This window comes from Struthio camelus, chromosome 1 (genome assembly GCF_040807025.1).
Source record: "Struthio camelus isolate bStrCam1 chromosome 1, bStrCam1.hap1, whole genome shotgun sequence".
In the NCBI taxonomy this organism is placed as follows: Eukaryota; Metazoa; Chordata; class Aves; order Struthioniformes; family Struthionidae; genus Struthio; species Struthio camelus.
In genome coordinates this window covers 1,552,180-1,837,339 of record NC_090942.1, presented here as the reverse complement: position 1 = coordinate 1,837,339, position 285,160 = coordinate 1,552,180, and the positions used below count along the sequence as shown (strand labels likewise).

General features: G+C 49.5%; 5 protein-coding genes and 2 long non-coding RNA genes across 19 annotated transcripts; 2 read left to right on the top strand and 5 right to left on the bottom strand.

The window, feature by feature from the left end:
- Positions 1–9,268: 9,268 nt before the first annotated feature.
- On the bottom strand, positions 9,269–80,358 carry NRF1 (nuclear respiratory factor 1). Of its 4 annotated transcripts, none has more exons than XM_068945118.1 (12): positions 80,123–80,280; positions 59,627–60,019; positions 59,269–59,500; positions 56,473–56,587; positions 54,077–54,203; positions 53,045–53,185; positions 45,257–45,415; positions 44,030–44,227; positions 42,259–42,360; positions 39,026–39,183; positions 34,640–34,764; positions 9,269–9,988 (listed from the first exon to the last, which is right to left on the bottom strand). In XM_068945118.1, exons 3-12 carry the CDS (start codon positions 59,489–59,491, stop codon positions 9,825–9,827), a joined length of 1,512 nt encoding a protein of 503 aa, XP_068801219.1. In that variant the 5' UTR covers positions 59,492–59,500; positions 59,627–60,019; positions 80,123–80,280; the 3' UTR covers positions 9,269–9,824. The 4 variants fall into 4 exon arrangements, with proteins under 4 accessions (XP_068801219.1, XP_068801143.1, XP_068801382.1 ...); XM_068945042.1 differs by having other exon boundaries at positions 59,269–59,497; XM_068945281.1 differs by lacking the exon at positions 59,627–60,019 and having other exon boundaries at positions 80,123–80,358.
- On the top strand, positions 60,028–79,766 carry LOC138067461 (uncharacterized). Its single transcript, XR_011141445.1, has 2 exons — positions 60,028–72,187; positions 73,375–79,766. It is a non-coding gene; the product is annotated as an uncharacterized lncRNA (long non-coding RNA).
- A 10,355-nt stretch (positions 80,359–90,713) lies between the features above and the next one.
- Positions 90,714–111,650, top strand: LOC138067457 (uncharacterized). Of its 2 annotated transcripts, XR_011141437.1 has the most exons (3): positions 90,714–92,392; positions 103,424–103,577; positions 104,607–111,650. It is a non-coding gene; the product is annotated as an uncharacterized lncRNA (long non-coding RNA). The 2 variants fall into 2 exon arrangements; XR_011141429.1 differs by lacking the exon at positions 90,714–92,392 and having other exon boundaries at positions 103,324–103,577.
- STRIP2 (striatin interacting protein 2) lies at positions 110,869–137,552 on the bottom strand. Of its 3 annotated transcripts, none has more exons than XM_068944786.1 (21): positions 137,430–137,552; positions 135,731–135,800; positions 134,325–134,486; positions 134,108–134,242; positions 133,711–133,831; positions 133,334–133,402; positions 132,880–132,986; positions 132,635–132,762; positions 132,088–132,273; positions 131,243–131,466; positions 129,849–129,914; positions 128,869–128,932; positions 126,117–126,188; positions 125,386–125,460; positions 124,390–124,487; positions 123,238–123,364; positions 121,361–121,461; positions 119,622–119,688; positions 115,946–116,050; positions 115,532–115,736; positions 110,869–113,027 (listed from the first exon to the last, which is right to left on the bottom strand). In XM_068944786.1, exons 1-21 carry the CDS (start codon positions 137,532–137,534, stop codon positions 112,777–112,779), a joined length of 2,538 nt encoding a protein of 845 aa, XP_068800887.1. In that variant the 5' UTR covers positions 137,535–137,552; the 3' UTR covers positions 110,869–112,776. The 3 variants fall into 3 exon arrangements, with proteins under 3 accessions (XP_068800887.1, XP_068800963.1, XP_068801029.1); XM_068944862.1 differs by having other exon boundaries at positions 134,325–134,399; XM_068944928.1 differs by lacking the exon at positions 137,430–137,552 and having other exon boundaries at positions 134,108–134,237; positions 134,325–134,399; positions 135,731–135,785.
- A 1,658-nt stretch (positions 137,553–139,210) lies between these two features.
- On the bottom strand, positions 139,211–258,040 carry AHCYL2 (adenosylhomocysteinase like 2). Of its 4 annotated transcripts, XM_068944521.1 has the most exons (18): positions 257,892–258,040; positions 257,630–257,802; positions 182,006–182,114; positions 168,853–168,996; positions 168,143–168,243; positions 166,033–166,135; positions 164,676–164,770; positions 158,257–158,363; positions 156,239–156,355; positions 151,834–151,897; positions 150,399–150,487; positions 148,783–148,853; positions 148,181–148,275; positions 147,220–147,318; positions 146,348–146,416; positions 146,187–146,265; positions 144,484–144,604; positions 139,211–142,863 (listed from the first exon to the last, which is right to left on the bottom strand). In XM_068944521.1, exons 2-18 carry the CDS (start codon positions 257,759–257,761, stop codon positions 142,857–142,859), a joined length of 1,602 nt encoding a protein of 533 aa, XP_068800622.1. In that variant the 5' UTR covers positions 257,762–257,802; positions 257,892–258,040; the 3' UTR covers positions 139,211–142,856. The 4 variants fall into 4 exon arrangements, with proteins under 4 accessions (XP_068800622.1, XP_068800537.1, XP_009677585.1 ...); XM_068944436.1 differs by having other exon boundaries at positions 257,630–258,016; XM_009679290.2 differs by lacking the exons at positions 257,630–257,802; positions 257,892–258,040 and adding an exon at positions 193,718–194,335.
- Positions 258,041–259,363: 1,323 nt separating this feature from the next.
- SMO (smoothened, frizzled class receptor) lies at positions 259,364–266,072 on the bottom strand. The gene is made up of 12 exons (XM_068944326.1): positions 265,829–266,072; positions 263,802–264,007; positions 263,287–263,496; positions 262,829–263,001; positions 262,394–262,613; positions 262,123–262,246; positions 261,886–261,978; positions 261,552–261,660; positions 261,207–261,392; positions 260,825–260,973; positions 260,604–260,738; positions 259,364–260,517 (listed from the first exon to the last, which is right to left on the bottom strand). The coding sequence occupies exons 1-12, from the start codon at positions 266,070–266,072 to the stop codon at positions 260,099–260,101; spliced, it is 2,268 nt and encodes a 755-aa protein (XP_068800427.1). The 3' UTR covers positions 259,364–260,098.
- A 2,356-nt stretch (positions 266,073–268,428) lies between these two features.
- On the bottom strand, positions 268,429–280,424 carry TSPAN33 (tetraspanin 33). 4 transcript variants are annotated; one of them, XM_068944125.1, is made up of 8 exons: positions 280,082–280,424; positions 272,934–272,991; positions 272,506–272,633; positions 271,718–271,792; positions 271,347–271,442; positions 270,633–270,761; positions 270,107–270,268; positions 268,429–269,595 (listed from the first exon to the last, which is right to left on the bottom strand). In XM_068944125.1, the coding sequence occupies exons 1-8, from the start codon at positions 280,184–280,186 to the stop codon at positions 269,494–269,496; spliced, it is 855 nt and encodes a 284-aa protein (XP_068800226.1). In that variant the 5' UTR covers positions 280,187–280,424; the 3' UTR covers positions 268,429–269,493. The 4 variants fall into 4 exon arrangements, with proteins under 4 accessions (XP_068800226.1, XP_068800303.1, XP_068800143.1 ...); XM_068944202.1 differs by having other exon boundaries at positions 280,116–280,424; XM_068944042.1 differs by having other exon boundaries at positions 270,633–270,756; positions 280,082–280,413.
- Between the last annotated feature and the right edge of the window lie 4,736 nt (positions 280,425–285,160).

Below are 285,160 nucleotides of genomic sequence, written 5' to 3'. Positions count from 1 at the left end.
GATGGGTGCTCCCGTAGGTGGGTGCTCCCGTGGATGGGTGCTCCCGTGGATGGGTGCTCCCACGGGTGGATGCTCCCATGGTTGGGTGCTCCTGTAGGTGGGTGCTCCCATGGTTGGGTGCTCCCGTAGGTGGGTGCTCCCACGGGTGAGCGTTCCCGCGGGCGGCGCCGAGGCAGCGCCGATGGCGATGGGTGCGCGGGCGCCCACGTGGCGCTGTGTTTGGGTGTGCGCACACGCGTGGGGGGTGTGTGCGTGGGTGGGGGTGCGTGTGCACACTACCGGGGTGCCGGCGGCTGGGCAGGGGCCGCCCCTCCAGCACCCCGCGGCTCAGCCCCCTTCCCCGCCGCACGGACCCGCTGCCCTGGGCACCGCACAGAGCCCGGCGCCCCCCCCCCGGGGCCGGTAAGGGGGCTGCGAGCTGCTCCCGGGGCCGTGCGCCCCCCCGGGGGCCGGTAACGGGGCCGTGCCCCCCCCCGGGGGCCGGTAAGGGGGCTGCGAGCTGCTCCCGGGGCCGTGCGCCCCCCCGGGGGCCGGTAACGGGGCTGCGAGCTGCTCCCGGGGCCGTGCGCCCCCCCGGGGGCCGCTCACCGGTCCCGCCTGAGCCGCCCCCCAGCCGGTGCCGACAAAGGAGCCCCCCCCCCCGACAGCCCCCCCCCCCCCGGTGCCCCGCCGGCGGCAGCTGCGGCCGCGCTCGGGTTGCGCCCCGACGGGGCGGGCCGGGAAGAGGGAGAAGGTGGTGGGGGGGGGGGTGTCGGAGAAGGGGGGGGTGTAGAGGGGGCGCCGATCGCTTTCACCCCCCCCGTCGGGCTCGGAAACCGGATCGGCGGCGCGGGGCCGGCTCGGGTGCGCCCGCCGCCCTCCCTTTACCTGCGGCGGTGTCCGGTTGCCGACAGCAGGTGAGCGGCCCCGACGGCAGCCGGGGGGGGCGGGCTGGCCCCGCCGCCCGCGCCCGCCCCTATAAAATGCCCCCGGCAGCCACCCGCCGGCACCGCAGCCTTCCTCCTCCTCCTCTTCCTCGGGCCCTTCCCTGGCGCCCCGGGGCGGCCCCGGCCGAGCAGCGCCGTCGGCGACAGGCAGCGGCCACCCCGCCGCCCACCTCGGGGCTGCAGCGCCGCCGCCCGGCCCGAGGCCACGGTGAGGGGCCGCTCCCGCTCTCCGCGCATCCATCCCTCCCCCCCCCCCCCCCCCACCGGCCATCTGCCGCGGGGACGGGTGCCCCCCCCCCCGGCCTCCCACCCGCTCCCGCCGGGGCTGGGGGTGTCCGTCGAGCAGGAGGAGGGTGTTTTGTTTTGTTTTTTGGGGGGGGGGGGGAAGAAGGTCTTCTTCTCCCCATCCCACCGCCGGCGGCGGGGGAAGCTGTCGCGCCTATCGCGACAGGCGGCCCTAGGGCGGCGAGGCCAAGGTGAGCCCGGCCTCTCCCCCCCCCCCTCCCAACTTCTTCCCCCCCCCCCCGGGCCCGGCTCCACCTTCCGGGGCACCTGGGCCAATTGCGAGCCGCAGGGGGGGCCCCCCCGGCCCCCCGGGCTAAGGCCGCCGCCGCCGCCGCCGCTCCTCGCCAGTTGGCGAGCGCCGAGGCCGGGGCCGGGACGGCGGCGGGGAGCCCCCCCCCTCCCAAAACGGGGTGTCCCCCCCCCCCCCGACGGCGCCCCGCTTTGGCCGCCCGGAGCCCCGAGGCACCGCGCCCGGAGCAGAGGTAAGTGCGGCCGCCTCGTCCTGGGTGCCGGACCCCCCCCCCGACCCTCCTCGGTGGTTTAGGGACACCCCCCCCCTCGGTGTTTCTAGGGACCCCCCCCACCCCCCCATGCCCCGGCCGGTCAGCGGGAGGGGGGCCCGGTCCCCGCGGAGCCCCCCGACGGCGCCGCTGCCGCTCTCGGCCCGGCCGGGGCTGCAGGGCGGCTCCTTCCCCCCCCCCCCAACAAGGTTTATCCCACCCCCCCCCTAAATTTTGTCCCCCCACAGTTGCCGCCATTCCCCCCGACGGCGCCGGACGGGGAGGGGGGGGGGCAGCAGAGCGGTGGTCGCCGCGCTGCGCCCCGGCCAGCTGTCAATCAACCTCGCTCAGCTGTCAATCACCACCGAGGCTTTTCCTCGACGTGGGGGGGGGTGCCCACCCCCCCCAACCGGCCTGAGCCCCCCCCCCCCCATAGCGGCAGCCCACCGGGCCCGGCCAAGCGCCGGTGCTGCCGTCGGGGCTGCGGCCGTGGGGGGGGGGGGGGCAGCGGCCCCGTCGCCCCCCTGAAATCCCCGCGGTCGCTGGGGTTTTCGCACCGCACCGACCCCCGACATGTCGCCGGCCTCGAAATTGGCCCCCCCCCGGCTCGCCTGCCCCCGGGGTAAATACCCGTGTGTGTGTGCCCCCCTCAAAACCCCAGGGGTAAATACCCGCGTGGCCCCGCGCGGCGGCAGCACCCGACAGCAGCGAGACCCCCCTCCCGGCCCGACGCACCGGTGATGGGCACCCGTAGGGGCGACAGCTCCGGCGCGGAGGTCTGGGGGCTTTGGGGTGGGGTGGGCAATTAGAGGAGGGGGGGGCAGGATGCTGCTGGCACCAGGCCGGGCTTCGAGCCGGTTGGGGGGGGGGGGCCGGGCGGGCGGAGGGGAGAGGCGGCGGGTTGGGGGGGGGGGGACACGCGCACACGCCGCAGCCGCAATGCGGCATCGCCCCACGTCACCGGCCCAGGGTGCGGCCGGCGCTGCAGAGGGGCAGGTCTAGGGCGGCCGTGTCCCCCCCCATCCCGTCCATCCGTCCATCCATCCCCCCCCCCCAACCCAAGCCGCCCCGGCCGCCTCCCCGCGCCCGCAGCCGCCTCGACGCCCCGGGCGGACCAGGCGGGAACGGGCGACGCCGGCCCTCGGAGGCCTCCGGAAAAAAACCACCCGCTCTGCGGCCCCTCGAAGGCCGGCTCAGGTGAGCCTCTCGTTAGGCGCCGATTACCTCCGGGGGGGCTGCTCCGGGCCGCCCCCCGGCGCCGGGTCCCACGCCCCCCCGGCCTGGCCGCCGCCGGGCTCTCGCGCCGAGCGGAAACCGCCTGGGGTCGGGGTTTTTTTTTTGTTTTTTTTTCCCCCACCGCCGCAGTTTTGGGATGGTTTTTGGCAGGCTCCCCCCGTTTCCCACGCTCCCCCCCCCCCAAAAAAAAATCCCAGCGTGGGACCGAAGCTCCCGCCGGGGGCGTCGCGGCCCCTTTTCCCGGTGCCCCCGGCGGCCCGTCCCGCTCGGAGGCGACACAAAGGACACTCTGTGCCTTCCTCCTCCTCCTCCTCGCGGCGACGGCGGCGTGCCGGGGGCGGTTTGCAGCCGGCCGGGGGGGGGGTTTCCCCGTCTCCTCCCCCCCCCCCCCCCCGTTCCTGCGGGAACGAGGCGCCCGGCTGCTCCGGCGCCCTTGGGATCGGGCCCCTCCGGCTTGTTTTTCGGCCCCTTCGCCGCTCGCCCCCCCCCCGGGCGAGATTAAGGTCACGGCCGTCCGCCGCGCTGGGCCGGGGTTTGGCGGCGGCGGCTTCGGGGGGCGAACGCCGGGCTGGACGGGGCTTGACGCCGGCCGGGTCCGGCCCTCGGCGGCGCCGCTTTTCCCGGCGTTTCGGAGCGACGTCTCCCCGCGGGAGGCCCTCGACGGGCGCCGGCTTCGCTTCGAGGCCTTTGCGGGTCCCTAATTATTATTATTATTATTAATTATTTTTCCCGGGCCCGGCCGGCGCGTTTCGGCGGCGGGGGCGAGCGCTACTCCTGTTCTGTGTATGGCACTGGTAGAATTCACTGTGAGACCCGGCCATCAGTGAATTACCATAGGGCCATAAACAGAGCAGAGAACGACCCGCGAGCCCCGCGCCGGCGCGCGGCCACCGGGCGAGGGGCACCGGCGCGCCGCTTGGCCCGCTTTGGCACTAGCACATTTTTGCTTTTGTCTCTCTGCGTTGAGCAATTATGTGTAGTGCCAATATGGGAGAAGGCGGAGAGAGCAGCGGCGGGGAAGGGGCACCAGGACCGGCAGGGATGCTCCGCAGCCGGCGGGGCTGCTCCGGGGCCGCCAGCGCCGGCAGCGATGCTCTGGGGGCCCCGGGGCCGGCAGGGATGCTCCAGAGCTGGCAGGGATGCTTTGGGGGGCACCAGGGTTGGCAGGGATGCTCTGGGGCTGGCAGGCATGCTCTGGGGGGCACCAGAGCTGGCTGGGATGCTCTGGGGCTGGCAGAGATGCTTTGGGGGGCACCATGGCTGGCTGGGATGCTCCAAGGTACCAGGGGTGGCAGGGATACTCTGGGGCTGGCAGGGATGCTCTGGGGCTGGCAGGGATGCTTTGGGGGGCACCAGAGCTGGCAGGGATGCTCCAGGGTCCCAGGGGCGGCAGGGATGCTCTGGGGGGGCACCAGGGATGCTCCAGGGTCCCAGGGGCGGCAGGGATGCTCTGGGGGGGCACCAGGGATGCTCCAGGGTCCCAGGGGCGGCAGGGATGCTCTGGGGGGGCACCAGGGATGCTCCAGGGTCCCAGGGGTGGCCGGGATGCTCTGGGGGGGCACCAGGGATGCTCCAGGGTACCAGGAGCGGCAGGGCTACTCTGGGGGGGCACCAGGGATGCTCCAGGGTCCCAGGGGCGGCAGGGATGCTCTGGGGGGACACCAGGGATGCTCCAGGGTACCAGGAGCGGCAGGGATGCTCTGGGGGGGCACCAGGGATGCTCCAGGGTACCAGGAGCGGCAGGGCTACTCTGGGGGGGCACCAGGGATGCTCCAGGGTCCCAGGGGCGGCAGGGATGCTCTGGGGGGGCACCAGGGATGCTCCAGGGTCCCAGGGGCGGCAGGGATGCTCTGGGGGGGCACCAGGGATGCTCCAGGGTCCCAGGGGCGGCAGGGATGCTCTGGGGGGGCACCAGGGATGCTCCAGGGTCCCAGGGGCGGCAGGGATGCTCTGGGGGGGCACCAGGGATGCTCCAGGGTCCCAGGGGTGGCCGGGATGCTCTGGGGGGGCACCAGGGATGCTCCAGGGTACCAGGAGCGGCAGGGCTACTCTGGGGGGGCACCAGGGATGCTCCAGGGTCCCAGGGGCGGCAGGGATGCTCTGGGGGGACACCAGGGATGCTCCAGGGTACCAGGAGCGGCAGGGATGCTCTGGGGGGGCACCAGGGATGCTCCAGGGTACCAGGAGCGGCAGGGCTACTCTGGGGGGGCACCAGGGATGCTCCAGGGTCCCAGGGGCGGCAGGGATGCTCTGGGGGGGCACCAGGGATGCTCCAGGGTACCAGGGGCGGCAGGGATGCTCTGGGGGGGCACCAGGGATGCTCCAGGGTACCAGGGGCGACAGGGATGCTCTGGGGGGGGCACCAGGGATGCTCTGGGGGGCACCGGGCTGCTCGGGGACCAGCAGGGATGCTCCGGGGTGCTGGGATGCTCCGGATACACCAGGGAGGAAGAGGGAGCTGGCGCGCGATCCCTGCCCGAGGCAGCCCCGTTTCGTTAAGCAGATTAATCCCCGGCTCTGCTCCCCCCGGTGCGTGTGTCTGCCGCTGGGTGCCGGAGCAGCGGGAGCCCCCGAGCGCAGCGCCGCGGCTCGGCGAGACCCCCCCCCCCCCCCGGCTGCCCCGGCACGTCCCCACCGGGCTGGACCAAGCCTGGCCGCTTCGCCGGGCCTGGAAATGGGGTTTTTTTGTGGCCAGGCTCAGATTTTTTTTTTTTTTTTTTTGCCTTTTCTGCAGCGTTTCGGGCGGGAGGAAGCGGCCAAGCGCCGAGGGCTGCCCGTCCCTGCGGTTCCCCCCCCCCCCCAAAAAACCCCCCTGCAGCCAACCCCGTCGCCGGGGCTGCAGAGGCCGCGGCCGCTCGTGACGGCGCCCAGCCCCGCGGCTGCTTTTGGCAATGGTAGAACTCACACTGGTGCGGTAGCAGGATCCGGTGGTTCTAGACTTGCCAACTACAGCCGCAGGGAACAGCCGCGGCCGCCCCCCCCCCCTTCCCCGGGGGACAAGGCACCGGGGCGGGCAGCAGGCCGAGCCGCGGCGGCGGCGGGGGGGAGGTCGGGGCCCGCCGGAAAGCGGTCATTGGAGCGGCCCGGCCGCGTGGCCGCGGCTGACTCCGGGCATTAAGCGCTGATCCTGCTGCGCGCCGCGGGGCCGGCGGATTCGGCCTCGCCAGCTGCCCCTCGCCCCGGCCCCGGTCCTTGCCCGGTTTACGTGCCCTCCCCCCCCCCCAGCGGCCGGTCACCTTCGGGGCCGTGCCGGGGCGAGCGTCGCGCTGCGGAGGGCAGCGTGGGGCCACTGGCCTAAGTCCGGGCAGATTGGATCAGCCTGGATGAGGCCGCAGGCGCACGTCATCTGCCGTGCGGCGGCGGGAGGTCGGGCAGGGCTGGGGGGGTCCCCGTCGCCCACCCCGGCAGGCGGAGGGGGCCACAAGGGTGCTCTCGGTCTGGCTGTCCAGCTGTCTGGTCATCTCAGCCTGTCCATCCAGTTATCCATCCATCCAAGTACACGTCCATCCATCCGTCTGTCAACCCGGCCAGCCATCCACCTCTCCGTCCAGCCAATGATCCAGCCATGTACCTGTCTGCTCATCCACCCATCCAGTCATCGGCCCCTATCTATCAACCCGTCTGCTGTCCGTCCGTCCATCCATCTGTCTGTCCATCCAAGGAATGATCCTGCCTGTCCACCCACCCATCCAGTCATCTGGCCATCCAGCCACTGATCTGGCCATCCATCAACACATCCATTCATCCATCTGCTGTCCATCCATCAGTCTGTCCATCCAGTCAATGATCCAGCTACCTGTCCGCTCATCCACCCATCTGTCCATTCATCTGCCCCAATCTATCATCCCATCCACCCATCCATCCATCTGCTGTCCATCTGTCCGTCCATCCATCCATCTGTCCAGGGAATGATCCATCCATCTTCCCATCCATCCACCCATCCATTCATCTAGCTGGCCATCAACACAGCCACCCATCCATCTGCCATCTATATCAGTCCTTCCGTCTGTCTGTCCATCCAGCCATACATCTACCTGTCTGTCCATCCACACATCCATTCATCCATCCCGTGTCTATCCAGCCATTTATCCACCCGTTCACCCATTCATTCATCAGTCCATGTGTCCAGCCAGCCATTTAGCCGTCCATCCAGCCAGCCATCCGTCTGTCCATCCATGTGTCCATCCATCCTTCCCCCCCCCCCCAAGGCTGGGCTGAACACCCTCTCCCTTGGCTTTGCCCCAAAGGTTGAGCAATGGGGCTATGCGATGGGCTGCCCTTTCCTAGCCCCACCCCCTCTGAGGAAGCCCCACCCCTCTGAAGAAGCCCCACCCCCTCTGAAGAAGAAGCCCCAGCCAATAAGCCCCACCTCTCCCAAGAGACTCCACCCCCCAGGAGTTACCCAAAGGGGCACAGGGTGCCCGATACCAGCCTGCCCCCTCCCCCCGAATCCTGCCGGATTCCCCACTGGGGACCCCCTCCAGCCCCTGGCAGAGCTTTTGGGGCCAAATCCTGCAGTTTGGGGGTGGAGGCAGCAAACCCGGCCAGACCCGCTGCTGCCGTTTATGGGTGCCCTGCGCGGCCCCGGGCGAGGGCGAAGGCACCGGGGAGCTGGGGGGGGGGGGGGTGTCTGGCTGGCCAGCAGCCCCCCCCCAAAGCAACAATAAAAATAAATTAAACATAAATATATGTTTTTATATCTATAATATATGTATACAGCTTATTGTGCCGGGGCGAGTGCGAGCGGCCCCAGCGGGAGCCCCCCCCCCCCCCGACCTGCTTATTAAAACATGATTAGCAAAGATTAAAGCCTCTCAGCAGTGTCTGCCGGCAGCTTGGGGTGGGGGGGGGGCAGCGCTACCCCCCCCCGGACCCAGCTGGGGGGCATTGGCGGGGGGGGGGGTCTCCCGCGGCCCTGCCCCGGGGCGCTAGCGGGAGCTGAGGCCGCGCAGCTCGTTGCACGGGGGAGGCCGGCGGGGCCCTTCCCCAGCCCACGGTTTGGGGGGGGGGGAGCGGGGCGAGGGAGCGCCCACCAGCCCCTGCCTCCTCCTGCGTCCCGCCGGCCTCGTCCTCTCTGCCGGAAAGCAAAACCCGTCAAAACGCCCCCAAAGCAGGAGACACGTTTGTAACAATTTATTGAATGAGGCAATAATAGACACTGGGAAAACAAGGGGGGGGGGGTCCATGCGCTGCTACTCGGCTGGTTTTTGTCTTTTTTTGGGGGGGGGGTTGGAGGGGGGAGGGAAGGGGAGGGGGGGGGGATCTCTCCGACTAAAAGAACGTCATTTCATCGCCAAAGAAACACTGACTTTAAAGCCACCGACATCTTCACAACGACAATAAAAAAATAATAATTAAGAAAAAAAAAGAAACAAAACCCCAAAAAAACAAAACCGGAGAAGCAGGACGGTTTCTACGGCCGCATCCCCCTCCCCGCGTGAAAGTACAGAAGAAACGGCTACAAAGACCAGTTGCTATTCCCCCCCCCCCATATAAAAACAAGTAAATACAAGAATCGGACCAACGTCCTCGGAGGCGGAGCGGGACCTGGAGCACTTCGTTAATGGCCGCTTTGAAAAATAATAATAATAATAATAACAACAATAAAAAAAAAAACCCCAAATTAAATACCATGCAGAACTGCACGCGCCGCGGGGGGAAGGAGGGCGGCAGCGCGGCCGGGCCGCGGGGAGGGAGCCGGGGCGCTTTCGGGATAGGGAGAGGGGGGAAAAAAGAAAAAGAAAAGAAAAGGTTTGGCCCATCGGAAAGTCAAGTAAAATCGGTGCCGGGGGCCTTTCCCTCCTCGCGAGGGTTTGGGGCGATGGGGGGAAGGTGAGGAGGGGCGGCAGGGCGCAGGTGGGGGCGGCGGAGGGGGTCCCCCCCCTTGCCGGGGACGGTTCCCGCGCTGGCCGAGCTTTGCTCCGCGGCGGCCCGGGACGCGCCGGGGACGGAGACGGCGGCGGCGGGGGCCACCGGTCCCGGCGCGGCTCTCGGCCGAGGGATGTGGGGCGACGGCGGGAGCGCGGGAAGGCCGCGGCGCTGCCCCCCGCGCGGCCCCCCCGCTCCAGCCTCTCCCCCTCTGGCCTAAAGCCCCGAAGAGCCGGGCTGGGGCGGGGGGGGGGGGGGGAAATAACGCTACGACGACCTAACCCGGCAGGGACGTGGCCGCAGCGGAGAAAGAAGCAGCGGGCTGGAGCGCGCGGCGAGGGGGGCGCGCGGAGCGGCGCCGGGGGCTCCCCGCGGCGCTGCCCGAGCTCCTCCGAGGCCCCGCGCCGGGCGGCCCAAGCCCCAGGCAGGAGCCTTTTCCCGACTCTCGTCCTCTTATTTTTTTGTTTTTTCCTTTTATTATTATTATTTCATATAAAAGTCCACGTTAAAACCTTCGGAGGCGAATTGGCGAAGGGCGGCCGGCGCCGGTCCCCGCGTCGCCCGGCGGCCGCGCGATGATGGGTGCTGGGGCCGGGGCAAAGGGAGCCGGGCGGCCGGGGAGGGGGGGCGGTGCGGGGTTTTTTTGGGTGGTCGTTTGGTGGGTTGGGTTGCGTTTTTTAAATCTCCTCAGAACGAAAGTCCCGTCGCAATTCGGCTTCTCGCTCCGACGAGGTCAGAGTGGCGCTATAAAAATGCACTTAACACACATCCGCTGCTATTTTGTTTTTTTTCTCCTTTTTAAAAAAAAAAAAAAAGAAATATGAAGGTTAACAAAACCTCTTGCTTCCAAAGCTGGGAGACTCAATGCCACCTGATTGCATCTCTGGAGAGGCGTAAAAAAATTATTCGCTTAAGAGACGAGGAAAAAACGAAAAATAAACAAAAAAACAAACAAACAAAAAAAAACAAAAAAAAACCCCAAATCACCCCGATGGCGCCCTGGGCACGGTCACTGTTCCAAGGTCACCACCTCCACCGCCTGCCCGTCCATGGTGACGGCACTGTCTGCTATCCTCGTGGTGACGGGCGCCATCGCCACCTGCACCGGGCCGTTCCCCTGCGCCAGGCTGGTCACCACCGTCTGGTACATGCTGACGGGGATCTGGACGAGGCCTGCGGAGACACAAAAGGGGAGCGGGGTCGGGAGGGAGCCGGCCGACGGGGATGAGCGGGCTCCGAGCTCGGCCGTCCCCGGAAACGGAGTAACACGAAGGAAGAACCATCGCGGAGTTGGGGGGGAACCCAAAAACGAGGCCGGGCCGGGGCTGCGGCCGAAGCAAACGCCGGGCGGGCTGGCGTCGCCCGAGGCGCCGCGCCGGTCGCCCAGACACGGCCAACGCACGCTTTTGTAACCTTCCTTCCCTGGCAGCGGCTCGATGGGCCCCGACGTGGGAGCTCTGCGGCCGAGGAAGGGATAAATTGGGCTCCCGTTCCCGGGCGGCTCTCTCCCGCCGCCTGTCACCCAACACCTCAACTCATCTTCTTGCAACAGCCGAGCTGAGGACGCTATCGGCAGCCTCGGCTGCGGAGGCGCCAGCCCCACGGCGCTGCCCCTCTTCTCCAAAGCCCGCTGGGTTTGGGGCCGGCCTAGACTTAGGGTGAAGTTTAGGCAGACTCGGGTCGTGAACGTGACGTGCCGCTTGCTGAAATTTGGTAGCGGAAAACCCAGGCGGGTGACAGACATAAGAAAGCAAACTGACTTTCCCAGCCCTCCCCCTTCTACGAGTTGGGTCCAGCAAAGCCCGAAACGTCGCCATTTTCCTAAGGGTGGCTCAGCTAGGAAGAGAGATCAGGAACGCCCGAGTTAGGAGGTCACCACGCGCTTGCAAAGCTTGGGGCGCGTTCCTGGTGGCAGCGGCGCGAAGGAAAGCACTGCTGCCACAAACACCACGAGCCCGGCTTAGCCAGGTAACCACCACCAGGGTAACGACCGGACAGGATGAGGCCCCCGAGGACCTTGCGATGTGAATCGTTAAGAGAGGTAGAAAGATTGCCAGAAGGAGCGCTAGGACTGCTGGAGACGTCTGCAGGCCAGGCAGGGCAAGAGGGGTCTTGCAGCACTTTGGAAGGGGACCTTCTGCGCCTCTGCTGGAAAACACCTTTCGGGGTCCACAAATGCAGCCACTGAAATCACACCTCGCCTAGCGCTCCTGCCAGCAGAGCATGGTGGTCCCCTTCTAGCTCAAACAGTTCAGGACAGCAGGTTCCCGATTCCGGCGTTCCCGAAAGAGGAGTGCAGTCTCGTTCGATTCAGGTTTCGGTGGCAGAGACCAGACCTCCGTCCCACCAAGGGCATCGTTTAATAATGAGGCAGCAGAGCGTGGCTCAGTGTCCTCAGATAACTTACTGTACAGACAGGAAAGCTTACGACTTAGTCGTGCTGACCAGGTGGGTGGCCGCAGCAGAGAGGTCAGTGTGCTTTGCAGCTCTTTGACATCTCTCAAGATCTCCAAGCACGCTGCAGCTAAAGAAAGTTTTGCAATCCCGCAGCCAAAGGTCTGCCCCACTTCGGCAGGGTTAGGTACATGTGCACGGGCACGCCGCAGCACAGCCGAGGAACCCCTGTCCTGCTGTAACGCTTCATCCCCTGCAGCCATGAATGACGTGGAGTCAGAAGGCACAAAGCTCCCCAGGTGCTTTCTAGCAGAGAGGAGTTTCAGGCTACACAGCACTGAAACGAGAGCTCATGTTTTGCCCTCCCAAAGAAAACCTCCAGTCAGACTCTCCAACAAAACTTAGCACTTCCCAGCTTAAGTAGGTTCTAGCACAGACCTGGAGATCTGGTCTAGGGTCCACTCAAGCCCCCACTCCAGGCCAACAACGCAACTAGCCCTAGGAGTTATTTGGGTCGCTCACCTGGCTAAATGGAGGTGGCTGGAGTTCTCTGAAATGACAGTTTACTCCCTGGGCCAACCCAAAGACCAGAGTCACCAAAAGCGACTGACCCGTCCTCGTGGACCATGGAGCATGCCAAGGTAAAAGCCAGATCCCTCTGGGCTGGTCAAAGGTAAGCATTAGGTAGGACGGAGCTACTGCCTGCCAAAGGAAGGCGTTCCCAAAAGATGGTGAGATGGAAAGCGTTTCTTGGGAAAGGGCAAGTTCATAGCGCCCGAGGTTTGGCCAAGGCTGACCACATCTCGGCCACAGCACACCTAAGAGCAGGGATCTCTCCATGAGAGACAGCGACACGCAGATCCCTTTCTGCATGGGATTAAGCTAAATCGCCTCAACGTCTGACGTAGCAGCCTTCCTGGCAGGAGCGGTAACGAACCAAAGGAGGAGAGGGGTGAGGGCTGGAAAGTCTGCTATGCATTAAAGCAGAGATGATCGCCCTTGGGAGAGATACGATTAAACTACTGAGATACTGTAATCAGGTCTAGGATTGGCCCTGCACTGCATCTGCTCAGACCTGCACCCTGATTAGCCCTAATCTAGCTGGCATATGTTAATCTAAAGCATGGATTTCAGACCCTTTCAATTGTATTAAAAACAGGAAATCCATTAGACAAAAAAACTTTTCACGTCTCCGCAAAAAAAATACCTATCTGCAAATCAAGTAGAGTGCTGCTAGGGTGCTCCACGAGCAACAGGGCACGCACAGGCAGGAAAACCCTGCCGAAGGGGGGAAGCGGGACCGCGCCGGGCCCCGTGGCACAGCGCTGCGTCGGCCGCACGCGGCTCAGACCTGCTCCTACCTGGCGAGCGATGACAACAGCCGTGATTAATAATGCACCGAGCGGCGCACACAATGGGAGCCGGCTCGGTGGCCGGCAGCGGGAAGATGCAGCTGGGATGTGTGTTTGCTTCCTCTTTGTGAAGGGATTTCCTGCCTACGGCGCTCCGAAAACACACCCAGCCACCAAAAACCTGTCTAGAGGGAGAGGTGTGCGGGGCACAGAGCCCCGACAGCAGGGCCTGGAGTTGCCTCCCTCCCTCCTGGCTGTCACCACCACCTCCTCTCCCGGCCAGTGCCTCCCTGCTTCGGTTGGGACACGAGAGCCAGCTCCAGCGAGCCGGTGACAAGGAGGACATCTCCACGGTGAGCTAGGCTGGAGCCAGGTATCAAGGCCTGTCCGCCAGCCAAGCCTTTCACTTACCTGCAGCATGCCAGGAAAAGATTTTGTGAAGGATCAGCAGGCTTTGCGACCGCTAGGAAGAAGGCTATTGCGTGGCTAAAAGATGGCCAGCACGGTCTGCCAGCCACCAAGGGGAAAGGGTGACAGGACACAAGAGCAGCCAGGGAGGAGGAGAGCTGTGGCAGGTTGAAATGGGGACCACGAATCAAAGGCTGCGAAGGATTAGAGCTGGCAGGCTCCGAGAAGGCTAGCTGCACTCCAGTGCCAGGTCAGATGATCTTAGCAGCTGCATTTCAGCTGGGAGACTCCAGCGGTCAACAGGAGATAATGCAGCTCCTGCAGGTTCAGCAGAGAAGAGGTTACAGCTTTCAGAAGAAAAAGGGTAAGGGTTAGGCTAAGCCTACAACTGTGGGGAACCACAGGCTTCAGAGAGGCCAAAAATCACGTAATGGCTGACGCAGACATCTTACCCCCAACACGGAGGGTAGATCAGCAGCAGCATCAGAATTTTGACTCTAACCTGAAGGTGATGGCATAATTAAACCATTATAAAGGACTTTGTAGGGAGAAGGCCACGAGGTGGGGCACAGAGAGGCTGAGATGCTTCAGCGCTCTGCAAATCGGTGTCCAAGTTCAGCAGCACCCTGGACATCCAGGACAATCAACACTCAAGGGACTAGGATCATTAGTGCCACTTTCTGCCTTACTTTTATATCTCTTCTCCTCCTTTGAGATCAAAACAACTGCAGCAGGAGAAGGAAATGTACCTCGTGTCCAGATGTTGGACACTCCCAGTTCTGCCAAATCTGGAAAACCATCCTTTTGAGAGACACCAGGTCTGTCTTTTTTCATGGTACCTAAGACTGAGTCTATTCCCAAAAGCACGTCCTTACCTCCTATTCAGTTTCTAGCAGCAGTAAGCAGCTCAGGCTACCTGATAAGTTGCTCAAAGTACACAGATAATCAACTAGCCAAGAAAATCTGATCTTTGATGCCTCGATTCAATGAATCGCCATTTCCCGACCATAGAGGAGGTGAGCCTGCCTGTTGATAATGTCCATCGCAGTGTTGTTTGTCAGCTGGAGACAGGGATTCAGGGCACATTCATCAGTATCCCACGTGGCCCCAAATCCAAATGCCGAGAGACAGAAGTTGTCACTCTAGGACCAGCTAACCCAGGCCATCAAGCTTATTTAGTGGATACGTCATCCCAGGGATGAAGCAATCGTGATGGATTTGAATGGAGATTGGGTGGGTATGGCAATACAGATCCTAGCACCACAAAGGTCCCATCACCAAGGGAACTTTACAGCCTGAGGCAGCCTCAGACAAAGCGCTCTGTCTGAAGCCAGACTGTAAGGACCAAAGTTGTGATGGGACACGTCTGAAGGCACTCGCTGCCGCTTGTGATGGGAACGTTAGGCACACGCTCATTACAGCAGCGGTGAGTTTTCAGCTGGACAGTCGGGTTCTGCAAGCCTTGAAACGCACCCTTGAGCAGAAAAAATCCTCTCTTGATACCAAGGCAGGAGTTGCTTCAACAACCCATATGGATCATACAGACGCTGAAAGTGACAATTTTGAAAGCTTAGTCCTCAAGTTCAATACCGAAAGACACGCAGAATGGCTGGAAGAAGAACACATAATCCCAAGGGACCTTTCAATTGCCAGTCACTCAGGGAAAGAGATATCCTCTCTCATCTGAGGTGGATTCCTCCTGAGAACGTCCTGGTATGGCCCTCTATGCCACAGAAAGCCCAAAGAAGCAGGATCCCACTCTGCAACGTTTTCTGCCTGGTGCTCAAACAGGAAGACGAGAGCAAAAAGTCCTTGAGAGACAAGAGACATGAACCGGTCTCATTCGGGACCAGAGCAGGTAACAGCAGTCTGTCAGCATGCTGAACCCGGACTCAAGAAAGGGAACAGTTCTTTTCTTTCAAAAAGCGCAAAATCCTCATCTTTGGTAGCATCAGCTTCAACCGAGGGTTGACCTTGTGCCAAAGCAAACTCTAGCGGGAGCAGTCTCTGGCAATGGAGGACTGTGAGGAAGCATACGGCAAACTGAAAAACACAATTCGCCTCCTGCATTAGGGACTCAAGAGTCTGAAGCAATGTTTAGCCGTGCTCTGCGGTACTGAGCCAGTCTAACCCTAGCAAGAGGGGGAAGGGGAGACGGTGTGAGCTTTCTCAACATACCCTCAGGGATGCTGGTTAGGGAAGAGTTTAAGAGGGGTGCTGTTCACAGAAGTAAGTTTATGATTTTGAAGGTTGTGAAGCTGCAAGAAACGCTGCTGTGAAGCTGAGCGCAGAGTGGTGAGGAGCTACAGCTAAGGCCTGCACTCACCAGGTAGCACAGAAGCATTGCTTTTTCAATTTCCTTTGTAGGGCAAAATAGAAAACGCACAATGACTTCAGCCATCACCCTGGAGCACAGGACATCATCTGTTTTTTAGCTAGGCAAGGTAATCCTATCAACAGCCAAGACCCCGAGAGCTACACTTCCTCTTCTGAAATGGAGTCCCTGGGCCCACTTTGGATCAGCAGAAGCCATAAGCCAGGCCAGCTGCATCCAGTGCTGCTCTCAGGGCTCCACTGGCACCACAAGCACACTCAGCACCACCAAGAGAGCAGGATGGCTCTCGTGGATGCCAAAGTCAATTAGCCTTTCTCGGCTCTCTTGGACACCAACAGGGACAACTGCTGAAAACTGTCCAGTTCATCATTTCCTTTGAACATCTGCAAGTGCTGCAGAGTCAGGAGACCACTGTGAGCGGCCTCTCGAGTCTCCTTGCCTGCCATGGATGGAGCGTCACCCAATTTCAACTGTGGAATTCAAGCATTTAGGCATCCTCCAAGATCACAGGAAGCAGCAGACATCCCTTAACAAAGGCACCTCCCTCAGGATAAGATGAACCATCTCCTGAAAGTAACTCTCTCTTTCCACTAACTATTGCTAGAGCATCAATGACTAACTCAAATCAGACATCTTTTAAGATAAGATGATGATTGGAAGGTTTCTCACCATCTGAAATGGCTTGCTGACAGATCACAAAAACCCCATGCCGTTATTTCAGCTCCAACAGCTTTCTAGGCGCACAATGGTCCCAGCCTCCTCTCCTCCCTCTCCATTCTCTGTGCCATCCTTTTCAGCATACAAAAATTGTTCCACCAAATGATAATTTGAAAAAAGCTGGAGTCCTTACTCTGCCTGGTGACCTCAAACACACCTCAAAGATCATCATCATCTGTCTTTTCAAGAGCTGCTCTGGTCAAAATCACAACAAAGAGACATATAACATAAAGTACCTAAATTTTTGGTAGCAAAGCTGAGTCAGGGCAGCTCACAGACGGAGCACTAAACTGAGCGTTGCAATTTAGCAGGCTCCAACATAGCCTTGACTTTTCCTTGAAATGGAAGATAAGCACAAGAGAAAACGAGATGCAGCATTTCCATCAAGCACTGCACGGGATGTAGGAAGGACACAGCAGCCCAGAAGCCACTGTCTTCTTCCCTGCACCACCTCCATCTTCAAGATCACACCTCAGTCTCTCAAACTGTCCCTGTGTGTCACCTACCTGCTTAACATCATCAGTGATTCAGTTTTTCCTTAGCCTTAGCTCCTCTTGTTCTACTTCAACAAGCTTTCCTCCTCTGTTCATTCAGAGGAGCAGAAGCTGTGACACAGTGGCCCATAAAGCCTGGCTGATCTGGCACCTCCAGCCCAATGCCATCAGAACTGCATGGGCCAGGTTTGCAAAACCACGCTTAAACAGCTCTTCCCCCCGCCCCCCATTTAGATTCAGCAAAGGCCACTCAAGGCTTGGCATTTTCAGAGTACTTATTTGGAAGCCAAGATGTTGACTTCAAACCTAACTTCAGGCACTTGTATTCCGTTTAATCTTAAGTCTGGGTCAGAGACTGACCTTCCAACTCTATCTGCAAGGGGACAGCTCACTGCACTGACATCTTATTATACATTTCTGTTTTCCTCTTCTCTACAAGCAGGGAGGAGTCACAGCTCAGCCAAGATCTGGAGGGCCTTTGGCTTCATCTCCCTTATTTCTTGGCCTTTCACCTTTGTGTCTGTGGGAGAGGAAGGTGATCCATCCTCACAAAGGGTCCACACAGTTGCTTGCGGCTCCTTTCAGCAGACCACGGCAGGACAGGCATGCTTCTGCCTCCCACTTTGTTCAATATACAATCCAAGAGAATATACAGACCCAGCTTTCATCCTAGAGAGAGAGCCTAAAGTACACCACACTCCTTTGTCAAGTGACTAGCAAGATCCCTGGAGATAATTTATTTTTATTTTTATTGCTGTTCTTTTGGGATGTTTGGAGGGCTGGTTTGTTTGTTTGTTTTTTAAGTTGCAATGCTGTGATACAAAACACTGGGGATGGGAGGCTGCTGATTTACAAGAATCTCTGTCCCTGGAGGGGACAACCCAACCTATTAAGTGACATACAGAAAAGGACTGAGCAGTGCTCACAGAACTATCTCCTTTGGAGCTTCAGCACTTTCATGGAAAGAGAAGGAAACCCTAGTGAGCCAACCCAATGCTCAAACTCTTCCCTGGCACACCAAAGACCCATAGTCTTCAAGAAGTGGTGACAAACAGCTCCTTCACGGATGACACTTCACGGCTGCCATGCAGCTCTCTCTTTCCAGCCCCTTCCTGACAGACTAGAAGTCTTCCATTTGCAATCACCTACAGTGAGGACAGTAACATAAGGACAAATTTACAGTTATTTTTCATGTTGGAAATGATTACTTTAATCTGAAATCCTGGGTCTGTCATTCTGTTCTTGTTTTCACGGGGTTGAAAACTGTTTTCTTCTTTGAAGAAAAAAAGAAAGAGAAGAGGGTGCTTGGGAAAGAAGGCAAAGCAGTTCATGGTGGATTAGCCTCATGCCTTCAGCCCTTAAGCCTTACATAAGGTTACCTGTCTCTCCCTTTCCTCTCCGTAGGCAGCTGAGAGTGAATTTAAAACTTGATAACAACGGGCCCGGGACGCTGGCTCAGCCAGAATCAAGTCGTGTCTGTACTACGTATTGCGTATGAAGCTCAGTTCTTACATGGCCTAACACGCAAGCTCCGGGTTCCCCGTGCAAGTCACTCTAAAACCAAGCCAATTTTATGTGTAGAAGACGAGGTGAGGAACACGCAAGTAGGAGACTGAACGGGCACGTGTCTACCTGTGAGCTGAAAGCTTTTTCACCCGGACTCCGCAGGCGAAAGCTTAGCGAATAACCCTTCTAAGCTTCCTTGATCAGCTGGCTTTGCTGCAGAGTGAAGGGCACACCTGATAAGATTAGCAGTCTATCATGGTCAATCATGTATATAGGAAACACAGTTAAAAATAGAGGAGGTACACAATGCCTAATGTCTGCTCAACTTGGAATTCTCTTTTTCTACAATCTGTTTTCTGTTAAGAAGAAGGAAGCTATTTCAGACAGAGCAGACAGGTGTAAGTAGTGCAGCGCTTCTCAGAAACTACAGATAGGAAACACCTACAAAATCAGAGTCTGCTCCTCTTCTGATACATCAGATATTAAACTGATGACTGGACAGAAGGCCAATATAGCACCTTAAAGCTTCTGGACAATCACCTAACAGGGATCCCTATTATATTTTGCCATAAGGACTTTGCTAACTTCCCTGCTGCTTTTTAAGAAGTCCGATAATTACAGTACAAAAGTTCTATCTTCTCTTCCATTGCAGAAGTTTTCAGATTAATTACTACAGAATCCTATCATAATTCCTATAGAAAAGTGTACTCATTACCTATTAAAATCTACAAGTCTCTTCCGGAGGAAGAATTGTGTATCTTGACTGATTCTATCCTACCTTTGAAACAGCCTTTAGGAGTCTACCTTTCCTACAGAGTTTATTAAAGGCATCTGCAAGAATTAAGGCAGTTCCATCTAAAAGCGATAAAATCTTTCATTACTTGAGCTTGATAAAGCCTATTTTATAAAACATAAAGTCACTTGAATTTAAAATAGTTCTTTTTTTTTTTTTAAAGCACTGAAATAATATATATTGTAACGAAGCAGATAATTATTTGCCAGAGTTTCTACAGGAATGATGCTCCGGGCACCCTTGCAAATCGCAAAACGGTGTGCCAGGGGAGTATACGTCATACTCCAGCTGCATGCCAAAAGAAAGGTGTCTCCACAGTCTGAAAGGCTGGAGAGCTTCAGCCTGGAAGTGTACGTGGACACACACACACACACACACAAGTTTCTCTATCTACCTTCCTGTTTTTCTGTCTTCCTACAGGGGACAGCCTGCCTCGTATATTTTTTCACAACGTTCAGCCAGTAGCTTCTCAAAACTGAGGGGGGCTGAGAGTTTCTTTGAGAGGCTTCTTCCTTTGCATTGCTGCTTTAACTCTGTGCTATGCCTGTGACCTTTAAAAAGCTGAATTTTACAAATCCAAAGATCGCAACACTCCCGCAAGCCCGTCCATTACCACCGTGCTGCTGCCCGAGTGTCATTAAAACACATGTTCTGAGCCCAGCTCTGCCCTCCTCCTCGATTCTTTACTGAGGTAACAACTACAGGAGAGCTCAGCTTGCATAAGGCTACAGGATTGGGCTGTAACACAGTCACACTCCCTGCAGGCATGCGTTATCTCCACCCCACGGCCAGAACAGCGCTCAAGGGCAGAGCAGTGGATGAGACAGCCATTACAAGACGCCCTGATGCCAATGTACACCCAGCTTCTGATGTCTTCCCCTAAAGCGTGTGAAAGGAGGGGAAAAAAGACAGACAAACCTATCCCTTTCAGCCCCAAGAAGTACCACGCACAGTCGCACAGTCAGGAACCCAAAGGACCAAGTGGAAGCACCAACAGCAGCTGAACCCCCCTACTGGAGACTACCACCACAAAAAGGAGCTCACCTGGCGAACTCTCTGCTAGGCTCCACTTGCAACCTGAGCAGTCTGCTGCTAGGAAGCCTGACAATGAAATGCAAGTGTGAAAGGCTAAGCAAAAGCCAAATGCTACAGCTGCGGAGGGCAATAAGTAGAGTAATTCATGCATTCATGGGAAATAACACTCTTTTGCTTACCGGTCTTCATACGTGAACTAAAATACAAAACACTTACGGCCTTTATGTAATTCAGTGTCCACATACAAAGTAACATCGTAATATTAGGCACAGTAACTTAAACGTTTCTACCTCCCCATAGAGCATTATGTGCATAAATAATCGGGAGAGTAAGTGATAGGTGAGTATCGGCTACCTGTAGATATCTTGCAAATATTTAGACGAGTGGCTTAATCGGATCAGAACAAGAAAGGGCTGCGCGGAAGTGAGAGCCGTACACCCGTCTCCCAGAGGCTCAGGCCACCTCCGGTCTCGCTCTCCACTATTCCCTGAGTAACGAGGGATGAGAAATGAATGAGAGGCAGAAACGCCTGCCAAAGTGGCATTTCTGTTCATCCCAGGAGCACTAGGCTAGAAAGATCACGAAATCCAGGCGCTCAGCCTCGCTGGCCTCTGAAAAGAGCCCAACGTATTTTTAAGGCTACAACAGACATGGATCTAAATGAGCTTCACAAGTTAGTAGACTGCACGATAGATCACATGTGAACATGAACATTAGCATATACTACAGAGCATTTAACACATGGAGATATAAAGCGGCTATTGTTCTGGCAGTAAGGTAATACGTAACCAGATAGTCTCTGGCTTCATCTAAAAAACATTTTCCCAGCATTTCCCTGACTCGTTCGGCAGGAACTTCTCTTTGCTACAACAGAGCGCAGCATTCATGACCAACAAACAGGCCCAAGATTACGGCTTTTCTCCTTCAGCGCCGTGCTCCCGACTCGAGGCCCCTGCTTCACCCTTGGCAATGCCAGAACTTGCCCCGTCCCTCCCGTCTCAGCCCCGTGGCCCCTTTGCGGGGAGAAACCACTGCGCTCTCGACCCGAGAGAGCTGACGTGAAGTTGCAGAAAGTGAAGGGTGCAGGTTTTGGAGGACCAAGAACTCTGGAGGACCTCCTCCACCGTGGGAAGGAGCTCAAAGCTTGGCCTTGCAAATGCGGAGAGCTGCAACTCTCGTGCCTCGGGTCTCTGCTGGGTCCTTACCGTACGCTAGTGACCACACTGGCTGCAATGAGGTAAGCGCACATCTTTTTCCTCGGGAAAAGAGGGCTAGACGCACATCTTTAGGGTCCTTCTTTCTCCATTCCCAAGCACACCCCTTAAATCTAGCAACGCAAGCGCCCTTGCTGCAAAGCAGCACATGCCCTCGAAGCGACGGTGTTAGGCGTCACCGTGGTGCCTGCAGCCTGTCTCCTTTAGGGGCCCAGGGACCCGTTTGGCACAGATTTGCCCCTTCCCCCGTGCAGCACCTGGCCCACCTTCAGCAAGGTGAGCCATAAATCACGGCGAACACACGATTCGGACACGGCGCGTGTCATGGAAGGAGCAAGTTTTTACAGTCCACATTCCTCCTTTTTTCACCTCTCACCGTCTCCCGCCGCCCGGGCTGCGCAGCAGGTGGGAGAGCTTCCTACCTCTCGCTCCTGAGAGCACCTATTCTTGGTATGCTACTGCCTCTGGCAGATTCCTTGCTTTTAAACTCTGCACATCTGTTGATTAAAAAAAAAAAAAAAGAAAGAAAAGAAAAGAGCCAGTGTCTGGCCTGGTGCCGAGACACAGAACGCGTGCATCGGGGCAAACCCCGAGCCGCGCTGGCCGGGCGTGAGCGAACCCAAGTAGCCTGGTAGCGCCCAGAGAGAAGACAATGATGTGTGCAGAGAGAGGGATGACTGTCCACGTTGCGATAACCAGGAGCCTCGCGGGCGCTTCCTCCTGGTGGGTCTCACCTTGGGTGCGAAGGGACCCACGAAGGGGAGACTAGGGGCACACAGACAGGAGGACCCTCGCGGACAAACGCCATAAGAAGAAACAAGTAGGCACTTGCCTAACCGCCTGTCCTGTCGTTTCCCGCTCGCAGCGGCACGACCAAACAGGTTGCAAACTTGATCCATGAGCAGGGTGAAAGGAGCTGCAGCGGCTGCCGAATCTTTCCTGCTTTGCATCTGCTTTGGACGACTCAGGCCAGCGGCCCGCTTCCAGACCGCACGAACAGCTCTCCTGGCTCAGACCACACGGCCATCCAGCCCAGAAGCAAGAAAGCAAATCTCTGACAGTGGCAAACAAGCAGAAAACCTAAAACCCGGCAAAGTCCAAGTCTTTTTAATTTGCAGTGGGACTTCAAACCTCTTAACACTTAACTCCTATTTGGAAGCGCGACTTGGATGCTTTCTGAAAAAGATGTGGCTGAGAACCTCTGAGTAGCTTTGGCTGAGGACATCGTAACGCAGTCGTGGGTTAGAGCAATGGGAAACAACCGGTGGGCCAGATTCACTGATGGTGCCTAATTGAACACAAACACCACTGCCTGCTGATCCCGGTGACTTCAAAGGAGCTGAACATACTATATTTATGCCGGCAATAAAATTCAGCTTCCATTAGCTATACGTTCACCTTTTAAATGCAGCGGCCCTATCGTGCGTGCACCAATTAGAGTCCCCTAATGCTTGGAAGTACAAAGCTTTTGCGAAGGGAAGGGCTGGAAGGGAAGAGATCAGCCGGCTCAGGGGAATAGGCGAGAGAGCCTTTCACTGCGAGGGCTCTTGTTCAAATCTGTCATAGGCCAGCGGTAACAGATGGCCATTTCTGAAGGCTGCTCAGTAGCTTACATGAAATGAGGGATTGTCTCAGGCCACGTCCTGGTGGACAACTTATTGATACCACAAACACACTGTTAGTGGTTTCTGGCAGACCCAGCAGAGAAACCAAGGGATTACACGGGTTCAAAGCAACTGCTCCCTACCTGATCAAAGGCACCTCTTCCTGGGGGGAATCGAGGCACGCGTGCCGGCAGCCTAGGGCTGCAGCTGCCCGTGCTACGGGCAACCTGCGGCAGCGTGGCCGCGGGTCTCAGGCTGAGAGCGCCTGCTTCAGTCGTCGTCGTCTCCAACTCGTAAGCCCCGTCACTGTTTGCCGAACTTCTCTTTGGACGCGCTTGGGGTTTCGAAGATTAAAATCATGGGCAGGGAAGTAGAGACGAGCACGTTCAGGGAGCTGGGACACTAAGGAGGCACGGTCCTAGGGAGCGAAAGCCGACGGCAGTCTGTAAGCTGGCGATGGCAAGAGCAAATAACGCCACGATTAACTTTAAACCAATTCCAAGTTAACGTCCTCCTCGGGCTCTCCCTTCTCAGAGCCCGTGCCATCTCTAGGGTCTGCTTCAGGCGAGGAAGTCTTCTGAGGGTACCTGGGCTACAGGCAGAATGAAAACAGTCGAGCAGTGCCCGAGCGGGCCGTGTGCCCTGCTGTCAGCCTGCAGCGCAGGCGCCGGGGCCGAGCGCGGCCCCCGTGAGTCGTCAGAAGGAGTTACGCCGAGAGGGAGGTGTACGCATTAAAGAATAAATTAAGCCAAAGGACACCAGGGGCGGGGTAGGAGGAAAGAGCCACGTTCAGACCTAGCAACACCGTCTCTGTTTTTGGAAAAGATTCAGAGGCAACCGCTTCAGGAGCGACTGCTTTTTTCACCTTGGAACTGGTTTCGCAGCTTCGCGTCAGCGCGCGGAAGCCCGGGCGCGCTCCCGACCTGCCGAGCGCGCTCTGCAGCGGTGTCTGCTGCGGCTGCGGACACCCCAACCTGCCCGCGCGCTCGTGCCGCCAAGTAAACGGGAACCTCCTAGAGGAACGGGCAAGCGGCCGGCACCGTCCTGGTGCGTGTGCTAGCCTGCAGTGCGGGAAAATAGGGCGATTCCCCTGCAATCTTCCTGCACAGCTGTTTACTAGCTGCGGATTACTGCTGTCACATGAGCTGCTTTACAGCAAAGCCAAGCTGTCTTCATGAGCTGAGAAGGTCACTGGGAGACAGGGGCCTCCAGGGACAAACACACTGCCCTCTACCGTGGCTGTGATTTACTTCCCAGAGGGACGCCAGGCAGCAGGAAAAGCATTCCCTTCTGGTCAGAGGGCAAAGAAAAATGGGTTTTACCTTCAAGCCTTCTGCCCAGCTACTATTACGACTCATCCAGTGAAAGGCGAGAGCAGGGATGTCCCAGTGGGTTAGGCTCGCGCTGTCTGTTTGCCAGGCTGTAATCGAGGTGCTGGTGAGCACAGGGGAGGGCTGGAATGGTCCTTACGGTGACAAACGCCCTCCCGCTCCCTTGTGCGCCCATAGGCAAGGGCAACCTACCAACGCTTCAGACAAGGCCACCCAAGAACGTCACCAGCCAAGGAACGCCACGCCGGAGTCCCATCGCCCCAGGCTCACCCACAACCTGCTGACACTGCAGAACCTAAATGAACGAACCCTTCCTCAAAGGAGCATCTAGAAACGTTGTCCTTTTCTAACCCAAAACCTAACCTCGCAACACGAGGGCCAATGGAGAGAGAAGACCTTCACCTGGAAAAACAGAAGTCTGAAGGTCCAGTGCAGCCACAGAGGAAAATGACTTAAAACCTGCCATCTTCATCATTCTGCCGTAGGCAGGTTTGGTGGACGAGGAGAACATTTCTGCAAGCAAGACAGCTCAGACGCTCACATGCGGTTGCAGGATGGGGCTCTTTACTATGCCCCAGAGGCACAAGACAGATGGGGTTGTGCTTTTAGGCCTTAAAATCAGTCCCTGCTACAGAGATCCAATGAAGAGGATAAATACAGCCACAGAATGAATCTCTAGGCACTCTAAGAAGAAAGAAATACAGGAACTTAAGAGGTCAAACTCTGCTCCGAAAGCAGCTGAGGCTGTTGCGAAGGAGGGGCAGAGCCATTTTTAAAGGCAAAGAAAAGCCTGAAAACAAACAGCGCTTGGCACTGATGCGCCCCGCAGTTAGGAGAGGTCTAGCCCGCACCGCGAGCCCTCGAAGCGGTGAACGTACAGTCTGAAGAGCAGGGAGTGAAGGAGGCTGCGCTGGGAACAGACAGCGCAAGTAGCTCCGCGGGGAAGACACGTCAGTCTAATATACAAGACTACTGGCTTCTTGAACGGCCAGACGTACAAAACATGCCTGGACGCACCGTGAAGAGGAACGTCCTTGGGAAAGCCCCAGCTTGTAGCTTAGCTTACAAGGTATTTCTCCTTCTAGTGGGGGGCCTGGCGGGGGAAAGAGTTTACAAAAACCATCTCATTTCATAAGATGCCTTACACAGTTACAACAGCTTGCTGGGATTTCAGCCAGCTTCCCATTTGGATCAGATTGCACCCTACGCCCACTGACAGCCATTAAGAGCCTGGAGCTCACAGCCGCCCTCAGGTCAGACAAGCCTCCGTGCCTTCAAAACGCAGGCTCGTTTTCCAAAGGCTCTCCCCGGATAACGGGAGAGGGTGCCCCGATCCGGCCCACTTCGTAGCTACAAGGGTACCTGCAAGGAAGGCAAAACCTGTGCCCTGCTGTCACGGAGCGGCAGATTGCAGCCCAGTTCTGCTGTAACGCCGGGGTGCAGGGGGATTAGAAAGCCCCTCTCCATCTGCCCTGATTCAGAGCTGCTCTTTCAATTCTCCGAGCCCTTGAATGGTGCCAGAGGTAGAAGCGGCGTAGCACAGGTAGAAAACCAGCAATGCAACCACAGACAAGCCAGGGACATCCGCGCTCACCCATCGCCCCATGGCTGGGGGCGAGGAAACACCACTTCCCCAAGCAGGAGGCCACCTACTTGCAAGCTGAAAGTTGTGCGGAGCTGCCTTTGCACACCCTACGCCTGGGCACCAAGGGGCCAGGTGGGATCCGGCCGCAGAAGAAACGAAGCCCTACACAACTCGAGCAGCACGTGTTGCCTTTGCGGGCTGGTGCCCCCATGGACACGCCAGCAGCCGCCTGCTCCAGAAGCCGCTCGGCTACGGCCGCACGCAAGGAGGGCATGCTGGGATCTCTCCTGTGGGATTGCCTGGAGGAGCAGGAGGAGCGGCTGGAGATCGACAGAGATCCAGATCCCGAGATTGTGCCGGCTGGGCCAAGTGCGGCAGCTCTCAGGTGTCTCCTCTCTGATGTTAACAGGGAAGCTCTTCCATAGAGGGGCTATGATGCCCCATATCTGAAAGGGCCCAAAACATTGAGGGAGAGGTTTGAATCAATTGTCGTTTTAGGCAGAGTCCCTCATACGTACGCTTCGTCCTGGGAGCACTGAACAACTTTTGATGAGGAGCAGCAAGTGCAGGCTGGTTTCGATCCCAGCCTGACCCACCATCTACCTGATTCAACTCTTTGGGGTTTGAATGCTTAAGGCCAGACCCATGCAAGCAAGTTTTGTCAGCACAGCTGTGTCCGGCAGAAATGGCAGAAAGCTGCCTTCCCCAGCCTGACTTTGCTTGGTGGGAGAAGCCACCTGTGACAGTCCTTTCACCAGCGCACAGTTTGCGAAGGTGGTGGGAGCAGCTGTCCCACGGAGGAGCTTTGCTGGTACAGCTCCACCAGTGAAGCCTCCAACTCCATCTGTGCCCTCTCCTTTACGCCAAGAGCTACAAATAAAACGGCGTGGCACTGAAGATGTGCAGTTTGGCAGGAGGGTACCTTCCCACCCCAGCCCGGGGCCAAAGCACAGATCCCCTGGTGGCAGCAGCAGGGAGAACTTGCCAACAGGCCTCACACAAATACCTCCATCCCTTTCACATCTCGATCCCTGGGCTGGAAACAGTGGCAAGCAAGGAGTATTCGTCTATCCAGTTCTGTGCCCCTAGATGCAATTTTTAGGGAAACATCCTAACTCTATTGTTTGCCATTTCTGCATCTGCACTAGGGAAAAAAACCCTCTCGAGCCAAATCCTACAAACTTAGTCACACATCAGTTAAAACGAGTCCTTTACTCCATAAAGATGACAGCGTCCCTTCCTTCTCCTGCCCAGCATTTATCCTGGCCGAAGAAGCGTGCGGCTGCGCACAGCTGCCGCCTCCATCACGTTACGCAGCCGGCAGCCAGAACGCGCCTTTCCCACCAGCAAAGGTGAAACCAAACTCCAGCGAGCTGAGCGCCGAACGCCCCGTCGCTCCCCAGATATCCGGGTGCAGGGGATGTCAGCAAGAGGAGACCGGCAGAGCTCAAGACTTCAGCACCGTGGCTCTCCAGCAAGGCCAATTTGTGGGGGGCTTTGTCACCATAAAGTGAGACAACCATCTGGAAATGAACTGTAACATCGGCAATGGTAAAGCCAAGTGAAGAGTCTTGCTAAGAGAAGGAGAAAAAGCATCATCCAGTGAATACCAATACACACCGCACACATCGCTTGACCTGCCAAAATACTTGGCCTCTTTGCAGTAGGCGTCCTGCACTGAGCAACTGTTTCTGAAGCCACGTGGATTATTGAGGGACCGCGAGATGAAGATGCAGAGGCCTGGATAAATATTTCACAGAGAAACACGCCAAATAAATAGGCTTCATATTCAATCTAGCAACACAATGAATTTCTGGTAAAGCAGCTCATTCATTCAGGGTGCGCCCAGCCAGATTTCCTTATTACTTTCTTGCATGCAGGGTCACCATGTAAAGAAAACTAAGACGATCCTGGAGAACCTGGGAACGCAACAACTTGGAAAACCAAGGCCACTGCTGCTGAAGACGAGCAGAAAAGCCATGCTGCAAAGATCCTTACTAAGACAAATCTCTGTAAGGAAAGACACCGGTCCTGCCCATTTCCTTAAATCCATGTTCTTCCCCAGCTCAAACCTTGTCTGCAACCAGGCCAGGCGCAGGAGGAACAACACCTCCAGCATGCAACCTGCCTCCCTCCAGGCATGAAATAGCCATGGCCCTTTGCTTCCTCAGCCCTGAAGACCTCAGACCAAGAACGCCTTAAAATCCAGCTACCTCAGTGAAGCTGAGCCTTTATGGAAAAAACAAACAAACAAACAACAACAAACAGTTTTTCTTTCAAATTTATAGATAAATAAAGAAGAAATCCTGATCAGCCTGGAGTAGATACCAGCCCTGCGCCCTCCTCCAGACCAGAACAAAAGGGAACATATTGCAACTACGCTGAAAGAGGAGGGCTGCTGTCTATTTCTTTAAATGTAATGTTAATGCCTTGTAATCAGCTTTAATTTTTAAACAGACCCAGCCCTCCTGTCCATTTCCCCTAATTCAGGACACGTGGAAGGTAAATGGCCTATGCTTAAACCGGGACAGCATCAGCTGCGACAGCTGGAGGGCCTGTAAGTCTCCACTGCCTGATAACAGGAATGGATGTCAAAACTCACCAGGGGAGGGGAGACGGGGAGGGCAAGGGAGGTCCTGGAGATGCTCTAAGGTCATCTAGAAGCCAGGAGATGAGGTCAGACAGGGCATGGCTCAATTGCTGACGGAAACTCGCTGAAACCACCAGGACTTAAGGAAGCGCTATAAATGCTCAACCAGAAAAGGACTTGGCAGCGACTCCCTACCTCTGGTGAGGTTGGCTTCCGTTTCTGGATGTTGTTAAAATCATCACAAATACGCAAAGGGGCAAAGGCAGCTGTCTTTTGGAGGAGAGCAACAAATAAAGCCAGGGACTGAGCAACTCCTGGGGTCTCCCCAGGATGGTGCCTTCTGTCTTTGCGAGCTCAAAGGCCTGCTTCAGAGCTAAGAAAGCTGCCTGCAGGCTTCACGTGAGACTCAGACACAGAACAGGAGCACAAACTACCCAGCAGGCTCTCCTCACTCTCCTTGACACAGCTGATCTTTGCAAAAAGGAGAGGAGACCTGCAACACATCACTAGCACTCATCATGTAAAAAAAACCAAACCAAAACAAAAAAACCTTTTCCTCCCAAGGATCTCATGTGACAGACTCAGAGTGTCTCACTGTCCCAAAAGAGAAGTACCGTACCCCAAAAAAATCATGTCGTGCCTCAGTCAAGGTACTCACCAAGGTTAAGCAATAAGCCAAGAACCAGAACTGAACAAGCTAAAACCAGAACATCAGATACCTCGCCTTCCACCATCAGCCTCCTGCTCTGGCCACGAGACAAACCCCCTCCGTGCCCGTGCCCGGAGTGGTCCTGGCGCTACGCAAAGCTCGAATTTGTGCTGGAGGGTAACACAACTGCATGACGCTGTAGCTAGTGCCTGGTTAGCTGGACTGAAGGAAAAATCTGGCATTCAGCACAGTACAAGATGGAGATGTCTGAGCCACTATTTTTAGCCCCGGTTGGTGGGCAGACAAATCCTAATCGTCAGCAGCAGTCGCCTCGTCATCGGTCCCAGCATGTCAAAGCGAAGCAGCACAGCGCCCGCGACAGCCCGGCGTCAGCAGGACAGCCTGAGCCGACTGAACCGCCAGTGCGGGCAAAGAGGAGCGCCCGAGAGTAACGCAGGACGCCGGCACAAAGCGCGAGGTCCATCGTGATGGGTTTGATGTCGCCGGGCAAGGCAAGCCATGCTGATCTTACCAAGGCTGGTAGGATTCATCCGGGACTAGGAATGCTGGAAGACGTGGTGCCAATGGAGCAGCGATCCCAGTCGCTCCTGCCCAGCGTGCCCGGCGGCTGCGGGCCCTCGCGCTGGGGTGACACCTCGCAGCACCGTGCAGACTGCTGGCACCAAGCACGCGGTCGGCATCCTACGATCCCAGCGTTGCAAATCGTACTTCGTCCACAGCACAGCTCTCCCGACAGCCGGACATCGACAAAGAAAGGGTGCAAACGCGGAGATGGCTGCAGTCAAGGACCCTCCTCTCTAAGGGGCGCGTGCAGAGAACTGCATGCACTCGACACAGAATGTGCTCACTGCAACCAAGGTTCACGCCAAGATATTTTGCTCAGAGCGCATCAGGGCCCTGCTGCTGACAGTAATTCATTCTCACGCAGTAACTCGGCCCTGAGGACTCGCTTCTCCCTGCTCCTGGAGCGACCTGCTCGGAGCTCCTGCTAAGCACACGCGCCCAGGAGCCCATGCTCGTCCACTTCAGCTCTCCTCGCTGGCGGGCACCACCCTCTCTTCTCCCCTGCCAACTGAAACGCACCTGCAAAAACTCATCTTTCTCATTTCTGCTTCGGATTAGGATTCTATCCTGCCTGTTCCAGGGCAACACTTTGTAAAAAACAAAACAAAACAACTCCTGTTCCCACCAGGAAGACTCTGCAAGAACTCTACCCTTTCCTTCCTGTCTGCTTTGCTGCAAGCAAGTTCATCTGCGCTTTGCCAAGTTGCTATCGTCTCATTTGGACCCTTCTTCCCTAAAAAAGAAAAAAACAAACAAACAACCCCCCGCCCCCAAATAGATTTAGCAGAAAAAAAACTTTAAAAGACTCACATTTGCAGCAGATCAGCCTACATGTCCCCCCTGCTTTATTTTTTTTAACCTGCAGAAAGCCACCGGTTACCAGAGGCTCAGCGTGCGGCACCTCCCTGTCCCGAGGCATCCAAAAGCAGGAACAGGCAGTTCTCTCTTTGCTGGGTTCGCCCTACGCACCCCTGTCTGCTTTCACGCTCTTCAGGAGAGGCACACGGCTCGGAGAGCAGGATCGAGGCTCCTGCCTTCCCCTCCTGGATGTGCTTTCGACTGTGAACACCTCACGCAGAGCCTGAGACACCTGGCAACCTCGTTGCAGGCCTGCAGGTCTCTCCGCTGCGCAGAGGAGGGTTTCCTCTCTCCCATATGTACAGCTGAGGGTGGAAACAGGTTTCACCTGACACCTTCTTGACTTCGTGCAGGAGGCTCGGCAGCCTCACCCCGAGCTGAAGCCTTTCCTGCACGTGAGCAGTTTCTGCTATAGAAATCACCAACCGGAACAGCTCTCACGTGCAACAAGTCCCCGTTACCCTAAACGCCAGCTACATGCACGTCCATCCTATGCTAACTTGCAAGAAATGCTTCTATATCGATGCCTTATTCCTCTGACTGCGAAAGCACCGAGCTTGCTAATCCCCCTGTGCTCACGTCAGAGTCCTAATGCTCTCCCCACGCTTTCGTCACAACTTGATAATCCTGGCTCACCGTAAGCCTGTCTCCCTTTGGCCTTACTGAAATTGCTAGTGATTTTTTTTGGATGAGCGGGGAGATGGAGATGGACGAGTCCCACCGCGGGTTCCTCTTAGCACCCAGCTGTGCCAGGGTCAGGGCAGCGTCGGGGGCCCGAGCGCTGCCGGCAGCCTGCCTGGCCGGGCAGAGCTGAGCCTCGTCTGCAAAACGTGCTCTGGGGCCGGGAAAAAGAGCAGCAGCTGGTGCGCGGGAGGACCGAGGTGTGCGAGCAAGGCTTCTTTCGGGTGCTGGCTCTGCCCAGCGCAGGTCAGTTAAGCCTCCGCTTCTCTTACCACCGCCAGCTCTTTCCACTGCGCCTCCCTTCACGCCTTTTGTGCAGCTCCGAGCACGCCGCCCCTCTCGTCTTCCAACCTGCTCTTCAAAAAGCCGCACGTTACGCAAAACTGCAATAACCCCAGGCCACTCTGCGCTTGTCGTGACACTGCGGCTACTAAGCCGACCTCCCTTGCGGCAGGGAGTCTGCTCGTCCTTCACCTCTTACACTTAGGGGTTAGCGCTGCTCACTGCTACGGCCCGGTGCTGGTACTACTCAGGCACTAACTTCATCAATATTTAAACACAGAGTCAGAAAACCTGTAGCCAGAGCAGCTTTCAAGCCCCTGATCAGATCAATGTCAAACAAAAGGCTGCAGTATGAAGATGCTCAAGCCGGTGAGGCCCAGGCTGCAAGCTGGCACCGCCACCTCTCCTTCCCGACGCGGCTCGAGTTTCCCTCTGCCGAGGCCGGCGGTTGGGGCGGTCTCCAGCGCCAGCCCTGGCACGCTGACCCGCCGCGCCGAGCTGCCTTCGCGCACACCAAGAGGCGCCCCCGAGGGCAGAGCGCACAGTTTCCTCTTACTGGAGCGTTTTCAAATTCCAGCCAGCTTCACAAATAGATGTTGCTAACGACTCCATTCACTTGCTTCGAATATTACTTTGCTTTAATTCCAGTCATTTAAACATATAACATCTGAGGCTCAAACTGTTGGGTCATCAGTCCCAGCATCCCGACTCAGACCAGCTGCGCCAGAGCAGCAAGAAAACCATAATGCACTTAGCTAGTTTGACACTGCATTGAAGCAGGAGATCTTATTTCCCTTAGCTATAAACGTAAGCGATCACAAGATTATCCACAGCCCTTTCCCAGTTCAGCCGCACTGCTCGGCTCCCCACTCATTGCAACGCTGAATTTAGTCCCAGCTTCTGAGACATCTAGGAACACGCAGAAGTTGCCTCTTTTTAGCCATCCTGTTTCTCTTGTATCACTTAATTGTCATTCAGATGCCAGAGAGCGGATGGGAAAAATAACACATTAGGAAAGAGTAAAACAAAACAAAAAAAAGAAAATAATTTTGTCTGTTGGCTAAAGGCAGGAACTGGAACACCTTACCCGACCTTAAGCAAATTTGTTAAACTACTGTCTCAGTTTCCCTATCAATACGTTGGGGAAAAATGTACCCCCTCAGGGGAAAGTAGCACGGATAAGGGATTAAAATCTCTGCAAAAAGAAACTACGGATGTGTAAAAGCATTCCTAAAGAAAAGCATTTATTGGAAATATTGGCAAATTAAGACTTTGTAAGCAACAGCGAGCAGGGGGAATTTGTCGGTTAATTCCATTACAGCTCTAGAAGTCATTTCCCCTGTCTCCTTCCTGCAACCAATCACACCGAATCGCTCCCCGTTTAATCTCCTGACAGAACCGCGCTCGGAGCAGCTCGTCCTCACTGCATCAAATAACCGAGCGCTGGTGTCCAGGATGATCCTCACGCTCGGACCCCGGGCTTCCGGGTACGGAAGGGCAGACAAATCCCGAGCGACAGTGCCAAAGCTGAAAATCCATCTGCCCTCCATCCCCAGATAGAGAGACAGCAGGAATGGATACCCACATCTCCTCCATCCCTAAGGGAGATATATTAGCTGGTTACGTAATAAAACTAACAGCATGGCGCTTCCAAGGACTACTGCGCAGACAAAGCCCTTCCCTTTAATACCACCGGAGATTAGAGCAAATCGAAGAGGAGTGGAAACAAGGAGAGGGGCTGCGGGTGAGGTTTTGCACAGAGGAAAATGCTGCAGTCTCTCCCCTTAATGCACTCTAAATCCCATCTGATTTCCAACTCTGCTGTTAAAAAAAAAAAAAAAAAAACAGCCTGCATTAAAATGATATTAATGCTAGATGAATGAGGTAGAGTGACTCAGGGCCTAGAAGGGTGTGGAGGAGGAGAGTTGTTTAGGGGAAGCATCCAGAGGAATCCAGACCTTGAAAGCACTTTGGAAATGGACCAAAGCGGGCAGAGGCGCAGATTCGCTAACCCACTTTTTCTTCTTCAAAAGATGCTAACGTGCTTGTACAAATCTGATTAGTTGCTGCTCTTGAGCATCCAGGGTCAGATCCTTCCTTGGACAAACGCGCGTTCCTTATCCCCCTTATGCCCTGCCACCGGCAAAGCGTAATACAACACAACTCTACCAGTTGCGTTCCTAGCTCTGCGGATAGGGTTTTCACTTCGTTTCTGCTCCCTCTTCAGGCTGGCTGACTCCACAGCAAAAGACATCAAGTCGAACGTGCTGGGTAGAAGTTACTCTTCCCTTCACTTGCCCTTCTTCACTGCTAACTAAATGGTGGTGTTTTAAAAGGAGCGCATTCCCTACAAAGACGAGGATTTCCCTGGAAGTCAAACTCCAGGTCTGATCTGCAAAGAATTCTGCTTCGCGCGCAGAGTGACAAGGCAACAAGTCACGGCTCTGCCACCTGCCTGCACATGCTTCTCCCCCTTTGACAGTTCAAATATCCCCATCCTCAAGGCAATGTTTCTTTACAGCTGCACAGTTTGCATCCTTTTAGGATTCATGCTGACCTCTCTGCTTCCATTTCATCCAAATAACCAGCGAGTCTCATCTCTGAACTTGGAAACTACGTACGGTAAAAGCGTCAGATAGATAAGCACAGCGCAACTGGAGGCAGTGGGTAAGCACGGAGACGCGTTAGCATGATCTGGTATAGTCTCTGACCCAGTTTTCACGAATGTATAGATTTGTTCACTACTAGGTTCGTTTAAATAACTACAAAGGTCACCAGACTTGGCAGAAGAGACGTTCAGATGCAGCCTAGAAATATCACAGAAGATCCCTAGAACATGATTGACCGTATATGGTGGCAAGATGAAAAAGTACGACGAAAACCACCTGAGGTTGCGCTGCTGATGGATAACTGAATGGTATGGTCCAAGCAGAGAAGCAACAGTTTTTTCAAGAGCAGTTAACAAACTACAAAAAAATTTAGAGAACGAAAGGAAACGAGTGGGTAATAATGCTTTGGCCAGGCTCCCTGCCCCTCCACAGTGAAGCGTTTTGGACACAAGTTTACGATGATAACAATTATGTTAGTCAACCAAGTTTGGATCCTCCCAGCGCTAGGCACTGTACAAATACAGGGTGGAGAGCAATCTTCCTCCTTAAAACTGCGGTGTAACAGGCAAGCTGGCAGAAGGGGTAGAACAGCACAGCCCCCAACACTGCGGAAGCAAGTAACGGGGTAGTGCTCCCATTTTGTTCTGGGCTTTTCAGTCACAACCTAGTTAATGACGACTTGCAGTGGGGCAGAACTACTTTACCAGCAATATCCTGACATCTCAAATCAAAGAGTGGAAAAAAACCTAGCTAAGAGCAAGAAAAAACAGATTATTCAGCAAAAAAATTCCCACAGCCTTACCATTGGCATCTTGGACTCCAGTAAGCGCTCCCACTGCTGCTGCGGTTTCACCAGATAGGACAATTTGCCCTCCACCTTGAAGGGTGGCTTCAGCAAGCGTGGCTACTGCATGGGCGGCTGCTTCGCTGCGGACACAGGGGAGGAGGAAGAAGAATTAGGAAGAAGAATGAACAGACAAATAAGCGAACAGCTCAGCTCCAGCAGGATCCGCTTTAACTAGGCATCGTATGGCAAGAGAGCACAAATGCAAAGAGGAGGGATTCTTACCGTGCCCGGCTGAAGTTATCCAGAGGGAAATTCTACAGTGGAGGAGGGACAAAATGAAACAAGCTGATTGCACTGGCCTTTTTTAGCTTGACTCTCTCTTATGCAGAATATCCTTGCCCTCTTACCTTGGCATCCTTTTGCCTGGGACTTTACCACAAGCTTTTGGACAATCCAGGTCAGTCATACCAAGTCATACCAAGCGATCTCATGCCTCTAGTTTCTGGTACACAACTCATTCTTTTGTCATTGCCACATTCGAGGTGTCTGCAGATTTTAGAGCTCCACCTTTCAGCACTGATTCAGCCAGTTTACCGCACGTTGAAATAGGGCCAGAGGTTTACCATTACCAGAATCACATCAGCAGCTCTGTATTTAGCTAAGATGGAACGCTTCTCCCCAGGCCTGTGGTTTAATAAATCTTTCTAGTGAACGATTAGTACCTTAGCACTGTATTCTTAAAGTTCTTCATACGAATGAGGTCAGACCAAAGGTCCCTCTCATGCAGCAACCCAGCTGCGAGAGCAGCCAGTATCAGATATTTAGGAAGGACCGTGTGTGATCCTTCCCCTCCTACACCCTCTCAGCTTCCGGCAGTCAGCCGCGTATTGATTTCCTGCATCACAGACTGCATCTGGACCATCAAGTTTGATTTGTCTAATCCCCTTGGAAACCCATTTATACTTTTTGCTTCCACAACATCCTGTGGCAATGAGTTCCACATTTAATTAGGTGCCGTGTGAATAAAAATGTTGCATTCTGGTAGTCTGAAAAGTACCGCCTTCGTTTTGCTGGGCAGTCCTTAGCTCTGATACTGCAAGAAATAGCAAAACTGTTCCGTTTTCGTTTTCCCGTCATTTTATCCCAGTGATCTCTTTTCCAAGGTGAAGAGCCATAGTCCACTTACTGTACAAGGACTCTTCCTGGCTTCTGATCGCTCTTGGCCTTTTCCAGATCTTTTCTAGTGTAAGACATGTGAGGGGGGTGACCGTTTCTCACGCTATTCAAGATGCGCACACTCCATGAGTTAGTACAGCGGCCTAATTCTGCTTTGTCCTCTGTGCCTTTCCCTACAATTTCTAATATTCAGCTTACTCTTTTGACAATATCAGCTGAGCAGTGATCAGAGACTCCTGCAGGATAGTTTCCTGAATGCTTTGCTGAATGGTAAATGGTAACATATAGTCCCTCTCTGGGTGTATATACAGGAGATATTTCTTCATGTATGTATTGCTTGGCATTTATTGACATCAGATTTTATTTGCCATTTTGCTGCACAGTCAAGAGAGCTGCGAGCATCCTTCAGCAGCAATTCGGATTTCTCTAGACCTCTCGGATGACTATTAGCTACTTCTGGTGACCTACTACTATTCACAAAACTACTTCAGAAGTACCTTCTTTGTACAGCTGAATCTCCTACCATTCCTTACCTTAATGAACTAAAAAAGTAGGCAATTTTTTTAGCCTTTCCTATGCAAGAGAGAGACCAGAGAAGTCAACTAGCTTCCCCTAGAACGCTTTTCCGTAACTGCCCCTCTTGTTCTCTAGTAGATCAGTTGATTCAAGCATTTTCTACGGACATCCTACTTGTTGCTTCTCTTTCCTGATTTCCTGCTTAAACGTTGCCCACTTTCCAACAGAATTCATGCAGGGTGTATTTTCATTTTTAAACAGCAGCTCCGTCACTCACAGTAGCTCTTAAACATCGCTACTGAACCAGAATATTTTGCCATTCTGTCTTCCTACTTCCTTTAGCTAATCTCTCCTGCAAATCTGCTGCTCTGTGATGGCACTTACAGCGCAGGAAGGCCAGCTACAGCACAGCAAACTTGGGGGTAGACATGGATTTACTGGCGTAACTCTGTTTCCCAGACGTTGCACAATATTTATTTGAATCCACTTTCCAGGGCAACTTAGTATTCCAATCATCTGTTAAGGCTGCATCCCTGAAAATAATAATGATCTGCTGCATAAAAGCTTCTTCCAGTTACAGTGTGCTCCACAAACATTAATTGGTTCAAATCAATGAATCAGTTCCCTCCCCACCTTGTCCTCTTTTACTAGAAGGCCTAATATTTCCCATCCTCAAACACCTGATAGAGGTTGCTACATCTGTCGCAACATGCTGTTTGCAGAGATACTGCTCTACATGGGACTACGAGAAACTCCTCTGCTCTCTGTCAGCAGGCATCGAAGCACGAATGAGAGATGGCAGCTTTGAGCTAAATTAGGCATAGAGTTTCCAGAGCTGGTAAGAGCCATCAGCTCTCAAGGGCTGGCGTCTTGCTGAGATCTTCTTACAGGTAGGGGAAAGACTGCAGTCCGACTCCCGCAACAGCTGAAGTCGCAAAGAGCGTTTCGCGGTGAAGGAAAAAACACACCTCCTCCTGCATGGAGGCGTTCTGGAGGGCAGCCGCCTGGAAAGATGGGCCTCTCTTCCCAGCCCTATCACAGTCAGCAGAAAAAGAGAACCAGAGGAGGACAACAAGCCGGGAAATAAATCAGCTCCTGTCACAGCTGGCTTCCCAGCGTTTTCATGAGTGGCTGTTTCCCACCCAAGGATCAGCCCATGCTGCCACTGTTGAGAAGCGACCGACGCTGCTGCAGCACAAGGACCAGCCAGCGCCCCACAGGGAAAACGCGAGGCCCGTCATTCCCACTGCAATGCTGCTAACGACTTCGTGTTGCTCCGGAACTATGAAGCTCCTTGGCCAAACTTATCATAGGGCTCTCCTGGGTTTAAACACAGCTGATCTTGTCTTGTGGCATGATTTATTGAGGGCTCTTCCATTCGTATTTTCTAGGAGACTCTCTTTAGCTTTAACAACACTTCTTTTTATTCAGGAAATGGAATTTCCTAAGTTAATGCAGGGAAAAGAACTGCTCACTGTGACCTTAAGGGCTAAAACTAGCGTGATGGCATGAAATAAAATCAAAGGCACCCTAACGTTCTTTGCTGCAGCTCCACACCTAGTTATTTCAGCTGCACTTCTTACAGTCTCTTAAAAAGATTAATTTTTACTTTTACAGTAGAACTATTAGTAAAAAAGCCTACTTAATCAGCCATAGCTGAAAGGCAGGTAGCAGAAAAGAACATATCTGATGGACTCGATTGCCAACAGAAGAAGTAGTTCTAGATTTGTTTTTGATTCAGTTGCAAAAGCAATTTGGAAGCAAGCTGTTGAATGTCCCCAGGGTCAAGGTGGCCGTTTTAGTAATTTGCAGTCGGTCTATAACGAGGTCTTGGAGCTTCATTCTAACCACCACTGTGGACTTGGCTCTTGTCCTTTGCCATGGCTGCTCAGCCAACAGCCGTTAGTCCAGAATCCTGATTTGGATGAAGCAAATATTTTGCTGACTCCCCGCCAGCGTGAAACCTTTTACGCTGCTGGCACTGATCACACATTTCTTACTATTCTCCTAGTCTACCAGGATGCAGCTGCAGCGTGTCACAACCATTTCCAGCTTTAAGAACAGCAGGTAGAGCTTAAGCAGCTCAGTAGAGCTGAGCAGACACTGCTTCCAGCTGCACAGACCAGTAGAGAATTATGTCGCAGACCTCGGTAAATACTGAGTACCACCAAGAATCCAACAGAGCTTGTTCCAAGATGAAGAGGAAGCATTGCCATTGCAGCTCATTCAACATCTACTCCAGAAACACATTTGGGAGAAGCACCAGCCTTTAGGAGAGATTCTGATTCCTGAAGAGAAACTATACTGCCACACAAGTGGGAAATTCAGCCTTAGCTTTTTAATAAGGGACCATTAACAATACTGAGGGAGAAACAGGCCTGCATACTTAAAAAGTGCTATTAGCACATCGTGACTCTTGCTTGTTTGGCATGCTTACTTCTGTAAGTGGACACTTGCTGTACAAACAAGATCGCTAGCGGGTACAGTTACTACCTATCTTTTTCAACATATTTCCATTTCAGTGTGCTTCTATGGTTACAGAGGAACTCAAGAACGGTCCTGCAGACTCCTGAACACAGGGGGAACAAGCAATTTGCTAATGGAAAAACCTCTACTGGCACTGTGGACAATGGTTTTGTACCACTAGAGTATGAAGCTGGAAGGAAGTGCACGCCCACGTGCTTCACATCATCTCCTCTCAGCCCATACCTGTTGAGTGCCATGGTAACAGTTGCTCCTTGCTGCATCTCCTGAGATGCTGCCACTGCTGCTTCTGCCAACGATGCCACCGCCTGCGTGGCCTCCGATGCCTGCGTCGTCTGGATAGTCATCTCGCCCCCCTGTAGCGTTGCCCAGTTCTGCTCCACCTATTGGGGGAAAACAACGAAAAAAGGCTCTGGGATAGGAAGCCATCCTGTGAACGGATGGCTGCTTCCTAAAATGTCTTTGCAGAATCCTGCACGTGCTCTGACTCTCCTCTGAGAGGCTCCAATCAGGAAAAAAGGGCACCAGGGGAAGAAGCTGGAGATCCACCTGAGAACATCTTTGGACCCTACAGTCCTCTCTCAGCCGTGAATTTCTATTCAGCCCACGATTCTAGCTGCTGTTCTCCGTATGTTCCATCTTCAAACAAGAACCTGTGTTTTCTTACATATGTGGAAGGCATTCCCCATAAATGTCTGAGGCACCTCATCCTCCCTCAAACCCCTCTTTTTTAGCCATGTCCACCACAAGCCTGGGCAGTGGTTAGATCGTGGCTGTAGTCACATCACAGTCTGTCATTCTGGGCAGTTTATTAAGCAGCTATATTTCTGCGGAGCCTGGAGTCCTCGCACGGATCACTGTCCCACAGGGGAAAGTGCTGCATCTTGCCTCACTATATCTACTTGTCTGCATCCATCTGCTGTCATTTTGGGGAACAGACCATAGTCTCATTTAGGGTTTATTTGTATAGCACTTGGCATAAAGCCATTTGAGTTCATGACTGGAATTTTTTTGTGCTGCGCTAATCCAACTAATACAAGAAAACGGCAGAAAAAAAGCCCTCTGTTCATATATTTTAGGTACTCTTAATTGCTTTACTTCAGACCTTTACATGGCTAGGAGTCACAGCACTTAAAGATCACCCAGCCTCGGTTTCTCATTTTCCACCCAGCCCTTGCTTGTGTGTTTGGGACTTCACAACTCATGAGACATTGAGTGTATGGTCAAAAATCCACCAGGATGCAAACTAGGAATAAGCATTGGATCAAAAGACTAAAGAACCAGAGGATGAAGGCCCATCAACAACAAATCCTACTGGTTGCTTTGCAAGACGAAGATCTTTCCTCCCCTGTCTCTCTTCCCATCCCCATAAATGTTACAGGCCACTGATCATCTTGCTAAGACTCTGGCCCATCCTAATAGGAAGATCCCAGAAGGTGATGAAAAGAAACCCTTCAATTTGTTAAGATGGAGAAAGCTAAAAGCGTCCATAGAAGCAGAGCTGGCTTAAGGCTCTTCACATAAGCAAAAGTTTAGCCATTCTCAGCAGTCTGAGGTCCAAAGCAACTGCTTTGTTTGCCTGGGCAGGAAGATCCAAAGCAAGTAGGAAGTAGTGAGATAGTGCATTGAGAAAGGGAAAAAGGAAGCTGATTTTAGAGACGACAACATCTTTCAGAAACGATGCAGCGAAGTTTGAGCGCCCACAGAAGAAGAAATTGCAGATGGTAGAGGTCTCGTCTCGAGAGACAGACATCAGGTTTATGGCACTCATTAGCCATGCCAAAACAGAACCGAAGCAAGCCTGAGCAGGAAAAGTATTTCTCACCCGCAGGCAGAGGGGGAACAGACATATATTTTTTCAAATATACGCTAATACGCGTTTGAGTGATAAAGCAGGTCTCCGCTGTGATGGACAATGCCCTGCAATTCAGCTGAGTTGTTTCAGAAAAGGGGAGGAGTAGGGCCCGGAAAAGAGGGAATTATCCAGACCTTTCTCCCTACTAATGTGAAGGCTGTGCTGGCGAGATCTTAGCTAGCATCCCTGCTCCGTGCTGCTCTCTGTCAGCATCATTTGCTCAGAGCTAACTCAGATCTATGCACGGCACCACACCGCAGGACAAAAAAACATTCGGAGAGACTGCCAGCAGGCTGTGGGTCCGACGGTACGGGGATGTTGTACCCATTCACCGATGTATGTTTACTTTCATATCTTTATTTTGTCCAAGATATCACTGAGGCACTTCATTCACATAAGAAAATCAGGGGAACGCAGGCATCCAAATCCTATCTGTGCCTTTGAAAATTTTCTTTTGGGTCTCAGGAGACACAGCTGGTTCGGCAAACCCTCAAAGCAGCTGTGAAGTACTCCAAGGCCGCAGCCCCGAACACCAGGCTATGTCCCTTTGGTTCTCGGACAGAGATACGGTCCTGCGTTGAACAAGGCTGTTCTGCACTGCCACCTGTCGCCGCAAAAGCCCCATCCGCACAGAGCCGAGCAGCCAGAGCTCGCCGCTCCCGCACGCAGAGGCACCTCGGCCAGGAGTTCAGCGGTAGCAAAGTGGCAGAAAACTACCTGCGGTCTCGGCGATTTAAAACTGAGCTTGGTGATGGGAAATAAAGTAGGAAAATCCCTTTAGCCATTTGTCTTTAAAAAAAAACCATCACTGTATTTTGTTACTTAATTACAAAAGCAAAACAAAACAAACGTGAAAAAATGTATGAAAGCTTGAATATTTAGATTTAAGAGTCTGAAGTGGCATGATCGAGTCCTCAACGGAAACAACTCTGCCAAGTTTTAAAGTCCTGGAAGAATAAAAGCAACAGTATGATGCTCTACAGTATCTCTTATTATCTCTGTACTAATGCGCATTTATACAGGTCTCTCCAGGATTCACTTGCAAACCTCTCTAAAAGCTGCAGCAGAGAACCAGCCCCATTTTGTCCAGAGATCAGAGGCCAAGGAGTCACACAATCTGCCCAGAGCTATGCAATATCTTTTGCTAACCACTGGCTCAAAATAACCCCGACATCACTCCCAGCACTGAATGAAAACCCAGCGCTCAGGATCTAAACCACACATGAAATCCACATACCCAATATGAATACACCAATGTGCATTCGTGCAGTTCATTTAAGAATCTTTATCTGCTATAGCAGATCTCACAGAACAGATAATCTATAGCAGATATCATAAAACTTATGAAGTTCAGCACGGGAGGCTTTCATCATAATTTCATCCATATACTCCTGAGTCAAAATGACTATAGCTCAGCACTTTTTACTCCACATACAAAATTTCATACAAAGTTGTGTTCCCATTGATTGTGACTATCACTGCAGGGCAGAGTAGCAAGGTTAGGCGCTTTCTGCGACCACTTAAGTGTAGAAAATTTAACTTTACCAAAGTTCAGACAGGACAATTCTGCTCTGTACGCAACGAACGTGACCCAGACCCTTACCTCTCCATCAGTCACTGCAGAATAATTGACTTGTGCAACGGTAACTGTGGTAGGCAACTCTGAGGCATCAGCCAGCGTGGCAACTGTAGCACCAGTGCCAACCTACAAAAGTCAACAAAATGCAGCTGAACACATTTGTTACTGCAGGAAAACGTCCATACAATTCAAGCAAAGGGACACTCAGATGCTTTCAGATTAAAAGGCACTGCATCTACAGAGAATAATAGTAAAGGGCAGAGCTCACAGAAAATACTGGGCTGCGACAAGAGCCAGGGGAGGAAATCACAAAGTCACACACTAGAGCAACGTTAGTTTGTGGCAGCTTCCAGAGCAGACAGGGCCCAGGAGTTAAGTTTTGCACAGCCCTCACACATGCCGTCTCCTACGTTCCCAATAGGAGATTTGTTAGATTCTCCTCGATTCTCCCAGTGTCTCAAACGGTAGCTGCAGGACACCGCTGCCGTTCCCAGGTGAGAGCGTGGTGCTCAGGTGGAGCCAACACACTTCTCCCACTGGGTAGATGCAGTCCTGGATCAGTACACCCTGCATATCAATCCTCATTTATAATGCCCACTGCCTACCACTCACAGGGTCTCTCCTCTCCAGGCACTTGACAAACATTAGTTCATCCTCAACAGCCCACTGGCCTTGGAAATTCTCTTTTCCTCTTTAATAGCTGGGAAAAAGCAAAGGCGGAGTTGTGCAGCCTAAGGAGAATTTGTTTCTAAGGAGAATTAAACTACAGAAGCTAGAAAGTCAATGGGATCTCAGGTGCCCAGCACCTAAGAGAACACTAGTCAAAGGGAAAATGTACATCAGCAGGTGAGCAAACAACCAGCTTGGCAAGTCTGCCTGGCCTGGGGAGGGGCAGGGGGGAAGCACTGAAAAGCTTTCATTTGAAAAAACAGCCCATGGTTTTATCTTCACGGCTGTGAGAACAGCCGACAGAAAACGTTGTTTCAGACCACGAAAATGTTGATGCTCACACAGGTATACAGCTGGGCCGGTTAGGTACAAGGCAGCGGTGGTGGTTTAGAGACGCAGGGGAAACTGAGGTTCAAATCTCATCCCCGCTAGGAGCTCCTGGGAAGTTTCAAGAGAGCAATTCAACAGTCCAAAACCTGGGCTGCCAGAACCTGCCTCCCCATAGAGGGAAGGGAGAGAAAATAGCGGCGCCATTCAGCCACCGCTTGAACGCAGACCTTTCTGCCTGGGTCCCCTACTGTAAAATGGAGTAAGAGACATACTTATCTCATGCAGCATCATGAGGATACATACATATTTGTTGTGCAGTACCTCATGTATAAGAGTAGGATCAGGGGACACAGAAGTACCTAATGTCATAGATTAACATACGTTTCAGGCCATCAGCACCATTAAAGAAAGAGTCCCACCACCTCCCCTCTCATCACTCTGTCCCATTGCCACCACAGGCCTCGTGCGGTCACGTGAAGAACTGTTTTTGCTCGTTAATTTGGTTAGTTACATCCAGGTCAGATCCCTGAACTGCTTAACCAAGCAGCTGCAGAAACGCTTGCACTGTCCTAAGGGAGGAAGCAACAGGAGAACGGGTGGAAGTGGGGAAGAGAGATGATGAGACTGCTTCTTTGAGTGCGGTTACTGGCTTGAAAAGGCCACAGGTTAAGATAGCAAGACAAAGACAAAATTTTTGAAGCACAAGTTAAGCTACCAAAAGGAGTTTGCTCTAAACCACCTCCCAGACGCTGGCAACTCGCTCCCAGAAGTGTGAATCGTGCAGGGTTTCGCTCACCTGGATGAGGGACACGGTGCCATCAGGGTTACTGAAGGTTTGTACCACTGTCTGTGACGGCACCAGGTGCGCTATACTATGTGTGGCGGTTGTCTGCTGTTGTGTCTGCTGATCCTCAAACGCATAGAGCAGGTCCTCACGCCCATGCTGCTTGTAGCAGTTCTTCACAATAGTCCGCAATGCTTGAGTCCATGACACCTACCAGTAGATTTTGATGAGAAGAGTCAGTTAAAGAAAGAGTTTTCTGAACCACGTCAGTGGTGCTGTGATTTGCATGCTTATCTTTCATAGGTTTTGAGTCCTTCTCAATAAAGTCTTAACCAAAAAAATCCACCCCCCAACCTAATAATCCCTCTCTCCTCATCTCCCTCATTCCTCAAGACTCAGAAACCACCCCAGAAAGCTACTGCATTTCTGCCTACTGTTACCAGAACAAGCACATCTGGCCAAGGGGAAGGGCAAGTTTCTCAATGAAATCTGTTTCTCAGGCTTCCAAGGAATTCTAATCAAGGGATTTGGGCTGACAACCAGAAAACCACCCCCACCTAGGAAAAGGCCAACCGCCACAGCATCGTTTCCAGCCTTCTTAAGCATCCCTCACCACCCAGGCAGAGAACATCAGCCTGCACAAGCGTTGCCCTTCTGCACGTGCAGGTAGCTTTTTTTGATGATCTCCTTGTGACAGGTTGGTAGAAACATCACCTGCATACAGGATCCCTTGCTGTCACTCATACCCAAGACCTTTTCATCCAATTCTCTCACTCCTTTTTTTTCCTGGCTCCATTGCACATTATTGACTGCTTCCCTTTAAATGGAAAGGTACCTGCTGCTCAGGATAGGATAGTATCCTTCAAGAGCTTCATGAAGTCATCATGCAGGCTCTACAGTAAATGAACTGCATACTTGGAAATTACGCTGGCCTTAAGCTAGATCAGCTGCTTTATAAGGTCACAGAGATGAGCAGCTCCTGCAACTAGTGAAAAGGACACCACTGCAGAAAGAGATGTTGTTCAAATACATGCTCGCCACATGACACAGGCAGGGACACAGCGGACTGAAAGTTATGCCTCTCATCTCATTCCTCTCCCATGCTGAATCTCTGAGATGAAGTAAAGGAAGGGCCAACGCAGTAGGTTCCTCTCTCACTCAAGGGGAAAGCTATTTGCACAAAAACTGCTCCCAAGCCCCTGCGCGCAATTTGAAGGTAGTTAGACATACAAAACGCACCCGCTGCTTCTGTTCCTCCGTGCGGACATCACTGCGAACGTTGGCCCATGGAATATCCTCGGGCCACCAGATGGGCTTGCAGCTCTCCTTGCCCCAGCCTGGTTTCCCGCGACCCGTGGAGTACTTCAGCATCTCCGGGATGAACGCTCGCAGCTGTGCCTGGAACAAACAGCATTAGACGGTTGAGGGATTTAGGAACCCACATCTCTGGTGCTTTTGAGATCCATATTACACAGTTATTACATTTCGTTTCCATCCTGTTGGAACCATCAACTGGAAAAGGCCTGAGCATCTGAGAAAAACAAACAAATACTTTACCTTCACCTCCCAACACTCAGCTGAGAAAAGCTTAGGAGCATGTGGAAGAGCAGAAACAAAATTAAGTCAAGAACTTACAACAATAAGGCACGAACACACACTATATTAATATACTTTATGGTTCAAACACTACCATGAAGAGAGCTAACCAACCTGAAGGGGAAAAAAAATTCATAAAAGGGGAGACAAAAAAAAAAAATCAGAAAAACATCAGAAAAAATTCACTCGCAAAGTCTGCACAGTCACAGGAACTCAGACATGAACTAATGGACATTTTACAGAGATGTTGCAAAGAGGACAGTGAGCCACTCTAACTCAAAAACATATACACCCCTACACCTTCCCATCCTTGCACTACAAAAAGTAACGCACACTGGACTAATTTTCTGAAACTTTGTTTTCTTTTGCCAGAGTGGGAACAGCTTTCAACCTGATTATGCTGCTGCTTAGCACCCTCAGAAACGGGCCAACGAGTGACTGTTTTTACCATCCGGAGACAATGCCTTAAAAGCAGAGACTGGCCACGCAAACGAAGCAGCCACGTCACCAAGGGCAAGCAATACCCTGAGCATTAACGCAGGGAATACAAAACTCACACAAGGTTTTACAATGCTCTTGTTATTTGTACTGAGCACTGCTTGGAGGCTCAAGAAAGGGCTGCCTGAGCTTAAGCAGGCTCTGCAGGAACAGAGAAGCAGCGCTCGTGGCCGGGTATGTCAAAGAGCGGTACGTCCTAGCTTTGATGGCGAGTTATTCCAGATCTGCTCTCCCAGCGTGTCAGTGCCACGAGGAGCTCTTGGGCCACCGACAGCCTGGTGCCGCCTGCTTGTCCAGTGCTGGAGAGCAGATCCGTGGACTAGCACGGATGAGGCCACCGCCACAACGGCAGTCCCAGCTAGCGGAGACCCTGGCAGCTCAGGGGGGACTTCTCGTACCTTCCTGATCCTCTGCCATAACTGGGCATTTGAAGGCGTTTTAATACAGAAAACAGCTTTCTTTGAACACATGATTTACTTCACTGCATAGGTTGCAGCAGTAGCTAGGGCCTTTGAAGGCAACCGAAATCTAATGTACTTGTGGGTCCATACACAGTGTGTCTGCTGTACGTCCTGGAAGAAACACCCCTGCTTCAGCTGAATTTCAGTTTCTCCAGCGTCGCTGAACTACAGCAAGGCCAGGAAGAGGCCAAAGTCGACTGGAGAAGGAGCAGCCCCTCCAGTGTGATCCCCACTTCTCTATGTGTATACTGAGCCATCTCAGAGAAGGCACACCAATGTCCCAAATTATAATTCAGGGCAATAAGCAATCTCACCTGCACTTCTACTGCGCCTTTCATCAGAGGACTAGAAGGGGAAAGTTCCCGACCAGAAACCAAGGCACAGAAAATCCACCGGCTTGCCCATGCTCACACACAGGCAACAGCAACCACGTCGGTGTCTTTTTTTTTTTTCCAGCCCAGGCCGAGCCTGTCTATGATACGGCTTCTGTATCCATACCGGAGGGCCAGCAGTCACTCTGATGTGCCCTGGGATCCCAGGTCAGGGGCCCATTTAACCAGTCAAATAAACCTGCTAACGGTATTGAGTTGCCCGGTGCAAAAACAGTTAAAAGCACCTTCCCAGAATTGCTACCTGCAAGCCATGCTCCTTGCTACCAGATGGATTAATTACTGGTCCAGGGGAGTTCAGCAGCTCAAGCTACTCAAGACACTTGTTAAGGACGGTTTGCCTTTAATCCGCCAGGGAGACAATCAACAGCAGCATTACAACCTGCTCCAGCGCGAGGACTTCTCTAATTAGTGTCATAACGAGACCGCAGCTGGGCAGCTCACACGAGTCTCACGCAGGCTACGCATGGAGACAACGACCCCATATCTCCCAAAGGAGCGCGGCTGGGAAGGAACCAGTGCCACCACTTCATCTCTGGTAGTCACACAGTCTACTCACTCCGTCCAAGAAGCACCCCAAAAAATCAAATCGCTGCTAAAAAAGACAACAGCTCACTCCAGTTTCCACTGTGGTCAGCTCCGGAAAGAGCTTATGAGAGCTCCAGCATGGCGGGTATGAGAGAAGCTGTAAGAAATGTTTCTTTGAAACCTTTGGTTTCAAGTCCAAGTGCCTTCTAAAGATTAGCATTAAACTAGAGCCTTAGAGGTAATTAAGTAATCCTCATTCTACCATCTGCAGTGGCCCAGGGCACAGACAACGGCACTCAAGTGCTGGGGACAAGAAGTCCTGTCTGAGGAGCACTCAGCAATGGTCAGGCCTTAACATTTATGCCCTACTTAGGAAAAGGATTTCGACAGCAGCGCACAGCTGGTAACTGGGAACCCTCTCCCCGTCCCACAGCTCGGCGCCGGGGATCTCCCAAAGGCGGCACCAGGGAAGAGCACGTCGAGACCACGCAGGGCCTCGGCTGCACACGAAAGCGGAAGCAGAACCGCAATTGCAGGAAAGCGCTCAGGGATTTTGTTCACTGGCCCTTCTTTTCACAACAGCCAATTTTGGACTGAATGCTCAAACTAAAAAACAAAAAAGAAATCCCTTCCAACTAATGCTGAAATATTCAGATTAAAAAGCGAGGCATCTGTCAAGTTAGCAGCAAAGTTATCATCCCGAATTTCCTGTTATGAAAGCTCGTACGGCCCTGACTGAACCCTGCCAGGTCTTGCTGCTGGCGGGGTGGGATGAGAGAGGGTTTGCCAGTGTAATAAATTCACCAAAGCAAAAAGGAGACCGAGGGTCAGCCTGACTGCCCTCAGCAGGACAGCCCTCTGCACCCAGCAAATGCAGCAGCTTAGGCCTCCTTGCCCCAGGAACCCAATCCAAAATTAACGACCTGGCCAGAGCGCAGCGAGCAGGAGGTGCCGCGGGGCGCTCGCTGCCCCAAGCAAGGATCGCTCGGACTGTCGAGCACCCCAGCTGCGGAGCAAAGGCCGGGTTACAGCACAGAAATCACCCGCTAGGCCAGCCCCATCAGACACCCTGCTTACGTCTGCTGCTCTTCCCGCACAGAAGCGTCTGATGACGGTCCTACACTTCATGCAAACCTTTCTTCTCTTCTACCCCGAAACTGCGGTGAAGTCATAAATAAGAATTACTGACTCGTTCTGTTTCAGAGGGGCACGTTTGGGGACTAGGCTGCATCTCCCAGGATCACCGGCTCCTGCTAGAAGTTTGGAAATCCGAGTGCTGGACGCAACTGCTCGTTCCATGGTGGCGCTGGAAATCGGGCACAAGGCAAGCTCTGAAATCACAGGCTGCGAAAGCAGCAGCTCCTGCAAGACACGGTTAGAAGTACGCGCTCCTCTTGCTCCCCGTGCCCAGCACCTGCGGGACTAGCTGCCCTTTCCCCTCCGCTAAAAAACAACCGCCCAGCGCCGGAGCGCAGCTGCGCTGGGGACCAGATTCCTCCCTCGTCCCGGGGTGGCCGCGCTGCAGGATGCTCCCTCGGCTGCGTGCCGGGGCGGCAGCAACGCACGCCGTCCCCGCATCGCTCGCGGGCCGGGCGGGAGCACCGGCCAGCCTTGCGCCCGGGCAACTGCCGGGCGGCGTTGCCCGTCTGCAAAGACAGTTTGAGAGTATCGCACCGAATTTAGTTATCATTTTTCCACGCTTGGCTTCTACGTACAGGCCCACAGCTCCATAAAGCTATCTGCTCTATACGCTAAAACTTTTTGCGCAGCTGCATGCAGAGGTCAAGCGGGATTTTCGAGAAGGCAAGATAAAAGTTTTGTGAGCTTGTATAAGCAGCCTACAAGTCATAGGAGGATAATTAAAAATAAAAAAAAAGTCAGATTAAAGGGCAAATGACCTGTTCAGGAAAGCATAAACAACTCCTAGCGACCTCAGCGAGAGCTGAGCGAAGTACTGGCCTCAGCATTCGCCAGCCTTACTCCTTAGTGACACCAGCGAGCAACTGAGAACAAGTTCACGGACAAAAACAGCTCTGACATGTAGTGTCAAACCAGCCAGAGTCTACAAAGCAAAGCGATTTCTCTGTATAACGGCTTCAGGGTCCCAGCCGCACTGCAATACATTTTTCCTACGCATCTGAGGTGGGTGGTGATACTCTCCATTCACAAGTTCATAGAAACATCTTTGCACAGGTCAGTAAAGGTTTTATTTCCCTCAAGACCACCAAGGAAGCGGAGCAATTAAAAGGAGAGATATTTTCCTCTGCTCTTTGAGGAGCTAACGCCTCTGCCACCTGCCTGCTGGCACCCGCGGAGGCCTCGGTTTTCCGCTCCTCTTAATTGCGCTGCCCAATTTATATTTATAAATATTTCCGTTTTCCACAGGGCTTTGTACAACTTAGTTGAAAAGGCTCCTTTCTTGTTAGCAAATGCAAAGAATTGCGTCTGCAGTTCTGGGAATCGAGACTGCTGCAGCACACGGTGGCAACTCTAGCTGTGCAGCAGGTTGCAGCGATTTTGGAGTCAGCCTTGTCGGCCGCTCTTTCAAACTTGCGCATTTCAAATTGCCGCTGTGGCAGAGAAACGACTGCATCGTGGCTTCATCTTATTCAGCGCATCTGTGTATTGTTTCTAATTTTAAAGTTTGTCCTCGAGTCTAGCAAAGACTATACAGCCACAGGAGCTGGATTCTTTCTGTAACAAAATTATCACCTAAGTATCATCTTTACTCCTTGAAAATTTTTCAAGGGTTGTGGGTTGTGAAAATCTACCCAAGAAGTCGCAGTCCTGCCAATTAGATGCAATGCTTTATCCTCAGAACGGCCTGCAGCCATCCAAGGATCTCAAAGCATTTTAACAACATTTACAAAAAGCCATCTCTATAACCCACGCAGGGAAACGGAGGGCTAAATGTTGGTCACGGCCCACAGCACGTACACCCCACAGCGGCTCTGCTAACCGGGGAAAGGGACTAACGGTTAGTTCAACTGCGCACAAAAGCGTGGAGTCTGTCCACAGCTTCCAAGAAACCGTGGACTGTTTTCAGCTACCACATTGCCCCGCACGGACGAATGTCGCTCCTAATAAGATGCTTGCTTTCCCACAGTGCACCATGGACGGAGAGGCTCGGAGCTGCTGTGCTGTTGCCTCAGCAGTTTGCACACTTGCTCACGGAAGTTCAGAGCCGAACGCGGAGGAAAAATCACTCCTTGTTTAACAGAGCCGCAAGAAGTCTGGGAAGGCAGGAGGGCTGTGCGTGGGACCGGCTAGCAAAGCCCCGGTACTGCAGGTCAACAGTCCTCCTTCACTTAGCCGTGACCGCCTCCAGATCCCAGCTGGCAATTGCGTCCTCACTATTCTGGGCGCCATACAAAGACGATCAATTCTTTGGGGTAAGGGCGCTATTTGACTTGTGTCATGCATATTCTCCATCCTACGGCAGTCTTTCTTGGACTGAGGAAGACTGGATTCAGCTTCTGTAAGGGTTTTTGCATCTTCCATCCCAGTAACAGAAAAAAGCCCTTGCCAGCAGTGCAGAACTAGCGCCTAGGACTGGAGAACCGCCTCCCACAAGGAAACACAGAGCAATCAAATGCCAGGGGCAACTTAGCTAGGCCAAATCTTTGTGCAAGAGTTCCTGAAGACCAAGGCCATGCCATGTCTAGAAGGAAAAAACCTGTTTTTATTTTTAACTTAACGCAAGAAGTATTTGTAGAATTGTACGGAGCTTGTATAGCCAAGTCTGGAGGGGAAATAGGAAACACTTAAGCCATCCTTGAGGTTAAAATATTTAATTTCCATCTCTATCACAAAAAATAAACAATATGCATTATAAATCCAGTTGAAGGCTTCTCTGAAGTGAGAGTTTGTCACTTTTATTGCTGTTTTGACAGCAACATTAACAGTCAGAGAGTTGACAGATCTTTTCATTGGCCTTTTTATATATGCGCACATATTCTGCACATTGCAAACCAAAGAAGTTTCTCAGATATGTTACTGTACTGCAATAACCTCACATCCTGGATCTTATCCATCCACCTTCATTTCTAGTCTCTCCTTTCTTCCCACCCCTCTATTAGCAACAGCACTTTTTCTTCGTTCCCTCCTCGGAGCCCATATGTATCTCCTATTTCACTACTCATACCGCACTAGGACAACCTCCCTGTGGTGCAACAAATCTCCGCTTCAATGTCTCTTTCCCCCTGTTTTAAGTCCTGGGCGCTTCTTTTTTTTTTTTTTTTTTAACCTAGGCTTAATTACTACAACGATGAGGCCATATAGAAATCAGATACCCCAAGTGTTTGTTTTGCTAATACAAATAACAGAACTCAGAGCTACACACCCACGTACACGTGGTGGTCTTTCATATTACTCTAACCTACTTTGCGAAACTGTTAATGACCCAAAACAAAAGCTGCTTGTGAGCAGCACTCCTCTGAGGCAAACTGCAGATACCACCTTCCACAGCGGCTTATAAAACTCCCAAGTTTTGCCTTGTGTTGTCTCAGATTAGAAACAGGATCTGTTATGCCTCAGCTGAGATGCAGTTGTCCTCTTTGTAAAATTGTATTAAAAGTGTGAGCTTATCTGATTATACCCAAGTGCGGGAACTGGTGTTTTGACCAGAATGTGATCTTTCTGCAGAGCACGTTGGAAAGTAGCACATCTTTGCTCTATCACAATACCTCTGTGCATATTGTCCAAAGCCCCCTGATCTTTCCATCTTGCTGCTCCCTCTTCCCCTGAAGATCCTGGCTTTCAGCATTTAAAATGTGTTACGGCGCATCAGACTGAGCGTACCCAGAGCCTCTTGCATAGCACAGCTGCCCACATTCAGGTCCTGCACCCCGGGAAGAAGATTTCCCTACAGCTGATCCCTCCCATACCAGGGAGTCTTCCCTCCGGGGCCTTCTCCCCTTTCTCCTAGCAATAAGGAGGTCTCACAACAGCAAAGGGCTGGGCCTGGACAGAAAGGGAGTCCTCTGCTTCCCTAGGCTAGATGACTCCCTGCCTCCATCAGAAGTAACTCACTCATCCCCTGTTCCTAAAGCGGGAAAGCAGGGTTTGAGCTGGACTTAAAGCAATCGGAGCAGAGAGGAGCTTGTCCGTCTACATCAGTCAGAAAGAGGAGGAGGGAACAAATTAAGCATACAAGAAACATCCAAGGAGGATAAAGCAGAACGGTACTTTGCTCGCAATCCACAAGACACCTTCTTGACCTCAGTGCCTGAAAATCACTGCAAAGTGCAGGACAAAGTTTCTCTCTTCATAATTCAGGGGAGGTGACAAAAACAGCTCAAAGGGGAATGTCCCCAGCAGCCTGAGCTCTAGCCCTCAATAACATCTCTGCAGTTATTTGTAGAAAATAAGCACCAATGACAAAGCTTCACACCTAACTACTACCTGAGCTCCTACAGTCCCATGGGAAAGAAGAGATTAAATGCAGCCCCTGGAGACGCAGACAGAAGCTCCAGTGCAAAATACCGGGATTTGACTGTAAGATGCCAAATCTCTTCTTTAGTTCTGCCAAGTTTCCGCCATGTCTGGCTGCTTACCTGGGTCATCTTGTCCACCGAGACGGGAATGCCATCGATGGTGAGGGGCGGCAGCTCTGAGTTAACCTCCTGAGGCGCAGGGGCGTGCTCCGCTAGTGCGGACTCCAGGTCTTCCAGAATCATGCTCTTGTACTTGCGTACCTGTGGGGAATCGTTAAGCTTGGGTAAACAAGGTAAGGAGCACCAGGAGAGGTAAGGGTGCTAGGTAACGGGAAGCAGGGCCAGACACCTTCCCTGAGGTGCTGCAGAACAGAAGGAGCAAACAATGCTAAGCTGGTAAGTAAAAATACCCACTGGCCCTGAAGATTTGGCTGCATCAAAGAGCTGATGATGAAACACCAGGTAACACTGGCAAGTGGAAGTATGCATGGGATTTAGAGAAAAGTTTGGAAGCAAGACCCGTCACAGTCAGGAACTGCTCCATTTTCTGTTGGCCTACGGCAAGGTGCAAGCAGTGAGAGCAGAGCCGATTTCAAACACATCATCACTACCTGACCCCGCTGAATTCAATGGCACACCTGTAATCTCCAGCAGAGAGGGGGCTGCCTCGAACACACATTGCACAGGACTAAGGCATGGAGAAGCTTAAGCTGCAGTCGAGATTAGTGTGCCACAACTGGCCCATAAGCTGGCTACCAAGGGCAGGGCCCACCACTTCTTTCTTTCCTCCCCTAGCTGTGAAGGCTGATAAGGAAGGACCCACAACTTAAGCACTAGCATGCTGAAACGTAGCTACTTCAGGGTGAAGGCGCCATGCAGACACCCACTCAACTTCCAATACAGAAGTGGTAGAAGGGGACATTTCAGTCAAGGATATTCAGCTGTGGTGAGATGTGCTAGGTAATCGATATTTATGCAGAGCAGACAGGTCTTCAGTGCTAGACTCACGTCCATACAGTCTGAGCTCTTATTTCCAGGGTTTTAAATGTGACATTTAGGTCACTACCAGGCTTGCACAGCTGCCTTGAGCTGCAACAAGACCTGCAGAAAGGATGAGCAACTTATGATACAGCTTTTCATAGAGACACCTACCACATTCTCCAGGGGTGCAGCACCAAATACTTTAAAGACAGGATTGGGCTTGGAGGGAGAGATGCACAGAACGATGGCCTGCTGCCCCACTCTGGTGGTGTACTCATCCAGAGTGGCTCGGAGCTTCCTGAAACAGAGGCACAGAACAGTCAATAGATATCAGCTGAAAGCCCAGTCCAAATGCAGCCTTTCACATTATAGATTCCCTTTCCTAATGCTACTCATTCACAAACCAGGTGGGAAAAGCAGCCCCAGTCGGTCAGATTAGCCACATGCTGATTGCACTGCTCCCGCAAGCCTGCTGTGTTCCCTTCAGTCACACAGCAGCTCAGATATCAATTAATCCCACTCCCACTTTTCATTGATGTAAAAAAAAGTAAAGGGAAATCAACTCAGCAGGAAAACTTAGGACAGCAAGGGTCTGCCTTATCTGCTCAGTCACTGACCAAGTGTATCAGGGATACAAAACTTCTAAGGCAGGGTACTCAACATGTTCCAACAAAAGAGGACTTCAATCACAAGTTATTTTACATTCAGCCTCAGAAGAATACAATGCAATTCTCTAGTATCCCAGTCCTACTCAAAAACAGAATGGTAAGCATTCAGCTGACAACTGCATGCCAGGCAAGAACAAGAAATATTGCAACAGCTAACCGCAGGAAACCAGTGTATTCAGACAGCTGCTACATCAGCAGGACCCTCTGGAACGATCTCGCTGTAGGAAGAACCGCCATATCCTTTCCTCCTCTTATTAACTTTTAAACAATGCAAGAGAACATGTCAGAAACTTTGGCAGAAATTTATAAAGCAAGAGCGAAGCAGCAGAAATCACTAGAAAACGATAGCATTGCCATGAGGTCACAATTTATCAGTTATACTGGCCATTTCAGAACCTCCTGTGAACAGCAGACACTTTGCTAAAAGGTAGCACCACCACCATCGGCCTTGCAAAGATCCCAGAATCAGAAATTGTAACTTCCCATTTGATTCACGGTGGTGTAAATAGCAAGCACAAACACGTTAAGCTGATCAAAGCGCACAAAGATGATGCATTTGTCAGTATTTTACAAGTCACCTGTAATTACGTGAAGGGAGAAGAAACAAGTCCTTTACAGAAGAGTTTCTTTAAAAATATATTGGCTACATTTCAAGAGGAAACAAAATTTGCTTTTCAGAAACATTGCAATAAACATAGCTGGATCAGCAGCATCGGGGAACGAGAGAAAAACAGCGGTTTAAAAGAAGGAATCCACTCCCAGTGAATATTATTTAACACTAACCCTGCTATATTTCTTTTCAGCTTGATCACGTGCAAAGGGTGTTATATGATTCAGAGGGATGAGTTAGCAGAATGTAACGAAACCAACTTCGTTTCTCAACAATTTTACAAGAGCTATAATAGGAAAGAAGGAGAAAAGGTGAAACTGGCCATTATTATTTCAGTGCATTAAGTGTGCAGGCAGGGGAAAGGAAGCCAGCAAGTAGCACGGGGAGACAAAACTTCAAACTTTTCTGAGATAACTTGATTAAAAACAAAGCACTTTGAAAAGCAAAAACTGCCTCGTTCCAAAGTCTCCAAATGGGACGAGCCAATATTTAGAAACGTCTCAGGAAGACACAACTGCAGATGATCTTTACAGGCTTGTGGAAAGTCTCTGCAGACACGTCAGCATCCGTGTTCCTATCTAGCCACCAGGTGGGCAGAAACCCCAGAGCACTTGTAATGCAACACCTGCTGAAGGGCTAAATACATCTGTTGTCCACAGACCAAGAGATTCTGTAGTTTCTCAACCTAGAGAAGATGTGGTTCAGCACGGCCAGGCATCTTCCCTCGCTTCTTCCTCCCTTGTGTACTACGGGCTGGGTCACTCTTCAGCACGGACCTCGCGCAGCCACAACAGGCTCTGGCTGGCAAAGGAAACTCAGGTACACATGCCACATTTACTCACAGCTTGTGGAACGACTCAGAAGGATCACTGCATAATGCCAAAAAGATCTCCTTCAGTCGGGAGGTACATCCTCTGTGCCACACCAGAGCTGGGATGTGGCTGCACCTCCAGATTCTCAGGACAGCTGTTGTTAAGGCCACTAAGACTATCTGATAAGGCAAGGTTACCATGACAGACCTGACTTGTGGCCAGTTGGGATTAAAACAGAACGGTGGATCCTCCCAGAATGGTCATGTCAGTCTACTGGTCACAATACCACATTAAAGATGAGTAGAGCTGCCATTTGATCCATTTCTGCGCATTAAAATACAGCTCTTTGGTTCCTGAAGATGCCAAAAAAGCCCCAAGCTGAGCAACTTCTGGGTAGCACATGGTCTCACCACGAATGGCACCGGAAAGGTATGAGGACACAGACCAAGGCAGGAGCGTGCAGGCAGGAGTCCTTACCGTAACAAACGTGTCTGCTGCCTCTTGCGGATCGACGGGTTGGATTCAAAAACGTGCGGTCGCTTTCGTTTTTTACCCGTTGCCACGGCAGCAGCTGCTGCCATTCCCACAGGGCCTGGAACCAAAGCACCAAGGGTGAATCAGTGCACAGCTCAGGACCCACCGGAAAGGACTTCACCGCTGCCCCCGGGACGGTCCTGAGGCTCAGCTCAGAGGCCTCCCCACCGGCCCAGAGTAACCCGAGTTCCCTGCCGAGCTCCCTCCTCTCCAGGACCGGAGGAGCATATCAGAAGGCTCCATTAACCCAACCGGCAAGCCCACGTTCAGTCTCAGGTGAAAGTCATATATTTCACTCCGGAGTTCTCCTCGTAATCACATAATTATGTATTTGGAGCTGCCTGTCTTCGAAACACCACAGAAAACTCCCAAGTGCTCCAAGAGTTGAAATAACGGCCTGCAAGGTAGGAGATGCCGGCAGCAGGAGGGAAGAGCTTAGGTACAGAAACAGGAATCCTGCTCAGACACCTCAACTCCAGCCTCAGGAGCCCAAGTTTCTCCCTAGGGATTAGTGACCAGCTCCGATAGGAAAGGAACTGTAAATCCAGCAAAACAACAAGCAGTAGCTGTTAACCCCAGGAAATGTCCCGCGCTGAGACTAACTGTGCAGGAAAAAAAAAAAAAGCAAGCCTAAAACTTATCTTTGTAGGACAATGCAGTCACAGCTCATATATACGGGCTCGTATATACACAGGCGCATACATAGAGGGTGCGAGCTATTTGTCAGGTAACCAACAATCCCCCTGCGAAAGACAGGCCTGCTACAGCGGCTGTCCCCATCACTGCTCCTCAGGCTTCAGCAACCCTCGGCCGCTGAGACCACCGGTGCACGGGGCCCGTTTACAACCGGCATTGCCCCGACAGCCCTCCAAGAACAGCAGCGACTGACCGCAGCCAGGCGGTGCTATTGCTTTCACAACCAAGCTTTAGACCCAGGTTTTGCATAACTGAGCGTTTTATTCAACACTGAACCCTGTAATGCGTGGTTGGCTGTACTTTCTCCAGAAACGAGTACAGGGTTGGAGGCAGGAGCCCTGGTCTCTAACGCAGGCTCGCGGACCTGCCCTTGACCCCGAGCGGATCATGGTTGTGCTTCGTTTCCCCGGAGAGGCACCGCGTCGGGCGTCATACAAGCACTGTATCACTGTGTTTAAAGAAGATGCAGCTGCTGGGTCAGGATGTCCTAAGCTACTGCTTGCTGGAAGCTGGGCAGTCGCACCAAAGTGGTGCCATGTCTTTTCTTTAGGCAGCTGCTCCTGGAGGTGGGATACACGATGCTGGGCAGACCTCTGGGCTGACTCTAGAGAGCCTTTTTTTTTTTGGTGTTCATGGGTAACTAGCAGCACCCGGGAGCGCCGGGGCCGGGGCCGCGCCGGCGCTGCCGCCCGCTGCCCGCGCCGGGAACTGCAGCCGCGCCGGGCACCGAGCCGGGCACCGGGCACGGCTCTCGGGGACAAGAAAAGCACAAAAAAGGGTAAAGGTGGGGGGGAAGGTAGAGGGGGAAAAAAAAAAGTTGGGGCAGGGGGAAAGCCAGGAAAAAAAAAGGCTCCCATCAAGCGAGGATCAACGGTTTCGCACATCAGTTGTACGTATGTGACCATCGCAGCCTGCCAACCTCAACTTCAAGCGCATCTCCACCCATTAGTCCCCATTTCCTCCCTTCCATTCTTCTTCTGCATAAACTTCTAGTTATTGGCAACAACCTCTACTCCAACACCTCTCCTCCGTTTATATCTGTTCTATCCCCCGAGGCTGGGCCTTCTTGACGCGCATCATCCTTTTCCTTTCATATCAACGTAAATGTTTAGAATGACTTCTCGGGAAACAACTGTCTTTTCACAACGTAGCACAAAGACTCCTAAAGATTTTATCTATTTCTCAAGGCAACCCTGCTGCGCGTCCCGCACCCTATGATATGTGGGGCCTACCTTGTTGCCTAATTTTTTCAAAAGCACGTTCTTCTCCTAGATTGAAAGGTGTTCAGAGCAAGGAATCACTGCTTAGCACTTTTATATACCCTTTAGCACAAACATCTACTGCGTCTAAAAAGTGCTGATACACTTTAGCCACTTTCCACAACTTCACAGATTCAATCAAGCGCATGAGGAGCTTTATTTCTCAGATAAAGTCTGACATGAAGTCCGACCAGTTTGTGAAGGCTTAACTTATCATTGCATTTCTAAACGAGTAAGGCAGATCCATTACAAGGCAAATCTCAAGGACATCTGGCAGGGGCTTCTCCAGAAAGAGTCTGCGATTCCGAAATATTTTCCCCGTCCCAGATATGCCAACTCCTTTGTGCCATCTCCTTGGGTGAAGCCTAGCACGTGAGCTTCCTGACTAGGAAGGGTTGCATAGTATTTACTGGGTTATTTTTGTGTGTGTGGTTTTTTTTAATTTGGGGGTGAAATATGCTTGCTCTTCGACATATCCGGCATTTCAGTTTTCTTTTTGGAAGCAGCATGTATCAGTAGCCTTTGTATTGTCCAGCCTGACCTCTTATTCCCAGGACTTCCGTGTTACGCACAAATAAAGTGATGTGGCTCAACCCAGCAACATTCAAGCAGCCAGCAGACCTTGCGATGAAGCCCTATTAAAGCTAGAGCAATACGGAAACATCCACCACATCCCATTTGGCAAAAAGATCACCCTGCTGCTCTGTTGCTCTCCAGTGCTGCTTGCGACCTTGGCACAAACTATACATCGGATGGAAAACGCTGAGCATGTCAATGACCTTACCTGCTGCAGCCAGGTGGGCAGTGACCTCATCGGCAGCTGTGGAGTTGAGGATGTCCGAGTCATCGTAGGACGTATCCTCCGGCGAAGATGGTGAGTCTTCATCTGCGCTCAGCATGCTGTGCTCTGTGTAGGTGGCCACATGGACCTGCTGCACCTGCTGGGCCACTGCGTGGGCCTCGATGGTGGCCATGTGCTCTGTTTGGGTCACCCCGTGTTCTTCCATTAATAGCTACTGTCAAGGGAGACAAGATATGGCAGAACAAGGGTGATTGACACTGATGCACCGTAAGGGAAGGCAGCTGAAGGTTTCTGAGCCAGCTAGATGAGCAGGCCAGGACCACGAGGGAACAGAGGTTACCTTCCCCATCCATCAGCAGTGCACTTCCAGGAGAGGGAAACCATGACCGCACCAAGAGGCAGATAAGAAACTTGAAGTTTAAGACGCAGCACCCAGAGGCAGTCATCCGTGCTTGAGGAAAGGTCTTTAAGGATTCAGTAACCCTGAGACTATGAGCCCCTCCCCACCACACACCAAAAGATCTGATCAAAGCTGGGACTCACTTTTTGCCCCTCCAAGATCTGGCTTTAAGATGGTCAAGGGCAATATGAAATCTCTCTCCTCCAACCTCAATAGCTCAGGACGCAAATTAGGATCAGAATACGGAAGCTCACTGGCAGCAAGTTGTGTTCTAGAGACTACTTTCATTGCATTTCTTGTTTAGACTCCGGAAGCAGGCAAAATCACTATAACCTAAGCATAAACATTACAGAAAGCACATTTATCAGATGTATCTGGTGGTAAACCGCTGAGCAAAGTAGCAGCTTACATAGTCAGCAGAGCACTTGATGACGCTCCATGAACATAAATCTACCCAGAGGGAACAAGACAGGAGAGGCACAGGGATTTTCATTGCGCATATTCCATACACTTGTGGAAGAGGAACAGCACGCCCTTATATATTCTCCAATCACATTAGCAGAATCAGCACATCAACCCTCAAAAAAGAGTCCCCCAACACCTCAGGGTGAACAGCAGAAGAACAGAAACGGCTGGTTGTAGGGAACAATGAAGTGCAGCCAGCAATTCTAAAACAAGAAGACATACCGGCACAGCCTGGGGACACAGCTTGTGGAGACAACTGGGTGCTGCATACACAACTCCCAGCTTAATGTAAGCTTTCCTGTACTTGAATTATAGTTGCGGAACATGTTGTAGCTTAGCCATTGTTCTTATAAGCCAACATCATAGCACGCGGCTTGCATTTATATCAGGCAAGCACAGATGCCCATAGCAGGGACGTAAGCGGACTGATGTTCTCACAGGCCTTGAGCCCCTTGCCAGAGAAACTGGAGTATGTTCAGCAACGCTCTCATTCTCAGCTGCAAGCATTCGCAGTACAAGTCAGCCCTATTACATCACACCTGCAGGACTTTTTGGACTTCGGATCCCATAAGTAGAGCTACCAAGTTCAAAACTGTTGACTGACAGGCTTTTACTGAAAAGCTACTCGTGCCTCTAAGGGGAGAGAGCTAGAAGCACACGCAGAGGGACAGGATGGTCCCAAATACATGGGTGGCTGGGCACTGTGAACTCAAACAAGACGCGTCAACACATACAGGTTTGCGTTTCAAAAGTGTAACTCCTATTCTTACCTCTATGTTGCCATAAATACATGACACTGCAAACAATTAAAATGACAGCAACTCTGACCTGAAAAAATAATCATCAGGCTTATACCAACCATAAAACCCATCACCAAATCACACAATGACAGGACCGGTGAGACAGTGAGACCCAGACCAAGAGGAAGAGTGCTTTGTCAAGAGTGGAAATTTTGAGGAAAACTAACCTATAGTCCCAAAGAAAGAAAGAACAACTAAGTGAGACATGGCAAGAGAATATTACAAGCATGGGGCACTCCACGGAAGAAATCAAGACGACAGGGATGGAGGACAACTCACAGCTGAAGCTGTGAAACTGGGGGCAAATTGAGAATACAAGAAGCATAGTGGAAGGCAGAAGGAGGTTAAAGGAAAGGACCAGAAGCTTGTACTGAATTTGGGACAGAGTAAGAAGGGACAAGATATGATCAGAGCTGCAGAGGAAGAGAGCATCTTTTGCCGAAGCATTTAAAGCAGAGCAAGTTCAGAAGCAAGGAAGTGGTTGCTGTAGTCCAGACAAGAAAAAGTGAAAGCTCAGCTATGTTATTCAGCAATAAGAACAGAAAGGGGTGCAAGAAGGTGAAAATGAAGAACTACCAAGAAAATACCAATGATATTGGTCATGAGTACTGATGACGAGCCTGAATGATACCGGTCCTAGGAGAAAGATTCAGTTCACTTTCCTCCACATTGTATTTGCAGTTGAGGTGCCACACAATGGCAAGAAGGCTGAGAGACCAGAAGATGGGGCACATTCAAAAAGCTGGGGGGGGGGGGAAGCCATCAGGAAGAAAGAGCAAAGAGATTTGGGGTTATGGCTGGAAGTAATGGAAAGGGAAGAGAGTGAATTAATCTGGGGGGAGAAGGGCTGGGTGTTAGTAAATGACACTAACATTTAGATACGTTTATTTCTGCCTTAAGTCTACTGACCAAAGAACTGAAACGTTACAGAATATTTCATCACCAGCTGGTTTCTAAAGGCTTGTTTCCAGATCTCTCCAAATGTCTTGCAATTCATTGAAATGAATGTTATGGACATTTATAAAAGAGTTCTTCCAAAGGCAGTTCCAACTTGAAGATACCAAAAATAGGGATGCAAGTATCTCAAAGAGTCCTGTCATTGAAACAAGGCCCTTTCCAAAACCATTTTCCACATTTGACTTAAAAGCATTTGGTTTTGCAGGAAACAAAAGCCGCATCTCGAATACAGAGGAAAACAAAAATCCCTGGATAGCACTAAGGGAAAGCTTCCTGTTCAACTGCCAGAGGCATGTACTTTGTTGTACAGAGATGAGACGAAGTCTCTGGTGTAGCAGGCCGGACCAAGATACTGAAAGGAGATGGGGAATGAGCCAAACAAGCAGTCTTGAGTGCAAAATCAAAACACCCGTTATCGTGGGAACAACGCTGCGTGCATTAGAACAACAAAATCATACTGTTCTTGCCCTCCTTCAGCCACACAGAGCATGGTTGTGATCCCATCACCTCATACGGACTCTCCCTGTCGGCCGAAATATTTGTGAATATTATGTTATCCCTGACGTGGCTATGGGCAGTCGGACAGGCTAGTCTCTTGCTCAACAGATAAAATTTCCCAGCCAGAGCCTAGTGTACAGGACAAGCTAGCTCCACACGCTCATCTGCAAAGCAGTCTTTCCTCCTGCAGCCTCCATCGCAGCCTTTGTCTTCTCGAGAAGCCAAACCTGACTGAGCTATTTTGGCAGGATTTTTTATATACTGATCCAAAGAAATCCAGGCGGACCTTTCCAAAATGTTACTGAACTGTCCAAAAAGCCAAAACCAGCCCCCAAAGCAGTTCTTCCTGCTGAATTCTGCCCACTAAGCTGGCAATTCAGACCTTAGATCGATTAAATCCTCTGGAGGTACCAGTCTCCTTGCATTGACTAAAGAGGGAGACCAGCGCAACCTGGCTTCTAATTTAGACATCATAGGTTCACAACCAAAACACAGAAAGGGGTCCTGATTAAAGAGTCCTTTTATTTTCCATATATACCTACGGCTGCTTTCTCTTCTACGCTATACGTGCTTCTAATAACCAGGAACACGTAAGATTGTCAGCCTCCGCACAGAGCCAGATTGCTCTGCTACACCTACCTCACTGTGGAGCACCAAGGCTAACTCAATTATTTTCACATCTTCTAAAACTGTAGGATAGAGGCAGAAGGGGACTACAAGTATTTAGGCAGCAGATGTGCAGGCACTGGGTGCCAGCAGCGCTCTAACACACAGCTACGCTCTGAAAGGTAGGGTCATACTGGCTTGGGTGTCACAGCTTGGGAGAGTCACTCCAGTTAAAACCAGGGACCTGTATTTCCCAGTGAGATGGGAGGAAGGGCTGGGTCACGTGTTTAATTACGTGGCCTGCTGGTGTGAGAAAAGACGGCAGCACGGGGTAGGGGCTAGAATAGAGAAACAGGAATCAGGACACAGGTCCCCTATCTTGTTTTGTGACTTTGACGCGGGAACAGGGTGTGGGGATTAACAGGACATAAGAGAAGCTAGCAACATTGCTGAATGAACTATTGGAAGCTGCTCAGATACTAAGGTGATAGTAGCACTCGAGTGACCCTCATCGGGAAGGCTAGGGGAAGAGGCTCATCTCCTATTTCACACTCCCACAGCTATTATTCCTGCTGTGAAACACTAAGAGATCCCCTAGGTGAAAGTTTCCAAACAGCATGGAAGGGAGATTAAATTCAATTTAGATTGCAAACAGATGTGTCTAAGCTTCTCCCTTCTAGCGAGGCATGCACCAGAGGCATTCAAACCTGCTGGACAGCAGAAACGATGCTGGGAGACTGCGGTATAAACTGGCAGAGGTGACCAGTTAAAGCTAACCCACCTTTACACTCACAATCTCCCTAAAACTTAAAAGCTAATGGAGGTAGATGTTGCTGTCCAGCTCTGTTTACAAGCCAGACTGTAATATCAGAACCATCCCAAAATAGCAGCAACTCAAATACCTCCAATAGGAAAGGGACTAAGATGCCAAAGTACACTGAAACAAATGGAAAATGTCGGGCTGAAAACAAATCAACCGTAATCTCCTTCCAAGGAACTTATTTCGCCATCACCATGGAAAAACGGGAAAGAAAGATTACAAGCAAAACCTTAATGGAAGAGCCCCGCAGGGCCGACCCTTCCCCGGCCACTGTTCTTTTTCTGAAAGGGTATATATATTGCTGCTTTTCCTCAAAGGAGCAACACAACTGTAAGCGCGTCCCATTAACAACAAATGTGTTTATCCATGTAAAAATACTGTCAGAACAGATTTGACAAAGCCTAATAACCTTTTAGCTCATCAGCAAACAAGACTGCAAGAAGACTGATGGTTCAGATACTTAGTTCCCTTCAGAACGACGCCTGCTTGACTCAAAGGCCGTTGGTCACATTGAGTACGCAGTTTCCAGAGAAGATTCCTTTATGATAAATCTACAATAGCTATAGCTGGGTACACTTGATGCAACTAAAACTGATGCTTTTATACACAAAATTGGTAGCGGACTATGAAACTATTGAGCCATACATTTCTGAGTTGGAAAGTAAACAGCCGGGTACCCAACATCAATGCTCCTCATGGGCAACCAAGCAAATATGAACGCATGCACATGCGGTCTAGCTCTTACTGGCACTCATTCTTCCTCGCTTCATGGTGCCCGTTTGAATTTCGGCCTTTTTGGAACTGGTTACCCTTAGCCATAATCAACGTCGGGGATGATCAATAGCAAGATCATTGTTATGTTTATTTAGCAACACAGTTCACTTGATTCAGACAAGGAAGATCTAAAATCCATCAATCTACTACACATTCTTCCCTCTCCCCACCTCCCTTCCACAGGGGCCCTACGTACATGCTGCAATGCGTAAAGGTCACTTGCTTTCATGGTGATGATACTATCAGATTTCTTCACTCAATCTTTCCTGCCTAGATAAAGGTACATGCAACTTGGGAAAAAGGCAAGAATCTACTCCAGCTCTCCAGTAAACAGAGCAGCTTGCTCAGCCTGTGCACGTTGCAACAACCCAAACTCTAGCAAATTCATTTCCAACTTGTAACTTGGATGAATTCTAGTTTAACCTGAGAGCTTACTTCATTCACTGTGGATTTTCTGTTTTTCCAACTCCTGCGCTGTTTCCAAACCCCCTTGTTTTTCTAGTGCTTCCTTCCAGAAAATTTCCTCATGTCCCCCGGAATCATACACCAACGGTTAAGAGCTTTATATCTGCGTGCTGTTGAAACCCTGGATAGCTACTCATGTCATTCCCAAAGTTTTCCTCTATGCAGACTCAGGCTTGGTGGGCAAACACCTCGACGGGAAGTTTCTGCTGTTGATTATCAACCTGCTACTGCTGCCCCAGCAGCAAAGCAACTCCGGTACGCATCCAAAGGGTGGCCTAACTGCACTCAAAGTTTAACACTCGCATTAACGCACAGGGCATGCAGTACAAGGGCATGCAACAACAAAGGTGTTCTTAATTAATTTTAAGAGAAGAGCATTTGCTATTGCAGAAAAGGAATGCTTATTACTGCTTTACTTCATAAAGCATCCCCATTTTGAAATGGAAAATGTTCAGACGTGAAGTGAAACCAGAACAGTTTTAGGTGTAAGGAAACCCTAATAACATGACGATGCCTGCAAACACATTTCCTGGTAGTCGCAGCTTAGTCCCAAAGTCTTGGATGACAGCCACAAGTATTTTTATAGTCATCTAAAGGGCTTAAAAAAAAACACCAAGAGCATAAAGTCCCTCTCATCACGCAGCGCAGTTGCTTCACGGCTGTGTCGGAGGTTCCTTTGAGGCACTGTCAGCTATGAGCGATCGCTGTTGACACCATCGCTGGAAGAATACCAAACGCGGGAGGAGCGAAGCAGTCCAAACCAGCAGAAATCAAACCCTTCACGATAGCAGAAAACAAGGGAAACTGGACCTAAAAACTGTAAGTCCTACATTAAATTTAAAACCGCATGGGTTAAAATGGGGGGCTCAGCTATTCCGTATAAACCGTGGTGTGAATGTAAATAGATATAACCAGATCAATAGAAAACCACGGGGGAACGCTCTTATCCCAGCACAGAAACTCTGCTCTCCCACTGCTGTCTAGCTTTATGTTGCTTCATCGGGGCTTTAAGCTGAACCAAATATAAAATGTCCACACCACAAAAAATGATGAGGTACACCAGCACAACTGGAAAAACTCTCTCACACAGACAGGCCCTGAACTTATTTTTATCCTGTTGACCACTGAAGTGGTTTCACTTCAGATGCTGCAGCAGCGTAGGGAAGACATTGCCCGCTGAGACAGTCTTAACCCAGAGAGGAGCATCTCCTTTCTCTTCTGTCATTTGAGATCATCTAGCGGTTTTACTAACTCACCCAACGCAATGCCTAATTCATCTGCAATCCTGTTCAGATTAACAATAGATTAAAGAACTACCGGGTCTAACTCCTTCAGTGGTTTAAGTAATTTTTAAAAGGCTGCATGCATTGTCCAGATGAAAACTGAAGAAGAAGGGCTGAGGCACGGTGTATCTGGAGGGCTCAGTCCAGGAGCCGCTGTGCACTCCCTCTCGCGCACGGGCCCAGCTTGCTCCAGACCCTGCAAAAAAGGGAGCCCGGAGAACGTGTGTGCACGCGACAGTTCACAAACAGGGTGGAAACAGCTAACAGGAGGCAATAAAATACCACAGCATATGCTTTGCCAGCATCCCAAACGCCAAATATAAAATTCTCATCTTCAAGTTTTGCAGTCAGGTCTTTGCTTCAGCTCAGACATTTCAGAGCTCACCCAGATGCGCTAACCTTGCTTCTGCAAGCTGTGACCGTACAGCCCAGGAAGCCATCGTGAAAAACGACTTGTTTCTCCCTCCTTTCAAAATCTGGTTCTTCAGAGTTCCGTATTTTCTTTGCAAATAATCTTGGTTATCAGAATTTGGGATTCATATTTTCATCTCAAGGACGAGTCACAGATATGGGTGGAACACACTAGCTGCAGGAAGAGTTCACCTGTATTTTCTCAACAGCATCCGCAAAAGTTAATAACTGTTTTCATAAGACGTTTTATAGCCAAATCGTCACCTATGAGCAAATCACCAATAGCAAATGGAGAGACCAACCTTCGTACGGACTGCTCAGCGAGCTACAGCACAACCTGTCCTAACGAAAGGCTTTGGGAGGAACGAAGTAACATCCCCACCAGCTGCAGGGCTGATGCTCACAGGGACTAACCTTATTCGACTGACTGCCCGAGCTCCAGCAGCAGCCAGGAACAACCTGGCAGCCAAACGGCAGCTCTCCTCTTGAAAGCGATATAAAAAAGGATTTAGAAAGGAGACAGGAGGAAAGACAGAGGACTAACAGATAAACATGTTTTTTTCAGAATCCTTTTTATAAGTGATTGGTGCCAGTAGTTACTTAGTTTAATAGGCACGCTAATCTTTTTGGCTTGGGGGGTACCTTCCCCGTCCTCATTTCAGACTGGTCGGGTAATCGACTCACTTCTCTTCCCAGCAATAAGACTAAGGAGAAAGACTGGATTACGTGACCCGCCTAGTGCTCTCTGAAGAACTGGCCTTCAATACCTGAAAAGATCTTAAATGTCGGTGATTTATGAGAGTCAGATGCTACGGGAAGCCGTGGAAACTAGCGGCAAAAAGGGAGAATAAGCTTGCATCAGGTCTTACCCATGAAAACGCAAGACATCAGCCTGCATTAAGCTTCTCCTTATCCTCTTACTTTCACCTAAGTACCAGGACAGTTGATTCCTGAGCACACGAAGGTGCGGCAGTCCATGCAGGGGTCCACAGATACATGGACCTCCACAGCACAGACTATTTTTTAAGAAACCATGACTATTTTTTTAAGAAAGTAGGAAACAGCCTGTTAACTAGCGATAGACCCGTCCAAACGCGCGGAGTCCAGCGGCAGCAGGGCAGAGAGGAGCCTCACCGGCTGCAGACGCTCTCACCGCGGAGCAAGGTTTCTAATGTCATTTTCCCCAAAGTCAGGCCTTGGATTCGGCACACTGTAAATCAGGCAGGAAGGAGAAAGGAACAGAAAAGCCTACGCTGCGGTTGTTCAGTTGGCTCAGGAGACATCCGATGTTTCTGAGGGGGTTTTTTTTGCTGTTTTTATTTTTAAATGACGTTTGTTTAGAGGGCTACTTCAAGGGAGAGGACCAATTTTACCTATTCGCTCTCACGAACAATCCCTCTGGCTCATTTCTCAATTTGTTTCAAAGGAATGGAAACGTACGCTTTCCCCTTTCCCATCCCATTTTCTACTGACTACGGTGCAGGGATCCAGTACCAATTCCTTAGCGACAATTCTGCTACGTGTAGAAAACCAGCACGTGGTAGACGGTCCTCTGGCACTACACAAGCTTGAGACCAGCTCTAAAATAAACAGATAAAAATCTGCCTCATTATTCCAGCGGGTCACCCTCCTCACAGTTTCAACTTCAATGAAATCCCACTCCCTGCTTGGAGAGCTTAATTTTTCCAAAAAAAAAAAACCCATCTAACACCTCCACCCTTTCTTTCACTCCTTTTGTAAAGTTGACAAGCATCTGGAGTTTAATATGCACTTAATGGATTCAAGCCTCCACCGTAAATAAGTCGTTTGCTTTGCATTAAACAACCAGCATCACACTGGCACTTTTGTTCTCAGAGGCTACTGTGGAGAATTAATCAACGGGACTCCTGTGATCCGCGTGTGTTAATTCTCGTACAACGGTTTTGTGGGCTGCAGGGGCCTGACTTGGCTGACGCGCGGCCGACCGCAGGGCTTCAGCTGCAGCCAGGGGTAGCTGCCAGCTGAAGCCCTCCGTGCAGCTTTCCAGTCGTTTTGCAGCCTCTTACACCAGCGCCTCTACTAGGAAACGGGCCTCTAAACCAGGTTTTGGTCATTCGCTGCTCAGTGTGCTTTTGGAGGAAGGCCAGAGGGTTTACTCACTGAAAGCTGCTTCTTCAAGAAGCCGCTCTGAGATGCTGCGAGGAGAGAGCGGTAACACTCGGCCTTGCTGCCCTGCCTGTCGCCGAGCCTCGGCCACCACCGCTGGCCTAGTCGCGAGCGGAGCTCCCCGAGAGCGGGAGGAGACGATGGGGATTGCAGGCAGGGGCTCACACGCGTAAAGCGCGCGCCCGCCGAGCCGCCCTCCCGGCTTGCGCGCTCCCGAGCGTCTGCCTCTCAAGCCTTGGTGGTGGCTCAGGCTGCAGCAGATAAGGTAGAGCACAGTGCCCCGACTTACTTTAAGCAAAGACAGCAACTGTTTGCAGCTGCAAGAGCTTGCCGGCCGGCCGGCCACAGCGGCCGTCGGCATCGGCGTCATCTCGAAACGGGGAAGAAGCCAAAATACCTTGGACGACGTGGGCCACGGCAACGTGCAGGAGTTTGTCACTTAACTACATTTCATGCTTTATGTATTAAATCAGATTAAAAAGCACTTCTTATCCACTGAGCACATAGGCTTGTTTTATCTAAAACGCTGTTTCAAACTGTACGCCTAGATGAATTCCCAACTCCCTGCAAAGACAGCATGACATAATTCAGGAATAAAAACTGATCCAGTGAGAAATTAATCATTTACCACTAACTAACACAATAAAAATTCTGTTTTGGTATGGTTGTATTACGTGTGAAATTGTCTGAGACTGCTTTTTGCTATCGTTTAAACAAGTACATACTTCCTGATCCAGTTAGTTGCTAATCAGCGTATTTCAAGGCTCACACTACCCATGAAGAATTAACTTCATTCAGGAGCACAAACCAAGAGAACGTACATCATGATTTTCACCTGGCCAACTGCAGCCACGACTTAAATCACAGATGTTTAATCAAACCACAGTAGTCTTGCTAGACTTGCATCTACCCTCAGGTCACCAAAGCCAGATACAAATTCCATTTTTGATAGCTCAAGAGAGGGTCTGCATTTGAGGAGCTGTCAAAAAAACACAAGCCCTCTCAGCCTTGTTCTACCACGGCTGCGTTTCTTCTTGGCCTGGGACTGACCTTGACCAGTACCTGCAAGGTCCAGCTTGGGCCAAACACGGCGCTCCGGCTCCCGCACGGCCCAGGGCTCCCTCGTAGCATCGGCTTCCTATGCTGGTTAAGAAACCACATCCAGGAAACATAAGCTGACAGATGTACGCAAGTTGATTACAGCTGCATTTACTTCTGCAGGCATCACAAGCAACCATGAGAAGTTTCACACCGAAGCGCCCACCTCCATTCCCTTTACCGCACTGTACACAAACCAGCCAAACCCAGACCTTCGCACTGTATTTTCTTAGTGGGGAGAAAGGAAAGAGCTACTTATGTCCCCCCTAACAGGCTTCAGACCCTCCTGGTAGAAGAGATTTAGCTCTTTCCATGATGTCCATCTGTCGTGTTGCGATGGCTCCTCTTACAGGTTAAGCACTATTCACTTCCACCTTCAGCAGAGATTCGATACCTTTTCTGTGTAAAAATACGCCTAGAGGGAATTTCCACTGGGGGTTTGATAAGCAAACAATGCTATTAATCAGGGAGAAGACTGATTCAAATCTTAATTATTACCATATCTCATTTAAAACGCACACTCAAGTCCGAAAAGCCTATTTTTCCCCGGGCTGTGAAAAGAGCCTGTCCTTAGGGGTGGGGAGAACTTGCTGGCCCCAAGCCTCCCTCCGAGAAACAGCGTCTTTTGCTGGTGAAGCAGATGCCACTTGGGAAGCGGTGTAAGGTTTTACACAGGACTTTCTGGGACTTGAGACGTTATGTCAGCAGCACAGCTGAGACGGGGCATACCCGTCACACAGGCAAGATAAGACACGCTAGTTTACACCTCCCCTATCAAGATTTAAGCTAACACATCTTCTTTCACGCTGGCTAACAGCGGCACGTGGAGAGTCACCACGTGTCGGCGGAGATGCAGCAGCTCGGGCACTAGGAGGAACGAGGAGAAAACGGCTCTCGTTCCGCAGCGTCCCCCTGTGGCACAACGTTAGTATAATGATCCCTTTAATTAGGACGGAAAAATTCTCTACGCAACCAGTCTGGGCATGAAAAGACCTTAAAAAAAAAAAAAAAAAAGAGAGAGAGAGAGAGAGAGAGATTTTATTCCAGAAAACACCACCAAGAAAACCTTTATTACTGCGCTCTTTTCATCAGCATCTCCCATAAAAGAATAAATACATCGTCACCGCAGGAAACGTTTCGCACAAATAAAGTCAAAAAAAGAAACAAATATGATTTTACACAAGTTCATCGAGGCATACAAAACTGCTGTTTACCACTTAAGTTTCCCCTGAAAGCCACCAGCAGGAAATCTGATTGTTTATTTCATACCACGTGACGCAATTTGCAACCAGTCTTTTTTTCTTTCTTTTTTTTTTTTTTTTTGTAGTTTAACTCCACGTATTTAACAACAAAACGCTGGCAGGAAGCTATATATTAACTATACGGATGAGACGATTTCTGCTTCCAGGTTCTTCTCAGGCTGCGGCACAAGCGAGCTAGCGAGCGCGGGAACGACCGCGGCGCGGCGGGACACCCAGCCGCGCAGGAGGGCTCCGGGGAGAAATCCCGTCTCCCTCCTGCCCCGGCCAGCCGGGAGCGGAGGCAGCACGTGAAGAGACTACACGGAGCTCTCCAGGAAAGGAAGAAAAAAAAAAAAAAAAAAAAGACATTTTTAAGTTACCCCTAGTAGCTGAACTTGCCCAGATTGGCTGCCAAAGCAGTTTCTGTTCGGCTGCTTGCCTCAACCGGAGCGCTGGTGGTGGCCAAGGAAAAGGACGGGAGGTACACGTCGAAAGTCCCCTTCTTTTTTCACATTTTAAACAAGTCGCAGAAGTAAAAAGAAAGGCAGAAGTAGTGCAGTGGAACCGATCCTCTCCCCGGAGGCGCCGAGAAGAGGTTCACACCCAGGCGGTGCTCCGAAACGCGCTGCGAGGGCAAACCACCGCATCGCGGCCCGTCTCAAGCAGGGAGCGTGACCCAAGCCTGGCAGCCAAGCGACACCGTAAAACCTTAACCCACGGGGTGGGAGTCTCCTTCGGCCTTCCCGCCTTCCTCGCCGCCGCTCGGCAAGGTCCACGTTATGCAGCTGGGGCGCGAGACACCTAGAGAACTCTCCCTTACTAGTCACCAGGACAAGCTTTTGGGACGGACGCTCCTTCCTTCCTTAAAATTTCTTTCGTAACGTTCCCTCTGCTAGGAGCACAGGTAACACAGCCGACGACAAGCAGCATACTCAAAGGTAATACTCTGCGAACGGGCACGTTATTTCATTTTATTTCAGGAACCACACAGAAATGCCAAGCAAACTATTTTATTTTGAACGACACAGCCTAAAAGTCATTTTAGCCGTGTAAAGCAAGTTAGTCATCTCTAGCTGATGCAGGTTTTTAATTAACACGCAAAGTGGTCTTTTAAGAATTACTAACCCAATAAGCGCAACCGCTGTGAGCTCAGGGATTTGCCGATTGCCGACAGCACTGCTGGCGCGGTGCAGCGGCACAGCCCTTTCCCCAACAGGATTATTGCCTAAAAGACAGAGCGCAGCCGTTGCTCGCTGAACTAAGGTGCAAATGTTCCCATTTTTAATCCTCTTTTAGCGAGAGAGAGGATTAGTGGTTATGCTGGACTACCACAGTAAAACATAATGGAAGTGTGTTTCAAGGAGGGATTTGAGTAAGAGGGTGGCAATTTGGCATACCGTGGCCTTGCCTGGACCAGGATCTGGAGGTGCCAAGTTAGCGCGTTTACCTTAATGTCCAGCATAGACGAGGTCCACTGTCTTCAGCATTTGCTAGACGGATTGCTTTGAAGACTTGGTTCTCCCATCATGCTGACTCAACCAGATTAGGATATGCTAAAGGCCCATCATAGCCCTAAACACATATTAATTATCTAAATTGGTAGGCCTGGCCCACCCCTATTGGACAGGGCTGTTACTGATGCAATCTGCAGTGAGATGCTCTGGACAGTATGGTTCATCCTCAAGGCAGAATGAGTTACACCAGTATAATTATATCTGGTTTAGGAGGTGTGGTACCACCTTAACTGGATCAGAAACTGTGCAGCTATACAACCTGTATGCTTAATCCATTGCCTGGGACATTTTACACAATGATGAATTGTCCCAGACCACCAAAAAAAAAAAAAAAAGTAACTATAATTATATAGCTGTAACGATACATGTATAGGAAATGAGTTTTTAGAAGTGTGAGGGTAAAAAAAAAGGCTCTCTCCTTCCTCTCTTTACAGTCTTAAGCTTTTACCCTTTTCAATTTATTCACCCTCCAATACATACTGAAGCCCTCAATGTTTTTGGGGGGGGGGAGGGGGGGAAAGCAAAATAATTTAAAACCTTTAGGGAAAACATACATGGTAACATTTCTTTTCAAGATCTTATTCCACAGAAGCTTGTTTTCTTTTCTAAAGCTGTTTAAGAGGAACGGTGCCTTCATGGCTCTCCAGACAGCCTCCGCCATCAGTCACCGTAATCAGCACTCACATGGGGAAGCCAGTCTTGGTTCTTGCACCATTTGGGGATTCTCCCCCAGTCTCAAGAGAAGCGAGTTTCTCCAGCTATCCTATGGTGCCCTCTAGGCCACCTGAGGCTACAGAGCACAGCAAGGCTCAGTTCAGTGCCAGTAAAAACTGAGATTTTTCCCTCCCTTAGCATCTGAAATCGGGGAAAAAGGAAAGGACAGGCGCCCTCGCAAGGACGTTGTTCAAGACCAAGACGGCTGGCTTGCTTGCCCAGCAGAAGACTACAGATGAGGAGAAGGGCTCCTCAGCAAAACCGCTGGCAACTAATCAGTACAGACACTGAAAAGGGAAAAACTCTCACCTCTTTAAAGCAAAGAACCAGGGAAGAGGGAAAATCCAGCACACGTTCAATTTGCAGCTGTTTATCGTGCAGGATTCAGATTTGATTTCTGGTAAAAGGCATATCTACAGCTCTGCTAAAGACAAATGAGATTTCTTTGCAAGTTACTTAAGTCAAAAGCTGATGAATACTGAATACTGCATTTAAATACTGGTTGAGACATTTTTTCCCTAACAGACATAAAGAGTCTGTTAACCAGGCTACCTTGCTTCTCCAAGCGTAACACTTAACGTTCAGCTGTTTTCCATACAGGAGGAGAAACCAAATACCCAAGCCATAAGTAATTTGTTAAACCATGAAGCACAGTTATAACAATTGCATCTGCTAATACTCTTTTTAGTAAGCACAGTTTTTTGTGTCTCAGTTTAGAAAGGGGCACAGCTCAGTAGGGCTTACAGGAGTGATATCCCACCAGAACTTGAAGCTTTCCTTGCACTTGGAGAACGTTTGAGGTCAAGCCACCACACCACTGTGGTTTTCCAGTTCTGATCTACCCTATGCCACTGCTCAAGTGGGGCTTTTCTCCTCTTGAATACACGGCAGGGAATGCAATTCCCATGGGAATTCAGTTTTTAGAGTTCCTGTGACACACCATCATGTATTTGGTGCACTGAAACGAGAACACAAATTTTTATTTGCTGCTACGTTTTCTACTCCAGACCTAACTCACATTTCTTCACCAGCACCTCCGTCTGCGTATGCTTCTGATTATAAAGGTTTAAGCATTAACAACCATCAGAGGTTGTAATACGTAATAAATATCACACCATTTACTTCCCAGGCAAGAGACCCAACTTACTGATTTACCTGCAAATTGCCATGAATACTCATGACGCAGAAATAATAAGCCTGAAAAAGCAGCTTGCAGCCCAAAGCAAATAACAAAAGGAGTTTTGAATCTGCTAGCTCTTTCTAGGGAGAAAAGCAAGCAGCACCGTTTGAGGTCCTGTCTCCTTCAAGAGGAAGCCTGGGAGTTAAAGGATCTTCTTTGTGCCCAAGAAAGCAGCTGTAGAAGCAGCAGGAGACTGGAAAGACTGAAGCCACAAACAAACTTATAGGGAGAAGAATTAATTCAAACACCATTCCTATATAAAGATGTTACAATGTAATTAAAGCATACAGACTGTGGGGGTGTGGCCTTGCAAGTATTTTTGACCCAGACTATGGGGAAGTTTTCCAAGCCTAGAAGTCATCACCATTTGATTACTTTAATTAACCGATTATGTAATAAGCAGTGGGAGAGAATCAGTTTCTTTTGGATTGCATTACCTTATCAGTCTGGCTGCAAGCAAGAAGTATGCTCCATGAATTAAAACATGCTATCATATTTTCTACTTATATATTTGAAACCAGACGAATCTTGTAATGGCATTGAAAAAGTTTAGTTATCCTCCAAGTTGCTATCAATCTGTAGAATCCAAGCAACCTATTTGTTATTATTTACAGGCTCTACAGAAAACACAAAGAGAAAACGGGTAAAATAGTTCACACGTTTCCCTCGCACACAGCCTCATCAGAGACAGGAGGTAATCAGCACCCAACAAAACCGTGTGAAAAAGGAAGCAAAGGCTCAGCACCGAGAAGAGCAGAACGCACCTCGCCAGTCCCTGCTCCTTGCCGAGAGGACACCTGTTTTTACGCTCCAGCACAAAAATACGCTCCTCTACCCACTGAAAGCAGTATGAAAACCAGAAAGAACAGGAAATGCTGGACTTAATCCTATAAAGCCAATGCCCTGATGGAAAGGACATTCTCTAAGCATCTTTGCGCATCTACATCTTTCTTATAGGAGGAAAAAAAAACCATGTTGACGGCTCTTGAAATACCAAGGTACATCAGGATGTCTACACGTTACACCAAATACAACCTCCCTGTTTTCTATCCGTCAAGAGAAGGGACTACTTCTTGGAGCCTAACAGGCAACTCATCCACAACAGGACCAACCCAGCCCCAGACAAAAGTCCTTCGCATAAAGCTAAAAGTATCAGGCACTCCCTAAAACAAAGCAGGCCCACACCTCTTGACCCCTTGGCTGCCCCGTCAATCTAGGTTTACCCCCCCCCCCCCCATTAACACCCCTGGTGAGAATACAAGATAAGGTCTGCTCCTAGCTATAAACTTCACCGAGCTAGAGAAGATAGCAGGGTCTGAAGTTTCTCAGTGAGCGGTGCCATTGCACGAGGAGGAACGACCCCAGCAAACTCTCCCAACGGGCCGGTGTGGCAACCGATTCAGCCCCACCGGCTTCTGGCACAAAACAAAGCCAACAGGGCTGGGATCAGCACGATACCGAACTGCTGAACCCCGCTGCAATCGCTGCAGCCAACGGAGAACAGAGCCGAGCTCTCCCATGAGCAGGACGGTGCCTGGACGGTCTAGGTTCAGCGCCCGGACATGCGTGAGGTTCCTGCCACCCACAGTACAAAGCCCTGGCAGCCTGCAAGACTCTGGACCTTAAAAATGGTGCTCCGTGCTCCACTGCTAACGATACAGCCTTTACTTTGGAAAGCGCGCTGAGAGTAATTGGTGGAAGAGAGAAAAGAAGAGATACTAACAGCGTTCAGCGTTTTATGGTTTATCTGTGGGTGCTTGGCAACAAAGGGGGGGGGGTTGCCATGATATCGGCATCTTTTTCAGAATCAAGTGCAAAACTGGAGCTGATGAAGAGTTTCACAACAGCTGACACACAAATTCACTCACTAAACGACAAACAGATTGATGATGAGGGGGAAAGTATCTCCATTCAAGAGCGGAATTTGAAACTTCGAAAAACCATGAAACTAGTTCTGTAACAAACAATTGCGTTCAAAACCATAACAGGCCGGATTACCTCTAAACACAGACAAACAGTGCCCCAGCGCAGGGAGAACGAGCTAGAAACTACGTGCCACTTAACTCCTTAACACAGAGGGTCTTCAGTGGTTCACGAAATTTTCAGCAGGATGAACCTTCCTGAAGCTCTGGAAGAGCGCGTGAACTGGCAGTTCAGCTCTGGAGGGCAACAGACTTTTGGCATGGAAAGCAAACTGGGATAAGTGGAAACTTTTATCCTTAACGTTCAATTACAATTAACTGTAGCCAGTCCCAATTTTAGACAAGTATACTTAACAAATGGCTATTTATCAAACAGCTAATGAAGTTCATTACAGCGTAGCTGCATGAGTCACAACAAATATCTGCTTCGAGTGCCAGCTCAGCACCATTTTCCATCTTTCTAATATAGTCACAACTTACATAGTAAAAGCCATATCACCACTATGTAGAGTGAGGTACTTAGAAAGACCAAAGAGCACATTTTAAAATTATTTTATTGAGTAACTCAATCACTGAGTAATCAGCAATATAAAAAAGGTTAATTACTTCCCCCCCCCCCTTAGGGATCTACTTTAGAAAAACTAGCAAGAAAGAAAAGGTCCAAGGCTAAATTTCACAGTGCTTCTCGCATTGAAAAATGACCAACACTACCTGATTCCTACTGACAGCACGCAGTGCTCTTACGTACAGAAGTCTATGTTAAATTTTCTTGTAAAAGGGATACAGGGGCATTACAGAGCCACTGCATCTCAGCTTCTGTCCCAGAAGATACTTTTCCAATCCCCTTGCTGGATAACAGGAGCATAAGGTAAAAATTCCCAAATCCTTCAACAGACCGAGAGGCTGCCTGGAAATCTCCCTCCGCTGGAGAACGAAGAGCGGGTGGAAGCAGTGATGGAAATGTTCCCACAGTACGAACACGCACATGGCAGCACAAGTTTGACAGAAACGTAGCCTAGAAGCAAGCTTTGCAACGAAGGCTGCCCCAGCGCTCCCATCCTGAGCTCCTGCTGTCATTTGTGGTTCTTTGTTATTTTCACTTAGGAGGCTGAAATCTTCCAGGCTTGAGCTCAGCCAAAAGTGGAACTGGCTGTTTTAAGCCTAAGGAAAGATGATTCAGACTTCTGCGCAACAGAAAAATTATAAAATTCCAACACTTAAATAGTCCTCGAGCCAAAATACCTGAAGTCCAAAAGTTGACATCTGCGCGGCTGACTAGTTATAGAGCTGCCGTCCAGGAAAGTCGAAACAACCGAAGTGCAATAAGAAAACTCCTGTGCAGCCAGTCTTATCCCAAAGCAGCGGCCTTCACTCGCCGACGCTTCATCCTTCCACGAGCAGCATCACATCACGCGTTTTCCTGACCGAGCTACGCAGAAGGACAGCCTCTGACCGACGCAGCGCACGCCACGGGCTCTGGCGGCGTAGATGGCTTTGGCCAGGAGAGCTTATTGACGTCAGGATGCGCTGTTCTGGCAAACACCACGGTTTGGATGGCACAGCCCACGTCCACAGCCCAAACCGCCAGAACTACTAAAGCAGTCCTTCCCCGGCGCGCGCCGGGGCCACGTTACCTCTAAGGGCAGCACGAGAGGCGCGAAGGGGAAACGCAGCGGCGAGTTAACGCGGCCCACAGAAAGTTTTTTGGAGTCGACCGAAAGCCAGTGTTTTCACTGCTCCAAGCCAAAAATTACACTGCCCGCGCGCGTCTGAACGCTAGCTACATCCAGACCGCCAACGAACAACGTTTTACAAGAGCCACGCTTCGGTCCACCCGTATACCGTAAACGTGCATCGGGCCACACGCTTCGTAAGACGCAGACGCTCTTTCCGTACACGGAGTCGCATGAACTGCGTAAAACGGGCCGTGGGTAAGGCAGAGGGTCCCTCAGCTCGCTGCGTGTACGGCGCAGGCGTAACGGCCCGTGCCTCGTTCGCGGTGAAGCCGGTACATAAGTGACGTGAGGCCGCCGAGAAGCAACCGTGATTAAAAAAACAGAGCCTCTACAAAATAGTAAACACATGTACCAAATTACACGAGCATACGAGATCGTTATAATTAAAGACTACGTTACGACGCTTAGCTGCGATGGCCAGCGTTAAAACCCCGAAGGAAGAGTTAACATAATCCCGACCTTTCCTGAGTTAACATCTTCCTCACGCGACTTCCGCTCCCTCCACAAACGGGGAGGAAAAAAAAAAAAAAAAATTGTTGCTCCCAATTTCATCAGAGAGATCTCCTAAATTTGAAAAAAGACAACCACTTTCTATTTTCCCAGGGTTAGGACCTAACTAGGGAGAAAAAACAAAAACCCAATACAACAGTCTTAAAAGACGAGCCACCGCGAAGCCGACGGCGCAGGAGGCCAGCTAGGGCGCTCGCTGGCGTGAGGACGAGGGCGAGCTGCCGCGGCGCCACAAAAGAAACTCGGAAAAAACACGGGCCGCGCACAGGCGCCACGACGCTGGGGACAGGCGGGCCGCAACTCCGGCTGGACAGCAGCACGGCGGACGCACCAGCGACACCAACCAGAACCGCGACGTCCTTCCTGGGGTGGTTTAGAAAAAGAAAGAAAGAAAGAAAGAAAAAAAACCCAAATCTGGAAACTGGTGGCTCCAACGGAGAGAGGAAACCGAGATGCGAGGCTCAGAGCGGCGCGGACATCTCCTCGCCTTACGAAAACCGTCGGTAGCCGCCGGAAAGCTCAGAGCTGGTAGCCAGCCCCGCACGGGCGAAGACGAGCGTGCTGAACGTCCCCGTCCCGAAATCGTTATTTACCCCAGCGAGGTCCCGACCGCCTCAGTCCCGAAGCCGCGTCTCCTCCGAGGCAAACGTTGTATATCACCAAAGAACAAAGAGACAGGACTTATTCCACCCTTTTTTTTTTTTTGGGGGGGGGGGATATATTACAGAGGGGGGTAAAAAAAAAAAAAGGAATAAGAGAAAAAAAAAAAAACACGCGCGGACTGACAAAATTCAGGCCAGCAGCACCCTCATCCCCCCCTCGCACAAAAGGGCAGCGCCGAGCCGAGCCACCGCGCATCCAACCGGCAGGAGGGAACCAAGCAAATTAAAAAATAAAAAGAAAAGAGACAAGACCAACCCCCCCCTCCCCAAAAAACAAAAGCCGCCCAAATGACTCCAAACTGCCCCCTCCCCGCCGCCTCCTTCCAAGCGGGAACCTGCCGCAAGAACCGGCGCGGCCCGTTCGGCTCCGGCCCCGGCTCCGGCCCGGGCCCCGGCGGCTTCCGCCTCACACCGCCGCGACCAGCGGCCGCCACCGACCGGGCGGCAGCGGCCCCGCCGCCCGCCTCAGGCCTCCGCTGCCCCTCGGCGGGGCCTAGCGCGGCCTAGGCGCGGCGGCGGGCGGGGCGGCGCGGGCTCGGCAGCCGGGGGTGCCTGGGCGGCCGGCGGGGGCCCCCGCGTTGCTGCGGCTGCGCCGGGGCTGGAGGAGCTGGGAGATTGCGCGGTAGGACACTCACCTCAGAGCGGCTGCGCTGCAGCGGGCCTGCGCCGTGGAGCCTCTGCCAGAGCGGCGGCCGGGGAGGGAGCCGAGCGGGGACGCGGCGCGGCTCGCCCTGAGCCGCCGCAATGGCGAGCGGGAGAGGCGGGGACCGGCGGCGGCGGCGGCGGCGGGAGGAGGCCGGGGGGGGGGGGAGGGAGGGAAGGAGGGAGGGAGAGGGGAGAGGGGGGGGGAGGAGGAGGAGGAGGAGGAGGAGGACGTATGGCGTCATAGCCCGGCGCCGCCGCCATAATGAGAAGGGCCAGAGGCGCCATGTGCGGGAGGGCAGAGCCGCCGCCGCTGCTGCTGCTGTCGCGCGGCCGGAGTGGGGAGCGGTTGGCGCCATGTTGGGGAGGTCGCGGCTTCTCTCGCCGCGTGGGTTGGGATGAGCCGCGGGGGGGGCCATCTTGGGGAGGTCGCGGCCCACCCCTGGCTCCCCCTCAGCACCATCCCACTGTGGAGGTGCGAAGGGGGTTTGGGCAGCGGGGCGAGCGCTGAGGAGGCAGCGGTGGGCCGTGGCCAGGCCAGCGAAGGGACCCAGCAGGGTCCCCCCGCAGCGAGGCGGGGGACCCGCGGCAGAGACCGGCCGGACAGGGCCCTCGCGCCTCCAGCCGCCTTCGCTCTGACGGCCCTTTTTGAGGCTGCAACGCCTAAAATACGTTTCGTCCCGCTGCCCGCGGCTGGGTCGCGCTTTCCCACCTCCGTTTGCCACCTGCCCTGCACTGTTTTGAGGTGGTACGGGAAAGCCAGATTGCTGACCTAATTTGGGCCAAAAAAAAGGTCAAAGTAACCCGGCGAGGGCCGCCGGCTCGAAGCAGCTGAACTCAGCCGTGGTCCTTCCCATCAGGGTTTCGGTTACGCGAACGGTAATGCTGTCTGGTATTGGAGCTCAGAGACATCTCTGAGGATCAGGGCCTTGTTCTGCTGGAAGATGTCCACGGTCAACGGCTGTCCCGGTCCCCAAGCAGCTTGTGATTTCAATAGGACCTCAAACGTAAAGGAGGAAGGTTTAAAAGAGAAAAGGAGAGGAGGGAAATAATAAAAACGGGTATAAATGCGTCTTCTGTAGACCGGAGTCTACAAAAAGGAATCTGATGGACTAAAGTGATCAAATTTAAGACGTTTTTCCCACGCTTAAGGGATGGCATGGAAGATGCAGCAAGAACGGCTACAGGGACACCAGGAAAGTCGGCAGAAACCTTTGGATCGCCGAAAGTGGCGAGCACACAAATCACAAGGCGCTGTGGCAGACCTGTGTTCATCCCAGGGACACCAGGAAAGTTGGCAGAAACCTTTGGATCGCCAAAGGCGGCGAGCACACAAATCACAAGGTGCCGTGGCAGACCTGTGTTCATCCCAGGGACACCAGGAAAGTTGGCAGAAACCTTTGGATCGCCAAAGGCGGCGAGCACACAAATCACAAGGTGCCGTGGCAGACCTGTGTTCATCCCAGAGTCCGCGAGGACTTGGGGGAGACACCTGCATGTTGCCCTTGCAGAGCAATAAAACACTCCTACCATGTCCTGCCAGCGGTTTATGAGGGAATCATTAAAGTATAGGGATGAGTGATTTCCCAGATCTGCAGCTTGGAAAGCAAAATATCTTCAGTAATACCCCTTCATTAAGGATGTTGTGTATGTGTCATGCACTCTCTGCCAAAGATCTGGTGGGTCAAAAATTGACTAGATTTTCATATTAGAGTAATCATAGTTTATTCTCGTTAGGGTAAAATGTGTATCATCTGTTTTAATTTCAGGACATCACCTTACCAACTGCCGCCTACTAGAAGCCTCTTCCTCGAGGATGTCATTGTACTACAAATAATACAATTTCTGTCATTATACTAATATCCGCTATCAGGATTTTACAGCTTTCTTTAAAGCTTGTAGTACTAGTCCCTGTGAAGATGGAGGCCTCTTACATGCCTAGCAGCTCGCAGCACTCTGCACATTTTATAAACTGATAGTCAGATGAATGCAGAGATTACGTCATCTGATCGGTGGAATGGAACACAGCAACCAATTTTTTCTATTAAGAAACAGAAGAGAAAAAAAAGACTTCTTAGAGCAGGAAGTTATGACCATATTATATCCCCCCTGAAGCTGCAAGAATACGGTATGGAAAACGACGATAGGTGCGCAGACCCTGTAGAGGCGATTGGCACCTCAGGTCGAACCTCAGGTCTGGGTCGAACGTCCGCTCTGCAAAGTCACGCTCCAGCTCTTGCTTGTGCAGTTCCCCTGCGTTTCTTCAGGGGCTTTGCTGCCACGTGCGACCTTTCAAAGTGCATTGTGGGAAGAATCGTCTTTGCTTTTTGCACGGATGTTGTCTTAGCCCCTGGACTCAGTTAAGTGAGTCACTCTGAGTTTTGGATGCTCTGCATTTCTGTCACTGGTCTCCAGTAGGCACAAAACATGGATCCAGGCCAAATGAATGACTTACTCCAGTTGCTGGCATGAACACAACTTTCCTTGCAGAACTGGGAGGTGTTTTGGCTGGGGCTTGTTGCTTTGCAAAGACGGGGGAGCGCCTGGCTGAAGCGATGGCACAGGCTGCCAGCAGACGTGTGGAGGCAGCTGATGCCGACTGTCATAGCCGTGGAATTCCCTTGCGCTCATCGGCTGCTTTGAAGCAGGGCCACAAGCACCAAGTGCTGCCGCTGCGCCATTCTGCAGGCCTGGTGTAACCAGCAGTGGCCCAGGATTTCTGCATGACGGAGGTCACTTCCTTGCTAGCTGTACAGCATGGGAAAGTAGATTTAGATCAACCACTAGAAAAATGTCATGGTGGTAGGATACAATAGTACTGGGCGAGCTGAGGGAGGCTCTGGAATCTCCCCCATGGAGGTTTTAAGAACAGGTTAGACAAACACCGCTCAGGAATGCTGTAGGTAGAGTTGCTTCTGCCTCAGGGAGAGGGATGGATGCCATGACGTCTCAGGGTCCCGTCCAGCTGCATGTTTCCATGGCCACATGTTGCTAATTGGTTTGGAATGGGCAGATCAACCCATGCGCTTGTGAAAATGCTGCTGAATGTGCCGGGCCTGGCGCACATGCTCGTTTTTCCACCCTTCTCAAAGTGCCGTAGTCCTGTAAACGGAGGAGAACAGTGCACACAGGACCAAACCTCTCTAGAGGCAATGGCGTGGACATGCATTTGGGATGCACCAGGAGCGTCCTCCAGAGAGGCAACATCTTCCAGTAGGAACAAGCTAAGACTCTTCCTGCCTGAAAATCAGAACGTCAGCCTGTGTTTGCCCAGGTTATCATGGAGACCTAGCTAGGCCCAGACAGCCCTGCGTCATAGACTCATAATCCTGCATAAAAAAGGTCGATAAAAGATGGTTTAATTGCAAGTACAAAAGTGCACGTGGCCAGCGGAAGGGGAGGGAGCCGGGCTTGCGCTCCTATGGGGATGCGGGGGCTGTTACGACCTGCCCTACGCAGCACACACGAAAAGGGGGAGGAGGTTAGCTAGGTGAGGGCTAATGGTGCAGGGTGAGAAAAGGTAGCTCTGGTAACAGGGCAGGCCCAGAAGAGTGAGGGCAGGTCCACGAAGGCTCACATGTCCGCATCCTTGGCTTGGGAGGAGAAAAATGTAGAAGGGGATAACACGTGGACAACATTACTAATCCACCAGGTGGAACACGTTCGTAAGCAACCCTGTTACAGCTCTGCAAAGTTGTGAAGTCTGCAGCACCTTGGTGCCCAGCCTGCTGGCAGTGTGTTGGCAGGGTGTTTTTCTGGATGTGTCTGCTCGGGTGCTGTGAGATCATGGGAGAGACATCAGACAGAAGATGATGCGAGTGTGTTTTAACAGTTCGCCTTGCCTCTGGTTGGTGACTTCTGGGGCAGAACAAGAAGATGGATGAGTAACAAGGAAGCACTGCCTGGTAGGACATGCATAGGAAAGCATAAGGGGACTGGGAGTGCCTGGCTCTGCTTTGTAAAATGGGTGGGTTACCAGCAGCAGGGTAAGCAGCTTTTGGGCTTTGGCCAGTAGCCTCAGACCGGTCTGGCCTGAAAGCACCCCCAGCCTTTGGTCAGAGATTTTACATGTTTTCAGGAGCCAAGCTAGGGTCAATACATAAATAAAGAGCCCAAGGTCAATCATCTCCAGTGAAGACTTCCCCTATGTGGCAGTGTGGCTAAGTTAAAACTAGAAGATTTGCAACTGTGAAAAAGCACTGCAGATTTTAGGAACCACAGAGAGAGATTATGTTCTCATAAGGGGATGAGACACGTGCCTTCACTAGCACATTTAGCATGTCTGCTAGACTAGGTCAATCCAATCTTTTGTTCCCATCAACAAAGCTAGTGTGGAGAGAAGGGAGAGTTCTCCAAAAAACGTTTTGGAGATACAGCTACAGCTTTAGGACTTCTTAGACTTCCTGAACACACCGGCTCTTGCTCATTTTATAACAGGTATTACAATAGAGAAGAGTCTGTTACCTCACTGGATTTATGTGGGAAGGTTGATCTCTGGCATGCTGGAAATGAAGGAGCTGCACATGGTCCTGCAGTGGAAGACACGTTCCTGGCAGCGATTCTGCTCCGGGTCTGTTTCCCACAAAATGTCCTAGCTGCCTCATAGTTAAAACATCTGCTGCCTTTTGGCACTTTTTAGCTGCCTGTGCTTGCGAGCGTTACGAGGTGGAATCCCAGCCTCTTGGCATCTCATATCAGGAGAGAAGAAGTCTATGCATCTTTTTTCACATAGCTTTTATTCATCTTAAGCCTACAGAAGAGAAAAGCCACTGATTCACCCACTATGCTGTAAACAAAACACCCTGATGATTTAGCAGAAGTAACTGAGCAGTTTTTAAATGCATACACTGCAGACTGTGTAAAGACTACAGACACAGCTGTTTGGCCTTTTCCTTCTTTCCCTCTTTTTCAGAGAGAAAAAAAATTATATCCATTGCTTTCCTTTAGTGCAGGAGTCTTTGTAACATCCATTGTTCAGTAACGTACCCTAAAGCAGATTTGCATGGCTCATAAAGAGCCAGGCTGGTTTTCATTTCTCTAGGGAGAATGCTGATAGCGCGAAGAGTTTTTTGGAAGTAGCTGGGTTTGGGCCCTGGCTGCTACAGCTCCTGTGTAGCTAGATGAGACTAAAGCCTAGTCTGAATTTTGGGAGGATTTTTGTGTTGCAAAGGCCCTTCTGTACTCTCTGCTACAACTGATGTAGTGACCAAAATCCACACAGGTGCAGTCATTTGATAGAGCTGCTGCACGTATGGTAGCCGATGCCTTTAACATGACCCAGAGCATCTCAGGGCTCTGCAGATACAGGTTTCTGATCTTTCTTTCACCGGAATATCTCCTTTCTTCAGTTTAGCTCTTTTCACCTTGTTCTCCATCCTTGTACTGCTCTGCGTAATTACGCTCTTCAGATATTCTCAGTTTATATTCTCTCCTTTTGCTCAAAAATATTTTGGTCAAGTTCCGCATGCAGAGATCTGTTAATTTTTCTGCACAGGGTATGACAGGCGTCTAAAGTTGCCCAGTGTCACAATGCAAGATGTGGCAGGGTGAAGAGATTGAAAACAGTAGGTAATTAGCCTTTCCAGGTATTAGAGAGGAAGGCATTTGTCCTTTTAGTTCCGTTTCTCCAGCCTTCTCATTATTTATTTGGAACATATTTGCTCTCTTGCACAGATGGGCAATGCCTCTGTGAAAAAGAGGCATGTCCAGAGCTATTTTCTCTGATTCAGGTTCGGTGTCACCAGAGCCATTTCAAGACCAGGGTTTCCAGTGCTGCCTCTCTGAGCTATGATGTGATACCTCTGACTGCTCAGCTTCAGCATGACGTTACCCTTTTTTATAATGTTCAGCCAGCACCATGCAGAGCCAGTGCACGCTCAGATGTTCACCTGCGCCAGTAGTGCTCCAAGGCAGCCAGGAGGCTCAGATCATTTCCCGGGAGGGTTACAGTGGAGAGCAGGTCTGTGCTAAGGACTTGGGAAGCCTTGGTTCTCGCATCAGTCAGGAAAGAGTTTATGAGAATCTAGAAGATACCCAGATGGGGGCTGAGACCGTTGTTTTGGTCTATGCTCGTACAAGAAAATGGGTTCTGAATGCTGCAGTAATACAACTGATACATGGCGGTAGTCTTGGGGACAACAGCTATTATGGTATTTACCTTATTTACCTCCGCTGCAGCTTTCAGTAACCAAAAGCAGTCTGGATTTTGGGCTTGCACCTCAGCAGCTTGCCTCTTCTTTGCCTCTCATAACTAGCGATTAATTGTTTCTGTTCTGCCAGCACCCAGAGTATTTGGAAATAAAAAGATGGTAGTGCTGGGTGAGCGCTCTCATCTCTGCAAAACAGCAGCAATATTAACAGCTACACAGAGAGAATGGCATGTAAGAGCCCACTGGAGCTATTATGTGTCGCCTTTCAGTGCCCATTGCAACGTTCCTTACAGCTCAGCACCAAACTACAGTAGACTTTACAGCACAAACAGGTAATGGAGAGACCAAGACGAGACAGCTAAAGAGGAAGAAATGAGCCAGGAACTTTGTTGACAGGAAGGCATTTCCTCTCTGGTCCCAACATTTTGCCTAAAGCTTATTTTTAAATACATATAGTGAAGTTGGTTTTTTTTTTTTTAAGCATGTCTTGGAACAGGGTTAGCCAACTTGTGACTCGACTATCTAATTTCCATGCTGAGGCTTGTCCCGTATGGGAACTGTGGTGCTGCTGGGAGCACCTGATAATCCCACTCCTCAGCGGGGACAGCGAGCTGGCAGGAGCTGCTGCAACCGCATTTCGGAGAGCAGGAGCTCACCTGTGTGCCCAGTTCCAGAAGGACAGCTCTGCAGACCACCCCTGATGTAGGCTCAGCTTATAGCGCTTGTGAATAACGTATTGCTGCGATGCCTTTTGTAAAGGGGCTGCAGATCTGCTCTGACCTTGTAAGATATTTCTTCAGGTCTCATCTGCTTTTCTTAGGGAAATAAATTTGCTAAGCAGTAACTGAAGACTGCCTACACTGAGTTGGATATGTATGATTTGCTCTTCTTCATTACTCAAGGCAATTTCACTCAAACTGTGTAACAGGCAAGGTGGTTTTCCCCTGGCTGGGCTAGCCATCAGAATGCAATTAACGCTTGGTTATTATTAGCGGGAGTAAGAAGGGCTGAGTTTACAACTGCGCAGGAGTGATAAGCTCGAGATGACTGCGCTTCCTCTTTGAGGAACTGTCAAGCTCTGCTCCACTCCTCCGCGGCTGCGACGTGCTGAAGTCAGGGTGTATTTTTGTTCTCTGAACTGGGATGCCCGAAAGGCACTGGCCAGGTTGATTCTTTCTAACAGAAGATTAGACAAAGAGAACATCTCACACCGTCCTTTACAATGTTGTTTCTCTCAGCTCGCATTCATTTTTTATATCATTCTCTTCGTAGTTGTTTGCACACAATAATAGTAACGGGAGGGGAAGACTTGCAAGGTGAAGGAGGTTCTCATTATTAACTCTTTTTTAGCTTTGCTGTGGATTGCTTGGCATTGGGGTTGTTAGCCTGTAATGGCACAACCCGGAATTGCTCCCTTCTTTTATATGGCTCGCCTGGTGCATTGCCGTGCGCTGGAAAGGTCCCTGGTCAAGATGCTCATATGGTTTAGAGGAAGGTCTGCATCTTTCAAAATGTTTATTTTGTTGTCCATTTGGAAAATAATTATAAAACCCTGGAAAACTATTTGATAAATCTGCAGGATCCTCCTTAAATCTTGGTCAAGTCTCATACTGCATACAAGGCATGGGTGTCTGTATCTGCACCACATCCACCTGCATCTCCTCCTGCAAAGGCCTTAAGCGTCACATGGCTGAGATAGCTCGTAGTTCTTGGGAGAAACGCATAGGTGTTAAGGCCTCATTCCAGAGGCCTTCCAAAAAGAGGAAGCTCAAATCTTATGAATGTTGTTTTCAAGACTGATTCAAGGTATAAGCTTTGACCGCAGTGAAACAACAGAATAGAGAGGACAAGTTGCCTTTAAAATGTCCAAGCCCATGCTCATCTAGGCTACTCCACTGCTCCAAAGCAGAATCAACTATACCCAAACTTGTCCTGGTAAACCTGTTCTTAAAAATCTTCATAGGCCACATCCTGTCTAGGCAATCTAAACCAAAGGAAAGAGGAAGCAAGCTCTGAGCTCATCCAAGCTTTGAAGCTAAGACCCGTTGTTCCCTGAGCAGAAGAGACCTACTCTAGACCAACGCATCAGTTCTCTGTTCAGTTTTGGCACTGGATCGATTGACAGCAGGCCAAAGAGATGGACCACTTTTGGCACCAGTCCTATTATTTCTGGTACTACAAGACTTAACAGTCTTTGAATTCCTGGAGTCCCCATTTCAGATCAGTGACTTAGGCTGGTAGTGGAATCTGCTGCTAAAGGATTAATTCTGGGATTTTCTGCCTTCTTTTGAGACGCAGAAAATGTGAATGACTTTAGAGACTGAGGGGACCATCCCACTGAGCCAAAAATAACACTTTTCATGTCTTCGCTCAGCAGCGTGTTTTCTCTGGAGCTAGCATTCTGCCCTCATCATCCAAGATACTAGAGTCACAGAAGTTTTCAAGTTTTCTGATTCCCATTGTTACGGCCTTCTGCCCAAATTCCTTAGGAATTCCAAGCCATGGCTATATCGGTCTCCTTGGACTCATCATTTTATGAAGAACTTACATTTCTATACTCACACTAAACTTGAATTTTCTTCTCTAGTTAAATCTTGTATATCACAGAGAGTGGGACAGATCTCACGAGATGTGGTTTCCTCTATCTGAACAGGACACCTTGGGCTCCATAGCGAATGGAGCCAGGGAAGTGCAGGGCACAATTCACCTTATCCTGAAGTCTCTGTGTGCATTTGATCAGAAGAATCACACCCTAAACTCCACTGACTACATGAACTAAAGGATCTAGACTTCCAGATGTTGATGCTTACATTATAGATATTTAAATTTAGGGGAGATTAATCCCATGAGTCTCAGTTTTATGACTCTCCCATGTAGCAACATGTGAGGAGAATAACAATTGTACTTCAGAGGTGTTATTTGTCATCTTGTGCTGGTGAAGCAGTACCGTTGTGGAGCACAAAGAAAAACAATAACAGGTTCAGAAAGTGAAACATATGAAAGAAAGGCTGAAAGTACTGTACTTTCTTATTCTAGTGAACTGAAATGAAGGAGCATTATGGGAAGGGAGACACAACAATCTTCCACTATATGAAAGACTATTATAATAAAAACAGCAATGATCCATGCTCTCCTTGAAATTCAACAACAAAAAGCTACAAGAAAAAATAATTTGTAGCAGGAGAAAAAAAAGGACTTAGGCGGTGCACAAGAAAAAACTTCCTGTGACATTAGTGAAATATTGAACACGCTACTGAGAGAGGTGGGATTGGGGTCACCTTTACCAGGAGCTAGGAACAGGTTAGATGAGCATCTTTGAAGCTGGTCTAGGTCTATCCGCTCTTGTACCAGAAAGGCAGGGGATTGCAGTAGGTTCAAATAGCCGATTTTCTGTGCCTCTTGTACACATAACACCTTCAGGTGGCTGAGATCCACAGACACATATGACAGTTCCATTCTGGGAGCAGTCCCCAAGCGAGAGATGACAGTAGTTCCGCTATGGTCCGACAGTTTCATTTTTGGACAGAACTGTGCTGGGCACACAGCTCGATTAAAAGACTGCCCAGCACTGTTGGTCCCAGTAGCTCCTACTGGTTTATCCTCTCTCACAACTGTGGGTTATGACTACTGGTAACCTCAGAGGTAGCACAGCCCTGCCATGTACAGACGTGTGAACATCCCTGGGACTGCCTGAGAGCTGGATGAACCTGGACAGTCACTGCTTGTTGCAGCCCTGTCAACGCCATGGTCCTATAATTCAGGGATTTCCTTCATTCCCAGACAATTATAAGACATTTGAAGAGATACTCAGAAGCTCATTAGAGATACCTCCAGGAGGTCACAAATCTGAAGTCTCATAAACTATTAGAATAAAATTTCCTCTTCCAAATATGCTTGCAACGCTAGATTGTGAAGCATTGTGACAGACCCTAACTGCGGTCCGAGGTATAGAAATGTAAGAAAAGCAAAGTATCAGCTGCTACTACAAGAGCTTGAAATGTTTCCTATTTATTCTGCTCTCTGATTTCTGGTGATTGTCACAGAAATAACCCAAGCCCCTTGTGTAAGACAGTAGAGAAGGCTGAGTAATCAAAGCACCTACACATCTACGAAAACAGTGCTACTCCTTGGATAGTTGTCAAAGGACAATCTATAATTATCGGGTACTTCCAAAATATTTTATCTATTTTCAGAAAGTGCCAAGCTTCCCGGGAAAGTATCTCAGGAGCCAAAACAACAGGTGACAGAAGAAGGATTCCTCCTTTCAAGGACACTGTTTCAGGCCACATCATTTCAGATGAGTCAAACACCATAGCAAGCTCAAAGCTTATTACTGGAGTGAGGCAGAGTCTCACGGTTGTGAAGCTCTGGTATATCTCAGGATACTCAGATCTTTTTTTCAGAAGATGTCCATTTCAATAAAGTATTGCTTACCTTGAAGAACTGAAGGACAATATGCAATTTTCCCTTTGATTCCTTCAGGCCTCAGACTGTTGCCAGTAAGCAGACTGCAAGGTTGCTAGACACATCAGAAGCTTTATACCAGTCACAACTTCCCCTTCACCTACCCTTTTTAGAATGTCATCGCCAGGAAGACTGGAAGACCAGTGTATGACACAGTGCGTTTCTGGTATTTCCCATTTGGTTTAGAAGTTCAAGACCAGTTTGGCCTCCACTCCACACCCACCTCCATTTCCCTTTTCAGAGAAATTTTAGAGAATTTCCTTGTCATTAGAAGATTCTTCCAGGAAAATTCAAGAAGTTTTTTACTCAGGGCTGCAGAAGAGATCATTCTTTTGTGTCAAGAAAAGCCTTTTTTCCCCACTATTTTGCTAATTCCAGAAGCGTGAGGAGGCTGGGGAACTCTCCTTGGTTTCTAATAGTGCAGTGTATTCATTTGAAAGTGAAGTTCCACAGTGGTTACTCTATCCCCTAATTCCATTCTGGGAATCCCAGTGGGTTTGCAGCTCCTCAGATGCAGCAAGCTCATTTTCATACCTTGATTCCTCTTGGCTCACAAGAAGTGTTTGAACTGAGCAAAACTTCTTGATACCGTGTCCTGTCATGCTTTGTCACAGAAGATTTCATAAAATGTCTGACAGCAATTGAAGAATTTCTATGGAAATACAACATATGTTTTAGCCCTAAGACTCCCACTCAAGGCACTGTCCCATAAGTAGTAATGGAGAACCTGAAGTTATATATGCAGCTCAGATGTGAGACCTCTAACATCTTGATAGACTTGTTACAGTTGACAGATAAAAGCTTGTTTAGACCTAGTTTCAGTGATTCAGTATTATGAAGCAACTGATCACTATGTGGTGCGATAATTCACTTTCCACAAAAAGGTCAAATTAAGAACACTGGGAAACATGACATTGCTCATCCACATCAGTCATGATCCAGCCTTCACTTCTGCTGCTGGGGGGCTTGCTAAAATCTGCTTACAACCCAATAAAACACTACAGACATGAAAGCAGATATTCCCAACAGGTCTCTCCCCTTCTCTGATGAAAGAATCCATCTTACTCGTGCAGAGCTTTCCCACTTGCTCCTCCACAACCACCTCTAGCGAAAGATACATTAAATCAAGTATGGGAAACTCCCAGAATTATCAAAAGCAAATGACACAGAACAGGAATTCTCTCCATACATAAACATATCGCAATGTCGAGCTTGGCTGACCTACATAACATTTTGAACTACCATGAAAAAAAAATTGATACAAGCCGTCACGGACAACATTTTATGTGAACGAGAAGGGAGCCAGCTCATTCCTGTTATGCAATGAAGCAATTCAAATGGTTTTAAGTGTGTGCTCAACATGAAATGTGCTACATCACGTGCTATGGTAGTACCTCCCTCAGATCCAATGAAGATTTGGGAAGATTGATTGAGCAAACATTTTTTTCAGACCAAGAGAGGTCAAAAAGGTTATAGATAATAAATGAATTTTTCCAGGAGTGCAACCCTTCAAAGAATGAGCCATTTGGCCATGAATGTGAAAAAGAAACGCAGGACTTTGGTCCAGAAGCAGCCTCGTCAAATGCCTTTCTATCTGAATTTGTGGGCAAGAAGAAGGAAGTTCATCTTACTAAATGCAACATCCACAAGGTAGGTGCCTACTTGTAGGGCACAATTTCTCTTATCCTAAAGTGGTTAAAAGTAGTCCACTTGGTCATGCCCCACATGCCTGTTCTCCTTTTTATCTATGAGGAGATCCCAGCATGACTATCTCGGGCAGAGATAGCTACGCTATAGACATGCAAAACAAAGTGCCGCAAGTCTCTTACAGGTGTGCTGATCAGTTCCACACTGAGGAACACAAGAAAATCCAACTGCAATTATTATAACTGTAACTGCTTAACCGATACAAGTTCAGTTCAAACTTCAGTTTTGTAACTTCTGATTTAACATCTCAGTACGCATGGCGAAATCTACTCAGGGTGGTTGTCTTTGTACTTCACAGGACAGGCATGTCCTATTAAATTATGTGGGAAAAGTACCTCCAAGAGGTATATGAAATATTTTAATTACTGTGAGAGAGAAAAAGACTTTCTAAAGTGCATGTTTTCAACTTGCACTAAACAATGTTAAGTTTTTTTTTTTGCTTTCCTCATGTAATATCTGTGTATTCTGGCTGACCTCCTGACATTAAAAAAGGGCTTCCTTTTAGCTTGTAGGGGCACTTAACCTACTGCTCACAGTCTCAGCTGTTAAAAGTACTCTAACACTCTGCAGTAATTCTAGGTGATTTTTAAAAACATTTGGTTCACATATTTCCACCAAAGAGCAAGCTTCTTCCTTCATAACTTATAGTCATGGCTAGTCCAATGAAGCCATTTTAGCCATGTGACCCATCAAACTTTATTCCTATTTTGCTTAAACATTTCTCTCTTTTAGTGCAAATTACAGCTAGATGATGATTAGAGGAAATGGTGATGCTAGCCCAGTCAAATTTTTTTGCATTTAAAAAAAAAGGATTTCACACTCAGTTTACTCTAGCTTAATCCTGAATATAGGATCAGACTTTAATAGTAAATTAAAAAATCCTTTCAGCTATGTTTCTCCTGAGACCATACAGCAATAACCTAGAAGGAACCCCGCAAACTTAAAGGACTATGTTTTATTTCTAAATAACTAAATACTGCTTACCTTTAACAAAATTATGTGTAGCCTAAACCAAAAAAGTTAAGGAAAAAGCTATTTTCTTCCCAAGATTCTCTTGTGATTTTAACCTGTGGTTTGTAGGTGTCAGGAGTGGGAGGAGGCCCCATGAGCTTCCTCTAAGGGGGTCATCAAAAGTAGCTGTGACAAGCAGATCTCCTCAATTCACAGTAGTTTTTCTTCAGAAAACTTATATAATTTGACAAGTAATAGTAATTTAAAAAACCCTGAAAACTACCACCGATGAACAGGCTTACATGTAACAAGAACATCCCAGTATCAGAACTGGAAGGCGTGGAATATCCCCAAGAGTCATGGTATATCTAGACAACATGTCTCAGAGAATACCGACCTCTGTAAGTTCTAATCTTTTGTTCCCTCTGGTCTTTTGTACAACAGTTAGTGGCAAAAGGGAGAAAAGTTGGACTTGTGCCCTTTTTAACATAAACAGAAAGCTCGAAAGAGATGGGCATTTAATAGAGAAAGTAAAATCGGTTGACTCTCTCTGTGCCTGAAGAACTTCTGAAATGGCAGTGAAGAACCAAGGCAGTGAAAGATGAGCAAATGAGACAGGAGTTAACCTGCTGAAAACTTTTAAATCTTCTCCTGACACTATTTAATGCCAGTGGCTAATACGCCTTTTGGATAAAAGCTCTTCTTTAAAAATTCACCATAGTAACCAGTTTATTTTGCAGATAGCATTTATGGCCAAGAAAGTCCTCAGCTGTCTTCCCCTGAAGTTAGCCTTAACAGCAAGGGCATTTCTTAAGATGAAAAACAAAACCAAAAAAGGATCCATGCCCCTTACCAAGCCTTTCTCATGCATCATAAAGATGCAAGTAAGTGCTTACCTCAGTTGTAAGTGCACAAAATAGTTTATAAGTGAACAAGTTCTTGTAAGTTAGGCCTAAGACAAAGTTTTTCTCAATGTGAAAATAATGTGCTGGGAAATACTGAACAACAGAGAAATGTTGAATTGAGAAAAGAATAAAGAAGGGATGCCTACATGGAGCTTGAAATATTCTCATACCAAATGTGGTGGGTAGTGTCTTTTGCTTAAACTTCTCATATATATATATATAGCCATAGCTCACCTTGCACTCACATTGCAACCTTGCATAGTTGCACTCACATTGTGCAACAACAGTCCTGTGCCCCCCCCCCACTCTACCCCACCCACAAACATACACGTCAACATCCAGTGTATTTTTAACAGCCTGGTTTTGGTATACAACTTCCTACAGGAAATGTTAACCTCAAGCACTCAGAGCAGCACATTGTGCATGACGGCTTGGTAGCAGCAGAGCAAAGGAAGCTCTAATGCCATACCCAATGTAAGAGGTGATGCACCCTATTTGTGAAGGTCCCTTGCACTGTGACCTAAAGCAAAGGGTCCCTCTTGCTTCCAGTGCCCCCTCAAAAGCTTCTTAGGGGAACAGGCAGAACAGACTTTATTTGTCATAACCTCGGCTTGTAAGTACTGCACCCCAGCAGGCAGAAGAGTCTGTCACAGAATCGAGCTCGTGCGCATTGTGATAAAACACATCTGCAATTGTCATCCAGCAGCAATGGAGCCTCCCTGTAAGGTCACCTCCCCTTGAGCCAAAGACTCTCCCTCAGCTGCTAGCAGCAGAGAGGCTAAGGCACTCTGAAGCAACACACGCAAACACAGCCCCGAATCAATCCACTTAAAAGTTCTAAGTTTTCTTCAGAGATGTCTGTTGGTCTTCATTAATAACCGGGGAGCCTGAACTATAAGAAAAGTGAGATGGATCCAGGTGTCAGAGAGGTAAGAGGGAGGAAAAAAAGTATTTCATTTTTCAGTTCGAGATGGTGAGAAGGAATTTCTCATCCCTTGTTAACGAAAAGAAGTAAATGGCAACTTCTCAGATACACCAAAAGCAGGGTCTTTATCCTTTGCACTTTGATGATCGCTCTCTGGTGTGCTTAACTGCATCATGCAGAAATTAGCTTTTTTCTTTTTTAAGAGAACGCATACAATAATATTTGGCTATTTGTTCCTGTCAGTTTTGCATATCAAGCTTTGGTCTGAAATCATTGTAGCTCCAGTCTATCATATATGTAAAAAGGGCTTGGCTTAATTAGGACAGTCACTTAGTGGTCTATCTTGCGTGGCATGCTGCCTCCCGCACTGGCCAGATAACAGCTTCTTTGGAGGAAGCTGCAAACTCTGCTGCAATAGGTAGTTGTAGAGTAAGTTGCCCAGAAGGAGGTTATTTTCCTAAGCACCTGCTGTGCATGCAATTGCTGTTAAACTAGGTTCTTCATCCTGGCAAGAGACTGCACCGGTCTTCAGCTTCTCATCCTGTAAACTGACCCTGCAGGAGAAGCACAGAAACTGTGATGGTGAGAGGGACTTCCGTGCTGTTCAGCAGTTCCTAGCTTGGTGGGAGGCGGCATGCCACGTCAAAGTTCCGAAACGCCTGTCCCTTAAAGCTCTGCTTAGCAAATACATCATACCAGGAAGGACAGACTTTTTTACAGTTAGTTTGAGATGCAAAATACAGAGAAAGCAAATTCTGCCTTTGGAACCCCGTTACTTGAAGGAAATAGTTGCAAAGTATATGATGTGACCAGAAACTTCCTCATGGGTGGTAGGGAAGCAAGAACATGCATAAATGCTAAGGAAGACACATCTATGCACCACATACAGCAAACTGGTACTGCAAATGACTTAGATCTGATTCAGCAGAACGTGCCAACTGCAGACGAACTAGCAAGAAAATAGAACCCCACCATGATTTTCCTGATATGCAGGTGAAACAAATTCAGCAGGGTAGTGCAATAGCCTATAAATGACAGTACTGGGCCTATGCGCAGTGCCACAAAACTTATGATTTTACCTAGACAACACCTTTTCATAGAGGGAACGTTTAAGCTGGGGAAACAGCATAAGGCTTTACAGGCTTTTATCAGTTTGGGTCAACGTTATTATTGGCTGTTCTATTATCTGCCACAGTTACCTGGATGTCAGAAAGGTGCTGCACCTCTCCCTGCAGTTAAGACAACCAGAAATGGCCTTGAGTGTAATCCTCCAGGGCCAGCCTGTAGCTCTGTCAAATCTGCAGGCGCAGATGTTCATCCTTGAGAACTAACTGAAAGTCTGATATGACACTTCCTGCGTGTGTCACAGTGCCGCTTGGTGTGCAGTCCAATGCTGCATGCTCACAGTTAACTGGAGCATCCTACACATCTGGGATGCCTCCCTTCAGAGTAGCTCTAGCCCACTGCAAATTCGCTTTTCCTAACTCTTTTTTCAAGATTCCACCTGTCCTCTGTACCCTCCCATCCCTCCACAGCCTGCATCCGTTCAGGACACGTGCCCTCTTGTCCCAGTCACACTCCACTGCATCCTTCCAGTTGGGCAGGGCGTAAGAATCTGGGAAGATTTACAACTTTACTTGACGTGCTGCTTCACAATTTACCAAGGGCTGCATTAGATTCACAAAGAGGAAATCGAGCAAAGCAACCCTGAACTGTAACGCAAAGTCTGTGGTCTCTAGCCAGGATGTTTGGACTAAGACTGATTACTGCAAGCAGAGATCTGCAGGGAAGGGATTCATCACCTCTACCTGTGTGTAACTACAGTATCAGTAACAACATCTAAGCTCCAGGTTCCCACTACAGCCACAGGAGAGCTGGCTGGTTATGTGCGCTTATGTTGAGCTTAAAGTACTGCTCTACAGACCAAACGTAGCCATGTCCTTTAGAATGAGGTGAATCACCCTCGTCTCCACTGACTGTACTGCCTAGCTCTTGGTTGACCAGAAACGGAGAACTAGGCGACTCTCAGGAACACGCTGATGAAGAAACCTTATTTAATGCTGTTGATCCTACCTATCCATTTTCTGAGCTTGGGTTTCCACAAATCCTGGTTAAAAGAGTGGGAGGTGGAGCACGTCCTATTGGGTAGGATGATGGCACAGTGGTCCCTGACCCGTTTGTCACTCTATGCCTGCAAGAGTGTCTTTGTATGGACCTAGCAGCGATTATAGCAAATTATTTGAGCTAACAGCTGGAGATGTCAGTTTGAGGCTAACCCTCAGAAAAGTCCCTTCTTCGCTGGGGAGCTTGGTTTTCACTGCGTCCTTTCCTCTGCAGCCGTTCGATTACTTTCCTTTCTTTCCCTTCTTTTTGGGGGGAGCTAGGCCAGGGAAAGCCTTGGAACTCCAGGCAGGCAGGAGCGTTATGGCAGACATACTAGGCGTTGAGCACAGCAGCTGGGCTGAGAATATCCCCTTCCTTCACCACCACCTTTGCTTTCTTTTTGGAGCCTTTGCCCTTGCCACGCTTGGGTTTGCTAGCTTTAACTGCCTGCAGAGATAAAGTGATAATGGAAACAGTCCTGTGTCTTTATTGTGTTGCTACTAGGTGACGGATCGCAAGACATCCTGCAACAGCTGTTTCACTGTATCTTAGTCCTGGCTTGCAATATTACTTGAGATGCTTGTATTTTGAGGTGTTTTTATATATGGACTATGAAGTATTAGACATTAATACATTTTCACCAAACCTGTATTTATTCTATAGCCTGTAAGAATCTTTAAAAGAAGTCATCGGACAGGGCTAAGTTGTGTTCCAAAGTGTGCTTCTGTCTGGCTTTTTAAAAAACATTTTTGCAAGATGGAAGTCATACATTCTTTAAAATTGATTAACGCATTATGATGCAACTGTAAAGCAAACTAAGCATAGGCTGCCTTTTCCTCCATTACAGTTGGTCCATTTGTGATTTTGGGCCATAAACCAGAAAAGCAGGTCTCTCTTCTACAGCTGTAGCCTTTTTAAGGAGTTGCAAGATATTTGTTATTCTACCCTTACCAGTAATACAAACCTCAATAGAAACTCTGTCATTGAGTATGTACAAGGAGGTGTTGCCAAGACTCATCTAAGCCTTTCGTAAAGAGGCTAAGAGTAAACTCCAGCTAGTTAGCATTGGAGCCTAAACACACAGCCTCCTGCCTCTGAGACAGATTTGCTGGGGTGTGCTTCACACCCTTGGTTGTTCTCTCACCCATGCTGGTCACTCCTCACAGCAAGCCTGGAGTGTCTCTGCGTGAAAAACACTGCTTTCAGGTGTTGAGCAACAGGAACTAGGTCAGAGACCCAGAGGTATCTCTCATTGCTGCTGTGATGGCAGGAAGATGGTGATGACAACGTGAAGCCACAAGGTGGGCCATGTCCCAAGAAGGCAGAGGATGGAACGACAGCTAGTCCCAGGGGGAAAAAAAAAAAAAAAGCAGGAAAAAAACAGGAGTATTTCCACATCATGAGTGACTGAAAGTATTTGATCTCTGGTCTGGTGCCAAGAGCACTTTCAGTACACCAAGTCAATTTATGCATTTGTGTTATTTGCCTTTTTTTGCCTTTTTGCACACTGCTAATTAAATAGATCGGCAGGCTCCTTCATTAGAAAGAATTAGGATAGATGCAGTCAGAAAGGTCCCGTGTAACTATGAGCTGGACATAAACAAGGGGGAGGCAGTACATTAGCATGTTTTCTAAAGAGTCCCTCTATAGCTCAGTACTCTTCAGTGCAAAAAAGATAAAAGTTTATGCTTTGAGGTATGAGAACACAGTCAAGGATGCAATCTTCAGAATGAGCCCAGTTCTCTCTGTGAAGGAACATGTACAAGTAAAGGGGAAAAAGAAAAGAAAAAAGTTGAAAGGTCCATACAGAACACACAGAACCACTATCCACAGAAGGAGAGAAAAAAAAAAGTCAGACAAACAGAAAGTACAGAGTAAAAGCTGCAGGCGATGACAGTATTGTTTTCTAAACTTTTGGTCACGCAGACAGCAGACTACCTTAACTCAGACATATCAGATAGGGTGACAAGCCTTTTTACAGACCTGAATTGAATAGAATTTGTTGAATACCAAACGTACTGCAGTGTGTATACTCTACAGCGTAGGTGTTCATGTCGAAAGATGGATTTTTCGGCCAGCCTCCTGAATCAAACTTCCTGTTTATGCACTGCCAACAGGGTCACTGGCAGATTTTCTGAGCACAGCTAGGTTCCTGGTGGGAATCTGGCCTATAGCTTTGAACTGTAGAGAGGACACCAATCTTCCCAAATAAAAAGATGCGTACATGCAAGTGCGAGCTCTTGGCATAAGTCTGCAGCAAGAACCAGGGATGTCTTTGGCCTAGAGCTGCCTCTCTGCTATTGCTCTCTCTGCAACGGATGCTTCTGACCTCCAGGTTTTGAACGTTCTCAATCCTTGTCAGCAACTGTCCTTTTTTTTTTTTCCCCCTCTTGTCTGCTGAGTCTGTTTCCAGTCTTTCATTAAATGTAGCAACAGTATGCTTATAGTCCACAGTCAGCTCACACACTCCAGCATAGCTTAGAGAAGGGGCTCCTAAAACACGGGAAGCCAACAAGCTACTCCAGCACGGCATCACAAATGCCATCAGAACAACACTTTGTGTGTATACGTACGTGTACACGTGGCAGCATCGGAGCCGACTCTTGGCCTACCAGCCTACAGTCCTGAGATTTCTTTTGGATTTATTAGGCAACCAAAAGCGTGTGATGCTGAACAGAACGCAGCTTTTCTTCAGGTTGTAGAGGCAGGGCTCACACAGAGCAGAGTTCCTAACAAGATCTCTTCCTAAGCTACAAGCGTCACCAGGGCATCTGGGCACTCATCAAAAGTGCTGAGACATCCTTTTTTGTGTGGAGTTTTCATTCACCTGCAAGCAATCCGATTTGAGGCTTTATGACGTGTACAAATTTTTACAGCTCATTAAGAAAAGGTGAAAGCAGAATCCAGGGCATACTTATATACAACGTGAAGTTAGGCAAGTCAGTTTACGCCCCGTACTCTTGGGAAGGAGCCTTTTGGATATTAACTCCACTTCCTAAAGAAATGGACTCAATACATTTAAAGAGAATGAAACCTGTACTACCATGGTAGGTCCTTTTACTGAGTTGAGCTGAGGGATTCCACATTGACGCCTGAAGATGAATCCTGCAACACACAGTCACACAGTGGGTTATGTACTATGCAAGGTATTAATGGCATTCCCCACTCCTAAACTGTTCTGCAGTCAGGCAAAAAAAAAAAGTGCGAAATTTAGACCTCTGCCAAAACAGGCTTAAGTTTGCCATACCTAACCAAAGCATTTCAATTCCAGTAGTTTACCTTGACAAATGTGAGTTTACAAATACAAATACTGCTTTTTGTGTTTCTGATAGTTATCTCTCCGTAATGTTCTGTCCACCTCCTTCCACTAAGGATGTTATCTATGCAGGTAGTGACTTTGTTCCAGACTTAGTAATCTCCATACTTTGGAAGCGTTGCATTCAATGTTCCAACTGGCAGAATTTCCATTGATTTCCCCCAGAATTTGTTTTTCCATCTGACATCTTGCCAAAATAAAAAGTTCTTCGATTCACAGTGACAGGCTGAAATGGGAGGATGGTGGCTAACCTGCTCTGAAAAAAATCGAAATCCTTTGTCTTCTCTAATACATTCATAAGTTTCACCAAGTACCGGGTTAAATGGCTTGCTTCCTGCTCTAAAGTACGTAGAGGCATAGCCTGATGCTGCAAAAGCAGCTATGAGAACCATGCGTTCATAGGGATCATCAGTTTCAGCAGCCTTGTCCAAGAGTTCGCTGTATTCCCGCTCTTCACAGAGATGTTGCAGAGTATTCAGAGGTTCGTTTAGCTCAACCGGCATGGACATTTTGGAAAGATCTTTGCCGATGTTGTTTCTCAAAATATTCCACAGATGGATGTTACTAGTGTCAGGGCTAGGAGCTGGGAGACAAGTTCGTCGTCCGTTCCTGAACACACCTCCTGTTAGCTCACCATTAAGAATTTGCTGAGAAATGCAACACTGCAACACTGGTGTTGTCCTCAGATATATTATCACTCACATCACGGATATAAGATTCATCATCAGAAGCCTCATTTTCCGATGAGCCTCCGTTTTCCGATTTACCCTGCTTGAGCAGGGAGGTGGGACTAGATGATCTCCAGAGGTCCTTTCCAACCTAAACCATTCTGTGATTTCCTTGCAAAGATTTTCCCGTGGAGCTGTGCGCTAAGTCTCCCAGATTCCAGGGCTCTGCGCTCCTCTGCTAGCATGAGATTTCCTTTTGCAGCACAAGAGCTAAAGGGGGAAGAAAAGGAGGAAGCTCTCCACAGCAGCGCGGCGTTAGCAGCCCGGGGAAGCGCTGGCAGGGCCCGGCACACGCAGCAGCGCGGCCAGCCTGGTCCCAAGCGCCCTCTCCGCTTGGCGCACGGGCCCTGTCCCCTCACACAAGGGCAGAGGGAACAAAGCTGTCGAGAGCTTCCCAACCATTGCCTACGGGCAAAAAGACATCCACTTTTCCACAGCTTTTCCCCCACCAGGTGAAGAGGGACCTGTCTCACACTCCAAAAAAAAAAAAAAAGAAAAAGAAAAATGCAACGCTAAAACAAAACACAGCCCAACGCCCAAACGCACCCGCCCACCACAGCCCCCAGCTCTGTCTGCGGTGGGGCCCAAAGGCTCGCCGGGTCCGGGTCCGGGTCCGGGTCCGGGTCCGGGTCCGGGTCCGGGTCCGGGTCCGGGTCCGGGTCCGGGTCCGGGTCCGGGTCCGGGTCCGGGTCCGGGTCACCCCTCACCGCTGCCGCCAGGCGCAGCCTCCCCTTTGTTTACCTCCCGCGCCGCGTTGCCATGGCGTCCGGCCGCGCCCCCCCCCGGTCCTCCCTCCCACGCCTGCGCAGTGGCGACGGCCGGCGGAGGCGGGAAAGCGGGAAAGGGAGGGGGCGGTCGCTGAGGCACCGCCCCTCGTCCAATCCCCTGCCGCGGATCGGCGCGCGCCGGCCGCGACCGTTGCGGCCGCAACGGCCACCTCAGGAAAAGGGCGGGAAAAGCCTTTCCGGGGTTGAGGGGAGCCGCCGCCGCCGCCGCCGCCGCCGCCGCCGCCGCCGCCGCCGCCGCCGCCGCCGCCGTCCCGCCCTCCGCGCTCGGAAGGAGCCTGGCGAGAGACAAAGCACGAAGGGGCCTACCCCACCCACAGCGAAAAGTACCCGAAAAAGGCCATAGGAAGAAAAAAAACACCTCAACGCTACAACTGATAGCCGAGAGGGGGGAAGGAAGTTGTATTTTTCAAAGGTTGAGGGAAGCGCTGATGGTTGATAGGATTATTAAATTAACTTTCTTGTATTTGTGGACAAAAAGCCTCTTTTTTTTTTTTTCATGCCTCACGTTTGCTGTGCCTCAGCCTTCTGTGTCTGTTGGAGGAAGCGGCTGGGGAAGCAGCCCACTCCTTTATTGTCTCTGAGTGCAGTCGCAGTTTACAATGAAGTGTGAAAAGTGGGAGTTTTCTCTTTGTTTAACCAGCTGGCCCAAGTCCTTTTACCACAGCAACATTTTTACAAGCAGCCTCTGCTTTTGGCCCCTTTGAGAGCCGCATTTTCGCACACCAGGCGCCAAAAATGATGGCTAATGGAGTTGGACACTTCCAAAAATACGGTGTACAGTAGTTAAACCAATGCCCTAGATCCAGGGGAAGCAATGTGAGGTGGAGGGATCAGAGGGAAGAGTAGGCACCTGAAGGGTTGATTTCAGTGCCCTGCGCCTTTTTAGAGACATAATTTTTGCACAGCCGTGCTGCTAGTGCGCATAAATACTGTTTTTGATAAGTTCTGGAGTACGGGAGGGAGACAGATGGGTTTCTGTTCTGCATCCCTCAGCATCAGGCTTTCACTGTTGTATGCTCTCTTCTGCCTGCTGATAAGGGTCTTTCATTAAAACCACAAGTGAAAAATATGGCTAAGAGCTGAATTGCCTCAGAGAAAAAAAAAAAAAAAAGGGAAGCTCATAATTATGCTATTGCCAAACCCCAACACATCAGTGAGTCCGCCTAGATAGTGGTTTTATTTTTAACACAAACATTAACCTATTTAAATTTGCTTTCTCGTGCGTAAGCCTATAGGATGCACTTTATCGTATTTTCAGGCTTTTCTTCAAGATCTTCCTAGGTAGGAGCTTGGAAGGTTTTTCAGTGTGATTTCCTAAGGAAATGGCTTGCACGGTCATGCTCGTTGCCTGTCATCCCCCGCCAGTGGTTTTTGAGCCAGTCGGCCAGCATCAACCAAAGTCTGACAAAGAGGTAAGAGTTCAAATATATTAATTTCCAACATGTTTCATGAAAGTCATCTGCTGGGTAGAGTGTGGGAGAGAGATACTCTATTAATATCTCTGCTGAGGAAATCTAAAAGTAGCTCAGCCCTTTTCTAGCTGGTTTGGCAGGACCATGTGCTATTATAGCAGTGAGGAAGACAGTGGTATTTAAGGGCAATGGGACGTGGGTCTGTAGGAAGACAGCTTTGTTTCAGAACAGTTAATTTCAACAAAAGCAGGGATTCTCTTTATTTTGGGGGCTGGAGGCTATAAAATAAATTTCATTTCTGAAAAAGGCTCTCACTTTCTCTCTCATTTTAATACAATACTAAGTACTGAAGACCAACGTGTAATTGGTTTGTTTAAAAAAGCTCTTCTGGGAATAGAGACGCATTTACTTTTAACTTGTCTATCAGACATGACAGCTCTGCAGCCTTTGTTTTCTCACCTGGTATAAAGTTTTGTATATAAGGTCATTTACTACTTACAGTCGTTTAAATAAATCAGCATTGTGGGTCGAGGCTTGTAAATCTGACTTACAAAAATATCCAGCCATCTTTCCTTCTCTTATCCTCTTCCTGGCAGCTATAGAGATTGTTGGATTAATTACAAATATAAATTTTTTCAGTCCATGAAATAAGAATGTTTATTAAGCGTTCCCCCAATGCTTTGGATGGTTTTAAATGATGTGGTTAGAAGGGATGCAGACTCTAAAGAAACTTTCCTAATACCGATAGAAGAATATAGTTATGTGGAAAAAGGATGAATATCTGAGTGCATACTGCTCCTCAGCGTCCTTGGCCCTCTTTTTGACAGCGTCCTTTCGAATCCTTCCTACCCTACATATTATTTGCTCTGTCTTCATATTGAAGTGACAGTGTCTTCCCGTTGGAAATCTGTGACACCATTGTTTTCTTTTGGTCGGATGGAATTTTTTAGTTAGTTTGCTAAGGCAAAACAGCTTAGGTGATCATGTTATTTTAACTTTTGCTTTGTTTTTTGTTGGGTTATTTTTCAGTATGGCCAGCTCTCTGACTCAGTTCACTGCACAGCCACAGAAAAAAACTTAACTCCAGCACAAAGGAGAGGGCAACACATGGCTGGAAACAAGCAACTGTGAGAAGAACTGTGTAAGCAGTACTACAGTCAAACATATAACCAGGGCACAAGCATGTTTATAGATATACGTGCATTATCTATATGAGTGTCTTTTCAGCTGTCTTCCCTAATAATGTCTCAGTCTGTATTAGCCTGATTTGGTAAATACTTGTGATCTTACCTGCTTATACTGTCAGGCGGTACCTGGCCGACACTTGGTTAACCTTTTGGACAATTTGTCCAGCAGTTATAAAGGGATTGAGTTCTTTTGAGTTTCAAGCAAATATGGAACCAGGAAGAGGCAAATGACTTCTTCAGAGTCTCCTGAGGGAAAGACTGAAGTGCGCACCTTTGTAGATATGAAGCATTCAAAAGAGGGAAAAAGGAAGACCTCTAACAAGACAAAAAGCTTCAGTTTGGGCCTGCACTTTCTGAGACGCCATAAGGCCTGCCTCATGGGATGTAATTCCTGGCTTCATTACTTTCCTGCAAAGAGAATAGCATGGCTCCAGTTTTGAAATCCAGCCATACCAGCCTCCCTTTTCCCTTGCAAGTCCACCTCCCCTTCACACGCCTAGACCACATACACCACAGGCAGCATGCTGGGTATACGCAGACACTGCGATACAAGAGCCACTGTTGAATCTACGCTCTTTGGCCATGACCCTCACTCCTTCCTCGGATTACCACGTTGTCAATAGTCTATGATGTTCCTCAGGCATTATCTGATTTTGACCATAAAAAAGGATGAGTTAATACACATCTATTACTACACTGGAAATTATGTTCATAACATCAGATGGCGCTCACATGTTTACATTTAGAGACTCCTCAGTTTACAATACCTGTGCAAAGAAAGGTAGGGAAGTTCTTAGGACTGAAGCAAAGGTGATGAAAAGGTGTCTGGAAAGGAGGATATGTATTTAGCCACATAGAAAAGTAGATGTATTTAGCTAGGAATGTGGAAGGACTAAAGGGCAGCAGAACAACTTTGTAGCGGAGGAAACGTATGCAGGGATAGTATTTCTGACAGATATGCTCCACAGCATGAAAACAGAAGTGGATACTGAGAATGAGCCAGACCTGTGACTTAGAGTAAAACTTGGTTTTAATAAAGGATCACTAAAAAACACTCCAAAGCCAAAAGAAGCGATAACAACAACAAAGAAAACCAGAGTCCAATAAATCACGAAGAGAAACAAGAAAGAAAGAAAGTGAAAGAAAGAAGGAGGGTCAGGAGGAAACTTTTGAAGGAAAATTAAGTACTACTGTATGTAGACTAGGTATCAAAGAAGACAAATTGACAGGAATGTGTGCAACTGATGGACAACAGCAAAATGCATTAGGTGATGACTAGAGAAGGAGCTCAGTAACAGAGAAAGAGTAAAGGTAAAGGTAGTGCTTGGTAGCATATGGGTCCAATAAATGTGTCATTTATCAAGAGGGAAAGTTGAGCCGGGAGTGCAGGGTGAGTGAAGAAATGAGGGGAAATAAAATCAGCTGGGTCACCACCTGATGTTGTAGCTGATGTGTGGGGGCTGATTTGTGGGTGTCAGGAGAGAGCTGCTCGTGAGGAGCCCATATCAATAAGGGAGACTGCTGAGGAAATACATTTTGGCAAGTAATTTTGAAATAGTGAATGGAAATGATTAGTCTTGCTTGCCTCAAGGAGAATGGGATTGAGTTAGTGGAAAATGCATTTTTCTCTTTCCAAAATAATATGTTTGTGTGCCTGATCAGCTGAATGTCTTTACCATGAGTATGATAAAGTACCACTCACGTAATCCAGTGGAAATACTTCTATATTGCAACCCGGACACAGTACTTGTTTTCAGAAACAAGGGATAAGAAGTTCAGCCTATAAAATGTACATCTCATATGTTCTTTTGTTTTGCATGGCTGTTTTATTTTCTCTAGAAAATATTAGGCTTTTCTCTGTCATAACTATTTTCTATTACAATGAGTGGGCTCCAGAAGTTTTTGTTATGTTGGAGAACGTGCGGTTCGAAGGGAATTACTTTCTGATCAGTGTGGAGTATCAAACTTCCCTAATGCTAAGTGAGCGTGTTATCTGCCTTCTACTTAGGCCAAATGATGGAGCAGCTGAACTTCTTTGTATTTAGCGGTGAAGGAAAATGAGGGATACTGTTACCCTCTGTCATAGCCAAGCTAGTAAGGCTGCTGTAGAAGATGAGCTGTGAACTAAAGAGGTTCCTTGCCGTTTGAAAAAGCACAGGGTCTTTGGTTGGCGCAGGCATATCTGGTTTAGGCATTTTGTTCTTTTCAATGCCTAAGTTTGCTAAAGCAGTTCCTATTCCTCATCCCAGCATTGTGCTGCTCATTTCTGTTCCTTTACTGTCTCTAAGGGGCCACAGGTAACCAAATCAGTTAGTTAGCGGAGACTAAAATAATGCTGCAGGAGGAATTTCCACTGCTGAGGAAAAATCTTTGGGCGATCCTTGTACGTGGTCAGAAGAGACAGGAAAAGGAGCAAAGAACAAGAGAGAATAGGGAACGACTTGACAACGTGGCTCAGAAAAAAGGTCTGTAGACTAAGTAAAACTTTTGAATGAGTCCTGGAATAGCAAGCCAAAGATGAATAATGAAAAAAATCATATTTGACTTGTACTGTCTTCAGGGAAAGATGACCTTGCGTAATTAACAAACCATGTTGCACACAAGAAGCAATCATAATCAGTATCTCCTTTTATCTAACAGTTGGCAAGATACCACATTTTACTAACCACGTAAGGCTAAAAAGAGATAACAATAGTGACAACTGTGTCTGAAATATTAGATCAAGGATGTATGAACAAGCCTGTGCAGTGAACTGTTGGTTTTTTATAAGGATGCTTGGACCTAGCTACAAAACAAGCTACTATTTGCACATACAAGACTTTTGATAAATAATCCAAAATTCTGCCAACTGAGAGTACAGTAAAAACTGGGCTTATAGAGTCACTGTTGTAGCTAAAATTTGATAAATAGAGAGTCTTTCAGTTCTGGCACCTGTCGGGCCAGGACATCTCAGTATCATTAATTTTGTAGAAATATTCACACAGGAGGACAGAGGGATATTAGGTTATGGTCCTTTTCACAGAGAGAGAGGAAGTTTTTTGTACAAAGCCAGGGGACCACGTCCAAATGGAGATTCAAGTGTCAGTGAGAACTGAAAGAAAATCCAACCGGCTGCATCATTTTGTATTTTGAGACCTTTTATCTTATCTCATGTCTGATTTTTTTTTTTTTCTATATTGTTAACTGTTTGGAACTGGGACTGTATCTTCTCACACGTTTGTGCCCATCACAGACATTTCTGATCCTTGCTGAGGACTTATTTTGGGCGCTGGTCATAATGCAGGACAGAGCATGAGGTACTCGTGGTATTAGACAACTGCTTAAAGCCATCCAAAAATCAAAGTAGTGAAATTGCCTGAGATAACATGACTCATAGTCTTATGTACCTTACTCCCACAAATTGATAATACATTTTTTTTTTAACGAGTTGTTCTGTAAGCTGTGAAATTAATGAAACCCAGTGTCCCATACAGATTTGTGTCCTTTCCCTTCAGCACCCTGCAGCTCAACCGTCGTCCTCCTCTTTTTTTTCCCCGTCACTAACCGTAAGTCTTGTCTGTGTCCTGGAGAACGTGATTCCGCTTACCCCCCCACCCCAGAGCAAGAGACAGCTGCAGACTAGCCCCAGCATCTGTCAGGCACGTGCGGATCTGCCAGCCGTTACACGTGTGCTAATTGGCCAGCTGGTTTCTGCCATACTGAATGGATAAAGGCTAAACTGCCCCTGCCTTTTCCTCCCCTGGGAAATTAATAGGGTCTCTCTCTGCCCAGCTGCCAACCTGCACAACCTTTAAAGGAACTTGATATCTTTGAGGCCTTTTATCCTTCCCTCAAATTTACATGAAATTAGCTAACCAGCTCAAAAGTTGCCTATAGAGGACTGAGAGACTGATGGTGTAAATTGCATGTGCCTTATATTCCTCAGAAACGAGGGTAAAAGTAGAAGCAGAAGACTCTTACGGTACTGAAAAAGACTTAGAAACAGCAAACGCTTCAGCAACCATCTGTAGGCTGAAAAAAGCTCTACATACACAGTGTACAATAGGAACTGAGAGCAGTTGAGCATTCCTGGAATCAACGTTCATGTTTGGAGTAAGGTAACAGATGCTGTTCCTTCAGCTGCTGAGAAACTACATAGAAACCTTATTCTGAAACTTTATGGGGTTTTTTTTGCTATAATTCAAAATGATTTTTCCATAACTGCTACCTACTAGCTATTTTGAGATTTTTTTTTTTTTTTAAGGAAAAGAAAATCCTTACTGCGAAGCAAAGAAGCATTAAACTACTACCTGCCTGCAGTCTGAGAAATGCAATAGCAGGATTCAGTCTTTTCTAATATGGCAAGAGATGTAACATCTCAGACCGTGGGGAGAATCGGTAAGAGAGCTTTCTAGAGGGGCCTCAGTTAATATACTGCTCAAATACCTCTAGGGAAAGTCTTTGGACTACTAATTTGTTTGAATTACCCACATCTGTTTGTAAGTGAAGTCGACTTGCTAAAGTATAGACTCCCTCTATTCCTGTTAAACTAGGATGGCAGGTCCACAGCTGTGCTGCAGAACACCATAAGGTCTATAGTGAAACCAATAGTTTTTATCAGCCTGAACTGAAAGCCGTATTTTTCAGCTTTTCAAAAGAAGGCCTTACTAACCATGGCACGTCTCAATAGTAAGTACAATCTTGGTGCCAAATTTGTGATGAGACAAAAGCATTTAAGTTAAAAAGGTACACTTTCCCGTAGTTACTCTTTTACACAGAGATTCTCAAGTTTTGTATAAAGCTTCACTTCTGTAGTTCTTATTGTTAATATTGGTGGTGGAAATTAGTGGTATTTGAGGATAACAGTTTTATTCCAACCTCTACCACACAGACGCTCCAGTGAGAATTTTTATTTCTATTCTATACCTCAGTAAAATAGAAAGCACTGGATAGCTATGGAAATCTTATGTGAAAACAGCATTTAAATAGAAAAAGGTAGAAAACTGGCCATTGCATAGGTACTGGTTTTTCTGACATATATTTGTGTGTGAAGGAGACTTAGGGAAAAAAAATTGAGCCAAATACCAAGAGCTTTTCTAAGAGTCTTTAATAATTCAATAATTCCCTTGTACGCTGGAAGAAACACTTAACCTTCATGACCTTATCTTATTAAGACCAAAATCATTTGGATGCTAGTTCTTGCCAGCATTGATAGTACTTCCTTTAGGTTTACGCTTAGTTATTGAGGAATTAGATTGCTTTCTAAATGAGTCTATAAAAGACAATACCAGAGCAATCATAAAGTAAGTGGTATAATGCAGTTAACTGGAAAAGCAAAACACCCTTCATATTCCAAAGAGTGTGGGGTTACCATGTGAAGGAAGGAGAAAGGAGGAGGAGGAGGAAGGAAAAAAAAAAAAAAAAAAAGGGAACAAGCAATGCTGAAGAGGTATCCCTTGTGCCAGGTTACGTGCTACCACACAGCGGTACAGCTAAGTTCCCAGGAGTCTGGCTTGAGGGGGGAGATGGGGAAAAACTGCACATTCAGTAGGAATATCTGAGACAAAAACATCGCAAAGAAAATCCTGGACTGTCCAGCAGCCCTGGGCTCTGTACTCTAGGACATGGTGACAAATAATAATATTTATATTGCACTTTTACCACTTACATACTTAACTGACCTTTCCACTCGCTTCCATCTTGAAGGATTTTGGGATAGAGGCAGTTTTTACAGAAAGAGATGCTCAAGTGACTTGTCCAGAGTTGCAAAGCTCTCACAGTTCGAGGATCTCTAACAGCACCATGCTTTCCTGACGGCTTGTGTATCTCCACTTCGTGCCTTATTGCTTAGAGTGAGTTTTTGTTTTCTTTTTTTTTTTTTTTAAAAGACAAGCATAAATACTGTGAAGACATCTACATTCATAACTCTGTTATTTTTGGTTGTTTAGCTTTCTGTAGATATATCGGAATAAAACATCCAGAATATATCAGAAGGGCTTTTTCCAATAGGGAGAGGACAGAGCTGAATTTTTTGGGCTTTTTTGCTTCGTTTTGTTTTTTCATAAGAAGGAAACATTTAAATTAAGGTGCAGGAAGGAAAAAAAAACTCCAGTAAATACATGCACTTAGAAGTTGTTCTGGTTTATTTTGAACAAAAGCATATTTAAAAAAAACGAGCAGGTTTTCTAATGCTGTTTCTTTGAAAAAATGCCTTTTACAAACCACATTAAGGAAACATTCTCGGTTTAATTCCACAGCAATAAGCACGAATTCTGTCATAACAAATACTTGTGGTTTTATCACTTCTGTGCGTGATATACAGATAGTATTACAGTTTAAGAAAAGTAAAATTTTGCCCGCACTATATTAACACATGCTTGTCCGACAAAAGCTGAATCCCTGGTTTTGTGATGTGGATGTGGGGGCGGTGGGGGGGAGGAAGTTAAATCCAAAATTGTGCTAAGGCCTTCACTGTGCTGAGCTGTAAAATTCTGTAGAGAAAGATCATAATTTGCGGGCCTTGTCGTCGTGATACTGAAGAACGTACTGCGAACCCCAGCCTGCTGTTTCAGCATAGCCCTCAGGAAGGGCCTTGGCTGAGCAGAAAGGACCGTTACCCACGCGCTGTACTAACGACCAAGGTTCAATCAGTGAGTTGTCCCACAGCTCTATCCTGACACAAGGGTTTTCAGTCTACCTTCAGCTGGCATGCTCATACAACAAGGCTTTACCTAAGTGTGGAATTTGCATGGACCTTACAAAAATATTACAGCTCAATATGCCATTCATTCTGTAAGTCACAGACTGCAACGGCTGCTGCTTTGTTCATATGCTGGCAGTAAAATGCTATCTGAAGCAATCTTCCCTCCCCATTTTGAGGCATGATACAAACATTCCCCCCCCCCCCCCCCAACAAAAACGCAGTGTAAAAGTCAGAAGTTTTATTTGCACTAGGACATTTACTGTCTTCTCCAGGGTTAGAAGGGCTAAAGAGAAATAAAAAAAGCTAAATAGAAAATTAACATGTTGCAGTAATTGTGCTTCCAAAAAAAAAAAACCATCCTGCTGCACTTTATTTCCCTGCAGTCACATTGTGCTAGATTAGGACAAAAAAAATCTTTTACATGGCACTTTTAGACATTTGTATGCCAATAATTCCAAATTTGTATCAAATAAAAACATGGCCCTCAACTGCCTCTACAGCTCTGAACAAAGAAAATTTTACTGCTCATTCTACTCCAGTGTGAAAGTTAAGTGAATGTAGTGGTGAAGGAAAGTGTAGTGGTGGAAAAGGTAATGGATTACTGTCCCTGGTGAATGATACAAAAAAAACATTAGCTTTGGAAACAAGGCTCTGTGAGTTGGGTTGTATACAATCTCAGCAGCGCTGATGCTGCTCTAGGGATGAGGTAATTTAGTCTCCTTTGGGCTAATCAACCTGTAGCCTCTGCTTGAGATTGTTGCAGGTAAGAAATAGTTGGTCTATTTTCAACTTCTGGGGCTTGTCGTTCACGGCAGTGGGATGATCAAGGCATCTCGCTGGACATCCAGAATTGAATAAATGGAAATAAATTAGGCACAATGTGGGGTATTCAGGAGAGGTGAAAAGCTTTCACAGGTGAGATGCTCTTAAAACAAACTTACATGCATGAACAGAGCTAAGCAATAGGCTGAATTCTGATCTTTCGTGCACTGGTGTAAATCTGCAGTGAAAACTAGGTGAGCTCAACAGCCTCTCGAGATTGCCACTAATACGGCATAGAAGCCGGTCCTTGGCTACCATGTACAGCTCTGTGTATTGCACGGCCTCCAAGAAGGCAAAGGAAAAGAAAGAGCTCCAAGGAGATGTGCAGTTGCGTACTCAGAGGTGTCTGTATGGATAAAAAGAGGCTCATTCTCTCATTAGAACGTTTATCTCTTTTTTTTTTTTCAGCTGTACTTAAGAACACCCAGGTCCACAATAGTCTTCCTTTCCTCAGCACCTTACATCGGCTTGGGGGAGGAGGGGGTTGCTTCAGGTTAACGTGCCGCTTTCACTGATAGTGTAGCAGCTCTTCCCAGCGAATAGGCTGGGAAAATACCTCCCTCTCCAGCCACAGCTCGTAGGAGTAGTGGAAGTCCTCGGGGAGCTCCAGCCGCTGTCCCAGCACGCTCTGCAAGCAGTTGTCCACTGGCTTAAATTCTGAGTCTTGCAGCTTGTCGTATCTTCTGCTATTGAAGGCTTCAATGTTGGCTCTTAGTGTGCATTCTTCAGCTTGGAAATCCCAGGGTCTTGCATCAATATCTGTGTTTAACAAGAAACAGAACCCAGACACACAGTAATGTGAAAACATAACTCTGATAAGGTTTTAGCAAAACAAGAGGATGAAGACTTTATAGCAATCACATGCCTGAACTGACCAGAGTATTAAGCAGTCCGTTATTCCTAATTATGATTCCTAACCAGGTCATATTATGTATGCATTTTAATTTAAGATATTTAAATATGTTAATATCACATGTAAATTAAGCAGTGCCAGAAAGCTTCCTATAGAAATGCAATTATTTCTGCTTTTCAGTGTGCATTAAGGAATCTGTACAATTCCTAAGCTCATGCTTTTTTCAGAATGACTCCACCACTTAAACTGAAACCTTCCACAAATGTCTGGGACAAAGAACAGTCAGTTTAATGCATATAGTTTAAACCTGGCAAGATTATCAGAAGCAACTGAAAACAAAGATTCTTAAATTTTAGGCAAATTTAACTATGAAGGATGTTGAAAAACTAGTAATTGGCTGTAATAGCCATGATATTTTAATCTTATTATTTAAATGTAGCATTAAAAAAAAAATCAGTATTTTGAAACTTGGTCTTTATGAGCTCTAAACCTGCAATAGTCATTTGCTCCATAAAGATTCTGTAAAATCATTGGGAAAAAAAAAAATCCTCAAGAGAGGAGAAGGTCCAGTTTGGTGAGCTCAGTATTAATTCCGGTAGGTATACAAAGACAAAAATAAGCAGTCCCAGAGAAAAATTCTTCCATGCATGGTATTCTGACAAACTGTCCAGATCAAGATGTGGTGTCTGCTAAGTAGTGCTATGTTATGTTGCATTATGTTACTTATTAACTCTGTTTGGGGCGGGGAGGAGACAGATGATGAGACTTGAGAGTTTTGGCAAAATGCCATTTTTCTTTAGCTTCTTAAGGGCAAATAGTACATGCAAGAGCAGAACAAAATAGGTGAGTAGCCGAAGGATACTGCTGTCAAAGGGAACCTACAGGAGACTAGAAATACCTAACTGGTAAACAGAGCCCTGCAGAGAGATTCATCCACGACCTCTTACTAAATACTGCCTTTCCTGTAACTGCTTTCTTTGCTTAAACAGCAGTGAATCCTTGCTCCTCTCCTAAAACTGCATTATTGACGTGTAAAGTCACAGTTGTCACAGCAAGCCCCTGCTCCAGGGTGGGTGGCATAGCTGTTCTGCTGTTTTGGAGCTTGCAGCGTCCAAATTATTTAAGTTACCCAAGGCAGCCAGCATCCCATAGCTGTATACCATTACTGGCATAAAGAAGCCCTGCTACTGTAGTCAATCCCTCAAGGAGTGATCAGCATGCTGAGAAAAGCAGCGACGTGATTAAAAAAAAAAAAAAATCACAAAAGAAAGCAACCTGGCCCTCCCTGTCTTCTCACCTTCGTGCTCTTTGGTCATTTGGGGAATTCCACTAGCCCTACAGTGAAATTAGAAATACCGAGGCTAGGTTTTATTTCTTCTGAATTAGGGTTATAGCAATATCGCATCTCTCAGAAGCACACACGTCTTTTTTTTTTCTTTTTTTTTTTTAAAGAGAGAAATAAATCTTTACAATGGAAGTGAAACATCCTGAAACATTTATAATGCCTTTCTCCCTTTTAGAAAAGGTAAGACGTTAGGCTTTTACTTCTTGTCCTGTTTCCTTTGGAAACTGTAGTGCTATCCAATTTTTCTAGTTAATTCTCATTAAAATATATATATATATATATATACATATATATATATATATATATATGCAGTGCAAAATTTCACGACCAAGTTATTAAGGCAAAAAGATATTTAAATACTTTCTCTTTGTGACCTAAGCTTTGGGCAGTTGTTGCAGCACATGGGCATGCTTACAAGAGAATAAAAGTATGTGGTCTGATGCATCCTGTTGATTAATACATGAAAAACATCAGAAAACTCATGCCATCCTTTTGCAAACAGAGCTTTAGAATACAGAAAAGCTGTTCGAATGGACTAGCACATCTGGTCTGTGTTTCAGCCTACGGAGTCTAGTAACTGCACTGCCAGGTTGTAAGCGCCTTTGCTCCTGAGGTAGGAACTGCAGAGCTCCTCATCTGATTTTCACTCAGTGGCCATGCCTAAGCACGCACCTTTGGCGTGGACACAAAAAGCATTTAGTGGCTTGGTGGCAAATATGATTGGTACCGCAGACAGTACCATCCTTACAGCTTTTACACTCCAAAACAGCAAGTTCAGAGGGGAAGCCTCGCAGTCGTGGGCTGGTCTTGGTGGAAACGCTGGTCTTGGAGACCCAAGCTGACTGTGTTTTATTTTGAGCTGATTCTATCCCACTCTTCTCATGAAATCAATTTGTTCCCTCCTGACGGTGCTGAATGATGCCTTACAGCTTCTGAAAAAATTGCCAGTACTGACCAAAACAAGCTTATGGGATCCTAAAGGGTCATAAGATAGAAGATGTCAAAACCCCCAGCTGCTAATTTCTGCTCCGAGCACAGCAAGGACGCCTCCTTGGCAATACTCACCATTGCCGTAAGCCCAGTCGTCGTTCATGCGGTGCCGCACTTTCTGGTAAATGGCGGACATGGTTTTCATGTTGCTCTTTCTCCACTGACGCCCCAGGTATTTGGTCTGGATTTTCAACAGCTTTAGGACATACAGCTGCATCATGGCCTGTTTCACCTTCAGAGCGCGCTTCAGTATTGGGGCTGACTTAAAGACTACCAGCATCTGTTAATAGAGGAACGCAAACCGAGACAACGTGTCAAACAACTCGGCACAAACGCTGTCCGTACGTCTGGAAGGCTTTGGGCACTGACACCTGGCACACGTGCAAGGCAAACCTGCAGCACTTACGCGTGTTCAACATAACCAAAAACTGCTGCAGGGGACAGAGGGCCATAGGCGCAAATGTCACTAATGTCATTCCTTTGCCTTACCATCGTCCTGGAGTGCTTCCACTTGGTCAGCTTGTTGAGGATCCTCAGCAAGTTAATGCAGGAGAAGAGGTTTCTCCAGCAGAACTGGTTGTTGTCGCCAGCTTCCTGCAAGTGGAGATGGGGAGGAAGAGCGTAAGCCCGACTGTAACAGGGAAAGGGCACCTTCACAGAGATCTCCTTTTGCAAAAAGTCCCAATTTTTACTATTTGACAGTAGCGTTTGTGCAAGACTTATTTCAGATGGGGAGTAAGTAGCACTGTTCCTCATTTGGTTTATCAGTCATGCCGCTGACAAGCGGTCAGATTCTGGGAAAAACCCTTCTGACAAAATCAGCACTTAAATTTACACTTGGGTTTAGAGTAAGATCTAAGATAAATCACATTACTCCTTCATGGGAGATATATATCATAGTAGATTTATAGTCGTCGTTCACATTCAGAGACCAAATTACAGCCTAGTAATCACCACTGCTTAGAGAATTGCTTTTCTTAATTATATACATTAATTTGTACATTAAGCTTAGAGGATGTATGACAGACAAATAAAATGAAATCGCAACAATGAAGGGTGACAGAAAGTAGCACTCGTATTGGGGGGGGGACAAGACTTTTATATAACAAAGATCCCCTCCAACCTACGTGCAGCTCATGTGTTATTTTAGACCCCTTAGATCCGGCTTGTGTAAACTGTGCCTATGGCCAGTCTGAGCAGTAATTCCCGCAGTGTAGTAACTTGTTTGCTGTTCAGGCAGCACTGAGCACAGCAGAAGTGTCCCACAAATAACCTATTTGGAGACGAGAGCAGAAGTAAGCACTGCTTTAATTTACAAGCCATTTACAGCAACCCACAACCTTAACTCATGAAAAAAAAAAAAATGCAGCCTGTCACATATGCCAGGTTCTGGGCATCTTCCAGAGGCAGAGCTCGGGGGGTGGCAGGATGAGTCCAGGGACCCGCTGTTATCAGAATATCTAATCCAGCTTTGAAACTACATTTACACAAGAAAATCCTGCCTGCATCATACCTCTGGTTGGGGGTGGGGAGGGGGTTCTTAAAAGCCTGCACCAAACCTATCATTTCAGTAAGCTTGTAAATATGCTAGCGCACGTATAACTTTTTTTATAGGCCAATGAGAAAGAGCTTTCTGCTAGTAGATTTATTTAATTCTAGGAACTGGTAAAAGCCACTCAGAGCAAATGCACATTTTCGCCAGCAGAGGTTGTGTCTGCGCTGGGAGGGCTCCCGCGCGTGCCGGCAGCGTGGCACCGCAGCTCTCGCGTGCTGCCTTCCAACACCTACCCCCAGCTGAATAAACTGATACCAGTTTCGTTAACAGGTGGATTTATCTTTGCCATCAGTCTGATGTTGGCTCCTGATTTACACCTTGTGGAAAGAGCAGTCACCCAATAGCCAAAGGGTTCATCACCTGGAAAGTACACCGCTGAGCTATTCTTTGTTTCCCATGAATTAAAATGTGAACGCATACTCTCCTGTATTCCACCCAGCCATCCTATCAACCAAGAAACGGGTCGTGACTGTGATGCTAGTGCTTTCAAATCACTGCGTCAAGGTAAAAATAGAATAAGCTAAAACTCAGTGCATAAAATGCTGGCTGAAGAAACACAAATGCGCACACAAAGACTTCGCTCCAAAATATCAGGAGCTATCAAAATACGATTTCTGCTAAATAAACACCACGTTTTTTTGTAGTACACCTCGCATCATTTTTGGCTGTTGAGCCAAGCAATGTAACTCAAAAAGGGAAAATGGAAACTAGAACTTGTTTAACAGTAGGAAAATGACCAAGTGTCACTCCATGGCAGAAAAGAGGTCAGGAAAGGGGAGTTTAGGATCATCTCAGCTATGCTACCTATCTGGAAAACAAAACAAAACCAGGACTAGCTTTCCTCCCTGAGCCCTCCCTAACAGCACCTAACAGTTTCAAATTCTACCTGGCCTGTCATGCAGAGAAGAGGATTTTCAAGAAGAAAATATTAAGTTTTAGTTTCATTTCAGCCAGACATCACATTTCTCGTACATTCAAGAGTATCCTCCCAAAGATGGGGACACACGGTAAAATGCAGGTAGGTGTCTGCATGTTTTCTAATAAAGTTTTTGGATCAGTGGTTTATTATTTGCTAGCAGAGAGATAGGCTATTCATTCAAAACTGAGACAAAATCCGGTGTTCTCAGAACTGACTCAGGAACTATGTTTTCATCAGTCTCGTAGTATGAAATAAAATGCTCCTTTTCATTGATAGTCTAAAACAAAGCACCTCAAACCCAGCGTGGAGCATAGTCACGCGCCAGACCCGACTGAGGCGGCAGCGTTCAAGCTGCACCCAAACAATATCCCCTCTCTGCAAGAGGGAGACCAACGGCAGCTGCTGGGGCCCGATCAGCCAGCGGCTCAAAGCTGGTCCCCAAAAAGCTAAGCTCATGTGGGGAGCCCAAAACTCGAGCTCTAATGCAGCCACCGACTTTACCTAGAGACCTGTGGCAGCTTTTGCTTCTGGGTTTCTAGCTCTGCTACCTCTGCAGAAGGGAGAACCGGCACGTCTGCTGGAGGACAGCGAGGAGGTGCTATCAGTTGACGCGCCAGATCTCAACCCCGGGGCCCTGGGAAGACGTTCAGTGTCCTCCCCCTGAAAAAAAGTTTGGTCTTTTCCTCCCCGGTGGTGAGAGCCTTGGTGTGAGCGTAAGGATTAGCGTGAGCCACGGGGGCTGAGGAAGCGTGCAGGGACGTGTCGCTAGATGTCCCCATCGGGCCAGGATGCAGCCGGTGGCAGCTCCATGGGGCCAGCCGGGCAGGAGCCCCCAGTGTTTGGCAGTGGCCACATGGGCGAGCACAAAAACGTGGGCCTGAAGCCGATATCTGGACCGGCTTCAGCACCCGGGAACAGATGTGGAAAAAAAGGCAAAGAGCGCTGGCAGAAGGGCACGTGGGCTGGCGGGGCAGCGCTGGGGTGGATGGGCGACCCCACACCTACCAGCACGCCCTCTGCAGTGGGTTTTCATACAAACTCGATCTGGCATAATCAGCCCATGGCAGGGTAGGAATTTGCATCGCTGGGCCACAGCAGAAGTGTCGTGGCCACAAATAAAATCAGTTTTACCGTCACAGCTCCCTAGAGGGATTTGGGAGCAGCTTTGGCCCACAGCAACTAACAAAAATTCCCTCTGAATTATTGCAGTTATGAACCTGCTGGCATTGCGTCTCGTCTGAAACCCGTAGAGCTACACGGCCCGTTGCACTGCCCAATCTGCCTAATGCTCAGGCTGAGCTCCGTGGGGGATTTGGTTCAGGCTGTTCCATAATCTGCCGGCATCTTACAAAACGTGAGTACTCGGATCGATTAAAACATGGGAGGCAATCGCCTCTGGACAAATCCTTTTAAAAGCAGCCTCTCAAGACTGGAGAATTGAAGGGGAAAACCCCCAAAGCAACTGTGCTTATAGGGTGCACCAAAGCAGAAGTCCCTTCTTCCCCCCACCCCCCTGCCTGGTAATGAGTAAGAATAGCGATGTGCGGGATTTCAAAATCTGGAGGAAAAAAGTCTAATTTTGGAATGGCTTGGGGTACAGAAAAAGAGGACAGAAGAAAGAAAATAAAAATCCTTCCTCACCCTCTTGCATACAGCAATACCGGTTACAAGGACGCTTCTATTCTGCTTACCAGGCTTTCTGCAGTGAGCTCGGGCAACTCATGCACTGTGCAATAGGGATAATCCAGGACAGAGATACTATGGAAGACAGGAAAAAGGGACTCATTAAGAAAGTGGCCAGTATTAAAGCAAATCTTTTAAATAATCTCATTATTATCCCCAGCAGTCTGCAATATCTTCATTCCCTGTGCATGCACTCTGAATTGCAGCGCCACCGGGCAGCCAGGGCAGAAGTGCCTCGCACACCGAGTGGGTTGGACGGCTACGAATCCTCTTTCGCCCCCCACACATGAACCGCTCCGTAGCGGGGATCGTGTGGATGTGCCTGCTGCTTGCATTTACGATAACGCAGACTGCTTCCAGCCTCATAAGTGCCTCGCGCCTCGGCGTAAGGGAACATGCCAATTGCTCTTGGCTCAGAAGCACGTCCTGAGTGCATTAATAGGGACTCGAAGGATTTGGGTCCATTAAGACATGACAGATTGTGTATTTATACACATACCTAAAAAAAAAAAAAAAAGAGCAAAAAACAAATCTTAGCTTGAAAAGGAGACATCTGATAAGAGTACTACCAGCAAGAAAATTCACAGGGAGGGCATCAGGCCTTTCCAAGCCCTCCAGACCTATTGCCTTTATAAAAGCAGCCAGTAAGACATATATGACATATAAGACATACATGCACACACACGCGCACATATATACATATATGTATCTATACACAAACATATATATTTGCACACAGCTGCACAAACACAGACGCACTGGTGCTATCCATGCCCTGAGATATGCACATATCTAAAATGAAGAGCGCACTATCATACAGCATCCCTGCTTGTGTTCCCGCTTCTCCGCCGTTTGCCTTTCCCTCCAGCCTCTGAGCTGCACGCTGGCTCGTGGCAACTACCACCGAGTCAGAAGGAATTCAGAATAAAGCCCCGAAGTCAAGAGAGCTTGTAAATGCGTCACTTAAGGCATTTGGCACAAGAAGGGCTTGTGCAACCTCAAGAACGGATGCTCCTCGCTGGCTCCCACCCGCCACAACCCTCCGGCTGGTGGCATCACGCGGATACAGCCCGAATAGCCCCGAGCGAGCCAGCTTGTGTCCAGAAGCCATCAGCTCCTTTGCCACAAGTCGCTAGCACTGTCTTAGCATCGCTTCTGATATTTCCTGTCACGACGACACAGGAATCGGGGCCAAATATCTGACTTTGACAAACTCCTGCAGACAGCACTGCAGGGCAGCACCCGACATGGTTCACCGCTGTCCGCAGCCTCAAAGAGAGGGCCTGCTGCCTTTCTCAAGTTAGCAGAAGCAAAAGTCAGCGACAACTATTTAAAGCCTAAATAGATCAGGAAAGCTGACTTACAGCTATAAAAAAGTGGAAAAGGCCTAGAAGACTCTACCTTGTCCAGCTGTTTCCAGGCTGTGGCCCACAGCGCCTGGGGACAGTGGACTACCTTGCAGGAGGCCACGTAACGATGAAAAGCAAGCCTATTGCCAGCAAGCTAAGCAGGGATTTGCACGTGTTTTAGGAGTATTCAGAGAGACCGAAACCTGCCCGTCTAGTCTTCCTCACTAACCAGAAAGGGTTTATTCTCGTCTTGTGCGTTCTCGTGGTGCAGAACACAGTGCCTTAAAGCTGCGCGAGCGACCAAAGGCCACTCAGTCCTGCTGCATATTTGCACATTAGGTTTCCTCATACACAAAGCTCCCCGGTTAATCATATTTCTTCACAAGCAGGGGCTGTACCTGTTTTTAGCAGTGATATAAGACATGATGTTTTGGTTGAAGAACTTCAGGATCAGCGGGATGCAGTTGGCAAACACCAAATGTTGGGCCACGTACTCAAACTGAGGAAGAGAAGCGGAAGGCATCACCGTTAGCCAGCACAACTGGGAGCAACGAGCTCCTTAAATCAGTCCGTCGTGCAAGTCGTGCATCATCTGCAACAACTCCCACCATTTGGGAAACGATTTGCTGTAGAGTGGCTGTACAAACCTGATGGCCTCCTCTCAGCTCAGCTCGGTACAGGCTGTCAATATGCAATAAGGCACCGACAGCACACCGCTGCTGCCAGTATTTGTGAACACCAAACCCTTAGTCCCCTCTGTGCAGGATTCAAGATGCACTCACGTCTTTGCAAGGTAGCTGCCAGGGTCTTTTATTTGGAATCATTATCTTCAGATAGGCACTTTAAAAAGAATCCTGATTTAAACCTCCTTTTCCTGACCCTATTTAGCAAAGGTCTAACAAAGCGCAGAGGGAGAGTGAGTTGCCCAGGGGCTTCACAGCAATCCTGAAGTAGGCCCCAGGCACTTCCAGCTGCCCACCAACGGGACTCGGATTCGCCATCAGGCTCCCTGGCTTCCCGAGCTCTTTCCTTACACATGGAGCTCGGCTGCTTGCCCTGCTTCTGCAGCCGGCTACGAGCTTGCACCCAGCTCCAGCGACATGCGGTAGCTTGGAGAACTGCAGTAATTTGATAGCATTTCCCCGTTGGCTCAGACAGGTGACGTAAGGAACACCAACCCCGAACAAAAACAGAGACTGACCGAGCACAATCCCTGTTGGTTTATAGACTTTCTGCCTGGGTTTGTGCACAGGTGACTGGCACAGAAAAAGCTCTCATGACTCACCTGAAAATCAAATCCAAAAGTAGACTCAAACAAACCCCCCCCAAAACCTCCAGACTAAGTGCCAGATTGCAAGAGGCCTCCCGCAACAGGGAGGAAGAAACAGAGGACTCTGTTTTGGGGCTGAAGCGAGAAGAACGAACGGAGGCAAAACAGTGAAGGGGCACGGAGGGACTCAGAGCAAATGTAGGACTGTAAAAGGGATTTTATCCATTTGTATCCAATCCAATGAATGGATTTTTTTTTTTAAATCATATAAATATCAGCAGGCTTCGTAACGCAACTGGATTTGTACCATGCTGGAACCTCTGAAAACCAACCAAACAACAAACCCACCAACTGCGTGATGCGCGGGGTGGGCCAAGAAGCGGCCCAGGCCACAGCCCAAGTCGGGCTGTCAGTCATTCTACACCGCGCAAAGCCCTTCATGGGGTGACAGCTCAGCTGGTGTTATGCAGGCGAAAAGTCCAACTGCATCGAGGACACGGACACGGAGGCTCTGTTGAAACAGGAGCCCTAAGAACTTGATCCAGCCTTGGGACAGAGGAACAGATTAGATGGCCTCTTGAGGTCCTCTCCAGTGCTACTGCTTGTAACCGGAGACTAAGCACAGCAAAAAAAGGGTCCTATCTAACCCCATCCTCTTGCCTGCTCTGCCAGCAAAGGCTTCTGCTTGTGCTCCTCTCAGAAATTTCAGCCTGTGAACCCCTGGTGAGGGGCAGCATGAACGCTCCAGGAGGCTGCAGACTATTGCCACACGGGTGGAAGGGACCCTGTCAAAACACACGCAAAGATATATTGCAGGCAGGTTATCCCGGCATGAGTAACGGGACAAAAATCACGTCTTGGGGCTGAGGTTCATCCCTATGGAAAAACCAGTCTGCAGCTTCTGCTAGAGTAATCTACTGAAGAGGTCTTTTAAGAGAGGGACTATTGGGGACATAGCTCCTTCAGGAGCCCCTTCGTGGCGGTCACCTCATTCTCAACGCTCACCTGGTAGATGTGGTTCAGCTTGAGGTGCTTCAGGAGCAGTAGCAGCAAGGCGGAGATGCTCTTCACGATAATCTCCTTGTGCCTGTTCACGTCAATCCCCAGTTTCATGCTCTGAAGAACAGTGATGCTGGTTTGGAGGGAAAGAGGGCAACAGCGTAATGGGTACGGGAGCGAGGAGGCCTGCTGGTGGGGGCTGTTGTGTTTGTATTCATCCAAAGGGGTGCAACAGAAAGTTTCTCTGCTAGAAAGCAGAAGCAGTGAGCGCAAGGCAGGAGGCCCTCGTGTCTCCTTGGGACGCCTGTTCCCATCACCCTCTGGCTGGTAACACCAGAGCATGTTTAGGAAGACATAGGTTGCCCTCTGCCAGCCAGGCCTGGTGAGTGGCGCGACTGGGAAATACCAGATGCTCCCATATATTTACGATTTGTTTCAATTCTGGAAAGAAAAACAACCAACCCCCTTCCCCTCCTACAACCGTTAACATGTATTAAAGGCTCATTTTATTTCCAAAAGCATTTAAAAAATTCAGAACATCTGGAATCTAAAATACTTCACTGTACACAGCGTTTTCATTACAAACTCCATTAATTCCCAAGGCTTTACCGTGCGCCGTGCTGCTAGCTGAGGGAGCAGCTCCCCTTGTTGCCTCCTACGTAACAGCCACGTACAGAAACCCCACTTTCCACAGACAGGTACTGCTTAGACGAAAGAGACCCCCCTCAGGAGAGAAAGTCTGCTGCCAAATATTAAAGCTCGCCTAATTACTCCCTGGTTCACTTAGCCATGAACAGCCTCTTCTTTCACGGTCTGTGCTTGGGATACAGGAGAGCACTTTCCAGGCCTGTGCTGGGTGTCTGAGGCTGGGCCAAATCCACAAGGTGCCTGTGCTGCAACACGGCCGGGCCAGCTAACAGAGCATGAGGCTGCCCAGAGCACTGGAGTTATTGTGCTTCTTGAAAGCCAACATTCATTTCTACGGCTTTCACCCTCCATCCTGCCAGCAACAGTAGCTAGCACATATCCAAAGAGCAGTCCTCAAATCTGGTGCCCCCCCCCCCCCCCCCCCCAAACTTATCTGCACACCTCAGCTATGCTGATCAGGCAAGAGATCTTATGCTGCAGCAGGAACAACTGGCCAGCAGATGAACTTACGGCATCTCCTCCGGCAACACGTCTGCCAGGATGTTGATGGAGTCAGTCTTGGCTTTGGAGGTGGGAGCTGCAGCAAGGAGGATCTTCAGCAACGCTATCTGCAGAGGGAGAGGATCCTCAGGGCAGGCAAGGGTGATGCGAGCCGATGATTCCAGGAAAGGGAAAGCCTTTCCTTTACTTGACCCACTGAGCCGTCACGTCTATGCCCTAGGGTCTCACCAGCCCACGTTCCACTCATGGTGGTAGACTGTCAAGGCCCAAGCTCCCCTCTCATACTCTGGACACCCAAGGAAGCATGACAGCTTTGTTTTAGCATTAACTTAATGCACCATATCATAAGCCCTAGTAGTATGCATAAAAAAAAAAATGCAAGGGTCACCTGAAGCTTAAAGCATTAAGTCTGTTTGCCTCCCACTATGGACATAGTGCAAGCGGCCCATGTGGCATCTCGATGTAGTGGCATTTCAGGACACACACCATACAGCTCTGGGAAATCACGTGGGGCCACCGTGAAGCTGCAGGTGACCTCCCTGTAGGGAAGGCAGGTTGGCTCTGGGAATAATTTACAGACTTCCCACCATTCAAATGCATGTTCAGAGCATACCAGGTTCATAGAGACCTAAAAGTATTACCACATCGTTTGCTGAGCCACATAAAGCAAGATGATAAAGTAGTTTGGTTCCTGGCCCAGCAAGTTGTCACACTCTGAGATCAACGCAATATCATAACTGAAAATTAATCTCAGCAACAAGGACAAAGGCTCCATGGACCAGTGAAGTTGGTAGACTGCTTCTTCACCTTAGGTGTGAAGGTGGCAGCACCAGAATGCAACCACTTGTCAGTAGATACTACAGCTCCCACAGCTCAAGGGATTACAAGGCGCCAACCCTGACTGGCTCCTGCCCCTGGGATGCCCTAGCACTGCAGCCACTGGAGGGCGCTGGCACCGTTCCCCCATCACAAACTCTTTTTCACTCTTAAGAAACACGGCCTTACCATATACTGGGGGAGATTGTACAACATTGCTCGATACAAGATCTCACAAGGTGTTTCTTGAACTTCCTCTTCCCCCTAGCACAGAGAAGCATTAGAAACAAGGGAAAAAGGTACCCCCAGTCCTCACACGTGAGATATGTCGGTCACCGGCATAAAACCCAACTTGAGGACTTAGCGATGGCCATAACCACACTGCAGGAAGCTGCCAGGCCTTTCTCCACTGCTATTCTGGCAGGTGTGTTTGATCAAGATATGGTGTTGCTTTAGAGCAAGGAGCATCCAGGGTGGGTCCTAAGGATCACAGTGAACTTATGGATTTCTACAACACCTTGGAAATCCTCCATGCAAATGGACAGCCTGCCTCAAGCACGTGCTGCAGCACACAGTGCTCTACAGCAAGTCCAGGCCCTCTGGGACAAGGACAAACTTTTCGTTCTCAGAATTATGGTTGTTGCTGGTCAGCATCTGACTATTATAATGCCTCATAGTTTCGACACATAGAGCAGCCAGCCTGTTTTACAATATGCAAGTCATAAGCTCTGCTTCCTGGTGGATTTCCAGAGAACCACAAGTTTTACCCTCTTATGCCATCTCCACTCACTCAGGCCTTAGCTAGACACTGGCAGAGCACCAGGTCATCGGGGTGGGACGACCACCCTACAGTGAGGGTGCTGCTTCCAACGTGCTCCCTCCACGCTTCCATCTAGCCACAGAAGGCAGCAGCTTCTTACCAGTGACATAGGGCACTTCTCCAGCTCTTCCTCCTTCTTGATCTGTACATCTGAGATGGAAACGTACTTGTGCTGGCAAAATACACAAATAGAGACAGAGTAATAGGACAAGTGAAAGACGGAACGCACTGAGCAATGACAACATATGCTGATTTTTCCCCTCCACCCACATGCTTATCAAGAGCAATAGTATCTGAGTTGGGTGAATAGGTCATAGAAGAAAAATGGTGAAGTCATATTGGCATGGGACATCCCTCCGTCCCTGAAGCGCCTCACGTATTATTCATGTAGCATACGCGGCCTCAGCTGTGGTGATGATGCCACAGGGCATGCTGCCCAGCAGCTATTGGAGCAACTGTCCCTGCAGCTTCAGGGCCTTGCCCAGAGAGTGCTCCCGGAGGAGGCCGCAGCTCTACATGGCTCCAGGGAGCACCTGGGCTTGCGTCAACTCTGGGGCTGACGGGCTTCTTGCCTGTGGGAGGTGCGTGGTGGTCGAGGAGCTGAGCTACCAAGTCCAGGAGCTGCAGGAGGAGGTCAGCAGAGTGTGCAGCACAGGGAGGATGAGATGGAGATCAGCTGGCTCTTCAATGAGACATTGCAGGTCCTGGAGCCGGAACCTCCAACTGCAGATTCAGTGCCCTTCGGGCCAGAAAGCAGAAACTCCCATGATGGTGAAGGATGCAAGTGGGTGACTCTTGGCCCCAGGAGGAGGGCTCCTGCTCCATCGGAAGACTTGCAACTTCAGACTAGGCAGCCCTTGTAGCAGTAGAGGAGCTGGGACCATGGTCAAATGGAGTCTCTGTGCCAGCTGAGCCTCAGCCCCCCCGCCCAGGAGCTCCTAGAGGATGCGGCGAGTGCCCACAGTGGGAGACTTGCTGCTGTGGGGGACGGAGGCCCCCTTCTGTCCCTTGATGTGCCTTCCATCGATGCGTGCTGCTTGCTGAGGGCTCGGATCCGGGATGCTGCAGAGAGGCTGCCAAGGCTCGTCTGGCCCTGGAGTATTACCCCTGGTGCTCTTCCATGTGGGCACCAGCGATTCTGCCCAGGGACACTTGGAAAGTATCAAGCCTGACTACATGGCTCTGGGGGCGATGGCCAATGGCATGAGGGCCCAGGTGGGGTGAGGAAGGCCTGAGGAGGATTGAATGGATCCTGTGGGTAAACAACCAGTTGTGCAGCCAGTATCAACAACAAGGTTTCAGTTTCTATGACCATGGGATCCTCTTCCAGGACCAACAACTGCTTGGCAGAGATGGGATCCACCTGACAAAACAGGGTAAAAGTATCTTTGCCAACAGGCAGCTAAGCTGGTAAGGGCGGAGGGGTGTTGCAGTAGGAATGACGAGGATGGGAGGGGGAGAGAGAGAGAGAGAGAGACCAATGATCAAGTGAGGATGCGGCAGACAGGGCTGGCAACCAAAGGGGCTGGGGTGGTGTGAGCAGAAGAGACCTCTTGAAGAACAAAACAGGCTTGAAGTGGAATCACCCCAAGCGTAGGCCGGTAAATAAGGAAATGCCTACAGAAGCACATTACGGAGAAAGCTCTCAGCCCTTTCTAGAAAGTCAGCATGCCAGGATGCCTCTTGGAAGTGCCTGTACACTAAAGCACTCAGCACAAGGAACAAACAGGAGGAGTTACAAGCCTGTGTGCGGCTATAGAGCTACGAACTCACAGGGCTCATGGAGATGTGGGGGAAAGCTCACATGGCTGGAGCACCTCCATGGATGGAGGCAGGCTCTTTAGGAAGGACAGGACAGGACAGGATGGTGAGGAGGGGGGCTGCCCTTTATGTGAGAGAGCAGCTGGGATGCACAGAGCTCTGCCTGGGGTCGGGCAAGGCGTCAGCTGAGAGCTGATGGGTCAGGATCAGTGGGCAGCCCAGCATGGGTGACGAAGTGGATGTCTGCTATAGATTGCCTGATCAGAAAGAAGTAGATGAGCTGGAGAGCGGTTGCAAGATTCATCCATGTGCATGACCCTAGCGGACACTGCTTTGCAGAGGATACTAAGCCTCCACTCAGAGGGACTAACAGTGACCTATACGCCAAGAAGAACGGGGAGCATTTATTTATGTTGTGATCTGAGAGCCAGAGGCCCCAGGCCAAGAGGAAGACCCCTAAGGCTGGTTCAGAGACAGTAGCCAGAGAACATTTATTCCTAGCTGGGAAAACTAGCAAAAAACTAGAGAAGATGGTGGGAGCTGTGTAAAGCCATACGCAGCCAAGCAGCAAACGCAAGGGCAAGTCTCTGGGGCTTCTGCGCAGAGTGGGACGGAGGCAAGGAAGCAATTCTCACCGCAGGGAATGGTGTAGTGGTCATTGGTGGGTATCCAGACCCTCTAAAGCTGCTCACATCTTGACTGGATTTACCAAATTGACTTCCCAAGGTAGAGAGACCAGCAGCTCAGATCGAAAACATTGAAAAGAATTGAAATGTTTCACATTTGCTGTGGGCTGAGAGCGTATATTTGAGTAACTTGCCACATCTCATAAGTGCCTTATCACAAAGTTTATGCGAATAAGGCTTGATTAGGGCATGCCCTGCTATCCCTCTGTGGTCCTGGTGACCTCGGCCAAAGGTTTTCCCACTTCCACGAGAGCACTATGGGTCTGAGCCCACTGCACAGGTGGCCAATGAGTGCCAAGAAGCAAAGGAGCTCTAACAAGGCATGTGGCAAGACAAGCAAATGCCTCTCAGCAAGGCTTTCGGGGCTGGCTTGCCCAGGTGCAGCCCCCAGAGCCGCTATCTTACCTGCTTGAGTGTCTTCACGCTTTCATGAATAGGCCGTGGCAACCCTATTAGGGTTTCTGTGTCCCTGCGGAAGAAGGGAGAAGATAAGTACAAGGCTGGAAGGAGATCTGGGTTTAAACACTTTCAAACTGGGAGTAGAAGGTAGCAGAGGAAGTCTGCAGCCTACTGAGCACAGTGCAGATGGGTCAGGAGCTCAGAGAGGGGTTTGCCTGAGCTGCCCACACTCCCCTGTCTTCCCAGCAAAGCTTACACAAAAGAGGAACATCTGTCATCCTGTCATTTGGAGGAACAAAGTTTTGAAATACCCATCTTTCCTTTATTTGATGTAATACAGAGCTAGCAGTGCTTGGCTCCCCCAAGCCAAGGGATGGCTCCCCCATCTCGACTCTCCCCACTGCACCCAGTGCCAGAAAGCCTGCAAGCCAGCGCCCACCGCCGTGCCCTCACCTCTAGCCAGCTGTGGGCTCAGGGCCGGGTGCGCGAGCCGATAACCCTCACGGAGCAGAGAGCAAGCGACGGCGACATGGAGACAGCGAAGGGACTGTGGGGAGCCAGCCTGAGCTCAGCGCTGCGCCTAAACTAATCTATCCTGCTAGACCCCTGCCAGTATGACTCTGCGCTTGCAGCTTGATTTATTTGCCAGCTGGGTAATTTGCTGTGGATACCATATTCTTCTGACTCCTGCCCTCATCAAATTGATCTCTTGCTTGAGCCAGGGGGTCACTTTTTCCAGGCTAGGTCTGTTTTTTTTCAATAGAGAGAGGTCTCTGGAGACCAGCTGCTCCCAGAACATGGTTTTATGCCACTAAGTGCACTGCTGCAGCCCCAACTCGATCAGGTGCTGTTCTGCATGGTCCTAAGCGTGTGCTGGGCTGAAGAACTGGAGAAAATCTCACCTCTGGGGCTGCCTCCTTGCAGGTACCCTGCACTGATGGGAAAGTCAGGGAAGACCTTGGCAGACCTACACATGTGACACTTACTGTCCAAGAGTGAATCCGATGAATTTGTTCCTGCTCGCTTCCAGGAAATGCTCAATATCTTTCTGTCTGATGGAGTAGCAGAGAAACAAACACAAGAAGGGAGAAAAACAGACATATATCAGAACACAGACTGCTCACAAAGGTAGCAGTACATGACCAGCAAGAACCTTTTAGCTTTCTAGGATCGATTACCGGAGGTCTTAATAGCAGCTGACTGGAGCCACCATTGCTCTGGTTGGTCAGGAGCAACGAGAACCAAATACCATTTGCATTTACTATGCAAGTCCAAGGGAATTCAGAGTGCAGCTAAAATAGAGAGCAGTTCTCTAGGGCCACAACCTTTTCATTCAGCTTCTCTGCTCCCAGCACAAATATCTTCGAGTAGCATCTGCGCATGCCGCAAAAACAAACGTCGGCAGATGCACGCTGCCACGGGAGAGCAAGCTGACAGCTAGTCTGCCTTGGGCACCTTTCAGGAGAGCTGGTCGGCAGCTCAGGGCTGTAAGTAGGACCTGAACGCCAAGCCAAGGCTCAGAAGGGCACAAAGAACCCAGCTGGATTTCCAGGTTTCAGCCCAGAAAAAACAACAGCCCTTTGATTTTGAAGTGGAGAGCATTAACATGGAAGATCGTGGCCCCGCATGTGCGGAGACCCATGTGCAGATTCTTACTGTGTCCCCACTAGGAGCACTCTGGATGAACACTCTCAGCCCTATCACCGCTCCCAAATCAAAAAATATAATTGCTCTGGCATTTTAAAGATACTAGATTAAAGCTGGGCACCAAACCAACAGCAACAAGCCTGCACTGATCTGAAGGAAGGGGGCACAGCGTTTCACCCTCTTTTCCTAACCCTCCCCAACATCATATATAGCAGGATTGGTCTTAGAAAGAGAAGGCACCAATTTATTTACGCTCTCCAATTTCACAGCTGAGAGCAAGGCCGCTCAGGAAGGCTTAGTTTGGCAATACCAAAGGCCCACTACAATAAACGAGAGACGATTTCATTAAACAGTTCCCAAGGTGATTTATCTAGGAGCCTGCCCTCCCAAGACCCGTCAGTGCCGACTGGGAAGGCTGGCTCTCCTGCCAGCCCCGGCCACACGCAGCCAAGACAATCCACCTCCCTGATACGCTTGGCATTTCCAGAAAGGCCCTTCCTTCCACTTATTGGCCAACCTTGGCCACATTTGACTTGTAAAGAGTCGGGTAGCCAAACTCAGTCCAGGGAAGACTGACTGAGGGGAAAAAAAAAAAAAAAAAAAGAAGTGGAAACACTTCAGTTCAAGTTGCCAGAAGCCAACTCACTTGCTGCAGACTGACATTCAGCTTACAGTGATGGGACGGGAAGCTGGCAGGACTGGGGAGGATGACAACGAAACCAGACAGCTTTACCTGACTTTGGGGGCCCAGGGGAGCCCTTTGGGGAAGGATACTCTTTCAATAGGTGGGCGCTGAGCTGGCATCGTGGGGATAATAACATCCCGCTCCATCAGGTCCAGTTCACCCTCGATCCCACTGTCCACATCATCATTTTCCTCCTCATCTGCTCCTGCTTCATCGTTCTTGAAGGGATCTCTCTCGTTGTAGATATCCAAACTGTCTTGCTTCACCAGGGGCTGGAGCAGAAGAGGAAGGTGTGGGAGGAAGGAGAAATGCAAGTGAATCCACGGATTCCACTTCCCTCCCGGCCACCTGGATCAGACCTCTCCATACTGGAAGGATCAAACTCCAAGACGTTCCTCAGGTGAGGATTTCCCTCCTAACTGCTGCCACCAGAGCCTGGGCAAAGAACAACCTCCCCCTCTGCATCTAACTTTGCTGCTTATTCATCTCTGAAGTGTGATGGAGGGCATCTTTCCCATTTTCAGTCTGAACCGAGTGCTGCCGGACAGCTCACCCTTACCAAAAAAGGCATTTTTATCCTCCAACCATAAAGCAGCAACTCTAACAGTGGAGCTAAGGAAAAAGACGAGTTTGCTACGAGCAGTTTGGCCCTCGGCGCTTACCCGCTCTTTGCCATAGGGTGGCTGTAAAGTCAGGATGTCCTCTCACTTCCTTCAAATCAAATGCCTCACAGGGCAGATCTGCAGCAATCTCTTTTATCTGGGAAATGCGCGTGCGTGTGTGTATGGGGGGGAAGGGAAGTGGGATCCCGAGCGCAGGCTGGCTATTTGAACGAACGATCCTCATCGGAAAAGCTTCCCGGCTGCGTGCCAGGCCGACTCGCTCGCTCTTACCCGTCGGCTGCGGTGGCCGCGCTTCTGCTGCTGCTGCTCCATGAGCTCGATGGAGTACGTGGGCGGTGAGGCCGCTCGCATGCTGCGCATCACCTGGATGCTGTCCTCCGGCAGGGGTGGCAGGCCCAGCTCCTCCCGTTTCTTCACCTTCATCGCCTGCAGGGCTTCAAATCCACCCAGCGTGAACTAAGGACCAACAAGAGAGGTGAGAGTGCAGGAAACGTATATCCTGCCTACACCGTGGCTCTTCCGGCTTTCCAGGTGAAAATCAGCTTGAGGACATCAAACTGGAGAGTTGTAGATGAAGAAACCTTGTCACTGGTTCCTTCTCCAGACTTGTTCCCCATCCCATGCCCTCTGCGTGACTCAGCCCATGCTAGTTCCAGAACTCCCAACAGCAATTGCCCTGTATCTGCCTCTTGTACCATCCTAAATAACCCTGTCAGGGCTGGATCAAGCAGCAGAGAACGGCCAGACTGCATTGCCCCAGAACAGAGCGCCATTCCCCAAATAACTGGCTTCTGGATGGAGGAAGGGCTGCACCCACCAGAAGCACCTTCCAGAGCAGAAGCAGGACCTTCTTCATGGGAAAGTGTGGAGCGTGTCCACTGCAGAACTTGGTCACCATGGTAAAGAGCAAGAGCGCAAACGGCTCTTCAGTGTGCACTGGGAAACCTAGGAGAGAAAGGGCCAAAATAAACCAGGTTTAAAACAGTTCCCCCATCCCTCAAGTCTCCCCGTTGGACCTTTCCAACCGCAGAGAACTTGTTAGTGCATAATAAATTGACTCACTCAGCTCCGTTCTGAAGGTCTCGCGGCAGGCTTTCCACTCGGGTGGGTCGGGCTCCTGCTCCACACGGATGTTCTCCACCATCAGGTACATGACGCTGAGCAGCACCCTGCAAAGACAGCAGCAGGGCCAAGAAGTGACGCTGCCAACCAAGGCTCCCTGCCCCACAGACCCCGTCCGATGTCGCTGCCCTGCCCTGTGGCTAAGGGGCACCAGAAAGGGAGGAAGCCTGCCAGGAAGAAGCAGGGTTTTTCCCTTATAGCAAGCGTCTGGTCTCCTCTCTCCTGAAAAGCTAGGCAGCTGCAGAAGCCAAGACCCTGTGTCACAGTTCGCTCTGCGGGTGAGGGAAGGCAACCACATGTATCAGGTATCTCTCTGCACTTCCCCATCTCCTGTTTCTTGGAAGACTGAGCACCAAACAGGTGGAGCGGAGAAGGGTGAGTGAGATGGGGTTACCTGAGCTCCGTGCTGTCGGCCAAGGAGATGGCCGGCTTCCTCAAGGCACTGCTGCAGGCCTGGCTGTTGCTGCAAGGAAGACGACGGGAACCCGCTGTCAGTGCCAGGCACGGCCTGCTACGGACACTAAAAATAACCCCGGCCAAAACCACCTACAGCACAGTCGGGCACAGCTGCAGCGCGCCAAAAACCCCGCACCCGAGCCTGCGCTGCGGCTACAAAACCCTCCGCCCGCCTTGCCCCGCTCGGCCCCGGGCCCTCTTTGCATGGCTGCCTCTCCTTCCTCGCAATCCAGCCTGGACGCTGAGCCGGCCCCGGCCGTGCAACGCATGGGGAGGAGCAACAGGAGCAGGACAAGGCGGTGGTGGTCCTCTCACTCGATCTCCATGTTCAGGAGCTCCAGGAAGGCCGAGAAGGTTCCCATCTGGTACAGGAGGAAGTTGTTGTGCCGAGACCAGCGCAGGACGTCGCCTTCATTGTCACAGTCCCCGAACATGCCTGGAGAGGGACAGGAGGGCCAAAGGGAGGCAGCGCTTAGGACAGAGCCACCTTTAAAGCGAGGGGCAAGCCGGTGCCACTTCCTCCGCCCTGAGCCACGACCAAAAGGTCTGGAAGCCCCAAGATGAGGCTTTTCCAAAACCTCCTCGCCAAACCTAGACATGGCAGCACTCAGGTGCTGAGGACACGGTCCAGCCCCAGGCGCCAGTGCCGGATTTACTCCCGCGGAGGTTCACCAGCCCCGGGCAGCACCCAGCGGCCGGGGCAGGCCATTACCCTGTGCCAGGTAGAGCACGGCCCGGGCCACTCGCAGCCGCTTGTCCCTGTTGACCACCTCCAGCCCGTCGAGCAGGCGCATCACGTAGGCCTTCTGCTGCGCCACCTCCAGCTCTGGCCATCGCTTGCCCTGCACTGGAAAGGCGAGGCGACAACCAGCCGGGGCCCCACGGTGCGGGTCCCTCCCGGGGCTGCGCTCCCAGGCTTGGGCAGCTACCTTGAGCATGGAAGTCCTCTTCGAAGCACCTGCGGTTGGTGACGAACTCCGGCTCCTCGGTGTAGCTGTACAGCTCTGATGGGGAAAGGAGGTCAGCAGCGACTGGGAGACGTTTCACCCTCCTCCTCACTGCCAAATTGCTCACCGGGCTCTTCAACAGCCCTGCTCGCCCGAGGAGACACGAGCCTTAAGCCAAACACGTATGCTGGAGCTCTTCCCCAGGTCCACCAGACACGGCGGCATCCGGAGGTTGCTACTAAACTCAGCTTAATTCTCATCCTGATTTCACGGAGGGGGAAGGGAGGCAGAGGACCCGCGGGTCTCCCGGCTCACACCATCTGCCCCGGAGAGGACACAGATATCCTGATCTGTATGGCACTGAAATCAATTCAAATCAAAATAGGATCCATAGCTCTTGCTAAGTTATAAGGAAAAGCTCTAGTGCTATCGCTCTGAAACTCGCTGCAGCTTTAGCTGATTTTCTCGTCCCTTTTTCCCTTCCGTTTCTTTTTCTGGCCTTTCACCACTTCCAGGCAGGTCTGGAAGGGGACCTCACCCTGGTCCTGGCTGCCAGCACAGATATTTGCACTGCATTTGCTACGCTTTTGTAGGGTTTTTGTGTGTGGGGGGGGGGGGAGTGATTTTTGGTCACTATTAAGTCAATTTGCAACAGCAGGGACCACAGGAGCAGCCAGCCGAAACCTGCCCTGATTTCAGGCCGACGGGTTTGAGTGTTTCAGGGAGAAGCGGCTTTGGGCCGGATGCTCCCGGGATGCAGTGTAGATGCGCGTGCCGGGTGGAAAGGGAGATGCTTGCCAACCTGCGCTATCCAGCACGGCACGTGGCTGTTCCTCCAGCCAGCTGCATGGCCTTCATTTTTTCCCAGATCATTTTTGACCCCAGAATATTGTAGCCTTTAGTTGGCTGGAGAAGAGGACAACATGCTTTTTTTTTGTTCAGCAGGTTTCTAGGCAAGGCTGCGACTTGGTGTCACAGAAGTGCAAAACTGAGTCGCGGTAGGAAGGTACCTCGAGACCGTCTAGTCCAACCCCTTTGTGAACAGGACCCAGGACCGCGTCCAGTCGGGCTTTAGGTACCTCCAAGGATGGAGGCTCCACAACCCGCCTGGGCAGCCTGCCCCAGCGTTCGACCGCCCGCGCGGTAAACGGCGCCAACGCTGCCTGGGGGCAGATCAAGCCAGGAAAAAAATATAAAATAAAACCGACCTCTGCCCTTCTTGGACACCAGCCCTATCAACGTAGGCCTAAGCCTACTCAAGAGCCATCTCCTGTCCAGCTCGCCCTCTTCCGCACGGGATTTCTTGCCCCGGCAGGCACCCAGGCGTAGCCGAGCAGCGCGGAGACGCGGCCGAGCGCCCCGGCCTCCGCTGCGGCCCCTTTCTGTACCTGATAGCTCCACGGCGAAGCCGTCAGCGTCTCCGTACCCAAACTCCAGGTTGGGGCAGTCCACCGAGCCCTGCGGAGAGCATCCTCGGTTAGCGGCCGAGGCGGGGAGAGGGGCGAAACGCCGTGGCGCTGCCTATCCCGCAGGCTGTTGCGGGGTGTCCGTGGCTCGGAGAGGCACGACACTGCCCCGGGGGGCCACGCGACCGCTCCCGGGCCGTCGGGGGCGATCGGGGCGGTCCGCGGGGAGCCCACACCCTCCACGTCGAGCTCATGCATAGACGATGGTCGTTACCACCACGGGTCTCCAGGGCCCGCTCGGACTGTTCAAAATACAGCGCGAATTGGGAAAGAACACATGAAAAGCAGCCACATCAGCAGCGTGGGAAAGCCGCGGCAGGACCCAAACGGCCGGTGACCGTTTGCTGCTTGCAGCGTCCCCGGGCGGGTTTCCCCGGGACGGTTTGACGCCTCTGCACCCGCCGCCCGTGGCGTCACCCCGTCCCTTCGCTTGTCCGCGCGGCTCCGTTTCAGCCCACAGGCAAGGAAATCCCTTTGGCCGCAAACGCGCCCCGGCCCCGTGGGAACGCGGCGCTCCCAGCGAGTAACTGGAGCGCGAAGCTCTTCCGCTGGATCGGGGCGGAGACGGGCCGAGCGCGCCGCGGGCGGCCGGAGGAAACACGCCAATGAATAACGCGGTAAATTAGGTTAATTTGCCGTTCGGAGCCCCCGAATCCCGTTTCGGCAGCCAGGCTGGACCGGCGCAAATGGTCGTTACTAGCGGTCACGGCAGCTGGGGACGCGCAGCTCCGGCCCGGAGGGGCTCAGCCCTCTCCCCTCCGCCTCCGGATCAAGCCTAAAACCAGGGACGTCCGAAAACTCAACGTTTCCCCCAGTTTGTCCTTAACCCCGATGCTTTGAGGTGGCCGCAGAGGCATTTTACACCCTCTGCGCGCAGCCGCTTCTTGCCCGCGGCACCAAGGCAGCCGGGATTTCGGGAGCCGCCGTGCCCGGCTCCCCAGCGCTCAGCGGCGAAACGCAAACAGTTACTCTAAAGCATGACGGAGGAGGGTGGAAAGCGCGTTTTGTTGGCATTGCCGCTTTGCACCGAGGCTCGAAGCACTCGCGGTGTTCGCCCCTGATGCCGGCTCCTCACGCGGGATGGGGCCGGACGCGAGCCCGCCGTAGGCAGGGGAGACCCCTCCGAAGGCCGGGAACTCGCACCTCCGCGGCGCGGGAAGGCTGGACTCGGCCGCCCGCCCGACGGCACCGCTGTCACAGCAGCGGGGCAGCGGCGGGAGGAGAAACCACCCAGCGGGAACCACGTCGCGACGCCTCCGCTCCCGCGCTGCGGGCGGGCGACAGCCTCCCCGAGGCGGCGCGGACGCTCCCGGCTGCGAAAAGGGATATTTGCGCCTGCCGCCCCGTCGGGGCCGGCGCCCGCTCCTCTGCGAGGAAACGGGTCAGGGAAAGGATCCGGCAGAAAACCCACCTTCCCCGCGCCTCTACCCCAAACCCAGCCAAACCCGCGGACCTGCGGGCGAAAGGGGGCACCGGCCCCGCCGGGCTCCCCCGCGCCCCGACGGCGGCCCGGCCCAAGCGCCGTCCGGGCTTCCTCGTTGTCCCCCCCCCTTACCCCTGCCCGGCCCCCCCCGCCCCAGACGGGCCGCCCGCCCGCAGCAGCGGCCACCCCCGCCCTTACCTCGGACTCCTTCCGCTGGCTCCTGAAGAGCTCCCGGCCCTTGGGCTGGGGCTGGGGGGGCCGCGGGGCCGGGGCCGGGGCCGCGCCGCCGCCCGCCGCCTCCATGCGCTGCGCCCCTCTGCAGCGCCGCCGAGCACGTGGGGGGCCGAGCCTCCCCGCGCCCCGCCCCCGGCCCGCCCCCGCCGCTCCCATTGGTCCGCCGCCTCCCGGGGGCGGGGCCGCTGGACACACCCCCCACGCCGCCATTGGGCCGCGCCTCGGAGGGGGCGGGGACACGGGTGTGTGTGTGGGGGGGTGTCCTTCGGGTGCAGGGCTGCAAGGGGGGGGGTTCGGGGCACCGCGGGTTTGGGGGGGGGAGACGGGGGGGGAGACGGGGGGGGTTCGGGGCACCGCGGGTTTGGGGGGGGAGACGGGGGGGTTCAGGGCACCCTGGGTTGGGGGGGGTTCCGGGGGGGGACAGAGACGGGGGGGGTTAGGGGCATCCCGGGTCTGGGGGGGGGGGAGACGTGGGGGGAGACGGGGGGGAGGTTCGGGGCACCGCGGGTTGGGGGGGGTGTTTCCGGGGGGGGGAGACGGGGGGGGCTTCGGGGCACCGCGGGTCTGGGGGGGTGTTTCCGGGGGGGGGGGCAGAGACGGGGGGGGTTCGGGGCACCGCGGGTTGGGGGGGGCGGAGACGGGGGGGGTTCGGGGCACCGCGGGTCTGGGGGGGTCCCGGGGGGGGCAGAGACGGGGGGGGTTCGGGGCACCGCGGGTCTGGGGGGGTCCCGGGGGGGGGCAGAGACGGGGGGGTTCGGGGCACCCCGGGTCTGGGGGGGTCCCGGGGGGGGCAGAGACGGGGGGGGTTCGGGGCACCGCGGGTCTGGGGGGGTCCCGGGGGGGGCAGAGACGGGGGGGGGTTCGGGGCACCGCGGGTTGGGGGGGGCGGAGACGGGGGGGGTTCGGGGCACCGCGGGTCTGGGGGGTGTTTCCGGGGGGGGCAGAGACGTGGGGGGTTCGGGGCACCGCGGGTCTGGGGGGGTCCCGGGGGGGCAGAGACGGGGGGGGGTTCGGGGCACCGCGGGTCTGGGGGGGTCCCGGGGGGGGGCAGAGACGGGGGGGGTTCGGGGCACCCCGGGTCTGGGGGGGTCCCGGGGGGGGCAGAGACGGGGGGGGTTCGGGGCACCGCGGGTCTGGGGGGGTCCCGGGGGGGGCAGAGACGGGGGGGGTTCGGGGCACCGCGGGTCTGGGGGGGTCCCGGGGGGGGCAGAGACGGGGGGGTTCGGGGCACCGCGGGTCTGGGGGGGTCCCGGGGGGGGCAGAGACGCCTTTGGGCAGCGCGCCCCGGTCGCTGTCCCCGCCAGGGCGCCGCCAGCCCCCTCCGAGGCGCCGGGGGCCTCTCAGCCTTCGCCTTTATCCCCTAAGGCGGCAGCGCCGAGGCAGGATGCGTCCGGCGGCGGGGAAAGGCCGGGGTGGCGCTGGCGACCGTCGCAGCAAAAGCAACAGCTTTTCCCAGCCACGATTCAGCCCGGTTTCACCAAGGGCAGCGCAGGAGCAGGAGCGAAACAGCTGCCCGTAACCCCAGCCAGCGGCCTCCGCTTGCCCCCGGCCCCGGGGGCGGCGGAAGGAGCCACCAGGACGCTGGAAAGCCGCCCGCTTTTGCCCAGGGGCCCCCGCAGGTTTCTGCCCCCCCCCCCGCTTTTTTTTTTAAAAAACCCGGGCAGGTTGCGCCTCCCTTCTGGGCAAAGCCGGCGGCCGCAGCGCCGGCCTCGGCCCCCGCCGCCAAGCACGCGCCGCAGACACTCGCCTTTCCGATGTTTTATTTGCGTTTTGAGATTACAGAGTCTTTATTGCTGATCTAATACAATCACTCATACATTAATAGTTAAAACATCCTTTTGAAAATGTTATGGTTCCAAAGTTTTAATTTCCTTATGGCAGGGTTTTTTTTTTTTTTTTTTTTGGACAGGTTTTGTCCTACGGTTGCTAAAGTTCAGAACAGAATTATTTTCCTTATACAATTTTTGCTGGTGTTACCTAAACCTCCTTTTCCTAATTCTTTAAAAATGTGTTACATTAAAAAAAAAAAAAAAGAAAGAAAGAAAAAGCCATTACACGTTTAATTTAGAGATGATCACAGAATAGGATTCCAGATTGATTAGGAAAAGCCAAGCAAGCGAAAAAGCGGAACGACATGGAGAAAAGCTTTAAAAAAATCGAGATTTGGGACGATTTTTTTTTTCCCCCCTTCTATTTACCCGGAGGATAAAGTGGGCTTAAAAAATCGGCACGAACGAATTCACGGATGAGGACAGCACCACCATATGCTCCACTAGCGACAGACACAGGGGAGGGAAGCGACTGGTCTGAGCTGTAGCGAAGGGTCACACGGATGGATAGCGCTTTTCCTGGGGCAGATCCCGCTGCGTCCCTGAGCCCCTTTGCCAAGGGCTGCCTCGCTCAGCGCGACCCCGCACCTGCGTTCCCTATCTGACTCGAGACATCAAAGACAGGCCGACGTCGCCGCCTTCATCGCACGGAAAGCGGAGGGAAAGCTGCCGGCGGCCCTGCGTCGGGCCGTCGGCTGCCGCCGTCCTGCCGCCCCCGAGGGGAACGGGAAGCGTCGCCCCGCCGGGATCCCACCCGGCCCTGCTGCAGCAGGAACCGGAGCAGGTCTCGGAGCGGGACCAGACCCTGGGCGTCCTTCACGCGCCTGTCCCTAGTGCAGGCGCCCCTTCTTTGCGGGCTGCTGCGGGCAACGGCTGGGCTTCGCTCCTGGACCAGGACCCGGCGTCGCTGGCCAGGCTGGGGAGGTCCCAGGAAGCACAGGGATAACCGGAGCCGGCCTCAGCACAGAGAGAGCAGAAGGACCAAGCGCTTGGTCAACAGGCAGGGTCACAGGCCGGTGGCAACCTCAAGGGATAAAGAGCGGGCTGAGGTATCGGATACGCGTTTCTCTTTCCGAGCCCGTTCCAGGAAAGGGCAGTGCTCCCGCGAGGCGGCACGTTCCCCAGGTCCCGGCTGCTGGCTCTGCTCTGACGAGGCTGGCGCGCAGATGAAAACCTCCGCTGCGAACCTCCTCTCTCCCTTTACCCCTTCCACGTGTGCAGTCAACACGTCCGAGACCTCGAAACTACATGGGTGGAGAAGTTCCCGGGGCTTCACCCAGAACGGGAAAAGCCCACTCGGGCAGCACAGCCTTCGCGTGAAATCCCAGCTCCGGAGAGACCAAGGGGATGTCTGTGAATGACTTCACCGAGAGCAGGATTTCACACCACAAACCTACAAATAACAAAAGAAACTCGGTTTGTTGGCTGTTGCAGACTAGGCTATTCCAGGGTGAGAAAACAGGTCCAAACTTGAAGTTTACAATAGTTCAGTGGACTCTTCCCAAAAATCTCACGATCCGAATAAAATTCACGAGTGAGTGAAGATTATTTAGAGCTTGTGGTTAACGATCACTCTCTGATGCATCCCTTACTTTTCTAGTTAAGCTAGTTGAGAAGTTGCAAACTCTTCAAAGAGAAAATTGGAATAGAAAGCACACTAGAAAACTTGCTCCGAAGACAAGCGGACTCTGGACAAGCTGACTTCAGATCTCGTCATCAAGACTCGGTGGCGGAGGCCGTAACTCCACAGTTTGTCCTTTCTTGTGCGTGAACAAGCTGCCACAAAAAAATTCCCCTTCTCATGATGCCAAAGGAGTCGGAGAGGACAAAACAAGACTCTCGCGTGGCGACAGTACTCGGGTACTGACGCAGCGACCACAGGTGACGTCCACGTGCTCAGGTCTCCAGCACAGGGGCGCTAAGAGCTACCTAAACTACTCCGGCGCTTTTTAAGAAGGACCACGTTCTCCGCGTGAGCCGTAGAAGTGATTCTGACGAGACACTGAGACTTCACAAGTTCCCCCGAGAGGCGTGCTATGCTGTTTGCAGCGTTCGGGCAGGACATCTTGGGCTAAAACAAGTCACTACGACAACTCTGTTCTCTGACAGCTCTGACTTAATCCATCAAGACTTGACATGATTGAGGCGATGCTGAACTCTGCTTGTGATCCTGATCGCTGCACCCAAACCAGGGGTGGTGAGCGTTCGGGGGTACGTCTTGTACAGTCCAAGGGGAATTCCAGATTTGATTAGGTTATAAACAAGTATTACCAGAAAATAAAACTCCAAGAGCTCCCGTGAGAAGCTGGGAAATGTTTCCGTTACCACAGGTGTCTTTCTACGGAACGAGGCATTGATTCAACGAGGACTGAAACTCAGCTCGGCAAAGACCTCGTGTTAACGTTGGCCTTCGAAAGTGGTCAGCGCCGCTGTCTCCTTCGGCGGCGCGCGCGGACAGCGAGCCGGGGCCGCGTTTCGGAGAGCCCCCTCGAAACGCCAGCAGCAGCAGCCGCTGTCAGCCAAGCGGCCAGGCCGCTCTTCGAGCGTGGGCACAAAACGCCACGCAAAAGCCCCGTGAAGAAGACAGCTTCGGTTGACTCATCCAAGGTTGGCACTCGACATAAGCAGCAGGAAAATACTGCGGAGCTGCTGAAGAAGGGGGTGTCGGCGGGTCTCAGCCCTCCGCCGCCATCCCTGCGGTGTCGCTCGGGGACGGCCTTGGCGTGGGCACGTCTCTGCCCTACCGGCTCCTAACGTGCGCTGGGGGATCTCCCTCGCTAACGACTGGACCCTTCGTTACAGCTTTCAGCAGCGCTAAGGCAAAATGCGCTGGCTCGCTGGCAGACCCGTCCCTCGGGCAGCAAGCAGAATTAAGAGAGGTTTCCCCGGCAATTGCCGGCGAGATTTACTGCTTCGCTACTAAGGCAGCGCCAGGCTCTTCAGCAGGATCTGGAGCGAACAAGGTTGTGCGAGTTTCGTTTTCAAATGGCACGAAAATATCAAAGCGCAGAGGCCCTCCTGCCCTGCAAACCGACTGCAGTTGTCGTGACTGCCGCGGCTCCTGCTCCAATGGAAGAAACGGTCAGATACAAAGGAAAGCAAAAGTAACGTGCGACCTGGGCATCGGATCTCGAGTCTCGCCTCCTGCATCCCCCCTCCGCCCGTGCGCGTCGTCGGGACCAGCAGCGACACCGGATTACTTGAAGCCGACAAATACTTTGCAGCAAATTAATCCAACCAGCTTCTTCCTTTCCCCACATCACTTGCTCCCCATCCTCCCAGCCCCTGCAAACGAACAACCAAAAGAGAAAATGAAAAAAAAAGAAAAAGAAAAGCAGAAATAAATCAACCGTTTCCCAGTCCCGTGGCAGTACAAACACCAGTGGCAGAGGCCGCGTGTACAGTATTCTAGTTTAATAAATAAATAACCTAACACACTGTCTACTACGTGAGCAAGTCCAGCTCTAAATTAGGAAGCTTGCGCTGTTTCGTCCTGTACAGTAGTTGAGAAAAGACTTGGATTCTTGTTCCTTACGCTTCTGCTGGCTACAGCGGCAGGAATTTAATACCTGGGAAAGAGGAAAGAAAACGAGGTTTCAGTTAGCCTCTGGGTAACAAAACCGTGCGGCGCTCCCCGCCACGAACGCGCGCAATTCAGCAGGGGTAGACGCCAAGGAAGAACAGAGGTTATTTGTAAAGGGCCTAAGTCCCCATCTCCTCCCCCGCAAATGCCACGTTATATTTAGACACCTGCCCTTGGCTGCCTCGCGCTTGAACTCTGCCTCTCGTTTCAAGCGCAGGAAGGATAAAATTCAAAGGTGCCCGACTGACTCAGGCGCCCAAGTGCCACGCGTCGGCAACAGCAGCGCTGAAGTCGGCTCCGAAACTGCAGAAGACGCATGGAAGGTGCCTGACTCCAACTGGTTTAATTCAGCAGACTGAGAGATGCCCTGAGCGCTGGCTGCCACAAAGCTCCCATCTGGCTGGAAATTAAAAGCAGGGAACTCAAATCGCGAAGGAGGACACGTGTAACAGCCAGAAGCCGGCCAAGGGAAGAGGTGCTTTCTCCTTCCTCACTTTTACAGGTGGAGAATTGAGGCTTTGGATAAACCTCACTTTAAGTTAGCTGTTGAGTCACTCAGGGATGAGGTCTGATGGCCTAGTGCATCCAGAAGAGGCTAACGCACCTGCAAATCTCTGCTCACCTCCAGTCCTAGGCGTTTAAACGTCAGAAGAGAGAACTCGTGAAAACTTGGCTCTTTGCCCTTAATAACTGAAGGCTTAAACAAGTACACCCGAAGGCCGGGTGACAAGCTGCAGCTGTCTGGATACATCCGTAACCCGCGGCAGATGGCTGGCGCCAGCCTCATCCCCCCGCGGTGCAGGTAACTTGTCGTCACCCTCCACTTCTCCCCGCTGCTCTGCGCCCAGGACAGACCAGGCCCACCCCACGGCTGGGACTACGCCACAACGCGCTGAAACCGGCCAAAGAAGAGACTCCGCTCAACTCCGGGAAGCTCTTCCGCCCGAGGACCGGGCTGCGCGGCAGCACCGCCGTTCTGCACGTAGCCCAGGGCGGGAAAAGACGCCACATCAGTACTAGCGTGTTTTAAGAGCGCGCTGCAAGTGTATTCAGCTTTATTCAGACTTTAAGGCTAACTACGTGGAAAACAGCCTGCCTCGTAAAAGCAACGTGATCTAACCCGAGCGCCAGGTTTCCGAAGGTCGCGGCGGGAGGGCAGGTCAGGCCGGCCCGCGCCAGCAGAGGAGCCCGGGAGCCGGACTCGTCGGAGCAGCCCCAGAACGAGGCCCAAACGCTGCTTTGTACCGCCTCGCGTTCGTCAGTCCTTAAAAATAAAAGCTGTCAGCTGAGTTGGCCGGGTGGCACTGCTCTGCGATTTGCCACCTCAGGATGACAGCTGTCTTGCAAACGGCTTGCGTCCCGCCAAGCGCTCTGGGTCAGAGCCCAGCTGCGCCGTCCCCTCTCGGGCTGCCCCTCTGCCGCTTCCTGAGCGGCCACGGGAGCGAGCGGCAAGCCAGCAATACCTTCGCAGCGGGCGAGGGGATCGCGTTTAACCACAGCATCTCCCCTTGTTCAAACAGTCCCCAACCCGGTCCCTCCTCCCGCCCCGCCAGCACGTGGGCCGTAGCCTCACTGCGGAAGAAAACAGAGGGTTTGGGAGCGGCACCTGTAGTAGTTTGGTTTGAAAGGCCCGTTCTTATTCAGTCCCAGGTACTTTGCTTGCTCGTCTGTTAGTTCTGTCAGGTGCGCATCAAACGTTGGGAGGTGAAGACTCGCCACGTACTCATCTGAAACAGTTTCAAGCCTTGGGAAGTTAGTAGGAATAAGGCAGAGCCCCTGAGTCCCCTCGCACTCTTAAGAAGAGTTCCCAAAAGCACCAGTTCCAAGAGGCACCACTCTTTACCACCCGTCTGCGCCCCGTGACAGCCACGGCGCCAGGCCTGCCTTCTCCTGCGGCTCTGCCCAAGGCAGAAGCGCAGGGCTGGCTGCAGAGGTGACTTCCCCGCATCTGAGCGCTTCAAGCACCTCAGCAACTTTAAGGGGCTTCCTCCATCTATCTGCCTGCATCTCAATATCAACGGTTTCATCAAGCGCTGCAGGAGAAACAGGTCACCAGCTTCAACAGCGCCAAGGAAACCTCCCTGTCCTGTAAAACTGCAGGACTGCTTTTCACCCTTCATGGAGAAAATCAAGGGGTTCAAGTCTACGGATTCTGAGATAGACAGAGCAACCCAGTGAACAACAGCCCTCCTCTGAAACAATACTGATCTTACAAAGCGGTGAGAAGTACTACGCTCTCCCAGCCCAGCCAAAACACCAGTATAAAGCAGTAACTCCTACGAACTGTCCCAGCTCACAGAAGGTGTTTGTTGCTAGCAGCTGGGGAGGAGCTAGCAGGACGCCTGGAGTCTGCTGCTGCATTATGCAGTGTCTCTGGGCAAGCTGCTTAGCTCCCGGACTCCATTTCTCTGCATCTAAGATAAAAGCTATACTTCCCTTGACCTTCACAGTGCCAAGGGAGTCCATTAATATTTGGAAGCGCTCAGTGTCTTATAAACACCTCTCGCTTGCGTTAGTAAGAGACTAAGAGGCTGCACGTTTTCTGTTGAGGTTAATTGTACACCTGCACCACACTGAGCGGTATTTAAAAACATTTTAGGTGGCAGCCAACATTCAAATCTTGGCCGGGAGAAGTGTCCGAAACCAGCTCTATGTTTTCCCTCTGAGCAAACGGTGGACACACTGCCGTAAGGACGCAGTTAGGTTTTAAAACCGGAGCTGCAGTTCTCTAGTCACTCCACCACGACGAGGGTGCATGTGACAGACTGACGCTCCACTTGGGATGCTCTGATACAGGAAAACACTGCACAGTTCTGGTCGACGGTATCTAACACACACACACACACACAAGCTAGGGACAAAGCTGCATCTAGTCTAGCAAAACACAATTAATGCAAAAAAAGACAAGCTGTAGAGCAAAAGCCCCTGGTGGCCCGTATAGCTGCGTCTTCATGAGGGGATTCTGCTGGCAGAGCTGCTGGTCAGGGGCTACGTTTCTTCGCAGCCAACTAACGCAGCTCTACCAGCAGAAGCCCTGCACGCAAAACTCTCCTGAATCACCCCAGATGTACTGCTGCAAAGAGCATCGGTGTGTCTTCCCCAGGTGGGGCAGGGAAGCAACACATGCAATTTAGCGAAGGGCACAGACACAGTGGGAGGAACCTGCTGAAAGACCCGGAGCTTGGCAGGGAGGTAAACAAGAACGCTCCGGAGACTGCAACACCCTGCCATCCTCAGCCCAGCCTGGCACAATCTCCCATCTGTTCCATCTCGGTTAAAGAAACGAGAAGGCAACAAGTACACCTTTACCCATTTTCTTAGGCAGCAAATACACATCTTGCTTGTAGCGGCCTTCTGGAGCATTGTACAGCTCTATCAAAGCCAGAGCCTGGAAGAAGACAATTAGATAAGTAACGCCCATACGCTATGGAGTGAGACACTGCCTTCTGCTCGCCCTGAACCTTACTCACCTGAGTGGTTGCAGTGATGGACAATACAAAGGTGGGGACGGTGGAACAACTCAGGTTCAGCAAGCGGCCCTGGGGAGGCAAAAAAACGACTGTTATCTCAACACGGCATCAAAAATAGTCTACAGACTGCAGAGAAGGCACAGGAACTCATTTGAACCACCAGTGAAATGCGTCCCTTCTGGGATGAAACGCAACATTGCTGTGTCACTGCTCAGACTGAAGTGAACGGTCCCATTTCCAAGGGATTCTACTGGCACAGGGAAAGGTTAAAGGAAGTAACCAGCGGTTAAACTGAACCAGACCACAGCTAGGACGCTGCTCTCTTACCAGAGATTGCTACTTCGCACAGGGAGGCTGCCTGAGAACTTTTCTTGCCATATTAGGCAGCTGGTCCCAGCTTAGTCTGAGAACTCTCAGGGGCCACAGCATGACTAGATGGGGCTCACAGAAAGACATGCTGGGGAACACAGCCACTTGTGTCCTTCAAAGCCACAACAAAAGTTTGGCAGCAGCCAGGTGCTTTGGATTGGGCTGTAGCCCTAGAAAAATCACATGCTTTTGAATCCCAAGGCATCGGTTCCTGTTACAGCTCAATAAAATGATTTAGAAGTGAAAATCTGATTAAATACCCTGTGGTGGGATGCTGCTGGGGATGGATAAAGAAAAACATAGGAGCTTTTCTGTGTTGTGTAACCCTTTGGCCAAAACAGGGTTAAAAAAGTGCTTTCAATCAGAGGGACTGTTGAGCTGCTGAGGCCCAGGAGGTGATTTCTGGAAGCGCTTTGGCACCGCTGCTCGTTCAACCCTTGCTTTCTTTCTCCAGAAGCAGAGAACAGATTGCTAGTCCTGCTCCTTCTCTGTATGCTACTCACCTCAGCCAGCAGGACTATTCTCTTCCCATCTGGCCAGATGACATGGTCTACCTGAGATCTCACCCTCTCCCAAGTCAGCTCAGGTGTACGCAAGCTTGCCTGAAACATGGCATTAAAATAGTTAAAGCACTGGCAAAACCTCAGAAAAGAGAAGCTACATAATAGGAAGAAAAAAGGAAGCAACTCGGGCCCTCACTGACACTGCTCTGGACTTATAGTTTCCTTTGGACCCAGTCTCAGTCCCAGACCAATGAAACCTTTATGAATCATAACCTAAGAACTATTTTTATGATTTCAAATACATCAAAGCTCTAGCAACAATTATTGTTCAAGGTCTTTTGACTGAAAGCCAGGCTGAAAAGCCAACTACACCGTGCATTGCTGTGGTCACTTCTTCCCAGCAAGGTGGGCTTGACAGCAAGGCACAGAGAAAGTGGCTTTAAATGTGTGGTTCTGGCAGAGCAATTCTCTACTGGCGTTCAGACAAGATTCTCGTATTTTTCTGCTTCTCTCTTAACACAGATGAGCAGATGTCAGTCCTGTTCAGTCACGCAGATGGGGGTGAGCACGCTGTGCTGCACAACGTCGAACACTTGGCTGGATCTTCACGACGAAAGAATACAAAAGCAGAGGCACTAAGCTAGATAAGGTGAGTCATTGACTCTCTAAGGGAAGGCACAAGGCTAGCGTACGCCAGGCACTAAGCTGGAAGCTGAGGTAGTTTATGTCTGGCTCACTAGTATCCTTTGAGATCACAGGAAGGACGATGACACGTCTGATGGTGTCAGTTGGGACGTGGGGAGCAGTGGATTATTTTAACTCCTCACAGGAGCTTGCCAGAGGACGTGGTAGCGGGTCAGACACTGCTCCTGAAGGGTCCTGAAACCACGGTCACCCTCGAGCAGTGGCCACCCTGCGCTGTTCCCTGCCCCCTCGCACGAGTGGCCCCGCCAGCGCTCACCACGTCGATCTCGGTGTTGGAATGCCCCATGTTACACACGATGCAGCTGTTCTTCATTCGGTCCAGATGTTCCCTGGTCACCACATTCTTGTTGCCTGTAACACAGCACATTGGTAATCAATACGAACGGCAAAACGACTCTTTCTACTGCAACAAGTGAAGCACTTCCGGTGGCAGGAGCAAGGCAGTCTTAGCGGTGTTCAGTGTGCAGAAGTTTGCTGCCTCAGCTGATTCCCTAAACAACCTGAGGCCAGACGCACAGCGCTGCCCTTGGCTTCCAGGGTATCTGAGGTGGTCCCTCAGTGCTCGCCTGCAGCCTTTGACTGTTAGTTGGCCCTTTTCCATAGCTCAGTGCAGCTATCTGTATCATGAAAAAAAAAAAAAAAAGCAAGAATGACAGAACAAGTAAGTTCCTGGACTGCCATGAGAAGAAGCAGCTCTCTGGTGCATCTCTGGGCACAGACCACTTGCAGTTGTGGGAGAAGCAATTAGATATTCCCCATCTTTATGCCCTCATTGCTGCTTTTCGCTGGAAAAAGATGGACCTGATTATCAAGCGCACATCCCTCACAACCAGCCCCCTGGCCTTGGGGACTGCATACCTGTGCAGGTGATGACAATGTCAACTTGTCTGATGACTTCATTGAGTTTCACAAGCCGGAATCCATCCATGCTAAGAGGGGAAAAAACAATGTAGTTTGAGAACCCGCAAAAAACATGCCAAAACCAGAAAAAAGCTCAAGTGACTCTCAGATGCTCATCTTAACTCTTCAGTGCCAGAGACTGCAAAATAGCAATGCAGCATGCTAAGGGACAACTATCTCAGGCCACTAGGAGTGCTTTTGGAGTTGTTAACTCACAGGACTTGGGCCTGTCATGGGAAAAGAGATTTTGGGGGTTTCACATTTTCTGTCAAGGACCGTGGATCAAAGAATCTCAATTTTCGAGCAAGAGAGCTTTTTTAAAGCTACTACTCCTACAGAGTACTTCCAGAACATGCAGATATACTCTCCTGCTGCAGAATCCTTTCTGATACGGACTTAGATCATCTTGGAAAAAAAACCCAAACACTACAACCCACAGAAGTCTAACATAACTTTGTAAATCCATATTTAGGCACCTACATAATCTTCGGAAGTGTTGAGCGCTCAGCAAGTCTTTACTGACTTTAATGAGAAAGGTGTACTCAGCACATCTGATAACAAGGCCAACATTTTTTAGGATTTGTTGACAGTCCTCCTGAGAACTTATTTCTGCAATTCTCGCAAGCTGCAAAATCATAGTTACTAAAAAAAAAAGTAATTTTCTTCCTGCTGGATTTCTCAGCATGTCCCATTTACAGTTTGTCTCAGTGCAAACTCCCTAGGAGAGCGAATGCATGTGCAGAATCAAATAAGCTGTTGCTGTAAAAGACTAAATGAACAAATTGGAAATTCTGTGGCTGGATGTGGCATAGCAGACTCCAGCTCATTTTCTTATATTTCTTGGGTTCCTGCAGACTTGTGAAGGCTGCAAAGCAAACAGGCTGCACAGAAAGTTGATCAGATCTGCTAATTAAGCAGGGGTCATTAGACGCTCTTTGCACCGTAATAGCCCTTTGAAAGCTTGCTGTTAGAGAGGAAGGCTGTGTGTTTAATAAGGCTCCACATATTTCTGGGACTTTGCAAAATGACTGCTCTTGTATTTACAATCCCACCGTACACGTTCTAAAGCATAAGCAGCATCTCTGCAAGAAGTCAACTTTTACCTGGAGGAAACGAGGCCGGATATAATTGCACGGTGCCTGTGCGAGGGGACAACCGTGTGCTTTCAGCCCTGTGTCAGCTTTTGTGAGGAGAGGTTTGTGAGGGGCGGGTGATTGCAGAAACTGAAATCGTCCTTCAGCGACACGTGCACACAACGCAGTAAGGCCCAAGTTTGCTCTCCAAGGTTAGCGGTTCACTCCCAATACCGTTCTGAGCCATAACATTAAACTCTTCCAAGCAGAGTTTATTATTAGGCAAGGCTAGCATGTGGGTTACAGGACAACTGGCTGATCCCTACTGCAGTAACCCTTTACTGGCCGTAGGAGAGAGCTGCGGGTCCCTCCGAGTGTGCTGACAAGCCCCAAATCCCTCATCAGCAACCCTCTAGAGAGGGACTGCTGCGGACAGGTTTGTGGCCACGCTTTTCCTGAAAGAAGCCTCCAGAAGAAGCCAGGCTCCGTGCTACTCCTTACCAGGCCTGCAGGGCACAGATCGGATCGATCTCTGTCACGTACACTATGGAGCCCATGGCCTTCAAAGCAGCACAGCAGCCCTTTCCAACCTGGGGAGGGAGAACAGCACAAAGGAAGAGGTGAGACGCCAAGAGCTGGGCAGCACGACAGAGCAGCGCTACGACGCCTGCCTACGCAGGAACAGATAGGTTGGAGCCACCACCTTCTGCTCTCTATGGTGTTATCTCCCTTCTCCAAAAGGAAATCACAACCACTCCCTTCATATTTTAAAAGAACTCCATCCTGCTGCTGTAATCATTGATAGGGCCATTTGAAGCTTATATGGACTGTACTACTCCGAGCTTCTTTTCTGCAGTTGAAAAATAGAGCCAACTGCCCTTGCAACCTGCTTGGCAAGCTCTTACCAACTCTGGTTCCACATACCAACTTTCTGGTTGCTTGAAACCCTGGGTTCAGAGTAATCCAGGACCCGAGTCAGGCCCCAATCAGAGCTAGAAGAGGCACCGAAAAAAACCAAGGTGCCATTCACTTCAGTGACAGGGAGTTCTTTTTCCTCCCGCACCTCCTGGCATCTAGAAAGCGCAGTGATAACAAGAGATTATGTTTATCGCAGAGAAAGTTTAAGAGTCTCTTAGGACCTTTCCTCTATTTAGGAAGCTTAACTTTTTAAATCTCTCAGGGTTAACTAGCTTTAACCTTTACACACACGCCGCGCGGCTCACGGGAATTGAGGGATACGGCTAAATGAGCAAGGTTTCCCATACTGTGCGGTCGCTTCGCCTTTCCATAGGCGCGGGGGGATGTGCAATTGGCCACGTCTGCCCAATGTTTGCTCAGTGGCTCACGTGAAATGAGCCAGCGTGACGGGGGAAAAGCAGCATCCAGTCTGAGCTCTTCAGAAAACAGTCCCAGTACAGTACCACAGCATGGCCCACCGTAACTGGTCTTCACTAGTCCCTACAGGAATTGCGGATGGATGAACACCCCAGTCTCACCTCCAGAGAAGACTCCTCCGGGTGGGGGTGAAAGCACATTGGTAAGTCAAGATTAACTTATCTTTCTTGACCACGTTTTCAACATGCAATGCTATAGCTGCACAGGTACATCTGCAGAACCAAGCCTCTGAATATTTTAATATTCAGATATTAAAGATATTCAGAATATTTAAAACTCATGTATTTTTAAGATTCAGATTTACTATCTGTTTAATACTTAAGTTAATATGCTGGAAGCTGTAGAAGGAAAATCTTCAGTTTTGTCAAACCAGGCCTATTCCCATCAGGTATTGAGATAACTGCAGATGCAGAGAAAAGCCATGAGGACAGAAAAGCACCATAGGATAAAGCCATGCAAAGGATGCACTGATTTTACATGCAGCACCTGCTGGATGTAATGTGGGAAGTGTTTTCCATGTGATGAACAAGTTAACCCTTACCTCTCCATAGCCACAAACCACTACTTGCTTTCCTCCAAACATCATGTCTGTTGTCCTTTTAAGGCTAAGGGAAAAAAAAGAAAACAAAAAATAATTGAAGCGATGGAACCTAGCTAACTCCAGCACCAGCAGCATCTTTGACAGATAGAACTTTCGTGACATAAAATCAGGCTTCCTGAGAGACCAGTTTTGTTGGCTTAGCTGTTGAGAAAGTCCCCCCATCCCTGTACCTTCCATAAAGGAGAAAGAACAGCAATAAGAGCTATTTGACTGACCAGAGTGTGAAGGGCAGCAGCAAAAACCAGGTTTGCCCCTCTTAGGCACCATCACACATATCCTATTGATCCAAGCAGGCGTTAGGTTTATTTGGTGCCCTGTGAGGACACACAGCATTTCTGGGCGCAGAGAAGACCTGAAGGTCCCCTCAGAACTGGCTTTTTCCTTCGGTAATGGCGGGTGCTACCAATGAAATGCAGGGCCGGATGGAAGATGAAGGATTTGGGTTTTGTTTCTCTTTTTTTGTTACAGTGGCACTCAGGAAATCTTTAAAATCTTTTCAAAAATCCTTTTTAAAATATTATTATTCTTATTTTTTTTCTAAAGTCAAAAGACTTCACAGAAACAACTACAGAAGGAGCAGACAAGTGGCAATTTATTGCCAGAATCTCAACGCTTTGTACAAATAAAGCTCTCCCTTCCACTCTGTTTCCTCCTGGTTTCTCCGAGAGAGTGTCCTACATTACAGGCTATTTTTAGCACACGAGTAAATAGGTTAGCAGTGCAGGGAAGGTGAAATTCCCTTACATTTTCAACAGAATGTAGACAAAAATCCCAGCAGATTTAATTGCACTTTTGCTCAGATTTTCTTTGGCCCAGTTTTAGAGGCCTGAGCCAGACTAACACAAACCCCAGTGTACCTACCCGTTAAGTTCATCATCCATCACAGCTGAAGACAAGTTGATAAGAAAATTGTTTAAAGATTTTAACTTATCAGTAGCCACCAAAAGAATCTACACTGCACATAGAGCATGGAGCTAAACGTTATGTCCTCAGACACTCAAAAGCTGGAAGCAGGGCAGCACGCTGGGCAGCTAACCCCCAGTGACAGAGGCTCTCTTGTGCGCCTTTAATTAGTATCCTGTGATCATGCACTGAGGCACGGGCAGAGTAAAGAAGGAACAAAACATATGCGTGGATGAAAGCAGCTGCATGGACGCTCTGTAGCAGGCAAAGAGCAGGTTCCTCCCCCAGAGAAGGAAGACATGCAGAGTATTGATCTCCTAAGACAGCTACTGCATATAGCAAAGTCCACTTAGCGACGCCTTACGTCTTGGAGACTGCTGCTCCATGTTGTAACTTTGCAAATGGCACATATTTTGGAGACCAGCTGAAGATTGTGATTAAACTTTTCAAGTTTCGATGGGCAGGAAGGGCAAGAGTCCACCGGCTGTTCGCAGTGGCATATTCTGGCTTAGGCAATAAAACATCTTGGCAGGTAGAAGAGGCAGCTACCATCACGATGGACTTGACAAGGAGTCCAAAATGTAGTGCTTTAGAACAACATGCGACTGAAATGTGGAAAAGAAACTGCTTGCAGTGGATCATCATGGGGAAGCGTATTAGGTGGTTCATTAACTTACATGATGCTTGGACACATTTTACAGATCATCTTCTTGTCCCTGTACTGGGACAAGCAATTATTACAAATGTGAGGCTTATTCACTTCTGGTCAAGATGACCCCTACCAGGAAGACCACTTTAAAGCTAAGATGATCAACAAGTCATTCCACGAAACACCCCACAAAGATTTGGTAAAGATATTAGAGCAGGCTTTGCAGTCAACAGGGAAGCATACTTTGGTCTCCAAGATACTCTGACGCTATCAGATGGAAGCAGACTGAAGGCAGCAGTAACACAGCAAAACACCAATAGCGCTGCCAGATGGACTTTGATTAGCAGGAGGAGGCTCTACATTTCTACTTCAGCAAGGAACCTAGAACTGCAAACCTCAAGGCTTGTTTAAACATTAAGCCATACTAAGTTATCAACATGAAAAAAATCTTTTCTCCTGAAGTAGGCAGTGTTCTCCATGGAGGGTTTCCTCCTTTGTACCACAGCTACCCTGGACACACAGCAGGCAGCCTGAGCTCTGCTATTCACCTCATCAGTATCCGGGGTACAGCTGTGCCAGTTCTGAAAAATCAATTTGTCCTTGATTTTGTGATTAATCGTCTCCTTGGACCAGCTACCAAATGGAACGTGTAATAGTCCACCAGCTAGAACCGTAAGAGTAAGACTTGGCCTAATCTCACTTGGCTTTGATAAAAATCTGGGGGGGGTCGGGAGAATTGACTGGAAAGCCAAAGCAACCCGATTACACAGAAAGAAAAAGAAAAAAAGGGAGTGAGAGGGGAGAAAAAAAAGACCACTGAGATTTACACTCTCTCCAGATCACAATTTAAAGCATTTTTTACTATCTCTCAAGCCAAGCAGTTTTAGAAAATACATCATGTTCTTAGTGCCTACATATCAGTCAGAGACTGATTACACACAGAGGAAACCAGTCCGTTTGCTACCGGCTCCTAAAAAGCACAGTGTTGTCAGGAAGCTACCGAGCTTGAACCAGTTCCACGGTTCCTGCTGCTTCGCTGGGAGGAGGGAGAGAAGCAAACGCCGTCTTGCTTGCTCATACGGCACGTGGACGACACGTTGCCTGTCCGTAGCTGAACGGCAGAACCGAGGGAGCAGGCTGGGGAGAAGCAGATGAACATGCCCAAAGGCAGAACATGCACCTTCTGAGCCCAGTTATTATGCTGAGCTGAAGGACAGGGTTTACATCTTCAGCCTCAAGTCTACACTTTGGGCAGCAGGATGGGGGTTTGCAACTGTTATGGGATGAATTCAGGATCTGCCATAGTCTCTTCTGTTTCATTTCTTTTGGCTTGTTACACATTCTCCGAAGGGGATAAAAAAAGGAAACCAGGCAAAAAAGATTGTGACAAAGTAGTTGCTTGATTCATATACACACAACTGCGTGCCAGGCACAGATGGGTTTTATCCTGATGCCACAACAGGTAAGAGGGAACTGAAGGAGCACAGCAACCACTTTACTTTTTAAGTCCTTACAGGGGACTACAAGAAGCTGCAGGGCTTGAAGTCACGCTTACTGCGAGGAGAGAATGCATGCAAGCTCCCTACAGACACACCAACGGGCAACGTTGCTCTGAAGAGCAAAAAGCTTGGTGAGCCTGCTTTGAGAGCCCTGAAAGCCTTTTCAAAAATGCCTTGTATCACTACGGCTAATAAAATACTCGATGTTGTGTCTTCCAGATACTCTGGGAAAACAGAAGATTTGATTTCTGCAAAAAGAGGAAGAGAGACAAAACTTTATGCCTCATTCATACATGTAGCTTGTGGCTGGATGAAAAAACTGAATCCAGACCTCTAAAGATGCCAACGTCTTTGCTGTAAGAGCATTCTCTTGCAAGCACAACATTCTTCAAACACAAAGTTAGTTTTCTGGTGTGCCTATGATTTTTAGCACTTTATAAACAATTGTACAAATAAATCTTGTGACTTTCTGACCCTTAGAGACATAGCTGCTGTCTTAACATGCCTTACAAATTCCTAATATATGACAGACCAGAGGTGTAGCGATCGTAACCAGAAGTAATTATCGTACCTTGAGGAGCTACTGATCCACATAGCAGTTAACCCGAGAAGGCGCAGGCCTGCGCTGCACTGCGCGATGCCGCATGTACAGTTCGGCCTGTGCTGCGCTGCACATATCCCTTGGCCGCAGGGTGAGCGCAGCTGGCTAACTGTAATGAAGGAGCCTGTCGGCAGCTCCCGCTTGGGATCCGTGATCACACCACCGGCACGGCCTTGTCTTTATGGAAAAGTGAAGCAACAAGTTCTCCTGTGAACATCCTTTTGTTTGACAGGAGAAATGATGAACAGAATTGCTTTCTTCTAAGAAAATCCTATAAAAGCCCTACAGACCAAAATGTTGGGGAACCTCTCCGTGGACTAGGTCTGCCCCATGTGCCGTGCCCTGACTGCAGGCCCTGCACAACCTGGGGTTCCCAGCACCTGAAGGGACATAAGATCATCTATCCTCTTTCTCCTTCTTGTGTTAGCTCCCATAAATGGTGTTTTAAGCAATATCTTACGGAGTTCGATTGCCTTTCTTAGTGGGATCGTAATGAACACTACAGGTAATAAAGGGTCTTTGCCTTCCTCTGAAACATCAACTATTCAGCAACAAATGGCAGGCTAGACAGACAAACGGATCCAGTTCTGTAAAGAAGCCCCCAAGATTCACCATTCCCATAGGAAGCCTGCTGGGTCTGGCCCGACCCCAAGCTGAGCGAGAGAGACAACTTTTTGGACAGTGGGTACATACCCATCCAGGATGGATTCTCTGCAGCAGTACAGGTTGTCAAACTTCTGCTTTGTGACTGAGTCATTGACATTCATGGCCGGGACACAGAGCTTCCCAGCTTTAGACAACTGGTACAGCCTATTATGAATAAGGGAAGAAAGAGATGAAGAATCAGTGAAAAAAAATATTTCCCTGCACTCTAGTGACACATGCTCTAAAGGTCTTTGGCTGGAACGAGTGGGATGGATCTCGAGGGCCAAAGATAACTTCCTAATAGGAACTGCGCAGTGTCCTAATTTCAGGAGGAGAAATAGCATCTTTTCTTTCACAGATATTTATATCCGTTTCCCACCCCTACTGAAGGAACTGCGTCACTAGTAGGTTGGCATGAAGCATTTCATAAAATAGCAGAGATCAGAACGTGCTTTGGACTCCATGTGCTTCATAACATGAATGAGATTATGACTATCCTCCGATGTCCTCTAAAAGGCAAAACCCCTCCAAATCTTGCTTCAGATAACAGTAGAGCTCCTATAATTCCTCAAGTTCTTGTATCTTAGAGACAAACAGAAACAGCCACAGAAGTGGAACGTTCACAACAAAGTGCAATCGCTAGGATCAGTATTTGCAGCAAATCACCAACGAGAACAGCAGTAGCAGCGCAGTCACTGAGACGTGAGGTACGGAGTGACCAGGATGGAGAACACACGCAACTGAACCCGTCGTTCTCAGAACGCACTGAACTCCATTTCCTTCTGGCAGCAGCAAAAACACAAAGAATGAATGTAAATGCTACACTACTGCTATGCAGAGGATCTGAAAATCACTGCCCTGTTCCAGACCGAATACCCTGGGAAGCGTCACTTGATCTGTCTCTACAAGCCACCTCCAGGTTTCTCACTGGTCTCACTTTGCCCTTTGGGAACCTCGCTCCCCACCTTAGTCCGGGACAGTATTTCCTCATTCGTTGCCCGTTTCTACATTTTTTTCAGCTGCTGCCTCATTCATCTACCAGCGACTTCCCCATACAACAACGGAAATGCTGGCCTTATCCTCAGATAAGGAGGATGCATTCCCTGCACGTGCAAATCGACATCCCCTAACCTCAGAATACGACCTTGTTCTTGAAACAAGAACATAGGGAACAACTTTTAACATGGTTTTGTTCTTGCATAGCTCTTTTGCCCAAATCCCCGTTGCTAAAAATATGGTCAGGTCCTTTTCTTGACCCCACTGGCTGAAAACCTTAATCAGTCACTTCCTTGTTTCCAATATTTCATTTCCCTGTTTTCAGGGCTGCAGGCACCCTTAGCCTAATTCTCAGCCAGTTCAAAGAGCTGCAGCCAGGCCATTCTCACGGCAAAAATAAAGGAAAACAGCAGAGGGTACTGCTCTCCTCCTCATTCCCCTACTTTCTGTCATCTGTGATACTTTAAACTCTGCTAAAAGAGCACTGTCTGATCTCCTCATAACTTTTTTTCTAACCTTGGACACCACTTCTCTTACCATAATTCAGGCAGACTGACGGTTGTATATGGCTGCATCTATTTGGCTCTCCCTTTCCGGGCTCCCCCAACAAGAGAATCATTTCCTCTTCAAAATCTCACTTCTTTACATATATTTATTTTAGGGGTAGGTTTTCACTTTCTCCAAAGCCTGTACCTTCTTCTGTAGCACTCTCATCCCTTCCTTTTCTTTCTTCATCCCTAAAATGGGGTAACTATTGCCCCTACTTCACAGATGGGAAAAGCAGACGTTATGCACCTTTTCCAGCCACACTGGTCAATAGTGGAGCGCAGACTAAGAATTAAGGTGTTCCTACTCCTTGTCTCAAATTCAGAGCGTTAGTTCCAAGTCTGTTGCTTTCCCTACACAAGAGATTTAAAACCAATCATATTGAAAAGACAAGCCCACGCTGAAGGAAAACCACGGATCACATATCAGGAGGTGTAATACTCAGCCAAGTCTATGGCGTTTTACAGGTTGAAGTTCTTTCATTGGCACTGCCCTGAGGCAGCTCGTGCAGCTTGCCATGTTACCTGTGGACACCAGTCACACTCTCCTCTACTATCCCCTTGATCTTCTTAAACATGTTGGGGTATTTCTTGTAAATCCAGTGAGTGAGATCTCCTCCATCATCCAAGATCTGTAATTAAAAAACCCATAAAGTCACCGCACGGAGGATCCAGTGAGCCACCTGACCCCACAAAGGCACCGGGGATAAATCATGCATTCAAGCCGTTCTTAATCAAGGTCATGTTTTGGCAGCACAAACACCACATCCTGACAGCTTAGGCGAGACTACTCTGATTATTCAGAGTGGGAGTGCTACTTTGGCTATACGTTGCATGCGTTGTCCTGGAAAGACAATAGGTCAAACAACTGCAGAACCTCGCGTTTATAACGAGACCAGACGAAACATGGAAAATTGCTGTGTAAGCTTCTCTCTCCCCATGTTCCAGGGGCACAGACAGCAAAGTCTTTGAACCATACATAGTCATCAGAGTTTCTAACACAACTGCTAAAGAAGGAAGAAGGGGGATAGGGAAGGAGGAGGAGGGTGCAGAGGCACTAAAGCCAATTATAGTGTAATTGCACATCAAAAACCACTGCGTATTAAAAATACTGGACATCTTTTAGACAAAAACTTTGGGTCACAGCCCATTTAATCTGGCTTTGAACGGCAAACTCAGAAGTACAGAACTCTTCTTTATCAGATCATAAGTCTCCCGAGCCACCCATTTCCTCCTAATGACACATTTCAGGCAGTAGAGAAACCCAGAGACTTACTGCTTTAATAAAAACATTAAAGATGAGCAAGTAAAGGTGCCCTCTGAAATTGTGTCTCGTATAGGACAGACATGAAAACAGTTCACTCACAGAAACATAAAAACTACTGGTGAAAAGGGCTCTCCAAGAGCGAGATCTCTATTCTCTGCTGGTGTTATAATCATCCAGTGTAATATGGCGCATTGAAATACGTCTACAAATGGCTTTGGCGTTCACATTAAAATCGTAACACAGCTAAAAAGTTAACGTGTACATCCAGATATCCCTTTGCACAGGTCACTATTATTCACGCATTTTTGTCGCATGTAAGTGTCTCCAGAATAATCAGTGGTTTTAAGTCAACGCTTTTTTCCCTCCACCTCCGCCTAGCAACTACAGAACCTCCAATAATTAGGGAAAAATCTCACCACTAGTGACAGCCAGCGGAGTTTGTCAGGACAACCTTGTCCTTTGTGCCCTACACTTCTTTCTCCTAATGAACATAGCCCCAGCCCAGGCCACTTCTGGTCACCCCCTGCTAGGTCTCAGTATAGAGCCCATCCCAAAGGAGATGCTAAGCTCTAGCCGCTCCAAGGAGTGGACATTCCTCCGGGAACCAGGACTCAGCATGGTCCTTCCACGATGTTTTTTCCTTGAGTCACAAGACCCACAAGACCTGTGGGGCAACGTTCAACGCAGACTGTACTCCAGAGCTGCAGTACAGCACCCAAAGGCTCTTATGCCTAGCTTAGATTGCACAGTTTCGTAATGTTCCTCCTATTCATCTTCCCACTGGGATATCAAAAAAAGGTATCTGGGAAAAGGCACAAGAAACAAACTGTGCACCTCCCTGAGCCCTCCTGCTGCCTTGGCCAGCCTCAGGTGGCCCACAACATCCCAAACAGTGCCCAAGCATGGCGGGAGTGCTGACGACCTCGATCAGGCCCAGGCTCAAGAAGAAACAGGGAGTGGATTTCACTGAACGGCAGATGAAGTGAAAGCTGGACTAGCTGAGAGCATATTGCCCCAGAGGGGACATTACTGTAATTATTATTCCCTCTGCAAGTTGCCTATACCAATGTCAAAGGGTTGCTGATCGCCAAACCAGCCCTGGTTAACCTACTAGCGTGGTGCGCAGGTGTTTTAAAAGGCAAATATCAAATCTAGGCAGAAGACTCCAGCAGTCAGTGCTCCTCAGCTCGCAGCAGAGTCCTGCAGGTGCCCTCTGCCGGCATGCAACAGCAGCTCTCCCGAAGCAGCCCTGCTCGGACACGCCAGCATCTGCAGCTGCACAGAAAAATTCAACCGTTCCCCCATGCTTTCTAGACAGAAGTCCCATGCCGGTCGCAGATGCTCGCCCAGATGCACTTTGCAAAGATGCCGTTCCTGAGCTGACCTTGCCAAGACCCGACGCACTGGCTGCACCGAGCCAGAATTCTGACATCCGTCTTCAAAAAGTTATTTGGAAATGAGAAATGCTAAGTATTATTGGAACCTTTTTCTCTTTCACAAAATAGCTGGTCTTTCCTCAGAGTCTCACTCCTGTGAGTAGTAGCTGTTCCTTCACAAACGTTTGGAAAACACCCAGCGCCCCGCTAGTGCAGTGCACACGTTTAACATGCAGCCTGAATTCCCTTGAATTTTCAGGGAATTCCCAGATTATCTCCCATTTAAAGGCTAGGAAACTGAGGCAGCTAAGGGTTAAGCTGGCTGACAAGCTCTCCCGGGCCATGCTGGGGAAAGAATTCAGCAGCCTGGCTCCCAGAATGTCTTCATTTCATTAATCCCCATTTAATAGGGCACATAATCCTCTTTCTGAAATGCATAGAGAGAATTCTGGATTGTGGCAGTTTCTTCTTTCCTTGGAGGGTAGAAGATGAAAAAAAACATTTTAATAGAGGAACCCATTTTTGAAGGAAGGTCACCTTTTTTAGCAACATAGGTATAAAATGGCCAACAGCAAAAACAGTGGGGTATCTACCCCACGTAGGTATTCCTGCAGTTTTCTCATATCTGCTTCATGCAGGTTATCGCTTTCATTCAAATTCTTCCCAGGCACCTTTTTCTGGAAAAGAGTCTTTATTTGTTTGATGGCTGAAGAATTTCCTTACAGCAAATCAGGCTTTATAGATGCGAGCCGTGCTCTGCATTTCTATGCTGTGCCTGTCTGACACCAACAGAGAGGAACAAATCTGCAAACCAACACTTACAGCTACAGTTTATCAACGTCCCTCCTGATTTCAGGGCTTTCGTATTGGATCAGAGAGCTCTGGGCTGGCTGTGCCAGTAAAAATATCACTGCTTCTTTATATCACCCACTGCCCTGCAGGGACATTTATCTGTTTGGAGACAGGACTGTTCTTCTGACCCGAACACTAGGAGATAGCTAGTCCAGCTCCTCTGCAGCAATACTCTCTCTGAATTTTTATGATGGGCTGTCAGCAGTGAAAGGTTTGACAGATTGGCACAAAAAGACATATTTCTTCTAAGAAATAGTTCCCAAATCTCCACATTGACCAATTTGGTACATTCATTTCCTCTTTGCTGCTGTTTCTTTGCTTTCAGCAAAGAAGGGCTCTTACTATTCGTTCCCTGAGTATTGTCACTTCATGTCTCCTCCAGCAGAAAATCTTTGGCTCACCAGAAAAAAATTTGTTGTCTCAGGGTGCCATTTTACAGTCTCCTAAACCAATCGAAAACCCTGCTGCCACTGAAAGTCTCACCCCGTCCCCCGAGTCTGCGGTGGCAGCAGTAGATACTGCCTGGCTGATCTCGCCAAACACAAGCTGATTAAAACTAGCTTGGATCAGCTCAATAACATGGTTGAAAACAACTCACTACATGATCTTAAAATTACCAGTGAAAACGCAGGGGCAGAACAGGAATGCATGGTCAGAGACAGGGAACCAAGGCAAGAAATCCCCCAGTGGCAGCGTGGTCTTAGATCAGTTCATGCTGCAGAGGAAATACCCTCAGCTCTATAGACCTTGGTACTTTTCAGAACGAACCTCTGAGCCATGCCTATCCAGATGGCACACTCCTCTGAAGGTCTATTATTTTCCTTAGAAAACCCAATGGGCCTTTTCTGTGGAGACTTTCAGTCATTCAGGCTTAACTCTTCTCAGGGACTAGCTCCATACAGAAGCCCAAACATACAGAAGCCCAAACATTGGATGCTAAGGTTTTCAAAGGGTGCCCTCCGGCTCAGCTTGGTTTGAACTATGTGATCAGGCTGAGATGCTCAAAAGGGGAAGAACAGGTCTACTGATGCGTAATCTGGAAGGGAAAATCCTCCAGCTGCTGTTATAACCTACAGAAACATTTCTTTCATCACAAGTCTGATCATTCATTCCGTATTAAACCCTACTCATAACACACCACCTTGGAAGCCAACAGCCGCAGCGGGCACAGAGGCGGCAAAGGCCATTTCAAGTCCAAGGAAAGAAGGCAGAACTGAAATCTTTGACAAACATCCTTGCCAGAGGCTCCTCTTTTGCACTTCCCCAATATTGTTTAGGAGCCTATCTGCCTCCCTGCAATTCTCCACTTTGAAGAAATTGTGTTTCCTGTGACGACACAGGCAGACTATGAGACATCCCTATGTGACATCCCTTGCACGTGACATACAAAGTCAGCCCCAGGAGGCCTTGCAATGCCTATCAGGACACAGGAGTGGTGAGGTCCAGTGAAGCAATGGCAAACAGGACTCTCGGGGTCTATTTCAAACCCTAATATTAAATCGGTGTGGCTTACACAAGCTGCTAAACCACTTCGTCCCATTTTGCCATCTGCAAAACAGAAATAGAGACTGTACTTCTCTCTCCTGAGTATGGCTATCAAGCTTAAAGAATTAGTCTATAAATGGATATGTCCTGCCATGCTACTTTTTTCATCTTGGATCAACGAGTACGAGCTGGATACTCATGCTCAGAATTACTCCACATTTTATAAAAAAGTCCAATGTTATTATTTCTTGTTGGAGTGAGAGACATATCCTACAAAATCACTCTTTTAGAAGAGAATTTCCCATTTCATCGCTTTGTGGCATGAAGTACCACATATAACATGCTCATCTTCAAAGCTCTGTATGACCACTAACAATCCTCAACGACGCTGAAAGGTATCGTTGGTATTTTACTAATGGGACGACAAGATAAAGAGAGGTTAGATGCCTGCAAAGGTCACAGGTTGCCAGTAGCAGTAGATTAGAAACCAGCAGCTCAGGCTCAGTCCTACAACGTCGGAACACACACCTCTTTGACTCGGGATGCCAGGGAAATTCTCCATCTCACGTACAGAGCAGAAGAATACACTGCATGATCTAAAAAGCTGCCATTAGCACGTAGAGTAGAGTAAGTAAGTCCATCCAGCTTCAGCCCTAACACTGGAAGGCCTAGAGAGGCAAGTGCTGCCTTGCTTTTTTGGCCAAGTTTGCCAGTTCCTTTCTTCTGAAATAGCTTATCTCCGCAACCTGTTCTCCACTCAGTGTGCAGTCTCCTGCCTTTTGTTGCTAAAAATGTAGACCTCCAAAATCAGGTGTACATAAATTTGAGAACTGTTGGATCAGATACATTTGCTGCCCCTCAACAATTGTTTCTGTGCTCAGAAACAAGCCTGAAAATATACTGATGACTACAGATGCGTCACAGAACCCAGAGGCCTGAGGAGATTCTAGGAAAACAAACGGTGTTACATGCACAAGGGATTCTGGTATTTGAGACATTTATTTCTTCAATTACTGACATCTTTGATGGGAAATTATTCCTAAAAAAAAAAAGAAAAAAGAAAACAAGACTATCCTGTCTAGATTCAGGTTCGTAGGCTAAGGGTGGATTTTTTGACGTTCGCATCTCTTTTTAAAGGTGACAGACAGGAAGTGAATAGGTGCAGACTGGAAGGGACAAAGAATCCAGTTCAAACGAGTCAATGCTAGTAAACGATATGGGTACCTGCCCATCTTCCATCTTTAATTACTTTTTGTCTAATTTAGATCACAAGCTTCAAGGCTCAAAACCTGACAGGAAGCATGATGAAAACAGAACGTTTGACAACTGCAAATTATTTCACTCATCTAATTCCACGTTGTCTATTTTCCCTAGAAACAAGGGCAAAATAAACCAATAAAGCCAGGAGCTGTGCTTCTCAGTGTTTTGCATTAGTACAGTAAAAACAGACTTAAGCACAGAAGTAAACCTAGGTTCTGATTCTGGTTCTGAAATGGATGCCTTGCCTAGGTAAGAAAGTCAAATCAACCTGACCAAAGCTGTGAATCTAAGCTGTCATGGTAAAACCGATGTAAGCCCTTTTTAGAACATACTCTGAGTGGTTTTTTTTTTTTTAACAGTTAGATTAAATGAGTGGAGAACAGGCTTAATTTAAACTGAAGCAAGCTACTCTGAAAGCAAACTAATTGCCCTCTAAACTTTGCACCAATGTAACCATGCTTGTTTAGAAAATATTAAATGGAACTTCACTGGGTAGGCAATTTCCCACATTATGTGGATCATTTTATCATGAAGCGCTTTGAAGGTAAGTGCTGTGCCAGTGCCAGACATTAATCGTTGTTGAAGTTAGTTCCAAATGCAAGAAGAAAATACAGACTAGCACCCAACCCTCTCGTGAAACCCTTCCCCGCTCTCCGGAACAGAGCTGTGTATGCTTCAACATTTTAGATTCAATCACATCTCACCATGTTGGGTTGCCATCCCTCAACGTTGACACAGCGATCAATACACCACCAGAAGTCATCTTCGGACTCTCCCTTCCAGGCAAAGACCGGGAACCCTGACACAGAGAGGGAGATGAGTGCTAACACAGTTAGGATGAAGACCCAGAGCAACCATGACATAAGGAAGAATCTCAGTTTATTAGTAATTACTAGAGGTAGCAGAAGATGCTGCTCATTTACCGAGACAGTAACTTCCTTCCTAATTTCTTCCTTTCTCCCAAGAAAATGCTCTAACTGCCAGACAAGAGGTCACGGAGGGTAACACGCTCTCAATGTTGCTTAGTAACAAAGATTTATTTGTAAGATAAAGCTTTTTCTGTGAGTTAGACGACCTACCTCCCTGCGGAACACATAAGCCACACATTTACTCCAGCATATTCTGACTCATGATCAATTATTATCATTCAGGTACATTACAGAAAGCAGGACAGCTTCAGCATACAGGACAGGAAGACTAGATAACAGACGAACTGGTGATTTTGGCTTCCGCTGGGTCTCCCAGCTTTCAAAGTAAAATCCTTGGCCTTAACCAGATAAAAGAGGATTTGAATTAAGGCAGCCAGTCTCCCAGGTGAGCAACAACTTCTCCTGTTTTGTGAACTACGTCCAAAAGAAGTTCCCTCTTTCATCCCCCTTTAGCCAAAGCTAGGATTCAAATTTAAGAACTCTCTATCTTCATAGAACTAAAACCAAATTTTAGCTTATTTTCTCTTAGAAAAATATTTTTATGTTCACATAGCTCTAATGGCTAGTAATGTGCACCATCATCATCTGTGCTATATACATTTATACTCCAGAAAAAAATAATTCTGGATGATATTTTCAAACCAATGGAAGACATTGATCTTGTGTTGTTCAGTCCCTTTCACTGCTTTGACTATAGAATAAGAAAAAGCTAACCTCTACTTATAAACCAAGCGACATTTCCTGTTAAGATTGTTTTGGTCTGCAGTTTGATACATTCTTTCCTTCCTCAGATCTACAAGATTCCCACTCCCTCAAACTAATTCAAGTTGTCAATATTCATCAGTAATCGCAGAAGACAGAAAAGTATGCAACACGTCTTCTGTTGAAACATTACAAGCTGATGCGTGCAATTCAGCCCCACGTTTACCAGGAAGCACACTCAACATGTGCGCTCACAAACGGAAAGAAACACAGCGCAGAGATTTCAGTCTCCCACAGATCTATTCTAAAGGAAAGCGAAAACAATTGATAGGAGGAAAAAACTATTAGAGAATATAAATGAGCTAAATACGACAGGACAATAAGAAATATTTTTAAAAGCAGAAAGAATAAAGAGGATGAAGTTTCCTACCACTCTCAGCCAGGGCAGCAGCCACTTCATTAAGAGTGGAATAGATGTTGCAAGCAGCCCATCGGCACTGCGCACCCAATGCACCCAGAGTCTCCATTAGTACCTGGATTGAAAAAGCAGAAAGAGCAAGGCTCCGGTTGCATGGATCACGCTAAAGATAATTTAATCTCGCACAAAGTCAAAGGGTCAACTTCTTCTCATTACGGCAGAATATGTAACTGTGATGTGCTGATGATACATGCAGACAATACAAAACAGAGGAGTGGTGGATATACCAGACGGTTGTGCTGCCATGCAGAGAGACCTGGACAGGCTGGAGAAATGGGCAGAGAGGAACCTCCTGAAGTTCATCAAAGGCAAGCGCAGGCTCCTGCCCCTGGGGAGGAATAACCCCAGGCACCAGGATAGGCTGGGAGCTGACCTGCTGGAAAGCAGCTTTGCAGAGAAGGACCTGGGAGTCCTGCTGGACAAGCTGACTATGAGGCAGCAATGCGCCCTTGTGGCCAAGAAGGCCAATGGGATCCTGGGTTGTATTAGGCAGAGCGGTGCCCGCAGGTCGAGGGAGGTGATCCTCCCCCTCTACTGGTGAGGCCTCACCCGGAGTGTTGGGTCCAGGTCCGGCCTCTCCAGTACAAGAGAGACATGGAGCTCCTGGAGTGAGTCCAGTGAAGGGTCACCTAGATGATGAAGGGACGGGAGCACCTCTCCTGTGAGGAAAGGCTGAGGGAGCTGGGCCTGTTCAGCCTGGAGAAGAGAAGGCTCAGGGGGGATCTCACCAACGCATTTAAATATCTGAAGAGGGAGGGTGTCAAGAGGATGGGGCCAGACTCTTCTCCGTGGTGCCCAGCGACAGGACGAGAGGTAACGGGCACAAACTGAAACACAGGAAGTTCTGACTGAACATGAGGAGAAACTTCTTTGCTGTGAGAGTGTCTGAGCACTGGAACAGGTTGCCCAGAGAGGTTGTGGAGTCTCCTTCCTTGGAGATATTCAAAAGCTGTCTGGAGAGGGTCCTGTGCAACGTGGTCGAGGTGACCCTGCTTGAGCAGGGGGGTTGGACTCGATGATCTCTAAAGGCACCTTCCAACCTCAACCATTCTGTGATTCTGTGATTTTTATTTTCAGAAGGGTATCCGAAGTTGTTTTAAGCCGCACCAGGTTGGTTAGAGAGTCACAAAACACAAAACCAAATCTTGTAATTTTTTTGTTTATCCATTCAAAATGAATGAAGCAAATAAGAACTTCAGAGCACATTCCAGATTTCGTTCAAAGTCCCTTCACAGCAAAGTCCTACATCTAGTCAAGAGAAAGCAGCTTGCCCCATGTTTGGAGGAGAATCTGCAAGTTGTGAATTCCATAACTATACTGGTTACTAGCCATCACTTCCTCCTGCTTATATAAAGGTAATTTGATTTTCTTAGTCATCGTTACTCATAGGAATGCCTTATACACATGCACTACATCACCTTTAAGCACAGGCTCTGTATATCAAGAAACGTTCACAAAATCGACTGTTCTCTTTACAAAGTATACTTGCTGTAAGGTGCAGGACTGCTGACTCAGAGACCACAGATCTATATTATCCTTTCCCTGTACACTTTAGATGATAGACAATGAAAAATTCCTGTCTCTTATCCTGCTAATACAGTATATTCTTGGCCTCGAACAAAGCAGAGTGAGGATCAGTCTTCAGTGCACAAGTATTCTTTAGCCTCTCTGCTGAAATCGTCAAGTTGTGCCAATGCTTTACTGCATTATTAAGAAGCTTTGCCCAAGAACAGACTTTGCTCCTGCCAACTTGCTTAATAGTGGTACCTGAGCAGTCTGCAGTATGTAACGTTATCGACGTAAGCAGCGCGGGTGAGATGCAAGTGAGTATCGGGCTGCAAAGTCTCACAGCACTCCTTGAAATGACCCAAACTCTGAGAAAGCGTATCTTTCTTTAAATGTGATAGCGTATAAAACAAGCACACGTCTCAGCGAGCTGTTTATTCCATGAGCGCATGTTATGTGTACCAACAGCCGGTCACAGCATTTTGTAGTTAAAGGCCACACACTGATATGTCAACTGCAAAGAAGAAAGACTGGATTTTATTGATGGGGACCTTACCGCTGTCTGTGCTGTAATGTGTGTGCAGCCCACGATCTTGGCCCCAGCCAGTGGCTTCTCTCCCTGAGCTCTCTTCCTTAAAGCCATAAGTGCAGGCATTTCTGAAAGGAGAAAGAAAAAGAAGTCCATCAATACATTGTTAAGAAGGATAAGCACATAAGAAACAGCCAGCCAGCACCACTTATTGCTCTGCTATCTGATACTGTCCTGAATTTGTACAGCTGTGGCAGCTTCAAAAGAAAGCAAAAGCCTCGAGAGAGCAGGCATCAAACAACAAATCAGGCTGACACAGGCTGAAAAGAATCCAGTAACCCTCTGGGTTTCTTCCTACTGTTTACGATGTAGTATAATGACATTTTCACATTTCTACCTGCGACTGCAGCAGAGGGAGGCTGGTGGAAAATCTGCTTCAGACTGAGCAGGACTTTGGACTCGCTGTTCTGATCGGCCTCTCCAATATCCCTCCAGCGGTCTAATCGCTGGATTGCCTTTGTTACAAATTTTTGGAGATAATCATGCTATAACAAAGTTGCCTGTCGCCACGTTCCCACATAATCCCACAGAAGTTTTATTTCTCAAATGGTGTCAAGAGATAACCAAGACACTGAACCTCACAAGAAGAGGAGAAGAAGATTTTGGGGAGGGAAGAACCCCATACTTAGCAAGACAGTCTAAGACAACACGGAACTGAAGGAACAAGTCTCATTTACCTTGTTCAGCAATTTCAATCTCTCGGCGCCCAAATTCTGCCTGCTTTATGTTTTTCACACAGAAATCACTGCTGCCTTTGGAGTTCTTCTGCTGCTTGTCTCGGGGGGATGTCTCATCATCAGAGCTGTCAGTGTAGGAGGCAGCTGGAGGAAGAAAAGGAGGTCAGAGACAGAACACAACATTCCCTAAAGCCAAGCCATCTGCAACGGAGGGCAGGGAGAAAGAGGTGTTCCAGGTACAGACCAGTTAAGTGGCCCAATAACTTCTCACTTCAGACTCTAAAACAGAGTTGTTCATCAACAATACAGGCATGCATTAGAACTGGAGAGGTTCAGCTAAATTTAGCTACAGACGTGCTTCTTCAGGGCAGCGAGTGCATACGCACGTGCCAAGTCATTTCTCTCCATCCTCAACCAGGACCCTTCCTTCTACTTACAATGCCCCATTTCCTCGTGGTCGGCTCTTACTTGCAGTGACTCCCTTCACTCTCATCTACCTCCATTTCAACAACATACCAGACGTAACTGTAACTCAAGCACTGCCAGTGTTCTCACTCACGTTTTCATCTCCTCATGCTTCGCCTGCTGCAGCTCCTTTAAGGCCTTTTTAAGTCTCTCTTCCCTGAATGTTATGCCTTTACATCTCTAAGCCAACAGAAATGCCTACTAATGATTCATATATTTCCAAAATATTAAGAACTGTAATTTAAGGCAGGATAGATAAAAGGCCCTATTTCATTTTAAACAATGACATGCCAAAGGCTACTAGTCAATTATTACTCAGTTATGGAGGCTATTCCGTCCCTGTATTTGCTCAATTTTTACAGAAAAAGAGATTATGAAATTCGGAAGACAGTCCATATTAAGCACATGTAAGACTGAAGAAGTGCTCACATATAAAATGGGAGTCCACATGTTTTGAAAGTGCACTTACGATCAAAAGAGCAAGCGTTCAAAAACTCTTGCTCTTCTTCTGTACGCTCCCTTCTTATGCTGCTGACACAAGTGCTTGCTCATGTCACTGTTTTAACTTACTCTACCTCTATACAGTCAACTTTGCGCAAACTGGATATTGTTTGCTACGTATGAATGAACCTGTTGCCTCAGTAGTAGAACAAATAGTCCCAGAAACTTGAGTTTCAGATGCCAGTGAAAAACTGCAGTATTGGTGATGAAAAAACCACCCCAAACTAACTTCACAGAATTTTCTCAGCAAAATGACAAATCTCCGCAAACCGGGAACGGAGGGGCCGAACAGCAGCCCTGCTGAAAAGATCTGGATGTCACGAGGGATGCCAGGCTGAGTATGAACCAATACACGTGCTCTCACCACAAATTAGGCAAAGCACATCCTGGCTACATTAGAAGAAGCATGGCCAACAGATCAAGGGAAGTTATCACCCCTACCTATTCTGGGTGCAGCACTGCAAGTAGTTTTGGGCACTGTCCAGTTTTGGGGTCTCCAGTTCAAGAGGGTCACTGAGAAACCAGAGACGACCCTATGGAGGGTAACCAATATGGCTAGGGGCCTAGAGCACATGTCCTACAAGGAGAGATTGGGGGAGCCAGGCTTTTTTAGTCTGATGAAAAGGAGGCAAAGGGGGGGATCCAATTGCAACCTATACCTACTTGAAGGAAATTACAGAGATAATGGAGACAACCTCTCCTCTGTAGTGGCAGATGATAAGAGCAATGGCCACAAGTTGCTGTTTGGGAGCCTCAGACTGGATATTAGGAGAAACTTCTTCATTAGGAGGGTAGCGCAACACTGGAACAGGTTGCCCAGAGAGGTGGTAGATCTCCATCCTTGGAGAATTTCAAAAATCAGCTAAACAGAACCATGGCTCAACTGATCTAGCGCTGGCAGTGGTCCTGCTTTGCATGGGAGGATGGACTAGACGACCTTTGGCGGTTCCTTGCGGCCAACATCCCTGTAATTCTACAGACAGTTCATGGCAGCCCTTGGATTTTTCTCTTTTCTACTATAAATAACAAACTCTCGGAGATATACTTCATCTTTTGCCTTTCTGGATCTCCTTTAAGCTCCCCTTCCTACTGCTCTTTTGGTAAGAGAAATGGGAAGAAGAAAAAAGATAGCTCCACTTCTCTTTTTAGTAAGGCGCCTAAAGGGGATAGCAAACATACAGTCTCACAGAATCCAGTTGCTTCTTGTTTAAGGTGACATAAGGGTATCGGGTATGGGTGTGTATGTGAACACAAGTGAACACAGAATAAATTAGAGTCAATGACAATAACTGTCTCCATGTCTTCCCAACGCGTCCTCCAAACTTTCGGTTAGGTAACCAGTATATTTGAATCTAGTTTGCCAGGCATACGGAGATTTACTGAAGAGCCCTTCATTCAGTCAAGGCTCGGCGGAGTGAGAAATCTCCTTTCCCATTTATTTCGGTTACTAAGATCACATGTAGAGTCCAAGCAGTGCTGGAAGTAAGGCTGACTGGAAGACACCTAGAATTTCAGTGTTCCTCAAAAGCAAGGCTAAATACCTGTGCAGAGAATCCTCAGTTTCCAAAATCTTACCGCAAACCCTTTTCAATTCTCGCCTTGGTGAATTAGCCACTAGTGATGCCTCCAGTTCATCATAATCAGCTGAAGAGATCATGCATGTCATCTTCTCCTTTGGAATTTGCCCCCATATGGGAGACCCGACCTCTTGAATCTTTGAGGCCTGGGATCAGCAGTCAATGCAACACGTAAGGATTGGAGATAAACCAGGAACCATCACTACTCTTTCCATTCCAGAGACAAAGCACCTGGAACCTGGAACACTGGGACCTCCCATCCATCCAGATGTGTTCCTCACCACCACTACCTTTCCTCTGGCAGGAGCTGTATCTTGGAGCATAACTCAAGAACTTGATCCACATGCTTATCTCCCATTTCCGATCAAATTTCCCTGAAGTTTGATTCCAAAACTTGAACCAATTCAAGATCACGTGGCTCTTATAAAATGAACGCAGGCCTTGGCACTGTCTGCCATACAAATTATTTGATATAACAGAAGAGGATCACCTTTGTAAAGCAGTACTATCAGTAACCGTCTCAAGTGAGTTGGCCAGTAATCTGCAGAGGAGCTCAGACGAGTAGGTATATCAAGTTCCCTCCAAGCACTTTACTTTCAGCTTCATTTTGTTTAGCTCGTTTTGAACAATCAACCTGCTCACACGTAAAACATACTTTCTGTTCATTTTATAAAAGAGCACCACAAATTATTATGCATTGCTAGCATGAGAGGTATCACGTCCTTGTTGTCTTTAATTCTATAAAGATAGCTAAGATAATTTCTCATAAGAAGTACCATAATTCCTACACCTATTAAGATCTAGTTTCATCCTTGGTTCATCTAATGTTCCCTAAGCACTTCTCATGATCTGTGAAAAAGACATTGCCCTTCTACATACACAGTTACAGAAAACAACGCAGACTTCAGTGAACACCACCAACTACAATGAACGTATAAACAAAAACCATGCCAGGAGGTAGTATTTTCAGCAAAAGGTGACATCACTAGATACCCTCCTTTGTCTAAGAGATGTGCGTAACAGTAGATAAACTCTGCAGAATGAACATCGAACCACAGAGTAACTTAGGGAGGAAGGGGCCACTGGAGGTCTCTGGTAGAGCTCCCTGCTCAAAGCAGGGCCAACTTAGATCAGGTTGCTCAGGGCCTTGTCCAGGTGAATTTTAAATATCTCCAAGGATGGAGAGTCTGCCCCTCTCTGGGCCCCTGTTCTGGTGTTTGACCGCCCTCAAGTGAAAACAGCTTTCCTGTTATTTAATCGGAATTTCTCCTGTTCCAGCTTGTGTCTGATGCCTCCTGACCCGACACTGTGCACCTCTGGGAAGAACATAGCTCTGTCTTCTCTGTACCTCCCGTTGGCCAGTTGAAGACAGCAATTAGATCCCCTCTCCATGTTCTCCCTTCCAGATTGAACAAGCCCAGCTTTCTCAGCCTCTCCTCACGCGTCCTGTGCTTCAGGCCACCGACTGTCTTGGCAGCCTTCGCTAGACTCGCTCCAGTATGTTAACGTCTGCCTCTGGTAGGCCTAAACTGGACCCAACATCCAGATGGGGTCTCACAAGGGCCAAATCGAGTGACAATTAACCTTTCCTCAACCTGCTGCCTACGCTCTTGCTAATAACGCTTGATACGCTGGCCTTCATTGTCACAAGCGTGCACTGCTGGCTCACGTCTAGTTCGCGGTTCACCAGAACCCCCAGCTCCTTTCTTGCAAAGCTGCCTTCCAGACAGCCTGTATCACTCGCTTGTCCCATCCCAGATGAAGTTCAACAAAGTCTTGCATGAAGCTCCCGTCACCCCGTTGTTCCAGCCTGCCGAGGTCCCTCTGAATGGCAGGTCTACCCTTCAGCATATCAATGGCTTCCCACAGTCTGTTATCATCTGTGAACTTGCTGAAAGTGCACTTTGTTCCACTGTCCAGGTTATTAATAAAAACATCAAGCAGCGTCAGCCCCGGTACTGACCCCTGAAGATCACCACTGTTAACTGGCTGACACGTGGATTTTGTCCTGCCGATCGCAGTTTCTAGGCCCAGCTTAGCAGATCGCCTTAGTTGTCTAGGATTTGCTCCCTATCCTACCTATTTGGGGCACCTGTAATAGATCTCTTCAACACAATTGAACCCTTGCTCTTTGGTAGGTGATTCCTCCTGGAACTAATACTGCCAGTTCCTGCAAATTCACCAATTCCTTTGACATCATGTATCAGCAAGAAAAGTGACAGTAAAAGCATATTCACGAGTAACACTAACCTGCATTACACAAATCTGGAATTCAGTGGATTAAAACTGACATCTCTTCTCCCATTGACCATTCTCAGCAATATTCAGTGCCCTAAAGACCTCAAATGTCAGAAGTGGTAGTTTTGACTAGACTTTGTTGGATGAAGAGGTCTCTTTCGTCTAAGACCGCAGGGAAGAATTAGTTCAAAAAAAAAAAATCTTTAAGTAGGAAACGTTGTGTAGTCAAACTGAACAGTTACTCGTTCTGAGTGATCTGTCGTACCACGTGTGAGCCAGGATCTCACTCAGCCACCCTTTCCAAGACGGAATGATCTGCACCAGATGCTCAAAGACGTTGCTCTACTGAAGCTGAATTCCACTCACCCGTCAGTACAGATTCCCAACTTTCCATCCTAATTCTGTGCTTAAATTAGGCCAAAGGAACTAAGGTGGCACAGAGGTAGAGTGCTTCTTGCATTACTTCATAGAGAGAATTTCATGGCTGAAACCATGGTCTCATCACCAGGGCTCCCAGTTTAAGCTTTCCAGAAGTATCCAGACCTCTGTAAAACGGCATGGGTATAAACCAAGTGAAGATTTATACTGACAGTCCCTTCAGGGAACCTGAACTATAGACAAGCAATCCTCCTAGCTAGCATTTCAATGCCTTTGTTAGCATTTTCATGTCAGAAAATCCACACCAGGGAGTTAAGCCCTTCCCTCCACTGGTTTGTCTTTCATGCAGCACCCAGCAAGCTGATTAGTTTCTCTCCTGGCTTGCATGAAACACTTGAACGCTCCTAAGGGAAAAAGCTTAGTGCTGCTGCTGTCGGAGTGCCAGGCTCCCCAAGACCTGTTTGGGTCTAATCCGCTTACTAAGAAGAATTATACATTGTTGGAATTTCTCTGCAAACAGTCTATCCTCTGCAGGGTGCAAAAGGCAAGTCTGACCCTGCAGACACCATGCTGCTGGCAAGATATTTCTAGGGGGTGAGCTTCTGTGCACAATCTAAGGCACCTCTGAAAGACTGGAAGCCTGTCTTAATAAAGAAAGAGCATGTTATATAATACCTCACTCTAGTATCAAGGACTCCAGGATTAATTAGTTAAAGAATTATTTCCTTGAAGACAGATAATCTGTGCAGAGGTTTCTTTACAACCACAGATCTTAGTTCTGCGGCTGAAAGTAATTTTTGTAACAAAGCCTAAATAAATCTAGGTGGTAGCTAGATTCTCACATGAAGATGGTTCTTTACTGTTAAGTATACGTACTATACAGCACTATAGTAATTATACTAATATTATTAGGGTGGTATAATTGAATACTAACTTTCATAGAATAGTAAATATTGTCCTTGTTTTCCTGTAGAACACGAAATAATCACAGAAAGGAGAGGATACCTAAAATGTGTAATATGGAAACATCCAGTTGACTGAACGGATACAGTTAGTCTCCTAAATTTCATCTCAAATTACCCCAAAGTTGGTTAATGAAAGCTCAACTGAGTATGACACTCCATAAAGCCATGGACCTTTTTTATATAAACTATGTTATTTAAAACAGAACATAAAGTCTCAGGCTCTGTTATCCAGTGGAAAAGTGTTGGGGGACAAGGTGGCATCTGCAGACTAGGAGTGTCCTAAACCAGCAAAGACTGGTTCAGAACCTAACTTCAGCAAAGTTCAGCTCTGCTGATATTTTAAGATAGCTGTAGGACTGACATCAGTAAGAGCAAGAAAGAAGGGAAACCTGCCCTTCTGACTTGCACTTCTACTACACCCAGAATCGCCGACTCCAAGACAAATAGACAAACTTTGTTTCTTTTCTGTATAACCTCACTAAAGTTATGAAATAGCATAAGAATGAAGTCAATCGCCTTTATTAAAGACTTACTATTCTAATCTTCTTTCAGTACCCACTTAATGTGTATGCAGTGCACAATAAACAATGCTTAGCTCTTTCGCGTTTCAAAGCACTGGACTGATATTAGCTAGCTAATCCCCAAAATCTTTGTTAAGAGGCAGATAAGAATTATCTGAGTTCTACAGAAGTGGAAAGAACAGTTACTGAAATTTAAGCGATTTGCCTAATGCAGCGCCACTGCATCAGCGCCAAACATCACCTAGGCTGGAGCAAAGCTGCACTTGCAGGTTGGTGCCGTTCTCAGACTTGCGAAAGCTGCTGAGCCGCCTGGCTGTCAAACACCACAGCACGTCTCCAGGTACATCAAGCACAGGACATCAGAAAACAACCGTCACATGATGTTGCTTCTGCCAGAGATGAAGAGCTGAAGAGCAGCAGATGCTAGAAGCGGACAAGTCTTCATCCGTTAACAAGTTACTGCACGAGAACACCCCCGCGTAGGCTAACTAGGGCTTTAGAGGTGAGTTGGCTGACGCTATAACTAGTGGATATGTAGTGCTTATATCTCACTGCCAGCTGGCAAAGAAAACAATTAACGTCCCCAGTGGGAAAAAATTACTCATTTTAAATGCAGTGCATGCAACAACTGCACTACAGATCACAGAAAATTGCAGCTTATGGCAGAGGTAAAGGAATAAGAGACTTGCACTTTTAACTTGTCAAATCAGCACAGATTGCTACTATTTTCATTCTTAGTATTTTACGGTAACCTAGTGATGAAGTTTTATGTTCAGCAGTGTCTCTGCTGGTTTAGGAGAGCTGGAGTTTCCACCCAGGCCATTTTTGCATCACTAAGATGGCACAGTCACCTCCTTGGCATTTTGCACACAGATACTAGGATGACCATCCTCCAACTAAGCATGTCTCAGTAGAGAGTCGGGTTTTGCTCACCTCTCCACTCATGCCCTTCCCATTCAAATCACAGGAGCTGCTCCTGGCCCTGGCTGAGCTGCCCATCCCGGTCATCTGGAGGAGGAAGCTTGATGGAGACCCTCGCAAGTGTGGAGCCTCCTCATGATCACTTATCCACTCCAGCCTCCAAACAGAGAACCACTGGGCAGCGTCTACCATCTCCCTGGACACCTGCTGGGAGTGGTAAGTCCTGCCAAGAGCGTTCGGTGTTCCCTGCCAGTTTGCCCTCCCAATCCACATCTGAGCCTGCCTCCACACACTTCTTCCCCACCATTATCAGTTGTCTATTCTCCTCACGTTTCTTTTTTTTTTTTTTTTCCTAGTCTTTTCCCATTTCAGGAGCGCTTCACAGGTTGTTAGACTATGCTACTGTTCAGTCCTGACAGGAGAATGACAAAACATCCAAGCCAAGAGATACTAATGGGATTTATTTCTATCTATACTGCGACTGTCCTGGGAACAGAAGTCTTCCATCCTGACTGTCAACCTAGCACCTTTCATTAGAGTGACAATACAATACTTTCAGAAACTAATTAATTTCCATTGCTGATGCTTTAGCAGGAGACACTAAGTGCAAGAGGCGGAGGAGAATTCCCCCAAGTCACTCAAAAGTTCTTTCAGCTGTGGAATCAGGGGCAAACATGAAGACATTAGCCAGGATAATTACCCTATTAGTCTTTAAAAATGGCAGTCATATAAAATATACTGCTGATTAGAGTTGTAAAAACTGTACAAATGTTATACTAATCACAGACCTGTATTAGAAAAGTGTAATCATTAATGCAAGCTTAGAGCATGTTATCAAAGATGACAATGTTAGAAACATAATCCAGGTGGCTTATGAAGTGGAAACTGAGCCTGGGCTGATATTTCTCTGCAGCGGGCACAGCATGCACTGTTCCTCGATCTCTCTTAAAAGCCCTCTGTGTGGAAACGCAGCCACAGTGGGAGAGATAGAGCACCCTTTGGGCCACATGGTGAGTGTTCACACAGGCCATAGGCAAAGCAGGGTGGGTTATACCGTGGTGGCACACAGCATCGCGGCACAGTGGCATGGGCCAATGCCCTACTCCACCTGGAGGAGCTAGCCACGTCTTCCTTGCTTCTCTGGGGACAGAGAGAGCTCCCTCGGCATTTGCCCGTGCTGAGTGGGGGAGGGAGGGGCCCACTCTCAGCTGTGGGGACCTCTCTTCTGCAATAATAGAAAAAGTCCAACAATTAGGGAAAAAAATAGTCAACCTCAACTTATTAAATGATCAAGGCTGTTTGTTACCAGGCTGCTCCCAAACTTCCAGGCGAAGCTTATACATGCTACGCAGAGACCACACTAAGCGCACAGAGTGCTTTACAAAATATGAATCGAGACACTACTGCAAAAAGCTCTGTAGCTACGTTCGGAAAGACGAAGGTGATGGCTCAGGTATGAGACAAGATCTGAGAGACCTGCACAGTGGCTATGCAGAGGAGCAGGTTTTCAGGAACAAGGAAGGTCTCTGGGGACTGCTCCAGCCATGCTGGGCAGCATGAAAGAATGAACGAAACAAAAAGTGGGAGAGGAGGCAGAAAGATCAGTTGCTGACTTCACAGGAACTGAGACAGAGCCACTGAACTGCGCGTGGCTTCCACTGCAGACGCGCGAAGGGTCAGATCACAGTCTTCAGTAGTTACAGCTTCCGGAAATGAGCACATATCTGCCGGGAGCAGAGAAGACAGGACAGCCACAACTTTTCCACCAGTTACCTTCGCAACCACCAGTCACCTTTTAAAGCTGTGCTGTGACAAACGTGAAAGGCTTTTATGTACTAATCTAGTATGTTTTAAACGTAGCACACAGGCAAGGATCTTTGTGTACGGGCTGTACAACTGGGCCACAAAGCCACTTAGTATTAATCTGTTCAGGTGTCTGATCTGACTATCACTCTGATACGCACTATGTCCAGAAAGAACAGCAGATGGGTAGGAGACTGATCAGGTCCTTTATAATAGAAGTGATAATATTCCTTTAATGTAGTGAGCTAACAGCGTGTGGTCTTGTCCCACCTCATTCCAGCATCCTGAGAGTCAGCAAAAATGAGTAGAGAAATACACAGGAGGTTTTACACTCTTGTATCGGGAAGACATCTGGCAAGCTGCCTAGATTCATGCTTCTGTTCAGGTGCAAGTTCTGCATTTGGCATTGCCCTCCTGTGCACAAAGCCTATTTACAGCAGTCTACCAGGAGTAAGATACCGTTTCTGTGGAGACATCCTACAGCGACCACAGACAGTTAATAAGAATGTCTCTGTTTAAACCTCTCAGGTTGCTCCTGGCTCCTGAATCTTGCAGTACAAACGTGTTCACCCTTCAGAGGTGATATCCAGTTCATAACTTGCTGCTTGCTGGCAGAGAGGATAACTTCATGCTTCATTGCTTCCTTACATAGTGCTCTGCACATGTTCTCCAGACAGTGCCTGCCGTTGAGTTCCGAGAAATGATAAGAAAGAGTTCAGCAGCTGCTTGTATAACCTGAACCCTAGCTCATAAATTGCTTCAAGCTTTCCTGAAACCACATGTGTCATATGCAGGAGGCTTTATCCTGTTTGTTGCCAACAGGCTATGGCAACTACCATCATTGGAAGGGCACAAAAATAGGGACATTCTATAAGTCGTCAACAGCTAAGACCTAATAGGATTTCAAACAGGCATCAGCTTCTGCTATAATCGTGAGCTATATCTACACGAGTAATATAGTAATGTAACAAGCCAGGGACTATTCTCTAGTCCTGAGGCTGGCTGGTGTAGCACAACTCAGCTCACGTCCAGACATCTGAACTCCTTCTCCTCTGTAACAAGGTGGCCGCAATCAGTGATCCCTCACCTGTGCTAACCCCAAGCCATGTTTGCGCATTGCCTGGGAGAATGCTAGCTGACCCAGGCCAACCAGGCTGGGGTCATGCAAGCAGCTTAAAGCACGGACAGCCCTGTGCAAGCACTCAGGCCCTACCCTGCTCCACTCAACAGCAGAGTTGCAGTTGAAAGCTGCAGGTGAGGTCTGGCAAAAAAACCCCACCTCAAACATACTAATACGGGATCCACAAATGGCAGATGTATGCAGACCACCCTCAGATTTGGTTTTCAGCCACCTGCTTTCATCGTGCATACTGGCACCTGTCCACGGGAAGCAAATTCTGCAACCAAAAATCCACCATAGCTCACATTTCATCTGCCCTCAAACCAGAACTATTCCTTGTCATACACAAGGTATTGTAGTTGAGACGGTCAGAGACGGACGTACCCTAGAGCTCCTGTGTTTTTTGGCATTCTGAACTACCAGACATCCACAAAGAAACGCAGATTCTCTTTTTCCTGAAATATGCTGCGTGGCCTGCCAAGTATATGGCAAATCCAGTCAATCTCATGCACAGAGACTAAAGGGCAGCACTTCGTAAAGGACTGCGTTGGGGCCTCGCTGTGAAGTCTCACTATCTCCCATGGCATATCTCCCATGGCACTAGCTTAAAGCCAGACTTCTGCTTGTTGGTTGCACTTCTCCCAGAACACCTAATGTTTGAAGCTGTGCTGCTCTGTGCCCTGAGGTAGCCACAGTTATAGGTCTGGTGGACTGCATCTCACCTTGGCCACTAACTGGCCTGAATGCCCAGGGTGACTTTTGATACATTTCACTGGAAAGGTCTGATAGTTTGCTTTCATAGGCAGGGGGGGAAATGGAGTGATATCTCCTCCCAACAGTTTCTAGTTTTGAAGTCTTCATTCCTCGCAGACTTCTGTTGGAAACGGATTTCTTCTGCATCTTCTTTGATACGGCTAAGGGGCCGGGACCAGGAGGGGAACAGACGCATTCTGTTTCCTTGAGGGACTAGGAACTGCACCCAAATTCCTTTCTGTAATAGTAGCTGTTAGGACACTGGCTATAAGGTTTCAGGTGCTGAGCAGTATTCCCTTCAAAGCGCCAACAATCCTGGATGGGACTACCTATATGTTGAACAACTTGTGAACATTCCTAACATGAGCTCTCCCTACTCCTGAAAAGCCCACAGTTCTCGTAACTAACTCCTGATGTGACTTAAGCTCTCCAACAACAGCAACAGTATTTGGTGACATATTCAGTGACAAACATGAGAAGTCTTGAGGGGTGAGGAATGATACTGCTCTGGTCCCAAGTCTGACTCTGCTTGGAGTTACTTGCTGTCTGGTACAGTAGGTTTAGCTGAAAGATGCCACTGGAGGGCATCAGGTTTTACAGAATGAGAGCGCAACACTCCTAAAACCTGGAAAATGTGGTGACACTGAATTCTCTCAGTATGCTGTGACCTCAGTGACTTATTTGCTGAATAAACTGATGCTAGAGACTGTTTACAAAGTGCAGGGCAGCTTCACTTTGCTGCCACAGTGGCAGGCAGCCCTTCTTCACTCACTCTCAAAGCCAAGTCAAGTTTTAGCACTCTTCTCTCGAAGCTGCACTCCATCCTGTGAGGAAAAATACCAATTCCCATCTGGAGATTTGTTTTCAGGACTTTGTGCAACCTTTTTTGCATCAGCTTTAAACATTAAATGTTTGATGAATGGGACACTTAACAAAATTAATCTGTTGTTCAGCAGAGTCTAAATCTTACCGGGTTTTAAGAAATATTCATGGACTGCTCTACAAATTGTTTCAGTCATAGAAACTGAAACTTGTACGTGCTCAAATAAAACAAAGGACAACTTGAGCACCTACATGGAACATGATAAAACTTTGGCATGCCGTGTTCTTAAAGGAATGGCACCTTCTGGATAGTGCTGTACAACCACCAAATATTAGTCCAGCCAAATCAAGCTTCTCCAGAACCAATCTTCATAAATACACCTAGAACTTCAAAAGATCCCTGAAATTAAAAGCAAAACCAATACACCCAATAAATAAACCTCCCAACCTCTCTTTCCAGAAATTCCCATAAGTATAGGTAGCAATACAGAGCAGCAAAGTCTGACGTTCACTAGAAGTTTCATTTCTCAGATACCAGCAGATTGTGGCATCCTGTGTCTCAGGAAAAACATAGAAGACACATATGTGTGGCCTTCATATGTCCTGCTCTTCCAGAGACTTCCAGCTAATTTCACGTGCTGTAGGTGAATGTGAACCTACAATGGAATCCATGTTCATTTATTTTTAAAAAAACAGGTAAGCTAACGCAAAGGAAAGGCGATATGCAAGCGTGGCTGCAACTGGGACAATTTTTGCTGAGCCTGGAAGGGAAAGAAAGCAAAAGAGAGGAGGAAAACCAGCAGCAACTATACACGTGGTTTATAAGGACAGTTCTGATGTTTTAAGAATATCAGAGAAACTTAAGTCTTGGCTTAACCCTAGATCCTGCTTAAAAAATCCTTTTAATTTTCTATCAGGTGAGGATGAGAAAAAAGCAACAGCCCTCTTTCCGTGCCTTCCCTCCAACATTGTTGACTATGAAGCAGAATGGGGAGATCCTTAAGCTGCTACCGTTAGGGAAATGCGTGACAAAAAGTCTTGCAGTTTGAAAAGACGCTGTAATAGGATGCAGTTGGCAATAACACAAACCTGAGCTGTAGCTATCTGTTGATGACTGCGAGATGGAACGGGAAAGTGAACGGCGACCGATCTTGGTTGGGCGCTTGTTAAATTCTTGCTTTTGGTCAGCAAACTGGATCTGTTAAGAGAAATTTTTGATTAAATCAGATGTAAAAAAATGAATACTCTGACACAGAAGACTAATTCCAAGAACCCAAAGTAATTCTAAGACCCCAAAGTCTGCGTCTCAGCAGACGGTAACACCATTTCAGTTGCAGGCTGAATTGCAATGTCTATTATTTAAGTGGGGACAGGGTAGCCTAAGTTGGCTTAGTTTAATTCCAGGCACTCCTCTACCTAACACAGTTTTCTAAACACGCTGGAGCTCCCTTTTAGCCATCTCTCAGCATACAAATTAGAAGGGCTTGAAATGCTTCTGTTCCAGTTACACAAAAACATGTGTGATGACACAAGTGCTGACAGTAAAGGTTATTAGTCCAAAGAGGGTGATATTAGAGGGCCTTCAGAAATCTGCAGAACTGATGAGGAGAGCAATTTGTCTTGCTATATTTATTGTCAGGACTAGTATGAGATGCCCGCTCTTTGCTGTACAAAACACAAAAGGCAAAAAAACCCACTTTGAGTAATGAATGCCACTTCCAGCTGCATTCTATATTCAGAAACATTTAAGATTAGATATATCACCTAGGGCCTTTGGCACTGTTGGGAGTATGGCTGCCTGGAGAAACATGCAGAGGGAGAGGGGGAGAGAGAGGCAGTAACTACTCTTTCCTGGTCTCAAACGTTGACCCAGGACTGTGGTCACCACGGTCAAGGAAAAGACGCAAGCAGTAGCTGCCACACAGCAAAAGTCGAAACAAGGATTCAGATCGCTGGATGCACTGGTGAAGCGCATCTTGCTCTTGGTGGAAGGCTGTGGCTATTTAAGAGCACATCACTTAACAAAATGAATCAAGAGAGAAAGGATAAGGCGTGTAAATGAAGTGATGTGGGATATCAGACTGGCAAAATGTAATTATCCAAATTGGAGAGAAGGAAATAGGAACCGACAATATTATTTATCAGCAATGCCCACAATAATAGCACAGTAACGGATACGACATTAATGCTCCTTAGGATTCTGCATTTACCCTCTAACGTCTTCAAGGGTGCTCATCTCACTGCAACAAATTGTTAGTGGATTACAAATACCAGCCTGCTCAAACTGAGAGGAAGAATCAAACCCATTTCCATGTCAATCATCACCAACCAATTACAATTTTACAGAGCCAGTTAGACTCCCCAGTAACGCCTGTGAAGCCCCAGGACCATCAGTAGGTTTGCAAGCCACTGAGTACCACCAGGCAAGCTGTTCTGATACAGCGCAGGGCAAGGACAGGTTCAGTTCTGTCCCATGTTACAGCTGCGTTTACTGCCAGGCTAACAGACACAAACACTTATTTTAAAAAAATGTCAGCAAAGCTGATCTACTCCAAAGCATGCAGAGGACAGAAGGGACAAGTAAAGAGGTGTCATTTTTACCTAGACACTCTCAAGGGTAAAATGACGTTTAACATTCGTATTAATAGAACAGGCTCCCTGCCGCTCCCTGTCCATGTGCTTCAACCCTTTCCCGGGTGAAGCATCTCTTAGCTGAGCAGACCCTCTCTCCAAGTCCTGTTCTACTGCTGCCCTCTGTTGAAAAGAACAGCAAGGAGGTCAAACAGCCAATATCTGCTTACTAGAAACTGTCTAAATCCAGGTTTTCACATAAAGCAAATAACTGCTCTTACAGAAGACTCCACTGCCAGACAGGGTCAGATGTTTACCAGGGATTTGGCAACAGAAACTTCACCACCTATTCCCTGTCCTCAGACCCTTCAGTGTCCCGTTGATGTGGACCTATCAGCTCAGCTCAAGAAAAAACTCCAAATTGTGCAACTGTCTCATTCCCCTACTCACTTCAGTAACAACCTTAAGCCAGTGACTGCAAGCGACTCACAAGTTCCTGTACGGACTCTATTACATCCTAAAGCTGTTCAGTCTACTTGCCTTGTCCGAGGTTGCACAGCACACAGGCCTACGGTTTTAGGAAGTATTTTAACTCCCAGTGCTTATTGTCTTGACAGCTAACCATCAACGCTCCAAATACATTTATGTTTTGTGCTAAATCTCAGTGAAACTGAAAAAATAACTTCCATTTGCAACATTCCTTGGACTTTGCTATGGGCATAAACCGACTGAATCTGGTGCAAAGGGATTAAATATTTACATCTTCAAAATACTGAAAGCCATTAATTGAGTCTATTAACTAAACCCCTGGGGTATTCTGAGAAGTCAGTTTTGTTTAAAGAAGTCACCTAACCATAAAGAATTGGATCCCTTCCTGGGAACTCAAGTTCAAGCCCAGAGGTTTAAGCAGCGGCACCGGACGCTGCAGGGGAATGGGCTGCCGACCTTACGGAGCCGGGACCCTGCTTCTCGGGCCAGCAAGCAAACACTTCGCTATCGCGACTATACCATGTCGGCTCTTCAGCTCTCGGGGGGACGCAGACGAGGTCAGACGAGAACTGTGCAGCCTGGCTGCAGCGCGCCGGGCACCACGGCACGGAGCCCGGGAGAAAAAGACGGAAAAAAGGAAAAAGGTGATGGGGCGCTCCGGTGGCTATTTCAGATTCCTCTGTGAACTCAAGTTTGACCTGGCCCTGGGACAAACAGTCAAAGCTAGTGGGGAGGAGGGAAAGGGCCTGCCAAACAAAAATTTGCCGCAGCACCCGCAGGCTTTTCTTCTGCTAATCTTAAAATGAACGACAACAGAGCTACACGGGATCGGAAAACACACAGCAAAAAGCGCCTTGAACTGATGTTACCATCAGGAGTTGCCTTCCAGATTAACACCTCTGATCCACGTGAGGTAGGGTCTTTGCACACACAAGCCAGGTTTCATAGTCTTTACTAACAACACTTAACTGGCCTGAAATAACTTTTTTTCATTTAAAACAAACCCCTCAGCAGCTGAACAGCTTCATCAAAGCACCAGCTTATTTGTGTGAAATGACGCTCCAGGCAAAGTGAGACATGCTGCAAGTCTACTAAGGGTAAATAATTTGTATTATCGACTTCAGAAGTTCTGCAAGAAGTTCTGTTAACGTTTTTCTTTCCTACCTCATCTGTTCAGAGATATTCATTGCAACAATGTTATCAGGAACAGAGTGATAACTATAATTGTGTTCACATTGTATTCACAAGGTACTTTTAGACGCAAGACAGGCAGGCAACTACATGCTGAAAAGCACAATAAACCACGGACCAAATTAAGCTGAAGTAGGAACTGGACTTCATGAAAGTCCTGCCACAAGCAGGGTTTATCTGAGCAGAGCTCTGACTTCCAAGAAGTAGCACCCGGGCACCAGAACAGCAGAAGCATCACGGTGCGTAGGGGAGAGGCGTCTTCCAGGCCAAGTCTCAGGTATGTTTTTCACTAGCATAACATTTCACCCTTTTCGTTTAACTTTATCCACGGAATAACAGACAAGGGTGGGCAAGAGTGAATGCTGGAAACTTGATTTACTTAGGACAACTATTGTATCCACCTTCATCCAGTGCTAAATACTGTACTGCATGCATGTGTGAATAGGTACATATAGCAGTGGCTGGCAGCAGTATACCTTCAAGACAATCTCTACAACAGGTCTTCAATTTAGAGTTGAAATTTCAGCAACAAACACTCAATCCAGTCAGAAGAACGGTATGGAAAATGAGACTTTGCCCATCCAGATGAAAATTCTCATTTAAAACTACACTGCATTGCACGGGATTCAGCAAAGCGACCACACAATAGATGGTGTTGTGTGTGCACCGCCTTGTCCGCATCAAAGACTTGGTATGTGAGCCTAGCACAAAAAAAGTTATTCAATTACTGGGGGTGGAACGTGCTCAACTCAAACAGAAATATCTCTTAACGTAACAGCCAACTTTGCATGAGTTAATGCTCAAACGACAGATTGCGAAGCCTTTGAAAACTACAAATGTTGGGATTTAGGAGGCCAATCTGCTCCGTAAGTATATGCACGCTGCTGCTTTTAGCAACCACGAACCCCCAGCAGGAAAAACAATTCAAGCTGGAAAACCTAACTTCCAGAGCTACAAGGGTTAATGACTTCTAAATGCATGTGCATGCTCACTACATTTTAAATGAGATAAGCTACACGTCTACCTGAGGAAGCTGCCTAGGATTTCCACCCTGAAGGTCAGCTCTACGCCGATCCACAGAGCAAAAGAGCAAGTCTTGCTCTCCGAGGTTTTCATACACAGCTTAATCGCAGACAAACTCCCTGCTCAGAAATCCATTTACTCCTTCACGTTGCTCCAGGTGGTCTGAAGAACAACCCCAGAACAACATGTTTGGCTCAACGCTTCACCGTCTCAAACCTCCTGACAGAAAATGAAGAAAAGTTCTCTGGAGAGCGTGTTTCTATCTAACCGGCGAAGGGGCTGAGTCAATCCCAGAAGTAAGTGATTTGCGGGAAGAGCAAGGAAGGGAAGGAGAAAAAAAAAAAGTGGGGGTATAGAGAGAAAAACAAACGGACTTTTTAATAGAAAGACAAGAGTACAGTACCTAAAGGCTGCCCTCACCTGGGCTTTAATCCCTGAATCTCCATTCACATTGTACTTCTTCTTGTTCGGCATGATGGTCTTACCTAGGGCCCTTCTGCAACTCTTCCAGTCCGGGGTAGCGGCTGGCCATTCATTTATACCTCCCAGCACCAGCGATCCTGTCTGCTCTGGTTTCAGCTCTTGGGTGGAGGGAGAGGGCGGGAGGAAGGAGGAAGGTAAGGGGAAGGCTGCACTCGCCTGCATTTGCAGACTCCCTTCGAAGGGCCCTTTTTGGCAGGAAAGAACCCCAAGACTTAACGAGGCATTCCTCCATGCGTCCCGCAAAACAAGTCCTAGTTCTGGTTTATGCTGAATTACAGTGTTTGCCTGACCTCTAAACAGTTAGCAGCCGTTGTTAACATGGCCTGGCTTGTGCGTGCATAACAATAGCTTATTTATATAACCAGAACATTTCCTTGCTTGCTATAATTAACTTGCTAATTAGGTTCTTTTTAACTTGGGTTCTCCCCCCACCTTCCTTCTCCCCAATGTCAGATGATTACGTTAACAGAGCCTCATTAGAACAAAATTAACTAATGAGCAACTGAAACAATGAAGGTATTTGTTCGATGGCAAAGTGTTTTTTAATTACGCCAGCCCCCCTTCCTCCCCCACGGCAGCAAGCACAGAGCCCTCCGTCCTTGGAAGGGTCAAGCCTTCTCAGCGGTCCCGGTCAACGGTCTCCCCCAAGTCACTAACTCCCACCTAGCTGTCCGTGAGTCAGATGATTCCTCTTCCCCTGGTACAGGCACCTACCAGCGCAAGGAGAGGGCAAAGGACAGCCCCAGGGAGAGGTCAGACGGGACGCTTGTTTTGTCCCTGACAACGGAGCCAAGACAATTTCTATGCAGAACTTCAACACTTACTCCCCAAAAGAGAAGGTGCTGTGAAGCTATGGCCCAGGTCCAACTTAACATGCAAACAGTTCTTCCCCATGTACTAGTCACAGATACATGCTTCGGGAATAATTTGCCAGTGATTTGATATTATATTGCTCTTAAATAGTTGCTGATGTTATCCCATGGATAGTATAGCATGATGGGGAAAATGCTTCCAGGAAAACAGTGCTTGCAAGTGCCCTTGCGCAGTGTTTCTGCGCACTAGCATGGGCCAGAAAGGAATTTTACATTTCCATAGTATATTTTAAGGAATCTGAGAGCAGTAAACAAAATTTTAAGACTAAGAAATCCTGGGAAATATGAAAGTGCATGCCTGCGTTGTGAAGGGGAAAATCAGAATTTCCTACTTTAAGGAATCTGCAGAATAATTGGAAACAGACTCCAAACCATCCCAACTCTATCTTCTGCCTTCAGCCCTAAAGAGCTCGCCTTCCCAAAGGAGATGCAACCGCTTGGCCTGTTGTGGGCGACTCTGCGGTGCAAAGGGCCTGCCGATAATACACAGCAGCACCACCCAACTACGCCGAATGACGGAAAGAAACAGTCACTGGAAACTGCGCCATGGATTCTTACAAGGGCAAACTCATTTTTCAATTTGGAAATATGTCAGGACGTTTGAGACTGGGATGAACGCCCATTTGCATCAAGTAAGACTGAAGCCAAAGCTACGTTGTCAAAGTAAGTTTTTGCTTTGTTTTTTAATTTTATCAGCAACTGTCTTCATGCAAAACCCTAACAGATGCTACTTTATCTCAGTGCAAGCTAGTCAAGAAAGGCCTGAGAAAGGAGTATGAAGCTAACCTTAACTAGCACCACCAAGGCAGAAACTACTTTTTCCACTAGGATCTCAGAGCAAGAGAGTCCACCACTCAAGGACCTTCTGTGAGTTATAATCTGGCTCAATCGTGAAATAAGAACAGGGAGAACTATGTTCAGTCCTAGTAAAACCCAAGTTGTCACTACAATTAAATGAGCTACGCATGATCAAAAACTACCTTTTAAACAAGGTTGAGGGACAATCTTACCGCAACTCTGGGTTAATTTAGCCATGTTGTGTGCTTGTAACATTTTTTATTCTCTTTAAGTTTGTTAAATGAAATCTCAACAGTTGGCGCAATGAGCAGGGTTTACACTGCAAGAGGAACTGGCTTTGTAAATTCTCTGAATTTTTAAACTTTGTGGACACAGCATTTTTGTAGCGCTAGCTTCTTAAACTGTGGATTTTCTTTTTTTTTTGAAAGGATCAAAAGGGAAAAAACAACAGGGGCTACTGATGCCGTAACGCACACAGGTCGTACGGCTTCGCTCACAGCTTACAATTCCACCTGCAACAAATCTGTGAACAACACAGCAAAGTTACGCACCTAATTAAAACACATCTACACGCACATAAAACAACACGTCAAGTTTGTGATCTTCGTGACTAGCCACTCTTTGGTTATTCATATGTGACAAAGTAGCTAGAAAGTCTTTTTCCAGTGGAGAAACTTCTCATCCAACTGATGAATTTTACTCCTTTTTCCACAAATGAAGAAGTAAAGATTACAACGGAAATAATTTCACAATTTTAATCAGAACGGATGCGACCGACATGACCATGCTAATACTACGTGACCCTGCCTAGCAATTCTGCCTTAAGAGAAAAACACTTCACCGTAATGCACAGCTTTGGATACTCTCCAGAAAAGCGTTGCTCCTGCCTGCAGGTACGAAATGGAGATACAGAAGGAGTCGTTTGCCCAAGCTCGCAGCAGGGCAGCCTAGACCAAACTCTGGAACCACCTCCTGGCGTCTCCCTGCTGTTCAGGACGGAGAAGCTGCTTTACTACCCCAGTGCAGCACACGGTACTCCACTTGCCGAGCCAGATACTCCAGATGCTCCATCTCCTGTTCCACTTTCCGCCATGAAACTGGAGATGTGTATGTAAACATCAGGTGTGAGCATCTGAAATGCATCCGAAAAGGGAAGTACTCCCCTTCTGCAGTATCAGTTATGCTTTCTCCTCCACCGTGACGTTCCTCCCTCCTTGCCTGAAATGCTCTATCACGTTCAGCTTTCATGTATCAGGGAGCTTCTGTTCTCTTCTTAATCCACCTCCTTAACTACGCTCAGATTTCTAGATCATATCGTTTCAAGAAAGGGACGGTCCATGCCCATTTATTCCATAGTTGCACATGCCTTAATTTAATATGTAATCCTCACAACGCTGCTCGCTGAGCCAAAACTTTAACGAAAGCTCAAAGTGTTTAAGATTCCAACTCTACAGCCAAAAGGTCACATGAAGTCTAACTCCAGGCTTAAGAGATGTATTTTAACCCTTCGGTGCCTTCCTTCTAAAACAGTTTGAGAATTGCCAGGCTAAGGCTGTTTTTACCTCCAAGATGACAGATAGCAAGACCCGGTGCTGTCTAGGAATGAGCAGTTAACCACGTGGGCCACAGCAGGGTCGAAATGCACGAGCAATTCAAGGGACCTGCCCGATTCTTGAGCATCCTACGCCTTGCAGACTCTCAGCACAGCGTACTTCTAACTCGCTTTCAGCACTGCGCTGAGGTTGCATATAGCAAAAATCCTAGACCGCGGCCTAAAATCCTGCAAGCTCTCACCCAACAATGTACTGTATTCTACTAGGATTGAGATGAGTGTGGTCCTCAAGCCCCTGAGGAAACTGCTAGTCAGGACAGAAGCGTGGCCCATTTCTATCAACCGTTCCTCTCACCCTAGTGGCTAAACGAGATCAAGCATCCAGGTTCAGATAGTTTGGGAATACTTCACTCATCCGTACTTAAAAAACCTCCCCTGTATGACACCTTCTGCTAGGCTACCTCTTTAAAAAAAATCCCCCGACGTTAACAAAGCTGCAGGTAGAAGCAGTTCTGCAGGTAAAACTAAGCTCTTCCGACACCTTAGTACTTATTCACGCTTCCACGATAGCGAACAGCAGCATTTACTCCCAACGCACGATCGATACGAGCACAGCCATCCCTGGTGTAACTGGGGGGATCGGGAGGGAAGAGGAAGGAGGCTTTTAAAAAAAGTAAAACAACTAAATCTTAAACCAGGTGGACCTGGGTGGACAACGCCAAAGGAAAAGGAACAGAGAAACTTCTCCCCTCACCCCCGCCTGTAAAACAGATTCCTTCATCATCCCTGGCTCTGTTGTTCATAGCGGCCCCATGACAACCCAAGCAAAAGAGGAGTTATTTCCATATTGTTTCAAGTTGCTTAGGCAACAAAAGGGTAATTTGTGTTTTACAATTAAAAAAAAAGAAAATTGTAGGATCACAGACGTTAGGGATGGAAAACACCTGCTGAGTCATCACAAGAAATGTGTACGATATCTCCAACAGTAAGGGCATTTCCTACTGACCTCGGCTCACGCGGGATCTTAGAGGGCAGTTATGGAGAACCGTATCTGATGGAAACCCGGGGTCCCCGGCTGCCCGGGCGCGCGTCCTGCCTCCCTGCCCACGTGTCCCGCCGTCACCGGCGCCGCGGCGGCTCAGGGAAGCGACGTGGCCCACAGCCAGCGCCTGCAAAGAAATCCTTCTGCTTCAGCCGGGATGGTACGGGTGGGAAATGACTTTCCCCTTGGACAGTAGTTTTCATTTACATCGGATTATCAATAAAAAGATTTTATTTTCTTTTATATAAATCTGACAGGCCCCTTAATACGCTTCCTAAAAAACATTTCTAGATAGCAGTTTGAGTTTTGCTTCTACACCATCTAGAAGAAAAGCTCTGTCCAGAGAAATTGTTTATCATTACAGGGAAAGACTATCCTGCTAATTATCTAGAAATCATTAAAGATTATGCAATCAGAGATTACCTAACTTATCACCCAGTTGCACAACAGGAAATTACTGAAACCTTCACAAAGGCGGCATGCACCAGAGTCAAAGCAGCATTTCGGCTTCCTGCATTCACTGGTTGCAGTATTGTAAAAGGGCCAGATTCGAAAATTCAGAATGACATTATTTTGTTCCCACCTACTTCAGGATGAGAAATACATGCTGCACATAATCGAAATTTCTCCTGGGCTCCCCTGACCAGAGGGGGTAAATACTTGTTCAATGTCAACGTTAAACCCAAGTTACAGATTATATGAGAAGCGGAAACTGGATTTTCTACCCAATTAGGGAAATACCATGACCTCCAGTTTGGTTCACAGCAGACTAAATGACTTCGCCTTGTACTGTTCCCCAGGCCTGTAAAACTCCAGTTCTCCATCACAGCCCAGGATCAGTTCAGATCCAGCTCCACAAACCCAACTCATATCAGGAGGCTGCGTTGCAAATCAGCTCCCAGCCATAAAAGTCACAGACGACGGGAGAGCTTGCATTTTACCCTTTACACAACACACGCACTTCCGATAAGCAGAGCAGAAGGGACGATGAGTCAGTTAACAAATGAGCTAATATTCGATTGTTCTGTAAGTAATAAAATTGGTATCGCAGTAAATGTAGGATCTTGGTCAGAACGCTTTTCAAACCTTCTCAAAGTCCCCGAACATTAAAACTCGAGTATAAAAGATTGCTTGAAATCTTAATGAAGATGAGCATTTTACAGCTTAGGCTAATCGTTACTTAAAACGTGGTTATTCGCTTCCACATTGTCCCGAGAAACCACGTAACATGCAAATCAGCTGAGTTAAAACACTGATTAAAAGCATTGCTGGAGGATGTAACTATAAGCCCTTCGTAGATACAGTCTGATACCACAGCAGCCTTAAACCGTCTTAAAAACATACATCCACACTACAAAAAGAAACTGCTAGAGCCATATGAAAAACCATTCCACTTAAATTAAGTGTCTGTCATACAGTCCTGATCCCGGTGGCATTGAATTCAACCTCATAAAGATGCATGAATCATAAAGGAAGAAATTATGGAGAGCAGTCGTGAGAGGATTTTTGCTTTTAAATAGGACTCCGCACTTCACAAGCTGTTTTTAAGTACAAAATACCCACATTTGAAACAATAGTATATTATTATACAAACCTTTATCACTTTCATCACTTTATCACCTTTAAATGCAAAATTAATTTCCTTGTTGCTGATATAAATATGAGATAATTTGGATCCAAGAACAAAATAATTCAATTAACACTAAAAGCTAATATGTGAGAAGCAAAATGATAAACTGTGATGTTACAAAAGGAGTCGGTAAAAAAATCGTAAAGTTTAACAAACCTATGCTGGAGGTACACAATGTTGGATTACTAAGGGGAATAATGAAGTTCAAATCAAATCAGCATGCACACACTGTATACAGAGATAAATAGCAAGGTGGTAAGAATATCTTTACATGTGTATATATGAGAATCCAAACTTTTTATTATAGTGACCTAAAATGTTTTTGGAAGAACTACCAAGAGCCATGACTTTTAAAATAAAGATGAAAAATATGAGCAGAAACCTAGGAACATACAACAGATATTGACAGGGAATTTCTGAACTTCTGAAGTATCATGAACATTTTTGCACCAAAATAGGTTGCGCAGACCCTGAGAGGACACATGAAGCTGACCTCCACATATGTAACCGCTTGTCTTCCAAGCGTGGCCTACTTTTTGGAACAATGTTCAACCACTTTGGGAATTCTTTCCATCAGAGAAGCAAAGCAGAGAAAAGTTCAGTCTGCTGTTTGCTAGAGTCTCCATTCCAACCTTTTTAACCATCACAAAGAAGTTGGGCAGCGCACGCTGCCCTGAGGAGTGCAGCAAGTAATAGAGATGCAATTACAACAACAAAACCCTATTTGATAAAAAATGAATCTTATTTGATTCAAAATAAAAATGAAGTAGTCAAGACAATCTTTGCTATGCTGCTCTTGCAGCTGATGAAACTGCCTTCTGGAGCACGTTGCAAAGTTTCTCCCACTCCTCTTTCCCGTTGGTCCCAAATTGCTAAGAATTAGCTCTTATTATAATGTATCTGCAAGACAGGGTACGACACCGGGGACTATTTCCTAAGCCACCTGCCCATTTACAAGGCGGTTCATGCTGAAGAATAACCCTGCCCTGGCAGAGATGGTCTAATGGGTCTTGTCAGTCTCTGGCTTTGACCAGACTCGGCCTGAACTGAGCTTGGCCTGACGCCTCCTGGGGAAGAGAAGCTCCCTTCAGAAACCAGGCAGCAATCAGTTGGCTATGGGGTAATTAAAATAACAAACTAAATAACTCACCATCCATTCTGGCACGTGGAAAGCAGAGGCGCTTGCACTGCTGTCCCACTTCTCCATAACTGAATCTTTCCAAGGTCGAATTTGTTTCGCAGCAAAAAGAAAGGCTGCTTGGATATGCAAAAGGCTAAACAGTGAGCCGAGCCCAACTCAAGAGCCGAGCTCCAGCTATTCAGCCGCCGAGGCGTCTTCCAGCAGAGGCCTTCTATTCAAATCAGCCGCTTTGGCCAACCGTTCGGACGAGAGACGGCCAGCGCCAAAAGCACACTCAGCTCCTCGTTTCTGTTTAAAATCCTGGATCGGATGAACTCCACTCTGGTTCCCTGTTTTCAGCTGGTGTTTCAGGGTGAACCCGGCTCCGCACGACTTTTAGCTCGAGCTCCGAGCAGAACGTATGCTTGGCAACCTCGCCGGTACGCGTATGAGACATCTATCAGCAGCCTGCCCACGCCCCGGGGCCCACGTCACCGAAATGCTGATACCACGGATCAATAAAAAAAAAAAAAAGATCCCCACAAAGCAAGGTCAAGGCAGCACACCTATTTTTAGAGCTATATGTCTCCTTGAATAAACAGTATAGCTGGCACCATTAAGAGGTTGTGCAGCTTCTCAGCAAAACAGAAGATGGACACGTCTGACGCGGAAGGGACGCTTCCAGCTTTTAACTAAACGCGGTTGCAAACGGGTTGTGTGATCCTGCGGCTGGATGTAGAACCCGAGAAGTTATTTTTAAAGGCTTCGCATCGAGCGCAAGCTCCGGGCCGAGCAGCGGCGAAGCGTTCGGCTTGGCTGCAGCTCCCTCTGGCGAGCGCCCGGCCGCCGCTCTGCCGGGACCATGGAAATTGCCCTTCTCCGCCAGGAAGCCACTGGCTGCTCACGACAAGACTATCTGCCCCAACACCTCTCTGTTTTACCGACGCGTGCTACCTGTGCCCCAGTGCAAACGCACTTCATTAACGCAGTTCTTTAAGCTAAGCTTTTTATTTGGCGTAACGCTCTGCAGCAACCGCCCTTCGCTAACTTCTCTCCCTCGGAGCAAGCCCACCAGGCTGTTTTCTCCCTCCCGCCTCCCACGCGCTCAAAAAGCTCTGGGCGAGAGCGGGGGAACTCGGCATCGTTTTCGACATATTCGTTCCCCTTCCGTCTCTGCCGGCAGCCTGGTAAGGAACCCGGCTGCCGAAACCACCGCCTTTCTCAGCGTCGCTGAACACCTCCCCCTGGGGCTGCCCCTAAACGGACGGGAGAGGCTCTCAGGTTTCTTTTTGCTCACTATTCTCTAACAACATGAGCAATTTTCAGGGCTAGAAATTTTGTATTTTGCTGTTTCGGGCTAGGAAAGGGTCGCATGCAGCTAAGGGTGAAAAAAAAAGTCTAAGAGGTGTAACACAAGTCTTCTGACCCAACAACCTCAGAGCCGAGTCAATACCTGCGGGACCACGTGCGACCGAAGTCGAGCAGCTACGTTTTGACTACATCATCGCCTAATTTGATCTAACGGGATTTACAGAAACTGGAAAAACTTTGGGGCTTTTTTTTTTTTTGGTGGTATTTTCATAGCGTTGGCCAGCTCACCCTTCCAGATTGAAAGAGGTTTCTATCCAGTACTGCCTGCAAGCGTCAGGGCGTTAAATTCCCACCTCCAAGCAATATTACCTTCAGCCAGAAAAACCTCTTTATCTAGGCAGTCCCCTGAGCAACTACCCAGCCTCGGTGGCTGGCTGATGATCTCCCTGCTTGCGGCGTGAGCGACTGCAGCGCGCAGCGGTCCCTCGCCTGGCACAAGGCGGGCGCCCGCCGTGCCCCCGGGCGCCGGATTGACCGGTTTTGCCCATGACAAAGCTACGTTCCTCCACGGCAGGGAAAACACACCGCAGAGGGCTGCATTTGCTGCACTTGTGCAAAACTCCTGCCGTGCCCGTGCTGCGGGGCTCCTCAAACGGGCTGCGCTGCTGTCGGGAAAGTGGTGCGGGCCGCGAGCGGCTCCCTCCTTCCCACTCACGGCCCCGTGGGAAAGGGGACCGGGCACCCTGCTCTTACAGCGGAGGTGATCTTTTTTTGGAGCCGGCTGCACCAAGGCCTGGGCAGTCTGAGCTCAAACGCTCCAGGTTCGGCACATCCAAAGTAAACGGGGGCTCCTATTGCTGAAGAATGAACCTCAAAGCCATCTCAGATACCGCCGGTGTCACTGAGGAGCCAGCTTAGGTTTTGATGGCTGTTAAGCGCAGGGAGTTTTGGTCATTTGAAAGACAGACCTCTACAGAAAAGACACAGTTCTGCTCAAAAACAACAGGCAACTCAAAAACCAGACTTGCCAAAAAACAGCGTACCAGCACAGTAGCCTGCAAAAATGTGTGTTCCACCTGCTGTGGACTCCAGGGACAAATAGCTTCTCTGAGTCATGGTTTTCCAGCCTAATACAAGAACCATAAAGGATTTGTGCCCTCAGGATCCTCAGGTGAAAGACGCTGTAGAAGCTCAGTCTTACTATTTACCGACACCTTCAGCGTAAGCGCAGGAACCTGTTGACTTTCGAATACCGCAAAGCCCGCCACCAGTCCCAGGCTGTTTCTCAAACCTACCTTTTAGCTTTCAAAAGATTTAAATAGGAATCACTGACAACTGACTGCCGCTTTCAACGCCATAGGAAAAACACTGATTGCTCAAGGCATTTTAAAGGGAGGTAACATTTAGAAGTCGCTTGCGAGCTGACTACACACACTGGCAATTCTTGCAGAGAAGTTTTGTATAACGCTGCTTACTAGCAAAAGGCTGAGATACACCAAGCACACAGAGGTGGCATTTTTCATCGAAAATTCATGAAGCGTTGAACCTTCCAAATTTTGGACAAATATCTGTTACCAGCAATCTCAACAACGTATTTGTCTGCAAAGAACAGATGCTCCGTTCCTGTCACTTCTCCTTACAACCTTATTTTAGCCAGAGAGACGTGTAGAGATGAACGTGTTCTGGCCTGAATGACTCTCTCAGTTCTTTTTAAGTTTTAGGTGAAAAGAGGCCTTATGCCAGTTTTCACGACAAAAAAAAGTTTAAGAAGGAATGCCAAAACACCCCGCCTACCACGATAAAGTAGCGACTGCTTCAGAAGCGGTGCAGAATCAGGTAATCTGATGGTAAAACTCCAGTCGACGTTAACGGGAGAGCTGTGGCTGTTTCGGGCACTAAGCCCATTAAGGTCCTCTTCCCCAAAGGTATGATCCCTTCACGTGAAAGATGAGGAGGACACAGTGAAAACACGCTCTGCCGGATGCCACCCTGTGGATGGTGGTTTCTAACGCCCACAACCCTCCGTTCAACGTTTGTTATAAAAAGATGCAAGGTTTTGCCATTGCATGGGGTATTCTGGCAGCCTCTAGTGTCCCATGGCCCGGGTAACAACACCGCTGAGATAATCAGAGAGCTGCCGAACCGTGCTGCGTATGTACCCAGCTCTAGGAAAAGTGCTAATGAGTCGAAGAGAAAAGGCTTTAAAAAACCCACTTCAGCACAGAGATGAAACGATCATTGGGCCCAATGAGCCAAGGACGCTCTTCCGCCTCGCGGTGTGTTTCAGAGCAGGGAAGGGAACTGGCTCCAACCTCGAGGAATATAAAGCTTTGGGGAACTAAAAGCTAATCAGTGAAATACAGGAATAAAGCCCTGACTGGAGAATGAAAATTAGCAATCATCGCTGGACTGCACGGAAATACTTGGCTTGCCAAACTGGCCCCTTTTACCCTGAAAAGCCAAGTGAAATGTAATGGCCGATCCCGAGCTGTTGCAGCAGAAGCATGAAAGCTAGGCAGCCCTCCGAAGTGCGCACGCTCCACTGTGAAAACAGAAAGGTAAAGGCAGTTTGAGGCAAGATGACAGGCTGCAAAAGCTCTCCGCAGACACGAGGGGGAGCGAGAGCCTGCAAAGAAAACACAAAGTTTAGGCCTCTCCCGTGACCTATGAAGACAACCGCCAGAAAACGGAGCGACTTTCAGGACGGCACAGCTTTCCGTTCAGGCGCGCACAGAAACTTCTTCCAGCACGCCGCGCTGCTCAGGAAATTAATGGAGACGGGCAAAGGCTATTCATCTCCTGCCGGTGTAAAAGGTGAGATAAGAAGGAGTCCCTGCGCCGCGTCCCCGTGTCCCTGAGCTGAGGTTAGGGCCAGCCGGCGCGTCCCCGACGGAGGGCTTTCCGCGCAGCTCCGCCGGCGCGTGCCCACGGCCGGGGCCCGTGCCCTCTCCTCGCTAGCTGCGCAAGGCGCTGCCTACGAAACCGACTGAAGCCCCACCGCTCTTTTTCTTCTTTGTCCTTTCAAATCACGATTTCATCCCCCCTCCGTCACGGTGCAACGCAGCCAGCGGCGAGGTGCCGGCGCAGCAGAGCCGACATCGCGCTGCCTCTGCTCTCCGGCGCTGTTTTCTGAGGAGCTGGTTTCCTTAGAGGCGAGCACGTTAGCGTTGTCTCCCCTTTTAAGGCTTTCTGCAACCAAGTCAACAGCAGAATAAAAGCGTGGTTTTTACAGGAGTTACGTAATTTGTGCAGAGGTTTTCAGTTTTACATAATATCAGGTTGCCGCGAATGTGACTACGGTGCAGGCTGTGGAGAGCCCGGAGCAAGCTTTTCCGCGGCAGCGAGGCTTCGAGCGTGTCCAAGACTCAGCCAGTGGTTTCTTGAACGTTTTTCAGGAGTCCTTTTCGGGCCGCGCGGGCGCACGCCGGAGCCATGCAGCGAACCAGCGAACTGCTCCAGCTCAAAGCAACGACAATAACCACGAAAGACAGAAAGATACTTGTTATTTTTAACTCCGAACAGGTCACTGCCTGGCCCCGCAGGCAACCGTGCGGGACACGAAACAGGGAGCATGGGAACAAGCAGCAGGATATGGGCAGCTTAAACCAGCACCGCTCGACTGCACCACCGTACCGCTGCGCTCCCTTATTTTTCTGGTAGATGTGATGTTTCCAAAACATGTAGACAAGGGGAGGAAGAAAAAAAGAAAAAGCAAAAAAAAAAAAAAAAAGGAGTAGATTTGGAAGGTTTTCCAGGCTTTTCTGTCACACCTATAAAATCTGCTCCTGTCAGCTCGTCACCCTGCTGAGCTTTTACGACTGCTTACTGGGACTCCAAGGCTCATTTTCTCGCTAACTTATTCCATTCTGTCAGCTGCATTTCACCCGCAGCCTTCCAGGCAGCCCAATTTTTGAGTATTTATAATCTATTTATATCTGAACCATCCCCTTACTTCACTTAGTTACAAAACTGCTTGCAGAAACCGCTGGCTGGTGCTTTAGGGCCAGGACCACCTTCACTGGCAAGCGCAGCTCCGGGTGTACTGTTTTACTTACAACGGTATAGATATAAATGCACGTATAGTCAGGCCTAATGATTTAGGTATAATACTTATACCCGAAAAATAGGTTGTTAGCCTGCACAAGGGTTTCTCACGAGACGTATTTAACAATTTAAAAGGTCGTTTGTAAACCTGTCAGTGGCGCTTCCCTTCCTAAGCAGCAGCTTCTGAAGGTCTGAGCAAGCGCCTTGATGCTCTCCTTCCTTAATTCGCTTAAAATCCTAGCGACTGAACCAAGCCAGCGCTCCCTCGGCACCCGCGCGCGCCCGAGCAGCGAGACCGCCGGCTGCTCCGGCGCGACGGGGTCCCGGCGAGCGGCCCTCTCCCTTCGCGCCGCCGAGGGTGGCTATCGTGGCAGTGCTTCCCCTAATCGCCGCGAGGCTATAACGAGCTCGGTAATCGGCTTACGCCGTCACCTCGGCCTTGCTCCACCGAGCCCGTGCAGGGTGTGATCCCCCCGCGCACGGCGGCAAGGTCTCCCTCCTGTTCACGTTTAAGCCTCTTTGAAAGACCAACCCTCTGCTGCGCTGCTCGGGGCAAACCCGGCTGGCCTGGGTTTCTGGCCATTTTGCCGCTTCTCTTCCAGTAATCGTCTGCTGGCCGTCTGGCTGTGAACTTCTCGGGGCAAGTTTTGCATCGTCGCGAGTTTTTGGGAGAACATCTCACGGTGCGCACGCAGCACGAGAGCAGCTATTCATTTCGGCAGCTCTGTTAAACTGTAGGGCCTTGATCTTCCAGTTCAGGCAGGAGCGCAAGGCCAAGCTGGGGAGAAAGCCAGTAACGGTAAAGGACTGTGCAGAGCCGAAGAGGGGGGAAGGCATCTGAAACCATGTTTAACCTTAAGCAAAGCACTCCAGAACCGGGAGACCGTCAGCTGCTCAGCACTAGACGCCAGATCAGTATGTTCAAGGCCCTGGTACTAAGTAACAAACGGCAAATTATTCTCTGCTCTCCTTTTTTCTATTTCTTTTTAAAGAGGAGGAGGAATATTCAGAAACAGAGCCGTATAAATTCCTTTGTGGCAAAAAGCCACCTGTAGCGTCAGCCTCATGCGGGTCACTCAGCTTAAACTTGCCCCTGTTGTAGGGTACAGGCGACTTAACAGATATTCCAGTAACGGTTTAAGCAATGTATTTTCTCAGTACCAGAATTAATGCATGTTCTAAACATGCCCTGAACAATAAAAATATCTGAATGGTATAAAGCTGGTAGGATCCTCAAGGAGAGAGACATCTTCTTAGCACACGCTTGCCTGCGTTGGCCTCAGGTTGGTTTATCTGAATACCTAAGGCGCTCAAGAATTTCAACGTTTTCAGCCTTTAAGATCTCAGCACTCCATCCTTCAGAGAGGTGATAACAGCCCGCTGCCAAGTAAACCTCATGTGCGAGAAAAGAATAAAATCTGACAGGTACAAAACAATAACAAACATTCAACAATTTCTATGAACTTGATCATGCTGAGGCCTCTCAATGGAATGAAGAGCAAGGAATAAGGCTGTCAAGACATGATAGCTGGAAAGTTTCTATGAATATAGAAAGGATTCTGCCACTACGAATTACGAGGAAGCAGTCACGTGAATTTGAATCAGGAAGGTCGGAACTCGCTTGGAAAGAACGGCTGGTCCGTTGCTTACGCTGGTACAGTATCAGGTTTTAAACGGCTTCTTGAAAAGCAAAGCTCAAAGAAAGCTTATGAGATTCAGCGCATGCAAGCACAGAAACTGCCTGCATTTACATTTCTCACCGAGACGGCCACGTGTTTGGGCAACACGGATCCACCTGGATGACATGCCAGCCCACGACTGTATTCCTGCTGAACGCCGCAGAGCACGCGCGCCGGTGCTCTGCGCCGCCCGTGCGCTTCATGGCAAGCCTACGGCAGCCGCAGGAAAACAAGCAGTATCTGACTTGGCTCTTTTCCAAGGAAAATTTCAGCCGATAACTGGAAATAAGTCTTCAAAGTATTGTGCAAAGGAACGTGAGCTCAGCTCCTGGCGTCCACGGAGGCCAAACGTGCTGCAGGGAGCAGGTGCTTATCCCTCTCGGGGCAGCAGGATGAGGGAGGAAAGAAGCAAGAGGCTCATCTTTGAAGTTACTCATCTCCAACAGCCAAGCCAAAAACTTAAAATTAAATTGCTTCAGAAAGCCCCGGACAGCTCACAGGAAGAGAGGCAAATATTAGTCATATTTCTACTGGAAGACTCCCAGTATTACTTCCAGTACAAAAACCATACGTGACACTCTCCAGACGAGCAGCAGTCTTGAGAGAAGATAAAACTTTCAGCATGTTTCTACGTGGGCAACAAATCAAGGAATCGAAGCTACAGAAGCCAGCGTTGGTCGTCAATAGCCACAAGCAAACGGGTGACAAATCTGTACTACAACGTGTATGGAGTCAGTGGGTCTACCTGACCCTCGTAGTTCTACTTTCATTTTTCAAACACACAAAATTGCTTCTTATCAGGTATATCAGAAGGTAAAAGGAAGAGTAAAATGTTTAATTTCCCTACATATCAGGTTAGAAGGCTTTTTGGCGCTGAAAAGGTGAGCGTAGGCCTGGCTCCCAAATAAGGTAAGTACGTATTTTACATTTATTTTTCCTCCAGGGAGGCAAGTAGCAGGGATGCTGAAACCCAGGCACAAAAATCCCAATCTGCGCTAGAAAGTTAGCTTTCAGTATTGTCTTATCCTAATGCCTGAACGGCGATACCCATCACTTACCGAGAATTTGCTGTCTCCTGCTGCAGAGTAAACTGCTGCTGCACAGCAAGACGGGACCATACTAAAAAGGGGGAGAACCAGCTGGTTTCTAGATCGGAGTTCTGTGCATGTAGGAATGCCAGCATCACAAACCCACAAAACACCACCACCGATTTTTCAAATTTGCTCTAAATTGGGAGTTGTAGTGGTAAAATGAAAGGCTATTTATATCAGTGCTGTCTTCCACAGCAAGTTTCATTCCAGCCCGCGGATGACAAAGGGCCTGCTGTGGATCAAACAGGCGCAGACAGAAGATTAATGAGGAGGCTCCAACAGCAAAGCCATTTACACGTTTCTGAAGACAGTGATGTCATTCAGAAACCGAGATGCTAAACAAATCAAGCGTTGACATTTTCTTCAAATCCCCTGTGCCTCTGATGTTGGAAAAAGTAAACCGAGTCTATATGCGCCTGGTACCAATCCTGCGCTGTAGCTTTTGAAATCAGAGGCGGTAGGTAGGTGCGGAACCGCTTCTGTTACCTGTTGTAAAGCGGCTGACTGACGCTGTCACAGGATGACACCGTACATCATGTTGAACGAGAACAGCCCCCGGCTGCTTGGCTGGAAGAGAGACAGCGTGAAAGACGGATGCGTAACCGCAGCTTGGGTTCTGCACAGCACCGCCCTGAAGCCTTGGGCCCCCGCAGAGACAGCGCCTAAACCTTTGAATTGATGGCATATCAGACCAGCTGAGGAGCCGGCGGGAGCAAACGGATAGAGCTCCGATACCTAAAGCAAGCCGTCTGTCTTCTTCGAAGCAGCGCTCAAGGCCTTCAAACATTCACGTGATTAATCTTGTTCACTAGCAAATTGGTCAATCTATATTGGACCCACTGGAACACAGCTACAGCTCAAGACACGTCTTGTTTAAGATGAAGGTGTACCATATAAATGTTTATATTTTGATGCTCTTAGATTTCCAACTTTGCTAAGGCATTTGCTTTGTAAATGGCAGACATTTGGAAATTCCTTTAAAGTCCATCCATTTACAGAAATATTTTTGCAGCTGAAGCTCTGCACTGGAGCTTATATTCATCTGCAGGTCCACAAGTCGACTTCTTGCATGATCCTGTAATACAATGCCCCCGTTTACCTGACTATCTCCTCTTGGTACAAGAGTGATAGTATCTTTCTCTCACATAGGAAATAGGTTCAAAGAATAGACGTGTTCAGAGTATTATCAACAGACATGAGCTGCTTAGGGTATTCTCAGGCACTGGAAAAAAAATTTGAAGACTGTTAAAGAAAAATTAAATATTAAATCTGCAACATGGAAAATACGGGGGAGAAAGAGCTTACACAGATTTGACTGAAGCAAAATTATGAGCTCTTTCAGAGAAAGATATGCCTTCAGAAAAAAGTCCTAAAATATGTACAGCCAGCCTTCCAAGCAAGGCTGTCAAAACTGGAACCACTGGGGTCAGCCAAGAATACATTCGAAAATATCCTCAGGGATGTGAATATTCAGCAGGAGATAAGCCCGGGCTGAGGAGCTGAACAGTGTCTGTTCATTAACTGAAAAACAGGAACTGAACTGGTTGATTTCAAAAAGCAAATATACAGTTGCTTTTATGAAAACAATCCTATCAGCACAAGAAGCGCAAGACGACGCTCGCGTGCTCTGTCTTTGCATTCTCTCTGTCCTGTTTCTTCATCTTCCCTAAACATTTGGTCTTTCTTCTGTTCTCGGATGTGAGCTTAAACAAGGTGATGACAATTCAGCTGTCTCACCTACGTTCAGCGTTACTACCAGCGGTCAGGCATTCTAAAGACCAGATTGTAGACTGTACATCACTTTGAACAGCTGCCAAAAAAAAAAAACACTCAGAGAAATAAACTTCTATTGAAATTGAATTTGGAGAAGGAGGAAAAGTGGCAGGACAGGAGAGGAAGAAAGGCAATATTGCGGCAAGAAAGAACCTACTTTAATTGACCAAGCAGGCTCTTGACTAAGCTCTAGCAAACACACGACACCCTGCGCGTGAGCCTCCCCATCGCAAACTTGACCATTCAGAGGAAAAAAGGTTACTAGAAAAAAACCCCAAGGTTTAACTCTATCCCATCCATTCGGACAAGTACTCTACATACACCACCCTAGACAGACTGACCAGCTCTTTGACACTATTCCAAATCTGTGCTATCTTGATATGTTTTGCCCAGTGAGTGTCAGCTGAATCATTGTGTTTGCCACCAGCCTCCTACGCTGTTACACACAAATGTTTGCATTTGAATTTTTCCTCCACAAAAACCACAGATGAAATCTGTAATAAGGTTCACATCTCCTCCATTCCAGACTACTGCAAAGTACTCTGCACGTAGGGCTATCCTAGGAGGACAGACAGAGGCTTCAGATACAACTAAAATACACCTTTAGTAGCAGCCCTCACTCTTACAATCATTTAACAACAGCACCTTCTAATCTCCCATGCTCCTACTTGCTTCTGAAAGCAGTTTAAGACACAAACCCAAGAGATCTAGTACCCAAGAGACCCCAGTTCCTAACAGATTAAGGGCTTTTTTTTGTTCGCTTGTTTTAAAGCGGGGGGATCGTAATTTTATTCCTGAAGTAAGGCTCCTCAGGAAGCTTAGAAAATAGATGTACATTCAATTTCTTTCACAACCTCTTGACTTGAAGAGTTCAATGGCCTTCAGAGATCAATCTGAATTTTGTTTCTGTGCTGCGCAGACAGAAGTTTGATTATCAGCCCGTCAAAATGTGGGGTTTTTTAAAGAGCAGAGCAGTGGCTTATTGGAGCCACTCAAATCTATTTTTTATTGTAATCTGTTATGCACCCAGCTGCATGACACTAATGGTTATTTAATCGATACGACTTCAGCAGACATACATGTTTTCCAAGTCAAAGAACTTCAACTTGCAGTTGCACCATACCGAATAAGTTTGCCACTAGCAGCAGCACCAAATTAGCAATATGCCCTTCAACAAACTGCAAAAATAATCTCTAAGTACCTATTCTAAAAGTACCACTTCCATTTCCACCCATCGTGAGAGTAATTTCATGACACTGGCTATCAAATTTGCTATTTTGTCACAGCCACAAATAAAAACTAGCTTGAAAGCTTTAGTCTAAGCTTGTCTTGCGTGCCCAAAATCCAACTATACTGCCGTTTCTGCTTAGCTCAGAGTAAGAACTACTCTGTGTGATGGTTAAGGCAGACCGAGCGGCAAATAAAAATAGGAAGCTAAGAACTCAAAATATTTTGGGATACAGTAACAGCCACACACAAGCAGCTCAGCAAGCTCTGGTGGAAGGAGGTGCAGGACCCAGGCGGCAGGGACAACGTTCGGTGCCTTTTCCTCACATTAGATCTCACGAAAATACTTACTTTGTAGAAGTGGATTGAGCCCTAAAGCGGGAGAGTCTTATTAATAGCATAAAAAAGCTCTTTCTACCAGGTGATTTAAAATAGCAACAAACCGATGATAGCTCATCTGTATCTGCTTAATCCTCATTGTTAACAACTTTTTAACCTTTTCGCAGTGTGTATTTCAGTCTGACAGAACCGTGGTATCCTATGATTTGTGCAAGAACCAGAGATGAAATTTGGGACAGACCTGGAAGTTTTCGACGTGGTGGGGAAAAGGGAGGTTTAAGAATTAAAAAATAAATACATAGATACAATAAAATCTACTAGGCTCTTAATTTTTATTTTATTTTTTTGCTTTATCTGATTGCCACGTTGCCAACAACAAGCACGTGAACCAGCGACTCCGTTCAGAAACGGTGAGCCCTACGTTTGGCCAAAGAAGAACAGGCGCGCGGTGGGTCAGCTCAGGTGGAGCATCTTCTGGCGGCAGCTGAACGCGGTCCGCTGCCATCCCAGGAGAGCCCGACGCGAAAACCATGCCCCGCTTCCAAACACAACCCAGACCTTTGGCACGTGAGACGCACAAGTTTCCATGCTTGCACGCACAGAGCTATCAGGTTCGCACGTCTTACTTATGCCCGCCTCCGTTTGTCAATGGATCGATATAAAATGAAGCCTCTCTCACTTAGCAAATCAGGAACGCGCACAGCAGCATTACCCGCAGGAATTCCTTCCCGTCGGCAGGAAGGCGACGGTAGCAGACTGACAAGGTTGCCTGCCTGCACGCTCGCTCAGGCTGCGAGCCTTCCTGAGCAATCCCACCTCCCACACGCGGCACCCACTGTGTCAGTGCTTCTGGGGGAACTGCGAATACTCCCAGCCGGCGCTGGAAATGACGCTCTTCACACTGGGCGCGTCGCTCAGCTGTCAGTGAACTAGGGAAAATGAAGTTAACGAGCAAAGCTTTAATCAGCGGACCTTGCGCTAATCAGAAACAGACTCCTTTCAATACGTAATGACAGGCCATCTCTCCCTGACAGTCCATTTTCCCATGGGAATAAAGTTACAGCTTCTCAAATGGGGGGGGAAAAAAAAGTCAGCCTTCAAAAAAGAGATTAAAACCACCCACTTAAAAGCACCATTAGCGTACACCAACGGACCTTTTCTCTAAGTACTTATTCGGCCCATATGTCCTCCCCGGGGAAGAAGGTAACCAGACCACAGGAAACCCAAGAGCAAGATCAACAACAGTGGCTGCAGCAAGGAGAAGAAATATGTTTACTCATATGGAACTGCTGTGTTGGTAGTAAATTTACATACAGACATGTCTCATTAACTGAGCAACAGTTTCATTCAAGTCTGTGGCAAATAAAACAAATGTTTGTCAGAAAACTACCCAGGCTTAAAACTGAGGGCTTCTCTATAAACAAGTTACATGGGTTTCTCACTGTATCTTTATTTAATCTGTGCAAGTTAGTGTTTTCTTACAGTACAGCCTCAGGCACTTTTCTAGGCAAGCTTCGCTTGTCCTGCAACACATCTGCTCTCAAGTTTTACTTACTCCTCTGACTGTCTAGAGCAGGAACAGGCCATCCCACCTCAGTTTAAGGCCTTACTGGATCTTAGTAACCGACCACTAAGTGTCACGTTTCACACTGAGATTTTAACAGTCGGTCAACAGTACAATCCCCTGTTGAAGGATGTCAGAAGCTCACCGCCCCATGTTCAGGGTGCATGCACGAGATCTGAAATATATTGACCCCATTTAGACTCAACAAACGAGGTGGCACTGCAGAAACAGGTCTGCCTTGTTTAATGGATGTTGCAGCCAACAGAAAGCATTCGGCCGCCCGGTCTGACCTATTATCGCCCCTAAACCGAGCCCGTAAACGTGCGTTTGGCTAACGCACGTCTCCCTTAGCCGCTTCCCTTGACTGCTTACTCTGACGGTTAACCACATTCAAAACGTTGCCTTATATCCCACTAGGTTTTTTTCCTGGCTTCGGTTTCCAGCTCCTGGTTCTAGCTCTGCCTTTACCAGAATAAAGCACACGTGTATTCGTTCACAGGGAGAGCGCTCGGGGCATCTCGTAGGCAGGTTACTGCTCAGTCTTCTCGGCAGCCTGAACAAAGTCAGGCTCTCGGCATAAGGGGACTTCTTCAATACTTGAATACCCTGCAAGTCTCTGTACGTGCTCGGGGTTAAGTGCTGCTACCAGAAACAAAGACATTTACAGAAACTGTGTTATCATACTATAAACACAGATAAGCCGTTCTCCATTCCTTCCTAGTTCGTATTCTTTATTCTTTAAGGACTTCATCCAAGTTTTCTCTCACAGCATATATTAACACCTTGTACCAGTTTTCTTGCTCACCGTGAGCCCAAACCCTCTTTAGAGCCCCCTTCCCTTCGCCTCTGGCGATCCACAGCTGTGGCCTGCAAGCGCTGTACGGCGGCGGTGCGCTGTGGGGAACCTGCGAAGATTCGGTTTTGCCACGCAATTCAAGGCGCGCAGAATGAAAACGTAACAATGACAAGACCACTCTGAAATCTGCCAGCAAGTTTTAAGCCATTTTATATCTATACGAGTATTTCAAACAACTGTAAGGATTGGCCGCATCATCCAATCACGTAGAGAGATCACTGAGCATCAACTGATCCTAAAGTAACTGACACTGCATGCACTTTTAACATGTAGACATTGCAATATAATTCAAGTGATCTTAACCTTCCTTCACTGGAAGCAAAGCTGAATTCCTTATCCTGCACCCACTGCAAATTAAGAGCCTGCACACGGACGGTTACTATAGCTCAAGCAGCCCATACTAACTGGCGAAGCAGTGGTCGCTGATTTTGATCTAAGCTCCAAATCACCTTCTAGTCGTGAGTTAGACAACCCTAAGGTTACCTAAAACAAAGCTAGCAAAGACTAGATTAGAATATGAATTTGAAGCATAAACTCAGTTTATTAATACAGATGTACTGAAAAATAAAACAAAAAACACTTGGTACAGAATAAACGCGTGCAGAGAAAGAGAGGAACAGCTACTGTAAATTAGACAACCTAGCTTACTTCTCTATGGCTTCCCCAAGCTAATCAGTCCTCAGTGAAATCCAGTTTGACAAGCGCTATTAACATCTGCTAATTTATGCATTTTAATCATTTAGCATCTAGTGCAATGAAAACAGCAATGTGTGTTGGCTACGATCAATCCCAGAGGAACAATAGCTGTTAGCAAACATTTTCGTTAAATGTGCCCTGGTGTCTTAATCCACGGGAAGCCATTGAAAAATTCTACCCTACCACGAAGCATTTATTTTTCACTACAACCTCTTGGTCCCAAGGGCTTATGTCTGATGACCAGGTTTCTCAAGGTTAGAAAGCGCTTATTAAGCTTCCCTCTCTTTTTGTTCTAAGCCATCACACACCTATCCATTTTCAGCAATGACGTGACAATATCAAGATAAAAAGCTGTCTAAAATACAGTTTCACCGCCTCTAATGCAAATACGACTTTGGCAGCAAGTGAACGACTTTAATGCTCTGATTTTTGCTCTTGTGTTTAAAAGAGCTGCATTGTTCTGGAAAATAAAAACAGAGTAACATGTTTCTATTCAGTTTATAGTTATCTTCCACCTTGTTTAGTTTCCTCATTCAGTGCACCTACCTGTGGCTCTCAAGGTCTGAGAGGCAAACACAGCACAGATGCACCTCCACTGTAAGCTTCCATCACATTACTCAGTAAAATACGTATCAACCCACACGTAGCAAGTTATTTTAGCAAAATCTAACTTCAGTCAAATTGAATATGAAGGTGTTCTTTATACCTTGAATTATTAAGGAACCATTACCAAAAACTGCGTAGTCAAGAGCCCTATTAGCATTCTTCTGGAGTCTGCGCTCCGGTCGGAGAAGATGGAAGCTCTGACTCACGCCAGTGCAATGATGAGTACTACATAAAGCTTAAACGAGATTAACACATCCAGCATTATAAGTACAATAGGAATCAGAAGTGCAGGTAAATCAATTAGGCATTCTTCATGTGTATTAAAAGCTCAAGAAGAACATTTAAATACAAGTGAGATACTTAAAATTAGACTAATGAGGGATTACTAACAATTTCTCTCTCCAACCAGAACGCTCTGACAGTTTAAAAGGCAAATGCTTTATTATTTCGTATGTAGGCTTAGCATTTACTCCCACGCTTGGGAACGGGATACATGGAGGTGACAGGCCCTCGGTACATGTGCAATTCACTGCGTACAGATTAAGAACTCTTTGAAGGCTAAAGGAAGCTTCAAAATCTGATGAAGAGACAGTTTTTCATCAATATTTTGGGGAAGGAGAAATTGCCTTCAGCACAGGTTAATGTTTCTACCCTTCCATAACAGAGCCCCAAAGGGTTTGGCCAGCTTGCTTTTTTTTAAAAAAAAAAAAAAAAAAAAAAGATAGGCCAATGCGCTCTTATATCACTGCGATTTAACACAGAATTGTGGACTTATCTTTGTGCCAACTCTTCTGCCAATAGCCATCCGTTATCCCTTCTCTAACGCCCTTGCCCCATACCTACCTCTCTAAGTGCTGTTATTACCGCACGGCTCTCATTTTCATGGAGAGCAATGAAGGACCACGCCATCCTCGCATGGAGGACCAGCCAGCAAACCAACTTGGTGCATGTTGTCACAACATCTGGTTTGGGTTTCTCAAGCTGGATTTGGTTTGCTTCAGGTAGAGATAGAGAGAACATAACTCACAAAGTACTGCCTGTCCTCCTCGCAACGACAGCATTTCTCTCAGGAAACACATCCCCCTCTGCCAGAGGGTCACATTTTGGCAGAACAAGAACGGTTGCCTCCGTGGCAGAAACAAGTTACCTCCACAAGCTTCAGATGATAATTTGTTTAAAGCTTAGATGTCATTCATACTTGGAAGGTCTTTAAAAGTAAGTCACTTTGTCAAAGCTAATAATCAAAAACAAAATTTTTTTTAAAGAAGCATTGGGTCCTAAGGGATTTTCATGAGCAGTTCAGGAAACTGCAACAGCAGGTCACAAGAACACGCAAAGCTTTGGCCTTATATAACCTCAGAGATTTGTGTCAGTTTACTAGAGTCACACTGAAGTGGCAGCAGGATGGCTCTTGCGTGCCCCGTCTTCCACAATGCAAAATTAAGCTGCAGTCTGTTCAAATGGTTTGCACCCAACAAACAACACGTGCAGCTTTTGACTGTGCAAGAGCAAGCAGTAGCTTGTCTGCAGATGCTCTACATGTTGAGCATGCCACCGACTTTAAAGCAAGGATGCATTTCCACAGAGTCGCAAGATGAGATTAGGGAGCTCAGACACTAATATTGCCCTTACAAAAAGGAATAAACCACTAACTGCATATGTTATGTATCCACTTACACAATACTAGTGCAGAACAAGAGATATCAGCACTATAAATCTTGTGTGATCCATAAGAATATGCAGTCTTTAAATACCACATAAACCATCTTGCATTTTTCAGATGCTAGCACCGCTTTGCAGAATAAGATAGAAGCAATAATAGGCTTAAGGGAGGTCTAATGACATTTTAAAGCCATTTAACCTTTACTCTCTTGGTTTAAGATAGCAACTAATCCCTTCAGGTGAACACTACCTTATACCTAACCTACATCCCTACGTCCCTCCAGGCTGTCCATCAGTAACGTTCAGCTTTGGTATGGCAGTAGCCTTTATTGATGTCACTGAGCTTTCACCATAAAATACTGTGATAATCTAACACGGCGTAAAAGCCAGCGTAAAACTGGGCCTACAGTGCATATTTGTGTGCATGCAGCAACGATTAGCGTAGTTATTTCTTGCTCCAGAGGCCACAAGAAGTGTCCTGCTTCACAGGGCTGCAGGTCATCCTATCCTCACTGAGATACCTCGTCACACATTTCAAGCTCCTGATCAATTTTCTTTGCTTAACCTGCAAGTTAGATCAACACAGATATACTGATGCTTCCGACGTGAAATCTGCGCTGACTCATTTTGTTCAAAAGGCTATCTTCTTTCGAGAGAAAGAGGAGCGGCGTCCCACGTTACGTCTTCACTACACGATTAACTCAAGCGCCCAGATGCATTTAGTTCCCCGCATAAACCAGGCCACACCACAAATCAGTGCCTTCTCTCTGCTACCTCACTTCTGTTTTGACTGCACACTAGTCAAGCAAGAGGCTTCGCCTCTCCTTTCCAAGCGGGAGCTGGAGAAAAGGGCACACCATTAGCACTTCAAATCTCTCCTGAATATTCCAGCCAGAGCTAAATCAGCAACCCCAGTCCTGCCTTTTTGCTTTCTCAGCTAGGTGAATCCCAAGCGTCTCCAAAAATTGGACAAAAACCTCTCAGTATGGAGTCTGCTACTTTTGCAGTATGTAAAAAACACATTCTTAAAGTGTTTTCCACCTTTCTACTTCTAGGGTATTTCTTCATCAAAAAGAGGAATTAAAACACTTCCCAGGAAAGGATGAAAGGAAAGGAGAACCCATGACGTGCTTCTCACAATTTCCTGTAAACATGTAAAACTTAAGTTTTCAAAGTTGTTTTAAAGTCTTAAAGTCCTAAAACTTGTCTTACCATATTAAAAACTTATTGTTTTAACAATATGGAAAGAGGACTACTTCTGCAGGATCAGCATGTTTAGTTTGACGAACTGGAACTGAATGATGGGCAAGACAATGCTGGATGGTGCGAGGGACTGGAAACTTAACACAAACTGCTTAATAAAAAACACAGTCTCGGAATAAGCACACACAGTTACCAAGTCCTGAGGTATGTATGAAAGTGAATCAGCAAACATCTGTCTTGGGAACCAAAATGAGAACTATAACACAAAGCTTATCACCTCCAGCGGCAGCAAAGGTATCAAGATCCGAACGAGCCAATACCGTGCTGTCATGCAGAGATGAAGCAGCTAAACAGTTGGTCCATTCACTTCACGTTTCACCAAAAAACACTTAACTAAAAATGGAAGCAACTTCACTTACCAAGCAGAACGCCGTGCCTTTCTGGAAAGGCTGACGCCTTCTTCCTCAAAAAACAAACTAAAATGAGGGTTTACAATTACCTCTCTAGGACAGACGCTTTCAAGTCTGTAGAGGAAATTACGGCCTATAATCTTGGAACGGCACCTAGGATAACCTTCCTCATCCGAACGCTCAGAGGAAAGCTTACGGTGCTCCAAATGAGAGATAAGGGACTATTTCAGTTTTGGCTTAGCTTTTAAAATAGTCAACTTTTTTTTTTTTTTAATTTTTTAATAAACTCCACAGATTACATCACTGGACAGCATGATTCAGCAGGATCAGACGCAGAAGGGGAAAAAAAAACCCAAAGCCTAGAGCAAGAAAGTCTACTCTCTTTCTCCTCCACTGGCCTTCTCTCCCATCTTTTCAGTCGCTAATAATCTCTCAATACAGAGGGCTTTGTGAACGGGTCACGAAGACTACAATCACTGCTTAAGCTCTCGAGTTGGGGCTGGCAGATTGAAGAAGATATTAAAGAAGTGCTCTGAAGAGCTGCTGTGTTAAAGAGTTTTCAATCAAATCATTTTTAACAGGAAATAACCCAATACGCAGGTTTTCTAGTTAAAAATATAGCTCTTACAGGTTGTCTCGAGCTGCACTGTGTAGCAGCAGCACAACTCATGTAAGAAAAGCCAGCGTATGTGTTCCTATCAAAATTGTGATGGATTTCCTCATTTCAAGTTGCCTATTCTCCCATACCCATTATTCTTCTAGCAAAGGCTAAATACACTGACAATGAATGTAAAGGCTCCCATTGCTGCTCAGCAGAGGAGTAATCACTGCCTTCGATTCCTCCCACACAGGAAGGCAAGTCCTCCTCGCTGCTGCAACCTGGGGACTAAGATCATGCAGTTTTCCAAACGGCAAAGCAAACGAAGCAGCATCTTGGCAAGCTCAATTTTTGCTTGTAACAGCCAGAGTGGCTGTCTCTCGGGAGAAGGGGGAAGTATTTTGTGTGCTGCAAGCTGGCAGAGAGTTACAAATATTAACACTTAACTGCTTCAGACAGATTCAGTATTATGTGACATTGATTGCTTTGAAATGTGTGTCTAAGACTGCTTATGAAAAATCGTAGGTACTAGCATTAGCGTTTGATTCAAAATTAAAAAAAAATAATCCAGAATATACTACATGAGTAACTTAATTATCAGAAAAATATAATCCTTTATTGCACAGGGTCTTATATCAGGGTTTCCCAAGCCTTCAGGACCAATTAATCATCCATTTTCACAGTTTTTTAGGCCAGCACACAAATTTACAGTTAAGCCTCTAGCGCAAAACACTAGCAGCAGTACTGTTCCACGGGTCACTTGCCACAACATCATGGTAACAAGCATAAGAGAACTACTACCTTCTATAACCACCTTCTATTTTAAACTGTTATTTTATTATAATAGTGGTTTTCAAAAAAGTTCTTTTTCTTTTGCAGAATCCCCAACTCTATTTCAAGGCAAGTGCAAAAATCCCCATATAGCAAGTTAAAACCTTTTGATAATAGGCTTGCTTTTTGTAACTATCGTCCGCAGACCACCAGGAGTCTGTAGACTGTCACGCGAAAAACAAAAACAACCCACAAACTTGTTTTTCCACAGCAATGCAGTACGTAAAGATGGCTCCTGGTGGAAAGAGTTTGTAATTTAGCTCTTACACAGACAGTTAAACCAAACCAGGAATCGCAAGGAAAATTCTGGACAAAGCACAGCTTGCTGGTATCGACAACGCTAAGCCGCCCCAGTCTAAGTGTTGCTTGTATTATTTTAGCTGCCAGGAGCGTGGGTCAGATTGAGATCTCATTGCGCACAGCCGCATGCAGCCTAGTGCAGCGGGCACATAGCTGTGTGACCCAGCGTATCCATTTCCACGTGTCAGAGCGCGACAGCTACGTTACGTGCTTCGGGGAATCAGCACACTCCTTCTGGCTCCGGCAGATAACACCCCTACTGCTCCACTCAGCCAAAGATACCGCACAGTCGGCTGCGCACACAACGCCCTATGGCTGAACACTGGACGCCTGACGGGACAAACCGCAGGTTTTACGCTGGGTGGTACACTGTGCGCTCCTACACCTGCAACAGAGTAATATCCAAAGATTACAAAGCAGCACCAAGACCCAAAACGTTTTGAACGCTTTTTCAGTGCTTAAATCAAAAACTATCTTCAGCTTTCGTGCTCGCTTTAAACTAAGAACATCTGCTAAGTTAAGTGATAAATAATGACCAAAGCTTCAGTGATTTTGGGCCCAGTGCTTTTTGGAAAAAGTATTTTGCGTCCTTCACGAGAGCTTTCCCTAATCCCATGCTCCCTTCACATCAGGTTTCCATCTGTCTGCTTTCCTCTATGAAACTGTCCCCGTCATGTATTGACACATATATAATTATGAAAAAAAAAATCACTCTAAAAATCAGGCAGATGCTACCATAAAAACTACTGATGAGAGCTAACCGCACCCCTTCGCTTACAAGGCTTGCATTGTTATATGTGCTTAATTTATGCATGATTTCCTTGTTTTTATTGAAAAGAAGTTAAAAAAAAACCCACAAGTTTTAGCAGATTAGGAACTTTTTATTACAGAACAGGGACTGCATCTTCCTTTGCATCCCTACGCCGGGGATGCAGAGCCTTCCGACTCCAGCTGTACCAGCCGATGTTACCAGCTCTCGGCACTTACTGCTTCCCACCCTCGCAGCAAAGGTTAGCAGCCCCTCTCATCTGCCCCCGTCAACTATGCTTGGGAGTCGCTAACTTGATTTAGTCAAAATGAGCCCAAGCGATGTAAGCAGCAGGCTGCTGCTGAGCTAGTTCATTCTGACATAGGCTACCGTGATCAGAAAAAAAACCCATCCGTCTCCCTGGACCACACGTGAACAGTTTGGGGAGGCTGTTTAAGTCACTGAAGAAACGTGAACCTTTACAAAGCGGTGGATGGGAGAGCGGCGCACAGGAGCACAGCAAATCAGCGCGCGTGGCAAGAATTGCAGCGTTAGCCACATCGGAAGGGGCTATTCACTAGAATAGACATCTCAGAAAAATCTGTACACACCTGCTATTTTATCTGGCCACAATTGTCTAGCTTCTTGTCATATTTAAAAAAATTTTTTTTTTTTTTTAATAGAAGCATACCATTCTGTAACCTGGAGAATTTTAAGGTTTTTAGAATTCAGAGCATTAACATTTCATGAACTGGGTGGCTCAATAGGATCAACAGGAGAGCTCAATGGATCTACTTATGATAAACTGTGAGCTTTTTAAGCGGGAGGGATCAGGAGAGATGAGGCACTGAGACACTAGCTTGGCAACTGCCTTCGTCCTCCTCCCGGCATTATTGGAGCCGGCAGGAAAAGAAGCGATGCAGATTGCTACATTTCAGTTCAGCAAGCAACTTAAGCACGTATCCCCAGCCTCAGCTCTCTCACCACTACTAGCACATATGCATGAAAGCAACTTGGGCTGATCAGCTTAAGGAAGAAGTACAAATGCATCACCTCCTATTTTTGCACTCCCTTTTCATGGAGCGTTGCAGAGCTACAGCTGCTTGGACACCACTGAGACAAGCAGAACTGAGCATCACCTCAAAACGTTTAAAAAAAAAAAAAAAAAAAAAAGAGAGAAAAGGAGAGCTCCTTCAGGATCATACCTAAAGGAGTATCTTAAATACAGATCAGGGAATGAATTCTGAGGCTGTAGAAAATGTGTGACTTGGCAGTTTAATAAACTGCAGTAGCTCCAGCAAGCAATCCGCCTGCATCTTCCTCTGGCAAAGCCCTTCCTGAGGAGGAGGGTAAGACGCCTTTCACAATCCACATACTGAACATGAGAAGCTTCACAAATGTTCCTCATCTGCATGCAAAACGATGTTTTCTAAAGCACTAATCAGTCAGAAGCATCTCTTCGGCTACATTAGTTATGAGTAAATTTTTAACTGGTTCGCCAGAATACTTTGTTACAGTTGTTAAGCAATACAAAAATAAACACTCGATGCACCCTTTACATGCTCCCTGATCATAAAACACTGGATGCTGGAGGTGACAATCTGGTCTTCTAGTAGAGCACGTTACCCCCAGTAACTTTGCCACTCCTTTGCTCAAACTGGTTTTAAGAGGCTACCATTAAACACTAAGTTCCCCTCCCTCAGTTAAAATACAATCCTTGGCTACGCTACGGATAGCCTCCTGGATTCATACAATCCTTGGCTACGCTACGGATAGCCTCCTGGAGTCTCCTTAATTATTGTCACACGCCTTCCCTTCCTAAGCCTCTTGGCCCCAACGCAAACACGTAACTGGTTAGTGGGTCTTTTAGTTGTTTTTTTTTCTCCCTCCAGAATCTCGATTCAAAATTAGTTCCCCCTAGAATCAATCTCTCTCTTTTTTTTTTTTCTGCCCTACTCAGAGTTTAAAAGTTCATGTCATTGAACAAAATCTCTCATTTTTCTTCCCTTACTTGGGGGGGGGGTGCCTTTATTCTACCAATTCTAACAGTTTTAGTGCCTGTTTTATAATTTTAATGGATTTTACCATCAGTCAGGGTTCTGGCTTGTTTTCTTTCACACAACCTGGTAAATTTTTCATAGTTCTTTGAAGGAATCTGTTAAAGAGCCATGATAGATGGTTCCATGGCTCGCTATCAGTAAATCTATTTTGATAATCTGTCACCGGTTTTAATGGGCAACTAAATTGCCTCTAGGATTCTGGCCAAGTCACTTGGTTCTTCGCATCTCAGTTTCTCCACTAGTAAAGTGGGAATAACACACCAATTTCCAAGGAAGTGAAAAGCTTTAAGAGTTTATTGGGCTCATCACAGTATCTGTTACATCAAGAGACACCATAACTAATCCAACTATAGCTTAACTTCACATCATTCACCATGTTTAGCAGCAACCATACGAACTCACTTAGAAATGGGACTTAATGAGTATGGCAGAAGCAAAATTGAAAGGAGCAATTTAAGGGACCAAAACTTCTAAGTAACACTTGATTCTAACTAATAAAGACTGTCCACGCATCTAAATGCAACCTACCGAGATAATGGAAGAAAAAGTCTGAAGAATCAAATGTGGGTGGGTTTAAAAAAGAGAAAGCCTAGTGGAAAGTCCAAGCTAATGGAGAATGTGGGAAGAGAAGCAATCAAGACTGCCTTCAGCTGCTTCTGCACAGAAAGGGTAATAGCTGAACCATTTGGAACCTCAGCAAGTTTCTAGCTGTAATTTTCATGACAGAAGAGAATGTATCTGACATCTATTAGCCCTACTGATGTTCAAGCTGAAGATAACGAGGTTTGCAGGCTGATTCAAGGACTTCAAACAAAGTTTAAAAACCAGCTACCGAACTATTCGTAACACACACCAGCCAGGCAGCAGTATTACACTAATAGTATCACTGTATAAAGGTCTTCAGCAAAATCTGACTTAAATGTAGCGCATGGCCTTCTAAATGTTTTTCCATCTCCAGTATGTAACAGCCAAAGTATCCTAGCACACACTGATCCATCACCCTGGCAGAGCATGTTACTTCCAGGAAGTCGGCTGTACGCCGTGACTTTCACGAAGATCTGGCGGATTCATGTCAAGAACGGTATAATGTTATATTTGAGCTCAGTAACGTTTACGTATCAGAGGTCTAAGAAGGCATGCCCTAAACGCTGAAAGAAAACGGCCGTGGCTTTATCAATTCAAATCCCTTCGGAAATCACTAGCCTTACCTGAAAGTGGTTGTTGGCTTATGCAAAACTAGAAAATAAGTTTAAATGCAGTTCCTAGCGAATAGGGATATCACAAAAGATACAGGCCCCCTTATGGTTCACCACGGTAAGACATACCATAAATAGGAAAGTTGACGTAATTCCCTTCAGATCCACCGAGACCGAACCTCGAAGCCAGAGGTTCAACTAAGTCAGGTCTCACATGGTTCTGGTGAGGAATGTAAAGTGCAAAACACGGCATTTGTCCCTTAACCAGGATAAGAGATTGTGGTGTATCTATAAATTACGCCACTGAGGCCAGTGTCTGCATAGCATATAGCTCTTCCTAGCAGGAGTTATGGTAGGCTATTTTGGGTATACTTCATACAAAAGCTGCCAGGTTTTTTGAACTTATTCTTAGGTGAAGTTCATTTGATACAGGCAGATAGAGAAGCCAGCCTTCGATATGTCAAGGGTTGTCAAAGAGCTCAAATCAAGCAAACAAAAAGAAAGAGTCCGTCCCATTTCACTGGTTCTCTGCACAGCAGATGACCCAGAATAAAAGCCAAGTGTGCAAGCGTTCCATATACGTTAAGCTCTTTCCTCCCTTGCACTGCAAGCAACCACCGCTTGAGATCCTCTGAGCTTACAACAGTTTGCAACATTTCCATTCACAAAGACATACAGACTTTTTGGGACTACTTCTTGGGAAGGTACAGAGTTCCAAGACCTCAGACATATCTTTCACTCGATGCTAACTAGAGCAAAATTATGCTCTCCTCACCCCTCTTCATCTTCTCTGTTCCCACCTGAGCATTGCAACTTGGTCCCTTTCTCTCTTTCCTGCATTTTTATCCTTTTTCCTCCTCCCCTCGCCCTTTTTTTCCCTCAGCAGTCTGAGAACATCAACAAAACTGCCATGTTCTTATGTCTACAGAATATTCTTACGCCGCTTGTCCTTTATAGAGAGGGGAGAAATCGGGAAGGGAAGCCGAGTTTGACTCAACCAATTCCTTACAGATTATCCAGATGGGTTAGCGTTGAGACATCCACAGGAGAACATTAGAGAGGCTTGACTTGCATGCACTGAGGCAGCGGAGGTTTCTAAGATCAAAGAATTGCTCCCAAAACATGAATCTGAACTGCTTTCAGGGTCAAATTCACATACATGCTCACTCTTTTAAAATAATATGAATGATATTCTTTTAAAATGATAATGTATTGTTTACAGTAACAAAGCACCTGGTAGGTGCCAAGGCCAACAACAAATGAGGTAAATTAGAAGGTCTGTAGATTATAACCATCGAGAAGCTGAAGCCAACAGAAAAAAAAAAAAAAGCTTAAGATTTCACCTGAAACTACTCATTAAAGCAGCAAGAATCACATGAAATGTGTACAAGAATATACCATGCAATTATTACACAAAAGCAGACTGGCAAGACAGTTTGCTGCACTGGACAATGAAAGGTGGGGAAGGAGAAAATACACCTAACTTATTTTTGTACAAATACGTTCCCTGTCCATACCAGCGTGAGGTCAGAGCGTTAGTGACAGAGTGAAAAAGCTTACTCTCAAAAGGAGAGCAACACACACGGATTTGCACAGCACTGTGCTGTGCCATGCAAGAGCAGTGGATTCTAACATTTTGGAGAAAGACAATGTTACATCATGTGTTTTACAGACAGAGGTGAATGGCCTAAGAGGAGAGGAAAATTAGAAAAAGCTTACAGTACCACGGCGGCATATTGAGGCTCAAGCTGCCCCCAAGTGCTAGAGGCTGTGCCATCCTCCCAGCACAGGTTTTAACACACTGCTTGGCCTAAGTATAGCACAAGGCAACAGGTGGAAATCTTCTACCCCCTCCCCAGTATAACAGGATGACCGCAACGGGTGTAATGTAAGAGGTCCAGAAGTGGCTAGCTGTCAAAGTATTTTGCATGTAGCAAGTAGATTAGTTGAGCGTGTATTTAATTTCCATGATTTCTACCTGGTACTTCCATGAAGTTGCATTAGTCTGTACTTTTGTAAGTCGGGGCTATAAAGGCTGCTCTGCCAAAGCGCCTCTAAGAGTGTGCATCTGCGCTTTCAGAAGAGACTTCAGCCCGTAAGACAGGTTACCTGTTAAAAGGGACAGACCGGAGATATGTTAAAAGAACAGTGTACCCTTTCCCACTTCTGGATTTGTATAGAGAGAGTCAAGGTGCAGCTTAAACAGCCAAAAAAGGGAGGTAGCGCCCTAATCTTTGCAGCAGGGGAGAGGAACAATAATAACCACCTGCTTGACAATACCAGCACTAATTTATTATTTAAAAGGGGCACGAATGAAGGCAAGCTACAATTCCCAGATTTTATCTAACTTTTGAAAAAGAAAGAAGCATTATAATTTTTTTTCATAAAAGATCTAATCATCCCTTCTCAGGCCTCAATAGTTTCCTTAAAAAGCAGTCCTAACTGCTGCATTCACCCCCATTGTTCATGCCTTTTCCAACAGCACTTGTTTTGGAAAGGAATCCAGGATGTAGGCAGTCTAAGCTTTAGCTGGGTAATTCAACAAAGCAACCTTCCTAATCACATTTCTGAATAGCAGCCATTAATTACACTCCACTCTTGAGCTCTTGTTTACTTGGTTCTAGCTCCAGCAAGACCTTTACAATTCACTTTCAAAAGCAAGCTGGTAAGGCTCCTTCCAAAGACTCCACTTTTCTGCCATTGCCCCCCAGGAGTAGATAAGGCTTTGGATAGGACCTGTGACATCCTTAAATCATGTCTTCCACAATTATACCAACATAAGGCTCATATTCCAGTTTAAGTCTTTGGGATCTACATAACATAAATGTACTACTTCTATATTAAGAAGCACAAAAATAGCTAAACCTTTTAATCAAAGACAAAATTATCTAGAAAAACGCATTTATAATTTAACTTCTCTAAGGCACTCAATTCATGCAAATACTCTATAATCCAGATCCAAAAGTTTCCACATGTGCGTGCACGCACACACACACACACACACACACACACACAAAATCAAAAGCTGATTGCAATAATTTAGTCTGTCTGAATTGCTCCTCATTAGCCAAGGTACACTCCTCCTTCCAGAGCCAGGTTACCATTTCTTTCTGCTTCCAATTTCTCTGGAGCTCAAATCAAGTCAAAAGACTCTGCCTCTCTGCCTGCTTGAGGGGCTTTTTACCGCTGATCTCCACCTGAGTATCACACGCTGCTGTCTCCCAGCTGCTAACTAAAGAAGTACGTCAAAAAAAAAAAGGTGTGCCGAGAGCAGCATTGCCCCTGCATTTCCAACCCGCCGTCCAACCCGGGGTGGCTCACCGTTCCCCCTCCTGAGCAAGTAACACCCATTTCTTCAGAGTCCCGAAAGATGGTAATGACATCCCTTCTGCTTCCTTCCTCGACCTAATTTGGGTCTGAAATGCCTTTTGAAATCTTTCAGAAGGGGGAAAGGAGGAAACAAAACTGTCTTATGCTTCACCCTGGAAATATATTAACGTTCCAAAGCTGAGATTAATTTCATCTTTCTCACCTGATGAACGTTTTCTTACTCGGAACAGTTTCATAGCTACCCTTGCAATATTTACCAAGAGGCAAAACAGACAAGGTCAGTTAGATTGTAAGAAAAAAGCCACCCGTTTTCTACTCCATCTCTTCAACAATTCATTTCCTCATAACCTGTCCTTACTCAGCTGAAAAAGGGATTCACATCTCCTCCATGGGACTTTTCCACAGTCTGGTATTCTTGCTCTCAGGATGCTGCTCCTCTACAAGAAGCCTAACTTCCCTCATCCCCGTCTGGATGTGATCCTGGGCAATATGCTCTAGAGGACCCTGCTTGAGCAGGGAGGTTGGACTAGATGATCTCCAGAGGGCCCTTCCAACCTCAAATGTTCTGTGATTCTGTGATTCATCCCACTGTACCCCTATATTCCTAGCTAGATTGCAAAGGTATGGTTTTCGTTAAACAAGTCCTCTTTGTCCTTTCCGTGTATCTGTGTTTCCTTTTAGTCATCACTAAGCCAACACCAACTCGCCAAAGTCAGTACTGCTTTACAGACCAGTCCCTGCTACTCCCCTAGCAATATATATATATATATATATTTTTTTTTTTTTGGCTAAGCTTCATCAGCTACAGCTTATGTATCTTCTAGTACAAAAGTGCTAACAGTTTAACACAGTAGTCCAAATAACGTCTTGGTGCTATAATGAAAAGCAGCCCCTCATTGTTGTATATAAACAGAGCTGGAACAGTTCTTCCGGCTCAGTGAGTCCAGCCTCTTGCAATTGTGGGTACTGAGTCACATAATCCCTTCCACAAACTACTCAGGCTTCATTTTAAAAAGAGCTAGGTTTTTCACCTTGTATTACGCTTTTCTGTAGCGCCTTTGAAAATGTTCGTATTTTAACAGACAATTCTGAGAGCGTTACTTTATTTTACTTGATGCTTATCTGTCTCCTACTTCTATCTTGATAACTCTTGAAATGAATGAAGCGACTTCAGTCCACAAAAATCTGTCCTGTACAAATTCCTCTATCACCTCAACATTATCAAATCTGGCTTGGTCACAGCACTAAAACTTCATTTGCCGTTTGCATTGCTATGATACAAGCAGATCTCAGCTGCCAGGCAACGCGATGCTCAACAACTCATCCGTATGGTACTGTGCGTAACAGCTAAAAAACACACTTTAGGAACAGTATCTCAACGGACTTCCTCAAAAGATTCACAACCTGGCCAGCCCATACTGTTGCAAATAGGTTGGAAAACATCTGCAAACAGGACGCTGGTCCCATTAAAAGGCAAAGCGTGTTTTTGTTCCTAACATGCGGAAATGGAAAAAGGCTAATCGCACTGAAGTGTAGATGCATATATTTTCAGTGGAAAGATAAGGAAGAAAGATGAATGTGAGCTACAGGACACCTAACTAATAGCCTGGCTCTGCAAACAGTTAAGCACATTTAATTGTGCACTTTAAGAGCAATACCATTCAATCCATGGCATTTCAACTTAAGACTTTAAATCTTTGCAGGATATGCATGTCCTTTGGTGAATTTGTCCAAGTGCCCCCAACGGTCAGGAACCACCTCAAAGTTATATTGTTCTCTTATACAGGATTAAAGCTTCTGTTGGTATAGTGTTTATCTCTGTGACACCAGCTGTCTCCTTCCTCAAACAACTTACAGGATCAAGGGCATCTTATGACAGAAGGAACAGTCAATCTGATCGTGCTGGAAGAAAAGTCAAACTTTGCTACATATATCAGCGAGATATTGATCTCCAGAACTTTCCTAAGCCTTCAAACCTATTATTTTAAGTAGATCTTGCTCACAAGCATTGCAGTGACGTGAGATCCAAGAGGCAGCCAGACAGCGCTACTTGTTGCAACATGAACAGATGCAAATGTCAGTTTTCAGTAAAGAATTTGTGCATGCATCATTAAAAACCAACCCACCACAAAAGAAGTCTCCAAGAAATAAAGCAGCTGTGCAAGACTAAATGTTAGAAAAATGATGCTTAACCCAAATGTTCCTTTCCAATCTCTCCAGTTCTATCTTCATATGAATGTAGCATTGTCTCTTCTTAAGGGCATTCACAAAAATGAAAATTAAAGGAAATGCAAAAAACAAAGTGCTTCCCTCTTCTCCTCCCGCATTCAAAAAGCCCACAAAAACTAAAAGATGACACTTTTATTACAGGACCCAGGATGAAAAGATAGTCACCAACATATTTCAGTCTCCATCAACTACACTTTTAAAAGTCCTTTTCTGCTAATCAGCGTTTTCTCAAAGCTTGTTATCCAAGGATCACAACCATAGCAGTCCGGCTGTAAAAAGAATAAAAGAAATGATGAGAAGTCTGGGAGCGCTGGCTTTCAGACAAACGGTACCAAAGCTAATGGGTGCAGTGTTACCATAATGATGCACTTTTTTGCAACCAAAATACTAAACAGTTTAAAATGCAAAGTTTACATTATCACTACCAACATAGACCAAATCCCAAACCCAGATTTTGCTCAAAAGAGGCTAATAAAAATAATGCGCATTACACTTGCCCTAACCTTCCAGTGAACCAAACATTCAAATGCACTTTTTCTTTCAAAGTGTTAGGAACCTAAAACCAACAGATTCTGCTTGTGACAAAAGGTACTGAAATCCACTATAAAACAACGTGGCTTCACTGTGCAAAACAAGGCAGAGATTTAAAAAACCTTTTTCTCAAGCTTATCATAAGAATTAGACACATCCAACGTTTAGAAGATACCAAATGGAGGGAGAGAATCATCTTAAGGTTTCCAGGCCAAGCAAAGGTTCAGCTCTGCAGCAGCCACCCTCTTTTTCCCTCGAGCAAGCTCAGCAGGTTGAGGTCCACCATGCAGCAGGGTAACAGCCCCATCACTGAGAAAGAGGGAGGCTGCTGGTCCACAGGCACTTTACAGCTGATTTAAGTGGAGACTGCTGCTGTGAGGGGCAGTCACGGCCTGATCTTTGCGCCAGTGCTACTCTTCACAGAATGAGTTGCACTGAGGAACCCGCTTGGCCCAAAGGAAAAACTGAACCGCTTTCCTGAGTACATAATTTCTCGAACAGGGAACAGGAAGGAGGTGGCCAGAGCGTGCGACCAGCTTGTAGGGCATCTAACTCATGGTCAAGAAATAATATCAGTCCTCTTTATTTTTGTTTCACTTCTGGACTGCGAATCTGGCTCGCTAGAGCCAGAGGCATGCAACCGACAGCAAGGGTAGCTCTTCTGCGAGACCTTAATTACGCAACGCATGAGAAGCCGCTCAAGACTCTGCACTGGCTCAACCTGTCCACACCTGCGATGGCTCAGGATTAGCCACTCCAGACTCATTCCCAACGTGGCTGTTTTTACTGAGAACAAGAATGCCTCCAAAAGAGACCTTGGGAATAAGCTAATGCTTATTCTACCTTAGCAAAAAGTGGCTTGAATGCAGAAAAGCTAACAGTTTTAAAACTGTTTTTTCCTAGACAAAACACTGGATTTAACAGACGTGCAGACTTTCCAAAAACTGCACAGTCCTCAGAGTGTTCAGGGAGAGCCTTGTCTAAGGCTGGGTACTTTGGCTGGTTCTTCAGATGAGGAGAAAACACTAAACAGTTTTGTACAACTTTTCTCAATGACATTTCACATTTTGAATTCTGACAAAGGTCAAATGTTTACTACCAGACGTACAAAATTTATTCAGTTTTACATGGGGCCCTCAGTACTTTTCTTTTTCATTTCAGTTGAATTTGCAGCACTTGGCAGGGTACAGAAGAGCAAGTCCACTTGCTGGGTGGGAGGAAGCCTGCTCCCTGCGGGAGAAGCCCTCTGTGGAAGCAGCCTCCAAACTATGTTTTTGTCAAATATCAGAAGGAAAACAGTTAAACATCACAAGCAGATTTCAAAGTTATTGAATAAGCAAATACTTCCTAAAGCCATTTACTCATGCTTGCAGATAATTATCTCTCTGCACTGGTTTTAGCGCAATTATAACCTTTGAAGATTTTCTTTGTTGCCACATTTTAAAAAACTGCTTTAAAAAAATATTAAACTATTTTACAGCAAACGGTAAGTTGTATGGTGAAGGAACTGGAACACACAAAGCACCATTTAAGAGAGGTGGTGGCTTTCTGAAGTGCTACGCTAAAGGGCATGCCCAGCAGCCACGTTCATTCCAGGGACTCTGTACCTCTGTGTTCAGAGAGTTTTGCCCCTGAATCCACGCGAAGGTAAGCAAGCCACTACTTGGATGAGGGGGTGAAATCTAACACCTTGATTTCCAACAGCTGTAAAGCAAGCGTCAATTACAGTGGTTTACATTACTATACATCCTCATTCCAGTACTACTGCCATAGCTGTTCAGAAATCCACATGAGGAGCTAGGTAATACTAAGTGACCCGTTCCTCTCAAGCGGTACCTGTTTAAAGTACCTATGTTCCTATGAAATGCAAAAGCATCAATCATATTTTAATTGCAACTAACTTAAATAAATACATTTAAAAACCAAAACAATCTTTAGATAAAGGAACGGGGAGCCAAAGCAAAAGGAGCTGAAATTTTTTTTCGATTCTCAGAGATAGCCAATATCAACCCAGCTATCAAATTCTTTGATTTTTCTTTTCCTAATAGCCTGCCAGTCATCAGCAGGACAGACAGCACGCTAGTTAATGAGATGATATCAGTTCCAGAGCATTACACTTCGCAGCTCTACTCTCATTTATTTACTTTGCCAGCATCTTCAATGTCAAATAAGAACTAGAAAGGAAAGTGTTCAACGCGTTTGCCTGTGACAGCTGAAATGGTCCCACTGGTTCCAGGACTTTTTAACTTTAAAAAAGTTAATAGCAAACTGGCTTCGGAGAAAGACGTTTTAAACAGGTACTTTTGTGAAAAATATTTAGGAAAGACATCTGAAGTTAACAGAAAGCGACGTTTTTAACTTCTGTCCCACAGACCCTTGGGAAGTTCATGAAACAGTGAGTCTGCAAAGGGGATCAAGGGAAAGCAAGTTCCATAATCAGGCGGTCTCACGGTGAAGGGTTTGTACCTCCACTGCAAAATCTGAAAAAGGTTGAAAGTCACCACTGTAGCATTACATTTCCCACTGAAAAGCAATTAATAGCCCATGTCTCCACAGGGTTTTCACGCAGTTCTTATGAGGGTACCCATTTCTGACTATTATTACTGTTGATCCGCTTCAGTTACCAAGATAGTGTTCAACATTCAAAACAGTAAATTATTAACAGCTGGTTCCTTCTCATCCTGGGGAAACATGGGCTGTGCAGGTACCAAATATAATAGCAGTAATCTTTATACAAGAGAGAAAACAGGGAGTACCATCAAGGGAAGCCTCCTGAACCTCTCTCCCTCTTGGGCAAGAGAGCCTGTTCCTTGGAAGAAACAAGTAGATGACTTAGTGGAAACGGAGGACAACTGTGCTGGGCTGTCCTAGCACGTCTCAGAATACAAACTACCTTACAGCACAACCGTAACACCATGGCAAATAACGCAAACTGACGCTGGGGTAAGAAGGACTAATAGTTCTGTAGCACTGCAAACCTTTACACAAAACCCCTCAGGCTGACAAGACTATAAGGGCTAAGAATTAGCTCAACCAGTCAAGGAGGTAAGTGTTGAAAAATCTACCCACCGATCTGAAGTGAGAAGAGGACCCTAAGGTTCCCCTGATGCAGCATTAAGGCACTGCTCTCGTGATGTGCTACACAAACATATGCCTTGCCTCTCCAGAAACTTGGAAATGTCACAAAGCACACATTCGAAGCTGCGAAGGTCTGCAAAACATCGAGCCTTAAATGAGTCATTAACACAACATGCACAGAATCTTATAGCATGTTTATCACTATAGTTGTGTGCTTGCCAATAACACTGGTTAGATTTCTTAATACGTCTGTCAAGTTTGTTCTCATCTTCTTCCCAAAGAAACATATCTCGCTTTTGGCATCGCAGTTATTTTATAAAGCAGTTCTGTAATTTAGATGCTGCTGCATATGTGCAGGAGCAGGATTTCAGCAACAACACACCTTGCACAGGGAATAGCATGAGGTCAGACGCCCAAGAAAACAGTCTCCCCCACAGAGTAACAACCTCGTCTTATAAAAGGATTCCACGGCGCCAAAGCTCATCAAATGCTCCTTTGAGCATTTCTCTCTGAGCGTTTCTTTGAGCACCTCCTTTTCAGGCAGAACTTTAGACATCCTGGCAACAGGCTTGGTTGGGAGCACCCTGAAGAAAAGGATCAAGACCCAAAACTCGATTCAACGTTCTGTAGAGAGCTGAAAAAGCCAACGAAGGACTTGCTCAGTGCTTTCACAGCAGGCTGCGTTTCTGAGCAGTTGGGCCGCAGCGTTCAGCATCAGTTGGAACATCCTAGGAGTGAGGTTTGATATCCAAATACAATCTGTCAAGTGAGACACAGAGAGCCAAAATTACCGAAGCCCTGGGTCCTGCCGTGCTACGAACACTGGGTGCCTACCTACACAGTGGCTTATTCTGCTCCAGAGAACTTACCACCAAGGCAGGTCTGCATTAGGTAGCCTTTTTGAAAGCGTAACGTTACTAAAATGCTGGCATAACTGCAGCTTACACAGCTAATGCAGTCTCAGGACTCTAAGCTCCTATTCATCATCAATCTATTTATCGTACGGACGCAAAACATACATAAAACGGTCTTCAGTGAACACAGCCCTTTAAAAAGGACTGCAAAGTCGTCACGCTTCCAGCGATAAATAACGTCTTCTGGCGGGGAGTTAACACAGGCTAATACCTTGTTTTCTGTAGCAGCTTTTCCTCAAATAAAATGTACGGTCTTGATTTGTAGTAGCTACACGGTCGAGCTAGCAACTGTAATATCTTGCACAATTTTCTCCTCCTAACAGCGACAGTGAGCTCAGGAGCTGCGCACGGCGCTAATGGAGCCTTCATGTTCTACAACGTTCAGAGACAACTTGAGAACTGGAAAACTAATATTCGGGAGAAGTAGAGACAACTGCAGCCTTCAGTTACCGAAAGGTTTTCCCTAGCTAGAGTACTCCCTCTTCACCTGCTACAGCTTTCCAGCCCCTTTGCACATGCAAAAGAGCAGCAGAGGCACTTACACCATACAGCCAGGAACGAGGCTGTTGGCTTTTCCGGCTATCAATACATTTTAGCGAGGAGGGTGAAGGACCAGGAGAAACGCTAAGTGTTCCACCAGACCATGGACATTTGCTCAATGCTCTAGGAGATACTGTTTTTCCCTTCTTAGGGGCAGCAAAAGCTCATCTGGCAACAAAGCTAAAACTGGCCCTTGAAGCAGTTACCCCAAGAGCACATGTACTTTTAGTGAGTGGAGTCTGCCGGCTTCAGTGGGCAACAAGGCAAGGAAATTATGACTTCTATCTCCCTTTAAACACATCAGCTATAAATGTAGACCGACCAAAATGATTAGGTTTATTACGTTCTAGTAGCTATATATTTTGATAGTCTCCGCAAAATGCAATTTTCAAAGGCAAAGATTTATAGAGAAAAGCGCATGCCGGCAGAACAAATCCTTTTTTAAAATTATTTTTATGTACAATTTTTAATGGGCTTCCTAGAATTGTTAAGCATTGGCCACTGTGTCTTTTCCAGCAAGTGTATTTAACGATTATTTCGTTTTACTTAAAGGTTTCTCAAAACGTGTGGTTTTCTTGGAATACAAAGGCAGAGCTTAAGCACTCCTTCTGCTTATTTTTCAAACCCAAATACAGGTGCTACAATTACTATAAATTACTGAGTTCCTCTGAGCTTTTCTGCAGTTGTTTTACGCTTACCAGAAAAATCTAATATCCAACACCTTCCAGCAGCACCCTTTTAAGACTCACAATACCGTCATGTCAATTGTAGAGCGGAGACTCCTCACAGGAAGAATTGATATTAAAAAATAACTCTAGATGTAAATAACCCCATAGTTAAAAAAAAAAAGACAGACAAGTTTCTGTCCATCTCTGCATTTTCACCATTCTAGCACACAGACCTTATGTTAAAGCAAAGAGGTTACAGGAAAGGGATGGAAGAGAGAAACATTTGAGAAGCTCACCACCATTAGATTTCCTGAAAGGGAACTAGTTACTACAAGCAAAGATAAAAAACAAATCAAAATAAAACTCAAAGTCAGTGCTGGCTTCCTGTTTTCTCTCCATGTTGACCTCTCACTGCATTGTGTGCGTCTGAAGAAAGTATTAGATCACTACTTTATATTTTCAATGTATTCGTATTACATAAAAACTGGCAAAAGACCATCAGAAGGGATGAGTATACATTTAAATAGAGGTTTTACCTTTAAAATGGAAGAAGCTGATCAAGACATTGCTGTGCTATATTCTTTACTGCAAATAATAATACTATTACGGTTGTAAAGGTTGGACTGCGCTTGCATTGGTCCAGAACTGGCAAGACCAAGCCATAGCTTTGGGCCAGATCTTCCACTTGCAATCCAGCCTTTCAACGAAGGCTGTGAAAGTTTTTCTAGGTATATTTGAAGGAAGAATTTGGTTCAAGAAATTCAGGCTCTCTTAGATACGTTATTGCTTAAACATGCAAGTATTGTGTGTACCATACTGACACGCTTTTAAGAGGGTTTGGGGGTTTTCCGTAACATACAGTCACCTCCCTAGATAACATTTTCTGCAAACCTAATTTTAATGAGAGCTCCAACTACAGGCTCCAATAACTGCGTCTTCAAGGCATGCATATACTGAGTGAGAGTGTGTAAAATAGCAACTGCATATTCAATAGAGACTTTCTGTAAGGAGAAAAACTTAATCCTTGCTTCTAAAAGCGATTCTCTTAGCCTGGAGAGAATGCTTATGGCACCCTTACAAACTTCTGAAGCTGGGATTTATATTGGAAATACTGACACCATCAGAGTCAAGACCAAAGCAGCAGACTGCTGTAACAAAGCTACGAACCTCAGAAAATATTTTTCTGAAGTCAGGATCTGCCAAGAAAAGCCATAGGCTGAGCCAATATACCTACAGAGAAGACATTTTTCTATATAGTCAAAAAAGCACCAAAATCTGCTAAAAGGGGAGTCTGGAAGGTTTTTTCCTCCATTTTCTCTTCAAGTTCGTCAGGGTCTAACATTTTAAGAATGCCAGGACAGCATCTTGTCGAAGTCATCAGCTGGGACAGCGAGGCAAGAAAAGAAAGGAAATCTCTAGGCTCAGAAGGATCAAAACATATAAGACACGACTTTATTCTACTTGGATTTTACACTGCTAAACGGTTTCTGTATTTTTAGATGTTATCTTCTCTGAAATTTCGCAATGCTCATAAGCAATCTAGTGCGATGGAAGATAACTCTGTTTCACAGATTTCATAATCTCCTGACTGCACCACAAACACACACACACTTCGCTGGCAGGTTTCTGTGAACGGCGCTTTGCGGCGTGAGGCCGCCACAATTTGTGGAGCTGGAACTGCTGATTTAAGCGACTGCTCCACGCAAAGGTTCAGGCCAGAGAAAGGCTTTGCAGGTCCCCATATAGCTTTCTTTGCAGACCTCAGAAAGCACAGCCTCAGGAAGGGTATTAGAGCACAACGTGGAAAATTGCACCAAAGAAAGAAAAAAAAAAAAAGAAAGAAAGAAAGAAAGAAAAGGAGATGGTACTCCTGGTTCCAGTTTTCAAAAATGTATCCTAAAGACCTCTTTCCCAATACCAACTCCCTCCCTAAAACAGTTCTATTAGAGGAGATTTAAACATTTTTCCTTTGTTACGAAACCAAAACGTATTAAGGGTCAGCAGCCTTGTGTCTATCTACTGGTAGTGTATGCCTCTTAAGCAACATTACTCATCGTACTGCCTCAATAATTGCAGTCTTATGTTGGCTCTGGAAAAGCAATTTGTCTTTCCTGTGGAACGGAACCACTTCAAGATCACAGATGTAGGCATTTTCTTTGGAAAATCATAATGCCGTTCTTTCAGACACCTCTGTTTTGCATTGCAATTGCATTCTCAGGCTTCTGACACCCCAAATTAAAATAAATAAAAAAATTAAGGAGCAGGTAACAGTTTGTGCGATATCACACTGAGCCTGCCAGCCAAAAGCTTTTGTAGCATCCTGAGGACTCAGTGCTGCCCCAGTTCCAAATAAAATATTCCCTTTGCTCCTCCTAGTTTCTTTAATAAAATTTTAATTACCCTGAAGGCAGTTAGGGCTGCATACAAAGAGAGATGCCTCATAATTAATGTAACAGAACACCAGGACTATTGTCTAGCCACACTTTGTAAATCTGAGATGATTCTATTGGGCAAAATACTTCGGCAGACATTTTTATTCTTTATTTTCTTAAATTGCTGGAAGTGTCAAGAGGCGGGTTCATTTACCACCCAACAAAACCCCACGTGACTCACGTGCAGACTCCTTTTCTAATTGGAAAATTATTTACGTCAAGGTAGCATACTTGCACGCTCCTAAAAGTCACCTAGAAAAAGCAAAGACATTATGGCGCTGAAGGACTGTTCTGCGTGGCTCAAGCGTACGGGTCGTTCTTTAACAGTTTAGCTACGCTTTTACGGGTTCAGGCTTCAGGACTGATTGAAGATAATAACTAATATTTGCAAACGAATCCAACGAGAATCTTTAGACGTCTGTGGGTGAGGGGAGGAGGAGAATAAAATTATATGGAGAACTACTGGTAACATAGACTATGGAAACATAGACTACATGGGTACAGTTTCCAATACAGTAGGGAATACCTTAAAACAGTTGTCTTATTTACAACATAGCTTGGGCTGGTAGCAACTTCCATTTGCAGTCATTAGATGGCTGAGCCCTTAGCGTGGTCAGTTCCATCTTAATGGCAAACATTCACACCAAATGCCTCCAGGTGGTATCAGCGGCACTTCAGTTGCCAATCTTGACAAGGCCAGAAATAAATAAATAAATAAATAAATAAATAAATAAATAAATAAATAAATAAATAAATCAGCTTTTCCGCTCCCTTGGGTTCAGCAGGTGAGAACAAGAATACAGTTGAGAAGGACGTTTAATTTACTTTGTAATGATTTATTTAACGTTTGCTCTAAAGCTGACAGAAGTCAAGAGACAAGGTAAAAACCCAATCTTACAAAAACTAAAAACCACTGAATGAAGAATGAGTTTTTGTTTAAAAGCCTGGATGTGGACAAATAATAAAAAACCTCATAAACGTTTAGGTAGCTAAAGGAAAAAAGGGACTTTGACAGCTTCTTCAGATTAGCTATCGCTAGTATCTTAATAAAATTGAGCCATTTGTGGTTGACATAAAAATAGCATGCGCAATCTGGCACTAGGATCTAAAAAGTCTCCTAAGCCACACGTGGTAAAGCCCAGATCACTAGAAGCAGAAACTGCCTTTCGACAGCTAGCAACCAATGCATTTTTCTAAAAAAATCGGATTCAGACAACAGCAGAAAATCGACAGGGTGAAGAGAGGATTCACGTGCTGGGTGATGGGTAGGGAGTAGCAGGCCTGACCCAGAGCAGAAAGACAGGCTTAACTGGACAGCCCCAGAGCACAGAGGAAGGAGAGGATGACAGCAGTGCGGCTTACCAAGTTTTAAATGGTCAGCTCAAGTTGGTGCATGCGATCATCCTCAGCTTTTAGTGGAAGAATATCCGGTTAAAGAGCATTTAGGTACCTTGCATCTAGTTTTACACGTCAGCCTCATTCAAGGAAAGATCACACAAGGTGCATCAGGAGGCAATGCTTAGAGTCAGGACACTGCAATCAGAGAGGATCCCCATCCTGCTTAGCTCTGCACAAACATCCTAAGAGTACTATTGCCCTAGAAACTACTCAGACACGAACATTACATGTGAAAGGAGGAGTGACAAGAAAGAAACACTAGCATTAAGTCAGTAAACAAGTCTCTGACATCTTTTAAACCCCCCCCCCAACATACACACTTACAGCTTCTACTTTTCTGCATATTGAAATAGAAGTGTGTGCACACAAAAGGAAGGAAGATTTTTGAATTAAGGTGAAATTAAAGCAAAGCAAAATAGCTTAAGTCATTAAGGAAGCCAACCCGATGCAACTTCTTCGGAAAACTGTCCATCACCTGCGCTTTGCACAAAACAACTCACATTCATTCTTGCAGTAAAAAGTTTGAAGGTGAACTATACACTTTGTATTCAGGAGGACTGTTTTTCTTAATCTCTTCTCTTACAAAGGACCGTTCTGTTTACCCTCAAACACAGACTAGGTGTAGAGAGATGTAGATGCTAGAGGAAACTTCAGCAAGGTGACCTTAGCTCCATTTGGTGTCAGAACTAAACGGATCATTCTGAGAAGAAGCTTCTTGCTCGAGTATCTGGTTCATCAGCTGTGAATAGAAAAGTGTTATATTCAGGCATTACTTAGCTTTTCAAGCTGCCAGAGCAATAATACCCCACGATATATGTCAGCCTCTTCTCAAAGCAGCTTGCTACGTTTCTCCTTCAATTCCTTCCCCCTCTCTATGCTCATGAGAAAAAAAACGGTGTCTAGCACATGGCTCTAAAAAAATCTAGCTGTTATAATCTCAGTACCTGATGTGAGGCAGCTAATTTAACCCATTGCTGAACCGTCAGTGGAAACAACCCACATCTTCAGGCTACAAAACTCAGCCCTGTTCTTACAAGTCCCTATACTCCTAGACCTGGTTTTCCTAGAGAGAGCTACATCTCTAGCCCTAATTTGCGGTATTCCCTGCCATGAAACTAAGGTAAACTTAGGTCATCCTCTCTGCTCTAAGTCAGTTGTAAGTTATTTTAAGACCCAAATATTAGATGCATTATGTCTGCGTTAAGGTAGTTATCTGTGTACCCAAAGCCATGGACTACACAACTGCTTAATACAAGCATGGTCCCTATTATGAAAAGATGAGGTAAACCTTAGTGGCATTAAAAAGGCCTAAGTTTGCAACCTTTATTCTGCCTGACATAGCAGGACATGAGCAGGTCTCTGTTGGATACACTTTTAGAGTCTGGTATTCCTTTGCAGATGGAGATATTTGACATTTTAAATGCATTTTACATGGAGAAAATACACAAAAGGAATAGGATCAATAAAAGCCTCAAGACAAATAGGGGGTCAAAATCGCTACAATGACCAATTCAAGTTCCATTCCGATGTAGTATAATGAGCTTAAAAGGTGCCATTTAAGTGGTTTTCTGCTCTCGTTCTCTCCATTTTATTTGTTTCTGAAATATGTTCTATCACGTTTCTTTTCCTCTGAAAATTGCGCAGAAACTGCATAAAGAGAGGGAGGCTTGACGGCTCAAGCGGCAACAAAAAGAGAACGGAACTTTACACGCACATAAAGCTATCTTAGAAATCTGTCACGGCTGAACTTCGCAGGCAAGAAGGCAGCAAAGGGAGTTTTGTGAAAAGGAATATTTAATATTTAAAAACTGACATTCACCTAGAACAGTTTTCCAATTCTTCCTGACTCAGCTCAAAAGTGGATTTGTCTAAAACCTGGTACCCCCTTTTTGTTTTCCTTGTCGAAGGAAACCGTTTTCTAATTCACTGTATACCACTAGGGAGTCAACGGGGAAACTGCAAAGACTGGTAGCAAAAGGCTTCAGGATATGACAACAGCAATACTAGGGATGAAGTTACATGAGGCTGCTCCAGTCCAGCCGCCAAAGGAGAAGAGGTTCCAGAAGAGGACCTCCAAAAGAGGTTCCACTCCTTCCCGACTTGTCTTCCCTCCTCCTGATCATGTGCCTAGTCCTGCGTCCAACAGATCCTTCCATGAACCCGCTCAACTCAGGCTGGCACAGCTCTCTCTGCAGCCCCATCTACATCCTCCTCAGCAACGCAACCCTTCCAAACCTTTTTTGGTTTTTTTTTTTTTTGCAAGATTATCTAGTAAAATCTGCTCAAAGGGCCTGAGGAGCAACAAAGCAAGCAGGGGGTGGAACCACACAACCAGAGGTGCGGCCTGCTTCAGGCAGGAGCGAGCGGTGGTTGAAATGATTCAACGGTCTTGCCTAACTTCAAGATGAAGAGGGAAGGATTAACTCATTCAGGCTCTGACTCATGGGAGATAGCGGTTACTATGTACAGACTTCTACCTTGACTTTCTGCCCCAGGTCACCGTTCCCACAGCAGACTCAGCAAGAAACTAATGCATGCCAGCACTTAAGCAGCATGCTAAGTTAACATAAAAGATAACTATGTCAACTTAACATACTAGGCTATGAGTCACAGCAGCTAAAACGCATCCACTTCTTTCGTGATACCTCCAGCAAAGGAGAGGCATGAACAGTTAAGAGCAGTCATGTGTTCAACTGCCTCACTAAGAAAAGGCAAAACTTACCTAACAGAGAATGCTCTAGCAGAGATGCTCCCCTCTCCATACTTGCAAAAAGAAAAACAAACAACAACAACAAAACAAAAAAAGAACCTTTTCCCCAAAATTAAGGAAGCCCAGAGTAACTACGAAAAGAACAAAATTCATCTAATCTCAAAGGCAAAGGCAGTGTCATCTTACATAATCTGTCCAGCAGATGGAAGGTGTTACGAAGACAAAGGAAAAATTCCTCAAAGATATTTTGAAAGAAACTTTTAAACTTGGCTTGGGGGAGAAAAAAAAAAAATTTCATTTGATACAGGTATGGTTTTGTGTGTAAATCGAAAGCAAGGTTGCCTCCCTACAGTTTAATAACAAGACTAAAGAGCGGAAGAGGGTGCCTCTTATCAATGCCATCATTGCTAACTTATTGTTGCTTTCAACTACCAACAAAGAGCAGAAAACAAAGAACATATAAATGAACAAGAGAAAAAGTAGCTAAGAATTCCTAAAGCATAAAAAGACAATTGTCTGGGTTTAGTTTTTCCCAGAAAGCTTAGCAGGTCTGTACACACCCAGTGTGAAGGCACACTCCTACTTTTTTGCTCAGTTTTGCCACTGGGTTACTTGAGGAAGAGTATCCAAATACCATGTCCAAAAATCACGTGGTGGATCAGCTAGATTGCTACTGTTAGAACTCCAACCCATTCCTTGTGCAAATTCCGAAAACACAGTTTTGCCACACTTTCCATATGCGAACGACCAGAGAAACAGATGTGCCCAGCATTTTATAATCACTGCATTAGCAGCTAACTTCTCTCTGGAGTAAGACGAGACGACAGAAAATGTAACACAGAAGTTATATCATGTGGATGGTTGACTGAAAATGCTTCAGATGTTCAGGATGTCCAGTGACTCATTTGTGGTCATTTTGCTGCATCTGCTGCAGAGAGACCAGAAAATGTTTCAGCTTATTTATATTAAAAATAAAAAGTCAAGGAAAAACAAAGAGCAAAGCACAGAAAGTTCTTGGCATTTAGAGTTACCCAGCAGTATCTTTACTGCGGTACCAGATAACTAGCTTCCCAGCCCCAAAGCCTCCTGCGGACAGTGTCTGGGCACCACCTTCCCGTAATCCTCAAAGAGCATGAAACCCATAATAATTCTTCAATCAGTTCAGCAAAGCTGTCTACTACACAGCATATTTTAGAGGCTCTCGACTGTCGCAAAGAAGCTGGTTCCGTTTTAAGAGAGTACCACAGAAATTACATTTATAAGCAATACAATTCAGAACTTCCAAGTTAGAGAGTTACACTAGCCGCTTTCGTGGATTTTGAATAAGCTGGCTCTGCTTCCCCAAATACACAGTGCTTCCGCTACGGCTGTAACTCTCTTCTGATCATTGATTTCACAAAACAATAGCTAATTTAGAATTAATTGAACCACTTTTCAGCTGAGGGGCTGTTCCCTTTAAAACTCCAAAAATATCCTGCGTGGCACAAAGGACCCTGGAAGGGAGCAAGCTCGATGCTGCAGGGAACATGATCTTTGTTTCAGCAAACTTTCCACACCCAAGCACTCCCACGTATCCTCTCAGGATACGTTTACCCTCCCCTTGAACTCTTTGGATGTCCGGAAACGAGTCCTGAAGACCGCGTTGGGCCAGGGTTCATCAGGGACGGTGGAAGGGGACGGGTGTGAGAAGTGGTGGGCCAGCTGGCCAGGGTCCAGATAAAGTCAGAACAGGCAGGAAGCAATCTGGAGCGTGGAATAATTCAGCAGGGGGAAGAGGACACGGAAGCGTTTCAGGGGCCAAAGCTGGAGAGGCACAAAGAGTTACAGTGAGAAAGCCTGGTGAAGCGCTCCTAAAGCGTCAAGTGGATTACCACTGCCTCTATCCCGTAACTGCAAACGGTCCTCAAACAGCACTGCACAAATACAGGACAGAGCACATGACAAACATGCATTCACCTTACACCTGCTTCTCAGAGATAATTGTTATTGCCTCATTTTATAAGAGAAAGGTATAAACAGATAAAGTGATTTGCCCAAGGTGCCCAAGTATTTTAAGGCCTCCAGATATCAAGATACGTAAGTTCAGAGAGTCACGAGAAGATTTTTTTTCTTCCTCTCTTCCCTCTTTTTGAAAGTCTCTTCCCACCCCAGCAATTAGTGGAAAGTTCGCATCCTGAGCAACAGGAGTTTATATCCCTTACTTTTTTTTCCTCTGACATATGCATGAGAACACATGCTTGCACATCTAGTCTTAAATCACACTGAATTATAGACCACAGCAATATCTTTCCCGAGTTTCTTCCCATAGAGTTTCACAAGTCGGCTGGACAACACAGAAGCAAAAGGCTTTCGGCGCTGCCTTCAGGGCTCAAGAACAAGGCAGGAAAGCAGTAACTGAAGTGTTTTTGTGACAGCTTCCTTCCATTAGGAGCTGACACTTGAGCCCTTCTGTGCCTACTGCTGATGAAGAACGAACGATCCAGAGCAACTCCCTTGAAGTAATTCCTTTCACAAGACATACATCAATACAGTGATTTTGCTTTGCTTCTCTTCCCCCCCGCCCCCCTCCCCGGGCCAGAAAGTAACTTCTGCTTTCTAGAACAGCTTCTGCTATTTGGATGATTTGAAAGTTTCTGAAGGTCTGTAAACCTCTATACACGAGCAAGTCCTAATACGCAGTCAAATAGCCTTGCTCCAGCCTACACATACATAGGCTAACCACCAATAAGCCTTCTGGGCTCTCTTACATGTACTGCCTTTGTCTGATCTTGTTTGTTCGGTAACCACAGAAACAGTTCTGAAAACTAGATGAGCAGACACACAACCTTCAGGGACCAAAGCTTCAGGCTTTGTTTCCATTTAGAAAGACCCATTTGGCACCCGCTCATCTGCTCCTTTCTTTGTTCACACCCACCTGCGAAGCATGTACCTCTTAGACACGTCTCTTGTGCGCATTCCACGCGGTCAGAGCTGCCTTAAGGAAAAACGCTTCTTGTTTTCCTGCATGGTAGCTGCTGCAGCCCCCTCCTGAAGCCCTCCTGCACCAGCGCACGACTTCAGTGCCACTCAGACACCATAGCTTCAGATATAACCTTGTACTATTCTATAGCAGCATTTCTTTACCGGGACTCATTCAGGTATCATAAAACTGAAGCTGGTACATGAAAATTGCAGTACGGCATAGGCAAGAAATGCCATTAATAAAAGCCTGCTCCACTGTAACCACAGTTTTCCTTGCAGCCCAGCTCTTTAGACACCCATTACAAGCACAATGCTGCTCTCTACATTGGTTAAAGCGCAGACGGAAACCGCACACGTTCATCTACACTCATCTACATCTTTTTCCTCACTCCTTTTCTCAAAATCGTTCTCATTTTTGAAGACTCCCTGTAGACCCTTTCCAGTCTCCCTCCTCTTCCCTGCCAATGCAATTGCCTTATTCCTTTACACAACCCAGCAACTACTGTTAAAACAGTCTTTGCTACACAGATGGCTTTTCTGGACTTCTCCACTACCTCGCAAGCGATGGGGATTTAAGACAGGAATTTGAAGTGTAACTTGAAATGGGGTTTTTTGTTGTTGTTGTTCTTGTTTTTTTCTCTTTTTTACTCCCACTGCTCCGTCAGTTTGGACTGTATTCAATTTAAACACTGTGGGCTACAGTTTGTATGAAAGGTACATACACAATAAAAGTTTGTGTATAGGTGATAAAGGTTTCATTATCATGGGCTTATCGTGCCTTTACGCCCATCAGGAGCAGAGTTCCCCATGGAAGTACAACACGGGACCCCACACGACAGCGTCTCGACTCTTTGCGTTCGCAGCAAGGCCAGAGCCAGGAAGAACATCCTTCTCAGACGACTGCTTCCAACAAGTCATTTATTACTAAGGTACAGCAGACCAACACAGACGATCCCTAAAACATTTGTGCCCTACTTTGGCCACTAGAAAGTCAGAGCAGCTCGAGCCAGCAAGCGCGAGATACAGAACTGTCAAGGGTGGCAACCCGGGGGGAAAAAAAAATCCTCTTTTTTTCTCTTTTCTCCTTTCTTTCCTCCAGATATTGACCGAGACACAATTTAAGAGTTTGAAAACCAGCTGTTTCAGTCAAGGTAGAAAAGTAGCTCTTCCACAGGTGATAAACATTTTAAAATAGTTAACTGAGGAGTTACCAGCAAGGAATATTCAATGCAGGAAAGGAAGAGTGATTGAACAAGAACCGTTAAATGCATCAAGAGAAATCTCTGGGTAATTCATACAAACAACAGATTAAAAAAAAAATAATAATTAGAGCAAAGCTTTGGGTTTTGAAAACACAGCATAGCCTTAGAACAATTCAATACCCTAAGGTTTTCCTGAAAATTCATACAATAACTAGCTTTTTATCCCAGCTTTGACATTTAAGGATTTCTCTGACATTATACCACTGGAAAGCAGAGGAGCAGCACAGAGGAATAAAGATCTGAAGCAGCAGTTGCCAAACTCATCAAAATAACAGTACTGAACTGCACAGTTAATTCTGTGTATTTTTCTTTTACAAGAGGCAGAAGTTGGAATAATTAGCCTGAATTATAGGAACCGGCTCTCTGTGCAATCTAAAGGAAGCATTAACCAAGACGATAGCTATGCTCCACCACGGCAAACCTACAGCGGGCTCACATACGCACAGTCATGATTACTCAGAAAACGGATCTGGTATACATTCAGCTTTGCGCTCCAACAGCATCTGTACTCCAGAACTGAAATATTACAGAACGAAACATCCAAGTCCAAGGACAGGAGTTTGAGAGAGGTAACAGTTTCATGCTTTTTGGAGGAAAAATCTCTCCAGCCCCATACGAAGCAGGCGAGAACCGACGGGCAAGGCCAAAGACCCACAAAAGACGCGCTCAAAAGCTAGTATCGTCACCCTCAGCGCTGGGGTACTCAACAGCTTACATAACATCATGCTGCTGCGAAGGACAGAAATGAATGCAGCAAACGTGTACACATGGACACACACAGTCTCACTTCCCAAGGAAGCCTATTTTAATTATAATGGTTGCCACGGTTACTTTAATTCCATCACCGCTCCAAGTAGTCTCACAACTCAAACTCCACACTGCTAATCAGGAATCTTGCATAACATTAGCACTGAATAACCCAATTTAAACCAACTTAAAGCCTGGATTATTGTAGAGGATGTTGACGCAAATAGAAAAAGGAAAAAAAAATTGAAAAAAAATCCCTAAACCTGTTTTGTTCTGGGAGCTGCTTCTGCTGTATCTGCCCCCAATGAGGGCTGCGTTACTCTTTTCCTATGTAAGCTACGCATGAGATCAAGGCAGGCCAGAGCCAAAACTAAATGCTATTTTGTTTAGTTAAATATGTTCCCCTCAATTTTCTTACAAAGGAAAAATAAGGAAATTGCAATGATATCATATCAGGTTAAAGGTGCTGAAAGAATTGCTCGTAGTTAATGATTATTATTGGCGAATAAAAAGACGTGACCATCCTGGAACATCAAACATGAAAAGTTTGGCATAACTGTATACTAGCTGCAGGAAGAAGAGGTTTCAGAGTGCAAACTAAGTTTCTAATTTGACCACTGCCTACATCATATTTTGACTGGGAAAGTTCTGTGGAAAATATTCCTGTAATTTAAACACAGCTGTAACAAGCAAAGCCGACCTTTGTCTAGACAAAGAAACTCCCTCAAATCTATACTCAGGCTTCAGGTCTACAAAATTAGGTAAGGAGTAATAATTTAACTAGTTCCGAGGAAGAAATTAACAGTACACTGTACTATCCATACAAACTCAAACATCTCAGCAAATGACAAGCTAGATACCCAACGCATTAGGATGTAAGCGGCAAAAGAAATCTCTTCCCACTGAACACAGCCAGTTTGGATCCCTCCTCTGGAAATTTTGAAAGCAGGACTGCCTGAGACCACGAGGCACCAATCTCCTGGTCAATTATCAGGATACTAAAATCAAATATAGAATTTCTCCCTGTTAAAACATAAACGATTACCTCTTCTACCCTTAGTTTTTTCTCCCATAACCTTTGCTCTCAGGCATTTTTCATGCACCTACTCCCTGTCCACACATTACAGCGACTCTTTCCTTTGGCTGAAGGCTGCATCTTCGACCAGACCAGGCTATTCCGGTGTGCTCATTCAAAGGAAAAGGAAGCCGTCCCTGCCATTTTAGCATAATTTTCAGACTTGGTCTGGCACCAATATTTGAGTACAAAACTCACACACCATACATCAGACTCAGAAGGGAAGGGCTGTTTCTTCATCCACAAGGATTTAAGTCTGTACGGATGCTTTCCCCACATGCAGCAGGACGAAGCTATGTTTCTTATGCTGGGAAAGAGCGGAAGAGGTTACATTTCTCTTCCCCAAACTTCAGTGTCCAAATAACAGCATTCTTCTCAGACAGAAAAGCAGCAAAAAATCCAACTTCTAATGGTATCAGCTTTGGTGACTTACCCATTCCGCAGACTCTTTTTGTTAAGTTGCATACAATCTGGTATTAACTTAAAAACGATAGCACCAAGAGAAAATTGTCCACTGTTTCCAATACCCTGTTACAGACACAGTAGATACAGCTGGCCACATAACAAAACGTATACACCCTCCTCTGCTCCTGAAAAATTACGAGCACAGCCCTAACTGACTTACGCCTGGGAGCCCTTACGTGACATGGATTGCGCTGCGCTCTCAAGGCGCTCATTTGCCTTAATTCCTAAACACCGGACAACAGAGGCTTTCAGAAAGATTAGCTACTTCACAGTGTTCCACAAAATTGCATTTTCTACAGCACCTTCTAATTCAGTTGGATAAGGACGACTTCCTATCACATGGATCAAAAACTGCATAAACGACTGAATAAAATACCTTATCTTTCGATAAATACAGCACAGAGGTGACACCCAGAAGCCTCTGTTAGTAGACCCTGAAGATGAAATTAAAAAACACGTTTCTAGACTATGCTGATAGCACTAATTTGACAGGAGCTGCGACACCAGCAGCACTGGCAGGGTTATCCAGCAAAAGGGAGGACCCTGCCCTGGCAAGGGGATACAATAGCAGTTTAATAGACTTCCCCTCCCACAATTCTTGTATTGAAGCCTGATTTGTTCTGCTTTTATTGTGCTCATCTACAGATTATTTAAGCTCAGACAACCAAAATCAGAGGTAGCCTGGTATTCAGCACTTCTTCCACTAGTTATTTTGTTCCTTGGTTATTCTCTTCTCCAGAGTTTTTACCCAAAAATCACATTTATGTTAAGAAATAATGATTATTGCAGAAAAGCTAAGGTGGTAACAAAAATAGCCTCCCTCCCCCCCCGCCCCCCGCTGACCTTTCCATGTAAAGCTCAAAATAAGATTTTTCTGAGTACAACTATAGATATTTCAGCCATACTTAACAGCAGTTTTTTAAAAAAAAAAACTGCAGTCTAAAATGCCTTCATTCTAAGCTGTAGTTCTCTTATCATTAGTCTTAGTGGCAGCAGGTTAGATCACATCATCCATCAGAGCGCAAGAAATAGATCACAGTGGCACTAATAAAGCGGGAGCAGAGGAAACAGCTAATACTCTGGCAGAGCTCTGGCAAGCAGCAGCGCTTTGTTACCTGATAGCTTGGAATCTTTCATTTCTGGACACGAACAAAGTCACTTCTAGCTCTAAGAGGTAAGGCATTATGACTTCTAATATTTGATCCAAATACAGAAAAGGGAAGCCTGTTTGGAAGGATGTAAGAACTCGGATACTGACATAAGTTAATGCTTTATAAAAATAAAATGTTACTTGCTGTTTGGTCTTCATAGCAAACTCCTAGCCCAATACAGCTCGAAACAAAGATATTAGATCACTTGTGTCTTACTTTATATTCATATTAACAAGCTGTGGTCTCTTTGATCCAGAACCAAACCACTCCACAGGCACAGCTTTGGAGCAGGATGCTTTTCTGCAGGGTATTATACTACCAGAGCCTGGAGGAGGGTGGTGTTCTATCCAGAAGGGAAATGGCTGAATAAAAACGGACAGAGGGAACGCAGAAAGAGACAATATTAGCTGAGATTCCAGGCCTCCGGAGCTGCAATCCAAAACGATCGTATGAGAGAGCTGCACGTCCTCCTACCAAATCATGCACGTTTGTCCAGACCAGAATTTCAACCGCGCTGTCTACCCATCCCTCTCCAAACCAAGACCGTCAATCTCCATACTCCTTCAGTTTTAAACTCCTTATTAATTCCCTGATCTGCTCTACATCACCAGCAGTACTCATCTCCCAGATGTGAATTCCCATCAAACGCATCTCCTCATCTGTTTCTCCCGCCTTCACCCTACAGATCACAGAGACCCTGGCAGACATCCTCACCATGATTTCTACCAGCCCCTGGCCTGGCCTGCAGACTCCCGTATCCTAGCTCCTGCATCAAACAACCACATGCCAATGCAAATACTCAGAGCCAGATCCACCCTGAACATCTAGCACCAAGCACTCAAAAGCACTGCTGCTTCTTTCCTACAAGTTTACACGCTTTGACATAGCTGGTCAATCCGATTAGCACTTGGCACCCACAAAGTGGAAAAGCTCCACCTTCCCATCACACCAGCCACACATCTTCCCTCCACCGTCACCCCAAAGCCCATCAGGAAGAGGATGAAAATGGGCTAGTTAAAGGCAACAGCCAACAAGCTGCATGCTAAAGCAGCTTCCACCTCACCCTCCGGTAAGGGGTTTTAGCATATCAACAACCTGCCATTGTCAGGTTTTTGTTGGCATCACAATAAAGAATTTTAAGAGGGATAAATGGCAGCTTTGCAGATGATTACACCAGCCTCCTCCAGAGCACAAGAGGTAATATGGAAGAAGTGTTTTCAAGCAAGCATGCGTTTCTGTGCTAACAAATGTCTGGTGGAGTCAAGGATGATACTGGCTCATGGGCTTGCAAAGAGGAAGAGACCAAGAGACTGTGAAAAGATCTGAGAACACAAGTAAGTCCTTGGAGGAGTGGAGACATGGGAACTTGTGCATGGTTACAGAGAGAGCCACTGCATCACACCATCAGGAAAACTAACTTTGCAGCAGTATTCTAGAAAAGTCAGTAATGGAACAAGATGATATTTGTTAAGAACCAGATAAGAACAAGGTGACTAAAGAGGAAAGCCTGGACTGGCTTTTACCACACAATAGCCTTTCTAAAATCTCTCAGATGCTCCTCCCTTCTGAAGGGCGTGTGAAACCTGGACCTTGTCTGGAAGGAAGGAGGCAGAGTCCGCTAGCCAGAGTACGCTCTGGCGGCATCTTTGTAATCTTTGTGATCTCTTCCCTAAGAGGAGCCTTCTCCACTAACATTACCTATTCGAACCGAAAACGTAGCGTTTACACTCAGCTAAGCAAGGTCAAATAAGAGTACTAACTCTGGACTTCTTTAAGAGAAATAATTCTTTGACTCCTACCTCTACCAAAATGCCGAGGAACAACCTCGGTTCACTCTAAAGCTCCAGAAAGTAGTCCCTACTGTTTCCTTAAAAAGACCTGAAAATTATGCATTAATAACTAATCTAGTCTGACATACTAAAAAAGACATATCCACAATGAATGTTTGCTTCTGACAGCCTTGCTCCGCTCAGTTTTAAAGAATTAAACAACCTTTAATTTGTACAGAAATAACAAAAGCGGGAACAGGATCTGACACCAATTACAACAGTGTCTTGAGATTTACTTCATGTTTAGGTCAGCGTGATTCAGAGTAAAGACTAGTTCTAAAGATAATCCAGTTCTAACGATCTGCAGGCCAAAGGACAGACTGGAGTCAGCTTCTAAGTTCATGAAGAGAAAACAGAGCACCCGGGGACGATAATAATTAGTGTTATGGCCACCAACGCTGCCTGAGAGCCAGAAGACCAAGTGTCCAAACGCAGATCTTGGTACAGCTTACCTCTTGGACCAATCGGTTGGTTTCTCTTCCCCTCTCCCAGCTCATTTAAAATACAGCAGCACAACAGATCACTGCTGTATGCCTCGACTTTGAAAAGCAGCCTAGCAGAATACCAATTCTCAAATCAGTTAGTGCAAATGTCACCAAGTCCTGTGAACTTCTCACCTTCTCAGTACGCACAGCACATGGCAAAAGCAAGCATGCGCCTTGCAGTATAGAGGGCATGAAACAAACTGACAGTTCCCCAGCTATCTGCTTACGGCCTCTCAGTCTGTTCGCCTCAACTTGCCAAGGAGCTTATCATAGTCCAAAAAAATAATTACACAAAAATAAAACGTACACTCAGTATCTTTGAAATATTACTCCTTGCCTTCTGGCCTTTACTCTGGTTCATCTCCTCCAGAACCCGTTACTGCCTCAGAAGAAGCAAAGGAAAGACTGAACAAATAAAGAGAGCACACAAAACACTTTTATTTATATCACACTTTTAATCATGGGAATCCAAAGCATCTTTCTCAAAGTACGTGCTAAAAGTACATAAAAGTACTAATGCCTTACTGCACTTGAATCAAGCTTTCAAAAGAATCAACTACTTCCTATATTAACAGGAAACAAGAAGGATTTTCCTACTCTTAAATTAAATCTCAGGCGCTACCAGCAGATACCAAGACTGGAATGAGATCCAATGCATGTAAACAGTAGAAAATTATAGCATCTCAGTTTTACAAAAAGCCACTTCAATTAATACCTATCTGGTCTATGCGAAATGCTAGAATTATGGCTGTAACAGTGATCTCTCACCCCAAAATTTGAAAGTTGTTTTAAAATCCACATCAAACAATTCGTATTGTTTGCAGAATGAAATTACTTATCTTAGCCAACGCTGAAAAAAATCCAGGCAGATTTCCCCAGCTCCATAAACAAGAACACCAAATCTGAGTCAGCAAGCTTCTGGGCAACTGGAAGGGAAGCTTGCTGGCAACAGATTCCAGTGTGAAATGTAAGCTCTTTTCCTACATCGGTCTTTGAGTCATTTTTATGGGAACAGTCCATTCCCTGTTTTCCTCATGTAACATCAGCATTAAATGTTGATCATCTAATACTCTGTGGAATAAACAACTTCTACTATTCTAACATACTTGCTTTTGGAAGGAAGTTTGAAGCAGAGAGTGGTTCAGCAGTTCCGGGTACCCAACTCTTTTCTTCCAATCAACTCTCCTCCTCTTTCTGACGCACAAAAAAAAAATGTAACTGGCTACTTATTTAAGGCATAAAACCTCTGTCATGAGAAAAAATACCTAGAGTTCCAATATTACTTCCTCTGCAATTTAGAGTAAGGCACGCGCACAGCAGCATGCTAACGTTTTACATAGCAAAATGCTAAAAGCTTGTTGAAAGAATAGGCCAAGGCTGGAAAGCTGACCAAAAAGAGAGAATTCTAGAATTAGGGTTGATCACTCAGCCTGAAGTCACACTCCCTGCAAGCAAGCATGTGCACACGCACCCTTGCTTTCAGAAGAACCTGTCTCAATCAGCGGACAGAACGTAGTTTGAGGGTTGGATTTTGCTGATGTTTTGCAGCTTCCCAACAGGAGAAGCAAAGTGCACAGATAACGAGGCAAGAGGCTGCAAGAAGAAAAAGAGGTTCTGGTTAGGCAGTGAAATGCTGCCCTATATAATTAACTTCTGTAGTTTTCTCTGCCAAAGTACCTATAAGCAAGTCTACGCAGGCAGGTGCAGACAGACTGGAGCTTAAACTGGATGGACACAAGCCAGCTCTGGTCCAGAAGCTGCATAGCAGTAGCGTCAGCTCACGCAGAGTGCTGCGCTCATGCATCCCGGAGAGAGCAAGACATTAGGCGACTCATACCTGACCAATGCAGGATGGGCAGAGCAAACGCGGGTCTGCCTGCATCTGTTCAGGCACGTCTTAAGCAACGCGAGGCAAGACACCTTCAGCAAACTTTCCACATCTGGCCATTAACTGTAAGATCATGGGCTTTTCAATGCTCGTCATCCTGAACTGACAGAAATGCTGAGCACTCATGGCTGCAACTGAAGTCAGCGGGAACTATGCTTCAATAACCAGAGGGCTACTTAGCAGTGACAAGGTGTCTGGTCTGGAAAAAAGGTCAGACCTTCTTCGCTTCAGAGTATAAGCCCCAAATGCATTGACAAGCGATCTTAATTTCGGTGTACCTATACCCCAGCTGCAAAACTGAGATGAAGCAGTGTTATCCTGTAGAAGCAGAAAAATGCTCTGCAAAGCATTCCAGTGCTATTTTGAGCTTTTTAAGAGTGCAGAGGGATATTAATTCTAGGCCTTCACCTATCCTTGCTTATTCTAGAGCATTTCAATGTTACATATGCAAAAAAGCCCTTCATCTCAGACATGAAAAGAAAGTAAGCACGGCTATGTCATTCAATCCTCAGAGAAGTCCTTGCAAACGTCATTCACTTCAGGGAACTGTTCTGTTGGTCACTGCATCTTCTGGAAAGTCACAGGAAGCCTCTGCTCTCCATTTCGCTTGGGACATGCTTGTATATTTGTACTATAATACAAAATATATATATTTCAATACATATCCATATATTTATACATGTCTATTTTTCAATAAAAACACTCGAATAAATAAAAAGCAGTACCAGACTGCAGTGCAAACTGCATGAAAATTCACGGAGGAGCACTATAAATCAGGACACCGTTTTATCAGCTTCACGTAAACTGACGAGCAGGAAATGAGCACTTTTGATCAATCTGAGCATTCTTAATTCAACGAGTTGTTTTGGGGAAGAACACCGATTAAATGAGCTGCGGCTACAAAAATATGAAGTTTCCAAGTTATGCTAGGAAGTCAGTAGTTCATTATATCAACAGCGCTATGTGCAAGGCTGCATTTCTATTGTGCTCTAGTAATAATAGTTGCATAGGTTTTGATGCGGAACATGCCAAACCAACATACTTAGATAATGTTGGCCTCCCCAAAATACAACTAGAACCAATATATAAATATATGTTTTCCAGAGGTACTCAGCACAGAGCTAGCGGGCACAAGCACGACAACAATTTACTGCTACAAGGCCTTAGGCAGGGAAATGGTCAGCTGAGAAGTGTTCTCGGAAAAAATTAAAATAAAAAAAAAAGTTTTAAAATCTTTAACCTCAAATCATTCAAACATCTTCAAAGATCCCTGAAGAATCTCTATTTCAGGCTCCTCAGTTTTATTTGCTTACTTGCTGACTCGTCCCATTTCAGAGTTCAGATTAAGTTGAAAGCCCAGAAGGATTTCATTTAAAGCCGGGACACATGTACTGAATTTAGGTTTGCAGAATCTGGCTTTGTCCTCAATATACCTGTGAACAGCTAGTAGAGAATTTATTCACTGCTGCACAATACAAATCAGAAAACAGAGTTTACTGAACTTTCACTACTTTTTATCTCACTTCAATATTTCATCTGAATCTCAACAAGACTACTCCTAACGGAGGACCGGATTGCTCTTGGCACTAAGCACAAACAATTCTGCACTTCTACTGATGCAGGTGGGATTCAGACCTGCAAACTAGTGACTGACTGACAGCTACTACTTCCACGAAAGCCTGGTTTTAAGACTCCTGAGCACGATGTTCGTCCTTACAAACTTTCTATTTAAAAAGACCCTACACTGATACTGGTGACCCTCTCAGAAGAAAGGAAGCCATTAACTTCAGTATGGTTTCTCTAAGCTGAAATTGAGGCATTGCATTGGGAAGTTTTTGCTACCCTGCCTCTAACTGCACAGCCTGAACATAGTGAATTTCATGCAAGGAAGATTTAAAGCTCAATTTATCTCTTATCCTTGATTTTTCATTTTTTTTTCCTCGTCAGTTTTTCATTCTTTTGAAGCCCTAGAACCTACCAGTTTTGCCGGGACTTAAAGCAAGCAGCTTCCAATACTTTTCTTTAGAGGCTGGGCCTTATATTTCAGGCTGCCTCTCTTCCATTCATCATTCAGATTCTGTAACTCTGTCCTCCTTTTAATTCAAAACATCTTAGGTTCCCAAGTTTCGATCCATTTGTCTATTGCTCGTGTCTCTGCCTAAGAATTTAGGAGTACATCAGCCATAGTACTTCAAGGAGGACGTTTCCCTCATATGACCAAGATTCTAATCTTGGCACCCTGGCTTGCATCTGCACCGCTTAAAGAGCAAAGAAGAAAATGAACTGGACACTTGTCGTACCCCACCACTGCTGTAACTCTACACACCATTTGGAGTAAATCTCTTCGTTCAATCTTTTATATTCTTCAATTTTCCCAGTACTACAGGTCACTCATTCATATGGAGAAATCTACCTAGTATCTCTCAACTACCTCACTCATTTCTTTCGCCTTAGTTTACCTCCGTGTCTTCCTGGTTTGAGTTAAATCATTACATTGGTTCACAATTCACTAGACAGAGTTAAAAAGATAGCCTAAAAGGTCAAATATCGCTCCCAAAGTCATAATTGCTTTACTTTGCTCATCTTTCAAGTGTCAAGTCAGGGCCAAAGCTAAGACTGAGCTTTTAATTGCTTTTAAATTCAAATACCAAGTTGCTGACCCTCCGGCAAAGATACAAAGATCTTTGTGTGTTTCAACATTTATTTACCTGAGAAAGCAATTGAGGTACAGTCATTCAGCCTCTTGGCAAAATGCCAGTTGGCCATTCCAAATTACAAGATTTGAGGTCCCTTCAACCACACCCCATATAAAACATTATTGTATTTTATAGTGTGCCATTTACTTGTCTTCACAGCTATTATTTTTCCAGCACTTCTTTGCCAATCTTCTTTTATCTTCTTTTCTTTTATAGAGGCTCCTTGCCAAAGGTGGAAGTATTGATCTTTCTGCTTACTTCCAAGCAGTCATATACAAAGCACCTTCTAAAATTAAACTCTGCACATCCACACAGAGATAGACCCAAGAGTATTACAGGTAATGAAAGAATATGGTCTCCAACGATAAGATTTTACTAAATAGCATTCAAACCACACTCATTATGAGTAGCACTTGGGAATTCAGCCTTAGGGGAAACATTTATTACCTAGCATAAATGATCGCTATGGATTAGAGTGCAACCGAGGAAACAGAAAACCAACATGCGAGCAAGTAAGACATTCGGAATAGAGCACAGACCTTCTAAAAATCCCTCTGTTCAACCAAACGACATGAGAACATCACAAGGAATTCACGCACATGTACAAGGAGAAAGCTCCATTTCCATCCCAGGCAACAAAATCTCCTGGGAGCCAAGGTCAGAATCATCATTTAGACAAGCCACATGAGGGTCATTTACAGTCTTAGCGGAGTCGGACCTCCCCTTGCAGCTCACAGTCAGGTGATGTGCCAGCCTAGTGAGCACCAGGCATTTACTTTGATGTAATTGCTTAACTGAAGAATTTTACAGTTAAGGAGTTTTAGAATGATTGTACTCAACCAGGGAGACTACAGGATGATGTGCACCTTGTTACTGCGTACACATCTACGCCCTGCTTTTTCTGCTTTAGGCACCTTTAGCCCACAGACAAAAGCCACAGCTTTTTACAGCAGTGGGTAACGCAGAGGCGGCGTAGCCCTGGAAAAGCAAGCTGCGTTCTGTTCTAGCCCACTAAATGAATCAACAGGACTGGCAAATCAGCGAATCAACCAGTTCCAACTCCAAAACCTCTGTTTTAATAGCGTCAGGAAGCAGAAAACACAGCTTGGCGTTCAAGTAGCAAGCTGTGCTTTCAGCATTGAGAGTTTGGGACAAAAAAAGTAACCTTCTGTTTTGTAAATTGGTATATACATAACATAAAACTTTGCAACTGTACAGTTCCTTTCATTTGAACTTCTCGGTATGGTTCATAAACGTTTAATAAACCTTACTTGTCAAGTAGTTAAGAAGAATTAAACCGAGAAGTACATCTGTTTAAGTACATGTTCTCCCAGCTAAAGAAAGAGGGGTGCAGAGTTGTCATTATAAGCCTAAGACCACCCAGCTAATCAATTCGGGAGTCTTGAATCACAGCGCCTTACTTGAGCCGGCCTCCCACACCACGCTTATTAATGACAACGTTCCCAAAGCGCTGTGACTTTTGGAAACTTCGATTTAGGAAGGCCCACAAAGCACCCCCTCAGAAATAATACAAAATGTGAGTGACCACCCCCCCACCAAAGTCAATGAGTGATCATCTAATCATCGAAACACCATTAAAAATTTAAATTTAAGACTGTAAACAGTTCGCGTGACTCAGGGCTTTGACTCACATTCACAGATAAGTTTAGCCCAGGACACCTGAAACTGTTACTCAGCCGTATGCCTCACCCCACTCCGGGAGCAGGGACGGCAGAACAAAACATGCATCTACTGAGTCACCTCAAAAGGGAGCCTAAAAAACTGCAAGCAGTTTCCAGTTACATTAGCGTGCTGGCAACAGCCACTCTGGGCGCAGACGCACCGAGCGAGCGAGCCGATTTAACATCTAGCTGCTGCTGCTGAAAAGGGGCTGCTCCATCCTTCGCAGCTCCTCGAACATGCTCCCCTGCACCATTACCGGCTCTTGCCTGACCCCGTTTTGAGAATTAACTCAGGGAATTAAACCAACAGAAAACTAACCTAACTAAAGGCACGTAATTTTCTGCAGTTTTAGCTGCGTATATACCACGTAAAGCTCACAACCGTATTCATTAGTCAGCTGTAAAAGTCAAGTCCAATGTAATCTCAGAACTGAGGTCTTCCGGCCATTTTTGAGAGTTCAGATCTACAGCAGGAAACCCAAGATAACAAACAAGACAGTGGTTACAAAGATCTTCACGTAGCTCTGATGGGAACCACGAAGACAAAACACCAAGGAGCAGTGCGCTCGATTCTGCCCTCTGCGTGTCTAGGAGTGCCCTCTCGTAGTGCTTCTTCTATGAGCAGGTGCGAAAGAGTTTGTATAGTCCTGATTCTACAGCAACTGCGATGTTGTAACAAAATGCACCAATCAACTTAAGGAATCAATACGAACTCGCAAAACTGTTGCCAATCCAGGCACATCTACTGTCCATACTCTATCCAGATAATAAAATGAATTAGCCCATCCGAGGGAACATGCAGGCATAACTAAAATTTGTCAAGTCCAAACCAATACAAAAAGCAGTTTTAAAACAGAGTGGTACTAAGGGAAAAAGCAGCCGTGGCTATTTGCCAGGAACTCTGCGCTTATAATAATACTATGAAATAAGCATTTACTCACACGATACTTTAAGAACGCATACCAGAATTTCAGTATAGATGAGGAAAAATAAAAAAAGCACTTTTAATACATAAACTGCTCAAGAACAAAACTACACAGAGTTTTTAGGGTTGATCTTGTCCACAAACAAAATAAACTGTAGTTTTTAAAGTGTATGCACTAGCATTTTAATATAATCTTGCTTATATATTTTAAATAGATCTTTACTTCAGGTACTAAAGCAAAGTTCTACTGGATATCAACTCAAATTTGTATCCGCTTGTTTTAGATTTGTTTTTGCGCTAAGCTCTTCTTCAACAGACGCTTAAGCTACGTGTGCCCAATTTTTCAATCGCAGGATTGGGAACAACTTCACGCCTACCAAATCTGGTGTTTTATTTAAATAACATCGCTTCCTAAGAAAGCGAGGAAAGGGCTCTGGATTTGTAAATCTGGTAAAATAAATGCCTCACACCGTCTCAGTCTCTGGAGCACGCACACATACTGAAGTCACTGGAAAGCAACAGTATGGAAAGGAGAGAAGGAACAGCATGTACTCCCAGCTATCCTCAATCAACACATCTCACTTCCTTTAGCAACCAGACAGATTGTCAGCTCCTAAACAAACTCATCACCCAAAGCAATGGGAGCCAGTCGGGGAGTTTTGCCACTCCGTGCGTTTACTGGCTGTTCCTCCTGCATCCAGATTTCTCCCGAGAACCTGGCATCCTTTGTTCCTTGCGTAAGGCACCCTCTGCGGAGTTTAGAAGTAGCCAGAGAGAATGATGCAGATTCTTTGAGCTGTTTTGGTAAACGACCCCATCACCCACCATCAATACTCCCCTTCCCTCCTAAAAGACTTAGTGATGCAAATGTGTCACTTCCCAATAAAAGATCTAACACTATGTTTCTCTCGCCAGAGACAAGCTGGACTTCAGGAGGGGGAGCGGGGGGGGGGGGGGAAGCTGTCTTACATCAACAAAAAAAGAAAGGAGGAGGGAGATTTTAGAGGAAAACCTACACTTGAGAAGAAACATGGATACCTTGAAGGCCTCTAAAAATAGAGAGATGAGATTAGGATGTCAAATGGAAGGGGCTCCAGACACATCACGGGTGTTCACAGGTTACATGTGGACACAGATACTCGGGGATATCTCTTCAGGATGAAGACAGGGGGCCACCTACAGATCAGTCCTCCTCAGAAGGAAGGGAAAAGTGATTCAGCAGCTTGTGCTTCAAGAGACCAACGTGGAAAATCAGGGCCCTCACGCACTAGGGACGCTACCATGGAACCGGCCACGTGAAAAGCCAAGAGGAAGCTTTGCAGGAAGACACAGCACGAGGCCTCAGCCAAGCACCTTGCAGGAACTGTGAGCTTTCTCATGAGGACAGGAACTTCTTCCCATGGAGCTTTTGGGGGAGAAGGGAGGGTGTTGAGAAGATGGAGACGCTTGACTTGGGAGGGAGGACTCTCTTTAGAGGGATGAACTGCCTCTTCTTTTGTTTCTAAAGGGACAGAAGTCACAAGCTTAGGGGAAAAATCGTGGAGATCCTTTACCTAGGAACTGAACTCCCCCCACCAGGGTTTTCCAAGGAGGACGCAGGAGCCCTTGACTCAGACTCTCTCCTCTTGCCTTACAGGCATGTGTTCCCTTCCATGGAGTCTCTAGGAGGCAATCCTGCTTCAGGGAAGCCACACAAGAGGCCTACATTAGGGAGATGAATTCCCTCCTCCTAGGGCTTCTGAATGAATTAGGGATACAATGCAAAAGGGTGGAAGTCCAGCAGTATATGGATGAAGTCTGCAACCTGAACTTTCACAAGTAAGGAGATTCTTCATAGCAGGGAGTTCCCTGCATTCCCCAAGAGGTTCCTGCACCATGGGGGAAAAACCCTCTCCTGAGATTTCTGAAGGGGAGGACACAGGGCAAACTGAGATTGCCCCTACTGAGGGAAACGTGTGCTTCTCTACATGCATCCATGGAGGGGGCTATGTGTGCACAGCTGTGTCTATAGGGGAGCACATGTATCCCTCCGTGTGGAGGACATCTATATACGAGAGGGTGTCCACAGGCACAGCCACCCAAGGGGCACGAATGTGCGTGGATTTATCTAGGTGAATAGGGCAGACAGCATGTCTGGGTGCATCTGTATGTGGACGTTGCTATGGCCGTAGTCCTTCGTATGCTCTCTGTGCAGGTGTCTGAACGCGTTTGGGTCTGTGAGGGTATCTACATCTGGCTGGCTGGGTGTGAGCAGATGTGCAAGGGTGCAAAGGCATGTCTGAGCGCACAGGCATACGTGCGCCTGTATACATTAAAGTGTTTCTGTGCACATATGGGGGCACTCAGTGGGTAAAGGTGTGACTTAATGTTTACATACACATCCATGTCAGTGTTTGTACATATACACGTGTGTATGCACACCTGTATGCACACGTGTATACTCACAGACACACGTGCACCTGTTTGCATCCCTACAGGCACATAACTATGTATACCTGCAGCTATACATCCCCTGTGTGTACAGGTATGTCTTCACACACCTATGTGTGTGCCTGCATACGTACCAGCGTGCATTACGTAAGCGCGCATGTCTACCTCTGTACCTGCGTACTTACCTCCACACGCGTGTGGTTTTATATAAACAAGTGGATGTACGCCGATGGATACGGTTATGCCTGGGTATTCTGAGAGCGTGGGTATACCACCGTGTAAGTACACAGCCGTTTGTGAATGTGTGCGCACCCAGCTATGGGTGCCCTGTACGTGCATACGTACCTCGGGGGTGCCCATACCTCAAGAGCACGTAGCTACGCGTGCATATCTAGAGGGCCGCGCTTGGCTGTGTAACTATGGGGTGCACACCCGTGGGGCAGACGTGCACCGGGGCACATACTCACAGGGCAAGCACACCTCAAGGTGAAGCCAGAGGCTGTGCACGCGTGTATCCAGCACATCTGCTGGGAACACCCGATTACCCCTCGCCTACTAACGGGACGGGCGTGCGTTTTCACCTGACGCGCGTCCGTGTCTCCAAGTGAGCGCGCGCCCAGGGCATAACCCCAGGGACCTGAACTTGACGCACTCCCGCACGCTCGGCGGAGCACGTGCCTGACGCACACCCAGGCACAAGCGTATCGAGCAAACACCCACACACCTGGGTGTGCAAGAGCGTGGTGTACGTGTACCCACTGAGTACCTACTCCCTCCGGTGGGATGACCGTACAACTAAGCACGCCCAGGGCAGGCACACGCTGGTCACACGTGAACTCAGTGTGCACCCAACACGCACCCACGGGGCAGCACCTCCCCACACACGTCCCCAACACGTGACCCCGGGGCAGCACCCCACAGCCATGTGTGTCCCCAACACACACCCCACATGTCCCCAAGATGCAACCCTGGGGCAGCACCCCACAGCCATGTGTGTCCCCAACACACATCCCACACGTGTCCCCAAGATGCAACCCTGGGGCAGCACCCCACAGTCGCATGTGTCCCCAACACACACCCCGCACGTGTCTCTGACACACATCCCACAGCCATACATGTCTCCAACGTACACCCCGCACCATGGCATGTCCCCAACTCACAAGCCCAGGGCAGCACCCCACGGTCACACATGTCCCCAACATGCACCCCACACCACGTGAATCCCTGACATACAACCCCAAGGCAGAGCCCCACAGCCACGTGTCCCTGACACGTGTATCCCTTTAGCACTGCCCCACGCCACACACAGCCCCAACACGCACCCCACACCACACACGTCCCTGACACACAACCAGGGGGCAGCACCCCACAACCACACGTGTCCCCCAGCACACACCCCACACGTCCCCGACACACAACCCGGGGGCAGCACCCCACAACCACACGTGTCCCCCAGCACACACTCCACACCACACACATCCCCGACACAACCCGGGGGCAGCACCCCACAACCACGCGTGTCCCCCAGCACACACCCCACACCACACACGTCCCCGACACACAACCCGGGGGCAGCACCCCACAGCCACGCGTGTCCCCCAGCACACACTCCACGCCACGCACGTCCCCGACACACAACCCGGGGGCAGCACCCCACAGCCACGCGTGTCCCCAGCCCCACACCACGCACGTCCCCGCCACGCAACCCGGGGGCAGCACCCCACAGCCACGCGTGTCCCCAGCACACACTCCACACCACGCACGTCCCTGACACACAACCAGGGGGCAGCACCCCACAGCCACACGTGTCCCCCAGCACACACCCCACACCACGCACATCCCCGACACACAACCCGGGGCAGCACCCCACACCCACGCATGTCCCCAGCCCCACGCCACGCACGTCCCCGACACACAACCCGGGGACAGCACCCCACACCCACGCGTGTCCCCCAGCACACACTCCACACCACGCACGTCCCTGACACACAACCAGGGGGCAGCACCCCACAGCCACGCGTGTCCCCAGCACACACTCCACACCACGCACATCCCCGACACACAACCCGGGGACAGCACCCCACACCCACGCGTGTCCCCCAGCACACACCCCACACCACGCACGTCCCCGACACACAACCTGGGGGCAGCACCCCACAGCCACGCGTGTCCCTAGTCCCACGCCACGCACGTCCCCGCCACGCCACCCAGGGCAGCGCCCCGAGGCCACGCGCGCCACCCCCCACGCCGCGCGTGTCCCCCTCCCCCTCCCCGCCGCGGCGGGGCGCCCCTCCCCTCCCCCCCCCCTCCCCCGGCCGGTACCTTCTTGACGGTGCGCGGCGCCTCGGTGACGGTGCCGTCGGGGCTGACGAGCGCCTCGGCCGCGGTGCCGCTGCCGCCGTCGCCGCCGTCGCGGTGCCGGTGCTGGGGGTGATGCGGGTCGCTCCGCTTCATGGCCGAAGCCTGCGGCACCTTGGCGCCAGCGGCGGCGGCGGCTGACAGACCCGGGCAGCCGCCGCTCAGCGGAGGCCGCTCCGCGCCGCACGACGCCGCCGCCGCCGCCGCCTCACGCTCGGCCGGTAGCGGGCAGGCGGCCCCCGGCTCGGCGCAGGGCGGCCCGGCCGCCGCCGCCTTGTCCATGGGGCCGCTCAGCTCCTTCAGCTCCACGGCGGGGGCCGCCACCTGCACCGACATCGCCGCCGCCGCCGCCGCCTCCCTCCTCAGGGACCGCCCGTCGCCGCCGCCCCCTCAGCCGCCGCCGCGCGGCGCCGCCCGCGGGGCATCACGGGACCTGCAGTCCGCCCGCCCTCCCCCCCTCGCACTACAACTCCCGGCGGCCCCCGCGCCGCCGCACTCCCCCCTCCCCGCACTACAACTCCCGGCGGCCTCCGCGCCGCCTCCCGCTCCCGCCGCGGGGGCCGCCGGGAAGTGTAGTCCTGGCGGGGAGAGGCGCGCGCGCCGCCCCGCGTTCCCACGCGCTCCCACGGCGTTCCCACGCGTTCCCGCGGCGCTCCCGCGGCGTTCCCACGCGCTCCCGCGGCGCTCCCGCGGCGTTCGTGGCCAAACTAACCAAACGCAGTTAAAAAATAAAAATAAATTTAAAAAAACCCAGCGTTTTTCCAAGTCCACCACTTCAGGACGGAGCCTGTTGCGGAAGGGAGCCTCAAAGCCCTCCCTCGGCTCGTTGCCCTGGTCACGGGGATGCAACGCGCCGGCCGCAGCGCCAAGCCGAGGAGGGGAGAACGCCTCCGCTTCGCCCCCTCTAAGGCCGCTTCCCTGCGGACGCACCGGGCACGCAACGCGCGGCTTCCCCGGCTCGCTTCTGCCCGCGCCGAAAGCGCCGTCTCGGGGCAGGTTGCGGGCGCCGAGGGGCCCGTTCCCGCCGGCCGCCGGGAAGAAAGGGGGAAAAAAGAGATTTACACGGAAGCGTTTCATTCTCCAGGGCTCCCTAACGCCCGACGTAAGCCAACGGACGGCTACAGACACAGTCGTCATGAGATATATACACACATACATATATATAAAACTCCAACCCAGAAGCCAGTACCACCCTGCAGCGTTACACATCCGGTAACCGCGGCTCTTCCAACGGCGCCGACCGCCGCGACTGTAGGGCGATCCAGCCCGCTTCCGCCTACCGACGTCGGGACGTCCGCGACGCGGCCGATTTCACCGCGGCCTCCCAAAACCGCTTCAACCGCTCGCTCCGGCGCGGGGTGCGGCGCCCCGCAAAGAGCGGGCCCAGAAAGGGCAGAAACCGGGGGGGGGGGGGGGGCGACGCCGATAAATCACACCCCTCCACTCGGGCACCCAGGGGAGACGCTGCCTTGGCCTGCCGGGCTGTGAATCAGCCTGGTTGTTACTTTTTTTTTTCTCTGCCTGGAGGAAAAACGCGGGGGACGCGACGGGGTCAGGACGGCTCCTGCCGTGCCCCGAATTTGGCTTTTTGCTGCAAAACGCCGTGTCGTTTAGGAAGAGCTGTTCAAATGCAGGAAAATAATAATAAAAAAAAAGATGCGCTGTAACGCGGGGGCCCCCGAGCGCCCTGGGAGAGCCGGCGCGGGAACCCCTCCTAAAAACCACGCCAAAACAAAACAAAACAAAACAAAATCACGCTATAAAGCATGCTAAAAACCATATCGCTGGGGGGGGGGGGGGGGGGAACCAAAACCAAACAAAACGTGCCTGGCGGCCTCCGTCCCTCCGGAGCCGCGAGGGCAGAGCAAACTCTCCCCAGCCAAAGAAATAAATTAAAACAAATTTTTTTTTTTGTTTTAAAGCAGTTTCCATCGCGGCAGGAAAGGCAGCGTCCCGGCTTCGCGCAGGGAAACAAACCCCCCCCCCCCAAAAAAACCCCACCGCCGACCCCCAGGGCGCAAACTCGGCAACTTTTAATACTGAGAGAGGAGGCTTCGCTTCCCCCCCCCGACGCGACGCTTACGGCGGGTAACGGGCAAAGAGGGAAAGGCGCCGGCGGGGACGGCCACGGGGACCCTCCTGCGGCGCCCTCGGCCGGCTTAGCGGGGTTTGGGGGGGTTTTTTTAAAAATCTTTTTCTCCCTAAAAAAAAAGGCACTTGGGGAGGGCGGGAGGCAGGAGGAGCGCGCCGCCGCCGCCGCCGGACGCTCGGCTCGTGCCGCCGTCCCAGCCTGCGAGGCAGAGATTAAAAAAAAAAAAAATAACAATAATAAAAAAATAATAATAATAAAAAAAAAAGAGAGAGGGCACCCTACCGGCGTTGACAAGCGCTAGGTAGCGGCGCGCCGGCGGGCGACCCCGGCACCCGCCGCCCCTAGAAGTCCGAATCGGCGTCCAGCAGCTCGGCGGCCACCAAGCTGGTGCGGGACCGGACGGGGGCCAAACCCCCTCGACGGCCTTGAGTCCTCGGCGCCGGCGGCTCGACCCCGCGGCAGCCGGCCCGTCGCCCCGCCGCTTCGGGTTGCGGGTCGGCCAAGGCGTCGAGGGCCCAGGCGTCCCCGGCGCGCCACGGTTCCCGCGGGCCGGCGGCCACCAGGCAGCCGTGACGGGGCAGCCGGGGCAAGCGGGGGACGGCGGCGGCGGCGGCACCGAGCTGCGGCTCCGGGCACACCTCGTGCTGCTTCTTCTTCTTCTTCCTCCGCTTCTTCTTGCGGGGGCCGGCGGGGCGCCGCGGCGGCTCGGGCGGGCCGGCGACCTCCGGCGCCCACCGCTCGGCCCTCTCCTCCGGCGGCGCTGCGGCGGGGCGAGACGGGCGTCGTGAGCGCGGCCGCCGGCACCCGCCACCGCCCCACCAGCCCACCCCAGCCCACGGGACTTGCCAGGCGTGGCCACGGGTGTCACCGAGACGTCCTGCGGCAGGATCGCCCCTCTGCGGGCCACCATCTTGGTGACGTGCTGGGCCCAGGCCGAGGAGACGTCGGCCGACGGCTCGTTGATGTCGAAGGCTAAGCCGGCTGCAACGACACGCCGCAGATGGGTGGTCGGCAGGGCCCAGGCGTCCCGTCCCTCCCCCGGACCCCCCAAGCCGGCGGGGACGTACCCACGGGGCCGTCGTGCGAGACGGTGTGCATGCTGAAGGAGAGCTCCTGGGCCGGGTCGCGCAGCAGCTCCTTGCGCTTGGAGAAGGCCTTGGCGATCATCTTGCTCTTCTTAAGCCTCTTGGGTTGGTCGTCGCTCTGCCCCGTCAGCCTGGGGACGGGGTTGGAGGGGGTCCCCCGGGGACGGAGGTGCCCCGCAAACACGACGCCAGGTGCTTGCGACCGCTCCCGCTCCCCTCCCCGCGCGGGAGAGGTTCCCCCACCCCACTGCAAACTGCCAGCTGCTGAGACCCCACCACTCATTGCACCGACGGGCCAAGGCTTCTTGCACTCGGCACGGGGCAGGAAGGGCCAACGAGGACCCGGACCGCCCCGTGGTCTCACCTGCACCACGTGCGCTTCCAGATGAGCAGGGTGGCCTTGGTCCACACCCAGGTGCTCATGGAGACGCCGGTGCCGAACATGGCGAAGAGGTTGATCTTCTCCACCAGCAGGCTGGGCCGGTTCTTGATCTCGCAGTCCGGGATGGGTTTGTTGGTCTGCGTGGCGATGGTCACGTTGGCCTCGCACCTGCGCGGGCCCGACACAGAGGCCGGCCGTGAGCTCGGAGGGAGCCGGTGGCCCGGGACGGGCTTCCACGGCTGCCGGCCGGGCCCGCCAGGGCCCATTTCTCCCAGCATCGACCAAGGAGCTCGGCAGGCGGCCGGGCAACGTCCCCGTCCCACTCACAGGACGTATTCCCGGAAGCTGCGCTCCCACTCCGCCTGGTTGAAGAAGTCGTAGAAGTGGCACCCAAAAGTGATGAAGACGAAGCCAAAGGCCAAGAAGCCGAAGATGCCTGGAAGAGAAGCGTAAGAGGGGTCCATGGGTCTCAGCACGTCACTGCTTTAACCAGCTCCTCGTCGATGGTGGGGCAGACCCAGCTCCTCGTTGATGGTGGGGCAGACCCAGCTCCTCGTCGATGGTGGGGCAGACCCAGCTCCTCGTCGATGGTGGGGCAGACCCAGCTCCTCGTCGATGGTGGGACGCGGACGCTGCACCGAGCCCGGCGCGCACCACTTACCCAGCCGCAGCATGGTCTCGTTGATCTTGCTGGCCGCCTTCTCGCTCAGCAGGCCGGGGTGGTTGCTTTTGATGGAGAAGAGAGTCATGACCCCTGCGGCGGAGGGACAAGGACGTCAGATGGGGGGACACCGAGGACAGGCGCCCCCAGCTCTGCGAGGGGGGCCGTGAAGCACCGCGGTCTCCACCCAAACCAGAGCCCGGCCGGGTCCCCGCCCCGGGTCACGTCCACACCTACCCCGGATGAGGAAGTAGCCCCCCACGATGAGGACCAGCCCGATGGGCGCCAGGACGAAGCCGGCCCGGTAGCGGTAGTTCTTGTACCCCACGAAGCAGATGCCGCTGACGGAGTCACCGTCCACCTGGCAGAAACGGGGTGGTCAGCTGGCCCCCATCCACCTCCCCGCTCTCATCGCACCCCAGACCCGGCACCCGTCCGCGGCTGCGGTGCTCGTTTGGGGCAGGAGGACCTCGGGGACGGTCTCTGCGCCGGGCGGACGCGTCCTCACCTGCGCCACGGCCAGGATGGCCACGGTGAGGACGAAGGGGATGGACCAGGTGATGAGGTGGAAATAGGAGGTCTTGCCCACCAGCGGCTGGTAGGTGGTGCCCAGCGCCTTGAAGGAGGTGTGCCAGGCGTAGGTGAGCATGACGAACCAGATGACGCCGGACATGAGCGAGTAGTAGACGATGACGAAGATGATGACGCAGGAGAGCGTCTCGTTGGAGCTGCGGGGCAGGCGAGACAGGGGCGTCACGCGCCGCCGGGAGGGCGGACGGGGAAGACGGGGTCTCTCCCACGCCCAAAAGCTCATCGTCCTCAGCGCGCCCATGGGTGCTGCGGCTCCCAGAGCCCGGCGCCTCCCGAGACCCACCACGGACGCCGGGCCAGACCCCCCCGGCACGCGGCGGAGGTGGGCAGGGGGGGTCGAGGCGACACGTACGTGGGTTCGCCCAGCCTCATGGTGCCGTCGGCCCGGCACACGATCTCGTCGCGGGCGCCGTCCATGAACTGCGCCAGCCAGCCGATGCTGCCCACGAAGAAGCAGGCGTTGACGTAGAAGAGGATGACGGCGGGGTAGCGGTTCGAGTTCCTCCAGTCGGCGACGAAGGTGGCCTGGCGCGGGGAGAACGGGCAGAAGAGCTCGGCACGCAGCCCCGGCGCCCCCCCTCCGCCACCTGGGCGCCACGGCCTGGCCCAGCCCCGTAGCCTTGACCCGGGCCACCCAGGACGTCGCTACGCCGCGAGAGAGGCCGGTGGGACGGGAGGAAGGCCAAAAAAAATCCGCAGCCGGTGGCAGGCTGTTGAGACGGCATCGCCGGCGGCTCGAGGATTCGGGAGCCCGGCCTCAACGGCCGGCTCGGCCGCGGCGGGTGCCCGTCCCCGCGGGGCTCGGCTCACCAGGGTGAAGAAGGTGCAGAAGATGGTGACGGAGCTGAAGGCGGCGATGTAGACGTGCATCTCCCGGTGCTCCTTCTCGGTGAAGAGCGGGTTCTGGCACTGGATGCCGCAGCCCTCCACGTCCTCGTACCAGCTCTTGGGGTTGTCCGTCCGCACCAGCGGCGCCTCGCACTGCCCCGAGCTGTTGAACTTGATGTTCTGCACCTCGTTCTGCCGGGAGCGCAGAGGGCCGGCGGTGAGGGAGAGCAGGAGGGACCCCGGCGGCCGAGGCTCCCTCCTGGGCCCGTCCTCCCCGCCGACGCCGTCTCCGGCCCCCGGGAAGGCGGCCGGCGGCTCTCCGGGCTGAAGACCCTCTTCTCCGGGTCGGTCCACCTCTACGGGCGGCGAGAAGGTCCCCCGCGCCGCTCCGCCACCCGTGCCGCCGCCAGGAGCACGGCTGGCGACGCCGCGGGCCGGCGGGAAAGAGGAGCAGAGCGGCGGCGGCCGAGGGGGACGAGCCCGGCGAGGCGCCTTACCGGGCAGCCCTCGGGGAAGCGGTCCGGCGTGCACTTGAGGAAGTCGGGCCAGCCCCGCTCGCGCTCCACGATGGTGCAGGGCGCCCGGGTGGCCAGGCACAGCGTCTGGCTCGGCAGCTCCACGTGGCCGTCCTCGCACTTGGGCATGTAGACGGCGCACAGCAGCGGCTGGATGACGTCCCAGCAGCGCGGGGCGTTGCGCAAACCTGCCGGCGGGGACGGGGCGCCGTGAGCCCCGCGCCGGCCGGCGGGAAGCCGCCCGGAGCGACGGACGGACCCCCCCCCCCGAGCCCGTGCCAGCACCCAAGCGGGTGACACCAAAAACTGTCCCGGCGCATCCGGACCCGGTTCCGCGGGAGGTCGGCGACGGCCCGAAACCACCGAGCGGCTGCAGCACGCCGCCCTGCCCGTGGCCGGCGGTCGCTTCTCCGAGCGAATCCAGTTCCGGCAACGTCGCAAAACTCGTTTTCCAGGGTAGTTTTTTTTTTTTTTTTTTTTTTGGGGGGGGGGGGCTGCGCTTTGAGCCGCGGCGGCTTCGCGAACTGGGAAGAGCTGCGGGGCGGGATGGTCCGTCCGTCCGTCCGTCCGTCCGCGGCTCTCCGGGGTGGCCGGCGGGGCCGCGCTCGCCCCCGTCCGCCCCACGCGGGCAGCGTCCCGCGCCGCCGCCGGCCCCCTCCGAAGCGGCCGCCGGGCCCCTCGGCTTTTTGGTTTTTTGCCCGAGTTTAGCGAGGGAACGAGGACGTTTCCCGGGTCGGTTTTGGGGGCCGGTCCGGGCGCCGCGGCCTCCCCCCCCCCCCCCCCGGCTCTCGGGAAGGGGCTTCGGCGGGGGGGGGGGTCGCGGCTCGGCACCTCCCGAATTTCCCGGCTGCCTCCAGCGCTGCCGACCTCCCAACGTGCTCCGGGCTCTGCGGGGCCGCCCCCCCCCCCGCTATACCCCCCCCCCCGGCCCTGGGCCCATCCTCAGCTCCCTGCTACGCCCTGGGCCTTGCTCAGGCCCTCGCTATACCGCTCCCCTGCTATACCGCGCACCCCCCCCCCGCTTCCCACTCCCAGCACCGCTCCCCTGCTGCTCCCGTGCGCAGCCCCCCTCGCTATAACGCACCTGCCCTCCACTATACTGCCCACCACCCCCCCCGCTATACCGCGCGCCCCCTATACCGCGCAACCCCCCGCTATATAGCGCACTCCCCTATACCGAGCACCCCCCGCTATACCGCGCACCCCCTATACCGTGCAACCCCCTCCTATACCGTGCAACCCCCTATACCACACACGCCCCCGCTATACCGCGCACCCCCATACGGCACACCTCCCCTCCTATACCGCACGCATCCCCCCCATCCCGCTATACCGCGCACCCCCGGCTATACCGCGCACCCCCATACGGCGCACCTCCCCTCCTATACCGCGCACCCCCCCCTACACCGCTCCCCCCCGGCTATACCGCGCACCCCCCATACGGCGCACCTCCCCTCCTATACCGCGCACCCCCCCCTACACCGCTTCCCCCCCCCGGCTATACCGCGCACCCCCCATACAGCGCACCTCCCCTCCTATACCGCGCACTCCCCTACACCGCTTCCCCCCCCGGCTATACCGCGCACCCCCCATACGGCACACCTCCCTTCCTATACCGCGCACCCCCCCACACACCACTCCCCCCCCGGCTATACCGCGCACCCCCCATACGGCGCACCTCCCCTCCTATACCGCGCACCCCCCCCACACCGCTTCCCCCCCCGGCTATACCGCGCACCCCCCATACGGCGCACCTCCCCTCCTATACCGCGCACCCCCCCCTACACCGCTTCCCCCCCCGGCTATACCGCGCACCCCCCATACGGCGCACCTCCCCTCCTATACCGCTTTCCCCCCCGGCTATACCGCGCACCCCCCATACGGCGCACCTCCCCTCCTATACCGCGCACCCCCCTATACCGCTTCCCCCCCCGGCTATACCGCGCACCCCCCATACGGCGCACCCCCCCCCATACCGCTCCCCCCGCCCGGCTATAGCGCGCCCGTACCGGACCAGAGCAGCAGCTTGCCGTGAGCCTCCTCCTGCGAGGCGGAGTCGGCGGCCAGCAGCGTGGAGGTGGCGGCGTAGGGCAGCGCGGAGCCCAGGCAGACGCCGTAGCGCAGCCGCTCGCAGGGCGCGGGCCGGCGGCAGCGCTCGGGGGCGGCCGAGGCGTTGAGCGGGGCGGCGGGGCAGCGCCGGGCGCCCAGGGCCGCCGCCAGCGCCAGCGCCCACAGCAGCCGACCGGGCGCCATCCCGACAAAGCGCCCCGCCGGCCGCCCTAGGGCGGCGCACCGGGCAGCCGGGCCCCGCCGGCCCCCCCCGCCGCCGCCGCCGCCGCCGCTCGCCCCGCCGCCGCGCTCATGCCCGCGCCCCCCCGGCCGCCGCCGCCGCCGCCGCGGCCCCTTTGTTGCGCTCGGCCGGGCCAGGAATGCGGCGCCGCGGGAGGAGCCGCGCGGAGCCCCCCGCCCGCCGCCCCCCGCCGCCGCCGAGCGGGAGCGGAACCGGAGCGGGAGCGGGAGCGGCGCCTCGGGCGGGCCGGGCCGGCGGGAGGCGCCGCTCGGCAGGGAGGAGGCGCTTGGGGGGCAGAGAAGTCACTTCGGGGAGGGGAGGGGAGGGGGGGGAGTTACTTTGGGGGGGAAAAAAGTTACTTTGGGGGGGGGAAAAAGTTACTTTTTTTGCGGGGGGGGGGAGCTAAAGTTACTTTTTGCGGGGGGAAGTCACTTTCCCGAGCAGAGAGGCTGCTTTTCTGGGAGATTAGTCACTTTTTTGGGGAGAGAAGTCACTCTTGGGGGGGAAAAGTCACTTTTCTGGGGAGAGAAGCTGCCTCTCTGGGAGATAAGTCACTTGTGGGGGGAAGAAGTCACTTTTGGGGGAAAAGAAGCTGCTTTTCTGGGAGAAAAGTCACTTTTCTGGGGAGAGAAGTTACTTTTAGGGGGGGAAAAGTCCCGGGGGGGGGGGGGAGAAGTCACTTTTCTGGGGGGAGAAGTTGCTTTTCTGGGAGAGAAGTCACTTTGGGGGGGAGGGAAGTTACTCTGGGGGACAAAAACTCACTTTTGGGGGGAGAAGTCACTTTTGGGGGAAAAAAAGTCACTTTGGGGAGAGAAACCACTTTTCTGGGAGGTAAGTTGCTTTTCTGGGCAGAGAAGTTACTTTGGGGGGAAAAGGTCACTTTTGGGGGGGCAGAAGTTACTATTGGGGGAGAGAAGGCACTTTGGGGGGGCAGAAGTCACTTTTGGAGGGAGAGAAGTCACTTTTGGGGGGAGAACTGGCTTTTTTGGACAACACTGCTTCTTGGGAGGGAGAAACCACTTTTTTGGGGGGGGCAGAAGTCACTTTTGGGGAGAAAAGATGCTTTGGAGGGGAGACGTCACTTTTGGGGAGAAAAGATGCTTTGGAGGGGAGACGTCACTTTTTTGGGGAGACAAGATACTTCTGGGGGAGAGAAATCACTTTGCGGGGGAAAGAGCCACTTTGGGGGGGGAGAAGCTGCTTTTGGGGGAGAAGCTGCTTTTTTGGGAGCGACGGCGCCTTGGGACGGAGCCCTTTTTGCGGGGCCGGGCGGCAGCCGCCCTCGCCACGGGCCGAGATGCCGCGCGCCCCGGCGACACGCTCCCGTAGCGCTGCACCCGCCGCTCCTCTGCGGGAAAACTCAGGCCCGTTTCTCCTGCCCCGCTCTAGGGTTTGGCGGGCGCCAGCCTGCGAAACGGAGTTTTAACGTAAAAAAAAGTACGGAAAGCTCGTTAAAAGGGGGGAGGCCGGGCGCCGCTGGCGCTGGGAGTTAGCGGCTGCCTTTGCGACGGCGGGCCGCGGCTGGAGCCGGAGGCGAACGGGCGGCCGGGGGCCCGCGGGTCGCCGGTGGGGCGGGCGAGCTCGGCGGGGAGGGGGCCGGGCGCAGCCCCCCAAAGGGAGCCGCCGGCTCGAGCGGCGCCGGGACCACCCGCACGCCGCCCCGCTGCCAGCTCCGGCCTCCCGGCATCCCAGCGAGCCGAGCGGAGCAGCGAAAAAAAGGGGAGGAAAGAAAGAAAGAAAGAAAGAAACTCCCCCCCCCAACCCCCCCGAGTTTGCGCCCGCTCAGAAAAGCGGCTGGGAACGCCGGGCCGGCTCTCCCGGGAGGAAGGGAAGGGGGGAGCGGGGGGCGCCCCGTCCCGTCCGCCCCCGCCGGGGGCTGACGCCAGCGCTCGGCTTCGCACGCCAAACGCAGAAAGTTTTTATTTGCAGGCCAAAAGTTTTGCAGGCTTCTTCCCGAGCGCGCCGCTGCCCGGGCTGGCGCGCGCAGCCAGGCCCAGCAGGAGCAGCAGGAGGAGGAGGAGCAGGAGAAAGGAAGGTGGGAGGAGAGCAGGGGCCAGCGTCCCCGCCGACATTTCCCTGGGCAGGGGGATTCTCTGATGGCTACTACAGGGCTGTGCTCTCCCCCCCCCATTTGGGTGCTGTAGTGGACTGGGGGGGGAACCACCCACCCCCCGTGAGCACCCTGCACCGCTGCTCCTGAGGGATTTAAGGCCAACGTCCCCCCCCCGCCCCGGTGGCTCCAGCCCCCTAGCTGTGACGCAGCTCTGCCTCCCACCCCGCCGGCCCCCCGCGCCACCAGGGCAGAGACCACGCAGCGCCTCCAGCCCCATCTCTCTTTATTCTCCGTGGAAGCAAAGGGAAACGGCCCAGTCGAGTTAGCGACACCGATCGGCACAGGACCCGCAGGTATTTACAGGCATCAGGCCTGCAGGAGAGGGGGACACACGGGTGGGCAGACAGGACCCTCCAGCCGTCTCCTGCTTTCAGCCGGCGAGCGACACTGTGGGGCGCTGAGCAACGGAGGGGACTTCTTTGCGCAGGTCGGAGGGAGCGTGGGGTCCAGGACTGAGCCCAGCATCAGGCTCTTGCACCGGCTGCTGAAGGCACCGAGGCTGGAGTTGTGCGTCTGGGGCTTGCAGCCTGTCTCCAGAGTCCCCACGCGTCTCTCTGCCCAGCACAGCAGCCACCGCGTGCGCACACCCGGGCATCCTCAACCTGTTCAGGCCTCTGTCTTTCCTGCAAACTGCCCGTCAGCTCTCCCTCTGGATCCAGGGTTTCCTGGAGGAGGCGATGGAGAAACCGAGACCCTCCCCGGGAGACCTGGTTGCCCCAAGCATCGCCGGTGAGGCAACACCGGTCCCTCCCGGGGACCTGGTCAGCCCCAACTGAGCCAGACCTGCCCCTTTACTGCTCACTCCCAGATCTCCAATTAATTTTGGGGTCAGGAGCCTCCACTCAGAGGCAGAGGAACAACAGAGCCCAGCGGGGCTGAAGCTCGTTTTACCCTGGCCCAGCACGGGTCCGCAGGCAAACCCCGCTCTCAGCATCCTCAGCAGCGGCTGTAGCATCTCTATGCGCTCTCCAAGAAGCCTGGAAAAAAATTGCTCCAACGTTGGGCTGCTTTAAAGAACATAACCCCAAGCAAAGCAGCTCCCAAGGTCCAAGAGTCACTGGTGAAGGAGGCCACTGTCCCGTCCCCGGCCACAGGGGACGTACAAAGTTTTGACCTGGCTCCGGGAGACGAGCCCCACTCTAGAGGGCAAAGCCAGCAGCTGCCAGAAAGGTGGGTCTCCTCTTCGCCCAAGGGTGCCCGACCGGCCCGCTGGGCTGCAGGTGGGCGCCGGACGCCTCTGCACCCGAGGGAAGCACTGGGCTCGCAGGGGCTCAGTACCAGGGGTCTGCCCGGTGCTGCTGATTGTAGAGCTGCAGCTTGATCTGGTCTTTGATCTGGTTGACGAGGATCTGAGAGAGCAGGATCCCCACCAGCTGCAAGAGAGGAGAGGGCGCCGAGTGCTGCGACCTGCCCAGGGCTGAGGGGCACCGCTTCACCCACGGCGTGATCCGCTCCTGCGCTTACGAGCGGTTCGCGTGGCCCGAGCTGAAGACGCGCCCTCCATTTGCACAAATTTACCCCACCTCAAATAAATCCTGCCCGAGCCCCTATCCCCCCAGCCCCAACTCCCTCCCTGCCCTCGTCTCGGGGACGCTATTAGAGGCATCGTTAGGAAAACTCCCAAAGACGTGTCGAGCCTCGGGCAGCGACAAAGAGAGCAAACCTTTCCCCGATGGCTGCAGGGAAGGGGGACCCCGGGGCTGCTGCGGGACAGTCCCTTCTCTCCCCACCCGTCCCCAGGGATGCACCAAGTGACCGTGGGGGACGCGGGGGACAGGCCGGGCACCATGCTGCCAACACGCCAGGCAGCAAACCCGGCTGCGGAGCGAGCTGGGTGCGTAGCGGTGCCTAGGGCGGGCCGTGGGGAGCGGGGCACCCCGGTACCTGGGGGATGGCCAGTCCCAGCGCGATGCCCCCCAGCAGGAAGAGGTTGCTGTGGATCCAGTTGACCAGCTTGTCGATGCAGCCGTTGGTGTAGATGAACTCGCTGGCCTCCAGGTAGTTCATGGCCTGCATGCCCTGGCCACACATGGTGTTGATAACAGCCTGGGAGGGGACACAGGACAGAGAGGCGCTGGGGACACAATGCGGCAGGGCTGAAGGGGGCACCCCGCTCATCCTGGGCACCGTAACTCCCTCCACCGGCGGCCGCAGGCTGGGAGCAGGCTGCGGAGACGAGCTCTGCCCTCGTCCAGGCACCAGGCTTGGTGTCCCCTCCCTCCCTCCCTCCCTGCTAGTCCACCCTCAGTGTCCTCTCCGTGCCACCTCATCCCTCCAGCTCCGGGCTCCCCAAAGAGCCCCAACCCCTTCCCAGGGCCGGGCAGGACTCTCCCGCTTGCAGCACCAGCGGGGACCCGCAGCGCCAAAGGGATCGGCCGGGGCCGGCGCGGCGCCCGGAGGACGCTCTCACCTCGTCGGCAGCTTGGAGGCAGCAGGAGAAAGGCACCGAGCACCGCTCGCGGCTGGGGTTGTCGGCGGTGCAGTTGAAGTACATGTTCTGGGACCAGTCCTTGTAGGAGACCCCCCCGCAGCAGCTGAACTGCGGGGAACGGCACGGGGCTGCTCAGCGGGGGAACGGCCCCGGCCCGGCTGTTCGCCGAGGAGAAGCCGAGCTGGCCCGCGCCAGGCGAGGGGCAGCCGCAGCGCCACGACAGGCTCCGGGGGATTTCACTGCTCCCAAACCCCTCCAACCGACCTCCAGCCGGTGTCGTTAGCTGAGGCAGGGCTACATCCAGCCTGCCCCATCACTGCTCTTGTTAGAAATCTCCTCCCAGCGCTTCCACCCACTGTTTTAAGAGGCCCTACATAAACACAGGCTCTGACAGAGCCATAGCAGGAAGCTCTGAGGGTTTTTTCCCCTTTTCAAGCCACCACTGTCGGACTCCGGCAGGGCCTCACTGTTAATATCAAATCCTCTTGGGAAAAGCCACCCAGCATCCTGCATCCTTGGCCTTGGGGACCCGCATGCCCTGCACAGGCCAGTGAATTAGAAGCACGGGGCAAGAGCAGAGACGCCAAAGAGCTGAGCGGTATGGGACTCCCAGGTCCAACCCATCACTGGGGACACGTCCCTGTCTGTCGGCGGGGACCCCGGCACCCTTGCCCACCACGTCCCCACACGCACCTCCTTCTGCCCGAAGTCGATGAGGTTCTGCAGGTCCAGGTCATCCCGGTAATGCACGATGGCACCGTTGATGATCTCGCTCACCTTCCCGCGTGCCTACGCCGTGGGGACAGAGGGACATGAGCAAGGCTGTCCCCCACACCCTCCAATCCCAGAGCTCAGACCCGTCATCCTGGCCCAGGGCCAAGGAGACAGCCTCACTCCAGCACTGCGCAGGGACACAGCAGCCTGGGGACCAAGCGCTGCTGCCCCACGCAACCATGCCCACATCCCTGAACGGGAGCAGGTAGATCTGATGGAGCCGTCCACCGCCTGTCCCAGCTCGCCCCACGTCACCGCTGCTCCCTGCTGCCGGCCAACCCTGGGCATACCTTGTCGGAGAAGACGAAGCCCAGCACGCCCGCTGCCAGCTGCAGCAGGAAGACCACGGTCAGGCAGACGGAGAACTGCGGGCGGGAAGAAGGCATCAGCAGGCAGCTCTGGGAGAGATGCTAACGCGCTGCGTGCTGCAGAGCTGGGGCACCCTGGCACTCATGGGAAGGGCGATCCAGGCACCCCAGTGCTTGCTGGGAGAGTGATCCGGGCACGCTGGGCACATTCCCACCCCCAGGACAGCAGAGCCGCGAACGGGGCTAGGAATGACGAGCACCACGCACACCCAGCAGAGCAACGAGGGATGGTTTGGGAACCCTGGAAGAGCAGGCAGGGCTGTTTGCAATGAACAGCGCGGGAAACAGATGGGTGTCCCCCAGCACCAGGGCGCAGGGCTGAAATTCTCCGTCTCTGGACACTGCCTGCATCTGTGCCAGCCAGGGTGCATGGAGCAGGAGGTGGCTGTAGTGGACAGCTCTCTCCTACAGTGACCTTCAGGTACAAATGAGCCTGGAGAACCAGCTGGAAGGGGTGGGTGACAAACTCTACTAGGGTCGAGCACAGACCAGTCGCCTCTGCCAGGGGACGGCACCTTCCCCAGGGCAGCACGGGGACCGGGTGCAGCTCTAAGCACGAGCCTCCCGCCCCAGGGAGCCGCAGAGCCTTTAGGGTCAGGGACACGCACCCGGGGGACAAGGGATGAGGGAGCCGCACCAGCCAGCAGGACCCCAGTTTGCTGGCAGTGGCAACCCTGGCGGGCGTCGCCAGGGCATCACCATGTGCTCACCGTCTGCAGCAGGCAGATGTTCTCCCGCAAGGAGCCGATGCAGCCGCAGAAGGTGATGAGGAACATGAGGACGCCAACCACGATGAGCAGGATGGCGGGGTCCACGGCCAGGCAGGCCATGGCTGCCTCTGCAGGAGAAAGTCGTGAGCGGGAGCCCCCCGGCCGCGGCCCTCTCCCCTCCTGGGGGCAAACACTGCCCTGCCTGCTGCTCCAGCCAGGGATGACCACAGGGACCCGCTGGTGGTTTGCCGGGATCCACTAGCTGTAGACATCACCTGCAGGACACCGGCTCCCCTGGCAGGGGATTGGGGAGGGGGACAGCCCCTGCAGTCACCTCCTTGCTGGGGATGGGCATCCTCTATCCCCATGCTGACCTGGGACGGGTCCCATTGTCCCCCCACTGCCCCCTGCACAGCCCCCAGGCTCACCTGCATGTTTCAGCAGCCGGGCGTAGACCCCCACTGCCACCATCACCATCGAGATCATCTACAGAGCAGGACAAACGAGGGGATGTCACCCATAAGGCAGCACCATTGTCCCACGTGTCCCCTGGGGCAGAGGGGCACATGGCCACTCTGCCAGTCCTCCTCCACTAGAGATGGCTGGAACCAGGGGACTAAGCGTGTCAGATGCAAGAAACTTCCCCAAAATATGCCGATGTCAACAACAAAAACCCCAACAAAACAGAGCCTTTGAGCAAACTGGTGCTTTCTGCTGGAAAAAAGAAAGGAAAGGATGTTCTGGTTCCTTTGTACGAGGATTCAGAGGGCAAAAAGATCACTTTATACGACAACAGGTTAAAACAAGGAAAACCACCTCCCCAAAACGAGCAGAGGACAAAAAGGGGATGTTCTGGGGCCAAGTAGCAGTTTGAGCATGGAGCAGAGTGGCAGCGGCCCCACTTCACCATCCTCCCTTCAGCCCAAGATCTACATTGAAACCAGCTCCCATCCCTGAGGCCTCTCAGAGCTGCTGCTGGCCACCCTGAGCACCTCAAGCGATTTCCACATAACAGCAAAACAGCAGGGTGCAGGTGTAAAAACCCAGGTGCCCAGGCTGGGCGGCCTCACCATGACCCCCGAACACCGTCAGCTTAGGCGGCCTACCACGGTCTTCTATGGGGAATTTCCACCCTCTCTGCAGAGAGCTGGCCCGTGTCCCGTGTCCCGTGAGACCACTCTTGATTACCCTTGAGAGGTCACAGCAATTGGGAGAGGCTCCCGAGGACTGGAAGAGAGCAACTGTCAGCCCTGTCATCAAGAAGGGCAAGGAGGGGGATCCAGGGAACTCCAGGCTGGTCAGCCTCACCTTGATCCCCAGGAAGATGATGGGGCAACTAACCCTGGATACCATTTCCAGACACGCGATGGACAGGAAGATGATCGGGAGTAGCCAACGTGGATTTACCAAGGGAATCACGTTTAACCAACCTGACAGCCTTCCTATGGTGAGATGATGGGCTTGGTGGACAAGGGGAGAGCAGCAGATGTTCTTTACCTTGACTTCAGTACAGCTTTTGACACCGCCTCCCCTACCACCCTCACAAACATGCTGATGAAGTGGGGGCTAGATAATGGTTAGTGACGTGGCCTGAAACCTGGCTGAACTACCAGGCTCACAGGGTTATGATCAGCACTACAAAGTCCAGCTGGAGACCAGTCACTACTGGTGTTCCCCAGGGGCTGATACTGGGGCCAGTACTGCTTAACAAATTCAAATTCATTAATGATGGTGGGACTACACGTACCCTCAGGGAGTTTGCAGACGACACAGAACTGGGAGGAACGGCCGACACTCCAAAGGGTTGTGCCGCTGTTCAGAGGGACCTCAACAGGCTGGACAGATGGGCAGAGAGGAACCTCATGAAGTTCAACACAGAGAAGGACCAAGTCCTGCCCCTTGAGGAGGACAAGCCCCAGGCACCAGGACAGGCTAGGGGCCAACTGGCTGGAGAGCAGCTTTGCAGAGAAGGACCTGAGGGTTCTGGTGGACACCAAGCTGAACATGGGCCAGCAATGCACCCTTGTGGCAAAGAAGGCCAACGGCATCCTGGCTGCATTAGGCAGAGCATTGCCAGCAGATCAAGGGAGATGACCCTTCCAACTCAGCCTTGGTGAGGCCACACGTGGAGTGCTGGGTCCTAGTCTGGGCTTCCCAGCACAAGAGACACATGGACCTACCTGCTGGAACGAGTCCAGCAAAGGGCCACAAAGATGAAGGGACTGGAGCATCTCTCACACAAGGAGAGGCTGAGAGAGCTGGGCCTGTTGAGCCTGGAGAAGAGAAGGCTCAGGGGGATCTTATCAATGCGTTCAAATATCTGAAGGAAGGGTATGAAGAGGACAGGGCTGGACTCTTCTCAGTGGCACCCAGTGACAGGACAAGAGGTGAAGGGTACGAACTGGAACACAGGAAATTTCACTTGAACACAAGAAAACAATTCTTCACTGTGAAGGTGGATAAACACTGGAGCAGGTTTCCCAGAAGTTGTGGGGTTTCTATCTTTGAGATATTCAAAACCCCACTGGATACGGTCCTGGGCAACCTGCTCTAGCTGACCCTACTGGAGCAGAGGGTCGGGCCAGATGATCTCCAGAAGTCCTGGCCAACTCCAACCGTAAACGCAAGTTGAGGGAGGTTGAACAGAGGGGGAAAACCCGAGTTAGAGCATCTGCAAGAACCAGGTCCTGCCAGGGAAACATGCGCAGTGGAGTAATGGAGCCAGAGCCCAAACAGGCTGCAGCACATGCTCCCACGGCAGCGGCTGGGCTGGAGAGCAGCACAGAGCAACGCCAGGCTGTGTTCAGTCACCGCAGCCCCCTCAGGAGGCCTGGTCCCCCCAGCCACCTGCTGGCATCACACTGGGGCAGGGCTGTGGATAAACGCCCTCTCTGTTTGCCAGGGGCGGGACAGCAGCACCAGGTTCCTGGCCAGGACCTGACCAGGGACGAACCAGTTCGCAGGAGGTGTCAGGAACAGGCCGGAGACGTTAGGACAACATGGGGAACATCACCCTGTTTCAACAGTAGGTGCAAACCACCTGTGGCTCTGGGCTCTCCCGTGCACCCAGGTGCTCACAACTGCCTCGAGTCACAGGCGGATTAACTGGCACCCCAGGCATGCAAGGGGTTTGTCACCCCAAGAAGGACAGTGATCCTTTTTCAAAGGGGAGGTTTGCAAAGCACTGGATTTCTTCGGCATGCTCCTATGCCACCCCCAGGCTCAGCTGGTGACAGCTTCCTTACAGGACATGCTTCACCCTGTTTCAACCAAAACAGGCAGAAGGCGACTGCTTGTGTGTCACACTACAGAACAGAGCGCCCTGGGTGACAGCAGGGAAGAGGAACCACCTAGCCAACACAGAGAAACCCCAACTGCCCCCACACGGATCTGGCTGGGACGTGGCCAAGCACGTCCCAGTGGGGCTGGGGACCAGGGCTTGGTCCCCACTGCACCCTGCTGTCCTGGGGAGGATAGAAGATCCTCATCCCCCAAAAAAGGCCTGCCCCGACAGTCACTGTGGTGGGACACCCCAAGGAGGGACAAATTTGGAGAATCAGCATGGGGGAAGGAGAAGTAGAAGATGAACAGGGAAGAAACTCAGTTGGGTTTCCTTCTCGTCCGCTTGAGTCAGGGCTTTCGAAAAGGAAGCAGGGGTGAGCTGAGCAGCACAAGGGAGAAGGGGAGGCTTGCAGGGAGGGAGAGGCAGTCGCAGCCCTCGGTGCACTTTGGGCTTTCTGCTTTAGAGGGTCGCTGCCCAGATGAGGTGCTTCAGAGCCTCTCTTGCGCTGCTGGGTCTTTACAAAGTCCCCAAAACTTCAGCATTTTTTGCAAGAAAAGCCCAATTCACATCACTTTCACACCTGGCAGGAGGGAGCTTAAGCTATCAGACTTCACCGACCACAGCACTCCCATCGCCAGGGCTGGGGCAGGTCAGATCCAGAATGAGATTTTTGCCTCTTGATGCTCCGCCAGAGAAGCAGGCGCTGGGCTGACTGCCGGCAGCTTGGCTGCACGAGGTGCACAGCGGACACCCACCCACTCTGTCTGCTGGTTTGGTCTGTTCAACGCACCACACACACACAAAAACCAAAACAAAAAACCAAACCAAACAAACATACATACATACCTCTGCCTTAGGACCTGATACTCAGAAAAGCCCATGTTTGCGATACTGGAGACCCTCCTGGGCAGGCTTAGCCCATGGTTTCCCAGGGGATGCTGTGCCCATCGGGCCAGGCTCTGGCTGGGGATTTCAGGCACCCAGTGCCGCCCTGACGGCTAAAAGGAGGGCTCTGCGTTTCCTTATCGCAGCTCTCCGAAGCTGCTGGCTGCGAGGGGTCTGGAGCAGGCCCTTCCAGCAGGCATCCTGCTCTGGAGGGGAAATCATGGCACAGCATCCCTCTCCAGACACAAGCCAGCCTCCTTCCGCCAGCGGATGTCGTTACAGCAACGAGGCGAGGACGTCACATCTGCGGCACTCGGCTGGGTCAGGCTGTTTCCCCCAGGGCGGCTCCCAGCCTCTGCCCTGAGCTCATTACGCCTGGGCTCAGCACGGGTGCTGCTTCAGGGCTATATACAGCGCTGTAATCTGTGTCCCGAGGCTGCGGCATGCCCTTCCCGCAGGGCTGCTGGAGGTGCCGTAATGCAATTAGCTGCACGGCAGGGACCAAAGCCAAGGGCTTTCTCATTCATCCAGCAGAGATCATTGACTTGTAGCTCAGGGCCAGGGCTCTGCTCACCCCAGCTGAGAAGAGAGAAGTTGTTACATGCCACAGCCCTGCTGCAGCCTGCCTTGGCTAACCCAGATACGTGGCAGGAAAGCCCCGGGCCTTCTCCAACCTGCCACGCCGCTCCTGGGACCTCACCTTCCCCCCCTTATCTTTGCCTTTTGCTATAGCAGAACAAGGACTGCTGTGTGCATTCCCCTGTTTTCTCTTCCTCCTGATAGGAGAAAAAGAGCAGCCTGAGCCAACAGCTTAACACACAACATGTGCTGCAGAGGGAAGTGCCCAACAGGTAACGCAGTAAGGCATCCAGCCGCGGCTGCGTGCGCAAGGCCATGCAGCGAGACGTGCCATGTGCCAGCCAGCCCAGGCCTCGGCCTTGCTCCGCGCCGTCCTGCGGCCCTGGCTGTCCTCTGCTTTGTCCTGCCCTTTCTTATACGTCCCTGCTCCAAACAGGCCAGCCAGGCACTCTGCTTCCGGCGTCCTGGCTCGCTGGGGTGCCGGGAGCCGACGTCGAGGCAGCACCTCAACCTCAGCGAGGAGCGGGGAACAAGGCAGCCTTTGAAGTCCCAGGATCACCGGCCGTGGCTCCTATTTCCTCCGTATCTGGAGACCTCACCAGGCAAACTCGCGGGGGTGAGGCTGGTCAGGCTGATCTGTGGGGGAGGCTTCCCCATTTCAGGGACCTGCCAGCACCCAGAACCCCTCAAGCAAGACCTTGGGACACCATCCACAGGGCCCTGTTTGACCCTGCGGAGCCTTTTTCCTCCCCGCCCATTCCCAGCAAAAAGATGGAGCCTGCGCAGCCCTGGTGTATTCCTGCTCCAGTCCACGACCCCACTCAGACCTATTCTTGCAGCAAAACACCCCTGACATCAAACTCAGGATGCAGCTCAAGATGCACATGAAGCAGGAAAAGCCTCAGCCTGGCATGCAGGCTTTTTCCAGTCTGGGTACAAACACTGTGCAGGGAAGCCAAGATATTCCCCGCACCAGCATCGCTGCAGAGCAGTACCAGGGTTCGATTGCACCTTTCCACCAAAAGTGCTCGGCTCCAGTGCACACAGGGGCTGGACGCAGGGATTTAAGGAGGATTTTCTTGCAGACCAGCTTGGAGATCAACTTCTGGCCCACAGGAACCAGACTGTGAGCCCCAGTACAGCTGGTTTCACCCAGTCATGCAGCCCCTGGAGCTCGGGGACTATTGCCACGGAGGTAACGGGGACCCGCTGACACCCATGTGCCCAGCACTGCCCCCAGGGGCTGGAAACCCCTGGGGAACAGAAGACCCAGAGATGAACCCAGCAAAGACCAGCCGTGGCGCAGGAGCAGCTGCCTCCAGCACGCTCCGACGTCTACGACTACACACATCCGCACCTCAGACCACGCTCGGAAATCCCTTCCGAGCGGCCTCTAAACTCACCCTAACTCCCAGTCTGCCTTGTGCCAGCACCCTATCCAGTGCACGGGGCTGCGATGGAAGTGCCAGCAGCGTCACGCTCCTGTTTTACCTCCGGCCACGTCGGAGAAGTCGGCAGCACCAGCAGGGAGCTCTCGAGACACACCCCAGGGAAAAATCATTTGGAAAGGCCAATATGCACTTGAAAAACCATTTCCTGAACCTGCAGATTAACGCAGGGAGCAAACAAACGGCAAAGTGCTGACTACCGCTGGTGCTCAGTGGCTCCGGTCCTGCAGGACAGCCTGGAGCAGCATTTCTGACCCCCGGGGACCTGCCTCGTCCCTGGGACGCGTAGAAAATGAGACTAGACAGCCATGCAAAGGCAAAGTGACCTCCTCGGTGCAGAACGAGCCACACAGCACAAGAGACCAAAGACCTTATTAACTCCTCCGTGCTGCCGTGACCCGCGTTTCGGGGAAAACGGTCACGCTTCCCTTTAAACGGCTGGTTTGGTTTTTTTTTTTTTGGAAGGGCGATTCAGCACAACAAGGACGTGCTCTTCTGTCCTTTGGGGCTCCCGCGATGTCTCATGAGCCCACGGGACGGGTGGGCAGCCGGCACCGTGCTGCCAGCGAGGGGAAACGGTGGTGGGGATCCCACCCGAGTGGGACACCCACACTCTTGACCCCCTCAGGGGAGGGGCAGCCGGAACAGCAGGGCAGGGCCATGGACACCCCAAAAGGTGATTTTGGTGGGGAGGGGGGGTGGCTGGGAAGGCAGCAGGACAACAGCCACTAGGGACACCCTGAGGGCAGTGGGTGGCTGTCCTGCGTGCCATGGGGGGGGGGGGTCCCAAACTCCCAGGACAGGGGGAACCTCATAGTTGGGGGCCCCCCCATGAGTCCCCATGGGATTGGGGGGGTCCCCGGGGTCCAGGGGCCTCCCTGAGCCCCTCCCAGGACAGAATGGGTCCCAGACCATGGGGAACCCCCATTTTAGAGGGGGTGGCTTCCTTGAGCCCCACAAAATAGGGGGGCCCCTGACCCTCCCAGGACAGGGGAGCCCCCCCCAAAGACAGGGGAATCCGAAGCCATGGGAACCCCCACAGTTAGGGGGTGGCCCCCCTGAGCCCCCAGACCCCCCCAAGACAGGGGAGTCACCCCAAAGACAGGGGGGCCCTAAGCCATGGGGAACCCCCACAGTTAGGGGGCAGCCCCCTTGAGCCCCCAGACCCCCCCAGGACAGGGGAGTCACCCCAAAGACAGGGGGGGCCCTAAACCATGGGGAACCCCCACAGTTAGGGGGCAGCCCCCTTGAGCCCCCAGACCCCCCCGGGACAGGGACCCCCCCCCAAAGACAGGGGGGGGGGTCCTAAACCATGGGGAACCCCCCACGGTTGGGGGGTGCCCCCCCGGGACAGGGGGGTCCCGGCCCCGGCCGCACTCACCCAGAAGAGCATGTTGAAGAAGAAGAGCACGTACTTCACCAGCGGGCTCACGAAAGAGAAATCGTCCCCGTGGGGCACCACGACGCCCGCCGCCTGCCTCGCCATGGCCCCCCGAACTGGACCGAACCGGACCCAGCCGGACCGAACCGGATAGAACCGGACCCAGCCGGACCGGACCGGACCGGGCCGGATCGGGCTCGATCGGGCCGGACCCCACCGCGTTGGGCCGGACCCAACCGGGATCCGGTCACGGCGGCACCGTCGGAACCATCACGACGCGGCCGGACCCGTTCGCCGGCGGCTGCAGCTGCCTGAGGGAGCCCCGGAGCCCCGCCCCTTTTCCGCTCGCCGCCCGCTGATTGGCCCTCCTTACGCTCTCGGCCCTTTTCCATTGGCTGCCGGGCCCGCCACTCAGCTCGGGGCTTGTTTCCCTCCTCGGAATGTTGTGGATGGCCGCAGCACCTGTTCGGAGCGCCCCGCCGCTCTTAAAGGGCCAGCGCCCCCTCTCCCCCACCCCCGCCGCTCTTAAAGGGCCAGCGCCCCCTCCCCCCCCACCCAACCGCTCTTAAAGGGCCAGCGCCCCCTCTCCCCCACCCCCGCCGCTCTTAAAGGGCCAGCGCCCCCTCCCCCCCCCACCCAACCGCTCTTAAAGGCCCAGCGCAGGAATGCACATGCACATGCAAGCGCTCGTGGATGCCCACACATGCACACACGTGTGCTTGTGGATGCACATATGCACACGCACACGCATGCACTCGTAGATGCACACACACATGCATGCACATGTGCTCATGGATGCATACATGCACAGGCACACATGTGCTCACGTGTGCACTTGTGGATGCACACACACATGCACACACATGTGCTCGTGGATGCACACACAGGCACGCGCGTGTGCTCGTGGATGCACACACACATGCACACACATGAACTCTTGGATACACACATGCATGTGCTCAGGGATGCACACATGTGCACACATGTGCACCTGATACACACACACGCACACACATGTGCTCGTGAATGCACACACATGCACATGCATGCACTCATAGATGCACACACATGCACTTGTGGGTGCACACGCACATGCATGCACTCATGGATGCACACATGCACGTGCTCAGGGATGCACACGTGCACACATGTGCACCTGATGCACACACACATGTGCTCATGGATGCCCACACACACACACGTGTGCACTTGTGGATGCACGCATACGCTCATGGACGCATGCGCACACGTGCATGCTTATGGATGCACACGTGTGTGCGCACGTGCGTGCTCATGGCTGTGCACACGCGTGCACCCGCATGCGCTCACGGCCGTGCACGCGCGTGCCCAGCTGCGCCGCACCCCCGGCACCAGCGCGTTTTTGCAAAACTTCCCCTTTGCCCTTCTGGAACTGCCCAAATAGGACCTCAGATATCAGCAGGGGGGTTTGCGGGCGCGGAGGGGGCGGCCGGGCGCGAAAGCCAGCGCCCCTCGTCGGATCCCGCTCCCCAGCCCTCTCCCGTCCCCGCCGGCCGTGCCCGGCTCTGCCCTCCCGCCGGCCGCGGCCCGACGCTGCAGTGGCTTCGCGCACCCTTCCGGCAGCCCAGGAGGTCCTGGCCACCTTGCCCACCTCCTGGTGGCCCCAGCCCTGCTTCCTCCCTGGCGACAAGGAGGAGGAGGAGCAGGGTGCCCCGCTGGGTGAGTTGCATGGGGTCATCAGCGAGTGCTGCACCGCTCGGGTCAGCCTCAGTGGCACAGGTCCACCCACCAGAGCCACACGTCCACCCATCAGATCTGTACGTCCACTATCAGATCTACGTATCCAATCCTATCTACGTGGCCACCCACAGATCCACACGTCCACCCATCAGCTCTGTGTCCACTGTCAGATCTACATGTCCACCCAGCACATCCACGTGTCCACCCATGAGATCCGTGTCCACTATCAGATCTACATATCCAATCCTATCTATGTGTCCATCCACAGATCTACACGTCCACCCAGCACATTCACCCATCAGCTCCACACATCCACCCATCAGATCTGTATCCAGTGTCGGATCCACATATCCAATCATATCTACGTGGCCACCCATCACATCCACATGTCCCCCCAACAGATCTGTGTGTCCACCTGTCACATCTACATACCCACCCATCAAATATATGCATACACCTATCAGTTCTACAAATCCACCCATCAGATCTGTGCGTCCACTGTCAGATCTATGTATCTGGGTGACAGAGCACTGGAACAAGTTGCCCAGAGAGGTGGTGGAGTCTCCTTCCCTGGAGATATTCAAAAGCCGTCTGGATGTGATCCTGGGAAATACGCTCTAGGTGACCCTGCTTGAGCAGGGAGGTTGGACTAGATGATCTCCAGAGGTCCCTTCCAACCTCAACCATTCTGTGATGCTGTGATCCAATCATATCTACGTGTCCACCCACAGATCCACATGTCCACCCATCAGATCTACATGTCCGCCCATCAGACCCACACGTCCACCCAGGAGGTCTGTGATCACTGTCAGATCTACGTATCCGATCCTATCTACACGTCCACCCATCAGACCCACACGTCCACCCGTCACATCTATACCTCCCGCCATCCGATCTCCAGCACGGTGTGGGACTCCGGGTACTGCTCTCACTTCCCTGCCCGCTACAACGTCCCGCGTGACGGCAGACCTGCCCTCCCCGCCGGTGGACCACGCTGGCTGGGCCAGGACAAAGCGCTGCCCTTGCCCACCTCTCTTCCCACCGGCGCGTGAGGAGGCAAGCAAGGAAAGCCGGCGGGCGCTCGCCTCCCTGACGCCACGGCCATGGGTACGGCGTTTCGGCACGGTGTTTTCCAGAAGACCACAGCAAACGACGTTGCTACCTCCAAACCAGGCAACCTGAAAGGAGAACGTAACCCTGCGCTCGCTGCTTCCCCATCTAGCACGCAGCTAACCCAGGGAGTGGCGTTTGTGATCTTCCAATTAATTAATAGAGACAAATATTAATGACTTTTATAGCATATCATTAAGCAACGTATATTTTTTATCATCAAATCTCGTAATGCCAAGCAACACCCGCTACTAATTATGCAGCAACGTGGTGCAATTAACAGGGCATATCCTGAACACGCAGGTGATGCGCCTGGGCAGCGGCCCCCAGCAGCGCCGGCGGGTCCCACCGCCTCCCCATCTCCCAGCCCCGGCACCGACCAAAAGCCGGGGGCCGAGGAGCGGCAGGGCTGATCCCAGCCCGGCCGAGAGGTGAGGCCGGGTCCCACTGTCCCCCCGGGCCCCGGGAACGCTCCTTGTCCTCATTTCCCTTCACTGCTGGCTCTGGGCACCGGGAACCCTCTGCCCTCCAGCATGGGGTCTGGTTCCCCATCGCTTCCCTCTCGCGTTAGGGCTGGGTCAGGAGCTGGCCCCTGCCCCATGCCCTACGGGGCACCCAGCTCCCCGGGGCTGCTGCTGGTGGGACACCACCACCCACGGGACACCACTGCCCGTGGGACACTGCTGCTCCCTGGGGTGCTTCTCCCCATGGGACACCGCTGCCCGTGGGACACTGCTGCTCAGGGGGTGCTTCTCCCCATGGGACACCACTGCCCGTGGGACGCTGCTGCTCAGGGGGTGCTTCTCCCCATGGGACACCGCTGCCCGTGGGACACTGCTGCTCAGGGGGTGCTTCTCCCCATGGGACACCACTGCCCGTGGGACGCTGCTGCTCAGGGGGTGCTTCTCCCCATGGGACACCACTGCCCGTGGGACACTGCTGCTCCCTGGGGTGCTTCTCCCCATGGGACACCGCTGCCCGTGGGACACTGCTGCTCCCTGGGGTGCTTCTCCCCATGGGACACCACTGCCCGTGGGACGCTGCTGCTCCCTGGGGTGCTTCTCCCCATGGGACACCACTGCCCGTGGGACACTGCTGCTCCCTGGGGTGCTTCTCCCCATGGGACACCGCTGCCCGTGGGACACTGCTGCTCAGGGGGTGCTTCTCCCCATGGGACACCGCTGCCCGTGGGACACTGCTGCTCAGGGGGTGCTTCTCCCCATGGGACACCACTGCCCGTGGGACGCTGCTGCTCCCTGGGGTGCTTCTCCCCATGGGACACCACTGCCCGTGGGACGCTGCTGCTCCCTGGGGTGCTTCTCCCCATGGGACACCACTGCCCGTGGGACGCTGCTGCTCCCTGGGGTGCTTCTCCCCATGGGACACCTCTGCCCGTGGGACGCTGCTGCTCAGGGGGTGCTTCTCCCCATGGGACGCCACTGCCCATAGGACGCTGCTGCTCAGGGGGTGCTTCTCCCCATGGGACACCACTGCCCGTGGGACACTGCTGCTCCCTGGGGTGCTTCTCCCCATGGGACACCACTGCCCGTGGGACGCTGCTGCTCCCTGGGGTGCTTCTCCCCATGGGACACCTCTGCCCGTGGGACGCTGCTGCTCAGGGGGTGCTTCTCCCCATGGGACGCCACTGCCCATAGGACGCTGCTGCTCAGGGGGTGCTTCTCCCCATGGGACACCACTGCCCGTGGGACACTGCTGCTCCCTGGGGTGCTTCTCCCCATGGGACACCACTGCCCGTGGGACACTGCTGCTCGGGGGGTGCTTCTCCCCATGGGACGCCACTGCCCATAGGACGCTGCTGCTCAGGGGGTGCTTCTCCCCATGGGATGCTGCTGCCCGTGGGACATTGCTGAGCTGCTGCCACCTGCAGGAGGTGACATCACTGTGCCGTCCCCATCACAGGCACCATGAGTGGTGCCTGGCTGAGGTGGGCTGGGGCTGAGCGAGAGGAGAGCAGCCCCGCGTCCCGGCTCCTCGCTGTGGCACCTTGGCTCCCGCAGGACACCCAATGTTGCCAGCAGCACGCCCTTCCCTTGCTGAGGGCACCTGGGGACACGTGGTGGGGCTGCAGATGGGGACACGGATGGGGGTGGACATGGGGATGGAGATAGGTACAGGGATGGGGATGCAGACTTGGATGGAGCATGGAGGGAAGGACAGGGACGCATCCTGCCCCTCTGTGGGGCTGGGCCGCCATGGGCTGGTCCCTGCCGTGGGTCTCCAGCACCGAGG

Coding starts and splice junctions, on each gene's coding strand:
- NRF1 (XM_068945042.1), bottom strand. Junction 45,416..53,044: donor CGGTGGACAAGATGACCCAG/GTAAGCAGCCAG, acceptor TGTTTGTTCCAG/GCACAGCTGCGAGCGTTCAT. Junction 9,989..34,639: donor TGGAGTCCAAGATGCCAATG/GTAAGGCTGTGG, acceptor GTGTCTCCGCAG/GCCTCGTCCAGATCCCCGTC.
- STRIP2 (XM_068944786.1), bottom strand. CDS start 137,534: ATGGAGGCGGCGGGCGGCGGCGCGGCCCCGGCCCCGGCCCCGCGGCCC. Junction 132,274..132,634: donor TGCTCTGGAAGGTGCTTCTG/GTGGGTGCAGCC, acceptor GTTGGTCCTTAG/TTCACGCTGGGTGGATTTGA. Junction 131,467..132,087: donor GCGGCCACCGCAGCCGACGG/GTAAGAGCGAGC, acceptor CTTCTGCTCCAG/CCCCTGGTGAAGCAAGACAG.
- AHCYL2 (XM_068944436.1), bottom strand. CDS start 258,001: ATGTCGGTGCAGGTGGCGGCCCCCGCCGTGGAGCTGAAGGAGCTGAGC. Junction 168,997..182,005: donor AACAGATAGCTACAGCTCAG/GTTTGTGTTATT, acceptor TTCTTCCTCCAG/CTGCCTCCTACACTGACAGC. Junction 148,276..148,782: donor CATTGTCATCACCTGCACAG/GTATGCAGTCCC, acceptor GCTGTGTTACAG/GCAACAAGAATGTGGTGACC.
- SMO (XM_068944326.1), bottom strand. CDS start 266,072: ATGGCGCCCGGTCGGCTGCTGTGGGCGCTGGCGCTGGCGGCGGCCCTG. Junction 264,008..265,828: donor CAAGCTGCTGCTCTGGTCCG/GTACGGGCGCGC, acceptor CCCCGCCGGCAG/GTTTGCGCAACGCCCCGCGC. Junction 262,614..262,828: donor ATGAGGCTGGGCGAACCCAC/GTACGTGTCGCC, acceptor CCTGCCCCGCAG/CTCCAACGAGACGCTCTCCT.
- TSPAN33 (XM_068944042.1), bottom strand. CDS start 280,186: ATGGCGAGGCAGGCGGCGGGCGTCGTGGTGCCCCACGGGGACGATTTC. Junction 272,634..272,933: donor CCGGCTGCTGAAACATGCAG/GTGAGCCTGGGG, acceptor TTTCTCCTGCAG/AGGCAGCCATGGCCTGCCTG. Junction 271,443..271,717: donor GCTTCGTCTTCTCCGACAAG/GTATGCCCAGGG, acceptor CCCACGGCGTAG/GCACGCGGGAAGGTGAGCGA.